The 250781-nt window shown below is 35.4% G+C and overlaps 20 protein-coding genes, 2 long non-coding RNA genes and 2 pseudogenes across 97 annotated transcripts; 12 read left to right on the forward strand and 12 right to left on the reverse strand.

Moving 5' to 3' along the window:
• Nucleotides 1-533: 533 nt before the first annotated feature.
• Nucleotides 534-10262, reverse strand: LOC117162076 (uncharacterized). 8 transcript variants are annotated; one of them, XM_076627381.1, is made up of 5 exons: nt 9416-10262; nt 8710-8908; nt 5345-6617; nt 4115-4282; nt 534-3169 (listed from the first exon to the last, which is right to left on the reverse strand). In XM_076627381.1, exon 5 carries the CDS (start codon nt 2380-2382, stop codon nt 1024-1026), a length of 1359 nt encoding a protein of 452 aa, XP_076483496.1. In that variant the 5' UTR covers nt 2383-3169; nt 4115-4282; nt 5345-6617; nt 8710-8908; nt 9416-10262; the 3' UTR covers nt 534-1023. The 8 variants fall into 8 exon arrangements, with proteins under 8 accessions (XP_076483496.1, XP_076483497.1, XP_076483498.1 ...); XM_076627382.1 differs by having other exon boundaries at nt 8710-8911; XM_076627383.1 differs by having other exon boundaries at nt 9885-10261.
• A 4590-nt stretch (nt 10263-14852) lies between these two features.
• Nucleotides 14853-19364, forward strand: LOC117162077 (omega-amidase NIT2-like). Of its 3 annotated transcripts, none has more exons than XM_033343918.2 (6): nt 14853-15007; nt 15095-15241; nt 15803-15987; nt 16393-16561; nt 16836-17069; nt 19100-19364. In XM_033343918.2, the coding sequence occupies exons 1-6, from the start codon at nt 14923-14925 to the stop codon at nt 19135-19137; spliced, it is 858 nt and encodes a 285-aa protein (XP_033199809.2). In that variant the 5' UTR covers nt 14853-14922; the 3' UTR covers nt 19138-19364. The 3 variants fall into 3 exon arrangements, with proteins under 3 accessions (XP_033199809.2, XP_076483508.1, XP_076483507.1); XM_076627393.1 differs by having other exon boundaries at nt 14854-15007; nt 19097-19364; XM_076627392.1 differs by lacking the exon at nt 19100-19364 and adding an exon at nt 17221-17567 and having other exon boundaries at nt 14855-15007.
• A 1887-nt stretch (nt 19365-21251) lies between these two features.
• Nucleotides 21252-40874, reverse strand: LOC117161838 (uncharacterized). Of its 4 annotated transcripts, none has more exons than XM_033343575.2 (6): nt 40293-40874; nt 40056-40151; nt 32328-32498; nt 31086-31234; nt 29209-29415; nt 21252-21947 (listed from the first exon to the last, which is right to left on the reverse strand). In XM_033343575.2, the coding sequence occupies exons 1-5, from the start codon at nt 40342-40344 to the stop codon at nt 29356-29358; spliced, it is 528 nt and encodes a 175-aa protein (XP_033199466.1). In that variant the 5' UTR covers nt 40345-40874; the 3' UTR covers nt 21252-21947; nt 29209-29355. The 4 variants fall into 4 exon arrangements, with proteins under 4 accessions (XP_033199466.1, XP_033199464.1, XP_033199465.1 ...); XM_033343573.2 differs by lacking the exon at nt 29209-29415 and adding an exon at nt 22723-22983 and having other exon boundaries at nt 40293-40873; XM_033343574.2 differs by lacking the exon at nt 29209-29415 and adding an exon at nt 22723-22983 and having other exon boundaries at nt 40056-40148; nt 40293-40872.
• A 42-nt stretch (nt 40875-40916) lies between these two features.
• On the forward strand, nt 40917-43497 carry LOC117163877 (uncharacterized). Its single transcript, XM_076627440.1, has 6 exons — nt 40917-41516; nt 41817-41887; nt 42304-42501; nt 42582-42870; nt 43047-43215; nt 43274-43497. The coding sequence occupies exons 1-4, from the start codon at nt 41454-41456 to the stop codon at nt 42826-42828; spliced, it is 579 nt and encodes a 192-aa protein (XP_076483555.1). The 5' UTR covers nt 40917-41453; the 3' UTR covers nt 42829-42870; nt 43047-43215; nt 43274-43497.
• On the forward strand, nt 43222-51125 carry LOC117162967 (adrenodoxin-like protein 2, mitochondrial). 4 transcript variants are annotated; one of them, XR_013061551.1, is made up of 7 exons: nt 43222-43386; nt 43600-43799; nt 43950-49457; nt 49555-49601; nt 49732-49922; nt 50017-50129; nt 50794-51125. XR_013061551.1 is itself a non-coding variant. In XM_076627428.1 (4 exons), exons 1-3 carry the CDS (start codon nt 49453-49455, stop codon nt 50404-50406), a joined length of 375 nt encoding a protein of 124 aa, XP_076483543.1. In that variant the 3' UTR covers nt 50407-50426; nt 50794-51125. The 4 variants fall into 4 exon arrangements, 2 of the variants coding, with proteins under 2 accessions (XP_076483543.1, XP_076483545.1); XR_013061552.1 differs by lacking the exons at nt 43222-43386; nt 43600-43799; nt 49732-49922 and adding an exon at nt 50294-50529 and having other exon boundaries at nt 49453-49601; XM_076627428.1 differs by lacking the exons at nt 43222-43386; nt 43600-43799; nt 49732-49922 and adding an exon at nt 50294-50426 and having other exon boundaries at nt 49453-49601.
• On the reverse strand, nt 45595-49742 carry LOC117161842 (survival motor neuron protein-like). 5 transcript variants are annotated; one of them, XM_076627399.1, is made up of 6 exons: nt 49662-49742; nt 47901-48083; nt 47661-47775; nt 46030-46327; nt 45838-45908; nt 45595-45769 (listed from the first exon to the last, which is right to left on the reverse strand). In XM_076627399.1, exons 1-6 carry the CDS (start codon nt 49740-49742, stop codon nt 45711-45713), a joined length of 807 nt encoding a protein of 268 aa, XP_076483514.1. In that variant the 3' UTR covers nt 45595-45710. The 5 variants fall into 5 exon arrangements, with proteins under 5 accessions (XP_076483514.1, XP_076483515.1, XP_033199471.2 ...); XM_076627400.1 differs by lacking the exon at nt 49662-49742 and adding an exon at nt 49201-49341; XM_033343580.2 differs by lacking the exon at nt 49662-49742 and adding an exon at nt 48273-48416.
• A 408-nt stretch (nt 51126-51533) lies between the features above and the next one.
• LOC117161837 (uncharacterized) lies at nt 51534-71984 on the reverse strand. 7 transcript variants are annotated; one of them, XM_076627421.1, is made up of 5 exons: nt 58558-62680; nt 57020-58420; nt 56494-56579; nt 55516-55640; nt 51534-54452 (listed from the first exon to the last, which is right to left on the reverse strand). In XM_076627421.1, exons 2-5 carry the CDS (start codon nt 57028-57030, stop codon nt 53916-53918), a joined length of 759 nt encoding a protein of 252 aa, XP_076483536.1. In that variant the 5' UTR covers nt 57031-58420; nt 58558-62680; the 3' UTR covers nt 51534-53915. The 7 variants fall into 7 exon arrangements, with proteins under 7 accessions (XP_076483536.1, XP_076483535.1, XP_076483538.1 ...); XM_076627420.1 differs by having other exon boundaries at nt 57020-57676; nt 57775-62680; XM_076627423.1 differs by having other exon boundaries at nt 57020-57254; nt 57361-62680.
• A 1393-nt stretch (nt 71985-73377) lies between these two features.
• On the reverse strand, nt 73378-75861 carry LOC117162968 (glutathione S-transferase-like). The gene is made up of 4 exons (XM_076627442.1): nt 75654-75861; nt 74727-74862; nt 74248-74415; nt 73378-73990 (listed from the first exon to the last, which is right to left on the reverse strand). Exons 3-4 carry the CDS (start codon nt 74390-74392, stop codon nt 73683-73685), a joined length of 453 nt encoding a protein of 150 aa, XP_076483557.1. The 5' UTR covers nt 74393-74415; nt 74727-74862; nt 75654-75861; the 3' UTR covers nt 73378-73682.
• A 140-nt stretch (nt 75862-76001) lies between these two features.
• Nucleotides 76002-101002, forward strand: LOC117165461 (uncharacterized). 10 transcript variants are annotated; one of them, XR_013061550.1, is made up of 7 exons: nt 76002-77111; nt 78240-78532; nt 78615-81046; nt 84240-84443; nt 84749-85522; nt 86468-95809; nt 95947-96540. XR_013061550.1 is itself a non-coding variant. In XM_076627409.1 (6 exons), the coding sequence occupies exons 3-6, from the start codon at nt 85467-85469 to the stop codon at nt 100449-100451; spliced, it is 804 nt and encodes a 267-aa protein (XP_076483524.1). In that variant the 5' UTR covers nt 79436-81046; nt 84240-84443; nt 84749-85466; the 3' UTR covers nt 100452-101002. The 10 variants fall into 10 exon arrangements, 9 of the variants coding, with proteins under 9 accessions (XP_076483525.1, XP_076483524.1, XP_076483532.1 ...); XM_076627409.1 differs by lacking the exons at nt 76002-77111; nt 78240-78532; nt 86468-95809; nt 95947-96540 and adding exons at nt 97788-97873; nt 98727-98851; nt 99915-101002 and having other exon boundaries at nt 79436-81046; XM_076627408.1 differs by lacking the exons at nt 76002-77111; nt 78240-78532; nt 86468-95809; nt 95947-96540 and adding exons at nt 97788-97873; nt 98727-98851; nt 99915-101002 and having other exon boundaries at nt 79438-81046; nt 85355-85522.
• A 1340-nt stretch (nt 101003-102342) lies between these two features.
• LOC143302381 (survival motor neuron protein-like) lies at nt 102343-108772 on the forward strand. Of its 4 annotated transcripts, XM_076627402.1 has the most exons (7): nt 102343-102430; nt 104625-104705; nt 106284-106466; nt 106592-106706; nt 108040-108337; nt 108459-108529; nt 108598-108772. In XM_076627402.1, the coding sequence occupies exons 2-7, from the start codon at nt 104625-104627 to the stop codon at nt 108654-108656; spliced, it is 807 nt and encodes a 268-aa protein (XP_076483517.1). In that variant the 5' UTR covers nt 102343-102430; the 3' UTR covers nt 108657-108772. The 4 variants fall into 4 exon arrangements, with proteins under 4 accessions (XP_076483517.1, XP_076483520.1, XP_076483518.1 ...); XM_076627405.1 differs by lacking the exons at nt 102343-102430; nt 104625-104705 and adding an exon at nt 105035-105166; XM_076627403.1 differs by lacking the exons at nt 102343-102430; nt 104625-104705 and adding an exon at nt 105639-106103.
• LOC143304891 (adrenodoxin-like protein 2, mitochondrial) lies at nt 103242-104914 on the reverse strand (annotated as a pseudogene). The gene is made up of 4 exons (XR_013061554.1): nt 104766-104914; nt 104238-104350; nt 103941-104073; nt 103242-103573 (listed from the first exon to the last, which is right to left on the reverse strand). The product of XR_013061554.1 is annotated as an adrenodoxin-like protein 2, mitochondrial (transcript).
• A 404-nt stretch (nt 108773-109176) lies between the features above and the next one.
• On the reverse strand, nt 109177-111661 carry LOC117162969 (katanin p60 ATPase-containing subunit A-like 2). The gene is made up of 6 exons (XM_076627369.1): nt 111631-111661; nt 111497-111537; nt 111152-111320; nt 110981-111093; nt 110568-110767; nt 109177-110417 (listed from the first exon to the last, which is right to left on the reverse strand). The coding sequence occupies exons 1-6, from the start codon at nt 111659-111661 to the stop codon at nt 110057-110059; spliced, it is 915 nt and encodes a 304-aa protein (XP_076483484.1). The 3' UTR covers nt 109177-110056.
• A 1831-nt stretch (nt 111662-113492) lies between these two features.
• Nucleotides 113493-133117, forward strand: LOC117165358 (uncharacterized). 4 transcript variants are annotated; one of them, XM_076627433.1, is made up of 6 exons: nt 113493-114074; nt 114216-114311; nt 121871-122041; nt 123135-123283; nt 124954-125160; nt 132422-133117. In XM_076627433.1, exons 1-5 carry the CDS (start codon nt 114023-114025, stop codon nt 125011-125013), a joined length of 528 nt encoding a protein of 175 aa, XP_076483548.1. In that variant the 5' UTR covers nt 113493-114022; the 3' UTR covers nt 125014-125160; nt 132422-133117. The 4 variants fall into 4 exon arrangements, with proteins under 4 accessions (XP_076483548.1, XP_076483546.1, XP_076483547.1 ...); XM_076627431.1 differs by lacking the exon at nt 124954-125160 and adding an exon at nt 131386-131646 and having other exon boundaries at nt 113495-114074; XM_076627432.1 differs by lacking the exon at nt 124954-125160 and adding an exon at nt 131386-131646 and having other exon boundaries at nt 113495-114074; nt 114219-114311.
• Nucleotides 133118-135004: 1887 nt separating this feature from the next.
• On the reverse strand, nt 135005-139920 carry LOC117165359 (omega-amidase NIT2-like). Of its 3 annotated transcripts, none has more exons than XM_076627391.1 (6): nt 139363-139920; nt 139129-139275; nt 138382-138566; nt 137808-137976; nt 137300-137533; nt 135005-135269 (listed from the first exon to the last, which is right to left on the reverse strand). In XM_076627391.1, exons 1-6 carry the CDS (start codon nt 139445-139447, stop codon nt 135232-135234), a joined length of 858 nt encoding a protein of 285 aa, XP_076483506.1. In that variant the 5' UTR covers nt 139448-139920; the 3' UTR covers nt 135005-135231. The 3 variants fall into 3 exon arrangements, with proteins under 3 accessions (XP_076483506.1, XP_076483505.1, XP_076483504.1); XM_076627390.1 differs by having other exon boundaries at nt 135005-135272; nt 139363-139915; XM_076627389.1 differs by having other exon boundaries at nt 135005-137148; nt 139363-139906.
• Nucleotides 139921-144041: 4121 nt separating this feature from the next.
• Nucleotides 144042-169992, forward strand: LOC117162962 (uncharacterized). Of its 12 annotated transcripts, none has more exons than XR_013061541.1 (8): nt 144046-144950; nt 145455-145656; nt 148819-149022; nt 150115-150282; nt 162548-162633; nt 163487-163611; nt 164675-167190; nt 169385-169992. XR_013061541.1 is itself a non-coding variant. In XM_076627407.1 (6 exons), exons 3-6 carry the CDS (start codon nt 150227-150229, stop codon nt 165209-165211), a joined length of 804 nt encoding a protein of 267 aa, XP_076483522.1. In that variant the 5' UTR covers nt 144046-145656; nt 148819-149022; nt 150115-150226; the 3' UTR covers nt 165212-167344. The 12 variants fall into 12 exon arrangements, 1 of the variants encoding a protein (XP_076483522.1); XR_013061540.1 differs by having other exon boundaries at nt 145458-145656; XR_013061542.1 differs by having other exon boundaries at nt 144046-144479; nt 145458-145656.
• Nucleotides 168002-169674, reverse strand: LOC117162977 (adrenodoxin-like protein 2, mitochondrial; annotated as a pseudogene). The gene is made up of 4 exons (XR_013061553.1): nt 169526-169674; nt 168998-169110; nt 168701-168833; nt 168002-168333 (listed from the first exon to the last, which is right to left on the reverse strand). The product of XR_013061553.1 is annotated as an adrenodoxin-like protein 2, mitochondrial (transcript).
• On the forward strand, nt 169796-173532 carry LOC117162976 (survival motor neuron protein-like). 3 transcript variants are annotated; one of them, XM_076627427.1, is made up of 6 exons: nt 169796-169926; nt 171044-171226; nt 171352-171466; nt 172800-173097; nt 173219-173289; nt 173358-173532. In XM_076627427.1, the coding sequence occupies exons 1-6, from the start codon at nt 169897-169899 to the stop codon at nt 173414-173416; spliced, it is 756 nt and encodes a 251-aa protein (XP_076483542.1). In that variant the 5' UTR covers nt 169796-169896; the 3' UTR covers nt 173417-173532. The 3 variants fall into 3 exon arrangements, with proteins under 3 accessions (XP_076483542.1, XP_076483540.1, XP_076483541.1); XM_076627425.1 differs by lacking the exon at nt 169796-169926 and adding an exon at nt 170408-170863; XM_076627426.1 differs by lacking the exon at nt 169796-169926 and adding an exon at nt 170411-170854.
• Nucleotides 173533-173936: 404 nt separating this feature from the next.
• Nucleotides 173937-176421, reverse strand: LOC117162970 (katanin p60 ATPase-containing subunit A-like 2). Its single transcript, XM_076627447.1, has 6 exons — nt 176391-176421; nt 176257-176297; nt 175912-176080; nt 175741-175853; nt 175328-175527; nt 173937-175177 (listed from the first exon to the last, which is right to left on the reverse strand). Exons 1-6 carry the CDS (start codon nt 176419-176421, stop codon nt 174817-174819), a joined length of 915 nt encoding a protein of 304 aa, XP_076483562.1. The 3' UTR covers nt 173937-174816.
• Nucleotides 176422-178252: 1831 nt separating this feature from the next.
• Nucleotides 178253-197875, forward strand: LOC117162972 (uncharacterized). 4 transcript variants are annotated; one of them, XM_076627437.1, is made up of 6 exons: nt 178253-178834; nt 178976-179071; nt 186629-186799; nt 187893-188041; nt 189712-189918; nt 197180-197875. In XM_076627437.1, exons 1-5 carry the CDS (start codon nt 178783-178785, stop codon nt 189769-189771), a joined length of 528 nt encoding a protein of 175 aa, XP_076483552.1. In that variant the 5' UTR covers nt 178253-178782; the 3' UTR covers nt 189772-189918; nt 197180-197875. The 4 variants fall into 4 exon arrangements, with proteins under 4 accessions (XP_076483552.1, XP_076483550.1, XP_076483551.1 ...); XM_076627435.1 differs by lacking the exon at nt 189712-189918 and adding an exon at nt 196144-196404 and having other exon boundaries at nt 178255-178834; XM_076627436.1 differs by lacking the exon at nt 189712-189918 and adding an exon at nt 196144-196404 and having other exon boundaries at nt 178255-178834; nt 178979-179071.
• Nucleotides 197876-199762: 1887 nt separating this feature from the next.
• LOC143304890 (omega-amidase NIT2-like) lies at nt 199763-204681 on the reverse strand. 3 transcript variants are annotated; one of them, XM_076627397.1, is made up of 6 exons: nt 204121-204681; nt 203887-204033; nt 203140-203324; nt 202566-202734; nt 202058-202291; nt 199763-200027 (listed from the first exon to the last, which is right to left on the reverse strand). In XM_076627397.1, exons 1-6 carry the CDS (start codon nt 204203-204205, stop codon nt 199990-199992), a joined length of 858 nt encoding a protein of 285 aa, XP_076483512.1. In that variant the 5' UTR covers nt 204206-204681; the 3' UTR covers nt 199763-199989. The 3 variants fall into 3 exon arrangements, with proteins under 3 accessions (XP_076483512.1, XP_076483511.1, XP_076483510.1); XM_076627396.1 differs by having other exon boundaries at nt 199763-200030; nt 204121-204675; XM_076627395.1 differs by having other exon boundaries at nt 199763-201906; nt 204121-204666.
• Nucleotides 204682-209597: 4916 nt separating this feature from the next.
• Nucleotides 209598-212036, forward strand: LOC143304889 (uncharacterized). The gene has a single exon (XM_076627387.1). The coding sequence runs from the start codon at nt 211046-211048 to the stop codon at nt 211997-211999; it is 954 nt and encodes a 317-aa protein (XP_076483502.1). The 5' UTR covers nt 209598-211045; the 3' UTR covers nt 212000-212036.
• Nucleotides 212037-216282: 4246 nt separating this feature from the next.
• Nucleotides 216283-218344, reverse strand: LOC143304892 (omega-amidase NIT2-A-like). The gene is made up of 3 exons (XM_076627443.1): nt 218122-218344; nt 217548-217716; nt 216283-217273 (listed from the first exon to the last, which is right to left on the reverse strand). The coding sequence occupies exons 1-3, from the start codon at nt 218203-218205 to the stop codon at nt 217140-217142; spliced, it is 387 nt and encodes a 128-aa protein (XP_076483558.1). The 5' UTR covers nt 218206-218344; the 3' UTR covers nt 216283-217139.
• Nucleotides 218345-232006: 13662 nt separating this feature from the next.
• On the forward strand, nt 232007-233576 carry LOC143304894 (uncharacterized). Of its 2 annotated transcripts, XR_013061556.1 has the most exons (4): nt 232007-232052; nt 232254-232595; nt 232831-232913; nt 233184-233576. It is a non-coding gene; the product is annotated as an uncharacterized LOC143304894 (long non-coding RNA). The 2 variants fall into 2 exon arrangements; XR_013061555.1 differs by lacking the exon at nt 232007-232052 and having other exon boundaries at nt 232081-232595.
• Nucleotides 233577-233640: 64 nt separating this feature from the next.
• On the forward strand, nt 233641-245713 carry LOC143304895 (uncharacterized). Of its 13 annotated transcripts, none has more exons than XR_013061565.1 (7): nt 233751-233962; nt 234408-234546; nt 235037-235125; nt 235229-240327; nt 240402-240452; nt 242721-242900; nt 242978-245713. It is a non-coding gene; the product is annotated as an uncharacterized LOC143304895 (long non-coding RNA). The 13 variants fall into 13 exon arrangements; XR_013061563.1 differs by having other exon boundaries at nt 235229-235450; nt 235584-240327; nt 242721-245713; XR_013061560.1 differs by lacking the exons at nt 233751-233962; nt 234408-234546 and adding an exon at nt 233641-233744 and having other exon boundaries at nt 235361-235450; nt 235584-240327; nt 242721-245713.
• The last annotated feature ends 5068 nt before the right edge of the window (nt 245714-250781 follow it).

Here is a 250781-nt window from a genome sequence, read left to right on the forward strand (position 1 = left end):
GCAATCGATCGTTTCGAACTAGTAAACGGCGTAGCGAAATAAAACTCGGTGTAAGTCTTAACATACGTTCACTAGCAGGAACGTGTTTTATTGAAACTTTTACGACTCGCTACCGGCTGCTCCAGCCGTTGCATTATTTGAATAACATCGAAGATTGTTGACCTAGCAACCGAACGAAGGTGCGATCCAATTGGATGTGGATGTAATTACACCTTGAAATACCTTTCGTCATCGAGCATTTCCAATTCCCCACCGAGTGTCCTCCATTTTTGCGCTTAGTCTTTACGCTCGATATCGTCGCGATTTGCAAGCACTCGCTAGCAACAGAACGTGCGATCGTCGTCGCGCGTCGCCGTTTCGACAGAATTAACGTCGTTGGAATCTCACAACGATTGAGAAACCGCATATTTACTTCGCGCGAAAACCACGATGAACGAGTTATGTCTCGTTCGGGCTAATTTCTTTGAAGTAGTCAATGTGTCGATTTTTAATTTATGCTTCAAATATGTAATATCGGAAAATAAGGATAGAAATTTTTTTCCGATTACTTACAATTTATTAATATTAAATTGAATATACAAATATAAATTGGACAGAGAACGATATTTATTTAACGGAAACTAAATGCAATACTCGTATCTATATCAAATAACTTTACAGTTATTTGATCACTCTTGTCACAACGAATCTAACACACACACTCTCTCTCTCTAACAACTCTATCAATTCTCACGACTCTACTCTTCGACGACTCAATTAGCTCTGATCTTCGCCAATACACTCCTGCTCGGTCGTGCTCGCTCTTGCTCTCGTCCTCTCACACACACACACACGCACACTTTTCGGCTCACATACTCTGGCCTCTCGATTGCCACTCCTTGAAATGTGGAACCGTACTTCTGTTTTGACGCTGCTTATCTTTTCTCGCGTCACTGTTACTAGGCGCTCTTGGATGTAAACAAACCACGAAAGACGACGTACACGGTGTATTCTAATTTCAGCCGATCTCCAATCAAAGCTATTCTACGATATTACAAATATTAAGAATCGAAGATCCAGTGTGGAGAATTTGAAGGGTTGACTCTGAGATTTGAGAGTAATTTCAGAGAATAGAAGCTTAATTCCTGCGATTACTTCCTTCACATACTTCCCCTTTTCGGATCTTGACACTACGCAAGTCTCTTTCGGTCGTGCCGTACACCTCGCTGCAATATGTCCAAATCCGCTGCACTCGGAACACCTAACACCTTCTCCCCCCTCCGGACACTTAACACTTAGATGATCCTCACTACCGCAAATGAAGCATCTTCTTTTCTTCATTGCATCTACAGATTGACTGGGCTTCCCGTTCTTCTGGGTTTTAGTCGACTTCACAATCGACTTTGCTCTGCGACTCTTCTGCTCTTCGTACATTACTAACCTCTTCCTCAACTCTTTGATTGACGTAGCGCCGTACAATACAGCCTTATTGTTCTCGTCGTCTATTATTCCATCCACGATGTATTCCACCTTTGCTTCCTCCTCTATGTCCACATGGCTGGCTATTTCGAGCATGCGGTACATGTAAGCCAAACATGCTTCATCACTCTCCTTTTTTGTTTCTTCAAGTTTCTGATGTACTTGCCTACTGTTGACTTTCCTCGAAAATTCTTTCACTAGCCCCCTCTTCAACTCATGCCAAGTCCTAGCATGACACTCGAAGCTCGCAAATATTTTCGCTGATCCCTTCAGCAGCTTCCTGGCGTAGACTGCCTTCTGCCCATCCGACCACATGCACGTATCAGCGACTTCCTCGAACGACTCGAACCATCGTTCGACATTTTCACCTTTGTCGCCACTAAACGACTCTAATGCATCTCCGACGTCTCTAAAACTCAGTGTCGAACCAACACATGCCCTTCGACAATATTCATCACGGTCCTGATACACCCTTCGCGTATCTCTCTTGTATCCTCTTGCGTTTTTCTTGTCATCTTCATCCTCACTTTCGTCGTCGCTTTCTTCTTCCGACGATATGTCGTTACCATCCATGGCCGCTTGTAGCCGTGCGCGTAATTCTACTTTTCTTCCCGTCGTTTTTAAACCCAAACTAGTGAGGCGCTCCTTCAACTCCTTCGTATTCATTTTCTCAACATCTTCATCTTCGTTACAATCACGCTCAGCTCTCTGTACGTTTCCTAAATCTCGTTGACCGGTTAGCTCTTCACCGCCCGTCGATCCCTTAGGATACGATTGTCCAGCCTTACACGCCCGATTCAGCCTTGCAATTAGCACTGACCTCGCACCCGATATAGGGAGGTTCATTCGCGCGAGCTTACTCCTCAGCTCCTCCAGCGTCGAACCCTCTTCACCCGACAATCGTTCGTCCCCAACGTTTGCCATTTTTCACACTACACAAACTTAAACAGTCAACGATATCGTCTTTTACCGCACCGCGTACCGGTAAATTCACAACTAACTCGAATAGCTCTGTTAAACCGTTTCGTTTTCTGTCTTGTCCAATCCCGGACGAGCCCCCAAAAATATGTAATATCGTGATATAATGTATTTACAAGGAGTGGACAATAGAGATGTTAATCAGACAATGTACAGAAAACAGCGCAACTAAATAACTAGATAGCGACTCGACTTTTACCAAAACGCAATCAACACTCTCTCGGCAACGCCACTCGCAAACTCTGTCTCCGCTCAACTCGCACTCGGCTCCTCGACTCACACTCTGTTTCTCGACTCACACTCTGGCCGTTGTCGCATTCTATTGCCTTTTTCCTAGGCCCACCGCACACGTGTTTTGCAGACGCTCGTAGCCAGGGTCACGTAGGTCTTTTCCACGAAACTATGCACTTGAAAAAACCGATGACACATTGATGGGCCCGACGGCGCCTCGGCTCTCGCGACATTGTTCATAGTTCGCCCGATATTTCTTAGGCCTTTCGTCCACGATACTACATATATATATACTGGTGTACTGGTCATCTTTTTTCCACACGTTTTTAGCTTTTTAGCTGTTTGTGTATGGGCGCCTAATCAGCCAATCAGAAATAGCCGGTATTCTATGAATCCTTCTCTTCAATGCTCGAAGAGCTGGATATTTATCCAAAGCTGATGCCCCAAACATATACTCGAAATTTTCAAGGGCCGCTGCAAACACGAAGTCCGCCCATGTCGTCTGAAAAAAGGTTTGTATACATTTATTTTGTACCTCCTCTATTAAACAATTTTTTTAATTTACCTTGAAAAATGTGAAAAATCGAACTCTTAACTAAAGATCACTAGCTTTTTAGGAAGAATTTGGATTTTTATTTTATTGTCAGAATTTAATGGATAATTTTAGAAACTTCAACCTTTGGAGGTATTTGTTAATTAAAAATGACAAAACTGGTATTATGTAAAAAAGAGTAATGTGTATCCTGAATCAATGTCGAATGGAAATTAGACAGTTCTATAAAAATAATCCTTCTCACGATTCCACAACTTCATAGCTTAATTAAATACAATTCTTCGGCGATATAATTACAAATACATTTACAGGAATTGTGTAATATGATAAATATCTCGTTAAAGAAATTGAAATCGTAAATTCCGCGGATAACCAGCGTTTATCATATAGAGACAGGGATTTGCAAAGAATAAAAGTTGTAGAACGTTGAAAGGCGTTGAGAGAAACGTGATGTTATCCCGTTATTCGTTAACGCAACGCAGTTAAAAAAAATCCCGTAGGAAGATTACGATAATAGATAACCTGAGTCGAGTGTTTGTCGGGGGATCTAAAAGATTCTTTCGAGTTGAGCGTCTGAGATTGCAGAGAAGAAAATTTGGAAGCCATCGAATTCGTGATGTCGATAGAAATCTTCAGTTGGAATCGTTGTATCATAACGTAGTCTGCTTATTGTCGATAAGACTTTACTAAACTAAAAGTGACTACTAAAAGTTTCTATCCTCTAAATTCTATCTACGATTCTATAATCTAAAAACTGACTTTTGCAAACAAACTGTAACATTCGCTTAACGGAAAGACATACGTATATTGTTTGTACTCGTCTTTTCACAATGAATTCTTGAACGTCTGTCTCTGTGGTGAGACAAATGCAAAGTCATCTCATCAGTTACTCACCTTGCTTCAAATCTCCAAGAGTATCGACGAGCACGTCGCATATCATCGCATCCCATTCGTTCCTTCCCATTAAATCGTACTTCTTCGCCAAGTATCGCGCCACAGCGTTACTCTGCGCTACCGGTTTCCCGTCTATCTCCAGCACAGGCAGCATTTTATAAGGCATTGCTAAGAATAAACATGGCTCATATGAACACTGTGTAGAGGGAAACGATCGATAGGAAATCACAACACAGCTTCCGAGGCCGTTGCGTTCTTGTGAATAGATGAATCGAAATCATTTCGGTTTTAATCAACATGGCCTAGTAAAGAAATACAGAAATGTCTTCTTTCTCCTTTTTTTCTTTTCTTACGATTACGATGGACAGGGTATCGCGTGTTTTTGACTGTTGGGAAGAACCTAAAGTTTTTAAAATCAAGGATAAAAGATCGAGTATAAAATTTGTAATTCTCACGGAAAGGAACGAATCTGTCTGATGCGGTGTACTGAATGTACGAGGAACGATCAGTATCGTTTTGCGGGAAGACCTTATGCAATGATAGTGGACTTACAACTGCGAATAAAAAATTCACGTCGCATAATACCAGACACGGAAAAAATATTAGAAAATGTACACGGTTCTTGTAATGAAAATTGAAATGCAAGGAATATAAATCGAATGTCTCTTGCGAACGTAATTTTGTGTTTTACACCGACAGGATTGATTTACAGACTTACGTTGATTTTTGGTTTCTCTATCTGCAAGCGACATATAAGATTATATCGAAGACTATGCTGCGTAAAACTTTTATTATACTATTTACGATAGAAATGTCGCAACGGAAGATCGAATTTTATATCTGCTTTGTTCTTTCGACTTTTTAGCTATGTTCTTGTTCATTTCCGAACTGATTTCAATTTTTTATCCTTTTCTTCCGACAAGTCCTAAAAAGTTTTTAAATTAACGAGAAACGTAGAAGTATTTTTGTATTCCTATTTTAAGTCACCTATTTATGGTTTTCTCAAAATATTCGAAATGCTTCGATTCATTGAAAACAATAAAGATTGCAACACAAAAATTCGAGAATCGTAAGTGAATTAAGTTGGTATTCGATAAACACGATATTACGGAAGCAAAACTTAATGAAAAGTTCGACTTTATTCCGTATGAAATTTTACTTTAAGTAAGTTTAGCCTGCACGTGAAACGAAAGTTTTATATACAGAAAAGTTTGAGTAAATGGTAGATACCTGAGAGTTGAACAATGATAGTAAAAATCGATTCTTCACGCTTACAATCCTTTTATTCAGGCCAGAGTTCTTCGGGGATCCTCTCGTCGGTATACTCGATGCCAGTATATGCAAATATGTACCGTATATGTTCGGCACGACCACCGGCATTGAAGTAGATTAGTTTGTAGGTAGGTTCGTCGCTCATTTTCCTTGCTCTGTCAACTTATCGAGAAAAATGATACAATTAACTCGTGTAATTAACAGACTGTGTGCGTGTTTGTGTGTATAGAGAACAATTTATTTATAGATGGAATAATTCGTATAATACGCAAAATAAATCATTTAGAAGGCTGGAGTATGTGTTTTTGAAACAATTAATTATGTCGAAAAATATTTCAAACGAGATATAATTATGAAAAAAATAATAATTAAATGTATGTAAATGTAATAATTGAATGTAATTAGTTGTGAAAAAAATAATAATAAAAAATAAATAAATGTAAAAAAAGAATTAAATGTAATCAGTTTCTTTTTACGCACGCGATATTATTGGCGATATATGAAGGTCAACTTTATTTTTTTAAATAGATATATTTATACGTATATTTATAGATATAAATACATATATTATATAGATATAATAGTATATATAATATATATAATAATATATATGTCGAGTCTGAATCTCCGAGTCCGAGCTCGAGGCGCCCTCCCGGGGAGGGCTCGCGGGAGGTAGCGGTTCTGCGTTGAAGTTCTTCATCGTCCGGTCGCGCGTGGGGTACCTTTATTGTCGATAGTGACACTAGTGACGAGGGCCTCAGGCTTGATAACGAATCCGCGGCCAACGGGAGGACTATCATATAAAAAGCAACAGGATACACGAAATAATATAATTCTGACTAGGACAACATAAACGCAAGAAGTGTTGATATTGAAAAAAATATTTAATTTTGTATATAAATATTTTCATATTTAAAAAAGTTTCCGGAAGCAGGAAGATTTACAAACAAATAATATCATAAACCGAATGTTTCATGATCCTTTTCTAATTAGAGTGTGTGACAGCATGTGAGAACGTTTCTTAAAAATATGACTTATTGCAATTACTTAATCGCAATTATAAACGATTAAGACCTTCTCACAACGAGGCAATCTATCCAAAGTATAAAACTCGTTATACTTGATGAGAAAACAAATCTCTACTTAGGTTTCATTTCGTTTCATCGCGTTCATAAAAAGTGAATTTGTATGAACACATCGTGCAATTTAGTAATTAGGACCGTTGATCTCGCTGCAACATAGATGGATAGAAAAAAGCCATTTAAAATGATACAACGTCGGGAAGACAATTATGAAAATTATAAATGGAACACAAGATAAAATTGTTTAAGATTAATTCTTCTTTTTTTTTTTTTAATCGCGAGTGTTTGCAAACGAAGTTTCAATCTGTTTACAATGATAGCAATGAGAGGAGGATGTCTATGAAAGTTATAAATGCGATATTGAATAACATTTCTGCGAGTGGGTTTGTTTTTCGTTACAAATGTTTTTTAAACGAATCTGCAATCTGTTGGAAACAACGGAACAGTAACGGGACGACTGATAGGGAAATAAAAAAGATCGCGTTTTATTTGAACAGACAAATCTTTGAAATCTATTCGAAAGTCTATTTGAAATGGTACGAGCTCGAAAAGAACGGTGAATACTATAGAAGAAGGATTAATTAAAATTCTTATTAATCTGTACGCTTTGTATATTAAATACCTTGATCGATGCCAAGATAACAAATTATTATACAAAACAGTGAAGTATCCACGTCTGACATTAATATTGAGTATTACCATTACTGTAATTTAATTTTTAACCGATCCTGAAAATTCCTTAGAACGTAAAAAGTATAAAATGTTACTGTGCATTTCAAGATTAAATGCACTGTAATTTAGAAACAGTTATGAAGCGGAAACAAATAATTTATTCAGAATAAGAATTCTACGTAATCATGTTAAAAAAAAATAACGTACTTATAACGCGTTTAAACTCCAAATATGTAAAGACAATAAGGGAAAAAAATTAAACGAAGAATCGTATTTTTTGTAAATTCACACAAGATTTTATCCAAAAAAAAATTGGCCTGTACCGATATTTTTATTTGTCGTTACAAGTTACGAGGGTATTAAAAAATTGGCCACGAATGGACCAGAGATAAGAATTTATCAGACTTGCTCTCGTAAATTTCAAGACGTTGCATCGGATATTCTTGAAAATCTTTGGACAATGGCCTCGATATTTCGCAGCTTCTATCCTCGAAGCGGAAGAACTCGGCGTTAAAAGCGACAGAACTGGAGAAACCCGGTGACCGCGAACCTTTCACGCTCTCGACAGATTTCTCATCCCTCGTAATCCTCCCGGTGTCACCCAATTTCCACCCTCGTATTGCGATTTGTTGCTTCCAACGAGGCGACACCTTGTCTTGTGATTTCCTTTTTCGTCGCGTGAAACACGACCGAACACTTGTTCAAACACACAGTTCATATTTATCTAACTCGACAAAACGCCGTGTCATTGAAACAATCGCATTCTTTGGCTTTTATGTAAATTCCAATAAATTATGATAATGTTCGTGGAGACATTATTGCTACCTATTTTATCTGTCGTGATTCAAATTGATTTGTGGCTACGTATGTATATATATATATATTTGTATTTTCTTTTGTTCTTTCTTTTTAATTTATGTGATCTGAGAATTACATTTCTAAGAGTTCGGTGAAATTCGATGCTTTATTTTTATCAGTAGAATCTTCCTTGTCATTGTCAGAGCGCAGACGTTTACGCGTTTACGGAAAGTTTAAGGATACAAAAATACAGAAAAATGTAGAAAATATGCAAGAATATGTAAAATATCGAAAGTACAGTACTTCTAATAATACTTAGTAGCATGCTTACAAACAAATTTCTTTTGTATTTCTTGAAATTGCGTAAAGATTCGCGGTAATTATCGGATTTTTGTCCTCTTTTACCTGCTTTTTTTATTCGCAACTTATACGAGATATGAATTAATATTCAACGACGTGCGCTCTGTGCCACGAAATGAATTATCTCGCGTTAAGACTGCGGCAATTCTTACGTTTGATATTTCATTTAACGAACAGCCGCGCGTTCCTGAGTTTAAAAACCGCCACTCTGAACTTACGCTGAGAATAATATCAGGAAAAGCGAACGAGAGATGATTAGAAAGAAAATGCGAGGAGCAGTGAGGGGGATATTACTAGACTGCGCTTTTTTGTGCAAGTATAGCAGGATGTTTGGGAGTGTAAAATTTTAACGAATGCGTATAATATGAAAAAATATATGAAATATCCAAGGTATAGTTTTATTAAACTTACTTTTTATAATGCTTCGTAGGTAAAACAATTTTCTATCCAGATTCCACTTTCTCAATTATATTTTCAAAAATGCTCGATAAGGAGTACAATTTTCTACCCAGGTTGTACATTTCTAATTATATCTTCCAAAATTCTTGATAGGTGAAACAATATTCCACCGACGATTTACTTTTTTAATTGTATCCCCAAAAATATGGACCTGCTTAACGTTTAGATATTATTATTTTTTTCGTTGTTACTTGATACGGCTAGCAATTAAATAGTGAGAATAAGAAGAATTGGAAGTGCCATTTTCGAAAAAGAATTTTGGTTTTAAATTGGAAATTAAATTTGGTTTGGACATATATGACACAATTTGTATGGACAATGAAGAGTACGAATCTACGAATTTCGAGGTAAAAGTATTGATATATGTATCGATATTTCTGGTCATTACAATATCTCTAATCAATACAAAGTTCTAACTGAATGTTAGAATGTTAAACGTTAAAACGTTTAAAACGTTAAAATGTGTATCGAATCGTTGTAATTCCAAAGATGTCAATTGATGTAATGTAATAATAAAGTATAAAGTATAATAAAGTATAAAGTATAATTTCGTCTGTGGTATAATCTTTCTATTCCATTTTGTTACGTCGCACCACGAGCAATATGGCAACCAGATGTCACCGGATACTCGCAGCGTATCCTCCATAGTTTCAAGTACCTTCCATAAATCTCATAGATTTCCTAGAAAAGATCCTTCAAACCAAACAAACGTCTGTTTCTGAAGAATTTCTAAAGACTATTGTCTACCCCGACTGGACAAGGGAAAGTTAGTTTTTCTCACGTATGCTGCAACTTTCCTCCCACTAACCACTTTCTCTCGAGGGCGGTTAAGACCCTTCGTTAATCAATTAACAACGAAGCCACTTCCTTCACTCTCCTAACTAAAATCGTCACCAACAAATCCGATGGTCCCGTGCGCTAGACACACCCATCCTTAGCTTTCCTCCGAGACAGCATCGTCTCCCAAGACAGTTCTGATTTCACATCCTTCGAACGGTCAATATCCTTCCACCGGGTAGGACACACCCACAGATCAGTCACTCATTCATCTCGTACATATTCTCAACGCGAGAATTGATTGTAATTTCAACAAATAAATAAAAAAAAAAAATCTCGTACATACGCACCAGCGTAACTGCCTTATAAGTTGTTGGAATAAACGGTGAAATATAACTTACTATACTGTGTCATATTCATTTAACCACCTCTTATCTTAACCGAAACAGGGGAACGACTACTTCGCGGCGCCGATTCACCGAATCATAGCGAGAATTTACGCCTCTCGCTACTGCGACTGCGTCTCTCCGCGAACGGTCGTAACACATTGATCGACAGAAGTACTAAACTCTAATAACATAAATTTATATATTTTCTATTTCCCAGCCACCAGTTTTATAGATTTTTCTATCTTCTGTACTACTTTTATCCCTTTTATTTTTTCTTACATGAGATTATTGTAAATTTAATATCATTTGTTCGCAATATTTGTTATTTATCTTTCCTTGAATTTGAAATTTCGCGCTTCAATATTGTGTGTTGTTCGACGTTTTATCGAACGATGTTTATCGAACTAGTTTATGAATACATACATAATCATTAAAGAATCTATAAACCTTACTAGTTTGTTTTTACTAAGTTTTGTTACAGAAAACATGTTCTCATAAATTTTCAACTTTAATTTATGGAAATTTATTAACCTTAAACTATAAAATCATTCAATGAGTCTTTCCGGATGTTTTTATGTAGTCATAATTTCACATATCAGCACAGTTCCACCAATAGGATAAGAGTTACGTGGAAGTAACAGGGGGGAAGAAGAACATATAGATATCTAAAGGTTATTTTTGTCTCATTCAAGTTTCTGTTAACCAGCTTGGAAATTTCCTGTGCTTGTTTCGACTTTGAAGTCTTAAAAAAAAAATTGTAAGTAAATAGTATATATATAGTATATATATCCCGAGTCAAAGTTTCTCTTTATAAATAATAAACCGTTTAAAAACTATATTTTGTATGTTTTTTCCTTATTCATAATTAAATAATAAATATGAAATACTTCTACAGAAAGCCGACATCCTTCAATTAACCGAACAGCAGATGATTTAAAAATTAGTAGTTGAAAGAAATAAATGTTATTACATGTTCATAATTGATCGATAAATTAGTAGTTGAAAGAAATAAATGTTATTACATGTTCATAATTGATCGATAAATTTAAGTATACAATTAGATAAATATAGTATACTTTATTAAGATCTAGATAAAAGACTTTTTTCTCGTTTCTCTTCTCTTACTTAATCACTAAGAGTTATATAACGTTTATTCGATAATTCTGCTTCTCCTGACCTTTCCACAAATGGTTGTTTATATCTCGACATTCTTGATACTTTTAATCAAATTTTAATAACAGTACTTTACTCGTCAGAAGTAAATAAAAAAGCTCTAAGTAGAAGCAAGGATTTACTTACCTTTCCTTTCTCGAATCTCAGTTAGCAATGTTGTTCCTCTTGAAAGATTTTCCAAGTTTCCAAGACAATTTCCACGCTGGTAACATTATATATATTTCAAGTATTGTGAACCACAGGAACTTGTTGAGGCAATATTGAAGAAAGCAAAGAGAATGAAGAAATTGTAGGAACTATGAGAGACTACTCCTTTCACAACTTATTTTCTCTTCGTTTGGGGGGAAAAACACAAATGAACGTAACGGTTGGTTTCATATACGTTTCAGATATCTGCTACTATCGCATGGAGGAGAATCCTGAAAAGAAGGAAGCGAGGAAGAATCAACTTTTGAACGAAACAATACCATTTTACTTGACTAAATTCGACCAGATTATTGGCAAAAATAAAGGATATATCATTCCTTCTACCATAAGATTTTTTATCCAAATTTAATGTTAAAATTTTTAGTCTGTGCAAACTGGGCCATGTTGTCCATAAAAAATTATTGAAACTTTGTTGCGACAAGACAGCTTTAATTGTTGAGAGCAGAGTGTATCTTTAAAATTCACTCCTGTTAGTTTATGTACAAATGAATTTGCCAAGATTTTCAGCTTTTAGATAATTATTCATGTATCTTCCTCATCAAGTTTGATAGAAATTATTACTATCGTAATCAAAGCAAAGATTAAGATATGTAAAATCATTTCTCTGGATATGACACTCTTGTTTAATGAGTGATAAATGATACCATTCGAAATATCATATTTATATAATATATAATGATACTTATAAGTGTAATCACTTAAGTACAGATATCTGAATTTTTCTCACTGTCACTAACATAGATACGTATTATCGTTCCTTAGATTACTTGACCAGTTTATTTCTTTCATCACTGTGTTATTATATAACAATAATAAATAGTCACATTAAATTAATTTAGTATGATTATGTTGTTTAATAATACGTGTTTCATTGCAAAATATTTAGCGATTGAAGGGCTCATAGGAAACATGAAAATGAAAGAATACTAGAATCTACAGTTTACGATTTCAATTTCTTTAACGAGATATTTATCATATTACACAATTCCTGTAAATGTATTTGTAATTATATCGCCGAAGAATTGTATTTAATTAAGCTATGAAGTTGTGGAATCGTGAGAAGGATTATTTTTATAGAACTGTCTAATTTCCATTCGACATTGATTCAGGATACACATTACTCTTTTTTACATAATACCAGTTTTGTCATTTTTAATTAACAAATACCTCCAAAGGTTGAAGTTTCTAAAATTATCCATTAAATTCTGACAATAAAATAAAAATCCAAATTCTTCCTAAAAAGCTAGTGATCTTTAGTTAAGAGTTCGATTTTTCACATTTTTCAAGGTAAATTAAAAAAATTGTTTAATAGAGGAGGTACAAAATAAATGTATACAAACCTTTTTTCAGACGACATGGGCGGACTTCGTGTTTGCAGCGGCCCTTGAAAATTTCGAGTATATGTTTGGGGCATCAGCTTTGGATAAATATCCAGCTCTTCGAGCATTGAAGAGAAGGATTCATAGAATACCGGCTATTTCTGATTGGCTGATTAGGCGCCCATACACAAACAGCTAAAAAGCTAAAAACGTGTGGAAAAAAGATGACCAGTACACCAGTATATATATATGTACGCTGGCATCGCTATGTTGGTAAATGTTCGATGTTATACGTGTCGTAAAATGTAACAGTTCTATTTAAAAAAAAAAATTTCGTTTCTATGAGTACGTTAAAAGTTTAACTATAAAAAGTCTCATCTGAGCTGTGTTCCTTTATGTGAAGGTATTATTGTGTGTAATATTGTAATCCTTGGTCATTTTAGATCGAGACTTCAAAATCTTCTTGATTAAAATTCTTAAATTTTTTTAAATGAGAATCATTAATTAGAGGACAAAAAGTTGTTTCAATTATTTGAACATTCTGCTATTCATACAATAACATATTTCATTTTAAATTAAAACGAGAATAAATACTATTGTGTATAAATTTAATAGAACGACACACGTGATTTGTAGTCAACACTGTGACAGTTTGTGCAATTACCTTTTAATCGAGTGGAAACGAGAGCATTTTCAAATTTCTATTAACCAACGGTATTATCAATCAATTTTAACAATGATTGAAGGTTGAAAAATTAAATATAAAATGATTTATTAATAGCATACGTAGTGTTAAATTTGCAAACAAGCAGCGTATCTTTTAAGAATAATAAAGACACCAGAAAATAAAGATAATATTCTAATTACATTGCAAATTAATGAATAATTTAAGAAATGTATTTTTGTTATATTAATGTATCACAGATTCTAGGTAAAGTATTAATTTAATTTACTTATTACTTAGGAGATTGTATTTGAAATATAATTACAATTTGTAAGGTGTAATCAGCACACCTTTAAGCTAGTAGATATTTGGTAGCAGTTCTCAAGTCTTTGTGCAATATAGCACAATTGAGTTTAACCGAGTTTAATCCCTTTGACCAGCCAGCTTCCAATTTCATTTATGGCATAATCTCCTGACAATTTCATGCCCTTCAGAAGAAACACAATGTCCTATTATCGTTTTGTGATCGTTGAATATGATCACTCTAGCTTTTTAATCTCCTTTCTATGTATGATGCGGGTATACCGTTTTCTGTTGTTTTTAGATTCAAGTGACGAAAACTTATGAAATGATATTTTAAGTTTAAACTGATCAATTAATTTAATTAATTGATTTATTGTAGCAACAATGATAAATTGTTTAAATAGAGAAAGAAATTTACAACGAAAAATGTATGAATGTAATATTTGAAATCTAAAATGATAAATTATTGTGCGAAAATAATAAAACTCGCAATGTTAGCACATGGTCTCATTAGAACGTGTTTAACGAGCGTAGCGTAGGCGTGAAAATGAAAACGTTGAGACTCTCGTGGTGTAAAAAGGCTAAATTCCTCATAAAAATACAAGAAATGCGAGGGAACGTTCGCCCTTGAACACATAAAACCAAAAAAAAAAAAAAAAAAAAAATAGAAAAGGAAAAAACCACAAATTTTAGTGAAGCTATTTTACTGAAACTTATTATATCATTTTAACAGCAAATATATAAAACGTTGAATTATTTCCTTTCACGCAGAGCAATTTTATTTCAAATTTCTAGCTTCAGAATGATAATTACGTATTTGTAATTATCAACAAGCTTTAAAAATATGGAATATTCAGCCAGATGAAATATAGGTAAAGTATTTAGAAGAAAAAAGATTGAAATGTTTTATGTAAAACGATTAAATTAAGTGGTTGAGTTTGAAAATTTGACTCGGTTTAATAATTCAATGGAAAAAATATTCGCCCTATGAAAAAAAATTCATGTTCCTGTCGATATATCGGCGAGGTGCTCCTCTACTTTCGACTGCTCTGCAATTCAAATGCAATACTCGAATATACATGGCGAAAGAAATGGAAATTGAGTAATTTAAGGGAACCAATTACTCTCGCGTCGACGTAACTTCAAAATGTTTCACGTGTCGGTGTTTGCGAAATGAAGTTCGTCGTTATCCGATTAACACGCTTGCAGATGCGTTCTTTTTGTTGCAAAGTAAATGAACAAATTGTGAACAAATAATGTTTACAATTACATCAAAATTAATGTCCTAAACTTTACCAAGAATTATTAAAAATCCCTGCGTATTGCTTACGTAATGTTGATATTGAGTAGTACCATACATAACCTCAACATTATGATACTTACAAACATCGCTAAACAAGTAGTGCGGACGATGTCGAGTAAGTATTCACTATGTAAAAAGTATTTATAGATAAAAAGTATGGGAAATATATAACCGAATGTATTTAACTTTTCCAACATTTTAGCATTTCGCTTGGCGTTGGTACAACTTGAAGTAAATGAAGTAAAACGCAAAAATGTAGAGCGGGCAGTTTCCTACATTTCTAGCGCAAAAGAGCACAATGCTGATATTATAGCTCTTCCTGAATGCTTTAATTCACCATATGGAATACGTAATAATTTGTTTTTTTTCAATAATTTACCATGTGTGTAACAACTATATAGAAAAAAGTAAAAGTAGATAAATTACCTTACCGTTTATACTTCCATAAAGATTGTGAATTGAGTCGAGAATATAGGATTTCCCCATTTTCATGATTATCGTGATTTTTGTATAAATATATTTTTTAAGATACTAATAATTAGGTACTTATAAATTAGTATTATCAATTATTTTGCATTTATAATTCCGCCTCTAGTATAAGTGTTAATTGAAAACTAACTTTATGTTTCAAAAAGTACTAGCAAAGTCGTTGAGTAACAAGCCACTGATGCTAACACAAATAGCATTGTCGTAATTAAATATTTCTAAATATTCATTTTTCATTTTGAACCTGTAGAAACAATTTATTATATATACTATTAGCTAAGTAATTGCATATTTAATTAAGTCGAAATATAAAACTTAGTTATTTTGATAATTTAGAAAATAAAAAACTGACAAAAATTTCAATTTAATTTATGGTTGAAACAGAAGACAGTTATTTTTCATTAATTGAAATATTGCAATGCAGAGTACTTTCCAAAATACGCCGAGAGTATTCCTGATGGTGAAACGAGCGTTGCTTCATCGAACGCAGCTAAAGAAAACAACATCTATGTAGTTGGTGGTACGATGCCTGAAATAGAGGGCGATAAATTGTACAATACCTGTACTATTTGGGGTCCCGATGGAACTTTGATAGCAAAACACCGAAAGGTAAGTAATATATTCCTTTATGGCTTTGAATTTGAAAATATTGGGGTGAAGAAAGTGACTCTATCTAGGAATATACATTTAGGAATATACACAATTTAGGAATATACATATGTACATACGTATACTATAACCAATTCTATAATTTACGGTTTATAAAATACGTTATGATACGGGAAACGCTCATTTTTGTTGTAATGTGTAATATAAATTTTTCACATACGAAAATACTTATTTTTTCTCCTTTTTAAACATTATTAAATGATAAGATTTTTAAATAAAAGAAAGTGATAAAAACGCTGTCAGTTATTAAATAAAAAATAATTAAAGTTTAGGAGTTGGTAACTTTGATATTAAATTACAAAAGTTGCAGCAATAGAATTAGCGACTACATTTTTATGTTATTAGGTACATCTATTCGACATCGACATTCCTAATAAGATTACTTTTCGAGAGAGTGATTCACTCGGTCCTGGTAACTCCCTAACGACGTTCGATGTGAAGGGCTGCAAAATAGGTATTGGCATTTGCTATGATATTAGATTCGAGGAAATGGCACGCATTTATCGGAACAAAGGTACAGTAATTTAATCGATCAATACTTAACTAGCAAAAAATTAAATATCTTTCTTAAATATATTCTATATAAAATTAATATAATCTGTAACTCTGTATAAAAAGAAGCTTAATTTAAAAAACCAGTATATTTGCTGAAAATGAAACAAATAAAAGAATTAAAAGCACAATAAGAGGACTGCCCTCGCATATTCAGAAATGATGGAATGTGAACCGTGCAACTACGAAGTTAATTGGTATTCGGTGGCTTCATATTTCCTGCTTCTCTGGGTTAGGTTGCCAAATGCTGATATATCCAGCGGCATTCAATATGACCACTGGACCACTGCACTGGTCATTACTTCAGCGTTCCAGAGCGAATGATAATCAATTATACGTTGCTTGCATATCACCGGCTCGTGTTCCTTCAGCAAGTTACGTCGCATGGGGGCATACACAGTTGACCAATCCCTGGGGAAAGATTCTTTACGATTTGGAAACTCAAGAGAATATGGCAGTCACCGATATCGGTAATTTACAGCTTAAAATTAAAAGCGAGAGACCCATGATGTAATTAATTTTTAGTCTCGTTAATTTATCGATTTAGCCATCTTCCTCTGTATTTGTTGAATTTATTAGTAAGCATTACTTATTACTTCGTATGTTTCTTTTTTCTAACAGATCTAAAAGTTGTTGAGGAAGTAAGGGCTCAGATACCTACATTTTCTCAGAGACGTACAGATTTGTACGACACTGTCTGTAAGAAGGAGTAACTCTACACTAAAACAGAAAATGTTTTTTTATAATATTTCTACTATAATATCCTTTTTTTGTGAATTATTACTAATTTCTTATCATTTGTACTAAATGAATGACTCAATTAAGAAAACCAAAACGTTATAAATAATAATCTGTATATCTTGTGTATCAACATGTAATTGGATATTATAATAATATAGGAATGCTATAATAATATAGGATAATAATATAGGAGAATAATAATATAGAATAATAATATATAATAATAATATGCTTTTAAACACCTTTAATATCGATCACATAAATTGTTATAATTCACAATGATTACGCATACATAAAAGACCCCTTGATAGTAAAATTTACGATCAAAAGGCAATTACGTATCGTTTAACAACATTTAATTTATAACACCTTTTAAACATTTAGACAGATTAACACATAACACTTCTTATATATAAACATCAATTCGAAGTTATCAGCTTGGAGAAATTGGTCGATTAATACCTGTAGATTGTCTGTCTCGATGAAAGACTTAAAGAGGTCGTTTTACTAATTACAATAAGTAATTTCGACTTCTTTGCGCTCTCTTTTAACGCATTCGAGACCGAAAGAAATTCATATCAGTCAGTAGGCAAGGGTATAATATACATATTTTATATATAACTTATGTAGTAATGTATATATCATGTTAATTTCATATTTTTTTCAATATAGAATTATTATACATATATATAATAATATAATATATATATATAATAAATAATATAATATATATATATATAACTGTACATAATACATTATAGAATAACATAGTATATAATTTTATATTTTAAAAATATGAGGCATACTATTTAAGATTGTCATCGATTTAAAATCAAAGTATGAAAAGGATACCCTGGAGAGAGTAAAACACAGAATCATTCCAACTAAACATTCAGATCGTACCGACACCTAGGTATCGTCTTACAATTAAATCTCGGTCTCGAATTGATTAAAATGAAATACATACTTGCAGCTTCAACATCTTCAATATCGAGGAGATTCAAACTTTACAAATAAAAGCGGCCTGTTCCCCTTTCCACGACAGACTCTCATACCATATCCGCTCTTATCCAGGCTTTTACTTGAAACCAGCAATGCGTTCATTTACAATTTAAATTTACCCGGACCATCCACTGAATCGTCAGCCCTTTATAAATATATAATGAACCCAGAACATGTGCCTGTGCCCCTGGTATCGGTGTTCGGCTTGTGATGTTCGTACCGGAACCTTCGCACAATTTCAATTTGTCACGCGTGAACATCGATTCTTCCAAGGGTCACAGCTTTATGCGGCTAAATCCTTTAGAACGATTAAAATGATACTAATGATATGGTATTTTTTACAAAGATTTAACATATCCATAAAATAGGAAGTTTCGTGCTCTCCTATTTTATATTAATTATAAATTAATAAGTTTTATATGTGTTATTTATAGATCTGAGGCGGATGAAAAGAGAGTGAGAGTGCGTTTCGTCCCGGGACTACCGGTGGACTCGTCAGTAAGGCTATGCCCGGTAGTCCCTGCCTTAGACGTAGAGGGAGTCTCGCTAGGTGCGGTATTTATATCAATCGCTCGTATATTCGACCGCTAGCGAGTTAGACAGACAGACTCGTTGTCGTCGTAGCCCTCTAGTGTTGGCGGTTGGTACCCGCGGATCGCCCGGGAGGTGTTGCGCCGCGTTGATGCCTCGACCTGTCGGCGTCCTGTTGATACCGATCCGCCACAGATCTAATAAATTTTGTATTGGTTTACAGCAGGTGCTCCGGGTATAAACAGACGACAAACGAACAAATAGAAATTCAAACTATTGTCGTTGTTTAACTCGCATGGGACTATAAGCTCGAATTGGACTTAAACGTTACGATCGTCGAGAATAATTACTATATGTACCCTGTACGACGGGCAGAGAATCTTAAGTTATTAACGGCAATTCCTTTGTGCATAATTCAGGTTTATTAACAACCTGTAATGGATAATCATCGATGAACTCTTTTTGAATAAAGTTCACATTTATAAAGCAAACACTATAAAATACGACAGGACAATTGTAATCGATAAATAACATTTTATTAGGATATTATAAGAAGCTAAGATATCGAGGTACATTAAAATTGAGTCCGCTGCAACCCTCATGACATTTAAAATCCTACGCGTATATTGAGTAAAGTTGTTATATTAAATATAATCATATTAAATACAAGCTCGTCCGCTGGATTCCCAAATTATTTGGTTAAATACTTTGAATACGAGAATACCGAGTGTTAACAGTAGTAAATCCTCTATATGGTATGTTTACTTTGCTATCTTGAATAGGTAAATAACATTTCACTTTAACGCATTTAACCAATATTAATCGGACAAAATTACACCTTTAATATATTCCGATATTACAATAACTTACTTTTTTCTACGTCAATGGACACGAAAGACGTTGAGTGAGGAATTAGAACAAGTGTGGATCGTTGGAAACCACTATGCTGCGGTCTACCATTCGTTTTACCCTATATATACCACGGAACAAAGGATAATTTTCACCGGCTTGGCTATGGCTACTGGTGTGGATCCAAGTATTCGGGCCATACTAGACGCTATGCAGAAGCAGAACGAAATCAAGTTAAGAAAACTGTTAAAGGAGACTATTAAAGCAGCGACTAGTCGGAGTTATCAGGGTAGTTTAGTTTCTAATAATTTGAACAAAAGCTTGGAGAAAACAGACGTTACTGTAGGAAATGAAGAAATGGTTTTGAAAGAATTTTCAAAAGAATTGCAGTCTAATGTAGAACATTCTTATGAAAAGAAAGTATCAATTGACACCGCTTCACAGGATTATATTTTCATTAAAACAGACTTAATGTTTGATGTCAATAGCTCAACAGAATACCAGAAAGAGTCTGTGAAACGAAGGAAAGAAGATATTGCAGTATTGTATAATGATTTGTCACCATCTTCGTCACAAGATACTCAAAATTTACAAGAATGGTTTGACAAAAAAAGTAAAAGTTTAGGAGAAGCAGAAAAAGATCATAACAAGAAGGATAATATTTCAATGAGAAATATTTTGGACGGCGATACAAATAAAGAAAACCAAATTGAAACGAAGGAATTAGAAGCAGTTAGTAAATCAACTGCTGAAAATGATACAAAATCAATAGACAACGTTGAACAAAATATATCATTAGAATCCATACCAAAAGCAAGAGATAATGCTTACAATAATGAACATTTGCTTATAGAAGAAGACCAAATGATGACAGCGAAAAATGCGTGTGACACTACAGAATCAAAAACTTCAGCAGATCTTATGTCGAGAAATTTAGATGCTAATACACAAGAGAAGTCTTTAGAGAATAAAGATGACAAGAATCCATCTCCATCTATGTTAGATAGTAGTAAACGGAGCAGTCGTTATAATGTTGCTGCAAAGCCTGCTACTTCGCCAAAATTTGAAGAAATTGTTTATAATCAAACCAGACAATCAAACACAAATAAAATTTTGCGAAGCGCTTTAAAGACGAAATTAATCGAAGACAAGTCTGAAATAATTAATAAACAAAAGGCATCGGAAAATGTAGAAAATAAATTTGCCAAAGAAGAAAAAAGAGGTGTTAAACAAAAATCAATTTCAGATAGTGAAAACGAAACAACTGATAAGTTCGTCAACGAAGGGAAGTTCTTTTAACGAACACAGCTAGTGATAGCGATAGGTATAAATCTGTAGAAAATGATAATGCAGTAACGGGTGTAATAATAGCAACTGATGAAGCGAAACATAGAGGCAGACCTAGGAGATCGGATAAAGTCGAAGTTAAAGAAGATGAAAATACAAGTGTAAATTCCGACCAATTGCGGGGAGACGTAACCGCGAGGAGAGACGATAATAGGGGTGATTGAGTTTGTATAACACTGTGATTCACTGAATTATAAATTATATATTTCCAACACTTAGATTACACTGACGTAGAGAAATAAATAGTCAACAACTTGTCGCACGAAGATGTGATAGATATGTACGCTAGAGCAGGGCTCTTATAATGGAAATTAATGTATTAATGGACTTAGCACTATAATATATTTAGGAGAGAAGATGTATGTAATATCGTGATGTAATATGTTTACAAAACGTGGACAATAGAGATGTTAATCAGACAGAAAAGACGATTGTGGCTTAACTTGAACTATTCATACCAAACGTACAGAAAACAGCGCAATCCACACTCTCTCGGCAACGCCACTCGCAACCTCCGTCTCCGCTCGACTCGCACTCTGTTTCTCGACTCGCACTCTGCTCCTCGACTAATTATTGTCGCATTCTATTGCCCTTTTCCTAGGCCCACCGCACACATGTTCCGCAGACGCTCGTGGCCAGGGTCACGTAGGTCTTTTCCACGAAACTATGCACTTGAAAAGACCGATGACACATTGATGGGCCCGACCTGACGCATTGAAGACACATGGCGAAACAATACAGGGAAGTGAAAGTTATGGTGGGTCCTTAGGTTTATTGAGGGTCGAAGTGACGTTACGCAGGCCGGTTGTTGTCCGGTGGCTCGAGCTGGCGCGGGCTGGCGTGCAGATGTTTTAGGCGGCGTAACAACAAGGAAGATCCTAGAAAATGAGAAGGGTGGATTAGAAGAACGAAGAAAACTCGAAGAAGATACAGAGACAGAAGTCAATTCAAAAGGTATATTAAATAATAAGTGCGATTTACTTGATACCGAAAGAGCTATTGAAATTAATGATACGGTTCAAGATATTAAATTTACTGAAGGTAGGAGCCGCACTCAAAATGATATGGAAGATGTAGTAGAAGTTTCACAAGAATTATCTAATAAAAGTAAGTTATCAGAAATAAGGATTGCACTTAACAAAATTGAATATACAAAAACTATTTTACGGAATAAAAAGAATTCATTAGAAAGAGAAAGAGGAGTAAAGGAAAAGAAGAAAATGTACAGACAGAACTGCAGAGTGCAGTGTATCAATGTGCACTAAAAATGCAAGCAACGTGACGATTACTTTTAGAACACCACAAGCACCACGAAAACACAATCAAGACCAAACAAGATCAAGTTCAAAAGTGAAGTTACGTGAGCTTATTACTGCTAACGACCAAAAATTGAATTACGATCCCGAGCATCAACTCGCTGATCTTCAAGTAGAATGTTCCGACAAAGACAGGACGACACAAGAGTTCGAGAAGCACATAGAGGACATGAAGGAGGAAGTGCGAAAATTAGAATTGCAACTCGACGAGTTACAAAAAAAAGAAAAACATACACGCACGTAAAAAGAGTTCAATCTTTTGGAATACAAATTGAAGAACTAACAATAAAATTAGAAGAAATAACACAGAAGAAATAAGTCACAAATATGAAATTGCCTGATGGCTGATGTTGATCGTTGACGTTTATAATGATTGAATTTCGTCAACGGCGCCATCTGGATCCTTGTTGAAAAATTAGAATAGCCGCAACAGCACCATTGAGCTCATCGCCCAGAGTAGAGTTTGTTCATGAGTCGAGGAGCTGGAGAATATCTTATCCTCAAGGACATAAATTTCACCGGTTCCGGTAATGTTTTTTACGTGGTCCAAGCATTCAAACTCACAACATCGTTTTCCAAAGCGAAATTTCCAGCATGGCTGTAATAAACAGAAATCGATCAATTGTAGAGATCAATCGTCACTCGACTGCTCGAGAATTCAGGTCATCCAGAGAATAGAATAGAGACGTGGAAAAATGTAGTGCGATCATCGCAGTGGGAGGAAATAGGGGGATAGGGACCAAATGAATGAACGAGATGTTAAGGACAACTGACGATAAGTTCTTCTTTTGTCGAGAATTGCATGTTTGTGAATGGTTTGTGGGTGGTTAGGTGGAGAGAATTGAAGAGTTTGGAGGTGACTGGAAGAGTGTTTTGGGCAAGGTAGATTGCAGAATAGTTGCGGTAGCATTGTGTTAATTATGGGTTTGTACATGTAATCTTTGTATGTATCACTACATACAACCTAACGTATATCTTTAATAATACATCAGAGTTTTAGTTATTTCATAGCTATGAATTTTATACTCTATAATCTTGACGTTTTATTTCACAGAAGCGTTTGAATATCCATAAAAATTAAATGAACCAATGTATTCATTATCTTATAGAGAAGATATATTATTTTTAATTATGTTCCAATTATTTATCATGATCCTGATTTCCTTATTCTGAAAATTTGAAAGGAAGTTTTGTAGTTTGATACTTTCAGCGACAAAGGGTCAATATTGCTTTAGTATATTTCGTCACATATACATGTATATCTATATATCCACCGAAAATGCGCTTTTGTAGACAAACGCTCGATTCGCGTCATAGCTTTTAAAGCTTGTCGCATCTCAATCCGTTGGAAAAAGTTTTTCCTGTAGCATATTTTATTTTTACGAACCAACAAGGTCTTTGTTTATTTCCTTCTTTTCTTTGCTCCAATTCGCCCATTGTTTTTTCAAGGATAGTATTTCAGAGCCATTAGTCAAGTTCATTGTAACAATAAACGTACGTTTCGGAAACATTTTGTGCTGTGAAACAGAATACACTAAAGTTTGAAGGTCACATCGATTTTCGAAAGTTTATAAATGGAGGTGTATGACAGTATCACCAGCGACAGTATCACTGTCCCCAAGCGCCAAAATACGTTCTGACTACTATTTTATGTATCTCACAGAAGTATGTCTTCATTCATCATCTCCCATGCCATCCACCAACGTGTTCTTAACATGTTATCTCCTAGTAAAATATTGATGTTGAGTCAGATATCCAACTGAATAATCTTTTCGGTGTCTACTATAAGACATTTAAAACCAAGGCTCGTACACACGTGTGCTTATACGTCAGATGTAATACTTAACACGAAACCTGCTTATATTAATATTAAATTTATGCATAGTAGGATGTTCGACCTTTGTAAAAATGAAATTATAATACATACAGTTTCACCGTGGAAAAGTGAATCTTTCTAGCATGTCCACGCAAATGCAGGATAGGGGAGGACTGTGCATGCACCAAACAACTTTACGTTCGTAATTTTTCACACAAATGTACAACTGTAGGGAAAAAATTATCTCTGATTTTTCGGATGTTAGGAATCGACAATATCGCATAACGGAATGCTGTGTTCTACGTATTCTATTTTTGTTACGAAAGTGGTACAAACGAAGTCCACATAAGAATAGTACAACAAAATCGGTTGAGGTTAGGTTATCGTGCAGATATCGCGGCTTTTGCATTGGAAATCACGCAACTGCCAGTCTCGTCGTTCCTTGTAAACGAAAGAAAGGTATTGTAATCGGTCGGAATTAACATAAAACTCGTCGCATGCGACCATATGGCCTGAATGTTGAATAAACGAGAGTAGAGCGCGAGCTATGTGATTCTAACCGTTTAGGCGGAAACTAATGATTGTAACCAGAGCCGAGATATATGCCAATATTACTTTGCTCGACAAAGCGTATAAGATGAGGAGAGAATCGCGATAAGGTAGAACAAGAGACAGATATTCTCTACGTAAAGCAAGTCTGTCAACTAGATTGAAATCCTATAGCTATAACTACAGTGAATCCATATTCTGGCGAATTGTCTTTTCACAAATGAAGCTTCTGAAGAACGGAATTGATACAATAACTACTGTTCATTCATAACTACTGTTGTAAGAATCTATATATTTGTCTATCTATATCTATATATATCGATCTATATATATTTGTCAGAATGTCATTTTATCAAAAAACCCATCCTCTGTAATCATAGTTTAACGAAGCATAATTAATAGAAGAGGTAGAGCGTTAAGTGGAGATGATTTAATCACAGTTAAGTAGATAAATCTCTATATTAGTCTCTTTAATTAAAATGTCCTACGTTTTATTTGCGTCATTTTTTTCCTTCATCCAATTTAAAATGTTTAAATAACAATAGCCTATACAGTATAATTTTATGTAAAAAAAATTGATTATACCATGTTTATTACAGATATTTAACATTTTTGTGTACATACAAAATTTAAATTATACCTCGCTTGAGAACAAAAATTCTATTTATTTTCCTAACATGTACTAATAATTATTGATCAAACTAGAAAAAGCTGGAGGAGATTACTTAGGAAGATTACTTAGCATCTTATATTCCTGGCAAGGCTCGAACGTTTTATCTTCCTTTAGATTTTCCTAAGTTTCCATTTTTCTGACTTGCTATTTTAGTTAGCTTAGTATACGTGCTATACATAGGTATGTATAGTGTCATGATCGCGACAGTCGTGAGTTACCCACGCTTTATCCTCTGTAAACTATTTATAAAAGAAGAACAAATTACATGTTAGAACTTTCATTCAATTTACCAATACAAATAATTTTAAACAAGAAAAAAGACCTAATGCAGTGGTTTCAACTTAAACATATGCAACAGTTATTTACGAATAAATAGTATAAATCTTTTAGCAACATGAAATTCGCGATATTTATTCAAATATTTATATTTACAGTGCGCCATCAGCAAAGAAAACGTGTTTATCGAAACGTGCGCTATCGATTTTATGCTTTTTTATGCTTTTGCCACGCAAACAGGGAAATTGCAACTCAAAATTGAATTCGCACTGCAAAGCGTCGACGTTACGACATCAATTACATACTTCAAAAACACCGAAGGTATCACACGGAATCAGAGAGATTCTATGAGAAGTTAAACGCATAGTCACCCTATTGGGAATAGGATTGCTTTGATTCGAGCTCAAACATAGGGAAAGCTGAAAGAATCTTTTGCGGATCTTCCTTCTTCTCTACGTTGGATTTTATACAAAACGACTTTAACCTTTTCAAGGAAATACGGAAATAAGGATTTTAGATAGAGAGATTTATCTGGAAGGAAATGGATAGAAAACGTAGAACCAGTTCTTGTTGGTTGAAAGATTTTTTCTCTTCGCAGAGATTCAAGCTTTAAAGAACGATCAAATATGTGCGCAGCTGACTTACGCGTGAAGTTATTATTAAAAAAAATTGTTGCATTTAAAAGGATAAATATTAATTTAAATTTAAAAAAATTGTTAGTTCAATTATCATAAGTTTAAAGATATGTAGATATTGTATTTACATATCGAAAATCAGACAGCAATATTAATTAACACACCTAGTCAAACGCACACGTACTTTAAAACCGTGCTTTAAAATCGATATTCGCTGAAACAATACATCGCTCTGCGCTTCCAATTTGTTTTCGCACGAAGAGTCAGTCCACTCGTTGTTACCGTCACCATCTCTACCGTAATCTATATTACTCGAATAAATTCTATATCTTGATTGGAAAATCACATATTTTAACGAACTTCCTTATTTTTTGTTTTTTATGACTTTAATTGGCAATTTCCATAATGTTCTATAACTTGACAATAGACTGATAATATTTCAGGATATATATACATACATCATGTTTTTGAGGATTCTGTAGTAAAATATATTATAATAAATTATAGGAAAAACAAACTATTTAAGAAAAAATTACCACCTTCGAGTAATAAATTATAGAAGGTTACCAATGTAATTTAAAACTTAAAACTTAAAAATAATCTATTACACGTAAGAAAGAAAAAGATTTCTTCGCAAACGGTAACTCGAAAATTACAGCCATTGCTGTAGAAACATAGTTTTACAGGGAGAAGAATTTCGCTAGAAACTCTCGACGATGTCACATCAAGCGAAAATTCAATAAAGCGATTACTAACCATACTACCAGCGGCAATCGTGTTACGGCAATTCGTAAATCAGTTAGTCTTCTATTTGCAGAAACGTCTCTGGCAATATCGTCACACTCTTGATTACGTCGGCGCTATCAAATGGTCTTTGGAAGAAAGTTTTAAATCGTATCGTATTAAATTTTCCATTATCTACTTTTGCCCATGGCGTCGTTCCAACAAATGAATTCGAGTTCTGAATCGCTTTGTCTCGTATTACGATTTTATAACGGTGTTTCTTTAAACTTTAAACGATCGTAATAAATGTATTTACGGACGATGACCGATATCTGGTCTGTCTTAAAGTTTCAACTAATTAGTGCCCCGTTACTTTGGACGTTATGAAATGTTGTATAACCAAAGACTTATCTTCTCTTTTGGTAGTTGCATAAGAGAAGACTGAGCCATTGAAACGCTCGAATAGATTAGCTGATTCGCTTAACGTATTTTTACTTCCGACGAGCTAAACACAAGAGCAGAAAGCACATAAGGAATAATACAGAAACGTCAAACGTATACAGAAATATATTTCGTAAAAGCATTAGTACGTAACATGTCTTTATAATTCTATTTATGTATAGTAAAATGGCTTGTATCCATTTTCATGAATTATGACTGACATTTCAAAGCATTCATGTAGATATGTAACTCTGGTTAATTAATAATTTAACAATGCGTCATGAAACGTATCATTTTCGTTTCTTCCTTTGTTTCGTTATACACGGAAACGAATTTGTAAATAAAGATGTATAATCAACGATAACATATGACAGCGAGTATAATAACTGTCAGCAAAGGAAGACGTCGGTAAAATGATTGTGGCTGATTTCAGTGTATCGGTAAATAAGCTTTGACAGACGTTGCCGGGGGACTCGGTGTCGGTGAAACCGCGTCGATCAAATGATTGTCAGTAATTTAAAGATAACCCAATTTATTGATCTGTCTCCCCTTCATGGCGTTGTACGTCTCTCTATAAAACATATTCTACCTCGGAGGGCTGAAAAATTTAACTTGGTCTCACTGGACTGGACTGTAAGTAAGAAAATTGAAATGCAAAATCTACGTGTGAGCGCAACGGTTTAGATGGAAAGTTCGATAGGACAATTATGTATATTAGCCTGAAAGAAAGCTCGTGGCTTCGCACGCAACACGTAATTTCCCTCGCTGAAATAATCCTATTACAACGATACGATTTAAAATTTTCCTTAACAGACCTCGCAATGTAATTCTTCATCTACAATTTTTTATTCGGTCTGAAACAAGAGACTTTCGAAGCCTTATAGAGTCTCGCGAATCTAAAAGTCAGGTTTCAACGTATTTTCGCGTCTTATTCTATAATACTGAAGACATTAAAGGTGTTAACGATTATTGTCTCACTATGTACGTACATCAAACGAGTACTTACGTAAGAGACGAATGGAAATGGAAACAGCCGAGAATAATTGAAGATAATTTGAATACGTTCCAGGCTATAATACAATTTCTCGTGAACCGTAATTGATTCGCAGAAGGGAATTGCTGCTTCTCACGACTAGCAAAGTGTTTCGCAAAAAAAAAAAAGAAAGAAAAAAGAAAAATGGTATCGGAAGGATAGAAAAAAAGCGGTGGCCTACATCAAGCAATCTTCATGCCGATAATGCATTTATTATTCAGTTCGTTCATTTTCTATCGCGTAACAGACACTGGGATAACTGACAGAACGAGCGTATAAATCTTGCATCTCTCGACCTGACTTCTCCCGATGGAAAAATATTTACTGGTCTGGAATCGTGCATCGCTAATTAGTAAAAAAGTAATAAGCAAGAAAGCAATTATACTACCGGATTGGTATTTCTATTTTATTAGAGATTAATTAACCTGAGTAAACCAACAAAAACTTATCGAAAATCAATCGAAATTAAATCACCTTTTCAAACAGGCTATAAATAGCCAACTAATATTTGCAGTAATAAACTTCACTTTCGAATAAAGTATACGCTCTATAAATTGTAAATTGATAATTTCGTTATTATATCATTTTTCTTAGTCTAAACTGAATTCAGTGAAAAGAGCTTTCAATTGAATTACACACTTCATTAGTTTATGAATTATATTCGTTACCATACGTACAAAAGAAGGGTGACTGGTTTAAAAATTCAAAGGGTAGAACCTCCAAGCTCACGATTGGAAACAGATTCAGTTCAATGGTTTAATTTGCCATTTAATTGAATTCTCTGGCAATTTCAGCGAACTGTGGGCTTTAGAAGTGTCCAGCATTCAAAGGCAAGACCTCCTCCATCTTTCTCTTTCTTTCAGTTCCAACCTCAAGTAATTGACCTGTTAATTCGACGCTATATTTACATGCTAGCAAGGGATTCAGACGACTTCATTGCGTTAAATTCGCAATTTAGCAAACACGAATGTCTCAATCAATTTGTAGTTCGAAACAAATAAAAGATAATCAATTTTTCAAAATAACAATCGATATGTTCAATGCATTTGTCGATGCATTTGATCGTTATGTTCATTTAGCATTTTTATAATAAAAGCGTAGAACACATGTACATACACATAATATTCCATGAAATGATTTATACAGACTATGAGTCTCGTTTTATCATATTATAAAAGAATGAATTTCTCCCAATAAATGTAACTTCATACAAAATCTCGTTTAAAAAATTCAGTTTTTATTCTCATCAAATTAATTTAATATCGGAATATGTCATTTTAGTCGTTATAAAAATTTTATGTCAAAAAGCGTTCACAGATACATATATAAATAAATGTCCAATCCTATGCATCTATTTAAATCATTATTTAAATTCATAATTTATGAAATCTAAACTTAAATATTTATTAACAATATTCTGACGAATATGTAATGAAAGATAAAAGCAGCTTTATTTTTTTTATAGGATGGCTCATGCTTTTTATTCATTTTATGTTTTTCGTTGTCAGCGCGTAACTACCTATCAGCCGCATGAATGCCAGGTTTTACTACTCAGAAGCGAAGAAGCGAAGAAGCAAATATACGTTACCTTGCATGGAAAAACGTTAGATACATATAAAAGTCATAGCGTAGCTATTTACACATGGGGAATATTTATTTTTGTATGAAATATTTTTGCTTCTGAATTCTCATTATAAATGTACGTCCATTTCCTACGTTAAAGTACGTCTCTGCTTTGAAAACCTTCATTTAAATATAACGGTTAACAAAATATTATTAGAGAAATATTAAAACGAGACGCTAAAAGAACATTTTAATAAAGTACAAATGATTATTTGTTCTTTATTAAATTGCACTGCTGTAACTCTAATTTTATTAAATTCTAAATGAATCATTTATAAACTGAACCGGAATATAAAATTTTATTCCGCAAAAATCATAAAGTTGAAAGTTAGGAACGAATAACAAATGAATAACCTAGTTTCATTAAAAGGCACGTGGTTAAGGTACGCCAATCCGCGTAATAACTTTGACACTCCAATTATTATAAAATATGTATCCTTAAGGGATTTTTTTGCGCGAATGCAAAATACTTTTCATACGTGCAACTGAATAAATGGGGCGTGATTTTCAATATTTCTTTTTGTAGAATTTATAACAAAGTAACTTTTTCACAAATGTTTTCGCTAACATTTTTACAACGTAAATGTCTTCTTTTGTAATTAATAATTTCAACATTTCTCTGAACAGTTTCGTTGCGATAAAAAAAATATACAAAGCTTATGACGTGCTTGTTTAAAAATATTTATACGGAACAAGACTTTGAATTTGTCAGACCAATCGTTCTAACGAACGAATAAATTAAACGACTCGTAACAAAAAATTATTCCTGTCCATGTTTCTCTTTGTAAAAGTAATTCAAGGCAAGTTAGATGAATCGCTGTGTACCCTATTCGCGTAGCATGTGCTTTAACGACCAGCGTGCAAGCGTTAACGGTGTGCTTTAGTTTCTCTCTGGCTGTGTTAAGTGTTTAAGTAATGAGCATATACTCACTTCGGGCGGGTGGCATACGATCGACGTGCACCAGGCCGGCCTCGAATTATAGCAGATGCAGTAACTGCAAACCGAAAGTCCGTCCTCAAGCGTAAGAGCATGTCGAATGGTTTCTCCATGAAAGTCAACACAGCTGCTGTTTGTAGCATCTGAAAACGATTCTCAGCTTGAATATCTTTGCCATTCGACGGTCGTACGCGCAGTTACGTTAACCGTTTCAACGCCACTCAGCGTGATCATGCTGTACGCGTAGTGTGGTGAACTGTGTCGCGATGTTTGGTTACGATTGTCAATTCACAACGCGCTCGGTTCCGAACGTAGCTTGTCGCTAGTCTATCAGAGTTTCCTCTCGTAATTACTTTTCTTTCAAATAATCGTAAACCAAATAAAGAAAAAACTAATGTATAAATTACCTCTTGAATTGAAAAACCAATTACAGAACGTCACACAAACAAAAGGTAAAGCACGAATATTTGGCAACCTTTTGACTCTTTAGTGTAACGTTTCTGATATAGCTGATGAAGTGAAGCGTGAACGCGTTGAACGGTATGTTTCGACAAAAAAAAAAGAGCAGTGCAATCGAGTTGATCGGCACTTCTCGTAAATAAATAAACGAAGCGCTATTGCGCTTCATGGTACAATCCGATACGGATTTTTAAAACATCCCTGATACTGAAACGGCTAATAGCGTTACGAAAACGATCGTGCCAGGAAATTTTTGTTCAACGGATCCGCATTGCGGCTGCCACGATGCTTCTACGTAGCATTGATGCTTCATCGATGAAGCACGATTGAAATTGGATATTCGATTTCTTACTGGGGAGAGAGTTTTCATATCGTGTTTACTGTTTCACTTCGCAAGTGTGCTTTACAGTATACGTTAGAACTTGAAATCGAGCTATTTGAGTTAAAGTCGCTTGTAGCTTGAAATGACGTTTAAAGGATATAAGAATAATAGAAGGCTAAAATTCAAAAGTGTATATATACATTACTAATATATAATGCCTATAATATATAATATAATAAATAATAATGCCTATATATTGACTACTTTATCAGTTAATTAAATCCGTGCATATCAAGTTTTCTATAATTTAGTACTTTCGTGTAACTACAGAAATTTGATGCAATATAAAACTTGATTAAAACAGCGATTCATTAGGAAACGAGAATAATGATGCAAATATTTTTTGTAGCCATTATATAGGATTTCGATCGCATAATTAATCAGTATCAACTTACCATTCTTTAACGAAAAAGCGTAAAGAGGGACAGGCGGTACGGAGACCGCAATTATGATTACTTTCAAAAAAAATCTCCAACAATACATCTTCTTAGTTGTAATCAGATCAGATGCGATCAGATGCGGATCAGAAAAGAAATTTAGCAGTGACCAGCAATAGCCAGAAGTATCTGCAACAGAAATCAGAATACACTCGTTTTCGCATGGTTGGATCAATTTCGCGTGGGACTAACCTGATTGAACCTAACGCGGGATAATTGCTCAACTCACGACCTTAATCAGCCCGCTTGATTCTCTGTAAATGCTTGAAATTGACGCTTGGATTCTTTCCAGATTAACTAGCTTTGCCCTCCCCCCTCCCGTTATCTATTTTCTTAGATCGACTTAAACTGCCGCAACATATTATCTTTCTCCTTTTCTTTTCTTTTCTTTTCTTTTGATCTTTTAAAGCCCTAAATCGCTGGCTATTATATTTTGTACACTCAATTACTCTGTAAGTCATAAGTACATATGTTTTACAACGTTATTTGTCATATTTCAGTTAAACCCCAGAAAAGCCAGAAATATATTTGCAGCGTGTTTTAACGCGTCCCTGGCAAAGATCTCAAAAACGAGTTGCGACACAATTTAAAGCGACAAATAGCACCGCGTGTCTCGTTGTGGTAACACACGGTTCGCCAGCTTTTTAAAGCGCTCTCCGTTTGCTTTTTCCTCTCTTCCCTGTCTCTTCGTTTTTTCTTAACGAGCAAAACCATTTTCGCGAGGACGAGAGTACGGAAATGACGTACTGGCAATTTTGTTTTGTGATAATACAAGCAGCTCGGTTTCAGTGAATTAAACTTGGCCCCAAGCTTCTACTTATCCCTACCTTCCTTTCCTTTATTTTCCCTTCTATATCGGTTTTGCGGTTTTCCACATTTCCATCACAATAAACCATGTTTTTTCTCGATTTTACATGTTAGCCAATGATTCACGGCAAAAGCGTCGACTGTAAAAATATTTGTAGTTGCAATAGCAACAAGTATGTTTTCTCAAATAGAAAATATTGGCAGCGTACACGCTGGCAAAACAATTCATGAATAGCTCGTCCTCTGCTTGTTATTTGTTTCGATACTGTTAGCAAACAAATTCATGAAACATACTGGTATAGCGTAAAATGAACACAAAAGTTTTGCGTACACTTGAGAGCTGAACTTTGGCTGTTATACGTATATTATATATATACGCACACAGTTATGTATATGTATATATATAGAAAATTCCTTAGAACTTTGAGCTTAATAACATATTAAAATCATTAACATTAAGGAGGTGAACTTTACTTACCAATTACCAAAGTTTCTTCCGCCAAATAATACATAAAAATTGAAAAAGATAATGTAACTAGTTTTAACTTTTTTTTGTGTTATAATTTGAATCACTCGATTTATCCGACTGAGGATGGTCGATCGCAATCTCAATTTATACATATTCTCATCGCATGAAATAGATCACATGAGGGATTTTCAAAAGTCGATGGAATATTAATGGCGATTAATTATTTACAGGTGTATTCTGTGCGGCTAAAGCAGTCACCTAATGAATTATTGAGTACCAGCAATGTTAGCGGTAAACAGGATTGCGGCTATGAATGATTCTCTAATGTGTATATTAGAGATGAATTTGATAATTTATCCTCATAATATGCAATCCGCTTTTAAGTGGAAATCATAATTAACAATTTCTGTTTGATCAAATATGAAGAGCAGATAAATCGATACGCTTAAATCAATATTAGAATTTCTTAACATTTTTATCAAATATTTTAGCACTGTAGAAGCGTCGTAGTAGAAAAATATTAGGTTGTTCCAAAAGTTTCTTTCGTTTTATAAGAAAGTAATAGATGTACAACATTTTTCGTTTTATATTATTTTATTGAATTACGTGTGATCCACCTTTTTCCAATTTAATATAAAATAATATAGAATAACATAACTGTCATTTCTTTATAAAACGAAAGAAACTTGGCACAACCTAATAGGAATTTACTTTTATTATCCATTATAAAAATGGATTGTTAATCCTCTAGGAGATACGAACAATATAATTGCAATTAATAAGGAATAAGCTAGCATAACTTAAACCAGCTTTTGCAGAAAGCTATTAGCTGAAGATGTTTATTAAACAATGACAACATGAATTTTCTTAAGTACCCCATTTGGTACTTAATCTACTTCGTAAGTACTGTGTGTCCTAGCCTTCAAAGGATGCAATTTTAACCAGAATGTTTCACATTACCTACCCGTATTGTTTCCTTGTAATATAATTTATATTTACATTATCTACGTTACGTTACATTCTACGCGTTAATGTAATGTGATTTTTATTTCTAATCGAAGTTATTTAAAATTTGTAGTATCTCAATAAAAAATTAACAGCCTGCAAAAACTTCACAGAAGCATTAGTATCTTCGAAACTATTGAATTCAAATGGCTAATATTCTTTAACAATATGCACTCGACGACGTTTATCGAGAGAAGTGATACTATTATGTGACGTAATAGTTAAACTTTCAATTCATATACATATATCGTTTATGAAAAAGTAGTCATTCTGCTTTTGTGATCTGTGACACACTATAAATTCTCATAAGCTAACTAACGCGTAATCTTCTGTAACGTATTAATATAATATAGGTATGTATATCTCGACTTTGAGCAACCAATTGGTGATAAATAAGCTTTAGTACATACTTCTTACACGTAACAAGAGACCAATTAACATCTCTGCTCTTAAAAGAAAAACGAAAGAAACTCTGAAAAGCTGCAGAGTTCAGGTCGAATAACACCAGCTCAGATAAATGACCCTCTAACTTACCTTTGTCCTCATCGACGTCAGTGATTTTAAAGCTAGTTATAAAGTGCACTTCTCAGCCAGCGTCCACGGCAGTCAATATTATTTAACGGATCTTAACGCGATGTAAAAAGGGAAAAAGGAGGAAAGAAGGAACAGGGAAGCAAAGAGAAGAAACGAATTTTTCATTTTCTCGAAACTGGATCAAGTTTCAGGCTGCTCGCCAAAGAGTCTGTAGCTAACGAGACAAGATTAGACAAACCACGCTTTAAAATTTCCACAGAACTATAATAATCCTCGAAATCAATACGATTTCAAATCGATCCATCGCCTGATTAAAAAATGAGATAGGATGAAGCTCACTAGTCGACCTTTGAACTTTCAATAGTGCTTACGGCTCGTATACTCTAGTTTGAATGCTACAATGTAAGCCAAGTCAACTGTAACTAGCGTTCGCGTGATTGTCGCTATCTATTATTCACGCGTTACACGTTCACCAGACAAACGCGTCTACCGGTTGACATTGTTTTCTGTCCTGAGTTTCAAAGCAATTATGTTGCTTCGTGTAATCAAATCTCGCCAAACTAACGATAAGTTCTTGTTTGATCTTACACAGTTACTAAAACTATACAAGTTAAACCAATCTAGCCTAAACAAGTAATGTCGTTATATATTCTTTTTTAAATCTATATATTGTTTAATAAATCGTGGTTAGGATATAGTAGCTGACAAAAATATTCGGACAAATATATTTGTAGAAACATTTTAGGAGTGTATTATGCATAGTGGCACCATTTAATACTGTACTGTGACTATCATGGTCGTGTTGGTATTATTCGAAACTAATCTGAAAATCTGTATGGAATTTGTAAGATATTTAGTACGAGTACTGTGCATTACTGATATGTACACAACCGAGACGAGATAACGAAGGTACTGCTCTCCATCGTTCATCGCTACGCGTTGCTAATAGCAACGTATAATGCATATATATCTCGCAAAGACCATAAAAGTACCCAATGGAACCACGTTTAATATTTGATAATAATGTCCCATTACAGTTTCGTCATTTTCAATTAATTAAACACGACCCTCTCTTTAAAAATTAGAAGATAAAATACGTAATACAAATCTACTCGAAATCTTTTAAACCTTACGGACGACTACTTATGGTCTTTAAAAGCAGCAGGGATTAGCAGAATATTAACTGCGGATTTTTCTTGGACCGCAGCATGCAATATGGAATATGGTTATTAAAATGTACACTGAAAATTTCATATCCATAAGATACTCGTGCTTGTAGAACCTTGAAACTGAATTCTTAACCCAAATAGTCGACCGCGATACTCGAGAAATTTTGCGAAGCTGACGTCAATACCAATATGTACCGTCGTTGTGCTATTATTTCGTGATAAGCCGTATTGATTGCACTTCCATTTCACGGAATTAATTTTTCCACACAAAAAGTGATAACGATAATCGAAAAAGGAAAAATATACTACCACTTTTCGTATCAGCATACACAAGCGCACTCGATTTTACACGAGTATACAATTTGCAAATTCGACGGAACGATCGGATTTAATTATTTTTTCGATATTTCAGGCATCAAGTTCTATTTACACATCGAACGTTGAAATACGGCGAAATACAAAATGTACAAACCACTCTGGACATTAATTAACTTTAAACGTTATTGATTAATTAAAGAAACCAACCATTGTGTTGATTTTTACACTTTGAAAAATTGTTATCCACTTTTGCTTTGTTTAAAAATTGAAAAAAAAATACGTTTATTGTAAGTCACGAGTATCTCTTTTATTTATTTAAACTTTAGATCAAATATTACAATTTATAAATATATCATTTATTTAGATATACTTGTAATATCTGTTTTATAAGTTTGTACAACCATTTATCTATTTATCTATTTTATTTGCACATAATCTTTAAAGACTGATTTTGTAAAGAATAAAAAATTGTGATTCTATTTAAAAACGATCGTGTCAGACTCAAGTGATAAGCGATATATATTTCAGCGATATATATATTCAGATTTCACCATCACATAAACGGTGCTATTGGAAACGTTTCACAATGGACGTCTTACAAGCGCCTGCGATGTCCGTCATATGTAAAGCTATACCACTGAATCACGGCCGCCATTTAGTGATTAAGGTCGATCACTTAGAGCTGTTAATCCGACATAATGGCGAGCAATACATCGAAGACATTATTGGAAACACAGTTACAGTTCAATTTCATTGAGCTTATTTGCAAATAAATGTGTACAATATATTTTAGAGGTTTTAAATATTATTGCTGACTAAACTTCGCGTCTGCGCATCATCTTTCTTTAACTTTTTTTGCATTTTCTTATCGACGCATGAAGACGAAATGCGTAAATTTTATTATTTATTTAAACATTACTATATTGTGCTCAAAGTAGCGGAATATCGTTTTATTATCAATATATGAAGAACTAAAAGAATTAAAAAAGAATTAAAAAAATATGTAGTTCAATCAATACTTCGTGTATTTTTCTATCTCCACAAGACAATATCCGGACCAGTTACGCTTACAGTATCAACAAAGATTTGTCCAGCCATACGGAATAAGTCGTACTCAGTAGTTTAAAAGTATTAACCGCACGAACTCCAGAAACACTTTTGAAGTAACTTTCGAACCAATAAATCCCCGAACTAAGAACTGTCATATTTCGTCTCTATTTATCGAATATTGTTAGAAAATGCAAAAAAAAAGAAGTTAAATAGAAAAAGTACTTGGAAACTTAAAAGAAAAAATCTCGAAAAATCTCTTAATACTTTTTACTGTCGTCTTGAGACGCACTATATGTTAAGCTTCTTCGTAGTTACAACTTTTACCGCAGATGTAACGAACTGACAAATGCTAAATTTTAAATAAATGTTTTTAAATAAATGTTTAAAATAATACATTAAATGTATTAACTTTGTTGCGCAGTTTCATTTAATTTCTTACGATACGGAGGGTTTAATTACGTTTAAGATATCTATTTGAATCTTTTAAATTCGAAGTTTTTTAAAAAATTACCTTAAACTTTATAAAATTAAATCGTCTTTCCACTTTGTTGTATCATAAAACAGTCGTCTTAAAATATTCTATATTTTCCTCGTCTTAAAAAATCTCCCTACAGAAAGAATAAAGAAGAATAAATTTCCATACGTTAAATTTCGCGTGATTGATGGAATACATAACGATAACGAGAACTAACTAGCGACAACAAGCAACCATTAGCAAGGACAACTGGCGACTATAACTGTCGTCTCTATGATGTATGGCGACTAAGGAGAACAGCCAGCAACTACGGATTACATGTAACAACCAATTGCCCCACTTCTAAAAGGCAACTAACTTGCAAACCCTTTGATGGTTTCTGTAGCGTGATATACCCCTTGAACGTGGTTAAAGAATGTGGTCGCCGCTGGACGGCGGTTTGACAGCAGAGCGATCTCGCCAATTCAAAGCTTGACATTACAAACTACCGAGAATCATTAGGCTCGTTATCGAGCATCTAGCTTTCAGAAGGTGCTTTATCATATGATATGACTTCACGATATTTTTATAGCAAGAAGAATGGCCAACCTCTAACAAAACAAATTTTTACTAAGTGCTGCATGTGAACTGCAGGCCGGCCTACTAGGGAAATTTGACGAATGAATAAACTAAAATATATACGAATATATTCGTTATATCATAAAATGCCCGCATTATGTTCTCTAACACCATAGAGGAAGCTAAATTTATATATTAAAAAATTGGAATACCTGTTGTAAGAGAGTTAATTAAATTCTAACCTATCGATGACTCCATAAAAACCTTTATTTCCTAAAAATGTATATCTTCCAAATTCTCCTTAGAAAGTATCATAGAGAAAATATGAAACCTGAAAAGTACATCACGCTGATGCCTCGATCAACCCTCGTGCTTCGCAGTCCATGTGTCCGAGCGATGAATTCCCTCCAAACAAGGAAAAACCAAAGGGAGGTCTTCTTCGAAGGACGTGAGAGGGTAAGGAAAGCAACGGGAACGATGATCACGCAATATACTGGCGGCGTACGTATAGAACGGCTGTTGCGAGAGAGTTCGCAAGAAACAAGAAGAAAAAAGGAATCGTAGGCCGACGCGATTATACGCTGTCGACGGACAAACAGCGACTGAGCCTAACTGAAACGAACTCTGTCGCAGTATGAGCACGGGCTACGTTCGCGGGTCGATCGAACACGTTCTGCGCCTCTCCTCGGCACCGGCGTCAAAACCACCCCCGACGAGCGCAACGCACTGGTGCACATGCAATATTAACCACTGGTCTTTCCTTTTTCGCGCGATATTATATCAGCACCTATGATACCATTTCAAAGACCGCAATCAAAACATTAAATACCGCATTAAAGCCATACAATAATTCGCAATATTCATTCGTAAACGTTATTGTATATGTACTTAATTAATCGTTATTATGTTTCGAATGATTTACTACCTCGTATTCCATAAGCAGATATATGGTTCATTTTCACCTCAAGTACGATATAATTTCTAACAAATGTTTATAATTCACAATGTAAAATATTTATAATTCATTGGAAATATTTTTCTATCACGGTATAGTGGTCAAATTTCACATAAATCACAAAGCTATACTCACGACATGACAAATCATGAAGATGTCATGAAAAATGGCATCCGTCCATATATATTCAAACGCAACGAACAAGTTCGAACTTTTCGAGAACAAACGATTTGTTCGATAACATCTGTCGCGAGCTTCTCTTCCTTTAACGATAACAATTGACAACTAAAGCTCGAGAGGCTCGTAAGGATGAACAGCGACGAGTATCTAGAAGCTATGTACTCACCTGGGCAAGGAGACTCCAACACCAAGGACGTTGGAAGTTTCGAGAAGCGATGATGGAAACTGAAGTAGCACGTCAGGTCAACTCCGGCGAAAACTGCTAAAGAAAGAAAAATCCAACTAATTTGTTTCCAACGATAAAATGAAATTAATTTGTTTCACAAATTATTAACTGGATATTATTCAAAAATTATTCAAAATTCGCTTGATTGATTCACGGCCCGGGACATTTGGGTCATACCATTTTGGTAATGGACGAAAATGGCAGAAGGAAGAACGACCGTTTTTTTCATATTTCTCTTTCCCCGGGAAACGATGGAATGCCCGAGCACCTTGTTTCATTTCCTCTCGACATCAATTTCAATCTTTTTAAACGAAATATAATCTGAACGATGAAAAGTTCATTCAAATAATGCTCCGCGCCAGACACTCACGAAAATTAAGAAGAAACACGGAAAATTCGCGAATAAAACGGATTTCTTTGTCCTAGTGAGATAATAAACCTCGTTCACGTATTGGTTTTTGAAATCAATATATCCACCAATGTGCACTCGTTTAACAAGGGTGATGGAACGTGCCAAAAATCTCTCAAGAGGGTCTTGGCAACGGAAGAGTCGAAAACGTCACAATTATGAATGAAAAATTCGAATAGTTGCTGATTTTACAGTCGAAACCGATAAAGAACTCCAGATATTCCCCCAATTAATTTACAATAAATTCGCGAAAATGATCGATTGCTGACGTCATTGTATTCTAGAAAGATTGTAAAACGATAAGAATTTATTGAAAAAACTTATATTCGATGATAACACTTCTAATAAGAGTACTAAGAGGAGCGATTCTGTACTCACCTTCCTGTCTCGAAGTACCGAACGCAATTAACCGTCCGCCCAGGATGGAACCGTTCGGAACTTTTGTAAGTCACTGCACGGCCGCTGCTTATGGTGGAAATGTAATAGATATAAGTACAGAGCGCGTGAGCGAACTAAAAACGCGATAGAGAAGTAGAGAGAGGATGTTCCGTCCTTGTCTAATGACGCGCACTTGTACAGGAAATATGTAACAGAGGTATACGAGCAGCGTCAGTGTCCACTAGTGTGCATGCCTGATTAAACAAGGACAGGAAGTATCTATACATGGTGTTCTCTTTCTATTTCCATGTTGCATCCATCTTACTATACAGTACACACACTCAGCTGTTCTATCATTATATTTGTGCGTTGCTTATGTGTGAACCAAACATTTCCATGGCAACAAATCGTTTGTCTCTTGTTTAATGCTCGGTTTTCAACGGAGTTGAAAGAATTTTTTAAGAGAAACGTAATGGACGGGTTGTTTTTAAAGCAATAAACGGATATTCTCGTATCCATTGAGAAACGATAGGCGATTTGAAAGTGTCACTATGAACGGTGATTTATCGATGCAAGGTAGTATGAATAAGATATTTTATAATCTGCGAAAAAAGGTAAGGAATATTCTAGATTTTAGATTTTAGATTTTAGAATTTCCACGTCACAGACGAGTGTGTTTTGTTATTTGATTTGTAATATTGCTGCAGTTCTCTTAATAGCTGTTCGTTTCATGCGATACTCGCACATAGTATCTATGACTTTTGCTTCTAACAATTTTTATAATTAGGCTGTATCAAATATTTTTAACGTTCGTGTTTCATGAAAAATCATGTGTAACTCGTTGAATTCGCAAATGTAACAAAAAATTACATGAAAAAACTTATATTATTGTAATGAAAAAATAATTATATTAGGAGGAGAGTCGTATTTCGGAACGTCATCGGAACATATTATACCTTGTATGTGATTATTTGGAACACAATGGGTGAGTATATTATAATTAAAATATATTCCTAGTTCCAATTCTCTTGAATAGTGTCAGTGACCAATCGAAATAGAAATCAGTGGACATCGTGGAAAGAGAAGGCGAAACCAAATTTGAAAATTCGACATCGGTAATTCAGTAGTTAAGAATAACTCAATCGATAATGTAGATTAACTAGTTATAAACAAATATATGAAATATAAATTCAAATTATTCTTATCCATCTAAAAATTGGAAATTAAAGAGCAGAAGACAAGAAATTATCTTCGAGGATTTATATAGTAAATACATTCTTTTGCCTGTCTTACCTAGAGATAAAACAGTTGTTTGATGGTTATCTTATAGTGTTCAGTCATTGCGAAAAATATTTTTAATCAGTTAAAAACTATAATTAATTAAAAACTACATTTCTTTAGGTATATAGACATTAGCGATGTATTATTCCGGGAAGCTCGTCTATCTCCAGAACATCGGGTCTGCGACAACATCGATTTGGAAATTATCGTTGCAGAGTATGAAAATTATTACAAGATGAAATTTCAAAAATATCCCATATTGTGTAAGAAAATAACTGGAAGGGAAATGACGAGGGAAGTGACAAATGCAAGCAAAACGTAAGAATTTAAATTATTTAACGATATTAAACGGTATTCAACGTATCATATTCAACGTATCGTATTACAATATGATCCAGTGTTTGTAGAAGTATTGAGACAAAAGCCAAATCTGTTAGTAAAGAAGCGAGAAGTGAGCCTGTGAAAGAGACAAATCTACAGCAGAAGATAACTGATGACAATACGAATCATATTAATCTCGCAATGACAGTGAAGTCACTATTCCCCAATGAGAGTGATGGACGTTCATCAGAAGAGCTATTTAACGTCCCAAAGGAACAATCCATGCAATTGAAGATATTGAAATGCATTGAAAAGCTTTATTAAGATAATCTGGAATTACGAAAGATTGCTGAGGACATCTCATGCGTAAGTTATTTTCGATTAATATATGTATCGTAAAGCTTTTAAACGATAAAATTCCCATCGATAAACCGTTCAACGTATATCGACGATGACGTGATTTCAGTAACGCTTCAAATATCAAATTACGTAACGTTTACTTAATATAGAGAAGATGCCATTTTATCTTTGTATCGTCACAGGAGATCATAGTAAACAAATTAAATGTACATTGGGATGACGTTATAGGCCTAGAAGTATGTAAAACCGCTGTTAAGGAGGCCATTGTGTATCCCCTTGAGTATCCTATCTTTTTTGATGGCCCGTTTTCCCCCTGGAGAGGTATTTTGCTGTACGGCCCACCTGGTACAGGTAAGATACTCGCATTCTTTTCATTTCTGTACGTGTTTACAAGAAATATACAAAACAGGGAAAACGATGTTAGCGAAGGCAGTCGCGACAGAATGCCATTGCACCTTTTTTAACATAACTGCCAGCTCATTGGTCAGCAAATGGAGAGGCGATTCCGAGAAGTATATACGTGTAAGTTGCTTTGTCTATGTAAGTTTCTTTGTTCCTTTGTCTATGAAGGAGAGATTCTAGGTATAAAAAGATTTGATTTTATTTTTCGTCATTTATATATAAATAGAATAGTTGTTTGGAAAACGAAATGATATCATATTCGTGATGAGGCAATGAATTTAAGGAATTTCGAATATAATATTTAATGAATAATACATTTGTTAAACTGAACAGGTTTTATTTGAATTTGCCTATAGTCATTCGCCTACAATTATTTTTATCGACGAGATTGACTGGATCGCCACAAATAAAGGAGACTGTATATTGTCTGAACCTGCAAAGAGATTCAGATCAGAACTTCTTTCTAGATTGGATGGATTAGTGTCTAATGAGAATTCTAATGTAGTTCTTCTGGCTACAACTAATTCCCCTTGGTACGTATATCACGTTATTTCAATGTTTTCTAAGTTGAAAATATTGTAATATTTCTCCAAATTCCAAATATGTTATTGTGTTGTTTGAAGTATTCCTTCATTATTATTAGTATAATAGAACGATAATATTTATTGTAAATATGTTATTAGGGGCATTGATGCAGCTTTACTCAGGCGTCTCGAAAAGCAAATATACGTATCATTACCCAATGAAGTTGCTCTACTTGATATATTCAAATTATACCTTAGCAACCACTTATTAGAAAATACAGATATTGTAAACCACATAGTAAAATGTACTGAAAGACATTCTTGTGCAGATATAAAATTGCTTTGTAAGCAAGCGTGGCTACTAGAAATAAGCCCGATATGGAGGAGACTTGAAAAGAAAGAAACACCTGTTACCACTTTGAAATATGAATTAAAAAGTTATGAAATATTAGCAAAATTGTTAAAAAAAATGTCACCTACAGTTATGCAAATAGATAAATATGATACGTGGAACAAATAAATACGCAATCGTAAGGACAGATATTGAAAAATATAAATAAATGGATTATCGTTCGAGAAATCATTCGCATGTGTGTGCATGTGTGTATGCGCGCATGTGTGTGCGCGCATGTGTGTCCGCGCATGTGTGTCATGTGTGTCATGTGTACGCGTGTGTGTGCGCGCACGCGCTATAGGTTAAGTTTAAAATGTTCGGTTGTATTATATCCTTGTATTATATATGTCGGAGATGAAAGGAAAACCGGAGCCTTCCCTTCGCAATTTTGAGGAAGCCTTCTAATGCTTTAGCCTAGATTTTATCATAACTGTAATTAAGCAATTGTCATTTGTAATTGTTTGATATTTGTGAAAGCGAAAGTGGGTTCGAGGTGACAACTGGTCGCCGAACGTAGCCACGGTCACGGGATAAACGTTTTGCCTGACGAAGGTGTGGATCGGTTGTATTGTTCTCGCTAGAAATCACATAGAATTGTACTTTAGAGATGTCGATATAATGGGACACACGTTGTATTAGGAATCAATCTCCAGACAGAAACTGCCTAGTAACGGCGTTTGAATCTTTCTCGATGTTTCCAAAGAGTATACAACAAACTTTTGACAGAAATTGCCTAGCAACAACGATTGGAACCTTCTCGATGTTTCCAGCGAGCATATAACAAACAAATGCAGTCGTATAGCGAAAAAGATTTTCATCAGATATTCATTCGTGTGATCGCCTTGGAAAGTGATACATCGAGCAATTTACCGAGTGTCTCAGCAATTGTATTTTGTGTTTAAAATTATTCTACACATAGTAAAGAGTTATCCCGTTGACCGTGGATTCGTTTGAACCCCGGAACATTGTTAATAGCGTTAATTAAATTCATTATTCGTGAAACCTATCAATCGTTAATCTCATTATACGTTAAATTCATTATTCGTAAGACATATTATTCGTTCCTCTTATTGTTCGTTAAACTTATTAATCTTTAATCTAATTATTAGTTAAACTTATCGTTTGTTAATCTTATTATTTATTAAACTCATTATTCATAATATTTTGTAAAATCTTGTTTATTCACGTAAATATATTCTCTGTTTCGAAAAACAATGGCTAATTCAAACAAAGGATCATTACGCGCCTTAAATCCTAATTATAACCCGACATATATATGTGAGTGTATTTTATCAAAAATATGTTTTTTAGTTTTTCTTATCTTAGTAATTATTTTTAAAAAAATAAAGTCTTATATGAAAATAAAGCTGTTCTTTATTTCAAATAATTGAAGTAAATAAATACAATGAGTTTTATATTTTATATTATCTTATATTAATATCTTATATTTATCTTATATCTTATTATAATATCTTATTTTAATATCTTATATTATCGTTATATTGTTATTGAAAAAATTGATATAATCAACAGTTCTTCCTGTTCTCTTGATTGTTTCTTGCTTGTTTCAAACCATGATAATAACCTACAAAAGAAATAACATAGTCCATTGAAAATTTAATATACAATAAAATACTTATGTGAAATAATTACCTGTGTGAAAACCACTAATATACCATGACATCAACATACTTGAAAGTGCGTCTGTATCATTATCTGGTAATCTAGTACATTTTATTAAAATTTCGTATTTTTTTTTCCAAATAAAATGTTAAACTTATTCCAAATTACTTATTAATATTAGAAGTATTCAGCATTCCATTAGAATTTTTAAATTGTACTTACTTGGTCATTAATTGTGGTGGTAAAGGAGGTGCAGGTGGCATTATATCAGTCATCGAATTGAAAGATGGTCCCGGTATGAAGCGATGTTTATACGCATTTGCTTCTTCAGAGTCACAATCCATTTTTTCTACATTATATTTTTTCGAATTTACATTTGTAGAAAAATTAGTCTCACAAGTCTCGTCGTTCTCTTCATTGAATTTCTCTTCCAAAGCTTTCTTTTGTTGTGCTATTTGACTTTGCAAACCTTCTGATTCTAAAAGAGAACTCAACTCGACTTTCTCTGTATTACCATAGCCTAAACACAGAGTAAAAGAAATTTTTGTCATTTAATAGAATGACTGAGTGCCATTCAGTTACTGTCCTTACAGGCAATGTATTAGAATTTCCCGTGCATAAATGTATATGTATATGTCGGGTTTACATTAGAATTAGGGTTAGGGGCGTGAAACGAATCTTCGTTTGGGTTACACGTTGTCGTTATGCAATGGAGAAGACATTGACTAGTGCAAATACGATTATTATAGAACCGGACAAGTAACCGCGGTAGTTAGGTGCTCGAGAAACTAATGACAATGATCCTAGGTTCAATAACGAATCCGCGGTCGACGGGATGATAGATGAACGTACTCACAAAATCTAAGTCGGACGCGTAATATTCACTGGTCGTAAAGAGTTACTCCTTTCATCAATGAGGCTGCAAGAAAGAATGTCTTTCCCGTCCCGATCATGCCACAGAGGAAAACTATAATGGGGTGTGTCTAAGGACACGAGATCATCGGATTCGTCGAGAAAAGCCTTCGTTCAGAAAGTAAGGGAAATTGGCGTTGCTAATTGGTCAATCTCCATATCGGTGGTTAGAAAAAGATGCTAGCCGCCCTCGAGGGAAAGTTGCTAGTGGAAGACGCCGCTCGTTGAAAAATATGTCTCCCCTATCTTCCCGTAGTTGGGACAAAGACTGTTTGTCTGTTTGAAGGACTTTAGTTAACTAAACCTTAAGATTTATAACGGGCCCTCGAGCTAGCCGAACATGTACTGCGGAGACGCATCGACATCTGGCAATCATCTTACTCGAAGAATAGGGTCTGCGTGTGGCGAGCCACAGGACAGAAACCGTTGGAATGTTTACTGTCGCGTGTCGCCACGAATATTTCTTTTAAGGAGAGCTATAGAATTACTCCATACCTTTGTTAGACAAAGCGTTCATCCCGTGACCGCGGCTACGTTCGGCGACTGACTGTCGCCTCGAGCCCAAGCTCATTATCACGACTCTCGAACAATTACAATCGGGTTGAATAACTACAATTGTTCAATTACAGCTATAGTAGACTCTAGGTTACAATGTTGCGGGATTATCCAAAATTCCAAAGGCTCCGGTGTTCTTTCATCTCCGACATATAAATGTTGTTAGCTCCAAGCAGCTAATAATGAACAATAAGTAACATGCATGTTTATGGTTCATGACCCTATATCCCACGGGTCTCCCCATAGACATTGACAGGTACTCCTGCCCAGTTAAGGACCTGCTGAATGACACTGTGATAGACTATGCGAAAGCCTTTACTTTATATATATATATGTATTTTTAGTACATTTCTTAATTGACATAACCATCATGCTAAAGGTATTACCTACAAATTTTACAACACACGTGCCATTGTTTTCGTAAATTTTTGATATTATAGCTTCATAAATTTCTCCATCCTCTGAGTATATTGCACGACAAGGTGCTCCTATGATCCATTTCTATAGAGAAAAGATGTGTATACAAATAAATATAAGTAAATAGCAAAATAAAATAATTTGCTTCTTAATCAATATATTTAATAATATTCTGTATCAAATTTGTAATATTCTATCAAAATCACAACCTTGTGTAATTTACTTGCGTGTTTAGGCTGCTTAAGATTTTGTAGGTTTTCTTTCGGTTGAGAATTTCCAACATCCATTCCCATTCGCTTGATAACTTCTTCTTTTGCTAAATTTATTGCTTTATCATATGCTTCTATTAATGCACTATCGTCCCAAACATTATCATTGGCTGTGTCTGTATCCTTTTGAGATAGCAAATTATACGTTATTAATATCGATACAAGTATTTTATTATCAAACTATTGCAAATTATCATATATGTCATTTTTCAAAAATTGACTAAAAGGTAATGGATACTGTTAATTACTATTATGCTAAGATCTTGTACTAAAATAATATTAAAACCATTACGTTTCCATTACCATACATACGTTTCCATTTCCTCGTATAAAAAGAACATTCATATCATCTGCCATTTTAAAATAACATCATTTAAATATTGAATTTGCTTCTGAAATATTAATTTGTCTCATTTCTTTAACTCTAACACATTGTAAACAATGATGACATTATACCAACTATAATACTAAAAATCTATTCCCCATTCATTCGAAAGATTATTTTTTGAAGCAAGGTTAACATTGAATGTTCCCAGACTTCAATAACTGTATTTTACTTTCTTTACAATATCTAACAATATATTAGAATACTATAAAAAAATATTGTATGCACAAAAAACTGTTTATAGCGAAATAGCAAAAGAATTAATCACATATTATAACTAAAACGAGATTGTTAAGTAGATTATATTATACTGCATATGCGTTAGTGTTTCAGCTGGTAAATATAGTTTTTATATCTGAAGATAAATAAGATTTAATTCTATAAAATTGCATAATGAATTATACATCTATTTATTACTATTCGTATTTCCCCTTAGTTGTATGTTGTCAATAGCATCAATCACGAACATATAAATAAATATAGAAGAAACCGTTCGGAAATGGAAAGGGAAAAATGAACATGGAAGACAAGAAAGTTTTCTTCAGGTTTAGCGTATGCGTGATACGCTTTGAATGTCTCAGATAAAGATAAAGATACTCTGCTCATTTCTATTTGTTCCGCAGAACGAGAAATTTGTTGTCTTTCATATTGGTTTTTACGATTCAATTTTTGGGCAGTTTTCCCTAGCGAGTGTCGGTCCCTGTTTGATATAACCAGACCGTAATTTATACAGATATGTATTATAGATATATATTTGTAAAACTGAAATCAGATGAAATAAATGTTGCCTGAGGTTTTAAACGTTTAATAAAAACAATATTTCATTTGGAAAAAATGTAAGATATGTAAAATTACATATTGATCATTTTGCTGGTCTTGTATCATAAAACGTGTGGCCCGAAGAGCACGTGTCCGGTAGAGATACGTCACTTGTGTTAGGAACCGTTTTATAACCTATCACAGTAAAGGAACGTCCCAGTATACCAGCCGAAGAATGCCGTAAAAGTTTCTGTACAAAGTACAATTGATCTACAATTGATATTTTCCGCAATACTTATCTGGTGTTCGGTCAGGGTGTCCCATACTCATGATATTTATGACAGTGGAATGGCGTTAGTAAATCAATTACAAAAATTTTCGAGATCAATTCTCGGTATTGCATCAAATTATTCAAAATATACAAGCAACACAACGTTGCCCTTTTTGCAGGCAACAAGAGGAATATCGACCACGCAACCACTTTCAGAAAAACAAGAGTAAGTGATACAGAGTTTCTTGTGCTTTCCTTCTTTTTTTAATAGAATTTCAGTACTTACCTTCCAATATAAAATTGGTGTCAAAATAATAATGCTAATAATAATGTCTAAGAAATTTTTCTCTTTGTAGGAGTATAACATCTAGAAAAATAACATAGTATTAATAGAATAGTATTAATAAGAACAACATTGACAATGAACAACTAAAAATATAACACTGTTATAAATATATGATATACGAATTTTATTTATGTATTATTAAGACAAGTATATCTTATTTTTAAATTATTTCTATTATCATAAGTGATACATATAATTAAGGTATAATTAAGAGAAGATTAATTGAAGAAACACAAAAAATAAAGAAAATAATTATATTGAGATAATTTTTATCTTTCATAAATATTATTTTCAGAGTAAATATAACGTTTGTTAAAGCAAGTGGAGAGAGAATCAAAGCAAAAGGGAAAGTTGGAGATACTATATTAGACATAGTAGTAAATAATGAAATTGATTTAGATGGATATGGTATGTTTTAAAGAAGCATAATTTACTTAATTTAAAATAAATAATTTTGAGGTAGAAAATATTTGAAAATTTTCATTTTTATCAAGTTTAATATTCTTATTATTTTTAACTTTTGATACTTTGTTATATAAGTATGTTGTAATATTAAAATATAATTGATATAGGTGCTTGTGAAGGAACATTAACTTGTAGTACGTGCCATTTAATATTTTCGAAAGAAGTTTATGATGCACTTCCTGACAAACCAACAGATGAAGAATTAGACATGTTGGATTGAGCATATGAATTAACAGATACGTTAGTTCATAATAATCAGTATCAAATCATTCACATTATTAATTCTATTACCTTTTAATATTTTATAAAGTGAATTTTTCTTTGTAAATTTATGTAAAAACAGGTTAGTATTGGGTATTTCGAAATCTGCATCTCAATGTAGAATTTCAAATCGCTATCTCTGAATACTACGAAACTGAAATTATAATAAATTTTCATAGTTTTTTATTTATGACCCTATAATCATTACAAATCTATGTTGGAATTAGCATATTTACAATGTTGATTTTCAAATGGATAAATAGAAATCTTATTGTGTATTAGTATTAATTTGTATAGCAATAAATATATTTATTGACATATTCAGTTATATAATATTTAATTTCAGGTCACGGCTAGGCTGTCAAATAGTAATGTCTAAGGAACTAGATGGAATTGAGGTAAGAGTTCCATCAACAATTAATGATGCAAGAGCATAACTGAAATTATCTATAGGTTTTTGAAAATTTGTATACAATGTTATACATCTCTTGTTAAAAAAACCCTTGTTATAATTATTAAAATATTGGTATTAAAAAAATATAATAAAGAATCTTGTGTTTAAATGTGAAGCTTATATATATACATATGTTATAGTATAATTGCAATTTTGATATTTGTACATTGCCATTGTAAAAAGCCTATCCAATTATGAAGAAAATATATCTTTTATTTTTAATATACAGGGTGTCAATTTTAAAACGTTCATCTAAATTATTTTCGTTACTATTAAAGATAAGAAGAAATTACTAAGGAAGACTTAAATGGTTTTAAGATGTGTACTTGGTTATGATAAAAAAGACTCTTGTGGAATAAATTTTGCAACTTCTGAAAGATTAGATAAAAGCTTAGAACCTAAAAAATAATTTGAAATTAATTTCGTTTAGATATACTGTTTGATTTCTTAGCTGTGGGCAAGTTTAAAAGATCATCAAACTCATGGTCAACAAAACAACAAAAATGTACATGCAATGCTTTTTCGTTTCACAACAAGTTATCTGACACTATCATCATTTTCGTGGCACATGCAACATTATCGATTCAGTATAGTAATGTTTTGGATTAAAACAAGTGTCTCGACATTGGGGCAAAATATTTCAACCTTTAAGGACTAAAATTAAAACTTATGAGTTTGTTTATAATTTTAATAGATTTTATTAATATTGTGTTTACTGGTTTATTAATTACAAGAAAGTTTGTAAAAGACTGAAGTTTTACGTAAAAAGTACAAATATTCTTTCAACAAAATTAGTCAAATCACATCATTATTTATACATATTGTATATAAATAAAATATGCGGATATATTACTTTACCCTAGAATTAAAATTCAATAATATTGAGGAATCTTATTTATTCAGATTTTGTACATTATCGCTTCTAACCTCGGATAATAGAACAACAAATTAAATATTTTTAAACAAAAAAACTTTGTTCCTTTGTTTGATTTCCCTTGCTCGCGTTTCTTAACTACTTAGATATAAAATACTTACGTTTTCGAAAATTCATACTTCACAAGCTACTAAACGCTTTATCTGTTCAGAATAATTTGTTTTCTTAACTAGGTACATACCAAATACATCTATTAAGTTGGTATTTCTCATAATTACCAGTACATAAAGCTAAAACACTTTTGTACTATGCTTGTTATACATGGATCTAACAAATAATTTAACTTGTGTATTGTCGTTTGTATATTTTGTTACGTGTAAAATATTCTATTTCTACACTATTTACAAGTTCGATAAAGTGTACATTACACATCGTGAAATTTACATATTTTCACTTGGTTACCCTGCCCAATTCGAATATAATTCAGAACGTATGTGCTATATTTATATATTCTGCATTTGTTTTGTATATTATGTACACTGATCTGATCTTTGTAAACGCGAGTTTTACGATATTAATGAGAAATTTGCCAATTTAATGGAAGTTGTTAATTTTTTCTGGCACGTTTCACGTTAGCAGACATTTTTCTTAAGTTACAGTCGAAAAATGTTTTTATGTAAAAGAATAGGAATGATTATTAGGAAGTTATTTTAAGATGACAAGATATTTCACGTCTTCTATTTAAATACAGCGTTAAATTTTAATTCCGTCAATTCGTATATACTCATACATCGAATTTCCTTTTCTCATGTCATTTCTTTTCTTTCATTTCACATTTAATTACAAAGATAAAGTGTAAGTACATTCCTCATAAAATTAGTATCAAATGTCGCAAAATATACAAAAGTAAACTAAGAAGAGTGGTACATATTATTACACAAACTGTCGTTCATATTGCATATGTACATATGCAGTATAAAAACAATACTTTTTAGTTTTTAATCTCTTGTTTAAATAATCCTAATATCTAAATTTGTATCGGTCATTGATTCGATATAACTGCGTTTATTGGAAGTAATTAAGCTATAGCCTGCGCACAAGAGAAGAAGGAACAAACACGTATAGTATACACGCTTAAATAACAAAATTAAGTCAGTTCACGTTCAATGTGAACTTGATCAAAGTTCCAGTCTCGAATTATAGAGTTTCTTACTATCAGTTTACAAAATTCGATATTACGATTATGTACCGTATTTGAAAAACATAAAATGCTTTGTTCAATTTTAAATAAAACTAATATTTACCAAAGCGAATACGAAAAAAATGTTATCATCAAACTCAATTTTCAATTATCAAACTTAATCCAGCACAAATACAAATGTTATTCGTGCTTTTTTACTTTTACTACTTTTCAACTCTCTATAGTTCGAGATTTGAGTTCCGCTAACTTTCTTTCTACTGCGCATGCGCAACAGGAAAACTTGAATTACACGTAATAGTCAAAAATTCGAAAATCTTATCCTTTCGTGGCAGCGAAAGTAACCTAGGACTAGAGGTTCCATAACATTAATAATAATAAGGCAATAATATTAATATTAATAATAATGTAATCAAGTACTACTAACAATATTAATAATAATAATAATAGTATGGTAATGGCAAGATACAGGCGGGTATAAATTAATCATTCCTTTCGTAATATCTACGACGTCTTCGGGATATTCTTTAGAAATTACTTTATTTCTGGTCAATATTAACGAGCAACTTTTCTCTCTGTTTCTTATCACGATTTTTTTCACTTCATCACAATTGTACCGTTAGAAATTATTCAAAACATTGTTAAAATGTCCATGAAATATATGCAATTGCCGTATTGAATAAGCGAGTAATGAAGTTGCTGTTTCACTGAATAAAAGTGAAATCTCCAATGCGTGTGCTCAAGTATATAAGTTAAAAAAAGATTGGTACATCAATGCCTATTATTCTTAATCAATATTCATCATTTAACAATTAGGACCGAATTTTTACAAACCAACTCTAAACCACGACCCAATTTACAAATAAAAAGATCGATGTGTAAATTAACTATCAATTATTAATCTCCAATCCTATGTGAAGATATAATGTTCGGACCAAATTTCTAAACTAACGTGGACAATTCATGCGGACTATTGGTGGTTGCTGCGCTACTTAGATCCAATGTGGCAGCCGGAAGACCAGGACTGACGCTGCCGGTTGCTTCGCGTGGCAAATGCTGCGATCTATTTAGCTTATTTCCAGGACTCGGTGGCGATCTATCTGCTGATGTATCCGGTGGCGTAACCACGTTTCTGTGTCCGCTCACGTTCTGATGATTGTGCGTCGCCGCGATCGGAGCTGGCGATGAGAGCAACAAGGGCGGTGGGGACATTGACACGTGTCGATGATGATGATGCTGATGATAGTGTTGGTACTGTGCAGCTCGGCCGTGCATTGCGTGGCTGGTATTTAGTTGGTTCGTCACGGGCCCGACTTTCGTTGGGCAGCCAGCATGGTGGATGGTTAACGGGCCACGTAGTTGTTGTTGCTGTTGTAGCTGGGGCTGGTTCTGGTGCTGTTGCAGCTGCTGCTGACGCTGCAGCTGTACCGCCGCTTCGCACTGTTCGCGCGCTAACGCCTTCACGGCATTCGTCTTCTCCTACGAAATAAGAATGATAGGTTAGGTTGTAGTCAGGGGCCATAACAAATTAAAAAAGTTATAATATAAGAATTTACATTTTAGTTGAAATGATTCTAGTTAGGAATAAGTATTAAAGATGATTCAAATCTTTTTCGTTACCGATAACCATGGTGAAAACTCTTTTGGATTACTTTCAGCCATTGTCAATCTTATTGTCAATACTACATGCTTGAAGTAGAAGGAGGGGTACAGAGAAAAAGACTTTTTCTCAGCAAATATAATCGTTACTCAATTATTTTGTTCAACAGTTTTACAAATCTCCCAAAAATAAACGAGAATACGAAAATACACTGAATATCGTGTGTATGGTTATTTATAAAATCCCCTTGAAATAGTTGCGATCGCGGATCACATAAACAAACGAACCTGTCATTCTACAGAGTATCTTTTTCGGTGAAATTATGCAAACGTAAATGTAACTTCGGTAGAACTCCTCGAGAACTTGTAAGCTTATATGACTCTGACCCAACCAGTCCATTCTAAAGTGTATAATTTATAAAAGGGGATTATATTAATACGCGGAGGATGTGGTAGGTGGTAAGTTTTGCATATGAATGTTTGTTGATACAACGAATGGTTAAATGGAGGTTTTCATGAATGTGATAAGGACTAGATCGAATGTTTTAACACTTATAACTAGAATGCGTATTTTTATACAAGTTTGTAGTTTTACGAACATAATCAAAGAAATAAAATTTTAATCGAGATTTGTTTTCTTATATACGTATATTTTAGCGCATTTTGTGCATTTTGCGCCATTTGCGTACTTTTCAATTTCGCACGAACGTATAAAGATCCGCAATATAATTATAACGCTTCTTAAAAATGTGAAAAATTCTGGTTTCCTAAAAGCTTGCAATTGATTTCAGAAAAATTTTTATGAACTCTACCAGATAAATTATGGTAACTCTGAAAAACAAAATTTCACGATAAAATGATTTCCGGGTAAAATACACATAAAAGATGATTTAGACGTGTTTGAACGTGTTCGTTTTCTTTTTTAATAGCGATATGTTCTTACCCTCTGCCACACAAAGACGTTATGGACCATTGCGTATCCACAAAACACGATGCCAAGGCCTATGAAAACCGACGCAACGATTGCCGGCGTCGAATGAAACTGGATGAATGTATACAATATCATACCTGAAAGCATTGTTAGAGGATCATTATAACACGTTTGCCATAACAAGCGGGACAAAGAATCAGCGCAAATACATATTCTCAATACATATAATTCTCGAAGCGTAAACTATATACATATGCTTTTCATTGAAATTTTCAATACTAGTCGCAAATTATTTTTCAATTAATTTATTATTTAAGTCTTTATATATCAATTCTCGACGAATAAATTACTTAAATTATAGAGAATCTATCTTCAGACAATAGAGAATTCAATATTTTTGGTCGTTAAGTAATTTACAAATTTCTAAAACGATTACGTTCGAAGTTTTGGACAGTATTTGAAGTTTCTAACATGACATTAAAAAAAAATAAATAAATTTTATGATATAATTAAAAAAACATTGTAGTCTATCATAATTTCTATTCCGTCAAATTTATTAAAACACAGTTTTCTTCTGAACAGAGTCAAAATGTCCGTCTTGAATCGAGTTCAACAGCTTAACGTTCGATCGAGCGAATGATAGCTGTGTAAACTAGCATGACACAACGTAAACTTTAGATTAGATCTCGATCCATCCACCAGCCGTATTCATGCATGACATGAATATTCTGTTTCAGCTCTTTATAAATTAATCTGTTAAAACTTCCCTAAAAGACGATCATTTTTATTTTTCTAAGAAAAATAATGACTATTCGGCGTTAAAATTAACTTTATTTCCATTGGATTTCTAAACTGATTTCATACACTCAGAGATAGTTCACAGTATCTTTTAGATTCATGCCTGAATTCAAGAAAAATTAAACGTATAACTTATGTACTAGTATCTTTCAAAAGGTTAAAGTTGACAGAATTGAAGGAATTGGTTCTTACCAGTTAGAAAGACGGGAATGCTAATGAAAAACCCTCCGACAGCACATATCCGGCTGATGGATGATTTTTGCAGGTACTTGTTACTCCTGAAACAGACAAAATTTGAAGTGAAAGTCAGTTTCACGATTCTATGATAATTGAGCGAAATATAAAGGAACCAGTTTTTTGTTTAACAGCCAAGAATCTTTCAAAAATTCTACTGTAATTGATACTTCAAATATATTTAGTCAGACAAAGGATAATCATAATCGCAACGTTAATCTTAACTTTAATTCAAGGATCAAACAGTATCATTATACATATAAAAGTAAACATAAAGTCTATCCACATTATTGTTATTATTATTATTATTATTATTATTATTATATGTTATTCTATAATTGATTTTTATTTCTTTATTATCAATATTATTCTATTTTCTATAATGATTCAATTATAGATCTTATTTTTTGTCAATCATATTTCACTGAAAAGATCACTTTGAAAATAATCTAATAGTAAAAAATGAAAAATAATCTTTTTCTACCTTGTCTTCATGTTTTACAAACTCTGTCCACCGCCGTAAACCTATTAAATGCATGAAACGACAAAGCAAAGCTGCTTCACATAATTCCCCGCTCACGCAGTGTCAATCAGCTCACGACCGCAAACGATACTGCTAATTTCCAGCGACCACGAACGATTTCACCGTAATTGCCGGTGTGAAATTTACCAATACGTGCTCGAATTGGTCAATAATGGATAGAGCGCTCTTGCACACACTAATCTACCAACAAATAATATTGACTCAATTGAACAACAGCGCCTAGATTAACGGACAAACCGCATGTTCCAAACAGATTTACAATCACGGCAGAAAATACATGCCGTTATAGATGTTTCCTGGTCAAGACTAATTTCCACGCGTTAAGAACATTGTAACCGGAATCTAGGAAGAACTAGCACTTCCTGGAATAATACTATTGTGTCCTCGATGAATGTCTCTCCGCAATGCCCTCGAGTGAGTTGTTTTTGTCTTTGGTCGTACGACGTCCGGGATGAGAATTCGGGGAACGGTTTTGCGCTGCTTTAATACTCGCACAACCATCTATCCATGGGACTGCATCTTTTTAGGAGGACCAGTGATTAATCTTTTCCCACTCATTTTCATCTCTAATTTCTCATGAGGCTAAGATTCCTGCATCTTTTATCATAATAATTTATTAATACTATTAATAAATTGAGACAATTTTACACGTCGTATTTTGCGTTATAAGATGACTTGTAATTTGTAAAATTTACCTGTAAAATTCCTTTGCTTGTTTTACCGAAGCAATAGTTGGCATTTCTATACGACAATAAGAATTTGTTAATACTAATAATTTGTAAGGTTATCATGTTATCATTCTTCTAATGGATAGTATATTATTGAAACTTTTTTAATATTGAAACGCGATATTTTTTTGGAGAAGAAGTGCATAGTAGTAAAGAGTTGAATTCTACGGACGTAAAAAGTGGACATAACATTTTCTGTACATGGAGTCGCCTGGCCTAAACATTTTATGATTTCCGGGCAAAATACAGACGAATCCAGCGCTGATTTTAAAGCAGCTTCATCCAAATAAGCCACAATAAGAAATTCCCACGAAACAGTTGCGTTCATCCCCTTTCGAGGTCGCCGACCTCTTTGAATGCGTTTCAAGAGCGTCGTACCAATGAAATTTCGAGTTCTAAACTAATTTCTCAGCCTTTTGCGTTAAATTTAACCTTCCGCGTTAGTGTATTTCGGACGAGTTCCTATTTTACGCTTTCGTCGACCTCACCAACGTAACATGCAACATCCGCAAGTAAAACTGTCTCTTAAATTTGATGTGACACCAATACACGACGAGAAGAATCACAATGCCATTTTTATTCCACTTCGTTAATTTTTCGTCGTAAGGTTTAGCTGTAAATAGGATTAAAAAAATTTAGATTAACGAGGAATTTAAAATTGATCTGTTAAATCAACAATTTCCATTAGTTGTCAATAGATTTTATAAGCTTCAGATTACTGAGAAATTATACACATTGCAAAATATTTACCATTGGTTACCCACGCTACACGTAAATTTGATCAATCTACCAATGCACTAACACTGCAATAAATTTCTATTGCAACATTCCACGCTCCTTTGCCGCACCTTAAACTCCTCGCTAGATTTATTCCACCTTAAAGTGTCACATAACTCCAACGACACCGATATCAAATCTTAAACTCCACCAAATTCCAGAGAAACTTGATTTCGTCGAAAGTAAGAGATTAAACTTAAAAAGCAATTTATTTCATCTTTAAACTATCCTAAACTTCTTAAATATAATTTATATATGTCGGAGATAAGAGGACACCGGTGCCTTCCCTCTGAAACCTCGGGAAAATCCATAAAAACATTGTAATTAAAATTTACAGTTGTAACTAAACGATTTGCCGTCATTCTAACCAATTGTATTTGTTTGAGACTTGTGACAATGAGCTTGGGCTCAAGGCGACAATTAGTCGCCGAACGTGGCCGCGGTCAACGGGACGAACTCTCCATCTAACAAAGGCATTGAGTAATCCTATAGCTCTCCTTAAAAGAAAGATTTGTAGCGGCACGTGGCAGTAAACATTCCAACGGTTTCTGTCCCGTAGCTTGCCACACGCAGATCCTATTCTCCGGGCAGGATGTTTACCAGATGTCGACGCGTCTCCACAGTACGTGATCGGCTAGCCCGAGGACCGTCATAAACACTAATATCTAGTTACCTAAAATCCTTCAACAGATACACAGTCTTTGTCCCAGTTACGGGAAGACAGGAGAGACCTATTTTTCCACGAACGACGTCTCCCACTAGCAACCCTCCCTCAAGGGCAGCTAGCATCCTTTTCTAACTACCGATATGGAGATTGGCCAATTAGCAGCAACATCAATTTCCCTTACTTTCCGAACGTAGGATGTCCCCGACGAATCCGATGATCTCGTGTCCTTAGACACATCCCGTCATAGTTTTCCTCTGGGGTATCACCGGGACGGAAAGTCATTCTCTCTTGCGGTCTCATCGACAAAAAAAAGAGATTAACGCCAGCGACTATTAACACAGAATCCGACTTAGATCTTTGCGAGTGCGTACGGCTACCGTCCCGTTGTCCGCGGGTTCGTTACTGAACCCGCGGGTTCTATGGTAATCGTATTTGCACTAGCCAATGTCTTCTCTATTGCATAACGACGACGTGTAATCCAAACGAAGATTCGCTTTACGCCCCTAACCCTAATTCTAATGTAAACCCGACATATATATATGTCGGAGATGAAAGAACACCAGAGCCTTTGGAATTTTGGATAATCCCGCAACATTGTAACCTAGAATCTACTATAGCTGTAATTGAACAATTGTAGTTATTCAACCCGTTTGTAATTGTTCGAGAGTCGTGATAATGAGCTTGGGCTCGAGGCGACAGTCAGTCGCCGAACGTAGCCGCGGTCACGGGATGAACGCTTTGTCTAACAAAGGTATGGAGTAATTCTATAGCTCTCCTTAAAAGAAATATTCGTGGCGACACGCGACAGTAAACATTCCAACGGTTTCTGTCCCGTGGCTCGCCACACGCAGACCCTATTCTTCGAGTAAGATGATTGCCAGATGTCGATGCGTCTCCGCAGTACATGTTCGGCTAGCCCGAGGGCCCGTTATAAATCTTAAGGTTTAGTTAACTAAAGTCCTTCAAACAGACAAACAGTCTCTGTCCCAACTACGGGAAGATAGGGGAGACATATTTTTCAACGAGCGGCGTCTCCCACTAGCAACTTTCCCTCGAGGGCGGCTAGCAACTTTCCCTCGAGGGCGGCTAGCATCTTTTTCTAACCACCGATATGGAGATTGACCAATTAGCAGCAACGCCAATTTCCCTTACTTTCTGAACGAAGGCTTTTCTCGACGAATCCGATGATCTCGTATCCTTAGACACACCCCATTATAGTTTTCCTCTGTGGCATCATCGGGACGGGAAAGCCATTCTCGCTCGCGATCTCATCGATAAAAGAGTAACGTTATTTCACGTTTTAACCAGACTTAGACTTTGTAAGTACGTTCTGTTGTCATCCCGTTGGCCGCGGATTCGTTATTGAGCCCGAGAGCATGGTCACTCGTGTCGCGAGTGCCGAACCGCCGTGATCAATTGTCGAGACTGTACTAATTCCATCATTGCAATAAACTACACCTGTGTGTACCGTATCAATGGCTAATCCTCGAGAAGATTCCTTTGACGCTCACAACCCCACTCCCAGTGCCAATCCGACATCAGAAGTGGGATCAGAACGGCTTCGAGCGCTGGAAGGGCAGGTCGCTGTCATGAACAACCTAATTCATACGCTAATGCAAAGGCCAAATACGGGAACCACCAAATTACCACATTTTAACCCAGAAGTCGCAGGCGCCGACCCAGCCGCGTGGTGCGCGGCTGTTAGTAGGGCCATGAAGAACAACCCCTTACGAGATGACGCGCTACACTCTGCCTTAAGTGACTCTCTACAGGGTTCTGCAGCACATTGGCTGGCACGAATGACGGGAGACGGAGAGGTTACTTGGTCTACCGTTAAGGAACGATTCCTTATACATTTCGGTGGCCGAGAGACGACGTCCTCATCGTTAATCAAGGTATCCAGGGAACCGCGGGGAGTGGGCGAATCCACGGGGGCGTTTGCCGGCCATGTCCGTTCCCTCCTGCAGACGCGGTGGCAACATTCTACGCTAGACGAAATACTTAACGCTGTCACTCTCTACATATTAATTCCACACGACCAACGTCTTAAACGATTGGCCCTCACGAGCGATATCAGAACGGAGGACCAATTTCTGAGCGAAATGCGACCCTTTTGTTACGAAGAAGAGTCGACATTTTCGCCGAGAGATGCACCGGCGGAACCCGAAGCTAAGCGACGCAAGTTATCGGGCCACCAGACGAGGTGTCATTACTGTGGTACTCTCGGACACAGAATAAAGGACTGCCGCAAGAGGATGCAGAACGAACAGCAGAGGGATGCACGACGCCAGGAAGAAAGCCGACCGGCCGCACCGTCCAAGGCGGTTTGCCACAGGTGTCATGCGGAAGGCCATATCGCACCTAACTGCCCGGCACGACGGGACGGTAGACCAGGCCCCAAGGATGAGCGTAAAGTCAACTCCTGCGTGGTGGAGTCCCCAGCCGGTAGTTTAAGTCATCTGGGTGAGTCGTTCCCATTTTACTTCGATTCCGGAGCCGAGCGCTCATTAATTAGAGAATCTGTCGCTCCGAAATTCTCCGGTAGGAGAACGACAGATATAGTAGTTATGCGAGGAATAGGAAACACCTGCGTTAAGAGTACATCCCAGATCTTATCTACGGTACGCATTAACTGTTTTACATTGGAGATAACCTTTCACGTTCTGGCCGATAGTCACTTGCATTATGATATCATGATTGGCCGCGAGATCTTAAGCCAGGGTTTTGATGTAACTATTACACGAAATAGCGTCGATATTTGTAAAACGAAGACTATTAATGCCTGTAGTAAAACCTCCGAAGACGAGATCAATATCAATGCGGTTGACACTGACGTGGTTGGTAACGATAAAAGTCGGTTAATTTCTGTTCTCGAGAAATTCAAAAATTCATTCATTACGGGCTTCCCACGTACTCGCGTAAGCACGGGCCAGTTAGAAATACGGTTAATCGATCCTAATGTCACCGTGCAAAGAAGTCCTTACCGACTTAGCGAAGAAGAGCGTAGGATAGTGCGTGAGAGAATAGACGAGTTAATTAGAGCAAAAATCGTGAGGCCGAGCAACTCACCGTTCGCGAGCCCTATCTTACTTGTAAAGAAGAAAGACGGCTCAGATAGACTGTGCGTAGATTTTCGGGCATTAAATAAAAATACGGTCGCGAACCAGTATTCCCTACCCCTCATCGCGGATCAAATTGCGAGATTGCAGAAGGCGAGATACTTCATTAGCCTGGACATGGCCAGCGGATTCCACCAAATTCCCATTCATCCTAATTCGACGGAATATACGGCGTTCGTTACACCCGACGGGCAATACGAGTACGTGACTATGCCGTTCGGATTGAAAAATGCACCATCCGTTTTCCAGAGGGCCATTCTCAACGCCTTAGACGACCTCGCGTATTCGTTCGTTGTTCTTTACTTGGACGACGTCCTAATTATTGCCGACTCAGTAGATCAAGCCCTAGAAAGGTTGAGCACCGCGCTAGATACCCTCGTGAAAGCCGGATTCTCCTTTAACTTTTCAAAATGCTCCTTTTTAAAGACATCGGTACTCTACTTGGGATATGTAATTCGTAACGGAGAAGTCCGTCCAAACCCGGGTAAAATACAAGCCTTGAGTTCTTTACCTGCACCGTCGACCGTCACACAACTTAGGCAATTCATAGGTTTGGCCTCTTATTTCCGAAACTTCATTCCCAAATTTTCACAAGTAATGAAACCCCTGTATGCACTTACCTCGAATAACAAGAATATACCTTGGACGGATAGGCACGAACAGATAAGACAAAAGGTAATTTCCGTCCTGACTGACGCGCCGGTGCTAATGATATTTGACCCCAATTACCCCATAGAACTACATACGAACGCTAGCTCGGAAGGATATGGAGCCATTTTAATGCACAGGGTCGAAGGTAAAAATCGAGTAGTGGAATATTACAGCAAAAGAACTAGCCCTGCGGAGTCTAGGTATCATTCCTACGAATTGGAAACGTTAGCAGTTGTAAACGCCGTCAAGCACTTCCGTCATTACTTACACGGACGAGAATTTCTCGTTGTCACCGATTGCAACTCCCTGAAAGCATCCAGTTATAAGGTACACTTGAACGACAGGGTTTACAGATGGTGGGCTTACCTGCAAACTTTTACCTTTGACATTATGTACCGGGAAGGTAAACGAATGGCCCACGTAGATTTCTTTTCACGAAATCCCGTAGACTTGGATCGCAGTACGTTCAGCAAAATTGTAGAGAAAGAAATTAACCTAACCGAAATCTTCGACGATTGGCTACTAGCGGAACAACGTCGCGACCCACAAATTTCTGAGATCGTCGATAAATTACAGAACGAAGAGCTCGCGGAAGACGTCGCGAATACGTATGAGTTACGGTCCGGCACCCTTCATCGTAAAATACAGAGAAAAGGTAGAACTCTCTGCCTGCCCATCGTTTCGAGAGGGTTTAGGTGGTCTGTTATTAACCACGTGCACCAGTCCATTATGCACTTAGGTTGGGATAAAACGCTTGAGAAACTGTGCGAGTATTACTAGTTCGAAGGAATGGCGAAGTATGTTCGCAAATTCGTAGAGAACTGTCATGCTTGTCGAGTTTCAAAGGCAAGTTCGGGTAGAGTACAAGCCGAATTACATCCCATACATAAGACCAGTATACCTTGGCATACGGTTCATATGGACATAACGGGCAAACTAAGCGGTAAAAACGATTCGAAGGAATACGTCATTGAGTTGGTCGACGTCTTTACTAAGTTCGTATACTTGCACTATACCCGTAAGATAGACTCCATTAACACCATTAAAGCGCTTAAGTCCGCTATATTTTTGTTCGGCACTCCCTGCCGGATAATAGCGGATCAGGGAAGATGTTTTACGGGCAAAGAATTTCGAGACTTTTGGCAAGATAAATACGTTAAAATCCATTTAATTGCGACCGGAGCTAGTAGGGCCAACGGACAGGTAGAGCGTATTATGAGTACGCTAAAAAACACAACAATAGAAACCACCGGGCGGTCCTGGCAAGACGCGATCGGGGAATTACAACTGGCCTTCAATTGTACCACCAACCGCGTGACTAAGTCAAGCCCGTTGGAACTACTAATCGGTAAAACAGCGAGACCCTACGGCTTATCCCTACCCGACAGTATCGAAGAAAGAGAAGTAAATATCTCCCATGTAAGACAGCAATCATGCAGAATACAGCTAATGGCTGCATTCACAACCAACACACCAACTGGCAGCTCTTCAGAGAAGTCTTTACACACTCAACCTCAGCCTTCACCCCACTAAAAACAAAGGAAGATATCGAAGCAGCCACGGAATACTTAAACACGAGCATAATAAACGCAATCCGCCTCTCCACACCGACAAAGCCATCTAACAGCAAACAAGAATATCCCCAATACATACTAAAAAAAATATCAGAAAAACGTAGACTAAGAAGAGTATGGCAGACCCATAGAACACCGGAGGACAAACGCAAACTTAACAACGCAACTAGAAAGCTATCCAGAACCTTAACGACTGTTTCCAAAAATACCTCGTCAGCTTATCCCCCACAGCCGACGCCAACTACTCACTATGGAAGGCCTCCAGGAAACTCACACGCCCCCCACAAATAATCCCACCTATCCGCCGTCCGCAAGGTGGATGGGCGCGAAGCCCTATAGAAAAAGCCGACCTGTTTGCTAAACACTTGTCAAAAGTATTCAAACCCCATTCCCCCAAAGCCGCCGCGGACGTTACTGAATACCTGCACACCCCCTTCCAAATGTCCCCTCCTATCGAACCCTTCTCCTCTGCAGAGACTATAGAAACAATCAGTCGCCTAAACCCCAAGAAAGCAGCAGGACACGACCTAATAAGCAATAAAGCAATCAAGGAACTTCCCACAAAAGGGATAGCACTCATCACATCGATTTTTAATGCTATCCTTCGCCTGGAACACTATCCTAAGGCCTGGAAAATCTCATTGATTACCCTCATCCCTAAACCCGGTAAACCGATATACGAAACCTGCTCCTATCGCCCAATCAGTCTTTTACCTACCCTGTCCAAACTATTCGAGAAGATGCTCACGAACCGACTCCTTCCAATCCTAGAGAACTTGAAAACACTCCCAGATCACCAATTCGGCTTCCGAAAACATCATTCTACAGTAGAGCAAATCCACCGCTTAACTCATACGATCAGCCAAACACTCGAAAAGAAAAAATATTGCTCAGCGGTTTTCCTAGACATCCAACAGGCATTCGACAAAGTATGGCATGAAGGGCTACTATACAAGCTTAAAAAGATCCTACCTCACCCCTACTACTCCATCCTAAAATCTTACCTAACCAATAGACAATTCATGGTTAAATGCCTAGACGCCACTTCCGCAACATTCCCAATAGAAGCCGGCATACCCCAAGGTAGTGTCCTCGGACCCCTACTGTACTCCATCTACACTGCCGACCTACCTATATCAAACGATATAACAATAGCGACATTTGCAGACGACACAGCGCTATTAGCTACCCACGCAGACCCGGTAATAGCCTCATCCACTCTCCAGCGAAGTCTCGACTCCATGGAAAAGTGGTTTCACAAATGGAGTTTCAAAGTCAACGAAAAGAAATCCTCACATGTAACCTTCACGCTCCGAAAACAAACCTGCCCCCAGGTCACCATCAACAATGCAACAGTTCCTAGCAGGGACACAGTCCGATACCTGGGCATGACCCTGGACAGGAGACTAACGTGGAAGACACACATCTCAGATAAAACGAAGCAACTAAAGGACAAACTAAAAAAACTCTATTGGCTCACGGGCCGACGCTCCAAACTAAACATACAGAATAAAATTACCCTCTACAAGACCGTAATAAAACCTGTCTGGACCTACGGAATCCAACTATGGGGAACAGCAAGTAACTCCAACATCGAAATACTACAACGATTCCAATCGAAAACGCTAAGAGCCTTAATAGACGCACCTTGGTATGTTACCAACGAAACCATCCATCGCGACCTCAAGATACCTACAGTCAAAGAGGAAATAGCAAAATATAGCGACAGATATAGCAAAAGAGTCAACAAACACCGAAACCCCCTAATCACTGGACTACTCGATACGACGGACCAGATTCGCAGGCTGAAGAGGCACTACCCGCTAGACCTAAACGTTAGATTCATTTAATTATCCAAATTAAGCATATGCACTTACTTATAATACTTATAAATTATACCTATCTATAATAAGTATTAACTTATTGTAAATAAACAGCCATGTCACTGCGCCACGCCAGAAAAATTACTGAAAATTCTCAACGCGAGAATTGTTTGTAATTTCAACAAATAAATAAAAAAAAAAACGTGCATTAACGTTTTCAAATCCATTTTTTATTTTCAAAGAACATCGTATTTGTACTCGGTATTGCCAGTAAGTATCATGAAGAGACGAAACTAAGTATTGTTTAAAATAGTATATAGACATCTAGATATAACATTCAATGATTTTTCCCTCACTTATTGTAAATTATTGATATTGTAAAATTATAATTGTAAAATTATATAGTAAATGATATTGTAAAATTATATAGTAAATGATATTGTAAAATTAAATAGTAAATTCACACGATGTTCAAATAATTCGAAATAACGATAGACCAAAAGCTGTTTAAACGAGACACAAGAATTAATCGTGCATTTTATTAAAAAGTTAAGTACGGATAAAAGAAAGAAAATTTTCGAACTTTTTTCGAAAGAACATACATTTATTATATATTGTATTCTTTCAAACACAATAATACCTTCCATAAAGGAGCACAGCTCAGATGAGACTTTTTATAGTTAAACTTTTAACGTACTCATAGACACGAAATTTTTTTTTTTAAATAGAACTGTTACATTTTACGACACGTATAACATCGAACATTTACCAACATAGCGATGCCAGCGTACATATATGTAATATCGTGATATAGTATATTTACAAAGAATGGACAATAGAGATGTTAATCGGACAGAAAAAGACGATTGTTGTTCAACCTGAACTATTCACACCAAATGTACAGAAAACAGCGCAACTAAATAACTAGATGGCGACTCGACTTTTACCAAAACGCAATCAACACTCTCTCGGCAACGCCACTCGCAAACTCTGTCTCCGCTCAACTCGCACTCGGCTCCTCGACTCACACTCTGTTTCTCGACTCACACTCTGGCCGTTGTCGCATTCTATTGCCTTTTTCCTAGGCCCACCGCACACGTGTTTTGCAGACGCTCGTAGCCAGGGTCACGTAGGTCTTTTCCACGAAACTATGCACTTGAAAAAACCGATGACACATTGATGGGCCCGACGGCGCCTCGGCTCTCGCGACATTGTTCATAGTTCGCCCGATATTTCTTAGGCCTTTCGTCCACGATACTACATATATATATACTGGTGTACTGGTCATCTTTTTTCCACACGTTTTTAGCTTTTTAGCTGTTTGTGTATGGGCGCCTAATCAGCCAATCAGAAATAGCCGGTATTCTATGAATCCTTCTCTTCAATGCTCGAAGAGCTGGATATTTATCCAAAGCTGATGCCCCAAACATATACTCGAAATTTTCAAGGGCCGCTGCAAACACGAAGTCCGCCCATGTCGTCTGAAAAAAGGTTTGTATACATTTATTTTGTACCTCCTCTATTAAACAATTTTTTTAATTTACCTTGAAAAATGTGAAAAATCGAACTCTTAACTAAAGATCACTAGCTTTTTAGGAAGAATTTGGATTTTTATTTTATTGTCAGAATTTAATGGATAATTTTAGAAACTTCAACCTTTGGAGGTATTTGTTAATTAAAAATGACAAAACTGGTATTATGTAAAAAAGAGTAATGTGTATCCTGAATCAATGTCGAATGGAAATTAGACAGTTTTATAAAAATAATCCTTCTCACGATTCCACAACTTCATAGCTTAATTAAATACAATTCTTCGGCGATATAATTACAAATACATTTACAGGAATTGTGTAATATGATAAATATCTCGTTAAAGAAATTGAAATCGTAAATTCCGCGGATAACCAGCGTTTATCATATAGAGACAGGGATTTGCAAAGAATAAAAGTTGTAGAACGTTGAAAGGCGTTGAGAGAAACGTGATGTTATCCCGTTATTCGTTAACGCAACGCAGTTAAAAAAAATCCCGTAGGAAGATTACGATAATAGATAACCTGAGTCGAGTGTTTGTCGGGGGATCTAAAAGATTCTTTCGAGTTGAGCGTCTGAGATTGCAGAGAAGAAAATTTGGAAGCCATCGAATTCGTGATGTCGATAGAAATCTTCAGTTGGAATCGTTGTATCATAACGTAGTCTGCTTATTGTCGATAAGACTTTACTAAACTAAAAGTGACTACTAAAAGTTTCTATCCTCTAAATTCTATCTACGATTCTATAATCTAAAAACTGACTTTTGCAAACAAACTGTAACATTCGCTTAACGGAAAGACATACGTATATTGTTTGTACTCGTCTTTTCACAATGAATTCTTGAACGTCTGTCTCTGTGGTGAGACAAATGCAAAGTCATCTCATCAGTTACTCACCTTGCTTCAAATCTCCAAGAGTATCGACGAGCACGTCGCATATCATCGCATCCCATTCGTTCCTTCCCATTAAATCGTACTTCTTCGCCAAGTATCGCGCCACAGCGTTACTCTGCGCTACCGGTTTCCCGTCTATCTCCAGCACAGGCAGCATTTTATAAGGCATTGCTAAGAACAAACATGGCTCATATGAACACTGTGTAGAGGGAAACGATCGATAGGAAATCACAACACAGCTTCCGAGGCCGTTGCGTTCTTGTGAATAGATGAATCGAAATCATTTCGGTTTTAATCAACATGGCCTAGTAAAGAAATACAGAAATGTCTTCTTTCTCCTTTTTTTCTTTTCTTACGATTACGATGGACAGGGTATCGCGTGTTTTTGACTGTTGGGAAGAACCTAAAGTTTTTAAAATCAAGGATAAAAGATCGAGTATAAAATTTGTAATTCTCACGGAAAGGAACGAATCTGTCTGATGCGGTGTACTGAATGTACGAGGAACGATCAGTATCGTTTTGCGGGAAGACCTTATGCAATGATAGTGGACTTACAACTGCGAATAAAAAATTCACGTCGCATAATACCAGACACGGAAAAAATATTAGAAAATGTACACGGTTCTTGTAATGAAAATTGAAATGCAAGGAATATAAATCGAATGTCTCTTGCGAACGTAATTTTGTGTTTTACACCGACAGGATTGATTTACAGACTTACGTTGATTTTTGGTTTCTCTATCTGCAAGCGACATATAAGATTATATCGAAGACTATGCTGCGTAAAACTTTTATTATACTATTTACGATAGAAATGTCGCAACGGAAGATCGAATTTTATATCTGCTTTGTTCTTTCGACTTTTTAGCTATGTTCTTGTTCATTTCCGAACTGATTTCAATTTTTTATCCTTTTTTTCCGACAAGTCCTAAAAAGTTTTTAAATTAACGAGAAACGTAGAAGTATTTTTGTATTCCTATTTTAAGTCACCTATTTATGGTTTTCTCAAAATATTCGAAATGCTTCGATTCATTGAAAACAATAAAGATTGCAACACAAAAATTCGAGAATCGTAAGTGAATTAAGTTGGTATTCGATAAACACGATATTACGGAAGCAAAACTTAATGAAAAGTTCGACTTTATTCCGTATGAAATTTTACTTTAAGTAAGTTTAGCCTGCACGTGAAACGAAAGTTTTATATACAGAAAAGTTTGAGTAAATGGTAGATACCTGAGAGTTGAACAATGATAGTAAAAATCGATTCTTCACGCTTACAATCCTTTTATTCAGGCCAGAGTTCTTCGGGGATCCTCTCGTCGGTATACTCGATGCCAGTATATGCAAATATGTACCGTATATGTTCGGCACGACCACCGGCATTGAAGTAGATTAGTTTGTAGGTAGGTTCGTCGCTCATTTTCCTTGCTCTGTCAACTTATCGAGAAAAATGATACAATTAACTCGTGTAATTAACAGACTGTGTGCGTGTTTGTGTGTATAGAGAACAATTTATTTATAGATGGAATAATTCGTATAATACGCAAAATAAATCATTTAGAAGGCTGGAGTATGTGTTTTTGAAACAATTAATTATGTCGAAAAATATTTCAAACGAGATATAATTATGAAAAAAATAATAATTAAATGTATGTAAATGTATGTAATAATAGTTAAATGTATGTAAATGTAATAATTGAATGTAATTAGTTGTGAAAAAAATAATAATAAAAAATAAATAAATGTAAAAAAAGAATTAAATGTAATCAGTTTCTTTTTACGCACGCGATATTATTGGCGATATATGAAGGTCAACTTTATTTTTTTAAATAGATATATTTATACGTATATTTATAGATATAAATACATATATTATATAGATATAATAGTATATATAATATATATAATAATATATATGTCGAGTCTGAATCTCCGAGTCCGAGCTCGAGGCGCCCTCCCGGGGAGGGCTCGCGGGAGGTAGCGGTTCTGCGTTGAAGTTCTTCATCGTCCGGTCGCGCGTGGGGTACCTTTATTGTCGATAGTGACACTAGTGACGAGGGCCTCAGGCTTGATAACGAATCCGCGGCCAACGGGAGGACTATCATATAAAAAGCAACAGGATACACGAAATAATATAATTCTGACTAGGACAACATAAACGCAAGAAGTGTTGATATTGAAAAAAATATTTAATTTTGTATATAAATATTTTCATATTTAAAAAAGTTTCCGGAAGCAGGAAGATTTACAAACAAATAATATCATAAACCGAATGTTTCATGATCCTTTTCTAATTAGAGTGTGTGACAGCATGTGAGAACGTTTCTTAAAAATATGACTTATTGCAATTACTTAATCGCAATTATAAACGATTAAGACCTTCTCACAACGAGGCAATCTATCCAAAGTATAAAACTCGTTATACTTGATGAGAAAACAAATCTCTACTTAGGTTTCATTTCGTTTCATCGCGTTCATAAAAAGTGAATTTGTATGAACACATCGTGCAATTTAGTAATTAGGACCGTTGATCTCGCTGCAACATAGATGGATAGAAAAAAGCCATTTAAAATGATACAACGTCGGGAAGACAATTATGAAAATTATAAATGGAACACAAGATAAAATTGTTTAAGATTAATTCTTCTTTTTTTTTTTTTTTAATCGCGAGTGTTTGCAAACGAAGTTTCAATCTGTTTACAATGATAGCAATGAGAGGAGGATGTCTATGAAAGTTATAAATGCGATATTGAATAACATTTCTGCGAGTGGGTTTGTTTTTCGTTACAAATGTTTTTTAAACGAATCTGCAATCTGTTGGAAACAACGGAACAGTAACGGGACGACTGATAGGGAAATAAAAAAGATCGCGTTTTATTTGAACAGACAAATCTTTGAAATCTATTCGAAAGTCTATTTGAAATGGTACGAGCTCGAAAAGAACGGTGAATACTATAGAAGAAGGATTAATTAAAATTCTTATTAATCTGTACGCTTTGTATATTAAATACCTTGATCGATGCCAAGATAACAAATTATTATACAAAACAGTGAAGTATCCACGTCTGACATTAATATTGAGTATTACCATTACTGTAATTTAATTTTTAACCGATCCTGAAAATTCCTTAGAACGTAAAAAGTATAAAATGTTACTGTGCATTTCAAGATTAAATGCACTGTAATTTAGAAACAGTTATGAAGCGGAAACAAATAATTTATTCAGAATAAGAATTCTACGTAATCATGTTAAAAAAAAATAACGTACTTATAACGCGTTTAAACTCCAAATATGTAAAGACAATAAGGGAAAAAAATTAAACGAAGAATCGTATTTTTTGTAAATTCACACAAGATTTTATCCAAAAAAAAATTAAGATTTTTTGAAGAACGTACAAGACGGAACACGAACAATAAAAAAGGGATGTTAAATACAAAAAATAGATTGAAATTTAGATTATGAGATATAAAAAAAATGATATTGCATAATTTACAATTATTTTCGATAGCTTACGTCAGTATGTTGGAGTGTAAACTATAAAATATTCAAAAACTGATACCATTTAGACATAATTTAGAAAAACAATAAATTGCGGAAACCGATAATTAAAACTCGATACGATCGATACTCCAAAACTCTAATCCTAATAATTACTCAGCAATAATAACCGATAATTCATGTTGATTAATGTTGTGTATACAAATTTTGTACAGTTTGATAAAGCGAAATTAAATTATCATCTTTTTGTACTACTTCAAACATTGAGATTTGTCATCTTCAAGGTCGATCACACATAGTTTCAGATTGCGGAGTTGCAAGGGTAATTAATTTTGCAATCGGTTTTCCTTTGATATAGATGTGAATACAAATAGCCATTGATTGACAATATACCGAAGCAATTCTAGTTTAATTTGAAGTCATCGATCCTTTGATATTTTTGGAAGAATAGTAAAAGTACAGAGAAAACAAGAAAAAATGGCGTTAACTAAAAGATAGCTCCAATGTATCTCATAAATATTATCTATATATCATTTGTAAGATGTAAGTGACCAAGATATCGAATTATACAAAAATTGTATGTAATGATTAATACTTGAACGTTACTTACATTTATGTACATGAAAATTTGATCTTTTATTAACTAAGTTATTGATCGACAAAATGACTTCCTACGTAATTCTCCGCCTGAACTGAAATGCATATTTTTTTCTACGCAAGCCTTATGTGTAGCTAGCAACGAGCAAACAGATTAATTACTTTACACACGGTCGTATCTTGTTTGCTGTAGGCGAGTTCTCTCGTGTAATCAACAAAGTACTCAACTTTAAAGCGATAACAGAAGAACATTATTGTATCGATAAAAATCATGCTTTTTTCAAAGAAATATGTAACTCGTATTTTTTTTAAAGCAACCCTCATAACGTATTGAATAAAATAATCATACATTTTTTTTTGTTCAACATTTGTAAAATACTATTATCAAGATCACCAAGGAGGTAATCTTCAATTCTTAATGAATATAATAAAAAACATAATTAATGATTGTTTGATGGTTTTATTATTATCTCTATAATACAAAAGCACAACATCGTGTCAACAGTTTATATAGTTCGTATGTTTCTGTAGGAATACACAAATAATAGTTCTCTATCACAACGTAATCTAAAGGGAAAACCCTAACTAAATGACAAAAATATCGGTAATAACTGGAACTAATGAATGTTAAAAGCAATCAGTATATTCCATACAAACTTCCATCAACACGATTCGTTCTTCATTCTCTCAACACACTAAGACCGCAATCTTTAAACGCTTATAAAACCATAAGCAATCGTGAAGTTTAGAATTCGCTAACTGGGCGTCTCTCAATCCAGTTTTTGATCTTGGGCAGAAGGAGGACCTTTTTCTCCAGCAGTTTCAGATTCTCGTAATTCTCGATCAGATCAGACTTGTACATAAAGTTCAAATAATCGAGCAGAGCAACGAATGTTAAATCAGCCCAAGAGAGAGTACCATCGTAGAAGTAGCCGTCATTTTCCTTCACTTGCTGGTCCAAACGTTCTAAAATGATCGGCAGCGTCTCTTCAGCAGCCTTGCGTTTTGCAGCTTTGACCTTCTCGTCCTCCTCATAGTGGAAGGCGGCAATTTCTGAAAATTTGTTTTCAGTTAAATACTATTCGCTAATGTTATACTAACTTGAATACAGTGTTGTGCGAAATTTAAATGATACTGAAGATAGAATTACAATCCTTTTTATTCCTTTGTCTTGTATTGTTGACATACGTGTATCGTTCGATTAAATCAAATATTAAATCGGATTTCAACTAATAAATACCTGAACAGATATGTACTATCTGTTATCAAGATTCTCATAAGATTTATGCAAAACAGCACTGGATACTCACTATGACGAATATCATGAATAGTATCAACAGTGGCATCAATATGAAGATTTGCCCAGTCAGTCTTTCCAGCTAAGTCATATTGTTTGGCTAAGTAACGGCAAATAGCTGTAGACTGAGCAACCTTCCTTCTATCGGCTATGAGCATAGGAAGCAGGCCATAAGGAGTCACTAAAAACATACAACTAATAGAATCAAAGATTCTATCGAACAAATAGATTATGATGCTTCTTAAATATCTAGCTTCCTGTTATCTGTTTTGGAAAGATATAATTTAATTTATTGATAATTTATCAGCAAACAAAGGGCATTGTCTCCTTAACAATACCTATTGTTCTCCCACATATCTTATAGAGCAATGGAGAGTAAACAATAATCTCTGTTATACTCTGCATAATTGTGTTCTACTTTATTTAGCTACTTTAGTTAAATTAGGAAAGATGAGATTTAAGAAACAGAACTTCTTTAAATTTTAAGCTTACAGGGCTTTATTTCTGGCTAGACGTCCTTTTTGATACGTTCATCTTCAAATGGAATACTAGCATAGCTGAAGAAGAACGGAGTGGTTCTGCCAATGCCGTAACTGGGAAGTAAGTCAATTTATAGAGCGGCATCTTCCTGGAAGTATAATATATACAAAGTAAAAACAAAGAATCATTGATGACAAGAATTATATTATTACAAATTATGAAGTATAAGACAATTTAAGTAAAAAGCATCAACTACTAACTACTCGCATAGCTATTTGTATCTTTATATTTTAATATAGCTTAGATATAAAAAGAATATTATTTTTGGATGTAATAATGTATAAACTTGCGCCAAATATTATAACAAAATATTGCACTTTCTATTTAAGTAGGATAGACATATTACCGGCATTTATCTTTTTTCTATAGCAATGAAATTGTTTATAAAAAAGTTTATAAGAAAACTATCAATTAATGCAAACAACGCATTTCAAAATATTAATTACATTCGCGCGATTCGTTATCTCTAGTATTAATTTAACCATATGGTTCTATACACCCAAGACCCTCTAACAGTAATTTAGTACCATTACTAGTCGTATGTACAATGTATGTTTGTATACAACTTTCGTAACTACAAAACATTCAGCAGTGATTATATATTCTTCCAAACATAAGAAACATTTTCTAATTGCATACTTAAATTTATCGATCAATTATGAACATGTAATAACATTTATTTCTTTCAACTACTAATTTTTAAATCATCTGCTGTTCGGTTAATTGAAGGATGTCGGCTTTCTGTAGAAGTATTTCATATTTATTATTTAATTATGAATAAGGAAAAAACATACAAAATATAGTTTTTAAACGGTTTATTATTTATAAAGAGAAACTTTGACTCAGGATATATATACTATATATATACTATTTACTTACAATTTTTTTTTTAAGACTTCAAAGTCGAAACAAGCACAGGAAATTTCCAAGCTGGTTAACAGAAACTTGAATGAGACAAAAATAACCTTTAGATCTCTATATGTTCTTCTACCCCTCTGTTGCTTCCACGTAACTCTTATCCTATTGGTGGAGCTGTGCTGATATGTGAAATTATGACTACATAAAAACATCCGGAAAGACTCATTGAATGATTTTATAGTTTAAGGTTAATAAATTTCCATAAATTAAAGTTGAAAACTTATGAGAACATATTTTCTGTAACAAAACTTAGTAAAAACAAACTAGTAAGGTTTATAGATTCTTTAATGATTATGTATGTATTCATAAACTAGTTCGATAAACATCGTTCGATAAAACGTCGAACAACACACAACATTGAAGCGCGAAATTTCAAATTCAAGGAAAGATAAATAACAAATATTGCGAACAAATGATATTAAATTTACAATAATCTCATGTAAGAAAAAATAAAAGGGATAAAAGTAGTACAGAAGATAGAAAAATCTATAAAACTGGTGGCTGGGAAATAGAAAATATATAAATTTATGTTATTAGAGTTTAGTACTTCTGTCGATCAATGTGTTACGACCGTTCGCGGAGAGACGCAGTCGCAGTAGCGAGAGGCGTAAATTCTCGCTATGATTCGGTGAATCGGCGCCGCGAAGTAGTCGTTCCCCTGTTTCGGTTAAGATAAGAGGTGGTTAAATGAATATGACACAGTATAGTAAGTTATATTTCACCGTTTATTCCAACAACTTATAACGAAGGCAGTTACGCTGGTGCGTATGTACGAGATGAATAAGTGACTGATCTGTGGGTGTGTCCTACCCGGTGGAAGGATATTGACCGTTCGAAGGATGTAAAATCAGAACTGTCTTGGGTGACGATGCTGTCTCGGAGGAAAGCTAAGGATGGGTGTGTCTAGCGCACGGGACCATCGGATTTGTTGGTGACGATTTTAGTTAGGATTTTAGTTCAAGCTGAGTTGACCGTGATTCAATTCACGAATATCGGAGAGGAAAAGTCGTAATTCACAATATTACACACATTAATACCTTCACATAAAGGAACACAGCTCAGATGAGACTTTTTATAGTTAAACTTTTAACGTACTCATAGAAACGAAATTTTTTTTTTTAAATAGAACTGTTACATTTTACGACACGTATAACATCGAACATTTACCAACATAGCGATGCCAGCGTACATATATATATACTGGTGTACTGGTCATCTTTTTTCCACACGTTTTTAGCTTTTTAGCTGTTTGTGTATGGGCGCCTAATCAGCCAATCAGAAATAGCCGGTATTCTATGAATCCTTCTCTTCAATGCTCGAAGAGCTGGATATTTATCCAAAGCTGATGCCCCAAACATATACTCGAAATTTTCAAGGGCCGCTGCAAACACGAAGTCCGCCCATGTCGTCTGAAAAAAGGTTTGTATACATTTATTTTGTACCTCCTCTATTAAACAATTTTTTTAATTTACCTTGAAAAATGTGAAAAATCGAACTCTTAACTAAAGATCACTAGCTTTTTAGGAAGAATTTGGATTTTTATTTTATTGTCAGAATTTAATGGATAATTTTAGAAACTTCAACCTTTGGAGGTATTTGTTAATTAAAAATGACAAAACTGGTATTATGTAAAAAAGAGTAATGTGTATCCTGAATCAATGTCGAATGGAAATTAGACAGTTCTATAAAAATAATCCTTCTCACGATTCCACAACTTCATAGCTTAATTAAGTACAATTCTTCGGCGATATAATTACAAATACATTTACAGGAATTGTGTAATATGATAAATATCTCGTTAAAGAAATTGAAATCGTAAACTGTAGATTCTAGTATTCTTTCATTTTCATGTTTCCTATGAGCCCTTCAATCGCTAAATATTTTGCAATGAAACACGTATTATTAAACAACATAATCATACTAAATTAATTTAATGTGACTATTTATTATTGTTATATAATAACACAGTGATGAAAGAAATAAACTGGTCAAGTAATCTAAGGAACGATAATACGTATCTATGTTAGTGACAGTGAGAAAAATTCAGATATCTGTACTTAAGTGATTACACTTATAAGTATCATTATATATTATATAAATATGATATTTCGAATGGTATCATTTATCACTCATTAAACAAGAGTGTCATATCCAGAGAAATGATTTTACATATCTTAATCTTTGCTTTGATTACGATAGTAATAATTTCTATCAAACTTGATGAGGAAGATACATGAATAATTATCTAAAAGCTGAAAATCTTGGCAAATTCATTTGTACATAAACTAACAGGAGTGAATTTTAAAGATACACTCTGCTCTCAACAATTAAAGCTGTCTTGTCGCAACAAAGTTTCAATAATTTTTTATGGACAACATGGCCCAGTTTGCACAGACTAAAAATTTTAACATTAAATTTGGATAAAAAATCTTATGGTAGAAGGAATGATATATCCTTTATTTTTGCCAATAATCTGGTCGAATTTAGTCAAGTAAAATGGTATTGTTTCGTTCAAAAGTTGATTCTTCCTCGCTTCCTTCTTTTCAGGATTCTCCTCCATGCGATAGTAGCAGATATCTGAAACGTATATGAAACCAGCCGTTACGTTCATTTGTGTTTTTCCCCCCAAACGAAGAGAAAATAAGTTGTGAAAGGAGTAGTCTCTCATAGTTCCTACAATTTCTTCATTCTCTTTGCTTTCTTCAATATTGCCTCAACAAGTTCCTGTGGTTCACAATACTTGAAATATATACAATGTTACCAGCGTGGAAATTGTCTTGGAAACTTGGAAAATCTTTCAAGAGGAACAACATTGCTAACTGAGATTCGAGAAAGGAAAGGTAAGTAAATCCTTGCTTCTACTTAGAGCTTTTTTATTTACTTCTGACGAGTAAAGTACTGTTATTAAAATTTGATTAAAAGTATCAAGAATGTCGAGATATAAACAACCATTTGTGGAAAGGTCAGGAGAAGCAGAATTATCGAATAAACGTTATATAACTCTTAGTGATTAAGTAAGAGAAGAGAAACGAGAAAAAAGTCTTTTATCTAGATCTTAATAAAGTATACTATATTTATCTAATTGTATACTTAAATTTATCGATCAATTATGAACATGTAATAACATTTATTTCTTTCAACTACTAATTTATCGATCAATTATGAACATGTAATAACATTTATTTCTTTCAACTACTAATTTTTAAATCATCTGCTGTTCGGTTAATTGAAGGATGTCGGCTTTCTGTAGAAGTATTTCATATTTATTATTTAATTATGAATAAGGAAAAAACATACAAAATATAGTTTTTAAACGGTTTATTATTTATAAAGAGAAACTTTGACTCGGGATATATATACTATATATATACTATTTACTTACAATTTTTTTTTTAAGACTTCAAAGTCGAAACAAGCACAGGAAATTTCCAAGCTGGTTAACAGAAACTTGAATGAGACAAAAATAACCTTTAGATATCTATATGTTCTTCTTCCCCCCTGTTACTTCCACGTAACTCTTATCCTATTGGTGGAACTGTGCTGATATGTGAAATTATGACTACATAAAAACATCCGGAAAGACTCATTGAATGATTTTATAGTTTAAGGTTAATAAATTTCCATAAATTAAAGTTGAAAATTTATGAGAACATGTTTTCTGTAACAAAACTTAGTAAAAACAAACTAGTAAGGTTTATAGATTCTTTAATGATTATGTATGTATTCATAAACTAGTTCGATAAACATCGTTCGATAAAACGTCGAACAACACACAACATTGAAGCGCGAAATTTCAAATTCAAGGAAAGATAAATAACAAATATTGCGAACAAATGATATTAAATTTACAATAATCTCATGTAAGAAAAAATAAAAGGGATAAAAGTAGTACAGAAGATAGAAAAATCTATAAAACTGGTGGCTGGGAAATAGAAAATATATAAATTTATGTTATTAGAGTTTAGTACTTCTGTCGATCAATGTGTTACGACCGTTCGCGGAGAGACGCAGTCGCAGTAGCGAGAGGCGTAAATTCTCGCTATGATTCGGTGAATCGGCGCCGCGAAGTAGTCGTTCCCCTGTTTCGGTTAAGATAAGAGGTGGTTAAATGAATATGACACAGTATAGTAAGTTATATTTCACCGTTTATTCCAACAACTTATAAGGCAGTTACGCTGGTGCGTATGTACGAGATTTTTTTTTTTTTATTTATTTGTTGAAATTACAATCAATTCTCGCGTTGAGAATATGTACGAGATGAATGAGTGACTGATCTGTGGGTGTGTCCTACCCGGTGGAAGGATATTGACCGTTCGAAGGATGTGAAATCAGAACTGTCTTGGGAGACGATGCTGTCTCGGAGGAAAGCTAAGGATGGGTGTGTCTAGCGCACGGGACCATCGGATTTGTTGGTGACGATTTTAGTTAGGAGAGTGAAGGAAGTGGCTTCGTTGTTAATTGATTAACGAAGGGTCTTAACCGCCCTCGAGAGAAAGTGGTTAGTGGGAGGAAAGTTGCAGCATACGTGAGAAAAACTAACTTTCCCTTGTCCAGTCGGGGTAGACAATAGTCTTTAGAAATTCTTCAGAAACAGACGTTTGTTTGGTTTGAAGGATCTTTTCTAGGAAATCTATGAGATTTATGGAAGGTACTTGAAACTATGGAGGATACGCTGCGAGTATCCGGTGACATCTGGTTGCCATATTGCTCGTGGTGCGACGTAACAAAATGGAATAGAAAGATTATACCACAGACGAAATTATACTTTATACTTTATTATACTTTATACTTTATTATTACATTACATCAATTGACATCTTTGGAATTACAACGATTCGATACACATTTTAACGTTTTAAACGTTTTAACGTTTAACATTCTAACATTCAGTTAGAACTTTGTATTGATTAGAGATATTGTAATGACCAGAAATATCGATACATATATCAATACTTTTACCTCGAAATTCGTAGATTCGTACTCTTCATTGTCCATACAAATTGTGTCATATATGTCCAAACCAAATTTAATTTCCAATTTAAAACCAAAATTCTTTTTCGAAAATGGCACTTCCAATTCTTCTTATTCTCACTATTTAATTGCTAGCCGTATCAAGTAACAACGAAAAAAATAATAATATCTAAACGTTAAGCAGGTCCATATTTTTGGGGATACAATTAAAAAAGTAAATCGTCGGTGGAATATTGTTTCACCTATCAAGAATTTTGGAAGATATAATTAGAAATGTACAACCTGGGTAGAAAATTGTACTCCTTATCGAGCATTTTTGAAAATATAATTGAGAAAGTGGAATCTGGATAGAAAATTGTTTTACCTACGAAGCATTATAAAAAGTAAGTTTAATAAAACTATACCTTGGATATTTCATATATTTTTTCATATTATACGCATTCGTTAAAATTTTACACTCCCAAACATCCTGCTATACTTGCACAAAAAAGCGCAGTCTAGTAATATCCCCCTCACTGCTCCTCGCATTTTCTTTCTAATCATCTCTCGTTCGCTTTTCCTGATATTATTCTCAGCGTAAGTTCAGAGTGGCGGTTTTTAAACTCAGGAACGCGCGGCTGTTCGTTAAATGAAATATCAAACGTAAGAATTGCCGCAGTCTTAACGCGAGATAATTCATTTCGTGGCACAGAGCGCACGTCGTTGAATATTAATTCATATCTCGTATAAGTTGCGAATAAAAAAAGCAGGTAAAAGAGGACAAAAATCCGATAATTACCGCGAATCTTTACGCAATTTCAAGAAATACAAAAGAAATTTGTTTGTAAGCATGCTACTAAGTATTATTAGAAGTACTGTACTTTCGATATTTTACATATTCTTGCATATTTTCTACATTTTTCTGTATTTTTGTATCCTTAAACTTTCCGTAAACGCGTAAACGTCTGCGCTCTGACAATGACAAGGAAGATTCTACTGATAAAAATAAAGCATCGAATTTCACCGAACTCTTAGAAATGTAATTCTCAGATCACATAAATTAAAAAGAAAGAACAAAAGAAAATACAAATATATATATATATACATACGTAGCCACAAATCAATTTGAATCACGACAGATAAAATAGGTAGCAATAATGTCTCCACGAACATTATCATAATTTATTGGAATTTACATAAAAGCCAAAGAATGCGATTGTTTCAATGACACGGCGTTTTGTCGAGTTAGATAAATATGAACTGTGTGTTTGAACAAGTGTTCGGTCGTGTTTCACGCGACGAAAAAGGAAATCACAAGACAAGGTGTCGCCTCGTTGGAAGCAACAAATCGCAATACGAGGGTGGAAATTGGGTGACACCGGGAGGATTACGAGGGATGAGAAATCTGTCGAGAGCGTGAAAGGTTCGCGGTCACCGGGTTTCTCCAGTTCTGTCGCTTTTAACGCCGAGTTCTTCCGCTTCGAGGATAGAAGCTGCGAAATATCGAGGCCATTGTCCAAAGATTTTCAAGAATATCCGATGCAACGTCTTGAAATTTACGAGAGCAAGTCTGATAAATTCTTATCTCTGGTCCATTCGTGGCCAATTTTTTAATACCCTCGTAACTTGTAACGACAAATAAAAATATCGGTACAGGCCAATTTTTTTTTGGATAAAATCTTGTGTGAATTTACAAAAAATACGATTCTTCGTTTAATTTTTTTCCCTTATTGTCTTTACATATTTGGAGTTTAAACGCGTTATAAGTACGTTATTTTTTTTTAACATGATTACGTAGAATTCTTATTCTGAATAAATTATTTGTTTCCGCTTCATAACTGTTTCTAAATTACAGTGCATTTAATCTTGAAATGCACAGTAACATTTTATACTTTTTACGTTCTAAGGAATTTTCAGGATCGGTTAAAAATTAAATTACAGTAATGGTAATACTCAATATTAATGTCAGACGTGGATACTTCACTGTTTTGTATAATAATTTGTTATCTTGGCATCGATCAAGGTATTTAATATACAAAGCGTACAGATTAATAAGAATTTTAATTAATCCTTCTTCTATAGTATTCACCGTTCTTTTCGAGCTCGTACCATTTCAAATAGACTTTCGAATAGATTTCAAAGATTTGTCTGTTCAAATAAAACGCGATCTTTTTTATTTCCCTATCAGTCGTCCCGTTACTGTTCCGTTGTTTCCAACAGATTGCAGATTCGTTTAAAAAACATTTGTAACGAAAAACAAACCCACTCGCAGAAATGTTATTCAATATCGCATTTATAACTTTCATAGACATCCTCCTCTCATTGCTATCATTGTAAACAGATTGAAACTTCGTTTGCAAACACTCGCGATTAAAAAAAAAAAAAAAGAAGAATTAATCTTAAACAATTTTATCTTGTGTTCCATTTATAATTTTCATAATTGTCTTCCCGACGTTGTATCATTTTAAATGGCTTTTTTCTATCCATCTATGTTGCAGCGAGATCAACGGTCCTAATTACTAAATTGCACGATGTGTTCATACAAATTCACTTTTTATGAACGCGATGAAACGAAATGAAACCTAAGTAGAGATTTGTTTTCTCATCAAGTATAACGAGTTTTATACTTTGGATAGATTGCCTCGTTGTGAGAAGGTCTTAATCGTTTATAATTGCGATTAAGTAATTGCAATAAGTCATATTTTTAAGAAACGTTCTCACATGCTGTCACACACTCTAATTAGAAAAGGATCATGAAACATTCGGTTTATGATATTATTTGTTTGTAAATCTTCCTGCTTCCGGAAACTTTTTTAAATATGAAAATATTTATATACAAAATTAAATATTTTTTTCAATATCAACACTTCTTGCGTTTATGTTGTCCTAGTCAGAATTATATTATTTCGTGTATCCTGTTGCTTTTTATATGATAGTCCTCCCGTTGGCCGCGGATTCGTTATCAAGCCTGAGGCCCTCGTCACTAGTGTCACTATCGACAATAAAGGTACCCCACGCGCGACCGGACGATGAAGAACTTCAACGCAGAACCGCTACCTCCCGCGAGCCCTCCCCGGGAGGGCGCCTCGAGCTCGGACTCGGAGATTCAGACTCGACATATATATTATTATATATATTATATATACTATTATATCTATATAATATATGTATTTATATCTATAAATATACGTATAAATATATCTATTTAAAAAAATAAAGTTGACCTTCATATATCGCCAATAATATCGCGTGCGTAAAAAGAAACTGATTACATTTAATTCTTTTTTTACATTTATTTATTTTTTATTATTATTTTTTTCACAACTAATTACATTCAATTATTACATTTACATACATTTAACTATTATTACATACATTTACATACATTTAATTATTATTTTTTTCATAATTATATCTCGTTTGAAATATTTTTCGACATAATTAATTGTTTCAAAAACACATACTCCAGCCTTCTAAATGATTTATTTTGCGTATTATACGAATTATTCCATCTATAAATAAATTGTTCTCTATACACACAAACACGCACACAGTCTGTTAATTACACGAGTTAATTGTATCATTTTTCTCGATAAGTTGACAGAGCAAGGAAAATGAGCGACGAACCTACCTACAAACTAATCTACTTCAATGCCGGTGGTCGTGCCGAACATATACGGTACATATTTGCATATACTGGCATCGAGTATACCGACGAGAGGATCCCCGAAGAACTCTGGCCTGAATAAAAGGATTGTAAGCGTGAAGAATCGATTTTTACTATCATTGTTCAACTCTCAGGTATCTACCATTTACTCAAACTTTTCTGTATATAAAACTTTCGTTTCACGTGCAGGCTAAACTTACTTAAAGTAAAATTTCATACGGAATAAAGTCGAACTTTTCATTAAGTTTTGCTTCCGTAATATCGTGTTTATCGAATACCAACTTAATTCACTTACGATTCTCGAATTTTTGTGTTGCAATCTTTATTGTTTTCAATGAATCGAAGCATTTCGAATATTTTGAGAAAACCATAAATAGGTGACTTAAAATAGGAATACAAAAATACTTCTACGTTTCTCGTTAATTTAAAAACTTTTTAGGACTTGTCGGAAAAAAAGGATAAAAAATTGAAATCAGTTCGGAAATGAACAAGAACATAGCTAAAAAGTCGAAAGAACAAAGCAGATATAAAATTCGATCTTCCGTTGCGACATTTCTATCGTAAATAGTATAATAAAAGTTTTACGCAGCATAGTCTTCGATATAATCTTATATGTCGCTTGCAGATAGAGAAACCAAAAATCAACGTAAGTCTGTAAATCAATCCTGTCGGTGTAAAACACAAAATTACGTTCGCAAGAGACATTCGATTTATATTCCTTGCATTTCAATTTTCATTACAAGAACCGTGTACATTTTCTAATATTTTTTCCGTGTCTGGTATTATCTTTTATCCTTGATTTTAAAAACTTCTGTTCTTCCCAACAGTCAAAAACACGCGATACCCTGTCCATCGTAATCGTAAGAAAAGAAAAAAAGGAGAAAGAAGACATTTCTGTATTTCTTTACTAGGCCATGTTGATTAAAACCGAAATGATTTCGATTCATCTATTCACAAGAACGCAACGGCCTCGGAAGCTGTGTTGTGATTTCCTATCGATCGTTTCCCTCTACACAGTGTTCATATGAGCCATGTTTGTTCTTAGCAATGCCTTATAAAATGCTGCCTGTGCTGGAGATAGACGGGAAACCGGTAGCGCAGAGTAACGCTGTGGCGCGATACTTGGCGAAGAAGTACGATTTAATGGGAAGGAACGAATGGGATGCGATGATATGCGACGTGCTCGTCGATACTCTTGGAGATTTGAAGCAAGGTGAGTAACTGATGAGATGACTTTGCATTTGTCTCACCACAGAGACAGACGTTCAAGAATTCATTGTGAAAAGACGAGTACAAACAATATACGTATGTCTTTCCGTTAAGCGAATGTTACAGTTTGTTTGCAAAAGTCAGTTTTTAGATTATAGAATCGTAGATAGAATTTAGAGGATAGAAACTTTTAGTAGTCACTTTTAGTTTAGTAAAGTCTTATCGACAATAAGCAGACTACGTTATGATACAACGATTCCAACTGAAGATTTCTATCGACATCACGAATTCGATGGCTTCCAAATTTTCTTCTCTGCAATCTCAGACGCTCAACTCGAAAGAATCTTTTAGATCCCCCGACAAACACTCGACTCAGGTTATCTATTATCGTAATCTTCCTACGGGATTTTTTTTAACTGCGTTGCGTTAACGAATAACGGGATAACATCACGTTTCTCTCAACGCCTTTCAACGTTCTACAACTTTTATTCTTTGCAAATCCCTGTCTCTATATGATAAACGCTGGTTATCCGCGGAATTTACGATTTCAATTTCTTTAACGAGATATTTATCATATTACACAATTCCTGTAAATGTATTTGTAATTATATCGCCGAAGAATTGTATTTAATTAAGCTATGAAGTTGTGGAATCGTGAGAAGGATTATTTTTATAGAACTGTCTAATTTCCATTCGACATTGATTCAGGATACACATTACTCTTTTTTACATAATACCAGTTTTGTCATTTTTAATTAACAAATACCTCCAAAGGTTGAAGTTTCTAAAATTATCCATTAAATTCTGACAATAAAATAAAAATCCAAATTCTTCCTAAAAAGCTAGTGATCTTTAGTTAAGAGTTCGATTTTTCACATTTTTCAAGGTAAATTAAAAAAATTGTTTAATAGAGGAGGTACAAAATAAATGTATACAAACCTTTTTTCAGACGACATGGGCGGACTTCGTGTTTGCAGCGGCCCTTGAAAATTTCGAGTATATGTTTGGGGCATCAGCTTTGGATAAATATCCAGCTCTTCGAGCATTGAAGAGAAGGATTCATAGAATACCGGCTATTTCTGATTGGCTGATTAGGCGCCCATACACAAACAGCTAAAAAGCTAAAAACGTGTGGAAAAAAGATGACCAGTACACCAGTATATATATATGTAGTATCGTGGACGAAAGGCCTAAGAAATATCGGGCGAACTATGAACAATGTCGCGAGAGCCGAGGCGCCGTCGGGCCCATCAATGTGTCATCGGTTTTTTCAAGTGCATAGTTTCGTGGAAAAGACCTACGTGACCCTGGCTACGAGCGTCTGCAAAACACGTGTGCGGTGGGCCTAGGAAAAAGGCAATAGAATGCGACAACGGCCAGAGTGTGAGTCGAGAAACAGAGTGTGAGTCGAGGAGCCGAGTGCGAGTTGAGCGGAGACAGAGTTTGCGAGTGGCGTTGCCGAGAGAGTGTTGATTGCGTTTTGGTAAAAGTCGAGTCGCCATCTAGTTATTTAGTTGCGCTGTTTTCTGTACATTTGGTGTGAATAGTTCAGGTTGAACAACAATCGTCTTTTTCTGTCCGATTAACATCTCTATTGTCCATTCTTTGTAAATATACTATATCACGATATTACATATATGTACGCTGGCATCGCTATGTTGGTAAATGTTCGATGTTATACGTGTCGTAAAATGTAACAGTTCTATTTAAAAAAAAAAATTTCGTGTCTATGAGTACGTTAAAAGTTTAACTATAAAAAGTCTCATCTGAGCTGTGCTCCTTTATGGAAGGTATTATTGTGTTTGAAAGAATACAATATATAATAAATGTATGTTCTTTCGAAAAAAGTTCGAAAATTTTCTTTCTTTTATCCGTACTTAACTTTTTAATAAAATGCACGATTAATTCTTGTGTCTCGTTTAAACAGCTTTTGGTCTATCGTTATTTCGAATTATTTGAACATCGTGTGAATTTACTATTTAATTTTACAATATCATTTACTATATAATTTTACAATATCATTTACTATATAATTTTACAATTATAATTTTACAATATCAATAATTTACAATAAGTGAGGGAAAAATCATTGAATGTTATATCTAGATGTCTATATACTATTTTAAACAATACTTAGTTTCGTCTCTTCATGATACTTACTGGCAATACCGAGTACAAATACGATGTTCTTTGAAAATAAAAAATGGATTTGAAAACGTTAATGCACGTTTTTTTTTTTATTTATTTGTTGAAATTACAAACAATTCTCGCGTTGAGAATTTTCAGTAATTTTTCTGGCGTGGCGCAGTGACATGGCTGTTTATTTACAATAAGTTAATACTTATTATAGATAGGTATAATTTATAAGTATTATAAGTAAGTGCATATGCTTAATTTGGATAATTAAATGAATCTAACGTTTAGGTCTAGCGGGTAGTGCCTCTTCAGCCTGCGAATCTGGTCCGTCGTATCGAGTAGTCCAGTGATTAGGGGGTTTCGGTGTTTGTTGACTCTTTTGCTATATCTGTCGCTATATTTTGCTATTTCCTCTTTGACTGTAGGTATCTTGAGGTCGCGATGGATGGTTTCGTTGGTAACATACCAAGGTGCGTCTATTAAGGCTCTTAGCGTTTTCGATTGGAATCGTTGTAGTATTTCGATGTTGGAGTTACTTGCTGTTCCCCATAGTTGGATTCCGTAGGTCCAGACAGGTTTTATTACGGTCTTGTAGAGGGTAATTTTATTCTGTATGTTTAGTTTGGAGCGTCGGCCCGTGAGCCAATAGAGTTTTTTTAGTTTGTCCTTTAGTTGCTTCGTTTTATCTGAGATGTGTGTCTTCCACGTTAGTCTCCTGTCCAGGGTCATGCCCAGGTATCGGACTGTGTCCCTGCTAGGAACTGTTGCATTGTTGATGGTGACCTGGGGGCAGGTTTGTTTTCGGAGCGTGAAGGTTACATGTGAGGATTTCTTTTCGTTGACTTTGAAACTCCATTTGTGAAACCACTTTTCCATGGAGTCGAGACTTCGCTGGAGAGTGGATGAGGCTATTACCGGGTCTGCGTGGGTAGCTAATAGCGCTGTGTCGTCTGCAAATGTCGCTATTGTTATATCGTTTGATATAGGTAGGTCGGCAGTGTAGATGGAGTACAGTAGGGGTCCGAGGACACTACCTTGGGGTATGCCGGCTTCTATTGGGAATGTTGCGGAAGTGGCGTCTAGGCATTTAACCATGAATTGTCTATTGGTTAGGTAAGATTTTAGGATGGAGTAGTAGGGGTGAGGTAGGATCTTTTTAAGCTTGTATAGTAGCCCTTCATGCCATACTTTGTCGAATGCCTGTTGGATGTCTAGGAAAACCGCTGAGCAATATTTTTTCTTTTCGAGTGTTTGGCTGATCGTATGAGTTAAGCGGTGGATTTGCTCTACTGTAGAATGATGTTTTCGGAAGCCGAATTGGTGATCTGGGAGTGTTTTCAAGTTCTCTAGGATTGGAAGGAGTCGGTTCGTGAGCATCTTCTCGAATAGTTTGGACAGGGTAGGTAAAAGACTGATTGGGCGATAGGAGCAGGTTTCGTATATCGGTTTACCGGGTTTAGGGATGAGGGTAATCAATGAGATTTTCCAGGCCTTAGGATAGTGTTCCAGGCGAAGGATAGCATTAAAAATCGATGTGATGAGTGCTATCCCTTTTGTGGGAAGTTCCTTGATTGCTTTATTGCTTATTAGGTCGTGTCCTGCTGCTTTCTTGGGGTTTAGGCGACTGATTGTTTCTATAGTCTCTGCAGAGGAGAAGGGTTCGATAGGAGGGGACATTTGGAAGGGGGTGTGCAGGTATTCAGTAACGTCCGCGGCGGCTTTGGGGGAATGGGGTTTGAATACTTTTGACAAGTGTTTAGCAAACAGGTCGGCTTTTTCTATAGGGCTTCGCGCCCATCCACCTTGCGGACGGCGGATAGGTGGGATTATTTGTGGGGGGCGTGTGAGTTTCCTGGAGGCCTTCCATAGTGAGTAGTTGGCGTCGGCTGTGGGGGATAAGCTGACGAGGTATTTTTGGAAACAGTCGTTAAGGTTCTGGATAGCTTTCTAGTTGCGTTGTTAAGTTTGCGTTTGTCCTCCGGTGTTCTATGGGTCTGCCATACTCTTCTTAGTCTACGTTTTTCTGATATTTTTTTTAGTATGTATTGGGGATATTCTTGTTTGCTGTTAGATGGCTTTGTCGGTGTGGAGAGGCGGATTGCGTTTATTATGCTCGTGTTTAAGTATTCCGTGGCTGCTTCGATATCTTCCTTTGTTTTTAGTGGGGTGAAGGCTGAGGTTGAGTGTGTAAAGACTTCTCTGAAGAGCTGCCAGTTGGTGTGTTGGTTGTGAATGCAGCCATTAGCTGTATTCTGCATGATTGCTGTCTTACATGGGAGATATTTACTTCTCTTTCTTCGATACTGTCGGGTAGGGATAAGCCGTAGGGTCTCGCTGTTTTACCGATTAGTAGTTCCAACGGGCTTGACTTAGTCACGCGGTTGGTGGTACAATTGAAGGCCAGTTGTAATTCCCCGATCGCGTCTTGCCAGGACCGCCCGGTGGTTTCTATTGTTGTGTTTTTTAGCGTACTCATAATACGCTCTACCTGTCCGTTGGCCCTACTAGCTCCGGTCGCAATTAAATGGATTTTAACGTATTTATCTTGCCAAAAGTCTCGAAATTCTTTGCCCGTAAAACATCTTCCCTGATCCGCTATTATCCGGCAGGGAGTGCCGAACAAAAATATAGCGGACTTAAGCGCTTTAATGGTGTTAATGGAGTCTATCTTACGGGTATAGTGCAAGTATACGAACTTAGTAAAGACGTCGACCAACTCAATGACGTATTCCTTCGAATCGTTTTTACCGCTTAGTTTGCCCGTTATGTCCATATGAACCGTATGCCAAGGTATACTGGTCTTATGTATGGGATGTAATTCGGCTTGTACTCTACCCGAACTTGCCTTTGAAACTCGACAAGCATGACAGTTCTCTACGAATTTGCGAACATACTTCGCCATTCCTTCGAACTAGTAATACTCGCACAGTTTCTCAAGCGTTTTATCCCAACCTAAGTGCATAATGGACTGGTGCACGTGGTTAATAACAGACCACCTAAACCCTCTCGAAACGATGGGCAGGCAGAGAGTTCTACCTTTTCTCTGTATTTTACGATGAAGGGTGCCGGACCGTAACTCATACGTATTCGCGACGTCTTCCGCGAGCTCTTCGTTCTGTAATTTATCGACGATCTCAGAAATTTGTGGGTCGCGACGTTGTTCCGCTAGTAGCCAATCGTCGAAGATTTCGGTTAGGTTAATTTCTTTCTCTACAATTTTGCTGAACGTACTGCGATCCAAGTCTACGGGATTTCGTGAAAAGAAATCTACGTGGGCCATTCGTTTACCTTCCCGGTACATAATGTCAAAGGTAAAAGTTTGCAGGTAAGCCCACCATCTGTAAACCCTGTCGTTCAAGTGTACCTTATAACTGGATGCTTTCAGGGAGTTGCAATCGGTGACAACGAGAAATTCTCGTCCGTGTAAGTAATGACGGAAGTGCTTGACGGCGTTTACAACTGCTAACGTTTCCAATTCGTAGGAATGATACCTAGACTCCGCAGGGCTAGTTCTTTTGCTGTAATATTCCACTACTCGATTTTTACCTTCGACCCTGTGCATTAAAATGGCTCCATATCCTTCCGAGCTAGCGTTCGTATGTAGTTCTATGGGGTAATTGGGGTCAAATATCATTAGCACCGGCGCGTCAGTCAGGACGGAAATTACCTTTTGTCTTATCTGTTCGTGCCTATCCGTCCAAGGTATATTCTTGTTATTCGAGGTAAGTGCATACAGGGGTTTCATTACTTGTGAAAATTTGGGAATGAAGTTTCGGAAATAAGAGGCCAAACCTATGAATTGCCTAAGTTGTGTGACGGTCGACGGTGCAGGTAAAGAACTCAAGGCTTGTATTTTACCCGGGTTTGGACGGACTTCTCCGTTACGAATTACATATCCCAAGTAGAGTACCGATGTCTTTAAAAAGGAGCATTTTGAAAAGTTAAAGGAGAATCCGGCTTTCACGAGGGTATCTAGCGCGGTGCTCAACCTTTCTAGGGCTTGATCTACTGAGTCGGCAATAATTAGGACGTCGTCCAAGTAAAGAACAACGAACGAATACGCGAGGTCGTCTAAGGCGTTGAGAATGGCCCTCTGGAAAACGGATGGTGCATTTTTCAATCCGAACGGCATAGTCACGTACTCGTATTGCCCGTCGGGTGTAACGAACGCCGTATATTCCGTCGAATTAGGATGAATGGGAATTTGGTGGAATCCGCTGGCCATGTCCAGGCTAATGAAGTATCTCGCCTTCTGCAATCTCGCAATTTGATCCGCGATGAGGGGTAGGGAATACTGGTTCGCGACCGTATTTTTATTTAATGCCCGAAAATCTACGCACAGTCTATCTGAGCCGTCTTTCTTCTTTACAAGTAAGATAGGGCTCGCGAACGGTGAGTTGCTCGGCCTCACGATTTTTGCTCTAATTAACTCGTCTATTCTCTCACGCACTATCCTACGCTCTTCTTCGCTAAGTCGGTAAGGACTTCTTTGCACGGTGACATTAGGATCGATTAACCGTATTTCTAACTGGCCCGTGCTTACGCGAGTACGTGGGAAGCCCGTAATGAATGAATTTTTGAATTTCTCGAGAACAGAAATTAACCGACTTTTATCGTTACCAACCACGTCAGTGTCAACCGCATTGATATTGATCTCGTCTTCGGAGGTTTTACTACAGGCATTAATAGTCTTCGTTTTACAAATATCGACGCTATTTCGTGTAATAGTTACATCAAAACCCTGGCTTAAGATCTCGCGGCCAATCATGATATCATAATGCAAGTGACTATCGGCCAGAACGTGAAAGGTTATCTCCAATGTAAAACAGTTAATGCGTACCGTAGATAAGATCTGGGATGTACTCTTAACGCAGGTGTTTCCTATTCCTCGCATAACTACTATATCTGTCGTTCTCCTACCGGAGAATTTCGGAGCGACAGATTCTCTAATTAATGAGCGCTCGGCTCCGGAATCGAAGTAAAATGGGAACGACTCACCCAGATGACTTAAACTACCGGCTGGGGACTCCACCACGCAGGAGTTGACTTTACGCTCATCCTTGGGGCCTGGTCTACCGTCCCGTCGTGCCGGGCAGTTAGGTGCGATATGGCCTTCCGCATGACACCTGTGGCAAACCGCCTTGGACGGTGCGGCCGGTCGGCTTTCTTCCTGGCGTCGTGCATCCCTCTGCTGTTCGTTCTGCATCCTCTTGCGGCAGTCCTTTATTCTGTGTCCGAGAGTACCACAGTAATGACACCTCGTCTGGTGGCCCGATAACTTGCGTCGCTTAGCTTCGGGTTCCGCCGGTGCATCTCTCGGCGAAAATGTCGACTCTTCTTCGTAACAAAAGGGTCGCATTTCGCTCAGAAATTGGTCCTCCGTTCTGATATCGCTCGTGAGGGCCAATCGTTTAAGACGTTGGTCGTGTGGAATTAATATGTAGAGAGTGACAGCGTTAAGTATTTCGTCTAGCGTAGAATGTTGCCACCGCGTCTGCAGGAGGGAACGGACATGGCCGGCAAACGCCCCCGTGGATTCGCCCACTCCCCGCGGTTCCCTGGATACCTTGATTAACGATGAGGACGTCGTCTCTCGGCCACCGAAATGTATAAGGAATCGTTCCTTAACGGTAGACCAAGTAACCTCTCCGTCTCCCGTCATTCGTGCCAGCCAATGTGCTGCAGAACCCTGTAGAGAGTCACTTAAGGCAGAGTGTAGCGCGTCATCTCGTAAGGGGTTGTTCTTCATGGCCCTACTAACAGCCGCGCACCACGCGGCTGGGTCGGCGCCTGCGACTTCTGGGTTAAAATGTGGTAATTTGGTGGTTCCCGTATTTGGCCTTTGCATTAGCGTATGAATTAGGTTGTTCATGACAGCGACCTGCCCTTCCAGCGCTCGAAGCCGTTCTGATCCCACTTCTGATGTCGGATTGGCACTGGGAGTGGGGTTGTGAGCGTCAAAGGAATCTTCTCGAGGATTAGCCATTGATACGGTACACACAGGTGTAGTTTATTGCAATGATGGAATTAGTACAGTCTCGACAATTGATCACGGCGGTTCGGCACTCGCGACACGAGTGACCATGCTCTCGGGCTCAATAACGAATCCGCGGCCAACGGGATGACAACAGAACGTACTTACAAAGTCTAAGTCTGGTTAAAACGTGAAATAACGTTACTCTTTTATCGATGAGATCGCGAGCGAGAATGGCTTTCCCGTCCCGATGATGCCACAGAGGAAAACTATAATGGGGTGTGTCTAAGGATACGAGATCATCGGATTCGTCGAGAAAAGCCTTCGTTCAGAAAGTAAGGGAAATTGGCGTTGCTGCTAATTGGTCAATCTCCATATCGGTGGTTAGAAAAAGATGCTAGCCGCCCTCGAGGGAAAGTTGCTAGCCGCCCTCGAGGGAAAGTTGCTAGTGGGAGACGCCGCTCGTTGAAAAATATGTCTCCCCTATCTTCCCGTAGTTGGGACAGAGACTGTTTGTCTGTTTGAAGGACTTTAGTTAACTAAACCTTAAGATTTATAACGGGCCCTCGGGCTAGCCGAACATGTACTGCGGAGACGCATCGACATCTGGCAATCATCTTACTCGAAGAATAGGGTCTGCGTGTGGCGAGCCACGGGACAGAAACCGTTGGAATGTTTACTGTCGCGTGTCGCCACGAATATTTCTTTTAAGGAGAGCTATAGAATTACTCCATACCTTTGTTAGACAAAGCGTTCATCCCGTGACCGCGGCTACGTTCGGCGACTGACTGTCGCCTCGAGCCCAAACTCATTATCACGACTCTCGAACAATTACAAACGGGTTGAATAACTACAATTGTTCAATTACAGCTATAGTAGATTCTAGGTTACAATGTTGCGGGATTATCCAAAATTCCAAAGGCTCTGGTGTTCTTTCATCTCCGACATATATATATGTCGGGTTTACATTAGAATTAGGGTTAGGGGCGTAAAGCGAATCTTCGTTTGGATTACACGTCGTCGTTATGCAATAGAGAAGACATTGGCTAGTGCAAATACGATTACCATAGAACCCGCGGGTTCAGTAACGAACCCGCGGACAACGGGACGGTAGCCGTACGCACTCGCAAAGATCTAAGTCGGATTCTGTGTTAATAGTCGCTGGCGTTAATCTCTTTTTTTTGTCGATGAGACCGCAAGAGAGAATGACTTTCCGTCCCGGTGATACCCCAGAGGAAAACTATGACGGGATGTGTCTAAGGACACGAGATCATCGGATTCGTCGGGGACATCCTACGTTCGGAAAGTAAGGGAAATTGATGTTGCTGCTAATTGGCCAATCTCCATATCGGTAGTTAGAAAAGGATGCTAGCTGCCCTTGAGGGAGGGTTGCTAGTGGGAGACGTCGTTCGTGGAAAAATAGGTCTCTCCTGTCTTCCCGTAACTGGGACAAAGACTGTGTATCTGTTGAAGGATTTTAGGTAACTAGATATTAGTGTTTATGACGGTCCTCGGGCTAGCCGATCACGTACTGTGGAGACGCGTCGACATCTGGTAAACATCCTGCCCGGAGAATAGGATCTGCGTGTGGCAAGCTACGGGACAGAAACCGTTGGAATGTTTACTGCCACGTGCCGCTACAAATCTTTCTTTTAAGGAGAGCTATAGGATTACTCAATGCCTTTGTTAGATGGAGAGTTCGTCCCGTTGACCGCGGCCACGTTCGACGACTAATTGTCGCCTTGAGCCCAAGCTCATTGTCACAAGTCTCAAACAAATACAATTGGTTAGAATGACGGCAAATCGTTTAGTTACAACTGTAAATTTTAATTACAATGTTTTTATGGATTTTCCCGAGGTTTCAGAGGGAAGGCACCGGTGTCCTCTTATCTCCGACATATATAAATTATATTTAAGAAGTTTAGGATAGTTTAAAGATGAAATAAATTACTTTTTAAGTTTAATCTCTTACTTTCGACGAAATCAAGTTTCTCTGGAATTTGGTGGAGTTTAAGATTTGATATCGGTGTCGTTGGAGTTATGTGACACTTTAAGGTGGAATAAATCTAGCGAGGAGTTTAAGGTGCGGCAAAGGAGCGTGGAATGTTGCAATAGAAATTTATTGCAGTGTTAGTGCATTGGTAGATTGATCAAATTTACGTGTAGCGTGGGTAACCAATGGTAAATATTTTGCAATGTGTATAATTTCTCAGTAATCTGAAGCTTATAAAATCTATTGACAACTAATGGAAATTGTTGATTTAACAGATCAATTTTAAATTCCTCGTTAATCTAAATTTTTTTAATCCTATTTACAGCTAAACCTTACGACGAAAAATTAACGAAGTGGAATAAAAATGGCATTGTGATTCTTCTCGTCGTGTATTGGTGTCACATCAAATTTAAGAGACAGTTTTACTTGCGGATGTTGCATGTTACGTTGGTGAGGTCGACGAAAGCGTAAAATAGGAACTCGTCCGAAATACACTAACGCGGAAGGTTAAATTTAACGCAAAAGGCTGAGAAATTAGTTTAGAACTCGAAATTTCATTGGTACGACGCTCTTGAAACGCATTCAAAGAGGTCGGCGACCTCGAAAGGGGATGAACGCAACTGTTTCGTGGGAATTTCTTATTGTGGCTTATTTGGATGAAGCTGCTTTAAAATCAGCGCTGGATTCGTCTGTATTTTGCCCGGAAATCATAAAATGTTTAGGCCAGGCGACTCCATGTACAGAAAATGTTATGTCCACTTTTTACGTCCGTAGAATTCAACTCTTTACTACTATGCACTTCTTCTCCAAAAAAATATCGCGTTTCAATATTAAAAAAGTTTCAATAATATACTATCCATTAGAAGAATGATAACATGATAACCTTACAAATTATTAGTATTAACAAATTCTTATTGTCGTATAGAAATGCCAACTATTGCTTCGGTAAAACAAGCAAAGGAATTTTACAGGTAAATTTTACAAATTACAAGTCATCTTATAACGCAAAATACGACGTGTAAAATTGTCTCAATTTATTAATAGTATTAATAAATTATTATGATAAAAGATGCAGGAATCTTAGCCTCATGAGAAATTAGAGATGAAAATGAGTGGGAAAAGATTAATCACTGGTCCTCCTAAAAAGATGCAGTCCCATGGATAGATGGTTGTGCGAGTATTAAAGCAGCGCAAAACCGTTCCCCGAATTCTCATCCCGGACGTCGTACGACCAAAGACAAAAACAACTCACTCGAGGGCATTGCGGAGAGACATTCATCGAGGACACAATAGTATTATTCCAGGAAGTGCTAGTTCTTCCTAGATTCCGGTTACAATGTTCTTAACGCGTGGAAATTAGTCTTGACCAGGAAACATCTATAACGGCATGTATTTTCTGCCGTGATTGTAAATCTGTTTGGAACATGCGGTTTGTCCGTTAATCTAGGCGCTGTTGTTCAATTGAGTCAATATTATTTGTTGGTAGATTAGTGTGTGCAAGAGCGCTCTATCCATTATTGACCAATTCGAGCACGTATTGGTAAATTTCACACCGGCAATTACGGTGAAATCGTTCGTGGTCGCTGGAAATTAGCAGTATCGTTTGCGGTCGTGAGCTGATTGACACTGCGTGAGCGGGGAATTATGTGAAGCAGCTTTGCTTTGTCGTTTCATGCATTTAATAGGTTTACGGCGGTGGACAGAGTTTGTAAAACATGAAGACAAGGTAGAAAAAGATTATTTTTCATTTTTTACTATTAGATTATTTTCAAAGTGATCTTTTCAGTGAAATATGATTGACAAAAAATAAGATCTATAATTGAATCATTATAGAAAATAGAATAATATTGATAATAAAGAAATAAAAATCAATTATAGAATAACATATAATAATAATAATAATAATAATAATAATAACAATAATGTGGATAGACTTTATGTTTACTTTTATATGTATAATGATACTGTTTGATCCTTGAATTAAAGTTAAGATTAACGTTGCGATTATGATTATCCTTTGTCTGACTAAATATATTTGAAGTATCAATTACAGTAGAATTTTTGAAAGATTCTTGGCTGTTAAACAAAAAACTGGTTCCTTTATATTTCGCTCAATTATCATAGAATCGTGAAACTGACTTTCACTTCAAATTTTGTCTGTTTCAGGAGTAACAAGTACCTGCAAAAATCATCCATCAGCCGGATATGTGCTGTCGGAGGGTTTTTCATTAGCATTCCCGTCTTTCTAACTGGTAAGAACCAATTCCTTCAATTCTGTCAACTTTAACCTTTTGAAAGATACTAGTACATAAGTTATACGTTTAATTTTTCTTGAATTCAGGCATGAATCTAAAAGATACTGTGAACTATCTCTGAGTGTATGAAATCAGTTTAGAAATCCAATGGAAATAAAGTTAATTTTAACGCCGAATAGTCATTATTTTTCTTAGAAAAATAAAAATGATCGTCTTTTAGGGAAGTTTTAACAGATTAATTTATAAAGAGCTGAAACAGAATATTCATGTCATGCATGAATACGGCTGGTGGATGGATCGAGATCTAATCTAAAGTTTACGTTGTGTCATGCTAGTTTACACAGCTATCATTCGCTCGATCGAACGTTAAGCTGTTGAACTCGATTCAAGACGGACATTTTGACTCTGTTCAGAAGAAAACTGTGTTTTAATAAATTTGACGGAATAGAAATTATGATAGACTACAATGTTTTTTTAATTATATCATAAAATTTATTTATTTTTTTTTAATGTCATGTTAGAAACTTCAAATACTGTCCAAAACTTCGAACGTAATCGTTTTAGAAATTTGTAAATTACTTAACGACCAAAAATATTGAATTCTCTATTGTCTGAAGATAGATTCTCTATAATTTAAGTAATTTATTCGTCGAGAATTGATATATAAAGACTTAAATAATAAATTAATTGAAAAATAATTTGCGACTAGTATTGAAAATTTCAATGAAAAGCATATGTATATAGTTTACGCTTCGAGAATTATATGTATTGAGAATATGTATTTGCGCTGATTCTTTGTCCCGCTTGTTATGGCAAACGTGTTATAATGATCCTCTAACAATGCTTTCAGGTATGATATTGTATACATTCATCCAGTTTCATTCGACGCCGGCAATCGTTGCGTCGGTTTTCATAGGCCTTGGCATCGTGTTTTGTGGATACGCAATGGTCCATAACGTCTTTGTGTGGCAGAGGGTAAGAACATATCGCTATTAAAAAAGAAAACGAACACGTTCAAACACGTCTAAATCATCTTTTATGTGTATTTTACCCGGAAATCATTTTATCGTGAAATTTTGTTTTTCAGAGTTACCATAATTTATCTGGTAGAGTTCATAAAAATTTTTCTGAAATCAATTGCAAGCTTTTAGGAAACCAGAATTTTTCACATTTTTAAGAAGCGTTATAATTATATTGCGGATCTTTATACGTTCGTGCGAAATTGAAAAGTACGCAAATGGCGCAAAATGCACAAAATGCGCTAAAATATACGTATATAAGAAAACAAATCTCGATTAAAATTTTATTTCTTTGATTATGTTCGTAAAACTACAAACTTGTATAAAAATACGCATTCTAGTTATAAGTGTTAAAACATTCGATCTAGTCCTTATCACATTCATGAAAACCTCCATTTAACCATTCGTTGTATCAACAAACATTCATATGCAAAACTTACCACCTACCACATCCTCCGCGTATTAATATAATCCCCTTTTATAAATTATACACTTTAGAATGGACTGGTTGGGTCAGAGTCATATAAGCTTACAAGTTCTCGAGGAGTTCTACCGAAGTTACATTTACGTTTGCATAATTTCACCGAAAAAGATACTCTGTAGAATGACAGGTTCGTTTGTTTATGTGATCCGCGATCGCAACTATTTCAAGGGGATTTTATAAATAACCATACACACGATATTCAGTGTATTTTCGTATTCTCGTTTATTTTTGGGAGATTTGTAAAACTGTTGAACAAAATAATTGAGTAACGATTATATTTGCTGAGAAAAAGTCTTTTTCTCTGTACCCCTCCTTCTACTTCAAGCATGTAGTATTGACAATAAGATTGACAATGGCTGAAAGTAATCCAAAAGAGTTTTCACCATGGTTATCGGTAACGAAAAAGATTTGAATCATCTTTAATACTTATTCCTAACTAGAATCATTTCAACTAAAATGTAAATTCTTATATTATAACTTTTTTAATTTGTTATGGCCCCTGACTACAACCTAACCTATCATTCTTATTTCGTAGGAGAAGACGAATGCCGTGAAGGCGTTAGCGCGCGAACAGTGCGAAGCGGCGGTACAGCTGCAGCGTCAGCAGCAGCTGCAACAGCACCAGAACCAGCCCCAGCTACAACAGCAACAACAACTACGTGGCCCGTTAACCATCCACCATGCTGGCTGCCCAACGAAAGTCGGGCCCGTGACGAACCAACTAAATACCAGCCACGCAATGCACGGCCGAGCTGCACAGTACCAACACTATCATCAGCATCATCATCATCGACACGTGTCAATGTCCCCACCGCCCTTGTTGCTCTCATCGCCAGCTCCGATCGCGGCGACGCACAATCATCAGAACGTGAGCGGACACAGAAACGTGGTTACGCCACCGGATACATCAGCAGATAGATCGCCACCGAGTCCTGGAAATAAGCTAAATAGATCGCAGCATTTGCCACGCGAAGCAACCGGCAGCGTCAGTCCTGGTCTTCCGGCTGCCACATTGGATCTAAGTAGCGCAGCAACCACCAATAGTCCGCATGAATTGTCCACGTTAGTTTAGAAATTTGGTCCGAACATTATATCTTCACATAGGATTGGAGATTAATAATTGATAGTTAATTTACACATCGATCTTTTTATTTGTAAATTGGGTCGTGGTTTAGAGTTGGTTTGTAAAAATTCGGTCCTAATTGTTAAATGATGAATATTGATTAAGAATAATAGGCATTGATGTACCAATCTTTTTTTAACTTATATACTTGAGCACACGCATTGGAGATTTCACTTTTATTCAGTGAAACAGCAACTTCATTACTCGCTTATTCAATACGGCAATTGCATATATTTCATGGACATTTTAACAATGTTTTGAATAATTTCTAACGGTACAATTGTGATGAAGTGAAAAAAATCGTGATAAGAAACAGAGAGAAAAGTTGCTCGTTAATATTGACCAGAAATAAAGTAATTTCTAAAGAATATCCCGAAGACGTCGTAGATATTACGAAAGGAATGATTAATTTATACCCGCCTGTATCTTGCCATTACCATACTATTATTATTATTATTAATATTGTTAGTAGTACTTGATTACATTATTATTAATATTAATATTATTGCCTTATTATTATTAATGTTATGGAACCTCTAGTCCTAGGTTACTTTCGCTGCCACGAAAGGATAAGATTTTCGAATTTTTGACTATTACGTGTAATTCAAGTTTTCCTGTTGCGCATGCGCAGTAGAAAGAAAGTTAGCGGAACTCAAATCTCGAACTATAGAGAGTTGAAAAGTAGTAAAAGTAAAAAAGCACGAATAACATTTGTATTTGTGCTGGATTAAGTTTGATAATTGAAAATTGAGTTTGATGATAACATTTTTTTCGTATTCGCTTTGGTAAATATTAGTTTTATTTAAAATTGAACAAAGCATTTTATGTTTTTCAAATACGGTACATAATCGTAATATCGAATTTTGTAAACTGATAGTAAGAAACTCTATAATTCGAGACTGGAACTTTGATCAAGTTCACATTGAACGTGAACTGACTTAATTTTGTTATTTAAGCGTGTATACTATACGTGTTTGTTCCTTCTTCTCTTGTGCGCAGGCTATAGCTTAATTACTTCCAATAAACGCAGTTATATCGAATCAATGACCGATACAAATTTAGATATTAGGATTATTTAAACAAGAGATTAAAAACTAAAAAGTATTGTTTTTATACTGCATATGTACATATGCAATATGAACTACAGTTTGTGTAATAATATGTACCACTCTTCTTAGTTTACTTTTGTATATTTTGCGACATTTGATACTAATTTTATGAGGAATGTACTTACACTTTATCTTTGTAATTAAATGTGAAATGAAAGAAAAGAAATGACATGAGAAAAGGAAATTCGATGTATGAGTATATACGAATTGACGGAATTAAAATTTAACGCTGTATTTAAATAGAAGACGTGAAATATCTTGTCATCTTAAAATAACTTCCTAATAATCATTCCTATTCTTTTACATAAAAACATTTTTCGACTGTAACTTAAGAAAAATGTCTGCTAACGTGAAACGTGCCAGAAAAAATTAACAACTTCCATTAAATTGGCAAATTTCTCATTAATATCGTAAAACTCGCGTTTACAAAGATCAGATCAGTGTACATAATATACAAAACAAATGCAGAATATATAAATATAGCACATACGTTCTGAATTATATTCGAATTGGGCAGGGTAACCAAGTGAAAATATGTAAATTTCACGATGTGTAATGTACACTTTATCGAACTTGTAAATAGTGTAGAAATAGAATATTTTACACGTAACAAAATATACAAACGACAATACACAAGTTAAATTATTTGTTAGATCCATGTATAACAAGCATAGTACAAAAGTGTTTTAGCTTTATGTACTGGTAATTATGAGAAATACCAACTTAATAGATGTATTTGGTATGTACCTAGTTAAGAAAACAAATTATTCTGAACAGATAAAGCGTTTAGTAGCTTGTGAAGTATGAATTTTCGAAAACGTAAGTATTTTATATCTAAGTAGTTAAGAAACGCGAGCAAGGGAAATCAAACAAAGGAACAAAGTTTTTTTGTTTAAAAATATTTAATTTGTTGTTCTATTATCCGAGGTTAGAAGCGATAATGTACAAAATCTGAATAAATAAGATTCCTCAATATTATTGAATTTTAATTCTAGGGTAAAGTAATATATCCGCATATTTTATTTATATACAATATGTATAAATAATGATGTGATTTGACTAATTTTGTTGAAAGAATATTTGTACTTTTTACGTAAAACTTCAGTCTTTTACAAACTTTCTTGTAATTAATAAACCAGTAAACACAATATTAATAAAATCTATTAAAATTATAAACAAACTCATAAGTTTTAATTTTAGTCCTTAAAGGTTGAAATATTTTGCCCCAATGTCGAGACACTTGTTTTAATCCAAAACATTACTATACTGAATCGATAATGTTGCATGTGCCACGAAAATGATGATAGTGTCAGATAACTTGTTGTGAAACGAAAAAGCATTGCATGTACATTTTTGTTGTTTTGTTGACCATGAGTTTGATGATCTTTTAAACTTGCCCACAGCTAAGAAATCAAACAGTATATCTAAACGAAATTAATTTCAAATTATTTTTTAGGTTCTAAGCTTTTATCTAATCTTTCAGAAGTTGCAAAATTTATTCCACAAGAGTCTTTTTTATCATAACCAAGTACACATCTTAAAACCATTTAAGTCTTCCTTAGTAATTTCTTCTTATCTTTAATAGTAACGAAAATAATTTAGATGAACGTTTTAAAATTGACACCCTGTATATTAAAAATAAAAGATATATTTTCTTCATAATTGGATAGGCTTTTTACAATGGCAATGTACAAATATCAAAATTGCAATTATACTATAACATATGTATATATATAAGCTTCACATTTAAACACAAGATTCTTTATTATATTTTTTTAATACCAATATTTTAATAATTATAACAAGGGTTTTTTTAACAAGAGATGTATAACATTGTATACAAATTTTCAAAAACCTATAGATAATTTCAGTTATGCTCTTGCATCATTAATTGTTGATGGAACTCTTACCTCAATTCCATCTAGTTCCTTAGACATTACTATTTGACAGCCTAGCCGTGACCTGAAATTAAATATTATATAACTGAATATGTCAATAAATATATTTATTGCTATACAAATTAATACTAATACACAATAAGATTTCTATTTATCCATTTGAAAATCAACATTGTAAATATGCTAATTCCAACATAGATTTGTAATGATTATAGGGTCATAAATAAAAAACTATGAAAATTTATTATAATTTCAGTTTCGTAGTATTCAGAGATAGCGATTTGAAATTCTACATTGAGATGCAGATTTCGAAATACCCAATACTAACCTGTTTTTACATAAATTTACAAAGAAAAATTCACTTTATAAAATATTAAAAGGTAATAGAATTAATAATGTGAATGATTTGATACTGATTATTATGAACTAACGTATCTGTTAATTCATATGCTCAATCCAACATGTCTAATTCTTCATCTGTTGGTTTGTCAGGAAGTGCATCATAAACTTCTTTCGAAAATATTAAATGGCACGTACTACAAGTTAATGTTCCTTCACAAGCACCTATATCAATTATATTTTAATATTACAACATACTTATATAACAAAGTATCAAAAGTTAAAAATAATAAGAATATTAAACTTGATAAAAATGAAAATTTTCAAATATTTTCTACCTCAAAATTATTTATTTTAAATTAAGTAAATTATGCTTCTTTAAAACATACCATATCCATCTAAATCAATTTCATTATTTACTACTATGTCTAATATAGTATCTCCAACTTTCCCTTTTGCTTTGATTCTCTCTCCACTTGCTTTAACAAACGTTATATTTACTCTGAAAATAATATTTATGAAAGATAAAAATTATCTCAATATAATTATTTTCTTTATTTTTTGTGTTTCTTCAATTAATCTTCTCTTAATTATACCTTAATTATATGTATCACTTATGATAATAGAAATAATTTAAAAATAAGATATACTTGTCTTAATAATACATAAATAAAATTCGTATATCATATATTTATAACAGTGTTATATTTTTAGTTGTTCATTGTCAATGTTGTTCTTATTAATACTATTCTATTAATACTATGTTATTTTTCTAGATGTTATACTCCTACAAAGAGAAAAATTTCTTAGACATTATTATTAGCATTATTATTTTGACACCAATTTTATATTGGAAGGTAAGTACTGAAATTCTATTAAAAAAAGAAGGAAAGCACAAGAAACTCTGTATCACTTACTCTTGTTTTTCTGAAAGTGGTTGCGTGGTCGATATTCCTCTTGTTGCCTGCAAAAAGGGCAACGTTGTGTTGCTTGTATATTTTGAATAATTTGATGCAATACCGAGAATTGATCTCGAAAATTTTTGTAATTGATTTACTAACGCCATTCCACTGTCATAAATATCATGAGTATGGGACACCCTGACCGAACACCAGATAAGTATTGCGGAAAATATCAATTGTAGATCAATTGTACTTTGTACAGAAACTTTTACGGCATTCTTCGGCTGGTATACTGGGACGTTCCTTTACTGTGATAGGTTATAAAACGGTTCCTAACACAAGTGACGTATCTCTACCGGACACGTGCTCTTCGGGCCACACGTTTTATGATACAAGACCAGCAAAATGATCAATATGTAATTTTACATATCTTACATTTTTTCCAAATGAAATATTGTTTTTATTAAACGTTTAAAACCTCAGGCAACATTTATTTCATCTGATTTCAGTTTTACAAATATATATCTATAATACATATCTGTATAAATTACGGTCTGGTTATATCAAACAGGGACCGACACTCGCTAGGGAAAACTGCCCAAAAATTGAATCGTAAAAACCAATATGAAAGACAACAAATTTCTCGTTCTGCGGAACAAATAGAAATGAGCAGAGTATCTTTATCTTTATCTGAGACATTCAAAGCGTATCACGCATACGCTAAACCTGAAGAAAACTTTCTTGTCTTCCATGTTCATTTTTCCCTTTCCATTTCCGAACGGTTTCTTCTATATTTATTTATATGTTCGTGATTGATGCTATTGACAACATACAACTAAGGGGAAATACGAATAGTAATAAATAGATGTATAATTCATTATGCAATTTTATAGAATTAAATCTTATTTATCTTCAGATATAAAAACTATATTTACCAGCTGAAACACTAACGCATATGCAGTATAATATAATCTACTTAACAATCTCGTTTTAGTTATAATATGTGATTAATTCTTTTGCTATTTCGCTATAAACAGTTTTTTGTGCATACAATATTTTTTTATAGTATTCTAATATATTGTTAGATATTGTAAAGAAAGTAAAATACAGTTATTGAAGTCTGGGAACATTCAATGTTAACCTTGCTTCAAAAAATAATCTTTCGAATGAATGGGGAATAGATTTTTAGTATTATAGTTGGTATAATGTCATCATTGTTTACAATGTGTTAGAGTTAAAGAAATGAGACAAATTAATATTTCAGAAGCAAATTCAATATTTAAATGATGTTATTTTAAAATGGCAGATGATATGAATGTTCTTTTTATACGAGGAAATGGAAACGTATGTATGGTAATGGAAACGTAATGGTTTTAATATTATTTTAGTACAAGATCTTAGCATAATAGTAATTAACAGTATCCATTACCTTTTAGTCAATTTTTGAAAAATGACATATATGATAATTTGCAATAGTTTGATAATAAAATACTTGTATCGATATTAATAACGTATAATTTGCTATCTCAAAAGGATACAGATACAGCCAATGATAATGTTTGGGACGATAGTGCATTAATAGAAGCATATGATAAAGCAATAAATTTAGCAAAAGAAGAAGTTATCAAGCGAATGGGAATGGATGTTGGAAATTCTCAACCGAAAGAAAACCTACAAAATCTTAAGCAGCCTAAACACGCAAGTAAATTACACAAGGTTGTGATTTTGATAGAATATTACAAATTTGATACAGAATATTATTAAATATATTGATTAAGAAGCAAATTATTTTATTTTGCTATTTACTTATATTTATTTGTATACACATCTTTTCTCTATAGAAATGGATCATAGGAGCACCTTGTCATGCAATATACTCAGAGGATGGAGAAATTTATGAAGCTATAATATCAAAAATTTACGAAAACAATGGCACGTGTGTTGTAAAATTTGTAGGTAATACCTTTAGCATGATGGTTATGTCAATTAAGAAATGTACTAAAAATACATATATATATATGAAGTAAAGGCTTTCGCATAGTCTATCACAGTGTCATTCAGCAGGTCCTTAACTGGGCAGGAGTACCTGTCAATGTCTATGGGGAGACCCGTGGGATATAGGGTCATGAACCATAAACATGCATGTTACTTATTGTTCATTATTAGCTGCTTGGAGCTAACAACATTTATATGTCGGAGATGAAAGAACACCGGAGCCTTTGGAATTTTGGATAATCCCGCAACATTGTAACCTAGAGTCTACTATAGCTGTAATTGAACAATTGTAGTTATTCAACCCGATTGTAATTGTTCGAGAGTCGTGATAATGAGCTTGGGCTCGAGGCGACAGTCAGTCGCCGAACGTAGCCGCGGTCACGGGATGAACGCTTTGTCTAACAAAGGTATGGAGTAATTCTATAGCTCTCCTTAAAAGAAATATTCGTGGCGACACGCGACAGTAAACATTCCAACGGTTTCTGTCCTGTGGCTCGCCACACGCAGACCCTATTCTTCGAGTAAGATGATTGCCAGATGTCGATGCGTCTCCGCAGTACATGTTCGGCTAGCTCGAGGGCCCGTTATAAATCTTAAGGTTTAGTTAACTAAAGTCCTTCAAACAGACAAACAGTCTTTGTCCCAACTACGGGAAGATAGGGGAGACATATTTTTCAACGAGCGGCGTCTTCCACTAGCAACTTTCCCTCGAGGGCGGCTAGCATCTTTTTCTAACCACCGATATGGAGATTGACCAATTAGCAACGCCAATTTCCCTTACTTTCTGAACGAAGGCTTTTCTCAACGAATCCGATGATCTCGTGTCCTTAGACACACCCCATTATAGTTTTCCTCTGTGGCATGATCGGGACGGGAAAGACATTCTTTCTTGCGGCCTCATTGATGAAAGGAGTAACTCTTTACGACCAGTGAATATTACGCGTCCGACTTAGATTTTGTGAGTACGTTCATCTATCATCCCGTCGACCGCGGATTCGTTATTGAACCTAGGATCATTGTCATTAGTTTCTCGAGCACCTAACTACCGCGGTTACTTGTCCGGTTCTATAATAATCGTATTTGCACTAGTCAATGTCTTCTCCATTGCATAACGACAACGTGTAACCCAAACGAAGATTCGTTTCACGCCCCTAACCCTAATTCTAATGTAAACCCGACATATACATATACATTTATGCACGGGAAATTCTAATACATTGCCTGTAAGGACAGTAACTGAATGGCACTCAGTCATTCTATTAAATGACAAAAATTTCTTTTACTCTGTGTTTAGGCTATGGTAATACAGAGAAAGTCGAGTTGAGTTCTCTTTTAGAATCAGAAGGTTTGCAAAGTCAAATAGCACAACAAAAGAAAGCTTTGGAAGAGAAATTCAATGAAGAGAACGACGAGACTTGTGAGACTAATTTTTCTACAAATGTAAATTCGAAAAAATATAATGTAGAAAAAATGGATTGTGACTCTGAAGAAGCAAATGCGTATAAACATCGCTTCATACCGGGACCATCTTTCAATTCGATGACTGATATAATGCCACCTGCACCTCCTTTACCACCACAATTAATGACCAAGTAAGTACAATTTAAAAATTCTAATGGAATGCTGAATACTTCTAATATTAATAAGTAATTTGGAATAAGTTTAACATTTTATTTGGAAAAAAAAATACGAAATTTTAATAAAATGTACTAGATTACCAGATAATGATACAGACGCACTTTCAAGTATGTTGATGTCATGGTATATTAGTGGTTTTCACACAGGTAATTATTTCACATAAGTATTTTATTGTATATTAAATTTTCAATGGACTATGTTATTTCTTTTGTAGGTTATTATCATGGTTTGAAACAAGCAAGAAACAATCAAGAGAACAGGAAGAACTGTTGATTATATCAATTTTTTCAATAACAATATAACGATAATATAAGATATTAAAATAAGATATTATAATAAGATATAAGATAAATATAAGATATTAATATAAGATAATATAAAATATAAAACTCATTGTATTTATTTACTTCAATTATTTGAAATAAAGAACAGCTTTATTTTCATATAAGACTTTATTTTTTTAAAAATAATTACTAAGATAAGAAAAACTAAAAAACATATTTTTGATAAAATACACTCACATATATATGTCGGGTTATAATTAGGATTTAAGGCGCGTAATGATCCTTTGTTTGAATTAGCCATTGTTTTTCGAAACAGAGAATATATTTACGTGAATAAACAAGATTTTACAAAATATTATGAATAATGAGTTTAATAAATAATAAGATTAACAAACGATAAGTTTAACTAATAATTAGATTAAAGATTAATAAGTTTAACGAACAATAAGAGGAACGAATAATATGTCTTACGAATAATGAATTTAACGTATAATGAGATTAACGATTGATAGGTTTCACGAATAATGAATTTAATTAACGCTATTAACAATGTTCCGGGGTTCAAACGAATCCACGGTCAACGGGATAACTCTTTACTATGTGTAGAATAATTTTAAACACAAAATACAATTGCTGAGACACTCGGTAAATTGCTCGATGTATCACTTTCCAAGGCGATCACACGAATGAATATCTGATGAAAATCTTTTTCGCTATACGACTGCATTTGTTTGTTATATGCTCGCTGGAAACATCGAGAAGGTTCCAATCGTTGTTGCTAGGCAATTTCTGTCAAAAGTTTGTTGTATACTCTTTGGAAACATCGAGAAAGATTCAAACGCCGTTACTAGGCAGTTTCTGTCTGGAGATTGATTCCTAATACAACGTGTGTCCCATTATATCGACATCTCTAAAGTACAATTCTATGTGATTTCTAGCGAGAACAATACAACCGATCCACACCTTCGTCAGGCAAAACGTTTATCCCGTGACCGTGGCTACGTTCGGCGACCAGTTGTCACCTCGAACCCACTTTCGCTTTCACAAATATCAAACAATTACAAATGACAATTGCTTAATTACAGTTATGATAAAATCTAGGCTAAAGCATTAGAAGGCTTCCTCAAAATTGCAAAGGGAAGGCTCCGGTTTTCCTTTCATCTCCGACATATATAATACAAGGATATAATACAACCGAACATTTTAAACTTAACCTATAGCGCGTGCGCGCACACACACGCGTACACATGACACACATGACACACATGCGCGGACACACATGCGCGCACACACATGCGCGCATACACACATGCACACACATGCGAATGATTTCTCGAACGATAATCCATTTATTTATATTTTTCAATATCTGTCCTTACGATTGCGTATTTATTTGTTCCACGTATCATATTTATCTATTTGCATAACTGTAGGTGACATTTTTTTTAACAATTTTGCTAATATTTCATAACTTTTTAATTCATATTTCAAAGTGGTAACAGGTGTTTCTTTCTTTTCAAGTCTCCTCCATATCGGGCTTATTTCTAGTAGCCACGCTTGCTTACAAAGCAATTTTATATCTGCACAAGAATATCTTTCAGTACATTTTACTATGTGGTTTACAATATCTGTATTTTCTAATAAGTGGTTGCTAAGGTATAATTTGAATATATCAAGTAGAGCAACTTCATTGGGTAATGATACGTATATTTGCTTTTCGAGACGCCTGAGTAAAGCTGCATCAATGCCCCTAATAACATATTTACAATAAATATTATCGTTCTATTATACTAATAATAATGAAGGAATACTTCAAACAACACAATAACATATTTGGAATTTGGAGAAATATTACAATATTTTCAACTTAGAAAACATTGAAATAACGTGATATACGTACCAAGGGGAATTAGTTGTAGCCAGAAGAACTACATTAGAATTCTCATTAGACACTAATCCATCCAATCTAGAAAGAAGTTCTGATCTGAATCTCTTTGCAGGTTCAGACAATATACAGTCTCCTTTATTTGTGGCGATCCAGTCAATCTCGTCGATAAAAATAATTGTAGGCGAATGACTATAGGCAAATTCAAATAAAACCTGTTCAGTTTAACAAATGTATTATTCATTAAATATTATATTCGAAATTCCTTAAATTCATTGCCTCATCACGAATATGATATCATTTCGTTTTCCAAACAACTATTCTATTTATATATAAATGACGAAAAATAAAATCAAATCTTTTTATACCTAGAATCTCTCCTTCATAGACAAAGGAACAAAGAAACTTACATAGACAAAGCAACTTACACGTATATACTTCTCGGAATCGCCTCTCCATTTGCTGACCAATGAGCTGGCAGTTATGTTAAAAAAGGTGCAATGGCATTCTGTCGCGACTGCCTTCGCTAACATCGTTTTCCCTGTTTTGTATATTTCTTGTAAACACGTACAGAAATGAAAAGAATGCGAGTATCTTACCTGTACCAGGTGGGCCGTACAGCAAAATACCTCTCCAGGGGGAAAACGGGCCATCAAAAAAGATAGGATACTCAAGGGGATACACAATGGCCTCCTTAACAGCGGTTTTACATACTTCTAGGCCTATAACGTCATCCCAATGTACATTTAATTTGTTTACTATGATCTCCTGTGACGATACAAAGATAAAATGGCATCTTCTCTATATTAAGTAAACGTTACGTAATTTGATATTTGAAGCGTTACTGAAATCACGTCATCGTCGATATACGTTGAACGGTTTATCGATGGGAATTTTATCGTTTAAAAGCTTTACGATACATATATTAATCGAAAATAACTTACGCATGAGATGTCCTCAGCAATCTTTCGTAATTCCAGATTATCTTAATAAAGCTTTTCAATGCATTTCAATATCTTCAATTGCATGGATTGTTCCTTTGGGACGTTAAATAGCTCTTCTGATGAACGTCCATCACTCTCATTGGGGAATAGTGACTTCACTGTCATTGCGAGATTAATATGATTCGTATTGTCATCAGTTATCTTCTGCTGTAGATTTGTCTCTTTCACAGGCTCACTTCTCGCTTCTTTACTAACAGATTTGGCTTTTGTCTCAATACTTCTACAAACACTGGATCATATTGTAATACGATACGTTGAATATGATACGTTGAATACCGTTTAATATCGTTAAATAATTTAAATTCTTACGTTTTGCTTGCATTTGTCACTTCCCTCGTCATTTCCCTTCCAGTTATTTTCTTACACAATATGGGATATTTTTGAAATTTCATCTTGTAATAATTTTCATACTCTGCAACGATAATTTCCAAATCGATGTTGTCGCAGACCCGATGTTCTGGAGATAGACGAGCTTCCCGGAATAATACATCGCTAATGTCTATATACCTAAAGAAATGTAGTTTTTAATTAATTATAGTTTTTAACTGATTAAAAATATTTTTCGCAATGACTGAACACTATAAGATAACCATCAAACAACTGTTTTATCTCTAGGTAAGACAGGCAAAAGAATGTATTTACTATATAAATCCTCGAAGATAATTTCTTGTCTTCTGCTCTTTAATTTCCAATTTTTAGATGGATAAGAATAATTTGAATTTATATTTCATATATTTGTTTATAACTAGTTAATCTACATTATCGATTGAGTTATTCTTAACTACTGAATTACCGATGTCGAATTTTCAAATTTGGTTTCGCCTTCTCTTTCCACGATGTCCACTGATTTCTATTTCGATTGGTCACTGACACTATTCAAGAGAATTGGAACTAGGAATATATTTTAATTATAATATACTCACCCATTGTGTTCCAAATAATCACATACAAGGTATAATATGTTCCGATGACGTTCCGAAATACGACTCTCCTCCTAATATAATTATTTTTTCATTACAATAATATAAGTTTTTTCATGTAATTTTTTGTTACATTTGCGAATTCAACGAGTTACACATGATTTTTCATGAAACACGAACGTTAAAAATATTTGATACAGCCTAATTATAAAAATTGTTAGAAGCAAAAGTCATAGATACTATGTGCGAGTATCGCATGAAACGAACAGCTATTAAGAGAACTGCAGCAATATTACAAATCAAATAACAAAACACACTCGTCTGTGACGTGGAAATTCTAAAATCTAAAATCTAAAATCTAGAATATTCCTTACCTTTTTTCGCAGATTATAAAATATCTTATTCATACTACCTTGCATCGATAAATCACCGTTCATAGTGACACTTTCAAATCGCCTATCGTTTCTCAATGGATACGAGAATATCCGTTTATTGCTTTAAAAACAACCCGTCCATTACGTTTCTCTTAAAAAATTCTTTCAACTCCGTTGAAAACCGAGCATTAAACAAGAGACAAACGATTTGTTGCCATGGAAATGTTTGGTTCACACATAAGCAACGCACAAATATAATGATAGAACAGCTGAGTGTGTGTACTGTATAGTAAGATGGATGCAACATGGAAATAGAAAGAGAACACCATGTATAGATACTTCCTGTCCTTGTTTAATCAGGCATGCACACTAGTGGACACTGACGCTGCTCGTATACCTCTGTTACATATTTCCTGTACAAGTGCGCGTCATTAGACAAGGACGGAACATCCTCTCTCTACTTCTCTATCGCGTTTTTAGTTCGCTCACGCGCTCTGTACTTATATCTATTACATTTCCACCATAAGCAGCGGCCGTGCAGTGACTTACAAAAGTTCCGAACGGTTCCATCCTGGGCGGACGGTTAATTGCGTTCGGTACTTCGAGACAGGAAGGTGAGTACAGAATCGCTCCTCTTAGTACTCTTATTAGAAGTGTTATCATCGAATATAAGTTTTTTCAATAAATTCTTATCGTTTTACAATCTTTCTAGAATACAATGACGTCAGCAATCGATCATTTTCGCGAATTTATTGTAAATTAATTGGGGGAATATCTGGAGTTCTTTATCGGTTTCGACTGTAAAATCAGCAACTATTCGAATTTTTCATTCATAATTGTGACGTTTTCGACTCTTCCGTTGCCAAGACCCTCTTGAGAGATTTTTGGCACGTTCCATCACCCTTGTTAAACGAGTGCACATTGGTGGATATATTGATTTCAAAAACCAATACGTGAACGAGGTTTATTATCTCACTAGGACAAAGAAATCCGTTTTATTCGCGAATTTTCCGTGTTTCTTCTTAATTTTCGTGAGTGTCTGGCGCGGAGCATTATTTGAATGAACTTTTCATCGTTCAGATTATATTTCGTTTAAAAAGATTGAAATTGATGTCGAGAGGAAATGAAACAAGGTGCTCGGGCATTCCATCGTTTCCCGGGGAAAGAGAAATATGAAAAAAACGGTCGTTCTTCCTTCTGCCATTTTCGTCCATTACCAAAATGGTATGACCCAAATGTCCCGGGCCGTGAATCAATCAAGCGAATTTTGAATAATTTTTGAATAATATCCAGTTAATAATTTGTGAAACAAATTAATTTCATTTTATCGTTGGAAACAAATTAGTTGGATTTTTCTTTCTTTAGCAGTTTTCGCCGGAGTTGACCTGACGTGCTACTTCAGTTTCCATCATCGCTTCTCGAAACTTCCAACGTCCTTGGTGTTGGAGTCTCCTTGCCCAGGTGAGTACATAGCTTCTAGATACTCGTCGCTGTTCATCCTTACGAGCCTCTCGAGCTTTAGTTGTCAATTGTTATCGTTAAAGGAAGAGAAGCTCGCGACAGATGTTATCGAACAAATCGTTTGTTCTCGAAAAGTTCGAACTTGTTCGTTGCGTTTGAATATATATGGACGGATGCCATTTTTCATGACATCTTCATGATTTGTCATGTCGTGAGTATAGCTTTGTGATTTATGTGAAATTTGACCACTATACCGTGATAGAAAAATATTTCCAATGAATTATAAATATTTTACATTGTGAATTATAAACATTTGTTAGAAATTATATCGTACTTGAGGTGAAAATGAACCATATATCTGCTTATGGAATACGAGGTAGTAAATCATTCGAAACATAATAACGATTAATTAAGTACATATACAATAACGTTTACGAATGAATATTGCGAATTATTGTATGGCTTTAATGCGGTATTTAATGTTTTGATTGCGGTCTTTGAAATGGTATCATAGGTGCTGATATAATATCGCGCGAAAAAGGAAAGACCAGTGGTTAATATTGCATGTGCACCAGTGCGTTGCGCTCGTCGGGGGTGGTTTTGACGCCGGTGCCGAGGAGAGGCGCAGAACGTGTTCGATCGACCCGCGAACGTAGCCCGTGCTCATACTGCGACAGAGTTCGTTTCAGTTAGGCTCAGTCGCTGTTTGTCCGTCGACAGCGTATAATCGCGTCGGCCTACGATTCCTTTTTTCTTCTTGTTTCTTGCGAACTCTCTCGCAACAGCCGTTCTATACGTACGCCGCCAGTATATTGCGTGATCATCGTTCCCGTTGCTTTCCTTACCCTCTCACGTCCTTCGAAGAAGACCTCCCTTTGGTTTTTCCTTGTTTGGAGGGAATTCATCGCTCGGACACATGGACTGCGAAGCACGAGGGTTGATCGAGGCATCAGCGTGATGTACTTTTCAGGTTTCATATTTTCTCTATGATACTTTCTAAGGAGAATTTGGAAGATATACATTTTTAGGAAATAAAGGTTTTTATGGAGTCATCGATAGGTTAGAATTTAATTAACTCTCTTACAACAGGTATTCCAATTTTTTAATATATAAATTTAGCTTCCTCTATGGTGTTAGAGAACATAATGCGGGCATTTTATGATATAACGAATATATTCGTATATATTTTAGTTTATTCATTCGTCAAATTTCCCTAGTAGGCCGGCCTGCAGTTCACATGCAGCACTTAGTAAAAATTTGTTTTGTTAGAGGTTGGCCATTCTTCTTGCTATAAAAATATCGTGAAGTCATATCATATGATAAAGCACCTTCTGAAAGCTAGATGCTCGATAACGAGCCTAATGATTCTCGGTAGTTTGTAATGTCAAGCTTTGAATTGGCGAGATCGCTCTGCTGTCAAACCGCCGTCCAGCGGCGACCACATTCTTTAACCACGTTCAAGGGGTATATCACGCTACAGAAACCATCAAAGGGTTTGCAAGTTAGTTGCCTTTTAGAAGTGGGGCAATTGGTTGTTACATGTAATCCGTAGTTGCTGGCTGTTCTCCTTAGTCGCCATACATCATAGAGACGACAGTTATAGTCGCCAGTTGTCCTTGCTAATGGTTGCTTGTTGTCGCTAGTTAGTTCTCGTTATCGTTATGTATTCCATCAATCACGCGAAATTTAACGTATGGAAATTTATTCTTCTTTATTCTTTCTGTAGGGAGATTTTTTAAGACGAGGAAAATATAGAATATTTTAAGACGACTGTTTTATGATACAACAAAGTGGAAAGACGATTTAATTTTATAAAGTTTAAGGTAATTTTTTAAAAAACTTCGAATTTAAAAGATTCAAATAGATATCTTAAACGTAATTAAACCCTCCGTATCGTAAGAAATTAAATGAAACTGCGCAACAAAGTTAATACATTTAATGTATTATTTTAAACATTTATTTAAAAACATTTATTTAAAATTTAGCATTTGTCAGTTCGTTACATCTGCGGTAAAAGTTGTAACTACGAAGAAGCTTAACATATAGTGCGTCTCAAGACGACAGTAAAAAGTATTAAGAGATTTTTCGAGATTTTTTCTTTTAAGTTTCCAAGTACTTTTTCTATTTAACTTCTTTTTTTTTGCATTTTCTAACAATATTCGATAAATAGAGACGAAATATGACAGTTCTTAGTTCGGGGATTTATTGGTTCGAAAGTTACTTCAAAAGTGTTTCTGGAGTTCGTGCGGTTAATACTTTTAAACTACTGAGTACGACTTATTCCGTATGGCTGGACAAATCTTTGTTGATACTGTAAGCGTAACTGGTCCGGATATTGTCTTGTGGAGATAGAAAAATACACGAAGTATTGATTGAACTACATATTTTTTTAATTCTTTTTTAATTCTTTTAGTTCTTCATATATTGATAATAAAACGATATTCCGCTACTTTGAGCACAATATAGTAATGTTTAAATAAATAATAAAATTTACGCATTTCGTCTTCATGCGTCGATAAGAAAATGCAAAAAAAGTTAAAGAAAGATGATGCGCAGACGCGAAGTTTAGTCAGCAATAATATTTAAAACCTCTAAAATATATTGTACACATTTATTTGCAAATAAGCTCAATGAAATTGAACTGTAACTGTGTTTCCAATAATGTCTTCGATGTATTGCTCGCCATTATGTCGGATTAACAGCTCTAAGTGATCGACCTTAATCACTAAATGGCGGCCGTGATTCAGTGGTATAGCTTTACATATGACGGACATCGCAGGCGCTTGTAAGACGTCCATTGTGAAACGTTTCCAATAGCACCGTTTATGTGATGGTGAAATCTGAATATATATATCGCTGAAATATATATCGCTTATCACTTGAGTCTGACACGATCGTTTTTAAATAGAATCACAATTTTTTATTCTTTACAAAATCAGTCTTTAAAGATTATGTGCAAATAAAATAGATAAATAGATAAATGGTTGTACAAACTTATAAAACAGATATTACAAGTATATCTAAATAAATGATATATTTATAAATTGTAATATTTGATCTAAAGTTTAAATAAATAAAAGAGATACTCGTGACTTACAATAAACGTATTTTTTTTTCAATTTTTAAACAAAGCAAAAGTGGATAACAATTTTTCAAAGTGTAAAAATCAACACAATGGTTGGTTTCTTTAATTAATCAATAACGTTTAAAGTTAATTAATGTCCAGAGTGGTTTGTACATTTTGTATTTCGCCGTATTTCAACGTTCGATGTGTAAATAGAACTTGATGCCTGAAATATCGAAAAAATAATTAAATCCGATCGTTCCGTCGAATTTGCAAATTGTATACTCGTGTAAAATCGAGTGCGCTTGTGTATGCTGATACGAAAAGTGGTAGTATATTTTTCCTTTTTCGATTATCGTTATCACTTTTTGTGTGGAAAAATTAATTCCGTGAAATGGAAGTGCAATCAATACGGCTTATCACGAAATAATAGCACAACGACGGTACATATTGGTATTGACGTCAGCTTCGCAAAATTTCTCGAGTATCGCGGTCGACTATTTGGGTTAAGAATTCAGTTTCAAGGTTCTACAAGCACGAGTATCTTATGGATATGAAATTTTCAGTGTACATTTTAATAACCATATTCCATATTGCATGCTGCGGTCCAAGAAAAATCCGCAGTTAATATTCTGCTAATCCCTGCTGCTTTTAAAGACCATAAGTAGTCGTCCGTAAGGTTTAAAAGATTTCGAGTAGATTTGTATTACGTATTTTATCTTCTAATTTTTAAAGAGAGGGTCGTGTTTAATTAATTGAAAATGACGAAACTGTAATGGGACATTATTATCAAATATTAAACGTGGTTCCATTGGGTACTTTTATGGTCTTTGCGAGATATATATGCATTATACGTTGCTATTAGCAACGCGTAGCGATGAACGATGGAGAGCAGTACCTTCGTTATCTCGTCTCGGTTGTGTACATATCAGTAATGCACAGTACTCGTACTAAATATCTTACAAATTCCATACAGATTTTCAGATTAGTTTCGAATAATACCAACACGACCATGATAGTCACAGTACAGTATTAAATGGTGCCACTATGCATAATACACTCCTAAAATGTTTCTACAAATATATTTGTCCGAATATTTTTGTCAGCTACTATATCCTAACCACGATTTATTAAACAATATATAGATTTAAAAAAGAATATATAACGACATTACTTGTTTAGGCTAGATTGGTTTAACTTGTATAGTTTTAGTAACTGTGTAAGATCAAACAAGAACTTATCGTTAGTTTGGCGAGATTTGATTACACGAAGCAACATAATTGCTTTGAAACTCAGGACAGAAAACAATGTCAACCGGTAGACGCGTTTGTCTGGTGAACGTGTAACGCGTGAATAATAGATAGCGACAATCACGCGAACGCTAGTTACAGTTGACTTGGCTTACATTGTAGCATTCAAACTAGAGTATACGAGCCGTAAGCACTATTGAAAGTTCAAAGGTCGACTAGTGAGCTTCATCCTATCTCATTTTTTAATCAGGCGATGGATCGATTTGAAATCGTATTGATTTCGAGGATTATTATAGTTCTGTGGAAATTTTAAAGCGTGGTTTGTCTAATCTTGTCTCGTTAGCTACAGACTCTTTGGCGAGCAGCCTGAAACTTGATCCAGTTTCGAGAAAATGAAAAATTCGTTTCTTCTCTTTGCTTCCCTGTTCCTTCTTTCCTCCTTTTTCCCTTTTTACATCGCGTTAAGATCCGTTAAATAATATTGACTGCCGTGGACGCTGGCTGAGAAGTGCACTTTATAACTAGCTTTAAAATCACTGACGTCGATGAGGACAAAGGTAAGTTAGAGGGTCATTTATCTGAGCTGGTGTTATTCGACCTGAACTCTGCAGCTTTTCAGAGTTTCTTTCGTTTTTCTTTTAAGAGCAGAGATGTTAATTGGTCTCTTGTTACGTGTAAGAAGTATGTACTAAAGCTTATTTATCACCAATTGGTTGCTCAAAGTCGAGATATACATACCTATATTATATTAATACGTTACAGAAGATTACGCGTTAGTTAGCTTATGAGAATTTATAGTGTGTCACAGATCACAAAAGCAGAATGACTACTTTTTCATAAACGATATATGTATATGAATTGAAAGTTTAACTATTACGTCACATAATAGTATCACTTCTCTCGATAAACGTCGTCGAGTGCATATTGTTAAAGAATATTAGCCATTTGAATTCAATAGTTTCGAAGATACTAATGCTTCTGTGAAGTTTTTGCAGGCTGTTAATTTTTTATTGAGATACTACAAATTTTAAATAACTTCGATTAGAAATAAAAATCACATTACATTAACGCGTAGAATGTAACGTAACGTAGATAATGTAAATATAAATTATATTACAAGGAAACAATACGGGTAGGTAATGTGAAACATTCTGGTTAAAATTGCATCCTTTGAAGGCTAGGACACACAGTACTTACGAAGTAGATTAAGTACCAAATGGGGTACTTAAGAAAATTCATGTTGTCATTGTTTAATAAACATCTTCAGCTAATAGCTTTCTGCAAAAGCTGGTTTAAGTTATGCTAGCTTATTCCTTATTAATTGCAATTATATTGTTCGTATCTCCTAGAGGATTAACAATCCATTTTTATAATGGATAATAAAAGTAAATTCCTATTAGGTTGTGCCAAGTTTCTTTCGTTTTATAAAGAAATGACAGTTATGTTATTCTATATTATTTTATATTAAATTGGAAAAAGGTGGATCACACGTAATTCAATAAAATAATATAAAACGAAAAATGTTGTACATCTATTACTTTCTTATAAAACGAAAGAAACTTTTGGAACAACCTAATATTTTTCTACTACGACGCTTCTACAGTGCTAAAATATTTGATAAAAATGTTAAGAAATTCTAATATTGATTTAAGCGTATCGATTTATCTGCTCTTCATATTTGATCAAACAGAAATTGTTAATTATGATTTCCACTTAAAAGCGGATTGCATATTATGAGGATAAATTATCAAATTCATCTCTAATATACACATTAGAGAATCATTCATAGCCGCAATCCTGTTTACCGCTAACATTGCTGGTACTCAATAATTCATTAGGTGACTGCTTTAGCCGCACAGAATACACCTGTAAATAATTAATCGCCATTAATATTCCATCGACTTTTGAAAATCCCTCATGTGATCTATTTCATGCGATGAGAATATGTATAAATTGAGATTGCGATCGACCATCCTCAGTCGGATAAATCGAGTGATTCAAATTATAACACAAAAAAAAGTTAAAACTAGTTACATTATCTTTTTCAATTTTTATGTATTATTTGGCGGAAGAAACTTTGGTAATTGGTAAGTAAAGTTCACCTCCTTAATGTTAATGATTTTAATATGTTATTAAGCTCAAAGTTCTAAGGAATTTTCTATATATATATACATATACATAACTGTGTGCGTATATATATAATATACGTATAACAGCCAAAGTTCAGCTCTCAAGTGTACGCAAAACTTTTATGTTCATTTTACGCTATACCAGTATGTTTCATGAATTTGTTTGCTAACAGTATCGAAACAAATAACAAGCAGAGGACGAGCTATTCATGAATTGTTTTGCCAGCGTGTACGCTGCCAATATTTTCTATTTGAGAAAACATACTTGTTGCTATTGCAACTACAAATATTTTTACAGTCGACGCTTTTGCCGTGAATCATTGGCTAACATGTAAAATCGAGAAAAAACATGGTTTATTGTGATGGAAATGTGGAAAACCGCAAAACCGATATAGAAGGGAAAATAAAGGAAAGGAAGGTAGGGATAAGTAGAAGCTTGGGGCCAAGTTTAATTCACTGAAACCGAGCTGCTTGTATTATCACAAAACAAAATTGCCAGTACGTCATTTCCGTACTCTCGTCCTCGCGAAAATGGTTTTGCTCGTTAAGAAAAAACGAAGAGACAGGGAAGAGAGGAAAAAGCAAACGGAGAGCGCTTTAAAAAGCTGGCGAACCGTGTGTTACCACAACGAGACACGCGGTGCTATTTGTCGCTTTAAATTGTGTCGCAACTCGTTTTTGAGATCTTTGCCAGGGACGCGTTAAAACACGCTGCAAATATATTTCTGGCTTTTCTGGGGTTTAACTGAAATATGACAAATAACGTTGTAAAACATATGTACTTATGACTTACAGAGTAATTGAGTGTACAAAATATAATAGCCAGCGATTTAGGGCTTTAAAAGATCAAAAGAAAAGAAAAGAAAAGAAAAGAAGAAAGATAATATGTTGCGGCAGTTTAAGTCGATCTAAGAAAATAGATAACGGGAGGGGGGAGGGCAAAGCTAGTTAATCTGGAAAGAATCCAAGCGTCAATTTCAAGCATTTACAGAGAATCAAGCGGGCTGATTAAGGTCGTGAGTTGAGCAATTATCCCGCGTTAGGTTCAATCAGGTTAGTCCCACGCGAAATTGATCCAACCATGCGAAAACGAGTGTATTCTGATTTCTGTTGCAGATACTTCTGGCTATTGCTGGTCACTGCTAAATTTCTTTTCTGATCCGCATCTGATCGCATCTGATCTGATTACAACTAAGAAGATGTATTGTTGGAGATTTTTTTTGAAAGTAATCATAATTGCGGTCTCCGTACCGCCTGTCCCTCTTTACGCTTTTTCGTTAAAGAATGGTAAGTTGATACTGATTAATTATGCGATCAAAATCCTATATAATGGCTACAAAAAATATTTGCATCATTATTCTCGTTTCCTAATGAATCGCTGTTTTAATCAAGTTTTATATTGCATCAAATTTCTGTAGTTACACGAAAGTACTAAATTATAGAAAACTTGATATGCACGGATTTAATTAACTGATAAAGTAGTCAATATATAGGCATTATTATTTATTATATTATATATTATAGGCATTATATATTAGTAATGTATATATACACTTTTGAATTTTAGCCTTCTATTATTCTTATATCCTTTAAACGTCATTTCAAGCTACAAGCGACTTTAACTCAAATAGCTCGATTTCAAGTTCTAACGTATACTGTAAAGCACACTTGCGAAGTGAAACAGTAAACACGATATGAAAACTCTCTCCCCAGTAAGAAATCGAATATCCAATTTCAATCGTGCTTCATCGATGAAGCATCAATGCTACGTAGAAGCATCGTGGCAGCCGCAATGCGGATCCGTTGAACAAAAATTTCCTGGCACGATCGTTTTCGTAACGCTATTAGCCGTTTCAGTATCAGGGATGTTTTAAAAATCCGTATCGGATTGTACCATGAAGCGCAATAGCGCTTCGTTTATTTATTTACGAGAAGTGCCGATCAACTCGATTGCACTGCTCTTTTTTTTTTGTCGAAACATACCGTTCAACGCGTTCACGCTTCACTTCATCAGCTATATCAGAAACGTTACACTAAAGAGTCAAAAGGTTGCCAAATATTCGTGCTTTACCTTTTGTTTGTGTGACGTTCTGTAATTGGTTTTTCAATTCAAGAGGTAATTTATACATTAGTTTTTTCTTTATTTGGTTTACGATTATTTGAAAGAAAAGTAATTACGAGAGGAAACTCTGATAGACTAGCGACAAGCTACGTTCGGAACCGAGCGCGTTGTGAATTGACAATCGTAACCAAACATCGCGACACAGTTCACCACACTACGCGTACAGCATGATCACGCTGAGTGGCGTTGAAACGGTTAACGTAACTGCGCGTACGACCGTCGAATGGCAAAGATATTCAAGCTGAGAATCGTTTTCAGATGCTACAAACAGCAGCTGTGTTGACTTTCATGGAGAAACCATTCGACATGCTCTTACGCTTGAGGACGGACTTTCGGTTTGCAGTTACTGCATCTGCTATAATTCGAGGCCGGCCTGGTGCACGTCGATCGTATGCCACCCGCCCGAAGTGAGTATATGCTCATTACTTAAACACTTAACACAACCAGAGAGAAACTAAAGCACACCGTTAACGCTTGCACGCTGGTCGTTAAAGCACATGCTACGCGAATAGGGTACACAGCGATTCATCTAACTTGCCTTGAATTACTTTTACAAAGAGAAACATGGACAGGAATAATTTTTTGTTACGAGTCGTTTAATTTATTCGTTCGTTAGAACGATTGGTCTGACAAATTCAAAGTCTTGTTCCGTATAAATATTTTTAAACAAGCACGTCATAAGCTTTGTATATTTTTTTTATCGCAACGAAACTGTTCAGAGAAATGTTGAAATTATTAATTACAAAAGAAGACATTTACGTTGTAAAAATGTTAGCGAAAACATTTGTGAAAAAGTTACTTTGTTATAAATTCTACAAAAAGAAATATTGAAAATCACGCCCCATTTATTCAGTTGCACGTATGAAAAGTATTTTGCATTCGCGCAAAAAAATCCCTTAAGGATACATATTTTATAATAATTGGAGTGTCAAAGTTATTACGCGGATTGGCGTACCTTAACCACGTGCCTTTTAATGAAACTAGGTTATTCATTTGTTATTCGTTCCTAACTTTCAACTTTATGATTTTTGCGGAATAAAATTTTATATTCCGGTTCAGTTTATAAATGATTCATTTAGAATTTAATAAAATTAGAGTTACAGCAGTGCAATTTAATAAAGAACAAATAATCATTTGTACTTTATTAAAATGTTCTTTTAGCGTCTCGTTTTAATATTTCTCTAATAATATTTTGTTAACCGTTATATTTAAATGAAGGTTTTCAAAGCAGAGACGTACTTTAACGTAGGAAATGGACGTACATTTATAATGAGAATTCAGAAGCAAAAATATTTCATACAAAAATAAATATTCCCCATGTGTAAATAGCTACGTTATGACTTTTATATGTATCTAACGTTTTTCCATGCAAGGTAACGTATATTTGCTTCTTCGCTTCTTCGCTTCTGAGTAGTAAAACCTGGCATTCATGCGGCTGATAGGTAGTTACGCGCTGACAACGAAAAACATAAAATGAATAAAAAGCATGAGCCATCCTATAAAAAAAATAAAGCTGCTTTTATCTTTCATTACATATTCGTCAGAATATTGTTAATAAATATTTAAGTTTAGATTTCATAAATTATGAATTTAAATAATGATTTAAATAGATGCATAGGATTGGACATTTATTTATATATGTATCTGTGAACGCTTTTTGACATAAAATTTTTATAACGACTAAAATGACATATTCCGATATTAAATTAATTTGATGAGAATAAAAACTGAATTTTTTAAACGAGATTTTGTATGAAGTTACATTTATTGGGAGAAATTCATTCTTTTATAATATGATAAAACGAGACTCATAGTCTGTATAAATCATTTCATGGAATATTATGTGTATGTACATGTGTTCTACGCTTTTATTATAAAAATGCTAAATGAACATAACGATCAAATGCATCGACAAATGCATTGAACATATCGATTGTTATTTTGAAAAATTGATTATCTTTTATTTGTTTCGAACTACAAATTGATTGAGACATTCGTGTTTGCTAAATTGCGAATTTAACGCAATGAAGTCGTCTGAATCCCTTGCTAGCATGTAAATATAGCGTCGAATTAACAGGTCAATTACTTGAGGTTGGAACTGAAAGAAAGAGAAAGATGGAGGAGGTCTTGCCTTTGAATGCTGGACACTTCTAAAGCCCACAGTTCGCTGAAATTGCCAGAGAATTCAATTAAATGGCAAATTAAACCATTGAACTGAATCTGTTTCCAATCGTGAGCTTGGAGGTTCTACCCTTTGAATTTTTAAACCAGTCACCCTTCTTTTGTACGTATGGTAACGAATATAATTCATAAACTAATGAAGTGTGTAATTCAATTGAAAGCTCTTTTCACTGAATTCAGTTTAGACTAAGAAAAATGATATAATAACGAAATTATCAATTTACAATTTATAGAGCGTATACTTTATTCGAAAGTGAAGTTTATTACTGCAAATATTAGTTGGCTATTTATAGCCTGTTTGAAAAGGTGATTTAATTTCGATTGATTTTCGATAAGTTTTTGTTGGTTTACTCAGGTTAATTAATCTCTAATAAAATAGAAATACCAATCCGGTAGTATAATTGCTTTCTTGCTTATTACTTTTTTACTAATTAGCGATGCACGATTCCAGACCAGTAAATATTTTTCCATCGGGAGAAGTCAGGTCGAGAGATGCAAGATTTATACGCTCGTTCTGTCAGTTATCCCAGTGTCTGTTACGCGATAGAAAATGAACGAACTGAATAATAAATGCATTATCGGCATGAAGATTGCTTGATGTAGGCCACCGCTTTTTTTCTATCCTTCCGATACCATTTTTCTTTTTTCTTTCATTTTTTTTTTTGCGAAACACTTTGCTAGTCGTGAGAAGCAGCAATTCCCTTCTGCGAATCAATTACGGTTCACGAGAAATTGTATTATAGCCTGGAACGTATTCAAATTATCTTCAATTATTCTCGGCTGTTTCCATTTCCATTCGTCTCTTACGTAAGTACTCGTTTGATGTACGTACATAGTGAGACAATAATCGTTAACACCTTTAATGTCTTCAGTATTATAGAATAAGACGCGAAAATACGTTGAAACCTGACTTTTAGATTCGCGAGACTCTATAAGGCTTCGAAAGTCTCTTGTTTCAGGCCGAATAAAAAATTGTAGATGAAGAATTACATTGCGAGGTCTGTTAAGGAAAATTTTAAATCGTATCGTTGTAATAGGATTATTTCAGCGAGGGAAATTACGTGTTGCGTGCGAAGCCACGAGCTTTCTTTCAGGCTAATATACATAATTGTCCTATCGAACTTTCCATCTAAACCGTTGCGCTCACACGTGGATTTTGCATTTCAATTTTCTTACTTACAGTCCAGTCCAGTGAGACCAAGTTAAATTTTTCAGCCCTCCGAGGTAGAATATGTTTTATAGAGAGACGTACAACGCCATGAAGGGGAGACAGATCAATAAATTGGGTTATCTTTAAATTACTGACAATCATTTGATCGACGCGGTTTCACCGACACCGAGTCCCCCGGCAACGTCTGTCAAAGCTTATTTACCGATACACTGAAATCAGCCACAATCATTTTACCGACGTCTTCCTTTGCTGACAGTTATTATACTCGCTGTCATATGTTATCGTTGATTATACATCTTTATTTACAAATTCGTTTCCGTGTATAACGAAACAAAGGAAGAAACGAAAATGATACGTTTCATGACGCATTGTTAAATTATTAATTAACCAGAGTTACATATCTACATGAATGCTTTGAAATGTCAGTCATAATTCATGAAAATGGATACAAGCCATTTTACTATACATAAATAGAATTATAAAGACATGTTACGTACTAATGCTTTTACGAAATATATTTCTGTATACGTTTGACGTTTCTGTATTATTCCTTATGTGCTTTCTGCTCTTGTGTTTAGCTCGTCGGAAGTAAAAATACGTTAAGCGAATCAGCTAATCTATTCGAGCGTTTCAATGGCTCAGTCTTCTCTTATGCAACTACCAAAAGAGAAGATAAGTCTTTGGTTATACAACATTTCATAACGTCCAAAGTAACGGGGCACTAATTAGTTGAAACTTTAAGACAGACCAGATATCGGTCATCGTCCGTAAATACATTTATTACGATCGTTTAAAGTTTAAAGAAACACCGTTATAAAATCGTAATACGAGACAAAGCGATTCAGAACTCGAATTCATTTGTTGGAACGACGCCATGGGCAAAAGTAGATAATGGAAAATTTAATACGATACGATTTAAAACTTTCTTCCAAAGACCATTTGATAGCGCCGACGTAATCAAGAGTGTGACGATATTGCCAGAGACGTTTCTGCAAATAGAAGACTAACTGATTTACGAATTGCCGTAACACGATTGCCGCTGGTAGTATGGTTAGTAATCGCTTTATTGAATTTTCGCTTGATGTGACATCGTCGAGAGTTTCTAGCGAAATTCTTCTCCCTGTAAAACTATGTTTCTACAGCAATGGCTGTAATTTTCGAGTTACCGTTTGCGAAGAAATCTTTTTCTTTCTTACGTGTAATAGATTATTTTTAAGTTTTAAGTTTTAAATTACATTGGTAACCTTCTATAATTTATTACTCGAAGGTGGTAATTTTTTCTTAAATAGTTTGTTTTTCCTATAATTTATTATAATATATTTTACTACAGAATCCTCAAAAACATGATGTATGTATATATATCCTGAAATATTATCAGTCTATTGTCAAGTTATAGAACATTATGGAAATTGCCAATTAAAGTCATAAAAAACAAAAAATAAGGAAGTTCGTTAAAATATGTGATTTTCCAATCAAGATATAGAATTTATTCGAGTAATATAGATTACGGTAGAGATGGTGACGGTAACAACGAGTGGACTGACTCTTCGTGCGAAAACAAATTGGAAGCGCAGAGCGATGTATTGTTTCAGCGAATATCGATTTTAAAGCACGGTTTTAAAGTACGTGTGCGTTTGACTAGGTGTGTTAATTAATATTGCTGTCTGATTTTCGATATGTAAATACAATATCTACATATCTTTAAACTTATGATAATTGAACTAACAATTTTTTTAAATTTAAATTAATATTTATCCTTTTAAATGCAACAATTTTTTTTAATAATAACTTCACGCGTAAGTCAGCTGCGCACATATTTGATCGTTCTTTAAAGCTTGAATCTCTGCGAAGAGAAAAAATCTTTCAACCAACAAGAACTGGTTCTACGTTTTCTATCCATTTCCTTCCAGATAAATCTCTCTATCTAAAATCCTTATTTCCGTATTTCCTTGAAAAGGTTAAAGTCGTTTTGTATAAAATCCAACGTAGAGAAGAAGGAAGATCCGCAAAAGATTCTTTCAGCTTTCCCTATGTTTGAGCTCGAATCAAAGCAATCCTATTCCCAATAGGGTGACTATGCGTTTAACTTCTCATAGAATCTCTCTGATTCCGTGTGATACCTTCGGTGTTTTTGAAGTATGTAATTGATGTCGTAACGTCGACGCTTTGCAGTGCGAATTCAATTTTGAGTTGCAATTTCCCTGTTTGCGTGGCAAAAGCATAAAAAAGCATAAAATCGATAGCGCACGTTTCGATAAACACGTTTTCTTTGCTGATGGCGCACTGTAAATATAAATATTTGAATAAATATCGCGAATTTCATGTTGCTAAAAGATTTATACTATTTATTCGTAAATAACTGTTGCATATGTTTAAGTTGAAACCACTGCATTAGGTCTTTTTTCTTGTTTAAAATTATTTGTATTGGTAAATTGAATGAAAGTTCTAACATGTAATTTGTTCTTCTTTTATAAATAGTTTACAGAGGATAAAGCGTGGGTAACTCACGACTGTCGCGATCATGACACTATACATACCTATGTATAGCACGTATACTAAGCTAACTAAAATAGCAAGTCAGAAAAATGGAAACTTAGGAAAATCTAAAGGAAGATAAAACGTTCGAGCCTTGCCAGGAATATAAGATGCTAAGTAATCTTCCTAAGTAATCTCCTCCAGCTTTTTCTAGTTTGATCAATAATTATTAGTACATGTTAGGAAAATAAATAGAATTTTTGTTCTCAAGCGAGGTATAATTTAAATTTTGTATGTACACAAAAATGTTAAATATCTGTAATAAACATGGTATAATCAATTTTTTTTACATAAAATTATACTGTATAGGCTATTGTTATTTAAACATTTTAAATTGGATGAAGGAAAAAAATGACGCAAATAAAACGTAGGACATTTTAATTAAAGAGACTAATATAGAGATTTATCTACTTAACTGTGATTAAATCATCTCCACTTAACGCTCTACCTCTTCTATTAATTATGCTTCGTTAAACTATGATTACAGAGGATGGGTTTTTTGATAAAATGACATTCTGACAAATATATATAGATCGATATATATAGATATAGATAGACAAATATATAGATTCTTACAACAGTAGTTATGAATGAACAGTAGTTATTGTATCAATTCCGTTCTTCAGAAGCTTCATTTGTGAAAAGACAATTCGCCAGAATATGGATTCACTGTAGTTATAGCTATAGGATTTCAATCTAGTTGACAGACTTGCTTTACGTAGAGAATATCTGTCTCTTGTTCTACCTTATCGCGATTCTCTCCTCATCTTATACGCTTTGTCGAGCAAAGTAATATTGGCATATATCTCGGCTCTGGTTACAATCATTAGTTTCCGCCTAAACGGTTAGAATCACATAGTTCGCGCTCTACTCTCGTTTATTCAACATTCAGGCCATATGGTCGCATGCGACGAGTTTTATGTTAATTCCGACCGATTACAATACCTTTCTTTCGTTTATAAGGAACGACGAGACTGGCAGTTGCGTGATTTCCAATGCAAAAGCCGCGATATCTGCACGATAACCTAACCTCAACCGATTTTGTTGTACTATTCTTATGTGGACTTCGTTTGTACCACTTTCGTAACAAAAATAGAATACGTAGAACACAGCATTCCGTTATGCGATATTGTCGATTCCTAACATCCGAAAAATCAGAGATAATTTTTTCCCTACAGTTGTACATTTGTGTGAAAAATTACGAACGTAAAGTTGTTTGGTGCATGCACAGTCCTCCCCTATCCTGCATTTGCGTGGACATGCTAGAAAGATTCACTTTTCCACGGTGAAACTGTATGTATTATAATTTCATTTTTACAAAGGTCGAACATCCTACTATGCATAAATTTAATATTAATATAAGCAGGTTTCGTGTTAAGTATTACATCTGACGTATAAGCACACGTGTGTACGAGCCTTGGTTTTAAATGTCTTATAGTAGACACCGAAAAGATTATTCAGTTGGATATCTGACTCAACATCAATATTTTACTAGGAGATAACATGTTAAGAACACGTTGGTGGATGGCATGGGAGATGATGAATGAAGACATACTTCTGTGAGATACATAAAATAGTAGTCAGAACGTATTTTGGCGCTTGGGGACAGTGATACTGTCGCTGGTGATACTGTCATACACCTCCATTTATAAACTTTCGAAAATCGATGTGACCTTCAAACTTTAGTGTATTCTGTTTCACAGCACAAAATGTTTCCGAAACGTACGTTTATTGTTACAATGAACTTGACTAATGGCTCTGAAATACTATCCTTGAAAAAACAATGGGCGAATTGGAGCAAAGAAAAGAAGGAAATAAACAAAGACCTTGTTGGTTCGTAAAAATAAAATATGCTACAGGAAAAACTTTTTCCAACGGATTGAGATGCGACAAGCTTTAAAAGCTATGACGCGAATCGAGCGTTTGTCTACAAAAGCGCATTTTCGGTGGATATATAGATATACATGTATATGTGACGAAATATACTAAAGCAATATTGACCCTTTGTCGCTGAAAGTATCAAACTACAAAACTTCCTTTCAAATTTTCAGAATAAGGAAATCAGGATCATGATAAATAATTGGAACATAATTAAAAATAATATATCTTCTCTATAAGATAATGAATACATTGGTTCATTTAATTTTTATGGATATTCAAACGCTTCTGTGAAATAAAACGTCAAGATTATAGAGTATAAAATTCATAGCTATGAAATAACTAAAACTCTGATGTATTATTAAAGATATACGTTAGGTTGTATGTAGTGATACATACAAAGATTACATGTACAAACCCATAATTAACACAATGCTACCGCAACTATTCTGCAATCTACCTTGCCCAAAACACTCTTCCAGTCACCTCCAAACTCTTCAATTCTCTCCACCTAACCACCCACAAACCATTCACAAACATGCAATTCTCGACAAAAGAAGAACTTATCGTCAGTTGTCCTTAACATCTCGTTCATTCATTTGGTCCCTATCCCCCTATTTCCTCCCACTGCGATGATCGCACTACATTTTTCCACGTCTCTATTCTATTCTCTGGATGACCTGAATTCTCGAGCAGTCGAGTGACGATTGATCTCTACAATTGATCGATTTCTGTTTATTACAGCCATGCTGGAAATTTCGCTTTGGAAAACGATGTTGTGAGTTTGAATGCTTGGACCACGTAAAAAACATTACCGGAACCGGTGAAATTTATGTCCTTGAGGATAAGATATTCTCCAGCTCCTCGACTCATGAACAAACTCTACTCTGGGCGATGAGCTCAATGGTGCTGTTGCGGCTATTCTAATTTTTCAACAAGGATCCAGATGGCGCCGTTGACGAAATTCAATCATTATAAACGTCAACGATCAACATCAGCCATCAGGCAATTTCATATTTGTGACTTATTTCTTCTGTGTTATTTCTTCTAATTTTATTGTTAGTTCTTCAATTTGTATTCCAAAAGATTGAACTCTTTTTACGTGCGTGTATGTTTTTCTTTTTTTTGTAACTCGTCGAGTTGCAATTCTAATTTTCGCACTTCCTCCTTCATGTCCTCTATGTGCTTCTCGAACTCTTGTGTCGTCCTGTCTTTGTCGGAACATTCTACTTGAAGATCAGCGAGTTGATGCTCGGGATCGTAATTCAATTTTTGGTCGTTAGCAGTAATAAGCTCACGTAACTTCACTTTTGAACTTGATCTTGTTTGGTCTTGATTGTGTTTTCGTGGTGCTTGTGGTGTTCTAAAAGTAATCGTCACGTTGCTTGCATTTTTAGTGCACATTGATACACTGCACTCTGCAGTTCTGTCTGTACATTTTCTTCTTTTCCTTTACTCCTCTTTCTCTTTCTAATGAATTCTTTTTATTCCGTAAAATAGTTTTTGTATATTCAATTTTGTTAAGTGCAATCCTTATTTCTGATAACTTACTTTTATTAGATAATTCTTGTGAAACTTCTACTACATCTTCCATATCATTTTGAGTGCGGCTCCTACCTTCAGTAAATTTAATATCTTGAACCGTATCATTAATTTCAATAGCTCTTTCGGTATCAAGTAAATCGCACTTATTATTTAATATACCTTTTGAATTGACTTCTGTCTCTGTATCTTCTTCGAGTTTTCTTCGTTCTTCTAATCCACCCTTCTCATTTTCTAGGATCTTCCTTGTTGTTACGCCGCCTAAAACATCTGCACGCCAGCCCGCGCCAGCTCGAGCCACCGGACAACAACCGGCCTGCGTAACGTCACTTCGACCCTCAATAAACCTAAGGACCCACCATAACTTTCACTTCCCTGTATTGTTTCGCCATGTGTCTTCAATGCGTCAGGTCGGGCCCATCAATGTGTCATCGGTCTTTTCAAGTGCATAGTTTCGTGGAAAAGACCTACGTGACCCTGGCCACGAGCGTCTGCGGAACATGTGTGCGGTGGGCCTAGGAAAAGGGCAATAGAATGCGACAATAGTTAGTCGAGGAGCAGAGTGCGAGTCGAGAAACAGAGTGCGAGTCGAGCGGAGACGGAGGTTGCGAGTGGCGTTGCCGAGAGAGTGTGGATTGCGCTGTTTTCTGTACGTTTGGTATGAATAGTTCAAGTTAAGCCACAATCGTCTTTTCTGTCTGATTAACATCTCTATTGTCCACGTTTTGTAAACATATTACATCACGATATTACATACATCTTCTCTCCTAAATATATTATAGTGCTAAGTCCATTAATACATTAATTTCCATTATAAGAGCCCTGCTCTAGCGTACATATCTATCACATCTTCGTGCGACAAGTTGTTGACTATTTATTTCTCTACGTCAGTGTAATCTAAGTGTTGGAAATATATAATTTATAATTCAGTGAATCACAGTGTTATACAAACTCAATCACCCCTATTATCGTCTCTCCTCGCGGTTACGTCTCCCCGCAATTGGTCGGAATTTACACTTGTATTTTCATCTTCTTTAACTTCGACTTTATCCGATCTCCTAGGTCTGCCTCTATGTTTCGCTTCATCAGTTGCTATTATTACACCCGTTACTGCATTATCATTTTCTACAGATTTATACCTATCGCTATCACTAGCTGTGTTCGTTAAAAGAACTTCCCTTCGTTGACGAACTTATCAGTTGTTTCGTTTTCACTATCTGAAATTGATTTTTGTTTAACACCTCTTTTTTCTTCTTTGGCAAATTTATTTTCTACATTTTCCGATGCCTTTTGTTTATTAATTATTTCAGACTTGTCTTCGATTAATTTCGTCTTTAAAGCGCTTCGCAAAATTTTATTTGTGTTTGATTGTCTGGTTTGATTATAAACAATTTCTTCAAATTTTGGCGAAGTAGCAGGCTTTGCAGCAACATTATAACGACTGCTCCGTTTACTACTATCTAACATAGATGGAGATGGATTCTTGTCATCTTTATTCTCTAAAGACTTCTCTTGTGTATTAGCATCTAAATTTCTCGACATAAGATCTGCTGAAGTTTTTGATTCTGTAGTGTCACACGCATTTTTCGCTGTCATCATTTGGTCTTCTTCTATAAGCAAATGTTCATTATTGTAAGCATTATCTCTTGCTTTTTGTATGGATTCTAATGATATATTTTGTTCAACGTTGTCTATTGATTTTGTATCATTTTCAGCAGTTGATTTACTAACTGCTTCTAATTCCTTCGTTTCAATTTGGTTTTCTTTATTTGTATCGCCGTCCAAAATATTTCTCATTGAAATATTATCCTTCTTGTTATGATCTTTTTCTGCTTCTCCTAAACTTTTACTTTTTTTGTCAAACCATTCTTGTAAATTTTGAGTATCTTGTGACGAAGATGGTGACAAATCATTATACAATACTGCAATATCTTCTTTCCTTCGTTTCACAGACTCTTTCTGGTATTCTGTTGAGCTATTGACATCAAACATTAAGTCTGTTTTAATGAAAATATAATCCTGTGAAGCGGTGTCAATTGATACTTTCTTTTCATAAGAATGTTCTACATTAGACTGCAATTCTTTTGAAAATTCTTTCAAAACCATTTCTTCATTTCCTACAGTAACGTCTGTTTTCTCCAAGCTTTTGTTCAAATTATTAGAAACTAAACTACCCTGATAACTCCGACTAGTCGCTGCTTTAATAGTCTCCTTTAACAGTTTTCTTAACTTGATTTCGTTCTGCTTCTGCATAGCGTCTAGTATGGCCCGAATACTTGGATCCACACCAGTAGCCATAGCCAAGCCGGTGAAAATTATCCTTTGTTCCGTGGTATATATAGGGTAAAACGAATGGTAGACCGCAGCATAGTGGTTTCCAACGATCCACACTTGTTCTAATTCCTCACTCAACGTCTTTCGTGTCCATTGACGTAGAAAAAAGTAAGTTATTGTAATATCGGAATATATTAAAGGTGTAATTTTGTCCGATTAATATTGGTTAAATGCGTTAAAGTGAAATGTTATTTACCTATTCAAGATAGCAAAGTAAACATACCATATAGAGGATTTACTACTGTTAACACTCGGTATTCTCGTATTCAAAGTATTTAACCAAATAATTTGGGAATCCAGCGGACGAGCTTGTATTTAATATGATTATATTTAATATAACAACTTTACTCAATATACGCGTAGGATTTTAAATGTCATGAGGGTTGCAGCGGACTCAATTTTAATGTACCTCGATATCTTAGCTTCTTATAATATCCTAATAAAATGTTATTTATCGATTACAATTGTCCTGTCGTATTTTATAGTGTTTGCTTTATAAATGTGAACTTTATTCAAAAAGAGTTCATCGATGATTATCCATTACAGGTTGTTAATAAACCTGAATTATGCACAAAGGAATTGCCGTTAATAACTTAAGATTCTCTGCCCGTCGTACAGGGTACATATAGTAATTATTCTCGACGATCGTAACGTTTAAGTCCAATTCGAGCTTATAGTCCCATGCGAGTTAAACAACGACAATAGTTTGAATTTCTATTTGTTCGTTTGTCGTCTGTTTATACCCGGAGCACCTGCTGTAAACCAATACAAAATTTATTAGATCTGTGGCGGATCGGTATCAACAGGACGCCGACAGGTCGAGGCATCAACGCGGCGCAACACCTCCCGGGCGATCCGCGGGTACCAACCGCCAACACTAGAGGGCTACGACGACAACGAGTCTGTCTGTCTAACTCGCTAGCGGTCGAATATACGAGCGATTGATATAAATACCGCACCTAGCGAGACTCCCTCTACGTCTAAGGCAGGGACTACCGGGCATAGCCTTACTGACGAGTCCACCGGTAGTCCCGGGACGAAACGCACTCTCACTCTCTTTTCATCCGCCTCAGATCTATAAATAACACATATAAAACTTATTAATTTATAATTAATATAAAATAGGAGAGCACGAAACTTCCTATTTTATGGATATGTTAAATCTTTGTAAAAAATACCATATCATTAGTATCATTTTAATCGTTCTAAAGGATTTAGCCGCATAAAGCTGTGACCCTTGGAAGAATCGATGTTCACGCGTGACAAATTGAAATTGTGCGAAGGTTCCGGTACGAACATCACAAGCCGAACACCGATACCAGGGGCACAGGCACATGTTCTGGGTTCATTATATATTTATAAAGGGCTGACGATTCAGTGGATGGTCCGGGTAAATTTAAATTGTAAATGAACGCATTGCTGGTTTCAAGTAAAAGCCTGGATAAGAGCGGATATGGTATGAGAGTCTGTCGTGGAAAGGGGAACAGGCCGCTTTTATTTGTAAAGTTTGAATCTCCTCGATATTGAAGATGTTGAAGCTGCAAGTATGTATTTCATTTTAATCAATTCGAGACCGAGATTTAATTGTAAGACGATACCTAGGTGTCGGTACGATCTGAATGTTTAGTTGGAATGATTCTGTGTTTTACTCTCTCCAGGGTATCCTTTTCATACTTTGATTTTAAATCGATGACAATCTTAAATAGTATGCCTCATATTTTTAAAATATAAAATTATATACTATGTTATTCTATAATGTATTATGTACAGTTATATATATATATATTATATTATTTATTATATATATATATTATATTATTATATATATGTATAATAATTCTATATTGAAAAAAATATGAAATTAACATGATATATACATTACTACATAAGTTATATATAAAATATGTATATTATACCCTTGCCTACTGACTGATATGAATTTCTTTCGGTCTCGAATGCGTTAAAAGAGAGCGCAAAGAAGTCGAAATTACTTATTGTAATTAGTAAAACGACCTCTTTAAGTCTTTCATCGAGACAGACAATCTACAGGTATTAATCGACCAATTTCTCCAAGCTGATAACTTCGAATTGATGTTTATATATAAGAAGTGTTATGTGTTAATCTGTCTAAATGTTTAAAAGGTGTTATAAATTAAATGTTGTTAAACGATACGTAATTGCCTTTTGATCGTAAATTTTACTATCAAGGGGTCTTTTATGTATGCGTAATCATTGTGAATTATAACAATTTATGTGATCGATATTAAAGGTGTTTAAAAGCATATTATTATTATATATTATTATTCTATATTATTATTCTCCTATATTATTATCCTATATTATTATAGCATTCCTATATTATTATAATATCCAATTACATGTTGATACACAAGATATACAGATTATTATTTATAACGTTTTGGTTTTCTTAATTGAGTCATTCATTTAGTACAAATGATAAGAAATTAGTAATAATTCACAAAAAAAGGATATTATAGTAGAAATATTATAAAAAAACATTTTCTGTTTTAGTGTAGAGTTACTCCTTCTTACAGACAGTGTCGTACAAATCTGTACGTCTCTGAGAAAATGTAGGTATCTGAGCCCTTACTTCCTCAACAACTTTTAGATCTGTTAGAAAAAAGAAACATACGAAGTAATAAGTAATGCTTACTAATAAATTCAACAAATACAGAGGAAGATGGCTAAATCGATAAATTAACGAGACTAAAAATTAATTACATCATGGGTCTCTCGCTTTTAATTTTAAGCTGTAAATTACCGATATCGGTGACTGCCATATTCTCTTGAGTTTCCAAATCGTAAAGAATCTTTCCCCAGGGATTGGTCAACTGTGTATGCCCCCATGCGACGTAACTTGCTGAAGGAACACGAGCCGGTGATATGCAAGCAACGTATAATTGATTATCATTCGCTCTGGAACGCTGAAGTAATGACCAGTGCAGTGGTCCAGTGGTCATATTGAATGCCGCTGGATATATCAGCATTTGGCAACCTAACCCAGAGAAGCAGGAAATATGAAGCCACCGAATACCAATTAACTTCGTAGTTGCACGGTTCACATTCCATCATTTCTGAATATGCGAGGGCAGTCCTCTTATTGTGCTTTTAATTCTTTTATTTGTTTCATTTTCAGCAAATATACTGGTTTTTTAAATTAAGCTTCTTTTTATACAGAGTTACAGATTATATTAATTTTATATAGAATATATTTAAGAAAGATATTTAATTTTTTGCTAGTTAAGTATTGATCGATTAAATTACTGTACCTTTGTTCCGATAAATGCGTGCCATTTCCTCGAATCTAATATCATAGCAAATGCCAATACCTATTTTGCAGCCCTTCACATCGAACGTCGTTAGGGAGTTACCAGGACCGAGTGAATCACTCTCTCGAAAAGTAATCTTATTAGGAATGTCGATGTCGAATAGATGTACCTAATAACATAAAAATGTAGTCGCTAATTCTATTGCTGCAACTTTTGTAATTTAATATCAAAGTTACCAACTCCTAAACTTTAATTATTTTTTATTTAATAACTGACAGCGTTTTTATCACTTTCTTTTATTTAAAAATCTTATCATTTAATAATGTTTAAAAAGGAGAAAAAATAAGTATTTTCGTATGTGAAAAATTTATATTACACATTACAACAAAAATGAGCGTTTCCCGTATCATAACGTATTTTATAAACCGTAAATTATAGAATTGGTTATAGTATACGTATGTACATATGTATATTCCTAAATTGTGTATATTCCTAAATGTATATTCCTAGATAGAGTCACTTTCTTCACCCCAATATTTTCAAATTCAAGGCCATAAAGGAATATATTACTTACCTTTCGGTGTTTTGCTATCAAAGTTCCATCGGGACCCCAAATAGTACAGGTATTGTACAATTTATCGCCCTCTATTTCAGGCATCGTACCACCAACTACATAGATGTTGTTTTCTTTAGCTGCATTCGGTAAAGCAACGCTCGTTTCACCATCAGGAATACTCTCGGCGTATTTTGGAAAGTACTCTGCATTGCAATATTTCAATTAATGAAAAATAACTGTCTTTTGTTCCAACCATAAATTAAATTGAAATTTTTGTCAGTTTTTTATTTTCTAAATTATCAAAATAACTAAGTTTTATATTTCGACTTAATTAAATATGCAATTACTTAGCTAATAGTATATATAATAAATTGTTTCTACAGGTTCAAAATGAAAAATGAATATTTAGAAATATTTAATTACGACAATGCTATTTGTGTTAGCATCAGTGGCTTGTTACTCAACGACTTTGCTAGTACTTTTTGAAACATAAAGTTAGTTTTCAATTAACACTTATACTAGAGGCGGAATTATAAATGCAAAATAATTGATAATACTAATTTATAAGTACCTAATTATTAGTATCTTAAAAAATATATTTATACAAAAATCACGATAATCATGAAAATGGGGAAATCCTATATTCTCGACTCAATTCACAATCTTTATGGAAGTATAAACGGTAAGGTAATTTATCTACTTTTACTTTTTTCTATATAGTTGTTACACACATGGTAAATTATTGAAAAAAAAACAAATTATTACGTATTCCATATGGTGAATTAAAGCATTCAGGAAGAGCTATAATATCAGCATTGTGCTCTTTTGCGCTAGAAATGTAGGAAACTGCCCGCTCTACATTTTTGCGTTTTACTTCATTTACTTCAAGTTGTACCAACGCCAAGCGAAATGCTAAAATGTTGGAAAAGTTAAATACATTCGGTTATATATTTCCCATACTTTTTATCTATAAATACTTTTTACATAGTGAATACTTACTCGACATCGTCCGCACTACTTGTTTAGCGATGTTTGTAAGTATCATAATGTTGAGGTTATGTATGGTACTACTCAATATCAACATTACGTAAGCAATACGCAGGGATTTTTAATAATTCTTGGTAAAGTTTAGGACATTAATTTTGATGTAATTGTAAACATTATTTGTTCACAATTTGTTCATTTACTTTGCAACAAAAAGAACGCATCTGCAAGCGTGTTAATCGGATAACGACGAACTTCATTTCGCAAACACCGACACGTGAAACATTTTGAAGTTACGTCGACGCGAGAGTAATTGGTTCCCTTAAATTACTCAATTTCCATTTCTTTCGCCATGTATATTCGAGTATTGCATTTGAATTGCAGAGCAGTCGAAAGTAGAGGAGCACCTCGCCGATATATCGACAGGAACATGAATTTTTTTTCATAGGGCGAATATTTTTTCCATTGAATTATTAAACCGAGTCAAATTTTCAAACTCAACCACTTAATTTAATCGTTTTACATAAAACATTTCAATCTTTTTTCTTCTAAATACTTTACCTATATTTCATCTGGCTGAATATTCCATATTTTTAAAGCTTGTTGATAATTACAAATACGTAATTATCATTCTGAAGCTAGAAATTTGAAATAAAATTGCTCTGCGTGAAAGGAAATAATTCAACGTTTTATATATTTGCTGTTAAAATGATATAATAAGTTTCAGTAAAATAGCTTCACTAAAATTTGTGGTTTTTTCCTTTTCTATTTTTTTTTTTTTTTTTTTGGTTTTATGTGTTCAAGGGCGAACGTTCCCTCTCATTTCTTGTATTTTTATGAGGAATTTAGCCTTTTTACACCACGAGAGTCTCAACGTTTTCATTTTCACGCCTACGCTACGCTCGTTAAACACGTTCTAATGAGACCATGTGCTAACATTGCGAGTTTTATTTTCGCACAATAATTTATCATTTTAGATTTCAAATATTACATTCATACATTTTTCGTTGTAAATTTCTTTCTCTATTTAAACAATTTACCATTGTTGCTACAATAAATCAATTAATTAAATTAATTGATCAGTTTAAACTTAAAATATCATTTCATAAGTTTTCGTCACTTGAATCTAAAAACAACAGAAAACGGTATACCCGCATCATACATAGAAAGGAGATTAAAAAGCTAGAGTGATCATATTCAACGATCACAAAACGATAATAGGACATTGTGTTTCTTCTGAAGGGCATGAAATTGTCAGGAGATTATGCCATAAATGAAATTGGAAGCTGGCTGGTCAAAGGGATTAAACTCGGTTAAACTCAATTGTGCTATATTGCACAAAGACTTGAGAACTGCTACCAAATATCTACTAGCTTAAAGGTGTGCTGATTACACCTTACAAATTGTAATTATATTTCAAATACAATCTCCTAAGTAATAAGTAAATTAAATTAATACTTTACCTAGAATCTGTGATACATTAATATAACAAAAATACATTTCTTAAATTATTCATTAATTTGCAATGTAATTAGAATATTATCTTTATTTTCTGGTGTCTTTATTATTCTTAAAAGATACGCTGCTTGTTTGCAAATTTAACACTACGTATGCTATTAATAAATCATTTTATATTTAATTTTTCAACCTTCAATCATTGTTAAAATTGATTGATAATACCGTTGGTTAATAGAAATTTGAAAATGCTCTCGTTTCCACTCGATTAAAAGGTAATTGCACAAACTGTCACAGTGTTGACTACAAATCACGTGTGTCGTTCTATTAAATTTATACACAATAGTATTTATTCTCGTTTTAATTTAAAATGAAATATGTTATTGTATGAATAGCAGAATGTTCAAATAATTGAAACAACTTTTTGTCCTCTAATTAATGATTCTCATTTAAAAAAATTTAAGAATTTTAATCAAGAAGATTTTGAAGTCTCGATCTAAAATGACCAAGGATTACAATATTACACACAATAATACCTTCACATAAAGGAACACAGCTCAGATGAGACTTTTTATAGTTAAACTTTTAACGTACTCATAGAAACGAAATTTTTTTTTTTAAATAGAACTGTTACATTTTACGACACGTATAACATCGAACATTTACCAACATAGCGATGCCAGCGTACATATATATATACTGGTGTACTGGTCATCTTTTTTCCACACGTTTTTAGCTTTTTAGCTGTTTGTGTATGGGCGCCTAATCAGCCAATCAGAAATAGCCGGTATTCTATGAATCCTTCTCTTCAATGCTCGAAGAGCTGGATATTTATCCAAAGCTGATGCCCCAAACATATACTCGAAATTTTCAAGGGCCGCTGCAAACACGAAGTCCGCCCATGTCGTCTGAAAAAAGGTTTGTATACATTTATTTTGTACCTCCTCTATTAAACAATTTTTTTAATTTACCTTGAAAAATGTGAAAAATCGAACTCTTAACTAAAGATCACTAGCTTTTTAGGAAGAATTTGGATTTTTATTTTATTGTCAGAATTTAATGGATAATTTTAGAAACTTCAACCTTTGGAGGTATTTGTTAATTAAAAATGACAAAACTGGTATTATGTAAAAAAGAGTAATGTGTATCCTGAATCAATGTCGAATGGAAATTAGACAGTTCTATAAAAATAATCCTTCTCACGATTCCACAACTTCATAGCTTAATTAAGTACAATTCTTCGGCGATATAATTACAAATACATTTACAGGAATTGTGTAATATGATAAATATCTCGTTAAAGAAATTGAAATCGTAAACTGTAGATTCTAGTATTCTTTCATTTTCATGTTTCCTATGAGCCCTTCAATCGCTAAATATTTTGCAATGAAACACGTATTATTAAACAACATAATCATACTAAATTAATTTAATGTGACTATTTATTATTGTTATATAATAACACAGTGATGAAAGAAATAAACTGGTCAAGTAATCTAAGGAACGATAATACGTATCTATGTTAGTGACAGTGAGAAAAATTCAGATATCTGTACTTAAGTGATTACACTTATAAGTATCATTATATATTATATAAATATGATATTTCGAATGGTATCATTTATCACTCATTAAACAAGAGTGTCATATCCAGAGAAATGATTTTACATATCTTAATCTTTGCTTTGATTACGATAGTAATAATTTCTATCAAACTTGATGAGGAAGATACATGAATAATTATCTAAAAGCTGAAAATCTTGGCAAATTCATTTGTACATAAACTAACAGGAGTGAATTTTAAAGATACACTCTGCTCTCAACAATTAAAGCTGTCTTGTCGCAACAAAGTTTCAATAATTTTTTATGGACAACATGGCCCAGTTTGCACAGACTAAAAATTTTAACATTAAATTTGGATAAAAAATCTTATGGTAGAAGGAATGATATATCCTTTATTTTTGCCAATAATCTGGTCGAATTTAGTCAAGTAAAATGGTATTGTTTCGTTCAAAAGTTGATTCTTCCTCGCTTCCTTCTTTTCAGGATTCTCCTCCATGCGATAGTAGCAGATATCTGAAACGTATATGAAACCAGCCGTTACGTTCATTTGTGTTTTTCCCCCCAAACGAAGAGAAAATAAGTTGTGAAAGGAGTAGTCTCTCATAGTTCCTACAATTTCTTCATTCTCTTTGCTTTCTTCAATATTGCCTCAACAAGTTCCTGTGGTTCACAATACTTGAAATATATACAATGTTACCAGCGTGGAAATTGTCTTGGAAACTTGGAAAATCTTTCAAGAGGAACAACATTGCTAACTGAGATTCGAGAAAGGAAAGGTAAGTAAATCCTTGCTTCTACTTAGAGCTTTTTTATTTACTTCTGACGAGTAAAGTACTGTTATTAAAATTTGATTAAAAGTATCAAGAATGTCGAGATATAAACAACCATTTGTGGAAAGGTCAGGAGAAGCAGAATTATCGAATAAACGTTATATAACTCTTAGTGATTAAGTAAGAGAAGAGAAACGAGAAAAAAGTCTTTTATCTAGATCTTAATAAAGTATACTATATTTATCTAATTGTATACTTAAATTTATCGATCAATTATGAACATGTAATAACATTTATTTCTTTCAACTACTAATTTATCGATCAATTATGAACATGTAATAACATTTATTTCTTTCAACTACTAATTTTTAAATCATCTGCTGTTCGGTTAATTGAAGGATGTCGGCTTTCTGTAGAAGTATTTCATATTTATTATTTAATTATGAATAAGGAAAAAACATACAAAATATAGTTTTTAAACGGTTTATTATTTATAAAGAGAAACTTTGACTCGGGATATATATACTATATATATACTATTTACTTACAATTTTTTTTTTAAGACTTCAAAGTCGAAACAAGCACAGGAAATTTCCAAGCTGGTTAACAGAAACTTGAATGAGACAAAAATAACCTTTAGATATCTATATGTTCTTCTTCCCCCCTGTTACTTCCACGTAACTCTTATCCTATTGGTGGAACTGTGCTGATATGTGAAATTATGACTACATAAAAACATCCGGAAAGACTCATTGAATGATTTTATAGTTTAAGGTTAATAAATTTCCATAAATTAAAGTTGAAAATTTATGAGAACATGTTTTCTGTAACAAAACTTAGTAAAAACAAACTAGTAAGGTTTATAGATTCTTTAATGATTATGTATGTATTCATAAACTAGTTCGATAAACATCGTTCGATAAAACGTCGAACAACACACAACATTGAAGCGCGAAATTTCAAATTCAAGGAAAGATAAATAACAAATATTGCGAACAAATGATATTAAATTTACAATAATCTCATGTAAGAAAAAATAAAAGGGATAAAAGTAGTACAGAAGATAGAAAAATCTATAAAACTGGTGGCTGGGAAATAGAAAATATATAAATTTATGTTATTAGAGTTTAGTACTTCTGTCGATCAATGTGTTACGACCGTTCGCGGAGAGACGCAGTCGCAGTAGCGAGAGGCGTAAATTCTCGCTATGATTCGGTGAATCGGCGCCGCGAAGTAGTCGTTCCCCTGTTTCGGTTAAGATAAGAGGTGGTTAAATGAATATGACACAGTATAGTAAGTTATATTTCACCGTTTATTCCAACAACTTATAAGGCAGTTACGCTGGTGCGTATGTACGAGATTTTTTTTTTTTTTATTTATTTGTTGAAATTACAATCAATTCTCGCGTTGAGAATATGTACGAGATGAATGAGTGACTGATCTGTGGGTGTGTCCTACCCGGTGGAAGGATATTGACCGTTCGAAGGATGTGAAATCAGAACTGTCTTGGGAGACGATGCTGTCTCGGAGGAAAGCTAAGGATGGGTGTGTCTAGCGCACGGGACCATCGGATTTGTTGGTGACGATTTTAGTTAGGAGAGTGAAGGAAGTGGCTTCGTTGTTAATTGATTAACGAAGGGTCTTAACCGCCCTCGAGAGAAAGTGGTTAGTGGGAGGAAAGTTGCAGCATACGTGAGAAAAACTAACTTTCCCTTGTCCAGTCGGGGTAGACAATAGTCTTTAGAAATTCTTCAGAAACAGACGTTTGTTTGGTTTGAAGGATCTTTTCTAGGAAATCTATGAGATTTATGGAAGGTACTTGAAACTATGGAGGATACGCTGCGAGTATCCGGTGACATCTGGTTGCCATATTGCTCGTGGTGCGACGTAACAAAATGGAATAGAAAGATTATACCACAGACGAAATTATACTTTATACTTTATTATACTTTATACTTTATTATTACATTACATCAATTGACATCTTTGGAATTACAACGATTCGATACACATTTTAACGTTTTAAACGTTTTAACGTTTAACATTCTAACATTCAGTTAGAACTTTGTATTGATTAGAGATATTGTAATGACCAGAAATATCGATACATATATCAATACTTTTACCTCGAAATTCGTAGATTCGTACTCTTCATTGTCCATACAAATTGTGTCATATATGTCCAAACCAAATTTAATTTCCAATTTAAAACCAAAATTCTTTTTCGAAAATGGCACTTCCAATTCTTCTTATTCTCACTATTTAATTGCTAGCCGTATCAAGTAACAACGAAAAAAATAATAATATCTAAACGTTAAGCAGGTCCATATTTTTGGGGATACAATTAAAAAAGTAAATCGTCGGTGGAATATTGTTTCACCTATCAAGAATTTTGGAAGATATAATTAGAAATGTACAACCTGGGTAGAAAATTGTACTCCTTATCGAGCATTTTTGAAAATATAATTGAGAAAGTGGAATCTGGATAGAAAATTGTTTTACCTACGAAGCATTATAAAAAGTAAGTTTAATAAAACTATACCTTGGATATTTCATATATTTTTTCATATTATACGCATTCGTTAAAATTTTACACTCCCAAACATCCTGCTATACTTGCACAAAAAAGCGCAGTCTAGTAATATCCCCCTCACTGCTCCTCGCATTTTCTTTCTAATCATCTCTCGTTCGCTTTTCCTGATATTATTCTCAGCGTAAGTTCAGAGTGGCGGTTTTTAAACTCAGGAACGCGCGGCTGTTCGTTAAATGAAATATCAAACGTAAGAATTGCCGCAGTCTTAACGCGAGATAATTCATTTCGTGGCACAGAGCGCACGTCGTTGAATATTAATTCATATCTCGTATAAGTTGCGAATAAAAAAAGCAGGTAAAAGAGGACAAAAATCCGATAATTACCGCGAATCTTTACGCAATTTCAAGAAATACAAAAGAAATTTGTTTGTAAGCATGCTACTAAGTATTATTAGAAGTACTGTACTTTCGATATTTTACATATTCTTGCATATTTTCTACATTTTTCTGTATTTTTGTATCCTTAAACTTTCCGTAAACGCGTAAACGTCTGCGCTCTGACAATGACAAGGAAGATTCTACTGATAAAAATAAAGCATCGAATTTCACCGAACTCTTAGAAATGTAATTCTCAGATCACATAAATTAAAAAGAAAGAACAAAAGAAAATACAAATATATATATATATACATACGTAGCCACAAATCAATTTGAATCACGACAGATAAAATAGGTAGCAATAATGTCTCCACGAACATTATCATAATTTATTGGAATTTACATAAAAGCCAAAGAATGCGATTGTTTCAATGACACGGCGTTTTGTCGAGTTAGATAAATATGAACTGTGTGTTTGAACAAGTGTTCGGTCGTGTTTCACGCGACGAAAAAGGAAATCACAAGACAAGGTGTCGCCTCGTTGGAAGCAACAAATCGCAATACGAGGGTGGAAATTGGGTGACACCGGGAGGATTACGAGGGATGAGAAATCTGTCGAGAGCGTGAAAGGCTCGCGGTCACCGGGTTTCTCCAGTTCTGTCGCTTTTAACGCCGAGTTCTTCCGCTTCGAGGATAGAAGCTGCGAAATATCGAGGCCATTGTCCAAAGATTTTCAAGAATATCCGATGCAACGTCTTGAAATTTACGAGAGCAAGTCTGATAAATTCTTATCTCTGGTCCATTCGTGGCCAATTTTTTAATACCCTCGTAACTTGTAACGACAAATAAAAATATCGGTACAGGCCAATTTTTTTTTGGATAAAATCTTGTGTGAATTTACAAAAAATACGATTCTTCGTTTAATTTTTTTCCCTTATTGTCTTTACATATTTGGAGTTTAAACGCGTTATAAGTACGTTATTTTTTTTTAACATGATTACGTAGAATTCTTATTCTGAATAAATTATTTGTTTCCGCTTCATAACTGTTTCTAAATTACAGTGCATTTAATCTTGAAATGCACAGTAACATTTTATACTTTTTACGTTCTAAGGAATTTTCAGGATCGGTTAAAAATTAAATTACAGTAATGGTAATACTCAATATTAATGTCAGACGTGGATACTTCACTGTTTTGTATAATAATTTGTTATCTTGGCATCGATCAAGGTATTTAATATACAAAGCGTACAGATTAATAAGAATTTTAATTAATCCTTCTTCTATAGTATTCACCGTTCTTTTCGAGCTCGTACCATTTCAAATAGACTTTCGAATAGATTTCAAAGATTTGTCTGTTCAAATAAAACGCGATCTTTTTTATTTCCCTATCAGTCGTCCCGTTACTGTTCCGTTGTTTCCAACAGATTGCAGATTCGTTTAAAAAACATTTGTAACGAAAAACAAACCCACTCGCAGAAATGTTATTCAATATCGCATTTATAACTTTCATAGACATCCTCCTCTCATTGCTATCATTGTAAACAGATTGAAACTTCGTTTGCAAACACTCGCGATTAAAAAAAAAAAAAAGAAGAATTAATCTTAAACAATTTTATCTTGTGTTCCATTTATAATTTTCATAATTGTCTTCCCGACGTTGTATCATTTTAAATGGCTTTTTTCTATCCATCTATGTTGCAGCGAGATCAACGGTCCTAATTACTAAATTGCACGATGTGTTCATACAAATTCACTTTTTATGAACGCGATGAAACGAAATGAAACCTAAGTAGAGATTTGTTTTCTCATCAAGTATAACGAGTTTTATACTTTGGATAGATTGCCTCGTTGTGAGAAGGTCTTAATCGTTTATAATTGCGATTAAGTAATTGCAATAAGTCATATTTTTAAGAAACGTTCTCACATGCTGTCACACACTCTAATTAGAAAAGGATCATGAAACATTCGGTTTATGATATTATTTGTTTGTAAATCTTCCTGCTTCCGGAAACTTTTTTAAATATGAAAATATTTATATACAAAATTAAATATTTTTTTCAATATCAACACTTCTTGCGTTTATGTTGTCCTAGTCAGAATTATATTATTTCGTGTATCCTGTTGCTTTTTATATGATAGTCCTCCCGTTGGCCGCGGATTCGTTATCAAGCCTGAGGCCCTCGTCACTAGTGTCACTATCGACAATAAAGGTACCCCACGCGCGACCGGACGATGAAGAACTTCAACGCAGAACCGCTACCTCCCGCGAGCCCTCCCCGGGAGGGCGCCTCGAGCTCGGACTCGGAGATTCAGACTCGACATATATATTATTATATATATTATATATACTATTATATCTATATAATATATGTATTTATATCTATAAATATACGTATAAATATATCTATTTAAAAAAATAAAGTTGACCTTCATATATCGCCAATAATATCGCGTGCGTAAAAAGAAACTGATTACATTTAATTCTTTTTTTACATTTATTTATTTTTTATTATTATTTTTTTCACAACTAATTACATTCAATTATTACATTTACATACATTTAATTATTATTTTTTTCATAATTATATCTCGTTTGAAATATTTTTCGACATAATTAATTGTTTCAAAAACACATACTCCAGCCTTCTAAATGATTTATTTTGCGTATTATACGAATTATTCCATCTATAAATAAATTGTTCTCTATACACACAAACACGCACACAGTCTGTTAATTACACGAGTTAATTGTATCATTTTTCTCGATAAGTTGACAGAGCAAGGAAAATGAGCGACGAACCTACCTACAAACTAATCTACTTCAATGCCGGTGGTCGTGCCGAACATATACGGTACATATTTGCATATACTGGCATCGAGTATACCGACGAGAGGATCCCCGAAGAACTCTGGCCTGAATAAAAGGATTGTAAGCGTGAAGAATCGATTTTTACTATCATTGTTCAACTCTCAGGTATCTACCATTTACTCAAACTTTTCTGTATATAAAACCATTTACTCAAACTTTTCTGTATATAAAACTTTCGTTTCACGTGCAGGCTAAACTTACTTAAAGTAAAATTTCATACGGAATAAAGTCGAACTTTTCATTAAGTTTTGCTTCCGTAATATCGTGTTTATCGAATACCAACTTAATTCACTTACGATTCTCGAATTTTTGTGTTGCAATCTTTATTGTTTTCAATGAATCGAAGCATTTCGAATATTTTGAGAAAACCATAAATAGGTGACTTAAAATAGGAATACAAAAATACTTCTACGTTTCTCGTTAATTTAAAAACTTTTTAGGACTTGTCGGAAAAAAAGGATAAAAAATTGAAATCAGTTCGGAAATGAACAAGAACATAGCTAAAAAGTCGAAAGAACAAAGCAGATATAAAATTCGATCTTCCGTTGCGACATTTCTATCGTAAATAGTATAATAAAAGTTTTACGCAGCATAGTCTTCGATATAATCTTATATGTCGCTTGCAGATAGAGAAACCAAAAATCAACGTAAGTCTGTAAATCAATCCTGTCGGTGTAAAACACAAAATTACGTTCGCAAGAGACATTCGATTTATATTCCTTGCATTTCAATTTTCATTACAAGAACCGTGTACATTTTCTAATATTTTTTCCGTGTCTGGTATTATGCGACGTGAATTTTTTATTCGCAGTTGTAAGTCCACTATCATTGCATAAGGTCTTCCCGCAAAACGATACTGATCGTTCCTCGTACATTCAGTACACCGCATCAGACAGATTCGTTCCTTTCCGTGAGAATTACAAATTTTATACTCGATCTTTTATCCTTGATTTTAAAAACTTTAGGTTCTTCCCAACAGTCAAAAACACGCGATACCCTGTCCATCGTAATCGTAAGAAAAGAAAAAAAGGAGAAAGAAGACATTTCTGTATTTCTTTACTAGGCCATGTTGATTAAAACCGAAATGATTTCGATTCATCTATTCACAAGAACGCAACGGCCTCGGAAGCTGTGTTGTGATTTCCTATCGATCGTTTCCCTCTACACAGTGTTCATATGAGCCATGTTTGTTCTTAGCAATGCCTTATAAAATGCTGCCTGTGCTGGAGATAGACGGGAAACCGGTAGCGCAGAGTAACGCTGTGGCGCGATACTTGGCGAAGAAGTACGATTTAATGGGAAGGAACGAATGGGATGCGATGATATGCGACGTGCTCGTCGATACTCTTGGAGATTTGAAGCAAGGTGAGTAACTGATGAGATGACTTTGCATTTGTCTCACCACAGAGACAGACGTTCAAGAATTCATTGTGAAAAGACGAGTACAAACAATATACGTATGTCTTTCCGTTAAGCGAATGTTACAGTTTGTTTGCAAAAGTCAGTTTTTAGATTATAGAATCGTAGATAGAATTTAGAGGATAGAAACTTTTAGTAGTCACTTTTAGTTTAGTAAAGTCTTATCGACAATAAGCAGACTACGTTATGATACAACGATTCCAACTGAAGATTTCTATCGACATCACGAATTCGATGGCTTCCAAATTTTCTTCTCTGCAATCTCAGACGCTCAACTCGAAAGAATCTTTTAGATCCCCCGACAAACACTCGACTCAGGTTATCTATTATCGTAATCTTCCTACGGGATTTTTTTTAACTGCGTTGCGTTAACGAATAACGGGATAACATCACGTTTCTCTCAACGCCTTTCAACGTTCTACAACTTTTATTCTTTGCAAATCCCTGTCTCTATATGATAAACGCTGGTTATCCGCGGAATTTACGATTTCAATTTCTTTAACGAGATATTTATCATATTACACAATTCCTGTAAATGTATTTGTAATTATATCGCCGAAGAATTGTATTTAATTAAGCTATGAAGTTGTGGAATCGTGAGAAGGATTATTTTTATAGAACTGTCTAATTTCCATTCGACATTGATTCAGGATACACATTACTCTTTTTTACATAATACCAGTTTTGTCATTTTTAATTAACAAATACCTCCAAAGGTTGAAGTTTCTAAAATTATCCATTAAATTCTGACAATAAAATAAAAATCCAAATTCTTCCTAAAAAGCTAGTGATCTTTAGTTAAGAGTTCGATTTTTCACATTTTTCAAGGTAAATTAAAAAAATTGTTTAATAGAGGAGGTACAAAATAAATGTATACAAACCTTTTTTCAGACGACATGGGCGGACTTCGTGTTTGCAGCGGCCCTTGAAAATTTCGAGTATATGTTTGGGGCATCAGCTTTGGATAAATATCCAGCTCTTCGAGCATTGAAGAGAAGGATTCATAGAATACCGGCTATTTCTGATTGGCTGATTAGGCGCCCATACACAAACAGCTAAAAAGCTAAAAACGTGTGGAAAAAAGATGACCAGTACACCAGTATATATATATGTAGTATCGTGGACGAAAGGCCTAAGAAATATCGGGCGAACTATGAACAATGTCGCGAGAGCCGAGGCGCCGTCGGGCCCATCAATGTGTCATCGGTTTTTTCAAGTGCATAGTTTCGTGGAAAAGACCTACGTGACCCTGGCTACGAGCGTCTGCAAAACACGTGTGCGGTGGGCCTAGGAAAAAGGCAATAGAATGCGACAACGGCCAGAGTGTGAGTCGAGAAACAGAGTGTGAGTCGAGGAGCCGAGTGCGAGTTGAGCGGAGACAGAGTTTGCGAGTGGCGTTGCCGAGAGAGTGTTGATTGCGTTTTGGTAAAAGTCGAGTCGCCATCTAGTTATTTAGTTGCGCTGTTTTCTGTACATTTGGTGTGAATAGTTCAGGTTGAACAACAATCGTCTTTTTCTGTCCGATTAACATCTCTATTGTCCATTCTTTGTAAATATACTATATCACGATATTACATATATGTACGCTGGCATCGCTATGTTGGTAAATGTTCGATGTTATACGTGTCGTAAAATGTAACAGTTCTATTTAAAAAAAAAAATTTCGTGTCTATGAGTACGTTAAAAGTTTAACTATAAAAAGTCTCATCTGAGCTGTGCTCCTTTATGGAAGGTATTATTGTGTTTGAAAGAATACAATATATAATAAATGTATGTTCTTTCGAAAAAAGTTCGAAAATTTTCTTTCTTTTATCCGTACTTAACTTTTTAATAAAATGCACGATTAATTCTTGTGTCTCGTTTAAACAGCTTTTGGTCTATCGTTATTTCGAATTATTTGAACATCGTGTGAATTTACTATTTAATTTTACAATATCATTTACTATATAATTTTACAATATCATTTACTATATAATTTTACAATTATAATTTTACAATATCAATAATTTACAATAAGTGAGGGAAAAATCATTGAATGTTATATCTAGATGTCTATATACTATTTTAAACAATACTTAGTTTCGTCTCTTCATGATACTTACTGGCAATACCGAGTACAAATACGATGTTCTTTGAAAATAAAAAATGGATTTGAAAACGTTAATGCACGTTTTTTTTTTTATTTATTTGTTGAAATTACAAACAATTCTCGCGTTGAGAATTTTCAGTAATTTTTCTGGCGTGGCGCAGTGACATGGCTGTTTATTTACAATAAGTTAATACTTATTATAGATAGGTATAATTTATAAGTATTATAAGTAAGTGCATATGCTTAATTTGGATAATTAAATGAATCTAACGTTTAGGTCTAGCGGGTAGTGCCTCTTCAGCCTGCGAATCTGGTCCGTCGTATCGAGTAGTCCAGTGATTAGGGGGTTTCGGTGTTTGTTGACTCTTTTGCTATATCTGTCGCTATATTTTGCTATTTCCTCTTTGACTGTAGGTATCTTGAGGTCGCGATGGATGGTTTCGTTGGTAACATACCAAGGTGCGTCTATTAAGGCTCTTAGCGTTTTCGATTGGAATCGTTGTAGTATTTCGATGTTGGAGTTACTTGCTGTTCCCCATAGTTGGATTCCGTAGGTCCAGACAGGTTTTATTACGGTCTTGTAGAGGGTAATTTTATTCTGTATGTTTAGTTTGGAGCGTCGGCTCGTGAGCCAATAGAGTTTTTTTAGTTTGTCCTTTAGTTGCTTCGTTTTATCTGAGATGTGTGTCTTCCACGTTAGTCTCCTGTCCAGGGTCATGCCCAGGTATCGGACTGTGTCCCTGCTAGGAACTGTTGCATTGTTGATGGTGACCTGGGGGCAGGTTTGTTTTCGGAGCGTGAAGGTTACATGTGAGGATTTCTTTTCGTTGACTTTGAAACTCCATTTGTGAAACCACTTTTCCATGGAGTCGAGACTTCGCTGGAGAGTGGATGAGGCTATTACCGGGTCTGCGTGGGTAGCTAATAGCGCTGTGTCGTCTGCAAATGTCGCTATTGTTATATCGTTTGATATAGGTAGGTCGGCAGTGTAGATGGAGTACAGTAGGGGTCCGAGGACACTACCTTGGGGTATGCCGGCTTCTATTGGGAATGTTGCGGAAGTGGCGTCTAGGCATTTAACCATGAATTGTCTATTGGTTAGGTAAGATTTTAGGATGGAGTAGTAGGGGTGAGGTAGGATCTTTTTAAGCTTGTATAGTAGCCCTTCATGCCATACTTTGTCGAATGCCTGTTGGATGTCTAGGAAAACCGCTGAGCAATATTTTTTCTTTTCGAGTGTTTGGCTGATCGTATGAGTTAAGCGGTGGATTTGCTCTACTGTAGAATGATGTTTTCGGAAGCCGAATTGGTGATCTGGGAGTGTTTTCAAGTTCTCTAGGATTGGAAGGAGTCGGTTCGTGAGCATCTTCTCGAATAGTTTGGACAGGGTAGGTAAAAGACTGATTGGGCGATAGGAGCAGGTTTCGTATATCGGTTTACCGGGTTTAGGGATGAGGGTAATCAATGAGATTTTCCAGGCCTTAGGATAGTGTTCCAGGCGAAGGATAGCATTAAAAATCGATGTGATGAGTGCTATCCCTTTTGTGGGAAGTTCCTTGATTGCTTTATTGCTTATTAGGTCGTGTCCTGCTGCTTTCTTGGGGTTTAGGCGACTGATTGTTTCTATAGTCTCTGCAGAGGAGAAGGGTTCGATAGGAGGGGACATTTGGAAGGGGGTGTGCAGGTATTCAGTAACGTCCGCGGCGGCTTTGGGGGAATGGGGTTTGAATACTTTTGACAAGTGTTTAGCAAACAGGTCGGCTTTTTCTATAGGGCTTCGCGCCCATCCACCTTGCGGACGGCGGATAGGTGGGATTATTTGTGGGGGGCGTGTGAGTTTCCTGGAGGCCTTCCATAGTGAGTAGTTGGCGTCGGCTGTGGGGGATAAGCTGACGAGGTATTTTTGGAAACAGTCGTTAAGGTTCTGGATAGCTTTCTAGTTGCGTTGTTAAGTTTGCGTTTGTCCTCCGGTGTTCTATGGGTCTGCCATACTCTTCTTAGTCTACGTTTTTCTGATATTTTTTTTAGTATGTATTGGGGATATTCTTGTTTGCTGTTAGATGGCTTTGTCGGTGTGGAGAGGCGGATTGCGTTTATTATGCTCGTGTTTAAGTATTCCGTGGCTGCTTCGATATCTTCCTTTGTTTTTAGTGGGGTGAAGGCTGAGGTTGAGTGTGTAAAGACTTCTCTGAAGAGCTGCCAGTTGGTGTGTTGGTTGTGAATGCAGCCATTAGCTGTATTCTGCATGATTGCTGTCTTACATGGGAGATATTTACTTCTCTTTCTTCGATACTGTCGGGTAGGGATAAGCCGTAGGGTCTCGCTGTTTTACCGATTAGTAGTTCCAACGGGCTTGACTTAGTCACGCGGTTGGTGGTACAATTGAAGGCCAGTTGTAATTCCCCGATCGCGTCTTGCCAGGACCGCCCGGTGGTTTCTATTGTTGTGTTTTTTAGCGTACTCATAATACGCTCTACCTGTCCGTTGGCCCTACTAGCTCCGGTCGCAATTAAATGGATTTTAACGTATTTATCTTGCCAAAAGTCTCGAAATTCTTTGCCCGTAAAACATCTTCCCTGATCCGCTATTATCCGGCAGGGAGTGCCGAACAAAAATATAGCGGACTTAAGCGCTTTAATGGTGTTAATGGAGTCTATCTTACGGGTATAGTGCAAGTATACGAACTTAGTAAAGACGTCGACCAACTCAATGACGTATTCCTTCGAATCGTTTTTACCGCTTAGTTTGCCCGTTATGTCCATATGAACCGTATGCCAAGGTATACTGGTCTTATGTATGGGATGTAATTCGGCTTGTACTCTACCCGAACTTGCCTTTGAAACTCGACAAGCATGACAGTTCTCTACGAATTTGCGAACATACTTCGCCATTCCTTCGAACTAGTAATACTCGCACAGTTTCTCAAGCGTTTTATCCCAACCTAAGTGCATAATGGACTGGTGCACGTGGTTAATAACAGACCACCTAAACCCTCTCGAAACGATGGGCAGGCAGAGAGTTCTACCTTTTCTCTGTATTTTACGATGAAGGGTGCCGGACCGTAACTCATACGTATTCGCGACGTCTTCCGCGAGCTCTTCGTTCTGTAATTTATCGACGATCTCAGAAATTTGTGGGTCGCGACGTTGTTCCGCTAGTAGCCAATCGTCGAAGATTTCGGTTAGGTTAATTTCTTTCTCTACAATTTTGCTGAACGTACTGCGATCCAAGTCTACGGGATTTCGTGAAAAGAAATCTACGTGGGCCATTCGTTTACCTTCCCGGTACATAATGTCAAAGGTAAAAGTTTGCAGGTAAGCCCACCATCTGTAAACCCTGTCGTTCAAGTGTACCTTATAACTGGATGCTTTCAGGGAGTTGCAATCGGTGACAACGAGAAATTCTCGTCCGTGTAAGTAATGACGGAAGTGCTTGACGGCGTTTACAACTGCTAACGTTTCCAATTCGTAGGAATGATACCTAGACTCCGCAGGGCTAGTTCTTTTGCTGTAATATTCCACTACTCGATTTTTACCTTCGACCCTGTGCATTAAAATGGCTCCATATCCTTCCGAGCTAGCGTTCGTATGTAGTTCTATGGGGTAATTGGGGTCAAATATCATTAGCACCGGCGCGTCAGTCAGGACGGAAATTACCTTTTGTCTTATCTGTTCGTGCCTATCCGTCCAAGGTATATTCTTGTTATTCGAGGTAAGTGCATACAGGGGTTTCATTACTTGTGAAAATTTGGGAATGAAGTTTCGGAAATAAGAGGCCAAACCTATGAATTGCCTAAGTTGTGTGACGGTCGACGGTGCAGGTAAAGAACTCAAGGCTTGTATTTTACCCGGGTTTGGACGGACTTCTCCGTTACGAATTACATATCCCAAGTAGAGTACCGATGTCTTTAAAAAGGAGCATTTTGAAAAGTTAAAGGAGAATCCGGCTTTCACGAGGGTATCTAGCGCGGTGCTCAACCTTTCTAGGGCTTGATCTACTGAGTCGACAATAATTAGGACGTCGTCCAAGTAAACAACAACGAACGAATACGCGAGGTCGTCTAAGGCGTTGAGAATGGCCCTCTGGAAAACGGATGGTGCATTTTTCAATCCGAACGGCATAGTCACGTACTCGTATTGCCCGTCGGGTGTAACGAACGCCGTATATTCCGTCGAATTAGGATGAATGGGAATTTGGTGGAATCCGCTGGCCATGTCCAGGCTAATGAAGTATCTCGCCTTCTGCAATCTCGCAATTTGATCCGCGATGAGGGGTAGGGAATACTGGTTCGCGACCGTATTTTTATTTAATGCCCGAAAATCTACGCACAGTCTATCTGAGCCGTCTTTCTTCTTTACAAGTAAGATAGGGCTCGCGAACGGTGAGTTGCTCGGCCTCACGATTTTTGCTCTAATTAACTCGTCTATTCTCTCACGCACTATCCTACGCTCTTCTTCGCTAAGTCGGTAAGGACTTCTTTGCACGGTGACATTGGGATCGATTAACCGTATTTCTTACTGGCCCGTGCTTACGCGAGTACGTGGGAAGCCCGTAATGAATGAATTTTTGAATTTCTCGAGAACAGAAATTAACCGACTTTTATCGTTACCAACCACGTCAGTGTCAACCGCATTGATATTGATCTCGTCTTCGGAGGTTTTACTACAGGCATTAATAGTCTTCGTTTTACAAATATCGACGCTATTTCGTGTAATAGTTACATCAAAACCCTGGCTTAAGATCTCGCGGCCAATCATGATATCATAATGCAAGTGACTATCGGCCAGAACGTGAAAGGTTATCTCCAATGTAAAACAGTTAATGCGTACCGTAGATAAGATCTGGGATGTACTCTTAACGCAGGTGTTTCCTATTCCTCGCATAACTACTATATCTGTCGTTCTCCTACCGGAGAATTTCGGAGCGACAGATTCTCTAATTAATGAGCGCTCGGCTCCGGAATCGAAGTAAAATGGGAACGACTCACCCAGATGACTTAAACTACCGGCTGGGGACTCCACCACGCAGGAGTTGACTTTACGCTCATCCTTGGGGCCTGGTCTACCGTCCCGTCGTGCCGGGCAGTTAGGTGCGATATGGCCTTCCGCATGACACCTGTGGCAAACCGCCTTGGACGGTGCGGCCGGTCGGCTTCCTTCCTGGCGTCGTGCATCCCTCTGCTGTTCGTTCTGCATCCTCTTGCGGCAGTCCTTTATTCTGTGTCCGAGAGTACCACAGTAATGACACCTCGTCTGGTGGCCCGATAACTTGCGTCGCTTAGCTTCGGGTTCCGCCGGTGCATCTCTCGGCGAAAATGTCGACTCTTCTTCGTAACAAAAGGGTCGCATTTCGCTCAGAAATTGGTCCTCCGTTCTGATATCGCTCGTGAGGGCCAATCGTTTAAGACGTTGGTCGTGTGGAATTAATATGTAGAGAGTGACAGCGTTAAGTATTTCGTCTAGCGTAGAATGTTGCCACCGCGTCTGCAGGAGGGAACGGACATGGCCGGCAAACGCCCCCGTGGATTCGCCCACTCCCCGCGGTTCCCTGGATACCTTGATTAACGATGAGGACGTCGTCTCTCGGCCACCGAAATGTATAAGGAATCGTTCCTTAACGGTAGACCAAGTAACCTCTCCGTCTCCCGTCATTCGTGCCAGCCAATGTGCTGCAGAACCCTGTAGAGAGTCACTTAAGGCAGAGTGTAGCGCGTCATCTCGTAAGGGGTTGTTCTTCATGGCCCTACTAACAGCCGCGCACCACGCGGCTGGGTCGGCGCCTGCGACTTCTGGGTTAAAATGTGGTAATTTGGTGGTTCCCGTATTTGGCCTTTGCATTAGCGTATGAATTAGGTTGTTCATGACAGCGACCTGCCCTTCCAGCGCTCGAAGCCGTTCTGATCCCACTTCTGATGTCGGATTGGCACTGGGAGTGGGGTTGTGAGCGTCAAAGGAATCTTCTCGAGGATTAGCCATTGATACGGTACACACAGGTGTAGTTTATTGCAATGATGGAATTAGTACAGTCTCGACAATTGATCACGGCGGTTCGGCACTCGCGACACGAGTGACCATGCTCTCGGGCTCAATAACGAATCCGCGGCCAACGGGATGACAACAGAACGTACTTACAAAGTCTAAGTCTGGTTAAAACGTGAAATAACGTTACTCTTTTATCGATGAGATCGCGAGCGAGAATGGCTTTCCCGTCCCGATGATGCCACAGAGGAAAACTATAATGGGGTGTGTCTAAGGATACGAGATCATCGGATTCGTCGAGAAAAGCCTTCGTTCAGAAAGTAAGGGAAATTGGCGTTGCTGCTAATTGGTCAATCTCCATATCGGTGGTTAGAAAAAGATGCTAGCCGCCCTCGAGGGAAAGTTGCTAGCCGCCCTCGAGGGAAAGTTGCTAGTGGGAGACGCCGCTCGTTGAAAAATATGTCTCCCCTATCTTCCCGTAGTTGGGACAGAGACTGTTTGTCTGTTTGAAGGACTTTAGTTAACTAAACCTTAAGATTTATAACGGGCCCTCGGGCTAGCCGAACATGTACTGCGGAGACGCATCGACATCTGGCAATCATCTTACTCGAAGAATAGGGTCTGCGTGTGGCGAGCCACGGGACAGAAACCGTTGGAATGTTTACTGTCGCGTGTCGCCACGAATATTTCTTTTAAGGAGAGCTATAGAATTACTCCATACCTTTGTTAGACAAAGCGTTCATCCCGTGACCGCGGCTACGTTCGGCGACTGACTGTCGCCTCGAGCCCAAGCTCATTATCACGACTCTCGAACAATTACAAACGGGTTGAATAACTACAATTGTTCAATTACAGCTATAGTAGATTCTAGGTTACAATGTTGCGGGATTATCCAAAATTCCAAAGGCTCTGGTGTTCTTTCATCTCCGACATATATATATGTCGGGTTTACATTAGAATTAGGGTTAGGGGCGTAAAGCGAATCTTCGTTTGGATTACACGTCGTCGTTATGCAATAGAGAAGACATTGGCTAGTGCAAATACGATTACCATAGAACCCGCGGGTTCAGTAACGAACCCGCGGACAACGGGACGGTAGCCGTACGCACTCGCAAAGATCTAAGTCGGATTCTGTGTTAATAGTCGCTGGCGTTAATCTCTTTTTTTTGTCGATGAGACCGCAAGAGAGAATGACTTTCCGTCCCGGTGATACCCCAGAGGAAAACTATGACGGGATGTGTCTAAGGACACGAGATCATCGGATTCGTCGGGGACATCCTACGTTCGGAAAGTAAGGGAAATTGATGTTGCTGCTAATTGGCCAATCTCCATATCGGTAGTTAGAAAAGGATGCTAGCTGCCCTTGAGGGAGGGTTGCTAGTGGGAGACGTCGTTCGTGGAAAAATAGGTCTCTCCTGTCTTCCCGTAACTGGGACAAAGACTGTGTATCTGTTGAAGGATTTTAGGTAACTAGATATTAGTGTTTATGACGGTCCTCGGGCTAGCCGATCACGTACTGTGGAGACGCGTCGACATCTGGTAAACATCCTGCCCGGAGAATAGGATCTGCGTGTGGCAAGCTACGGGACAGAAACCGTTGGAATGTTTACTGCCACGTGCCGCTACAAATCTTTCTTTTAAGGAGAGCTATAGGATTACTCAATGCCTTTGTTAGATGGAGAGTTCGTCCCGTTGACCGCGGCCACGTTCGACGACTAATTGTCGCCTTGAGCCCAAGCTCATTGTCACAAGTCTCAAACAAATACAATTGGTTAGAATGACGGCAAATCGTTTAGTTACAACTGTAAATTTTAATTACAATGTTTTTATGGATTTTCCCGAGGTTTCAGAGGGAAGGCACCGGTGTCCTCTTATCTCCGACATATATAAATTATATTTAAGAAGTTTAGGATAGTTTAAAGATGAAATAAATTGCTTTTTAAGTTTAATCTCTTACTTTCGACGAAATCAAGTTTCTCTGGAATTTGGTGGAGTTTAAGATTTGATATCGGTGTCGTTGGAGTTATGTGACACTTTAAGGTGGAATAAATCTAGCGAGGAGTTTAAGGTGCGGCAAAGGAGCGTGGAATGTTGCAATAGAAATTTATTGCAGTGTTAGTGCATTGGTAGATTGATCAAATTTACGTGTAGCGTGGGTAACCAATGGTAAATATTTTGCAATGTGTATAATTTCTCAGTAATCTGAAGCTTATAAAATCTATTGACAACTAATGGAAATTGTTGATTTAACAGATCAATTTTAAATTCCTCGTTAATCTAAATTTTTTTAATCCTATTTACAGCTAAACCTTACGACGAAAAATTAACGAAGTGGAATAAAAATGGCATTGTGATTCTTCTCGTCGTGTATTGGTGTCACATCAAATTTAAGAGACAGTTTTACTTGCGGATGTTGCATGTTACGTTGGTGAGGTCGACGAAAGCGTAAAATAGGAACTCGTCCGAAATACACTAACGCGGAAGGTTAAATTTAACGCAAAAGGCTGAGAAATTAGTTTAGAACTCGAAATTTCATTGGTACGACGCTCTTGAAACGCATTCAAAGAGGTCGGCGACCTCGAAAGGGGATGAACGCAACTGTTTCGTGGGAATTTCTTATTGTGGCTTATTTGGATGAAGCTGCTTTAAAATCAGCGCTGGATTCGTCTGTATTTTGCCCGGAAATCATAAAATGTTTAGGCCAGGCGACTCCATGTACAGAAAATGTTATGTCCACTTTTTACGTCCGTAGAATTCAACTCTTTACTACTATGCACTTCTTCTCCAAAAAAATATCGCGTTTCAATATTAAAAAAGTTTCAATAATATACTATCCATTAGAAGAATGATAACATGATAACCTTACAAATTATTAGTATTAACAAATTCTTATTGTCGTATAGAAATGCCAACTATTGCTTCGGTAAAACAAGCAAAGGAATTTTACAGGTAAATTTTACAAATTACAAGTCATCTTATAACGCAAAATACGACGTGTAAAATTGTCTCAATTTATTAATAGTATTAATAAATTATTATGATAAAAGATGCAGGAATCTTAGCCTCATGAGAAATTAGAGATGAAAATGAGTGGGAAAAGATTAATCACTGGTCCTCCTAAAAAGATGCAGTCCCATGGATAGATGGTTGTGCGAGTATTAAAGCAGCGCAAAACCGTTCCCCGAATTCTCATCCCGGACGTCGTACGACCAAAGACAAAAACAACTCACTCGAGGGCATTGCGGAGAGACATTCATCGAGGACACAATAGTATTATTCCAGGAAGTGCTAGTTCTTCCTAGATTCCGGTTACAATGTTCTTAACGCGTGGAAATTAGTCTTGACCAGGAAACATCTATAACGGCATGTATTTTCTGCCGTGATTGTAAATCTGTTTGGAACATGCGGTTTGTCCGTTAATCTAGGCGCTGTTGTTCAATTGAGTCAATATTATTTGTTGGTAGATTAGTGTGTGCAAGAGCGCTCTATCCATTATTGACCAATTCGAGCACGTATTGGTAAATTTCACACCGGCAATTACGGTGAAATCGTTCGTGGTCGCTGGAAATTAGCAGTATCGTTTGCGGTCGTGAGCTGATTGACACTGCGTGAGCGGGGAATTATGTGAAGCAGCTTTGCTTTGTCGTTTCATGCATTTAATAGGTTTACGGCGGTGGACAGAGTTTGTAAAAAATGAAGACAAGGTAGAAAAAGATTATTTTTCATTTTTTACTATTAGATTATTTTCAAAGTGATCTTTTCAGTGAAATATGATTGACAAAAAATAAGATCTATAATTGAATCATTATAGAAAATAGAATAATATTGATAATAAAGAAATAAAAATCAATTATAGAATAACATATAATAATAATAATAATAATAATAATAATAACAATAATGTGGATAGACTTTATGTTTACTTTTATATGTATAATGATACTGTTTGATCCTTGAATTAAAGTTAAGATTAACGTTGCGATTATGATTATCCTTTGTCTGACTAAATATATTTGAAGTATCAATTACAGTAGAATTTTTGAAAGATTCTTGGCTGTTAAACAAAAAACTGGTTCCTTTATATTTCGCTCAATTATCATAGAATCGTGAAACTGACTTTCACTTCAAATTTTGTCTGTTTCAGGAGTAACAAGTACCTGCAAAAATCATCCATCAGCCGGATATGTGCTGTCGGAGGGTTTTTCATTAGCATTCCCGTCTTTCTAACTGGTAAGAACCAATTCCTTCAATTCTGTCAACTTTAACCTTTTGAAAGATACTAGTACATAAGTTATACGTTTAATTTTTCTTGAATTCAGGCATGAATCTAAAAGATACTGTGAACTATCTCTGAGTGTATGAAATCAGTTTAGAAATCCAATGGAAATAAAGTTAATTTTAACGCCGAATAGTCATTATTTTTCTTAGAAAAATAAAAATGATCGTCTTTTAGGGAAGTTTTAACAGATTAATTTATAAAGAGCTGAAACAGAATATTCATGTCATGCATGAATACGGCTGGTGGATGGATCGAGATCTAATCTAAAGTTTACGTTGTGTCATGCTAGTTTACACAGCTATCATTCGCTCGATCGAACGTTAAGCTGTTGAACTCGATTCAAGACGGACATTTTGACTCTGTTCAGAAGAAAACTGTGTTTTAATAAATTTGACGGAATAGAAATTATGATAGACTACAATGTTTTTTTAATTATATCATAAAATTTATTTATTTTTTTTTAATGTCATGTTAGAAACTTCAAATACTGTCCAAAACTTCGAACGTAATCGTTTTAGAAATTTGTAAATTACTTAACGACCAAAAATATTGAATTCTCTATTGTCTGAAGATAGATTCTCTATAATTTAAGTAATTTATTCGTCGAGAATTGATATATAAAGACTTAAATAATAAATTAATTGAAAAATAATTTGCGACTAGTATTGAAAATTTCAATGAAAAGCATATGTATATAGTTTACGCTTCGAGAATTATATGTATTGAGAATATGTATTTGCGCTGATTCTTTGTCCCGCTTGTTATGGCAAACGTGTTATAATGATCCTCTAACAATGCTTTCAGGTATGATATTGTATACATTCATCCAGTTTCATTCGACGCCGGCAATCGTTGCGTCGGTTTTCATAGGCCTTGGCATCGTGTTTTGTGGATACGCAATGGTCCATAACGTCTTTGTGTGGCAGAGGGTAAGAACATATCGCTATTAAAAAAGAAAACGAACACGTTCAAACACGTCTAAATCATCTTTTATGTGTATTTTACCCGGAAATCATTTTATCGTGAAATTTTGTTTTTCAGAGTTACCATAATTTATCTGGTAGAGTTCATAAAAATTTTTCTGAAATCAATTGCAAGCTTTTAGGAAACCAGAATTTTTCACATTTTTAAGAAGCGTTATAATTATATTGCGGATCTTTATACGTTCGTGCGAAATTGAAAAGTACGCAAATGGCGCAAAATGCACAAAATGCGCTAAAATATACGTATATAAGAAAACAAATCTCGATTAAAATTTTATTTCTTTGATTATGTTCGTAAAACTACAAACTTGTATAAAAATACGCATTCTAGTTATAAGTGTTAAAACATTCGATCTAGTCCTTATCACATTCATGAAAACCTCCATTTAACCATTCGTTGTATCAACAAACATTCATATGCAAAACTTACCACCTACCACATCCTCCGCGTATTAATATAATCCCCTTTTATAAATTATACACTTTAGAATGGACTGGTTGGGTCAGAGTCATATAAGCTTACAAGTTCTCGAGGAGTTCTACCGAAGTTACATTTACGTTTGCATAATTTCACCGAAAAAGATACTCTGTAGAATGACAGGTTCGTTTGTTTATGTGATCCGCGATCGCAACTATTTCAAGGGGATTTTATAAATAACCATACACACGATATTCAGTGTATTTTCGTATTCTCGTTTATTTTTGGGAGATTTGTAAAACTGTTGAACAAAATAATTGAGTAACGATTATATTTGCTGAGAAAAAGTCTTTTTCTCTGTACCCCTCCTTCTACTTCAAGCATGTAGTATTGACAATAAGATTGACAATGGCTGAAAGTAATCCAAAAGAGTTTTCACCATGGTTATCGGTAACGAAAAAGATTTGAATCATCTTTAATACTTATTCCTAACTAGAATCATTTCAACTAAAATGTAAATTCTTATATTATAACTTTTTTAATTTGTTATGGCCCCTGACTACAACCTAACCTATCATTCTTATTTCGTAGGAGAAGACGAATGCCGTGAAGGCGTTAGCGCGCGAACAGTGCGAAGCGGCGGTACAGCTGCAGCGTCAGCAGCAGCTGCAACAGCACCAGAACCAGCCCCAGCTACAACAGCAACAACAACTACGTGGCCCGTTAACCATCCACCATGCTGGCTGCCCAACGAAAGTCGGGCCCGTGACGAACCAACTAAATACCAGCCACGCAATGCACGGCCGAGCTGCACAGTACCAACACTATCATCAGCATCATCATCATCGACACGTGTCAATGTCCCCACCGCCCTTGTTGCTCTCATCGCCAGCTCCGATCGCGGCGACGCACAATCATCAGAACGTGAGCGGACACAGAAACGTGGTTACGCCACCGGATACATCAGCAGATAGATCGCCACCGAGTCCTGGAAATAAGCTAAATAGATCGCAGCATTTGCCACGCGAAGCAACCGGCAGCGTCAGTCCTGGTCTTCCGGCTGCCACATTGGATCTAAGTAGCGCAGCAACCACCAATAGTCCGCATGAATTGTCCACGTTAGTTTAGAAATTTGGTCCGAACATTATATCTTCACATAGGATTGGAGATTAATAATTGATAGTTAATTTACACATCGATCTTTTTATTTGTAAATTGGGTCGTGGTTTAGAGTTGGTTTGTAAAAATTCGGTCCTAATTGTTAAATGATGAATATTGATTAAGAATAATAGGCATTGATGTACCAATCTTTTTTTAACTTATATACTTGAGCACACGCATTGGAGATTTCACTTTTATTCAGTGAAACAGCAACTTCATTACTCGCTTATTCAATACGGCAATTGCATATATTTCATGGACATTTTAACAATGTTTTGAATAATTTCTAACGGTACAATTGTGATGAAGTGAAAAAAATCGTGATAAGAAACAGAGAGAAAAGTTGCTCGTTAATATTGACCAGAAATAAAGTAATTTCTAAAGAATATCCCGAAGACGTCGTAGATATTACGAAAGGAATGATTAATTTATACCCGCCTGTATCTTGCCATTACCATACTATTATTATTATTATTAATATTGTTAGTAGTACTTGATTACATTATTATTAATATTAATATTATTGCCTTATTATTATTAATGTTATGGAACCTCTAGTCCTAGGTTACTTTCGCTGCCACGAAAGGATAAGATTTTCGAATTTTTGACTATTACGTGTAATTCAAGTTTTCCTGTTGCGCATGCGCAGTAGAAAGAAAGTTAGCGGAACTCAAATCTCGAACTATAGAGAGTTGAAAAGTAGTAAAAGTAAAAAAGCACGAATAACATTTGTATTTGTGCTGGATTAAGTTTGATAATTGAAAATTGAGTTTGATGATAACATTTTTTTCGTATTCGCTTTGGTAAATATTAGTTTTATTTAAAATTGAACAAAGCATTTTATGTTTTTCAAATACGGTACATAATCGTAATATCGAATTTTGTAAACTGATAGTAAGAAACTCTATAATTCGAGACTGGAACTTTGATCAAGTTCACATTGAACGTGAACTGACTTAATTTTGTTATTTAAGCGTGTATACTATACGTGTTTGTTCCTTCTTCTCTTGTGCGCAGGCTATAGCTTAATTACTTCCAATAAACGCAGTTATATCGAATCAATGACCGATACAAATTTAGATATTAGGATTATTTAAACAAGAGATTAAAAACTAAAAAGTATTGTTTTTATACTGCATATGTACATATGCAATATGAACGACAGTTTGTGTAATAATATGTACCACTCTTCTTAGTTTACTTTTGTATATTTTGCGACATTTGATACTAATTTTATGAGGAATGTACTTACACTTTATCTTTGTAATTAAATGTGAAATGAAAGAAAAGAAATGACATGAGAAAAGGAAATTCGATGTATGAGTATATACGAATTGACGGAATTAAAATTTAACGCTGTATTTAAATAGAAGACGTGAAATATCTTGTCATCTTAAAATAACTTCCTAATAATCATTCCTATTCTTTTACATAAAAACATTTTTCGACTGTAACTTAAGAAAAATGTCTGCTAACGTGAAACGTGCCAGAAAAAATTAACAACTTCCATTAAATTGGCAAATTTCTCATTAATATCGTAAAACTCGCGTTTACAAAGATCAGATCAGTGTACATAATATACAAAACAAATGCAGAATATATAAATATAGCACATACGTTCTGAATTATATTCGAATTGGGCAGGGTAACAAAGTGAAAATATGTAAATTTCACGATGTGTAATGTACACTTTATCGAACTTGTAAATAGTGTAGAAATAGAATATTTTACACGTAACAAAATATACAAACGACAATACACAAGTTAAATTATTTGTTAGATCCATGTATAACAAGCATAGTACAAAAGTGTTTTAGCTTTATGTACTGGTAATTATGAGAAATACCAACTTAATAGATGTATTTGGTATGTACCTAGTTAAGAAAACAAATTATTCTGAACAGATAAAGCGTTTAGTAGCTTGTGAAGTATGAATTTTCGAAAACGTAAGTATTTTATATCTAAGTAGTTAAGAAACGCGAGCAAGGGAAATCAAACAAAGGAACAAAGTTTTTTTGTTTAAAAATATTTAATTTGTTGTTCTATTATCCGAGGTTAGAAGCGATAATGTACAAAATCTGAATAAATAAGATTCCTCAATATTATTGAATTTTAATTCTAGGGTAAAGTAATATATCCGCATATTTTATTTATATACAATATGTATAAATAATGATGTGATTTGACTAATTTTGTTGAAAGAATATTTGTACTTTTTACGTAAAACTTTAGTCTTTTACAAACTTTCTTGTAATTAATAAACCAGTAAACACAATATTAATAAAATCTATTAAAATTATAAACAAACTCATAAGTTTTAATTTTAGTCCTTAAAGGTTGAAATATTTTGCCCCAATGTCGAGACACTTGTTTTAATCCAAAACATTACTATACTGAATCGATAATGTTGCATGTGCCACGAAAATGATGATAGTGTCAGATAACTTGTTGTGAAACGAAAAAGCATTGCATGTACATTTTTGTTGTTTTGTTGACCATGAGTTTGATGATCTTTTAAACTTGCCCACAGCTAAGAAATCAAACAGTATATCTAAACGAAATTAATTTCAAATTATTTTTTAGGTTCTAAGCTTTTATCTAATCTTTCAGAAGTTGCAAAATTTATTCCACAAGAGTCTTTTTTATCATAACCAAGTACACATCTTAAAACCATTTAAGTCTTCCTTAGTAATTTCTTCTTATCTTTAATAGTAACGAAAATAATTTAGATGAACGTTTTAAAATTGACACCCTGTATATTAAAAATAAAAGATATATTTTCTTCATAATTGGATAGGCTTTTTACAATGGCAATGTACAAATATCAAAATTGCAATTATACTATAACATATGTATATATATAAGCTTCACATTTAAACACAAGATTCTTTATTATATTTTTTTAATACCAATATTTTAATAATTATAACAAGGGTTTTTTTAACAAGAGATGTATAACATTGTATACAAATTTTCAAAAACCTATAGATAATTTCAGTTATGCTCTTGCATCATTAATTGTTGATGGAACTCTTACCTCAATTCCATCTAGTTCCTTAGACATTACTATTTGACAGCCTAGCCGTGACCTGAAATTAAATATTATATAACTGAATATGTCAATAAATATATTTATTGCTATACAAATTAATACTAATACACAATAAGATTTCTATTTATCCATTTGAAAATCAACATTGTAAATATGCTAATTCCAACATAGATTTGTAATGATTATAGGGTCATAAATAAAAAACTATGAAAATTTATTATAATTTCAGTTTCGTAGTATTCAGAGATAGCGATTTGAAATTCTACATTGAGATGCAGATTTCGAAATACCCAATACTAACCTGTTTTTACATAAATTTACAAAGAAAAATTCACTTTATAAAATATTAAAAGGTAATAGAATTAATAATGTGAATGATTTGATACTGATTATTATGAACTAACGTATCTGTTAATTCATATGCTCAATCCAACATGTCTAATTCTTCATCTGTTGGTTTGTCAGGAAGTGCATCATAAACTTCTTTCGAAAATATTAAATGGCACGTACTACAAGTTAATGTTCCTTCACAAGCACCTATATCAATTATATTTTAATATTACAACATACTTATATAACAAAGTATCAAAAGTTAAAAATAATAAGAATATTAAACTTGATAAAAATGAAAATTTTCAAATATTTTCTACCTCAAAATTATTTATTTTAAATTAAGTAAATTATGCTTCTTTAAAACATACCATATCCATCTAAATCAATTTCATTATTTACTACTATGTCTAATATAGTATCTCCAACTTTCCCTTTTGCTTTGATTCTCTCTCCACTTGCTTTAACAAACGTTATATTTACTCTGAAAATAATATTTATGAAAGATAAAAATTATCTCAATATAATTATTTTCTTTATTTTTTGTGTTTCTTCAATTAATCTTCTCTTAATTATACCTTAATTATATGTATCACTTATGATAATAGAAATAATTTAAAAATAAGATATACTTGTCTTAATAATACATAAATAAAATTCGTATATCATATATTTATAACAGTGTTATATTTTTAGTTGTTCATTGTCAATGTTGTTCTTATTAATACTATTCTATTAATACTATGTTATTTTTCTAGATGTTATACTCCTACAAAGAGAAAAATTTCTTAGACATTATTATTAGCATTATTATTTTGACACCAATTTTATATTGGAAGGTAAGTACTGAAATTCTATTAAAAAAAGAAGGAAAGCACAAGAAACTCTGTATCACTTACTCTTGTTTTTCTGAAAGTGGTTGCGTGGTCGATATTCCTCTTGTTGCCTGCAAAAAGGGCAACGTTGTGTTGCTTGTATATTTTGAATAATTTGATGCAATACCGAGAATTGATCTCGAAAATTTTTGTAATTGATTTACTAACGCCATTCCACTGTCATAAATATCATGAGTATGGGACACCCTGACCGAACACCAGATAAGTATTGCGGAAAATATCAATTGTAGATCAATTGTACTTTGTACAGAAACTTTTACGGCATTCTTCGGCTGGTATACTGGGACGTTCCTTTACTGTGATAGGTTATAAAACGGTTCCTAACACAAGTGACGTATCTCTACCGGACACGTGCTCTTCGGGCCACACGTTTTATGATACAAGACCAGCAAAATGATCAATATGTAATTTTACATATCTTACATTTTTTCCAAATGAAATATTGTTTTTATTAAACGTTTAAAACCTCAGGCAACATTTATTTCATCTGATTTCAGTTTTACAAATATATATCTATAATACATATCTGTATAAATTACGGTCTGGTTATATCAAACAGGGACCGACACTCGCTAGGGAAAACTGCCCAAAAATTGAATCGTAAAAACCAATATGAAAGACAACAAATTTCTCGTTCTGCGGAACAAATAGAAATGAGCAGAGTATCTTTATCTTTATCTGAGACATTCAAAGCGTATCACGCATACGCTAAACCTGAAGAAAACTTTCTTGTCTTCCATGTTCATTTTTCCCTTTCCATTTCCGAACGGTTTCTTCTATATTTATTTATATGTTCGTGATTGATGCTATTGACAACATACAACTAAGGGGAAATACGAATAGTAATAAATAGATGTATAATTCATTATGCAATTTTATAGAATTAAATCTTATTTATCTTCAGATATAAAAACTATATTTACCAGCTGAAACACTAACGCATATGCAGTATAATATAATCTACTTAACAATCTCGTTTTAGTTATAATATGTGATTAATTCTTTTGCTATTTCGCTATAAACAGTTTTTTGTGCATACAATATTTTTTTATAGTATTCTAATATATTGTTAGATATTGTAAAGAAAGTAAAATACAGTTATTGAAGTCTGGGAACATTCAATGTTAACCTTGCTTCAAAAAATAATCTTTCGAATGAATGGGGAATAGATTTTTAGTATTATAGTTGGTATAATGTCATCATTGTTTACAATGTGTTAGAGTTAAAGAAATGAGACAAATTAATATTTCAGAAGCAAATTCAATATTTAAATGATGTTATTTTAAAATGGCAGATGATATGAATGTTCTTTTTATACGAGGAAATGGAAACGTATGTATGGTAATGGAAACGTAATGGTTTTAATATTATTTTAGTACAAGATCTTAGCATAATAGTAATTAACAGTATCCATTACCTTTTAGTCAATTTTTGAAAAATGACATATATGATAATTTGCAATAGTTTGATAATAAAATACTTGTATCGATATTAATAACGTATAATTTGCTATCTCAAAAGGATACAGATACAGCCAATGATAATGTTTGGGACGATAGTGCATTAATAGAAGCATATGATAAAGCAATAAATTTAGCAAAAGAAGAAGTTATCAAGCGAATGGGAATGGATGTTGGAAATTCTCAACCGAAAGAAAACCTACAAAATCTTAAGCAGCCTAAACACGCAAGTAAATTACACAAGGTTGTGATTTTGATAGAATATTACAAATTTGATACAGAATATTATTAAATATATTGATTAAGAAGCAAATTATTTTATTTTGCTATTTACTTATATTTATTTGTATACACATCTTTTCTCTATAGAAATGGATCATAGGAGCACCTTGTCGTGCAATATACTCAGAGGATGGAGAAATTTATGAAGCTATAATATCAAAAATTTACGAAAACAATGGCACGTGTGTTGTAAAATTTGTAGGTAATACCTTTAGCATGATGGTTATGTCAATTAAGAAATGTACTAAAAATACATATATATATATGAAGTAAAGGCTTTCGCATAGTCTATCACAGTGTCATTCAGCAGGTCCTTAACTGGGCAGGAGTACCTGTCAATGTCTATGGGGAGACCCGTGGGATATAGGGTCATGAACCATAAACATGCATGTTACTTATTGTTCATTATTAGCTGCTTGGAGCTAACAACATTTATATGTCGGAGATGAAAGAACACCGGAGCCTTTGGAATTTTGGATAATCCCGCAACATTGTAACCTAGAGTCTACTATAGCTGTAATTGAACAATTGTAGTTATTCAACCCGATTGTAATTGTTCGAGAGTCGTGATAATGAGCTTGGGCTCGAGGCGACAGTCAGTCGCCGAACGTAGCCGCGGTCACGGGATGAACGCTTTGTCTAACAAAGGTATGGAGTAATTCTATAGCTCTCCTTAAAAGAAATATTCGTGGCGACACGCGACAGTAAACATTCCAACGGTTTCTGTCCTGTGGCTCGCCACACGCAGACCCTATTCTTCGAGTAAGATGATTGCCAGATGTCGATGCGTCTCCGCAGTACATGTTCGGCTAGCTCGAGGGCCCGTTATAAATCTTAAGGTTTAGTTAACTAAAGTCCTTCAAACAGACAAACAGTCTTTGTCCCAACTACGGGAAGATAGGGGAGACATATTTTTCAACGAGCGGCGTCTTCCACTAGCAACTTTCCCTCGAGGGCGGCTAGCATCTTTTTCTAACCACCGATATGGAGATTGACCAATTAGCAACGCCAATTTCCCTTACTTTCTGAACGAAGGCTTTTCTCAACGAATCCGATGATCTCGTGTCCTTAGACACACCCCATTATAGTTTTCCTCTGTGGCATGATCGGGACGGGAAAGACATTCTTTCTTGCGGCCTCATTGATGAAAGGAGTAACTCTTTACGACCAGTGAATATTACGCGTCCGACTTAGATTTTGTGAGTACGTTCATCTATCATCCCGTCGACCGCGGATTCGTTATTGAACCTAGGATCATTGTCATTAGTTTCTCGAGCACCTAACTACCGCGGTTACTTGTCCGGTTCTATAATAATCGTATTTGCACTAGTCAATGTCTTCTCCATTGCATAACGACAACGTGTAACCCAAACGAAGATTCGTTTCACGCCCCTAACCCTAATTCTAATGTAAACCCGACATATACATATACATTTATGCACGGGAAATTCTAATACATTGCCTGTAAGGACAGTAACTGAATGGCACTCAGTCATTCTATTAAATGACAAAAATTTCTTTTACTCTGTGTTTAGGCTATGGTAATACAGAGAAAGTCGAGTTGAGTTCTCTTTTAGAATCAGAAGGTTTGCAAAGTCAAATAGCACAACAAAAGAAAGCTTTGGAAGAGAAATTCAATGAAGAGAACGACGAGACTTGTGAGACTAATTTTTCTACAAATGTAAATTCGAAAAAATATAATGTAGAAAAAATGGATTGTGACTCTGAAGAAGCAAATGCGTATAAACATCGCTTCATACCGGGACCATCTTTCAATTCGATGACTGATATAATGCCACCTGCACCTCCTTTACCACCACAATTAATGACCAAGTAAGTACAATTTAAAAATTCTAATGGAATGCTGAATACTTCTAATATTAATAAGTAATTTGGAATAAGTTTAACATTTTATTTGGAAAAAAAAATACGAAATTTTAATAAAATGTACTAGATTACCAGATAATGATACAGACGCACTTTCAAGTATGTTGATGTCATGGTATATTAGTGGTTTTCACACAGGTAATTATTTCACATAAGTATTTTATTGTATATTAAATTTTCAATGGACTATGTTATTTCTTTTGTAGGTTATTATCATGGTTTGAAACAAGCAAGAAACAATCAAGAGAACAGGAAGAACTGTTGATTATATCAATTTTTTCAATAACAATATAACGATAATATAAGATATTAAAATAAGATATTATAATAAGATATAAGATAAATATAAGATATTAATATAAGATAATATAAAATATAAAACTCATTGTATTTATTTACTTCAATTATTTGAAATAAAGAACAGCTTTATTTTCATATAAGACTTTATTTTTTTAAAAATAATTACTAAGATAAGAAAAACTAAAAAACATATTTTTGATAAAATACACTCACATATATATGTCGGGTTATAATTAGGATTTAAGGCGCGTAATGATCCTTTGTTTGAATTAGCCATTGTTTTTCGAAACAGAGAATATATTTACGTGAATAAACAAGATTTTACAAAATATTATGAATAATGAGTTTAATAAATAATAAGATTAACAAACGATAAGTTTAACTAATAATTAGATTAAAGATTAATAAGTTTAACGAACAATAAGAGGAACGAATAATATGTCTTACGAATAATGAATTTAACGTATAATGAGATTAACGATTGATAGGTTTCACGAATAATGAATTTAATTAACGCTATTAACAATGTTCCGGGGTTCAAACGAATCCACGGTCAACGGGATAACTCTTTACTATGTGTAGAATAATTTTAAACACAAAATACAATTGCTGAGACACTCGGTAAATTGCTCGATGTATCACTTTCCAAGGCGATCACACGAATGAATATCTGATGAAAATCTTTTTCGCTATACGACTGCATTTGTTTGTTATATGCTCGCTGGAAACATCGAGAAGGTTCCAATCGTTGTTGCTAGGCAATTTCTGTCAAAAGTTTGTTGTATACTCTTTGGAAACATCGAGAAAGATTCAAACGCCGTTACTAGGCAGTTTCTGTCTGGAGATTGATTCCTAATACAACGTGTGTCCCATTATATCGACATCTCTAAAGTACAATTCTATGTGATTTCTAGCGAGAACAATACAACCGATCCACACCTTCGTCAGGCAAAACGTTTATCCCGTGACCGTGGCTACGTTCGGCGACCAGTTGTCACCTCGAACCCACTTTCGCTTTCACAAATATCAAACAATTACAAATGACAATTGCTTAATTACAGTTATGATAAAATCTAGGCTAAAGCATTAGAAGGCTTCCTCAAAATTGCAAAGGGAAGGCTCCGGTTTTCCTTTCATCTCCGACATATCTAATACAAGGATATAATACAACCGAACATTTTAAACTTAACCTATAGCGCGTGCGCGCACACACACGCGTACACATGACACACATGACACACATGCGCGGACACACATGCGCGCACACACATGCGCGCATACACACATGCACACACATGCGAATGATTTCTCGAACGATAATCCATTTATTTATATTTTTCAATATCTGTCCTTACGATTGCGTATTTATTTGTTCCACGTATCATATTTATCTATTTGCATAACTGTAGGTGACATTTTTTTTAACAATTTTGCTAATATTTCATAACTTTTTAATTCATATTTCAAAGTGGTAACAGGTGTTTCTTTCTTTTCAAGTCTCCTCCATATCGGGCTTATTTCTAGTAGCCACGCTTGCTTACAAAGCAATTTTATATCTGCACAAGAATATCTTTCAGTACATTTTACTATGTGGTTTACAATATCTGTATTTTCTAATAAGTGGTTGCTAAGGTATAATTTGAATATATCAAGTAGAGCAACTTCATTGGGTAATGATACGTATATTTGCTTTTCGAGACGCCTGAGTAAAGCTGCATCAATGCCCCTAATAACATATTTACAATAAATATTATCGTTCTATTATACTAATAATAATGAAGGAATACTTCAAACAACACAATAACATATTTGGAATTTGGAGAAATATTACAATATTTTCAACTTAGAAAACATTGAAATAACGTGATATACGTACCAAGGGGAATTAGTTGTAGCCAGAAGAACTACATTAGAATTCTCATTAGACACTAATCCATCCAATCTAGAAAGAAGTTCTGATCTGAATCTCTTTGCAGGTTCAGACAATATACAGTCTCCTTTATTTGTGGCGATCCAGTCAATCTCGTCGATAAAAATAATTGTAGGCGAATGACTATAGGCAAATTCAAATAAAACCTGTTCAGTTTAACAAATGTATTATTCATTAAATATTATATTCGAAATTCCTTAAATTCATTGCCTCATCACGAATATGATATCATTTCGTTTTCCAAACAACTATTCTATTTATATATAAATGACGAAAAATAAAATCAAATCTTTTTATACCTAGAATCTCTCCTTCATAGACAAAGGAACAAAGAAACTTACATAGACAAAGCAACTTACACGTATATACTTCTCGGAATCGCCTCTCCATTTGCTGACCAATGAGCTGGCAGTTATGTTAAAAAAGGTGCAATGGCATTCTGTCGCGACTGCCTTCGCTAACATCGTTTTCCCTGTTTTGTATATTTCTTGTAAACACGTACAGAAATGAAAAGAATGCGAGTATCTTACCTGTACCAGGTGGGCCGTACAGCAAAATACCTCTCCAGGGGGAAAACGGGCCATCAAAAAAGATAGGATACTCAAGGGGATACACAATGGCCTCCTTAACAGCGGTTTTACATACTTCTAGGCCTATAACGTCATCCCAATGTACATTTAATTTGTTTACTATGATCTCCTGTGACGATACAAAGATAAAATGGCATCTTCTCTATATTAAGTAAACGTTACGTAATTTGATATTTGAAGCGTTACTGAAATCACGTCATCGTCGATATACGTTGAACGGTTTATCGATGGGAATTTTATCGTTTAAAAGCTTTACGATACATATATTAATCGAAAATAACTTACGCATGAGATGTCCTCAGCAATCTTTCGTAATTCCAGATTATCTTAATAAAGCTTTTCAATGCATTTCAATATCTTCAATTGCATGGATTGTTCCTTTGGGACGTTAAATAGCTCTTCTGATGAACGTCCATCACTCTCATTGGGGAATAGTGACTTCACTGTCATTGCGAGATTAATATGATTCGTATTGTCATCAGTTATCTTCTGCTGTAGATTTGTCTCTTTCACAGGCTCACTTCTCGCTTCTTTACTAACAGATTTGGCTTTTGTCTCAATACTTCTACAAACACTGGATCATATTGTAATACGATACGTTGAATATGATACGTTGAATACCGTTTAATATCGTTAAATAATTTAAATTCTTACGTTTTGCTTGCATTTGTCACTTCCCTCGTCATTTCCCTTCCAGTTATTTTCTTACACAATATGGGATATTTTTGAAATTTCATCTTGTAATAATTTTCATACTCTGCAACGATAATTTCCAAATCGATGTTGTCGCAGACCCGATGTTCTGGAGATAGACGAGCTTCCCGGAATAATACATCGCTAATGTCTATATACCTAAAGAAATGTAGTTTTTAATTAATTATAGTTTTTAACTGATTAAAAATATTTTTCGCAATGACTGAACACTATAAGATAACCATCAAACAACTGTTTTATCTCTAGGTAAGACAGGCAAAAGAATGTATTTACTATATAAATCCTCGAAGATAATTTCTTGTCTTCTGCTCTTTAATTTCCAATTTTTAGATGGATAAGAATAATTTGAATTTATATTTCATATATTTGTTTATAACTAGTTAATCTACATTATCGATTGAGTTATTCTTAACTACTGAATTACCGATGTCGAATTTTCAAATTTGGTTTCGCCTTCTCTTTCCACGATGTCCACTGATTTCTATTTCGATTGGTCACTGACACTATTCAAGAGAATTGGAACTAGGAATATATTTTAATTATAATATACTCACCCATTGTGTTCCAAATAATCACATACAAGGTATAATATGTTCCGATGACGTTCCGAAATACGACTCTCCTCCTAATATAATTATTTTTTCATTACAATAATATAAGTTTTTTCATGTAATTTTTTGTTACATTTGCGAATTCAACGAGTTACACATGATTTTTCATGAAACACGAACGTTAAAAATATTTGATACAGCCTAATTATAAAAATTGTTAGAAGCAAAAGTCATAGATACTATGTGCGAGTATCGCATGAAACGAACAGCTATTAAGAGAACTGCAGCAATATTACAAATCAAATAACAAAACACACTCGTCTGTGACGTGGAAATTCTAAAATCTAAAATCTAAAATCTAGAATATTCCTTACCTTTTTTCGCAGATTATAAAATATCTTATTCATACTACCTTGCATCGATAAATCACCGTTCATAGTGACACTTTCAAATCGCCTATCGTTTCTCAATGGATACGAGAATATCCGTTTATTGCTTTAAAAACAACCCGTCCATTACGTTTCTCTTAAAAAATTCTTTCAACTCCGTTGAAAACCGAGCATTAAACAAGAGACAAACGATTTGTTGCCATGGAAATGTTTGGTTCACACATAAGCAACGCACAAATATAATGATAGAACAGCTGAGTGTGTGTACTGTATAGTAAGATGGATGCAACATGGAAATAGAAAGAGAACACCATGTATAGATACTTCCTGTCCTTGTTTAATCAGGCATGCACACTAGTGGACACTGACGCTGCTCGTATACCTCTGTTACATATTTCCTGTACAAGTGCGCGTCATTAGACAAGGACGGAACATCCTCTCTCTACTTCTCTATCGCGTTTTTAGTTCGCTCACGCGCTCTGTACTTATATCTATTACATTTCCACCATAAGCAGCGGCCGTGCAGTGACTTACAAAAGTTCCGAACGGTTCCATCCTGGGCGGACGGTTAATTGCGTTCGGTACTTCGAGACAGGAAGGTGAGTACAGAATCGCTCCTCTTAGTACTCTTATTAGAAGTGTTATCATCGAATATAAGTTTTTTCAATAAATTCTTATCGTTTTACAATCTTTCTAGAATACAATGACGTCAGCAATCGATCATTTTCGCGAATTTATTGTAAATTAATTGGGGGAATATCTGGAGTTCTTTATCGGTTTCGACTGTAAAATCAGCAACTATTCGAATTTTTCATTCATAATTGTGACGTTTTCGACTCTTCCGTTGCCAAGACCCTCTTGAGAGATTTTTGGCACGTTCCATCACCCTTGTTAAACGAGTGCACATTGGTGGATATATTGATTTCAAAAACCAATACGTGAACGAGGTTTATTATCTCACTAGGACAAAGAAATCCGTTTTATTCGCGAATTTTCCGTGTTTCTTCTTAATTTTCGTGAGTGTCTGGCGCGGAGCATTATTTGAATGAACTTTTCATCGTTCAGATTATATTTCGTTTAAAAAGATTGAAATTGATGTCGAGAGGAAATGAAACAAGGTGCTCGGGCATTCCATCGTTTCCCGGGGAAAGAGAAATATGAAAAAAACGGTCGTTCTTCCTTCTGCCATTTTCGTCCATTACCAAAATGGTATGACCCAAATGTCCCGGGCCGTGAATCAATCAAGCGAATTTTGAATAATTTTTGAATAATATCCAGTTAATAATTTGTGAAACAAATTAATTTCATTTTATCGTTGGAAACAAATTAGTTGGATTTTTCTTTCTTTAGCAGTTTTCGCCGGAGTTGACCTGACGTGCTACTTCAGTTTCCATCATCGCTTCTCGAAACTTCCAACGTCCTTGGTGTTGGAGTCTCCTTGCCCAGGTGAGTACATAGCTTCTAGATACTCGTCGCTGTTCATCCTTACGAGCCTCTCGAGCTTTAGTTGTCAATTGTTATCGTTAAAGGAAGAGAAGCTCGCGACAGATGTTATCGAACAAATCGTTTGTTCTCGAAAAGTTCGAACTTGTTCGTTGCGTTTGAATATATATGGACGGATGCCATTTTTCATGACATCTTCATGATTTGTCATGTCGTGAGTATAGCTTTGTGATTTATGTGAAATTTGACCACTATACCGTGATAGAAAAATATTTCCAATGAATTATAAATATTTTACATTGTGAATTATAAACATTTGTTAGAAATTATATCGTACTTGAGGTGAAAATGAACCATATATCTGCTTATGGAATACGAGGTAGTAAATCATTCGAAACATAATAACGATTAATTAAGTACATATACAATAACGTTTACGAATGAATATTGCGAATTATTGTATGGCTTTAATGCGGTATTTAATGTTTTGATTGCGGTCTTTGAAATGGTATCATAGGTGCTGATATAATATCGCGCGAAAAAGGAAAGACCAGTGGTTAATATTGCATGTGCACCAGTGCGTTGCGCTCGTCGGGGGTGGTTTTGACGCCGGTGCCGAGGAGAGGCGCAGAACGTGTTCGATCGACCCGCGAACGTAGCCCGTGCTCATACTGCGACAGAGTTCGTTTCAGTTAGGCTCAGTCGCTGTTTGTCCGTCGACAGCGTATAATCGCGTCGGCCTACGATTCCTTTTTTCTTCTTGTTTCTTGCGAACTCTCTCGCAACAGCCGTTCTATACGTACGCCGCCAGTATATTGCGTGATCATCGTTCCCGTTGCTTTCCTTACCCTCTCACGTCCTTCGAAGAAGACCTCCCTTTGGTTTTTCCTTGTTTGGAGGGAATTCATCGCTCGGACACATGGACTGCGAAGCACGAGGGTTGATCGAGGCATCAGCGTGATGTACTTTTCAGGTTTCATATTTTCTCTATGATACTTTCTAAGGAGAATTTGGAAGATATACATTTTTAGGAAATAAAGGTTTTTATGGAGTCATCGATAGGTTAGAATTTAATTAACTCTCTTACAACAGGTATTCCAATTTTTTAATATATAAATTTAGCTTCCTCTATGGTGTTAGAGAACATAATGCGGGCATTTTATGATATAACGAATATATTCGTATATATTTTAGTTTATTCATTCGTCAAATTTCCCTAGTAGGCCGGCCTGCAGTTCACATGCAGCACTTAGTAAAAATTTGTTTTGTTAGAGGTTGGCCATTCTTCTTGCTATAAAAATATCGTGAAGTCATATCATATGATAAAGCACCTTCTGAAAGCTAGATGCTCGATAACGAGCCTAATGATTCTCGGTAGTTTGTAATGTCAAGCTTTGAATTGGCGAGATCGCTCTGCTGTCAAACCGCCGTCCAGCGGCGACCACATTCTTTAACCACGTTCAAGGGGTATATCACGCTACAGAAACCATCAAAGGGTTTGCAAGTTAGTTGCCTTTTAGAAGTGGGGCAATTGGTTGTTACATGTAATCCGTAGTTGCTGGCTGTTCTCCTTAGTCGCCATACATCATAGAGACGACAGTTATAGTCGCCAGTTGTCCTTGCTAATGGTTGCTTGTTGTCGCTAGTTAGTTCTCGTTATCGTTATGTATTCCATCAATCACGCGAAATTTAACGTATGGAAATTTATTCTTCTTTATTCTTTCTGTAGGGAGATTTTTTAAGACGAGGAAAATATAGAATATTTTAAGACGACTGTTTTATGATACAACAAAGTGGAAAGACGATTTAATTTTATAAAGTTTAAGGTAATTTTTTAAAAAACTTCGAATTTAAAAGATTCAAATAGATATCTTAAACGTAATTAAACCCTCCGTATCGTAAGAAATTAAATGAAACTGCGCAACAAAGTTAATACATTTAATGTATTATTTTAAACATTTATTTAAAAACATTTATTTAAAATTTAGCATTTGTCAGTTCGTTACATCTGCGGTAAAAGTTGTAACTACGAAGAAGCTTAACATATAGTGCGTCTCAAGACGACAGTAAAAAGTATTAAGAGATTTTTCGAGATTTTTTCTTTTAAGTTTCCAAGTACTTTTTCTATTTAACTTCTTTTTTTTTGCATTTTCTAACAATATTCGATAAATAGAGACGAAATATGACAGTTCTTAGTTCGGGGATTTATTGGTTCGAAAGTTACTTCAAAAGTGTTTCTGGAGTTCGTGCGGTTAATACTTTTAAACTACTGAGTACGACTTATTCCGTATGGCTGGACAAATCTTTGTTGATACTGTAAGCGTAACTGGTCCGGATATTGTCTTGTGGAGATAGAAAAATACACGAAGTATTGATTGAACTACATATTTTTTTAATTCTTTTTTAATTCTTTTAGTTCTTCATATATTGATAATAAAACGATATTCCGCTACTTTGAGCACAATATAGTAATGTTTAAATAAATAATAAAATTTACGCATTTCGTCTTCATGCGTCGATAAGAAAATGCAAAAAAAGTTAAAGAAAGATGATGCGCAGACGCGAAGTTTAGTCAGCAATAATATTTAAAACCTCTAAAATATATTGTACACATTTATTTGCAAATAAGCTCAATGAAATTGAACTGTAACTGTGTTTCCAATAATGTCTTCGATGTATTGCTCGCCATTATGTCGGATTAACAGCTCTAAGTGATCGACCTTAATCACTAAATGGCGGCCGTGATTCAGTGGTATAGCTTTACATATGACGGACATCGCAGGCGCTTGTAAGACGTCCATTGTGAAACGTTTCCAATAGCACCGTTTATGTGATGGTGAAATCTGAATATATATATCGCTGAAATATATATCGCTTATCACTTGAGTCTGACACGATCGTTTTTAAATAGAATCACAATTTTTTATTCTTTACAAAATCAGTCTTTAAAGATTATGTGCAAATAAAATAGATAAATAGATAAATGGTTGTACAAACTTATAAAACAGATATTACAAGTATATCTAAATAAATGATATATTTATAAATTGTAATATTTGATCTAAAGTTTAAATAAATAAAAGAGATACTCGTGACTTACAATAAACGTATTTTTTTTTCAATTTTTAAACAAAGCAAAAGTGGATAACAATTTTTCAAAGTGTAAAAATCAACACAATGGTTGGTTTCTTTAATTAATCAATAACGTTTAAAGTTAATTAATGTCCAGAGTGGTTTGTACATTTTGTATTTCGCCGTATTTCAACGTTCGATGTGTAAATAGAACTTGATGCCTGAAATATCGAAAAAATAATTAAATCCGATCGTTCCGTCGAATTTGCAAATTGTATACTCGTGTAAAATCGAGTGCGCTTGTGTATGCTGATACGAAAAGTGGTAGTATATTTTTCCTTTTTCGATTATCGTTATCACTTTTTGTGTGGAAAAATTAATTCCGTGAAATGGAAGTGCAATCAATACGGCTTATCACGAAATAATAGCACAACGACGGTACATATTGGTATTGACGTCAGCTTCGCAAAATTTCTCGAGTATCGCGGTCGACTATTTGGGTTAAGAATTCAGTTTCAAGGTTCTACAAGCACGAGTATCTTATGGATATGAAATTTTCAGTGTACATTTTAATAACCATATTCCATATTGCATGCTGCGGTCCAAGAAAAATCCGCAGTTAATATTCTGCTAATCCCTGCTGCTTTTAAAGACCATAAGTAGTCGTCCGTAAGGTTTAAAAGATTTCGAGTAGATTTGTATTACGTATTTTATCTTCTAATTTTTAAAGAGAGGGTCGTGTTTAATTAATTGAAAATGACGAAACTGTAATGGGACATTATTATCAAATATTAAACGTGGTTCCATTGGGTACTTTTATGGTCTTTGCGAGATATATATGCATTATACGTTGCTATTAGCAACGCGTAGCGATGAACGATGGAGAGCAGTACCTTCGTTATCTCGTCTCGGTTGTGTACATATCAGTAATGCACAGTACTCGTACTAAATATCTTACAAATTCCATACAGATTTTCAGATTAGTTTCGAATAATACCAACACGACCATGATAGTCACAGTACAGTATTAAATGGTGCCACTATGCATAATACACTCCTAAAATGTTTCTACAAATATATTTGTCCGAATATTTTTGTCAGCTACTATATCCTAACCACGATTTATTAAACAATATATAGATTTAAAAAAGAATATATAACGACATTACTTGTTTAGGCTAGATTGGTTTAACTTGTATAGTTTTAGTAACTGTGTAAGATCAAACAAGAACTTATCGTTAGTTTGGCGAGATTTGATTACACGAAGCAACATAATTGCTTTGAAACTCAGGACAGAAAACAATGTCAACCGGTAGACGCGTTTGTCTGGTGAACGTGTAACGCGTGAATAATAGATAGCGACAATCACGCGAACGCTAGTTACAGTTGACTTGGCTTACATTGTAGCATTCAAACTAGAGTATACGAGCCGTAAGCACTATTGAAAGTTCAAAGGTCGACTAGTGAGCTTCATCCTATCTCATTTTTTAATCAGGCGATGGATCGATTTGAAATCGTATTGATTTCGAGGATTATTATAGTTCTGTGGAAATTTTAAAGCGTGGTTTGTCTAATCTTGTCTCGTTAGCTACAGACTCTTTGGCGAGCAGCCTGAAACTTGATCCAGTTTCGAGAAAATGAAAAATTCGTTTCTTCTCTTTGCTTCCCTGTTCCTTCTTTCCTCCTTTTTCCCTTTTTACATCGCGTTAAGATCCGTTAAATAATATTGACTGCCGTGGACGCTGGCTGAGAAGTGCACTTTATAACTAGCTTTAAAATCACTGACGTCGATGAGGACAAAGGTAAGTTAGAGGGTCATTTATCTGAGCTGGTGTTATTCGACCTGAACTCTGCAGCTTTTCAGAGTTTCTTTCGTTTTTCTTTTAAGAGCAGAGATGTTAATTGGTCTCTTGTTACGTGTAAGAAGTATGTACTAAAGCTTATTTATCACCAATTGGTTGCTCAAAGTCGAGATATACATACCTATATTATATTAATACGTTACAGAAGATTACGCGTTAGTTAGCTTATGAGAATTTATAGTGTGTCACAGATCACAAAAGCAGAATGACTACTTTTTCATAAACGATATATGTATATGAATTGAAAGTTTAACTATTACGTCACATAATAGTATCACTTCTCTCGATAAACGTCGTCGAGTGCATATTGTTAAAGAATATTAGCCATTTGAATTCAATAGTTTCGAAGATACTAATGCTTCTGTGAAGTTTTTGCAGGCTGTTAATTTTTTATTGAGATACTACAAATTTTAAATAACTTCGATTAGAAATAAAAATCACATTACATTAACGCGTAGAATGTAACGTAACGTAGATAATGTAAATATAAATTATATTACAAGGAAACAATACGGGTAGGTAATGTGAAACATTCTGGTTAAAATTGCATCCTTTGAAGGCTAGGACACACAGTACTTACGAAGTAGATTAAGTACCAAATGGGGTACTTAAGAAAATTCATGTTGTCATTGTTTAATAAACATCTTCAGCTAATAGCTTTCTGCAAAAGCTGGTTTAAGTTATGCTAGCTTATTCCTTATTAATTGCAATTATATTGTTCGTATCTCCTAGAGGATTAACAATCCATTTTTATAATGGATAATAAAAGTAAATTCCTATTAGGTTGTGCCAAGTTTCTTTCGTTTTATAAAGAAATGACAGTTATGTTATTCTATATTATTTTATATTAAATTGGAAAAAGGTGGATCACACGTAATTCAATAAAATAATATAAAACGAAAAATGTTGTACATCTATTACTTTCTTATAAAACGAAAGAAACTTTTGGAACAACCTAATATTTTTCTACTACGACGCTTCTACAGTGCTAAAATATTTGATAAAAATGTTAAGAAATTCTAATATTGATTTAAGCGTATCGATTTATCTGCTCTTCATATTTGATCAAACAGAAATTGTTAATTATGATTTCCACTTAAAAGCGGATTGCATATTATGAGGATAAATTATCAAATTCATCTCTAATATAGACATTAGAGAATCATTCATAGCCGCAATCCTGTTTACCGCTAACATTGCTGGTACTCAATAATTCATTAGGTGACTGCTTTAGCCGCACAGAATACACCTGTAAATAATTAATCGCCATTAATATTCCATCGACTTTTGAAAATCCCTCATGTGATCTATTTCATGCGATGAGAATATGTATAAATTGAGATTGCGATCGACCATCCTCAGTCGGATAAATCGAGTGATTCAAATTATAACACAAAAAAAAGTTAAAACTAGTTACATTATCTTTTTCAATTTTTATGTATTATTTGGCGGAAGAAACTTTGGTAATTGGTAAGTAAAGTTCACCTCCTTAATGTTAATGATTTTAATATGTTATTAAGCTCAAAGTTCTAAGGAATTTTCTATATATATACATATACATAACTGTGTGCGTATATATATAATATACGTATAACAGCCAAAGTTCAGCTCTCAAGTGTACGCAAAACTTTTATGTTCATTTTACGCTATACCAGTATGTTTCATGAATTTGTTTGCTAACAGTATCGAAACAAATAACAAGCAGAGGACGAGCTATTCATGAATTGTTTTGCCAGCGTGTACGCTGCCAATATTTTCTATTTGAGAAAACATACTTGTTGCTATTGCAACTACAAATATTTTTACAGTCGACGCTTTTGCCGTGAATCATTGGCTAACATGTAAAATCGAGAAAAAACATGGTTTATTGTGATGGAAATGTGGAAAACCGCAAAACCGATATAGAAGGGAAAATAAAGGAAAGGAAGGTAGGGATAAGTAGAAGCTTGGGGCCAAGTTTAATTCACTGAAACCGAGCTGCTTGTATTATCACAAAACAAAATTGCCAGTACGTCATTTCCGTACTCTCGTCCTCGCGAAAATGGTTTTGCTCGTTAAGAAAAAACGAAGAGACAGGGAAGAGAGGAAAAAGCAAACGGAGAGCGCTTTAAAAAGCTGGCGAACCGTGTGTTACCACAACGAGACACGCGGTGCTATTTGTCGCTTTAAATTGTGTCGCAACTCGTTTTTGAGATCTTTGCCAGGGACGCGTTAAAACACGCTGCAAATATATTTCTGGCTTTTCTGGGGTTTAACTGAAATATGACAAATAACGTTGTAAAACATATGTACTTATGACTTACAGAGTAATTGAGTGTACAAAATATAATAGCCAGCGATTTAGGGCTTTAAAAGATCAAAAGAAAAGAAAAGAAAAGAAAAGGAGAAAGATAATATGTTGCGGCAGTTTAAGTCGATCTAAGAAAATAGATAACGGGAGGGGGGAGGGCAAAGCTAGTTAATCTGGAAAGAATCCAAGCGTCAATTTCAAGCATTTACAGAGAATCAAGCGGGCTGATTAAGGTCGTGAGTTGAGCAATTATCCCGCGTTAGGTTCAATCAGGTTAGTCCCACGCGAAATTGATCCAACCATGCGAAAACGAGTGTATTCTGATTTCTGTTGCAGATACTTCTGGCTATTGCTGGTCACTGCTAAATTTCTTTTCTGATCCGCATCTGATCGCATCTGATCTGATTACAACTAAGAAGATGTATTGTTGGAGATTTTTTTTGAAAGTAATCATAATTGCGGTCTCCGTACCGCCTGTCCCTCTTTACGCTTTTTCGTTAAAGAATGGTAAGTTGATACTGATTAATTATGCGATCGAAATCCTATATAATGGCTACAAAAAATATTTGCATCATTATTCTCGTTTCCTAATGAATCGCTGTTTTAATCAAGTTTTATATTGCATCAAATTTCTGTAGTTACACGAAAGTACTAAATTATAGAAAACTTGATATGCACGGATTTAATTAACTGATAAAGTAGTCAATATATAGGCATTATTATTTATTATATTATATATTATAGGCATTATATATTAGTAATGTATATATACACTTTTGAATTTTAGCCTTCTATTATTCTTATATCCTTTAAACGTCATTTCAAGCTACAAGCGACTTTAACTCAAATAGCTCGATTTCAAGTTCTAACGTATACTGTAAAGCACACTTGCGAAGTGAAACAGTAAACACGATATGAAAACTCTCTCCCCAGTAAGAAATCGAATATCCAATTTCAATCGTGCTTCATCGATGAAGCATCAATGCTACGTAGAAGCATCGTGGCAGCCGCAATGCGGATCCGTTGAACAAAAATTTCCTGGCACGATCGTTTTCGTAACGCTATTAGCCGTTTCAGTATCAGGGATGTTTTAAAAATCCGTATCGGATTGTACCATGAAGCGCAATAGCGCTTCGTTTATTTATTTACGAGAAGTGCCGATCAACTCGATTGCACTGCTCTTTTTTTTTTGTCGAAACATACCGTTCAACGCGTTCACGCTTCACTTCATCAGCTATATCAGAAACGTTACACTAAAGAGTCAAAAGGTTGCCAAATATTCGTGCTTTACCTTTTGTTTGTGTGACGTTCTGTAATTGGTTTTTCAATTCAAGAGGTAATTTATACATTAGTTTTTTCTTTATTTGGTTTACGATTATTTGAAAGAAAAGTAATTACGAGAGGAAACTCTGATAGACTAGCGACAAGCTACGTTCGGAACCGAGCGCGTTGTGAATTGACAATCGTAACCAAACATCGCGACACAGTTCACCACACTACGCGTACAGCATGATCACGCTGAGTGGCGTTGAAACGGTTAACGTAACTGCGCGTACGACCGTCGAATGGCAAAGATATTCAAGCTGAGAATCGTTTTCAGATGCTACAAACAGCAGCTGTGTTGACTTTCATGGAGAAACCATTCGACATGCTCTTACGCTTGAGGACGGACTTTCGGTTTGCAGTTACTGCATCTGCTATAATTCGAGGCCGGCCTGGTGCACGTCGATCGTATGCCACCCGCCCGAAGTGAGTATATGCTCATTACTTAAACACTTAACACAGCCAGAGAGAAACTAAAGCACACCGTTAACGCTTGCACGCTGGTCGTTAAAGCACATGCTACGCGAATAGGGTACACAGCGATTCATCTAACTTGCCTTGAATTACTTTTACAAAGAGAAACATGGACAGGAATAATTTTTTGTTACGAGTCGTTTAATTTATTCGTTCGTTAGAACGATTGGTCTGACAAATTCAAAGTCTTGTTCCGTATAAATATTTTTAAACAAGCACGTCATAAGCTTTGTATATTTTTTTTATCGCAACGAAACTGTTCAGAGAAATGTTGAAATTATTAATTACAAAAGAAGACATTTACGTTGTAAAAATGTTAGCGAAAACATTTGTGAAAAAGTTACTTTGTTATAAATTCTACAAAAAGAAATATTGAAAATCACGCCCCATTTATTCAGTTGCACGTATGAAAAGTATTTTGCATTCGCGCAAAAAAATCCCTTAAGGATACATATTTTATAATAATTGGAGTGTCAAAGTTATTACGCGGATTGGCGTACCTTAACCACGTGCCTTTTAATGAAACTAGGTTATTCATTTGTTATTCGTTCCTAACTTTCAACTTTATGATTTTTGCGGAATAAAATTTTATATTCCGGTTCAGTTTATAAATGATTCATTTAGAATTTAATAAAATTAGAGTTACAGCAGTGCAATTTAATAAAGAACAAATAATCATTTGTACTTTATTAAAATGTTCTTTTAGCGTCTCGTTTTAATATTTCTCTAATAATATTTTGTTAACCGTTATATTTAAATGAAGGTTTTCAAAGCAGAGACGTACTTTAACGTAGGAAATGGACGTACATTTATAATGAGAATTCAGAAGCAAAAATATTTCATACAAAAATAAATATTCCCCATGTGTAAATAGCTACGCTATGACTTTTATATGTATCTAACGTTTTTCCATGCAAGGTAACGTATATTTGCTTCTTCGCTTCTTCGCTTCTGAGTAGTAAAACCTGGCATTCATGCGGCTGATAGGTAGTTACGCGCTGACAACGAAAAACATAAAATGAATAAAAAGCATGAGCCATCCTATAAAAAAAATAAAGCTGCTTTTATCTTTCATTACATATTCGTCAGAATATTGTTAATAAATATTTAAGTTTAGATTTCATAAATTATGAATTTAAATAATGATTTAAATAGATGCATAGGATTGGACATTTATTTATATATGTATCTGTGAACGCTTTTTGACATAAAATTTTTATAACGACTAAAATGACATATTCCGATATTAAATTAATTTGATGAGAATAAAAACTGAATTTTTTAAACGAGATTTTGTATGAAGTTACATTTATTGGGAGAAATTCATTCTTTTATAATATGATAAAACGAGACTCATAGTCTGTATAAATCATTTCATGGAATATTATGTGTATGTACATGTGTTCTACGCTTTTATTATAAAAATGCTAAATGAACATAACGATCAAATGCATCGACAAATGCATTGAACATATCGATTGTTATTTTGAAAAATTGATTATCTTTTATTTGTTTCGAACTACAAATTGATTGAGACATTCGTGTTTGCTAAATTGCGAATTTAACGCAATGAAGTCGTCTGAATCCCTTGCTAGCATGTAAATATAGCGTCGAATTAACAGGTCAATTACTTGAGGTTGGAACTGAAAGAAAGAGAAAGATGGAGGAGGTCTTGCCTTTGAATGCTGGACACTTCTAAAGCCCACAGTTCGCTGAAATTGCCAGAGAATTCAATTAAATGGCAAATTAAACCATTGAACTGAATCTGTTTCCAATCGTGAGCTTGGAGGTTCTACCCTTTGAATTTTTAAACCAGTCACCCTTCTTTTGTACGTATGGTAACGAATATAATTCATAAACTAATGAAGTGTGTAATTCAATTGAAAGCTCTTTTCACTGAATTCAGTTTAGACTAAGAAAAATGATATAATAACGAAATTATCAATTTACAATTTATAGAGCGTATACTTTATTCGAAAGTGAAGTTTATTACTGCAAATATTAGTTGGCTATTTATAGCCTGTTTGAAAAGGTGATTTAATTTCGATTGATTTTCGATAAGTTTTTGTTGGTTTACTCAGGTTAATTAATCTCTAATAAAATAGAAATACCAATCCGGTAGTATAATTGCTTTCTTGCTTATTACTTTTTTACTAATTAGCGATGCACGATTCCAGACCAGTAAATATTTTTCCATCGGGAGAAGTCAGGTCGAGAGATGCAAGATTTATACGCTCGTTCTGTCAGTTATCCCAGTGTCTGTTACGCGATAGAAAATGAACGAACTGAATAATAAATGCATTATCGGCATGAAGATTGCTTGATGTAGGCCACCGCTTTTTTTCTATCCTTCCGATACCATTTTTCTTTTTTCTTTCTTTTTTTTTTTTGCGAAACACTTTGCTAGTCGTGAGAAGCAGCAATTCCCTTCTGCGAATCAATTACGGTTCACGAGAAATTGTATTATAGCCTGGAACGTATTCAAATTATCTTCAATTATTCTCGGCTGTTTCCATTTCCATTCGTCTCTTACGTAAGTACTCGTTTGATGTACGTACATAGTGAGACAATAATCGTTAACACCTTTAATGTCTTCAGTATTATAGAATAAGACGCGAAAATACGTTGAAACCTGACTTTTAGATTCGCGAGACTCTATAAGGCTTCGAAAGTCTCTTGTTTCAGACCGAATAAAAAATTGTAGATGAAGAATTACATTGCGAGGTCTGTTAAGGAAAATTTTAAATCGTATCGTTGTAATAGGATTATTTCAGCGAGGGAAATTACGTGTTGCGTGCGAAGCCACGAGCTTTCTTTCAGGCTAATATACATAATTGTCCTATCGAACTTTCCATCTAAACCGTTGCGCTCACACGTAGATTTTGCATTTCAATTTTCTTACTTACAGTCCAGTCCAGTGAGACCAAGTTAAATTTTTCAGCCCTCCGAGGTAGAATATGTTTTATAGAGAGACGTACAACGCCATGAAGGGGAGACAGATCAATAAATTGGGTTATCTTTAAATTACTGACAATCATTTGATCGACGCGGTTTCACCGACACCGAGTCCCCCGGCAACGTCTGTCAAAGCTTATTTACCGATACACTGAAATCAGCCACAATCATTTTACCGACGTCTTCCTTTGCTGACAGTTATTATACTCGCTGTCATATGTTATCGTTGATTATACATCTTTATTTACAAATTCGTTTCCGTGTATAACGAAACAAAGGAAGAAACGAAAATGATACGTTTCATGACGCATTGTTAAATTATTAATTAACCAGAGTTACATATCTACATGAATGCTTTGAAATGTCAGTCATAATTCATGAAAATGGATACAAGCCATTTTACTATACATAAATAGAATTATAAAGACATGTTACGTACTAATGCTTTTACGAAATATATTTCTGTATACGTTTGACGTTTCTGTATTATTCCTTATGTGCTTTCTGCTCTTGTGTTTAGCTCGTCGGAAGTAAAAATACGTTAAGCGAATCAGCTAATCTATTCGAGCGTTTCAATGGCTCAGTCTTCTCTTATGCAACTACCAAAAGAGAAGATAAGTCTTTGGTTATACAACATTTCATAACGTCCAAAGTAACGGGGCACTAATTAGTTGAAACTTTAAGACAGACCAGATATCGGTCATCGTCCGTAAATACATTTATTACGATCGTTTAAAGTTTAAAGAAACACCGTTATAAAATCGTAATACGAGACAAAGCGATTCAGAACTCGAATTCATTTGTTGGAACGACGCCATGGGCAAAAGTAGATAATGGAAAATTTAATACGATACGATTTAAAACTTTCTTCCAAAGACCATTTGATAGCGCCGACGTAATCAAGAGTGTGACGATATTGCCAGAGACGTTTCTGCAAATAGAAGACTAACTGATTTACGAATTGCCGTAACACGATTGCCGCTGGTAGTATGGTTAGTAATCGCTTTATTGAATTTTCGCTTGATGTGACATCGTCGAGAGTTTCTAGCGAAATTCTTCTCCCTGTAAAACTATGTTTCTACAGCAATGGCTGTAATTTTCGAGTTACCGTTTGCGAAGAAATCTTTTTCTTTCTTACGTGTAATAGATTATTTTTAAGTTTTAAGTTTTAAATTACATTGGTAACCTTCTATAATTTATTACTCGAAGGTGGTAATTTTTTCTTAAATAGTTTGTTTTTCCTATAATTTATTATAATATATTTTACTACAGAATCCTCAAAAACATGATGTATGTATATATATCCTGAAATATTATCAGTCTATTGTCAAGTTATAGAACATTATGGAAATTGCCAATTAAAGTCATAAAAAACAAAAAATAAGGAAGTTCGTTAAAATATGTGATTTTCCAATCAAGATATAGAATTTATTCGAGTAATATAGATTACGGTAGAGATGGTGACGGTAACAACGAGTGGACTGACTCTTCGTGCGAAAACAAATTGGAAGCGCAGAGCGATGTATTGTTTCAGCGAATATCGATTTTAAAGCACGGTTTTAAAGTACGTGTGCGTTTGACTAGGTGTGTTAATTAATATTGCTGTCTGATTTTCGATATGTAAATACAATATCTACATATCTTTAAACTTATGATAATTGAACTAACAATTTTTTTAAATTTAAATTAATATTTATCCTTTTAAATGCAACAATTTTTTTTAATAATAACTTCACGCGTAAGTCAGCTGCGCACATATTTGATCGTTCTTTAAAGCTTGAATCTCTGCGAAGAGAAAAAATCTTTCAACCAACAAGAACTGGTTCTACGTTTTCTATCCATTTCCTTCCAGATAAATCTCTCTATCTAAAATCCTTATTTCCGTATTTCCTTGAAAAGGTTAAAGTCGTTTTGTATAAAATCCAACGTAGAGAAGAAGGAAGATCCGCAAAAGATTCTTTCAGCTTTCCCTATGTTTGAGCTCGAATCAAAGCAATCCTATTCCCAATAGGGTGACTATGCGTTTAACTTCTCATAGAATCTCTCTGATTCCGTGTGATACCTTCGGTGTTTTTGAAGTATGTAATTGATGTCGTAACGTCGACGCTTTGCAGTGCGAATTCAATTTTGAGTTGCAATTTCCCTGTTTGCGTGGCAAAAGCATAAAAAAGCATAAAATCGATAGCGCACGTTTCGATAAACACGTTTTCTTTGCTGATGGCGCACTGTAAATATAAATATTTGAATAAATATCGCGAATTTCATGTTGCTAAAAGATTTATACTATTTATTCGTAAATAACTGTTGCATATGTTTAAGTTGAAACCACTGCATTAGGTCTTTTTTCTTGTTTAAAATTATTTGTATTGGTAAATTGAATGAAAGTTCTAACATGTAATTTGTTCTTCTTTTATAAATAGTTTACAGAGGATAAAGCGTGGGTAACTCACGACTGTCGCGATCATGACACTATACATACCTATGTATAGCACGTATACTAAGCTAACTAAAATAGCAAGTCAGAAAAATGGAAACTTAGGAAAATCTAAAGGAAGATAAAACGTTCGAGCCTTGCCAGGAATATAAGATGCTAAGTAATCTTCCTAAGTAATCTCCTCCAGCTTTTTCTAGTTTGATCAATAATTATTAGTACATGTTAGGAAAATAAATAGAATTTTTGTTCTCAAGCGAGGTATAATTTAAATTTTGTATGTACACAAAAATGTTAAATATCTGTAATAAACATGGTATAATCAATTTTTTTTACATAAAATTATACTGTATAGGCTATTGTTATTTAAACATTTTAAATTGGATGAAGGAAAAAAATGACGCAAATAAAACGTAGGACATTTTAATTAAAGAGACTAATATAGAGATTTATCTACTTAACTGTGATTAAATCATCTCCACTTAACGCTCTACCTCTTCTATTAATTATGCTTCGTTAAACTATGATTACAGAGGATGGGTTTTTTGATAAAATGACATTCTGACAAATATATATAGATCGATATATATAGATATAGATAGACAAATATATAGATTCTTACAACAGTAGTTATGAATGAACAGTAGTTATTGTATCAATTCCGTTCTTCAGAAGCTTCATTTGTGAAAAGACAATTCGCCAGAATATGGATTCACTGTAGTTATAGCTATAGGATTTCAATCTAGTTGACAGACTTGCTTTACGTAGAGAATATCTGTCTCTTGTTCTACCTTATCGCGATTCTCTCCTCATCTTATACGCTTTGTCGAGCAAAGTAATATTGGCATATATCTCGGCTCTGGTTACAATCATTAGTTTCCGCCTAAACGGTTAGAATCACATAGCTCGCGCTCTACTCTCGTTTATTCAACATTCAGGCCATATGGTCGCATGCGACGAGTTTTATGTTAATTCCGACCGATTACAATACCTTTCTTTCGTTTACAAGGAACGACGAGACTGGCAGTTGCGTGATTTCCAATGCAAAAGCCGCGATATCTGCACGATAACCTAACCTCAACCGATTTTGTTGTACTATTCTTATGTGGACTTCGTTTGTACCACTTTCGTAACAAAAATAGAATACGTAGAACACAGCATTCCGTTATGCGATATTGTCGATTCCTAACATCCGAAAAATCAGAGATAATTTTTTCCCTACAGTTGTACATTTGTGTGAAAAATTACGAACGTAAAGTTGTTTGGTGCATGCACAGTCCTCCCCTATCCTGCATTTGCGTGGACATGCTAGAAAGATTCACTTTTCCACGGTGAAACTGTATGTATTATAATTTCATTTTTACAAAGGTCGAACATCCTACTATGCATAAATTTAATATTAATATAAGCAGGTTTCGTGTTAAGTATTACATCTGACGTATAAGCACACGTGTGTACGAGCCTTGGTTTTAAATGTCTTATAGTAGACACCGAAAAGATTATTCAGTTGGATATCTGACTCAACATCAATATTTTACTAGGAGATAACATGTTAAGAACACGTTGGTGGATGGCATGGGAGATGATGAATGAAGACATACTTCTGTGAGATACATAAAATAGTAGTCAGAACGTATTTTGGCGCTTGGGGACAGTGATACTGTCGCTGGTGATACTGTCATACACCTCCATTTATAAACTTTCGAAAATCGATGTGACCTTCAAACTTTAGTGTATTCTGTTTCACAGCACAAAATGTTTCCGAAACGTACGTTTATTGTTACAATGAACTTGACTAATGGCTCTGAAATACTATCCTTGAAAAAACAATGGGCGAATTGGAGCAAAGAAAAGAAGGAAATAAACAAAGACCTTGTTGGTTCGTAAAAATAAAATATGCTACAGGAAAAACTTTTTCCAACGGATTGAGATGCGACAAGCTTTAAAAGCTATGACGCGAATCGAGCGTTTGTCTACAAAAGCGCATTTTCGGTGGATATATAGATATACATGTATATGTGACGAAATATACTAAAGCAATATTGACCCTTTGTCGCTGAAAGTATCAAACTACAAAACTTCCTTTCAAATTTTCAGAATAAGGAAATCAGGATCATGATAAATAATTGGAACATAATTAAAAATAATATATCTTCTCTATAAGATAATGAATACATTGGTTCATTTAATTTTTATGGATATTCAAACGCTTCTGTGAAATAAAACGTCAAGATTATAGAGTATAAAATTCATAGCTATGAAATAACTAAAACTCTGATGTATTATTAAAGATATACGTTAGGTTGTATGTAGTGATACATACAAAGATTACATGTACAAACCCATAATTAACACAATGCTACCGCAACTATTCTGCAATCTACCTTGCCCAAAACACTCTTCCAGTCACCTCCAAACTCTTCAATTCTCTCCACCTAACCACCCACAAACCATTCACAAACATGCAATTCTCGACAAAAGAAGAACTTATCGTCAGTTGTCCTTAACATCTCGTTCATTCATTTGGTCCCTATCCCCCTATTTCCTCCCACTGCGATGATCGCACTACATTTTTCCACGTCTCTATTCTATTCTCTGGATGACCTGAATTCTCGAGCAGTCGAGTGACGATTGATCTCTACAATTGATCGATTTCTGTTTATTACAGCCATGCTGGAAATTTCGCTTTGGAAAACGATGTTGTGAGTTTGAATGCTTGGACCACGTAAAAAACATTACCGGAACCGGTGAAATTTATGTCCTTGAGGATAAGATATTCTCCAGCTCCTCGACTCATGAACAAACTCTACTCTGGGCGATGAGCTCAATGGTGCTGTTGCGGCTATTCTAATTTTTCAACAAGGATCCAGATGGCGCCGTTGACGAAATTCAATCATTATAAACGTCAACGATCAACATCAGCCATCAGGCAATTTCATATTTGTGACTTATTTCTTCTGTGTTATTTCTTCTAATTTTATTGTTAGTTCTTCAATTTGTATTCCAAAAGATTGAACTCTTTTTACGTGCGTGTATGTTTTTCTTTTTTTTGTAACTCGTCGAGTTGCAATTCTAATTTTCGCACTTCCTCCTTCATGTCCTCTATGTGCTTCTCGAACTCTTGTGTCGTCCTGTCTTTGTCGGAACATTCTACTTGAAGATCAGCGAGTTGATGCTCGGGATCGTAATTCAATTTTTGGTCGTTAGCAGTAATAAGCTCACGTAACTTCACTTTTGAACTTGATCTTGTTTGGTCTTGATTGTGTTTTCGTGGTGCTTGTGGTGTTCTAAAAGTAATCGTCACGTTGCTTGCATTTTTAGTGCACATTGATACACTGCACTCTGCAGTTCTGTCTGTACATTTTCTTCTTTTCCTTTACTCCTCTTTCTCTTTCTAATGAATTCTTTTTATTCCGTAAAATAGTTTTTGTATATTCAATTTTGTTAAGTGCAATCCTTATTTCTGATAACTTACTTTTATTAGATAATTCTTGTGAAACTTCTACTACATCTTCCATATCATTTTGAGTGCGGCTCCTACCTTCAGTAAATTTAATATCTTGAACCGTATCATTAATTTCAATAGCTCTTTCGGTATCAAGTAAATCGCACTTATTATTTAATATACCTTTTGAATTGACTTCTGTCTCTGTATCTTCTTCGAGTTTTCTTCGTTCTTCTAATCCACCCTTCTCATTTTCTAGGATCTTCCTTGTTGTTACGCCGCCTAAAACATCTGCACGCCAGCCCGCGCCAGCTCGAGCCACCGGACAACAACCGGCCTGCGTAACGTCACTTCGACCCTCAATAAACCTAAGGACCCACCATAACTTTCACTTCCCTGTATTGTTTCGCCATGTGTCTTCAATGCGTCAGGTCGGGCCCATCAATGTGTCATCGGTCTTTTCAAGTGCATAGTTTCGTGGAAAAGACCTACGTGACCCTGGCCACGAGCGTCTGCGGAACATGTGTGCGGTGGGCCTAGGAAAAGGGCAATAGAATGCGACAATAGTTAGTCGAGGAGCAGAGTGCGAGTCGAGAAACAGAGTGCGAGTCGAGCGGAGACGGAGGTTGCGAGTGGCGTTGCCGAGAGAGTGTGGATTGCGCTGTTTTCTGTACGTTTGGTATGAATAGTTCAAGTTAAGCCACAATCGTCTTTTCTGTCTGATTAACATCTCTATTGTCCACGTTTTGTAAACATATTACATCACGATATTACATACATCTTCTCTCCTAAATATATTATAGTGCTAAGTCCATTAATACATTAATTTCCATTATAAGAGCCCTGCTCTAGCGTACATATCTATCACATCTTCGTGCGACAAGTTGTTGACTATTTATTTCTCTACGTCAGTGTAATCTAAGTGTTGGAAATATATAATTTATAATTCAGTGAATCACAGTGTTATACAAACTCAATCACCCCTATTATCGTCTCTCCTCGCGGTTACGTCTCCCCGCAATTGGTCGGAATTTACACTTGTATTTTCATCTTCTTTAACTTCGACTTTATCCGATCTCCTAGGTCTGCCTCTATGTTTCGCTTCATCAGTTGCTATTATTACACCCGTTACTGCATTATCATTTTCTACAGATTTATACCTATCGCTATCACTAGCTGTGTTCGTTAAAAGAACTTCCCTTCGTTGACGAACTTATCAGTTGTTTCGTTTTCACTATCTGAAATTGATTTTTGTTTAACACCTCTTTTTTCTTCTTTGGCAAATTTATTTTCTACATTTTCCGATGCCTTTTGTTTATTAATTATTTCAGACTTGTCTTCGATTAATTTCGTCTTTAAAGCGCTTCGCAAAATTTTATTTGTGTTTGATTGTCTGGTTTGATTATAAACAATTTCTTCAAATTTTGGCGAAGTAGCAGGCTTTGCAGCAACATTATAACGACTGCTCCGTTTACTACTATCTAACATAGATGGAGATGGATTCTTGTCATCTTTATTCTCTAAAGACTTCTCTTGTGTATTAGCATCTAAATTTCTCGACATAAGATCTGCTGAAGTTTTTGATTCTGTAGTGTCACACGCATTTTTCGCTGTCATCATTTGGTCTTCTTCTATAAGCAAATGTTCATTATTGTAAGCATTATCTCTTGCTTTTTGTATGGATTCTAATGATATATTTTGTTCAACGTTGTCTATTGATTTTGTATCATTTTCAGCAGTTGATTTACTAACTGCTTCTAATTCCTTCGTTTCAATTTGGTTTTCTTTATTTGTATCGCCGTCCAAAATATTTCTCATTGAAATATTATCCTTCTTGTTATGATCTTTTTCTGCTTCTCCTAAACTTTTACTTTTTTTGTCAAACCATTCTTGTAAATTTTGAGTATCTTGTGACGAAGATGGTGACAAATCATTATACAATACTGCAATATCTTCTTTCCTTCGTTTCACAGACTCTTTCTGGTATTCTGTTGAGCTATTGACATCAAACATTAAGTCTGTTTTAATGAAAATATAATCCTGTGAAGCGGTGTCAATTGATACTTTCTTTTCATAAGAATGTTCTACATTAGACTGCAATTCTTTTGAAAATTCTTTCAAAACCATTTCTTCATTTCCTACAGTAACGTCTGTTTTCTCCAAGCTTTTGTTCAAATTATTAGAAACTAAACTACCCTGATAACTCCGACTAGTCGCTGCTTTAATAGTCTCCTTTAACAGTTTTCTTAACTTGATTTCGTTCTGCTTCTGCATAGCGTCTAGTATGGCCCGAATACTTGGATCCACACCAGTAGCCATAGCCAAGCCGGTGAAAATTATCCTTTGTTCCGTGGTATATATAGGGTAAAACGAATGGTAGACCGCAGCATAGTGGTTTCCAACGATCCACACTTGTTCTAATTCCTCACTCAACGTCTTTCGTGTCCATTGACGTAGAAAAAAGTAAGTTATTGTAATATCGGAATATATTAAAGGTGTAATTTTGTCCGATTAATATTGGTTAAATGCGTTAAAGTGAAATGTTATTTACCTATTCAAGATAGCAAAGTAAACATACCATATAGAGGATTTACTACTGTTAACACTCGGTATTCTCGTATTCAAAGTATTTAACCAAATAATTTGGGAATCCAGCGGACGAGCTTGTATTTAATATGATTATATTTAATATAACAACTTTACTCAATATACGCGTAGGATTTTAAATGTCATGAGGGTTGCAGCGGACTCAATTTTAATGTACCTCGATATCTTAGCTTCTTATAATATCCTAATAAAATGTTATTTATCGATTACAATTGTCCTGTCGTATTTTATAGTGTTTGCTTTATAAATGTGAACTTTATTCAAAAAGAGTTCATCGATGATTATCCATTACAGGTTGTTAATAAACCTGAATTATGCACAAAGGAATTGCCGTTAATAACTTAAGATTCTCTGCCCGTCGTACAGGGTACATATAGTAATTATTCTCGACGATCGTAACGTTTAAGTCCAATTCGAGCTTATAGTCCCATGCGAGTTAAACAACGACAATAGTTTGAATTTCTATTTGTTCGTTTGTCGTCTGTTTATACCCGGAGCACCTGCTGTAAACCAATACAAAATTTATTAGATCTGTGGCGGATCGGTATCAACAGGACGCCGACAGGTCGAGGCATCAACGCGGCGCAACACCTCCCGGGCGATCCGCGGGTACCAACCGCCAACACTAGAGGGCTACGACGACAACGAGTCTGTCTGTCTAACTCGCTAGCGGTCGAATATACGAGCGATTGATATAAATACCGCACCTAGCGAGACTCCCTCTACGTCTAAGGCAGGGACTACCGGGCATAGCCTTACTGACGAGTCCACCGGTAGTCCCGGGACGAAACGCACTCTCACTCTCTTTTCATCCGCCTCAGATCTATAAATAACACATATAAAACTTATTAATTTATAATTAATATAAAATAGGAGAGCACGAAACTTCCTATTTTATGGATATGTTAAATCTTTGTAAAAAATACCATATCATTAGTATCATTTTAATCGTTCTAAAGGATTTAGCCGCATAAAGCTGTGACCCTTGGAAGAATCGATGTTCACGCGTGACAAATTGAAATTGTGCGAAGGTTCCGGTACGAACATCACAAGCCGAACACCGATACCAGGGGCACAGGCACATGTTCTGGGTTCATTATATATTTATAAAGGGCTGACGATTCAGTGGATGGTCCGGGTAAATTTAAATTGTAAATGAACGCATTGCTGGTTTCAAGTAAAAGCCTGGATAAGAGCGGATATGGTATGAGAGTCTGTCGTGGAAAGGGGAACAGGCCGCTTTTATTTGTAAAGTTTGAATCTCCTCGATATTGAAGATGTTGAAGCTGCAAGTATGTATTTCATTTTAATCAATTCGAGACCGAGATTTAATTGTAAGACGATACCTAGGTGTCGGTACGATCTGAATGTTTAGTTGGAATGATTCTGTGTTTTACTCTCTCCAGGGTATCCTTTTCATACTTTGATTTTAAATCGATGACAATCTTAAATAGTATGCCTCATATTTTTAAAATATAAAATTATATACTATGTTATTCTATAATGTATTATGTACAGTTATATATATATATATTATATTATTTATTATATATATATATTATATTATTATATATATGTATAATAATTCTATATTGAAAAAAATATGAAATTAACATGATATATACATTACTACATAAGTTATATATAAAATATGTATATTATACCCTTGCCTACTGACTGATATGAATTTCTTTCGGTCTCGAATGCGTTAAAAGAGAGCGCAAAGAAGTCGAAATTACTTATTGTAATTAGTAAAACGACCTCTTTAAGTCTTTCATCGAGACAGACAATCTACAGGTATTAATCGACCAATTTCTCCAAGCTGATAACTTCGAATTGATGTTTATATATAAGAAGTGTTATGTGTTAATCTGTCTAAATGTTTAAAAGGTGTTATAAATTAAATGTTGTTAAACGATACGTAATTGCCTTTTGATCGTAAATTTTACTATCAAGGGGTCTTTTATGTATGCGTAATCATTGTGAATTATAACAATTTATGTGATCGATATTAAAGGTGTTTAAAAGCATATTATTATTATATATTATTATTCTATATTATTATTCTCCTATATTATTATCCTATATTATTATAGCATTCCTATATTATTATAATATCCAATTACATGTTGATACACAAGATATACAGATTATTATTTATAACGTTTTGGTTTTCTTAATTGAGTCATTCATTTAGTACAAATGATAAGAAATTAGTAATAATTCACAAAAAAAGGATATTATAGTAGAAATATTATAAAAAAACATTTTCTGTTTTAGTGTAGAGTTACTCCTTCTTACAGACAGTGTCGTACAAATCTGTACGTCTCTGAGAAAATGTAGGTATCTGAGCCCTTACTTCCTCAACAACTTTTAGATCTGTTAGAAAAAAGAAACATACGAAGTAATAAGTAATGCTTACTAATAAATTCAACAAATACAGAGGAAGATGGCTAAATCGATAAATTAACGAGACTAAAAATTAATTACATCATGGGTCTCTCGCTTTTAATTTTAAGCTGTAAATTACCGATATCGGTGACTGCCATATTCTCTTGAGTTTCCAAATCGTAAAGAATCTTTCCCCAGGGATTGGTCAACTGTGTATGCCCCCATGCGACGTAACTTGCTGAAGGAACACGAGCCGGTGATATGCAAGCAACGTATAATTGATTATCATTCGCTCTGGAACGCTGAAGTAATGACCAGTGCAGTGGTCCAGTGGTCATATTGAATGCCGCTGGATATATCAGCATTTGGCAACCTAACCCAGAGAAGCAGGAAATATGAAGCCACCGAATACCAATTAACTTCGTAGTTGCACGGTTCACATTCCATCATTTCTGAATATGCGAGGGCAGTCCTCTTATTGTGCTTTTAATTCTTTTATTTGTTTCATTTTCAGCAAATATACTGGTTTTTTAAATTAAGCTTCTTTTTATACAGAGTTACAGATTATATTAATTTTATATAGAATATATTTAAGAAAGATATTTAATTTTTTGCTAGTTAAGTATTGATCGATTAAATTACTGTACCTTTGTTCCGATAAATGCGTGCCATTTCCTCGAATCTAATATCATAGCAAATGCCAATACCTATTTTGCAGCCCTTCACATCGAACGTCGTTAGGGAGTTACCAGGACCGAGTGAATCACTCTCTCGAAAAGTAATCTTATTAGGAATGTCGATGTCGAATAGATGTACCTAATAACATAAAAATGTAGTCGCTAATTCTATTGCTGCAACTTTTGTAATTTAATATCAAAGTTACCAACTCCTAAACTTTAATTATTTTTTATTTAATAACTGACAGCGTTTTTATCACTTTCTTTTATTTAAAAATCTTATCATTTAATAATGTTTAAAAAGGAGAAAAAATAAGTATTTTCGTATGTGAAAAATTTATATTACACATTACAACAAAAATGAGCGTTTCCCGTATCATAACGTATTTTATAAACCGTAAATTATAGAATTGGTTATAGTATACGTATGTACATATGTATATTCCTAAATTGTGTATATTCCTAAATGTATATTCCTAGATAGAGTCACTTTCTTCACCCCAATATTTTCAAATTCAAAGCCATAAAGGAATATATTACTTACCTTTCGGTGTTTTGCTATCAAAGTTCCATCGGGACCCCAAATAGTACAGGTATTGTACAATTTATCGCCCTCTATTTCAGGCATCGTACCACCAACTACATAGATGTTGTTTTCTTTAGCTGCGTTCGATGAAGCAACGCTCGTTTCACCATCAGGAATACTCTCGGCGTATTTTGGAAAGTACTCTGCATTGCAATATTTCAATTAATGAAAAATAACTGTCTTCTGTTTCAACCATAAATTAAATTGAAATTTTTGTCAGTTTTTTATTTTCTAAATTATCAAAATAACTAAGTTTTATATTTCGACTTAATTAAATATGCAATTACTTAGCTAATAGTATATATAATAAATTGTTTCTACAGGTTCAAAATGAAAAATGAATATTTAGAAATATTTAATTACGACAATGCTATTTGTGTTAGCATCAGTGGCTTGTTACTCAACGACTTTGCTAGTACTTTTTGAAACATAAAGTTAGTTTTCAATTAACACTTATACTAGAGGCGGAATTATAAATGCAAAATAATTGATAATACTAATTTATAAGTACCTAATTATTAGTATCTTAAAAAATATATTTATACAAAAATCACGATAATCATGAAAATGGGGAAATCCTATATTCTCGACTCAATTCACAATCTTTATGGAAGTATAAACGGTAAGGTAATTTATCTACTTTTACTTTTTTCTATATAGTTGTTACACACATGGTAAATTATTGAAAAAAAAACAAATTATTACGTATTCCATATGGTGAATTAAAGCATTCAGGAAGAGCTATAATATCAGCATTGTGCTCTTTTGCGCTAGAAATGTAGGAAACTGCCCGCTCTACATTTTTGCGTTTTACTTCATTTACTTCAAGTTGTACCAACGCCAAGCGAAATGCTAAAATGTTGGAAAAGTTAAATACATTCGGTTATATATTTCCCATACTTTTTATCTATAAATACTTTTTACATAGTGAATACTTACTCGACATCGTCCGCACTACTTGTTTAGCGATGTTTGTAAGTATCATAATGTTGAGGTTATGTATGGTACTACTCAATATCAACATTACGTAAGCAATACGCAGGGATTTTTAATAATTCTTGGTAAAGTTTAGGACATTAATTTTGATGTAATTGTAAACATTATTTGTTCACAATTTGTTCATTTACTTTGCAACAAAAAGAACGCATCTGCAAGCGTGTTAATCGGATAACGACGAACTTCATTTCGCAAACACCGACACGTGAAACATTTTGAAGTTACGTCGACGCGAGAGTAATTGGTTCCCTTAAATTACTCAATTTCCATTTCTTTCGCCATGTATATTCGAGTATTGCATTTGAATTGCAGAGCAGTCGAAAGTAGAGGAGCACCTCGCCGATATATCGACAGGAACATGAATTTTTTTTCATAGGGCGAATATTTTTTCCATTGAATTATTAAACCGAGTCAAATTTTCAAACTCAACCACTTAATTTAATCGTTTTACATAAAACATTTCAATCTTTTTTCTTCTAAATACTTTACCTATATTTCATCTGGCTGAATATTCCATATTTTTAAAGCTTGTTGATAATTACAAATACGTAATTATCATTCTGAAGCTAGAAATTTGAAATAAAATTGCTCTGCGTGAAAGGAAATAATTCAACGTTTTATATATTTGCTGTTAAAATGATATAATAAGTTTCAGTAAAATAGCTTCACTAAAATTTGTGGTTTTTTCCTTTTCTATTTTTTTTTTTTTTTTTTTTTTGGTTTTATGTGTTCAAGGGCGAACGTTCCCTCGCATTTCTTGTATTTTTATGAGGAATTTAGCCTTTTTACACCACGAGAGTCTCAACGTTTTCATTTTCACGCCTACGCTACGCTCGTTAAACACGTTCTAATGAGACCATGTGCTAACATTGCGAGTTTTATTATTTTCGCACAATAATTTATCATTTTAGATTTCAAATATTACATTCATACATTTTTCGTTGTAAATTTCTTTCTCTATTTAAACAATTTACCATTGTTGCTACAATAAATCAATTAATTAAATTAATTGATCAGTTTAAACTTAAAATATCATTTCATAAGTTTTCGTCACTTGAATCTAAAAACAACAGAAAACGGTATACCCGCATCATACATAGAAAGGAGATTAAAAAGCTAGAGTGATCATATTCAACGATCACAAAACGATAATAGGACATTGTGTTTCTTCTGAAGGGCATGAAATTGTCAGGAGATTATGCCATAAATGAAATTGGAAGCTGGCTGGTCAAAGGGATTAAACTCGGTTAAACTCAATTGTGCTATATTGCACAAAGACTTGAGAACTGCTACCAAATATCTACTAGCTTAAAGGTGTGCTGATTACACCTTACAAATTGTAATTATATTTCAAATACAATCTCCTAAGTAATAAGTAAATTAAATTAATACTTTACCTAGAATCTGTGATACATTAATATAACAAAAATACATTTCTTAAATTATTCATTAATTTGCAATGTAATTAGAATATTATCTTTATTTTCTGGTGTCTTTATTATTCTTAAAAGATACGCTGCTTGTTTGCAAATTTAACACTACGTATGCTATTAATAAATCATTTTATATTTAATTTTGCAACCTTCAATCATTGTTAAAATTGATTGATAATACCGTTGGTTAATAGAAATTTGAAAATGCTCTCGTTTCCACTCGATTAAAAGGTAATTGCACAAACTGTCACAGTGTTGACTACAAATCACGTGTGTCGTTCTATTAAATTTATACACAATAGTATTTATTCTCGTTTTAATTTAAAATGAAATATGTTATTGTATGAATAGCAGAATGTTCAAATAATTGAAACAACTTTTTGTCCTCTAATTAATGATTCTCATTTAAAAAAATTTAAGAATTTTAATCAAGAAGATTTTGAAGTCTCGATCTAAAATGACCAAGGATTGAAACAGAGAATATTTTGATGCCAACAAATACATATTCTTCAGATATGAAACAAATGTGATAATAAAAATCGGTGTACATGAATGAATGTTGAAATATTGGAAAATTGTATAATTATATCCATTCTCTGTTGCGTTTAGATGTTTCAATTAATGTTTCATCAGAATTTTTATCGAATATTTTAGAGGTACTGGCTGTAAGGTTTTTTTTAAAATTAAAATTAAAATTAAAATTAAATGTAAGAACAGATTCAAAGTATAACATTTAAAAATTTGTAGTTATAAAATTTACTTGTATGTCATAATTATGTAAGTGAATTAATCTCATAATTAATTAAATGAATTTATTCTATGTGAGTAAATTATATTTATCTATAATAAGTCTTAACTTATTATTAATAATCAGCTAACATTGCATAATACTAAGTAAAGTAACTGAAAATTCTCGACGTGAGAATTAATTATAATTTCAACAAGAAAATAAAAAAGAAAAGAAAAGAAAAGAAAAAAGAAAAAAAAATTCTATGTAAGTGATTGTTCTATGTAAGTAATTCTATGTAAGTGATTTGGGGCTCGGCCAGTACCTTGCCCTTCTTTGGGATATTCCGAATTATCTGTCCTCTCCGAGCTGCAAATCTGATATCTCAGATGTTAGGGAAACTCCCTGGCCGGTAAGGCACGATAGACAGATGAGACTAAACGGCTGGTGGAGAGGGCAATCATCAACAGAGGGTCACACCGTGCGGATACAATACTGGGGTCTCAATAAAATCTTACAACCGTGGTGTTCAGAACATCAAACTCTGTTTGCATACACCCGGTGCACATAAAGTGTCAAATTACACTAACACTGGATTTATTGAACCTCTTTCACCTTGACCAGTGGCTCTTTAGTTTATGATTTGCAACAGAATCCCTGCATCAACGCAGGTTCACGAAACATACAACTTCACGCACCAAATATCGATTACAGTCAATCGACACTAACAATCAATAATTTGTCTGCGAGATGCTCCTCTGGAAGTTTTAACTATATATATTCCGGTTTTAACTATATATATTTAACTATATATATTAACTATATATTTTCCCTAGGAACAGTAAGATTTTAACGATACAACTTTATCAAGAGATCTTAATGTCATAAACGGTATCGAAACTTCGTAATTAATATTGTTAAGGAAGAAAATATTGGTAATCTCCTCGAACGACGAGCGCTTGATATTCACAATTAGAACTCGATATCTTAGCTTCTTATAATATCCTAATAAAATGTTATTTATCGATTACAATTGTCCTGTCGTATTTTATTGTGTTTGCTTTATAAATGTGAACTTTATTCAAAAAGAGTTCATCGATATAACGGTATTGAAGAGAACTACTCGAGAAACTATATCTAGCGCTTGGATGGAGGGATTGCTTGCTTCTTACAATCGAATAATTGGAGTGTAACTAGAAACACGAACGGTAGTTTAGCAATGGAGAAGAACTTTAGAACGACAGCAATTTTCTTCTTGTTTCTTTGAGAAAGGCACCGTTCATTTTATGTTTGACGAGAATGGGGTTGTTGGACGAATTTGATTAAAAAGGAAAGATCTTTAACAAATCTATATTTTTGATTTAATTATTTGAAAATGCAATTTTGCATATACCTATGTGCAATTATATACTATAATCGCAGGCGTTTCTTTAAAATGATGTACCATTGAAACAAGGCAAAATATCGTCGAATTCTTCTAGATTCAATTTCTCAAAAGAATGGCTCTATTGATTAACCAAACATAGTTCCCATAAGCATATACGTACTTCTCAGAAAAGATAGTTATATCTAGATCAATATTACTCCCCACAGTGACCTATATGTCAAAGAAAAAAAAGACACATCAAGTATTAAATCATACTACTATTACGTCCACTATCTCTACAAATCCTCCACTCTTGGAAAAGTCTATCTTATTCAAACGTAACGTAACTCAAATTAAATCTTTTCCATCATCATAAATACGAAATATTTATAAAATTATCATCTTCGATTATTTACTCAACATCTAGCTAACAAAATCTTCTCCATCGCCGTACCCCTTAATCCTGACCGCGTACAATTAACGTATGAATAGTTAATTTATTGAAATTTAAACGACCATTTTACGCTACTTGTACTCGAATGATTTTAGGATCTTGCTGTATTTCTTGCACAGTGTTATACTGACAGGCGAGAAACATAGAAACGTAACTTCCGATCCATTGATTTACCCTAAACAGACGATGATAGGTTATACGGTGGACGCAATACAGAAGCGTTTCCGATGCAATTCGAAGGTGCGTTGTTACAATGGAGTTCATCGATCCATAATGACTATTTCCCCGTCAGCTACAGCCTGTAATAACGGAATAGCCAATAAAGTATATCCTGTCGATTTAATCGTTACCCCCACGGTGCACCGCGCGCACGGAGATCGGATCGGTGATTTTCACGTGATGTTTCGCAAATCGTGAGGCGCTCGCGTGATTCGCGCGTTTTAAGCGTTCCCGCTCTTCCCGTCCGATAGAAAGAGAAAGGGAACAGGGGGTGGAAGGAAGAGGGAAGATACGTGATGCGGGTTCAACCTGCCGCGGGAACCTTTAAAGAAGGTCGGTGCAACGGGAGAGATGTAATTTTAATAAATTGGAGAACAAGTCATTGTAAAAGATGGATATTCAGATGTTGGAGATGCAGCAGATCTACGACTCGCTGGAATTAAGTTAGTTAAGGTGTTGAAAACCTAACGTCTTTTCAAAGGCGTTTGCCGCGTTTCTTTTCAAATCAAAATACATACACACGATACGTACAATGTATGCGCCTAAAGTTTTAAAGTTAATTTCTATTCAAGGAATGGACTGTTTTATTAAAGGTTTAGGAAATTGAAAAGAAGCAATTGCTTGTTTCTAAGAAAGAATCGCGAGAAGTACAGTTAGAAACTGTATTGTGAATCACTTTTCCTGGTTTCCGTAACGAGGAAGTGAAAAAAAAACGCAGATAAGTCAGCTTTTACCGCAGCTAAATGGGAGATACGCAGGTACGAGTCGTTACAGTTTTGTCGTTGCAACGATTCCCGCTGCGTAATTTGATAATGAACAGTTGAAAAATAGCAGCGTTGTATCCGTACTCTTTAATATCCCATTATATGGAAGTTAACGACCGGAAAATACACCGCTCGACTACTTGAAGGAAGTAGCTCATGAGCAAGTCTTTTGTATCCTCGCAATGATATAATTCCTGTAACGTCTCGTTCTCGGAGGATTTATTTCGTTGATTTGTACGTGTTTATTACTTTTGTGTTTTCATGAATGGAGCATGTCACATGCGAATCGTAATATGGTTTTAATGGTGTTTCGACTTCAATGATATCAGCGGCTGATTGCGCTTCCCGTAAGAAGCTTCCAATCATTATGTATTTTAGGAACAACAAATAAGGATATTTAGAGAACGAATTAATTATTCAATTGTTCGCGCAAGAAATACTCAGTACCTGTCTCTTTTTCGAAAGTTATAAATGCTGTTTTCAAAGAGTTCCTTAGCTCACCATAAACCAGATAAGAATCTTTGGTTCCATCTAGAAAAAGAAACCTTCAGATCAAACCGAAAGGGGTTCGGATTATATTTTCTAATCGTATTTGTATATTTCTTTTTACGGTCAGCTTGTCATCCACGTACAATCGAACAGAGAGTCCATTAATTATTTCCCTTCGACTTGTTTCAGGGGGAGCATCTCGGAAGCCATGCCGGCTGACGAGTTCGCTGGAAATCGAAACAGAAGCAAACCAAGACTGCAACCACCTTAACGAACCGCTATTATCACTGGCAAGGTCATCGGGCAGACCGGATCTAATCATGCTCACGCCGACCATGCTTCCTGTGCACTCGTTCCTCTTTCTTAACGACGTCAACCGGAAGATCGGGTGCTAAAAAATTCGAAATCGAGTTGATTGAAAATCTCAAGGAATATTAAAAAAAAAAATACGGATAAACAATTTGATATAGAAATCATCCATTTTGGGCAAAGAAAAGAAACAGTCAGAAAAAGGAATAACCACAAAAGCTCTGAATTTCATTGCTTCCTAATGGTACTTCCTTGGATATTTTTACATTCTGGAGACGTGAACGAACTCTGAAAAACAGAAACGACTTCTATCGGATGATCGAAAGAACTACCTGGACACTGAGTATAATTATTCACACGTGCGGATGCCATTTCCGGCATGTTTCTCCATGAAGAAGGTCAGCTTCAGTTTTTGCCACTTGTAGATAGAAGTTGAAGTGGCGGACGTCTTAACGAGGTTGCTAGAATGTCAAAGAAATAGATGAGGGAAATATTATGAAGATATATTTATGAATATCTAATTGAGCATTTAATTAAGAACTTAATCGAAAGACCAAAATAAGTTGGTTCTTGAGACCAAGTACCTATCTAAGTATAATAGTCTTTTGTACTTACGGTTTAGTAAGAGGACTCGAGTAAAACGATTACTCGTTAAAAGGAACAATAGAATAATCATGCCTCCGCAGACGGTGGTCTCTGCTTTCATGCCTCATCGCGGAGAATCTCAGCGAAAAAAGTGTCCCGAAGCGTGAGCTGAAAGGTGGCTATGTAGGCTGCCTAGTGAATGCCGTCGCCATGGTGGAGCTGGCGTGTAGCAACTCCCTAAGTCCAGAAACCTAATCCCGCGTCAGAAAGACAAAATTCGCTACGGAGAAAAGTAAACAAAAATATATATATAGGAAAGAAGAGACAAAGATTAAAGGTCGTTAAGAATTAAAGGTAATTTAATGATAAAAGGGAGAAAGAATTGTGTAAAAATTCTACTGGGAAAGAAAAGAAAGAAGAAACCTCCAACGAGAAAGACGTGCTCAGAAGCGAGTCCCACGTAGCGCCATGTAGAGAAGCAGGAAGAAGCGCAGTCTTCTTCAGGCATTCCAGCGTCGAGTAATGCTGAAGCATATCCTGACGGGGCAACCGTCGTCAGCGGGCTCCAGGCACCAGCACAATGACTACCAGGCGAGCTCGGACTCGTTGCACGGCGGCCACCACCACCACCATCATTCTGGTCACCAACAGGATCAACAGCAACACCATCATTACAACCAAAACAGCAACGTTCGTGGAACGACAGGGGGGAGCCAAGGACGGGGAGTCGACGTTTACGACTCGGTGGTCCATCAAAGAGCCAACGTGCATCAGGCTGCCACCACGCCATCTTCCACTCACAGACACCCTTTGAATCATTCTCAGTTGAGCGTGAACAATCTTTCTCAACGATTGAATCACTCGCACGCTCTTAATCTGTCCACGTTGTCCACGTCGAAGCATTCTGTGAACAGCGTCAGTCCTGTTGCCGGTGGGAATAACAATAACAATAATAATAATCTGTCGACTACATTGGGGGTGATATCCCCGGCGCCGCTGCACCAGGGCAACAGACCTAAAGCGAATGGAGGCTTTGATATCTCGAGACTGTCCAGATTATCCAGTCAGGCGACACCTTCGCCTGCACCTGCTCTTCAGGGTACGACTACCGGGGGACAGTTAACCGGTCCCGGTTCCACGGCGTACCCCTTGAACGCTTCCTGGTCGTCGTCCCTGTCAAGGAATCACAAGGACCACGAGGTTGGCGCGAAAGAGACGTTGACCAGTTTGGGTTTATTGTGTCTAGTGTCGTTGTTACTGGCGCTACTCTCGTTGATCTTCTTGCTGAAGATCTCACCGTTAACGGTGACGCCGAGTAGCCTGATCAGCCCGGAAGAGTATACGATTGTCTACGAGGTGACGTTAGCGCTGTGCGCACTCGCCCTCTCCCTAAACCTCTGCTGTCTCCTCGTGTGCGCTATACAGTTCCTCTTCACTGTGAAACTCGTCAAGACTTCGTATCAAGGACATTGGTGAGTAGAGTTTTCGTTTTATGCCACGTTGGGTAAATCCGTGATTTATAACGCTTTAAATACCTTTGTACATAATCCGTACTTTACTCAACCCGAAGGTCGAACAAGGTGTGAAAAATATATACGTTTAAAGTTTGTATCCTTAAGATACTGTTATCTTTGAAAATCCGGAAGTCAAACAAAATACACAAAGAGAAACTTCTAAAAGTGCAAATAAACATTGAGATACAAATATCCTTTAATCCGAACTATACATATGATGGAAAGAGGACTCTCATAGTCATCGACATTTTCTCTCCTAAATGTCAACAGCATCCATATTTACATTGTTGCTGTTGTACATGTAACTTTTCAAACTTACTTAGGTATTGATAAAGAAAAGAAAAACAAGCATTTTCCTGGTAGCTGGGAATTCGCGGGATTCGCGGTCGAACGATGATTACCATTAATTTCTATAATCTGGCGACGCTATCCTCAATCAAGATTATCCTTGTGCCGGAATATAAGTTCTCATTCGTCCATGCGTGGCCTATCTGTGTGCGTCTGGAACAATGGCAGTGTCCCGTATCCCGTGCGATGAATCAGAGGCCTGTCTAGTGTTTCTTCTCACGCGGCCTGGAGGACGAAACGCAAAAATTCACGTCCTGTACTTGACGTGCAAGCGTTCACCGACGGCGTGTCCCGTTTTTACCGATCAAACACGTGTCTGCAATCACAATACGATACTATGTGGTGAGATGTATCCGTAAATGCGTATGTTTCGTGACGCGAACCTTGAAAATGAAAATTACACTTTCGTTTATTCCTCGAGCGTCGTGCACGCAGGAAATCGTATAATAATTTTATTAGTAAGATTTTTTTTTATATAGACTACTGTTACGCCACGAGGCTTACCACGGGCTGTATTTTCTAACCGTCGCTCGCGGTCCTACAACGTCGCAGACGGATCGTCGCGGCTGCCCGGCAAACAAACATTGTAGTGGCAAGCGCATGGTTCATTAAGCAGGGCGACCTCCAGAAACGTCGACTCGTGGCCGTTATTTTACCTCGCGTAAAAGAATGTGGCGTGATCCGAACGTAGTGGGGGTCGCCTTCCAGAAAAGACGAAAATAATCGAAGGGCGGGCAGTTCCTTCTGACGAGTCAAACGTGACACACCGAACATATCAGACCAATAGCAAACGAATTTATCTAGAGATCAAAGTCGAGTCAAATTTCTGTAACATCTTCATCAGATTATTGTAAAATATATTGTTCTATGTTAACCTGTTAATACAGTGTTACATTCATTAAACCACCTCTGTTATCCAAAACGAAACAGGGGAACGACTATTTCGCGGCGTCGATTAACATGATCGTAGCGAGAATTTACAACTCTCGTTGACGTGCTATCTCGCGATCGCGTCTCTCCGCGAACGGTCGTAATATTTGGTCCTTCGAGCCGGATCACGTGCCAGTGAAGAGTGCACTTACCAGTGACCACACAGTGCCACGTGACTTTATCAAAACCAGCAGCGGGAGCGGGAGCAACCACTACAGCGAAACCAGTGACGTCAGGCGCGTCATCTTCGAAGAAGCACATCCCATTGGCAAGGGAACGCAACCACGCAGCCTTCCGCCGCAGCTGGACAGTCATCAACGCAACGAATTTCACAACTTAAGAATACAACCGAACGAGTGGCCGTCGGGAAGGAACAAGGCGTTCCTCACCAAACATACACGCGACCTCACGCCGCACGACAGTAAGGTAAGCTCGTTCCTTATTTCGACCATCTCCTATCCTCGGCAACGATGACGAGCGAAGACCAACTCATCTCCCTGTGTCGGAGACGAGGCTATTGTAGCGGCCGATTCACATACTTATCGAACCGACTGGACGAGTACGAGCAATCCGGGAGTCAGCAAAACTCCTTATTAACGAACTACGAGAAACAACTGACCGAAGTTGCGAATCAATTCGAAGCGATCCAACTCGAGTTAGAAGTATTAGACGAGGAGGAACAAGCGCGCGGCTTCGAAATAAGGGATCAGTACGTCGCGGTAGACACAAAGCTACAAAATCTTCTGAGGAACGCGCAAGCAGCTTCGCCGTCGACATCCATAAACCTTCCAACCTGTGCATCATCCGCAAGTTTAAATCCAATAGCCATTAAATTACCAGATCTTCGGCTCCCTACTTTTGACGGAAGCCTAGAAAAATGGAACACGTTTTATGATACCTTTTCTTCCACAATCGATAAAAATCCTAGTCTCACGGACATACAGAAATTCCATTACCTGCAGTCCGCCCTGCAAGGAAAGCAGCCGAGTGTTTAAACGCGTTAACCCCTTAGTAATGTAAACTACAGTCAGGCTATAGCAGTTCTCAAGGAGAGTTTCGAATGTCCACGATACACAGCTTTCAATCACTGCATGGAAATAATTGATTATCCAAGGATAACCAAGGAATCTCCAACGGAATTAAGGCGTTTAGTCCACACATTTAAACAACAAATATGTCGCAGATGAAAGAACACCGGAGCCTTTGGAATTTTGGATAATCCCGCAACATTGTAACCTAGAGTCTACTATAGCTGTAATTGAACAATTTTAGTTATTCAACCCGATTGTAATTGTTCGAGAGTCGTGATAATGAGCTTGGGCTCGAGGCGACAGTCAGTCGCCGAACGTAGCCGCGGTCACGGGATGAACGCTTTGTCTAACAAAGGTATGGAGTAATTCTATAGCTCTCCTTAAAAGAAATATTCGTGGCGACACGCGACAGTAAACATTCCAACGGTTTCTGTCCTGTGGCTCGCCACACGCAGACCCTATTCTTCGAGTAAGATGATTGCCAGATGTCGATGCGTCTCCGCAGTACATGTTCGGCTAGCTCGAGGGCCCGTTATAAATCTTAAGGTTTAGTTAACTAAAGTCCTTCAAACAGACAAACAGTCTTTGTCCCAACTACGGGAAGATAGGGGAGACATATTTTTCAACGAGCGGCGTCTTCCACTAGCAACTTTCCCTCGAGGGCGGCTAGCATCTTTTTCTAACCACCGATATGGAGATTGACCAATTAGCAACGCCAATTTCCCTTACTTTCTGAACGAAGGCTTTTCTCGACGAATCCGATGATCTCGTGTCCTTAGACACACCCCATTATAGTTTTCCTCTGTGGCATGATCGGGACGGGAAAGACATTCTTTCTTGCGGCCTCATTGATGAAAGGAGTAACTCTTTACGACCAGTGAATATTACGCGTCCGACTTAGATTTTGTGAGTACGTTCATCTATCATCCCGTCGACCGCGGATTCGTTATTGAACCTAGGATCATTGTCATTAGTTTCTCGAGCACCTAACTACCGTGGTTACTTGTCCAGCTCTATAATAATCGTATTTGCACTAGTCAATGTCTTCTCCATTGCATAACGACAACGTGTAACCCAAACGAAGATTCGTTTCACGCCCCTAACCCTAATTCTAATGTAAACCCGACATATATAATAATTCTATATTGAAAAAAATATGAAATTAACATGATATATACATTATGTTACGACCGTTCGCGGAGAGACGTGATCGCGAGATAGCACGTCAACGAGAGTTGTAAATTCTCGCTACGATCATGTTAATCGACGCCGCGAAATAGTCGTTCCCCTGTTTCGTTTAGGATAACAGAGGTGGTTTAATGAATATAGCACTGTATTAACACTAATAAATTAACGTTTATTTCAATAACTTATTAACTGGAAAGATATAAATGGAACAACAAAAGAAATGTAACTACGTAATGCGCGATATAAGATATGTATTGACTGTTTGGCTTCTCGAAACGTTCTGCCCGCCCTTCGATTTGTTAGTTTTTTCTGGAAGGCGACCCCCACTACGTTCGGATCACGCCACATTCGTTTACGCCAGATAAAATAACGGCCACGAATCGACGTTTCTGGAGGTCGCTCTGCTTAATGAACCATGCGCTTGCCACTACAATGTTTGTTTGCCGGGCAGCCGCGACGATCCGTCCGCGACATTATAGTGCCGCGACCGACAGTTAAGAATATGATCTATGGCAAGCCGCATGGCGTAACACATTACTACATAAGTTATATATAAAATATGTATATTATACCCTTGCCTACTGACTGATATGAATTTCTTTCGGTCTCGAATGCGTTAAAAAAGAGCGCAAAGAAGTCGAAATTACTTATTGTAATTAGTAAAACGACCTGAGAGGCAGACAGATACAAGAAAGAAGGAATATTATATTAGCGGCATTTTTGTAGCCATTATATAGGGTTTCGATCGCATAATTAATCAGTATCAACTTATCAGTCTTTAACGGAAGGACAAAAAGAAGAGCAGACGGCACACAGACCGCAATCATGATCATTTTCAAGTAGAATCTCAAGCTGCCGTACATCTTCGAAAACTTCGTTAGTCGTAAGGGATCAAAGGATGATGTCCGCGCTGCGGAAAATAGATGAGAAGCGGCTATTTCAACAACCACCGTGTAAGTACTGCAATAGCCAGAAGTATCTGCAACAGAAATCAGAATACACTCGTTTTCGCATGGTTGGATCAATTTCGCGTGGGACTAACCTGATTGAACCTAACGCGGGATAATTGCTCAACTCACGACCTTAATCAGCCCGCTTGATTCTCTGTAAATGCTTGAAATTGACGCTTGGATTCTTTCCAGATTAACTAGCTTTGCCCTCCCCCCCTCCCGTTATCTATTTTCTTAGATCGACTTAAACTGCCGCAACATATTATCTTTCTTCTTTTCTTTTCTTTTCTTTTCTTTTGATCTTTTAAAGCCCTAAATCGCTGGCTATTATATTTTGTACACTCAATTACTCTGTAAGTCATAAGTACATATGTTTTACAACGTTATTTGTCATATTTCAGTTAAACCCCAGAAAAGCCAGAAATATATTTTCAGCATATTTTAACGCGCCCCTGGCAAAGATCTCAAAAACGAGTTGCGGCACAATTTAAAGCGACAAATAGCATCGCGTGTCTCGTTGTGGTAACACACGGTTCGCCAGTTTTTTTTTTTTTTTGATATCGGTGACTGCCATATTCTCTTGAGTTTCCAAATCGTAAAGAATCTTTCCCCAGGGATTGGTCAACTGTGTATGTCCCCATGCGACGTAACTTGCTTAAGGAACACGAGCCGGTGATATGCAGGCAACGTATAATTGATTATCATTCGCTCTGAAACGCTGAAGTAATGACCAGTGCAGTGGTCCAGTGGTCATATTGAATGCCGCTGGATATATCAGCATTTGGCAACCTAACCCAGAGAAGCAGGAAATATGAAGCCACCGAATACCAATTAACTTCGTAGTTGCACGGTTCACATTCCATCATTTCTGAATATGCGAGGACAGTCCTCTTATTGTGCTTTTAATTCTTTTATTTGTTTCATTTTCAGCAAATATACTGGTTTTTTAAATTAAGCTTCTTTTTATACAGAGTTACAGATTATATTAATTTTATATAGAATATATTTAAGAAAGATATTTAATTTTTTGCTAGTTAAGTATTGATCGATTAAGTTACTGTACCTTTGTTCCGATAAATGCGTGCCATTTCCTCGAATCTAATATCATAGCAAATGCCAATACCTATTTTGCAGCCCTTCACATCGAACGTCGTTAGGGAGTTACCAGGACTGAGTGAATCACTCTCTCGAAAAGTAATCTTATTAGGAATGTCGATGTCGAATAGATGTACCTAATAACATAAAAATGTAGTCGCTAATTCTATTGCTGCAACTTTTGTAATTTAATATCAAAGTTACCAACTCCTAAACTTTAATTATTTTTTATTTAATAACTGACAGCGTTTTTATCACTTTCTTTTATTTAAAAATCTTATCATTTAATAATGTTTAAAAAGGAGAAAAAATAAGTATTTTCGTATGTGAAAAATTTATATTACACATTACAACAAAAATGAGCGTTTCCCGTATCATAACGTATTTTATAAACCGTAAATTATAGAATTGGTTATAGTATACGTATGTACATATGTATATTCCTAAATTGTGTATATTCCTAAATGTATATTCCTAGATAGAGTCACTTTCTTCACCCCAATATTTTCAAATTCAAAGCCATAAAGGAATATATTACTTACCTTTCGGTGTTTTGCTATCAAAGTTCCATCGGGACCCCAAATAGTACAGGTATTGTACAATTTATCGCCCTCTATTTCAGGCATCGTACCACCAACTACATAGATGTTGTTTTCTTTAGCTGCGTTCGATGAAGCAACGCTCGTTTCACCATCAGGAATACTCTCGGCGTATTTTGGAAAGTACTCTGCATTGCAATATTTCAATTAATGAAAAATAACTGTCTTCTGTTCCAACCATAAATTAAATTGAAATGTTTGTCAGTTTTTTATTTTCTAAATTATCAAAATAACTAAGTTTTATATTTCGACTTAATTAAATATGCAATTACTTAGCTAACAGTATATATAATAAATTGTTTCTACAGGTTCAAAATGAAAAATGAATATTTAGAAATATTTAATTACGACAATGCTATTTGTGTTAGCATCAGTGGCTTGTTACTCAACGACTTTGCTAGTACTTTTTGAAACATAAAGTTAGTTTTCAATTAACACTTATACTAGAGGCGGAATTATAAATGCAAAATAATTGATAATACTAATTTATAAGTACCTAATTATTAGTATCTTAAAAAATATATTTATACAAAAATCACGATAATCATGAAAATGGGGAAATCCTATATTCTCGAATCAATTCACAATTTATTTTGTATATTAATTAGATTCCGGGCTCATCAGTACGTACTCACTGGCGACATCGAGAAAATGTATCGGCAGTTCCTCGTACGACCAGAGGATCGGAAATATCAAAGGATATTATGGCGCAGCGCGAGTGGAGAAACAGAAACATATGAGCTTAACACCGTAATACTCTTATCATAGAAATAGAAGCAGTCCTCAATTCCCGCCCGCTAACTTCTATCTCCACCGATCCAAATGATCTCCTAGCCCTCACTCCCGGACATTTCCTCATTGGCGATTCATTAATGTGCTTACGTGATCCAGATTTCAGGGACATTCCATCGAACCGACTCTCCAAATGGCAGCATATCCAACAGCTTAAACAACATTTTTGGAACCGCTGGCATAAGGAGTATTTGAACGAGCTAACCAACCGCAATAAATGGAGCAAGGGTGGACACAGCATCCAAAAGGGCACAATCGTCATCCTCGGAGAGGACAACGTTCCCTCCATGCATTGGCCTCTGGGCCGAGTTATCAAGGTTCATCCAGGCGCCGATGGTGTCATCCGGACAGCTACAGTTCAGACGGCAAAGAGCATTTTGGATCGGGGCGTCAAAAGGCTTGTCCCACTGCCAATTCAACCCGATCTCGAGAAACCCGAACAACTAGCCACCGAGACGAAATAAGATGGGAACTTCAACCACACCTCGCTAGTTTGATCGGTACCCTCTCAACGGGGGGGAGAATGTTACGCCATGCGGCTTACCATAGGTCATATTCTTAACTATCGATCGCGGCACTATAATGTCGCAGACGGATCGTCGCGTCTGCCCGGCAAACAAACATTGTAGTGGCAAGCGCATGGTTCATTAAGCAGGGCGACTTCCAGAAACGTCGACTCGTGGCCCGTATTTTACCTCGCAGTAAAAGAATGTGGCGTGATCCGAACGTAGTGGGGGTCGCCTTCCAGAAAAAACGAAAAAAATCGAAAGGCGTTCAGAACTTTTCGAGAAGTCGAACCGTCTACACATCTGATATGTCGCGCATTACTTATCAACCAAAACGCAGTTACATTTTTTTTTGTTCCATTTATATCTTTCTAGTTAATAAGTTGTTGAAATAAACATTAATTTATTTGTGTTAATTCTGTGGAATTTCATTGAACTACCCTTATTATCATAATCGAAATAAGGGGATCGATCAGTTCGTGGCGTCGATTATTTAATCGTAACGGGAACTTACAACTCTCGTTGACGTGCTATCTCGCGATCGCGTCTCTCCGCGAACGATCGAAACGCCTATTTTTTAACGAACGACGTCTCCCACTAGAGACTTTCTCTCGAGAGCGGCTAGCATCCTTTTCTAACCACCGATATACAAATTGACCAATTAGCAGCAATGCCAATTTCCCTTACTTTCTGAACGAAGGTTGTCCTCGACGAATCCGATTTTTCCTCTGCAATATTTTTAAAGCTACACATTTCGAATTTTCAATTATGCCGAAACAATTGCGTGACCCACTCTATATATTCCATACAATAAACTATTTTTTGCGTTTTAAAGTAGTTGAATATTTTATTAAAATACTCTGAGCAATTCTCAGGTTTCTGTGAAAACAAGATAACCCAAATGTAGTTGTGTTTCCTTCAGAATTATGCAGATTTTATTTGAAATATGTGAGGTGTAAGTGACCCCGACGTGATCGAGCTAATGAGATTTCAATTATCGTGATTCTGGGCGCGCTAACGATATGTCAAACAAGAATAAAACAGTTACGACCAGTGAAAAGTCCGCGTGCCTTTGACGATGCCCTAGAAGATAGTGCTATGGTTCTCCTTACTAGAGAGATAGCTCGCGGCGGCGAGCATCGCGGGCGATGAAGAAAAATCTACCGCCCTCCAAGGGTGTCTAGAACCTGAGTACTTAGAGCGAATCGAGGACATAGCGTTGAATCCCCCGGCCACCACAATATGATAAACTCAAGGACGAAACACTTCTCTCTCCTTTTCCTTTATTTGTCGGCTCTACATCCATCCCCCTTGCTTACTCAAGTTGTTGTTTGTCTATATACGATTCAGCAGCTATGGAACCACATATGGGCAAGATGGATTGACAGAAAGGAAGCGGAGGATTTTCGCGACGGAGGATGTAATTGAAGGATGAGCGTTGTAATGAATTGGTTTTGGTTTGTAAATATATTTGTTATGTTCTTGCAGCACTTCTTCTTTGCATTTTCAAGTCCCTTGGACGGCCTTTAGGAGAGAACAAAGACACAAATGATAATTGTAGCTGCTGGCTGTAGATGTCGCTGCTAGGGTACTGCTGTATTTTCTTTTCATTTAAGAATCGTGGAAGAAAAATCGGACTACGGTCGCCGGGATTTAAGAACCCAGATCCCGAACGTTCGTAACTTGAGGCGCTAACCACTGCGCTGTCGTTGTCTGGTATTAGTTAGTGTCGAGTTGTCGTATTTGTGCTGTCGAGTGCCGCCACATATGTATGCATTTATGAATTGAGTGGTTTACGAGTAATTACAATCGATATACATTACAAGTAATTACAATTTATTACAAATGACTCGCTGTGCATATTACTATAACAGTCAGTACTAATTCTATAGATCAGCAGCATTATAACTTTCCAATAAACAACCGAAAATCACGTCGTTGAATAATAAATGCATTCACTGTAGAACGAAATTATTATTACGAATATAAGAGAAACGATTTAAAAACCATGTATTTTTTCATTTAAATTATTTGCATTTGCAAAGGGAGATACAAAATTTTAACAACGTTGCAAATTATAAAGACACAAATTACAGTTTCGTGTTTAAGTTATTGTTCAGAGTTTGTTGGAATGCAACGATATTAATCGCATACAGATGAGGTGATTGATCGAACGGATTCTTTCCTTCGTTGTTCAGCGATATCCTCATTAGCGTGCGTTCGTGAGATGTACCACGGCGGCTAGCACGTGCATGCTCTTTCGAGAATTCGGCGGAAGAAGCGTAGGAATATGGATGGAACATTCCCGATGGGCACGTCGAGAAGCTACTAGAAGGTTCTGCGGCACATGTGACGCCACACAGACACCCACACAGGTCACACTCATTACTGCATAGAGAGTGGGGTTCAAAACCTTTTCAAGGGCCATGGGTCACTAAGCCAGTCAGTCTGTGTCTGTGTCTGTGCCAGTCAGTCAACTGTCTACATTCCAGAACACACACACTTATAATTCCTGTAATAATTGTTTAATAAATATCACATTATATTGTTTCAACACAAACATTGTGTCTTCCACAGATTATTAATCTTAATTCCAAGATTAAATTCTAACAGAGCTTCCTAATAATTATGGTACAATTGGTAAAATGATGATTTTACATGAAAAAAGTAAAAAATATATTAGATAATTGAAATAACGCGATATAAATATAATTGAAATAACATCAGTAAGAACGGATGTTTTAAGCTTTCGATTTTGAGAAAACAGGATATGAATATGTTTAGTTAAAAAGCAATCCGTGTTTATTCGAGCATTCGCGAAGAGACGCGATCGCGAGAAAGCACGTCAACGGGAGTAGTAAATTCCCGTTGCAATTAGATAACCGACGCCACGAACTGATCGATCCCCTGATTTCTGTTACGATAATAGGGGTGGTTCAATGAATTTAACACTGTATTAACAGGTTAATATAGCTTGTATATTTAAAAATAATGAATGTAATAATAAAAACGTCACAAATTATTTAGCGATAAATACAGTTGATATGTTATAGGAATTCGACCCGACTTTGCGATATCTCTCAATGAATTCGTTAGACTAAGCAATTTATAACGTTTGACTCTTCAGAAGGGACCGATTACTCTTCGATCCTTTTCGTTGTCTTCTCTGGAAGACGACCCCCACTACGCTCGGATCACGCCACCGTTCGCGCCTATGATCACGTATACCAGCTTCTTTATGCGGATAAAATAACGCACCGAAGGCGAATAGATGTTTCTGGAACTCGCTGCTTGACGACAACTATGCGTTTATCGCTACTTTGTGTATATCTCGACGGTCATGTAAGACGATCTGTTTGCGACGGTTAGGAACACGGCCTATAGTAAGCCTTGGGGCGTAATAAACGGAGAGAATAGAATAATCTACAGGATTATCAACGGTGAAGTATATAAATATACTAACGACTCAGAAAACATAATTGAAGTGAGTTGCTTAGATATGAAATTATTGTTAATAACTAAAAGAATAATAGTACAAGTTAGATTAGCAGAGAGACAAACGTGATTGTGCAGTGAGTCTAGGAAACAGGATAAAATATAAAACAAATAAAAATGGAATATGCAATACGTCCTATCCAAGAAGATTGGATACCAACTAATGCATAATAAAAGAATGTCCGCAATATTTGGAATTAAGAACAAAATTCTTAAAATAAACAACCACCATCTTTATGAACAGAGAAAATTGATTATTGAGACTAAAGAATTTTATTAAGAAACAACATGACGCTCAGAGCATAATAACTGAAGTTATAATAACCTGAGCACAACTCAAAAACTTAGCTATGACCCTTTTGTAATAACTAACAAACAAACATTTCAAACTTAATTAATTATAAACAAGCTACAGATAATTTGAAGTTAGATATGAACAAGCTTAATAACAAAATTACATAAATAGAATTTTTCTTATTTAAATGCGACAGTTCGTAGTACAAAACAAATTTTGTTCAGGAATAAGGTTTTCTGAAAATTTCCAGCGAAAATTTTTGCAAAAATTTCCTAAAGGAATTATAATCTATGAGATAAATGAAATAAAAATACAAAAACCAACTGATATTAAAAGAAGAATGATTATTTTACAAGATAATATGAAACTGTGTAAGGGATTACATATGTAACATATTGTCCCGATGTACACATATTTGCGAAGCGACTTACTACCCTGTATATTCCAGAAACTTCTTAGTTTGCCCCAGCCTTAGCAATTTGAAACTATTTTATTAAAATTACGAATTTTCCACATTAGATCGAACGCACTTCTAATAGGTACCAAACAGTATATATATATAGCAAGATTTCACATATCTCTAAATTATTCACAGAAAATTAATACGGCACATAAATTAGACTTCGGATTGTAAAAATTAAGAATAAATAACCGATACAGTCTCACAAAAATAGAAGGATAAAGATAGAGATAAGGGATCAAAAACAACAGTTACTTTTCAAATTTGTATGAAAAGCCCTTAAGAAAATAAGTTCCTCCTTAAATTGAAAACAGTTATATGTATAGAAATCAAACTTGCGATAAAAGTAAAAAAGATAGAAAATAAGAAAATTGTATTTGTTTTTATGACTCACTTTTACATGTAGTATAATTTCCGCCGCTATTTTAGCATAGAACGCTATTTTCAAACACGAATTGTTCCAACTCGATAGTCCCTTGCTTTACTGTAAACGGAAAATTCTTTCGTGTTCTCAACCAAATTTATCAAATTCCAGCAATGACACATGCTATGTGATTGTCAGTAGAACATGGAGAAAGTTTCCAGTAAAGTTTCGAGCGACTTATCGCCGATTTTCAGGAGACACTGCGACGATATCGCGTGTACAGTGCTTCTATCGGTGTTGATGCGCTTTAATACATAGTGCAAGAGAACACTAATAAGATTTCCCAGTGGGCCTGTAAATCCTTATAGATCACTCAAAAATATATCATATTGTTTGTTTCAACTACTAGCAATTTAAAACGTCGCCTACATATATTTAGAAAGTTAGCAAAGACATATATTTGTTCCTGAGCATGATTTCTATCAGTTGAGCGTTGTAGCAAAATGTCCGATACAATTTTATGTTGAATTTGTCTTTTTTTTAGGCTAGCTTGATTGGATTACAGGTAGATTTAAACGATCCGTGTGTTGCATCTCCAAGGCATCTTCGACTCATCGATACGCAGTGATACCCGGCAAACTTCTAGTGGACAAGCGACGTTGCTTGCAGGCAGTTTATATACATGTTTTGGCATGTGTTGTCGGCAGGCAATGTCTACAGACGCCTGTAGTCTGCCCGTACGCGCCTTAAGTTTCACTGACAGACATTGTCCGCCGATTACTACGACATCTGTCTGTGGACAATAGGCCGTCAGTGTGGAGTTATCTTTACCCGAATAATTTAAGAAATATAAAATAAACTTCAACGAAAAGTTGCTAGCTTCGATATCTTACTAATACAATGTTATCGAAATTGAATAAACCTCGTTACTGTATTTAAAAGGAAATTGCATTTATATTTCAAGTTTATAGAGACAACAACAACAACCAAACAAAGAATCGCAACGAAGAAATAAACGGATACAACAAACAGAACACTGGATCGAAGATAGAACAATAAACAAGATAGAACCAAGAAAACAACAGTAACGAAGAACCGGGGCGCAGAAAAAAGCACGAAGCGTGCGAGCTGGAGAGGAAACCTGTGACCGTCGGTGCAAGCGGTAAGCATACAAAATGGTTGCCGAGCAGGAATAATCGGCTGGAGAGCCAACCTGCTGGGACCGAGCTATATGGTGGCAGGTATCGCGTGGCGCCAGCTAAGCGAGCTGCCGCCCGAAAGGGTAGGTTTAACTTGTCCAATGATCCGCAAGGAGAGGGCAAGTCGCGCGCCGACCATTTATGCGCGCCATTCCCAAGTCGAACGCGAACATCTAAATGCGAAACCAGTATGCGTTTTTACTGCAGGTATGGCGCGGTAGACCAAAAGGTCGGGCCCTCAAACGCACACATTACTTGTACAATTCGAGTGCTGCAGATACGGAAAAGTAATTTATAATTTATCGTAATTTATCGTAATGCGAATTTTGGCGCGTCGTCATAAATAGATTTTTATTTAAAACGAAATTGTTAAATATCCTTTTGTATCAATTCACATAACGTTAATAAATCAATATTAGACATATTACTCATAAATTGTACATATCTTTGTGCATATACGCATAGTTTTCGTGCATATATCAATATTTGTATATTTTATGTGTATAACTTTCATATGCTTTTCGCAAATTTTACATTCATAAACATCTGCAATCTACACGTTACGTTTTTCGTTGTATTTACAAGTACGGACATTAGATATTCTATTACATTCTTTTATTATAATTTTTTGATATATTTATAGTTGTTTAATTATTAGGTCATCCCATAAGTTCGTGCCGTTTTTCGAGAGGTTATATATGTTAAGATCGTTTACATACCTTTCAGTTTCATGAAAAAATGTAATCCCCCTCTCGTTGTACAACTTCTTCCCATTTTTCTGGTAGGTTCCGTCTCGATAAAAGTTCTCTTGTTTTTCTTTAAAATAATTTTCTATGCTATTTTTGAGAGTGTCAATATTTTCAAATTCTTTAGCTACTAAAAAGTGTTGTAATGCTCTGAACAGGTGGTAATCAGATGAGGCAATGTCTGGGGAATATGGGGGATGTGGTAAAATTTTTCAATTAAATTCAGACAATTTTTTTGTAACGCTTTTCGCGACATGCGGTTTAGCATTGTCGTGGTGGAAGATAACGTTGTTCCTATTCACTAAACCTGGCCGTTTTTCAGCTAGTGCTTCCCTTAATTTTTCTAACTGAGCGCAATATTTGTCTGAATTAATGGTATCACCACTAGATAAAAGTTCAAAATAGAGTATTCCTTTATAATCCCACCATACACACAAAAGAACTTTACGTGGATGTAACCCTGGTTTTGCACAGCGTTCAGGTGGCTGATTTCGTTGGGATCGACTACGTTTCCGTTCAGGGTTTTCGAAAAGTATCCACTTTTCATCACCAGTTACCAGGGGCGTTTAAGGAATGGTTCACGTTTATTACGTGCAATTAATGACATGCACGTTGTCGTTCGTTCAAGACGGTTCCGTTCCGTAAGTTCATGGGGCACCCAAACGTTCAACTTTGACACCATCCCCATTTTTTTTAAACACCTATGAATCGTTGTCTTAGGTATTTTCAGGACATTTGACATCTCTTGAACTGTCAAACTTGGTGATTTTTCAACAAGATCCCGAATTTTATCTCCGTCTGTCTGAGGAGGACGCCCGGAGCGTACCTCCTCTTCTAAACAGAAATTCCCAGCTCTAAAACGTTGGAACCACTTCCTATAGGTGCGAGATGAAAGCGGATTTTCTCCGTAAACAGCACATATGTTTTTCCTGGCAATTGTTACCGAACTTTCTTTCCGAAATTCATATAACATGAGATGTCGAAAATGGATACGCATTTCACTCGTGATTTTTTACTGTTAGAAGTCACTGTGTTCACTATATTACGATCTTATGCCCACGAAGATCTACTCTAGCCTGTTCTCGATCAGCTAAGCTCAAGTGCATTGGTCCCTTATCGCCGTATGTTTAGAAATCGACACATGAAATATATACACAAAAGTGTATAAATATATACACAAAAACTTATGGGATCACCTAATATGTAAACGATTTTGAACTATTTAATTTAATAAAGACCTTAGATCGACGGATTTTAATTGCTGTCACATAATCGTTAATTCATTACTTTTCCTCCAACTGTCACGAATTTTCACAAAGTGTGTGTTTCGGATCGTTAATCTCATACGGATGTAAACTTCATTTTCTTAATAATCTTGGTCAATCATGTATCACATTTTCTATAAAATCTATAAGATCAGCAAGTGCTCTAATACTTGTGAACAATCATATATCTTAATTCGTGCCTTTTGTATTAATACAGAAGCTTCATGCGAGAAAGAATTTTCGATATAAATGTTCTCAATGTTGTAAATCGAGTTCTGCCAGAGCAACCGAGCCAAACGGACGTGTAAAACAGTGCTTCAGAAAAAGTGCGGCAAGTGGGGAAGAGAAAGTTACGAACGGCAACGCCCATAGCTAAATGGTGGAAACTCGTGTCTTCTACTAAGAAGACTACAAGCAAAACTAAAACGAAAAAGCACATCCCACCGATAAAAATAATTAACAAAGACGAACAATACTACATAAATAAAACAACAAACATATCAAAACCAAGCCAACCAATAAACGAAGAACAGGAATGCTCAGCTACAAACGAAGTTGATATGGAAACAATACCAAACAATGAAGAGAATATTACCAATAACGAATTAACCCAACAGGATGAAAGCTGGAAGGTGGCAAGTTATAACAAGAAACGAAAAATAACAGGAAATTCAGATACAGAAAAGCAGCGATGGCTGCAAGAATTACCATTAAGAAACTCCTTCAGCTCACTTACGGAAGAAATAGACGACCCAACAACCAAAAACACAACTAAATCAACGCAAACTACAAAACCACCACCAATATTTGTCGACGCCCAGATAATAGACCCGCTTATTGATCGACTAAACGATATAGTTGGGAAGGAAAACTACACAATAAAACAAACAAAATTAGAACAAGTAAAAATTCAAATAAACACCCCAGAAAATTATAGGAAAGTGATAAAGGAATTAAAAGAAAAAACGCTGTGTACCACACATATCAGCTGAAAACGGAAAGGAGCTACGAAATAGTTATAAGAGGACTACATTCAAAAACTAACACAAAAAAAATTAAGTGACGAATTAGCAAAAATTGGTCACCAAACAAGAGCAATAAACAATATGACAAGATACGATACGAAGCATTTAACAACACACTGTCCATACGTAGGGAAAATAAATGAAGTAAAATGTTACAACTGTAATGGAAACCACCCAGCCAGCTATAAAGGATGCGAAATCAGAAAACAATCACAATGTAAACAGTTTCCACCACTTGGCAATAGATCAATCAATAACTACCAACCACAACAAAGTATAACGGATAATTAAGCAACATTGAAAGCATAAAATGAACCAAAAGCTATAAACGGAAACACCGATCCCCAAGGAAACCGCAGCTACGCGCAAGTAACCCAAAACATTAGACAAACAACGCCCACAAACAAACAGAATCAAAGCAACAACACCGAAGACGATACAGAAATCAAAGAAATGCTCAAACAATCCATTAAAGGTACAGAGATATTAAGAAAAATGGTACGTGAGAAAAACACAATACTAAGGCAACAAGTACAACAAACAACAGTCATGTTACAACTACTCACAAACTTGCTAAGTAAAAAATAAAAATGGACATGCTTGAAATAGCAGCATGGAACTCTAACGGACTATAACAAAGGGCCCTAGAAACTAAAACATTCCTGTATAATAATAATATCGACATACTACTCGTATCGGAAACACACTTCACTATAAAAAGTTACATAAAAATACCGTACTACAGAATATATGATACCAAGCATCCCTCAGGAAAATCACACGGAGGGACCGCAGTAATAATAAGAAACGACATTAAACACCACTAACACAGCCAAGCTAGTAAGGAATATATACAAGCAACCACCGTTACTGTACAAACTAGCAGCAACCATTTACAGTTGTCAGCAGTATATGTACCACCGCGACACAAAATGACATCACAAACGTGGGAAGAGTACTTTCAACACTTAGGTGACAAGTATATCGCAACGGGAGACTACAATGCAAACCACACGCTATGGGGATCAAGAATTACCACACCTCGAGGTAGAACCCTGGAAAAATACATTAACAACAACCTCAATATATTATCCACAGGAAGACATACTGGCCGACAGACCTGAGCAAAATACCTGGCCTACTCGATTTTGCAGTTACAAAGGGACTAAACGCAAATAAACTAAAAATAACACCCAGCCTCATTGCATACAGCCCAATTGCTTACAGAAACAAATTAATACTTTATAGCAATCCAGGGACACTATGCAACAGGACAACCAAATGGCAAATTTTTAAAGAAATAATCGAGAGCAAAACCAGTTGCAGCATCCCATTGGAAACACCCGAACACGTCGAACAGGCAGTAACACCATTGACAGAAACTATCCAAGAAGCACCATGGACAACCACTATACCTGAACCAACCAACAGACAAACAAAAATAATTCCATCAGACATACTTGAAAAAATTAGAGAAAAAAGAAAAGCGAAAGCAAAATGGCAAAAACATAGAACACGAGAAAACAAAAAACACCTAAACAAACTTGCAAAGGAAATAAAAAACAAAATAAAAGTGCACAACAATAACGAATTCACAAAATTCATGGAGTCACTCTCTGCTCACGAGAACTCCAACTACTCCCTATGGAAAGCCACGAAAAAAAAAGAAACCAATAAAACTAGTCCCAGCAATCAGGACGGCAGACAACACATGGGCAAGAAGCAACGAAGAGCAAGCTGAAGAATTTTCCAACCACCTTTGAAACACATTTATACCACGTAATATCAACAACAGCAACCCCAAATGTCATACGGACGAGGATGCGTTTACCACTAGTACCTCAACTGACAACCACTATACCATACCTAAAACAACAGCACAAGAAATTAGAAACATAATCGAGAAAACAAAAAACAATAAAGCACCACGAATCGACCTAATCAATGGTAAAATCTTGAAAAACCTTCCGCCAAAAGCGATAACACTAATGACAATAATATTCAATGCAATACTAAGAATCCAATACTTTCCTAAACTGTGGAAACTAGCACAGGACATAATGTTACCTAAACCAGGCAAAGAACCACACCAAACTGCATCTTACAGACCAATATCACTACTTCCTGTGTTTTCCAAAATACTAGAGGAAATAATATGCAACCGCATAAAACCAATAATATAGAAGGAAAAATTAATACCAGATCATCAATTTCGATTCAGAAACATACACTCCACTATAGAGCAAATGCACAGGCTCATTAAAGAAATAATACTAGCATTAGAAAACAAACAATACTGTACAGCCCTCTCTATGGACATAGATAAAGCATTTGACAAAATAAACCACGAAAGCCTACTACAAACAATCAGGAAACAATTTCCGGAGCAAATATACCAATTAATAAAATCTTACTTAAGCAGCAGAACCTTCGTAATAAAAATCAAGGACACATACTCTGAAGTTAAAGACATAAAGGCAGGGATTCCGCGAGGAAGCGTCTTAGGATCAATACTATACACAAAACATACCAACAACTACCAATAGCAAAATACTGACACTCACGGACGACACAGCTGTACTAGTCAGGCACACTAACCCAGAAACAGCAGTCAAATTACTACAAGAACATATCACAAAAATAGAAAACTGGCTGCAAGATAAGCAAATAAAAGCAAACCCCGATAAATGCAACCATATTACACTCACACTGCGAAAACAGACACCATCAAACATCCTACTGAACGGCACGCACATACCGCAAACAAGGCAAGTCAAATACCTAGGACTAGACCACCTAGAAACACAACTCACATAGAAACAGCATACTAAATCAATAATAGACAAAATACAGACAACAAGGAGACAAATGCATTGGCTAACAAGTCGAAAATCCAAATTAAGCATAGAAAATAAATTAAAAATATACAAAACGATCATAAAACCAATCTGGACGTACGGAATACCACTATGGGGGGCAGCGGCAATGAGCCATATAAACAAAATAGAGACAGTACAAGCTAAAATTCTTAGAACAATAGTAAACGCCCCATGGTACGTTAGAAGCGAAGGCATACGGAAGGACCTGGGAATACCAATGGTCAAAGAGAAAATTAGCAGACACGCAGAAAAATACAAAGAAAGAATAGGAACACAGCCAAACTGGCTAGCTGCGGAAACGATCAACACCTCAAACATGGATAGAAGGCTGAAAGGGAAATACCCAGCAGACCTCACAAAGGACACAATCAAACAAACACGAAGATGGTATCCCACTGGGGGTAGCTATCCACATAATAATCTAACAGCTAAAAAATTCTACCAAATGTCCAAACTGGACAAATTGTGAATCTAATCTATAAAATAAAAAAAAACCTGTGATCTGAGTTTAGATCTCAGTTTAGAGTGATACATCTCCTAAAAGGATTAAGAGATTTTTTAACAAATTCCCAAAATAACAGTGAATTTTAAAACAAAGATAATGGAAATACATAAACATCTTGTTAATAACGACGTGGGTATACTGATAGGAACTAATATCTGCAGAATATATGAATGTCTTAAACATAACGTAATGCTAAAAAACGTTCTCTTTGTCCAACGACCTCTTGATTCCTATACAACCTCTCCTGGTTATCTTGCGCACGCGTAACATTCACGTACCGTTACATGCATTGCCATTGGGTGACTGAGCCGCATATTGCTCCTAATAGGGCGATTCCACATCCGTAAGTTTCACGTAACTGGTATCCATATATGGCTATATCTATTATCGTCTTGATTAATTTAAACATTACGAGTATTCCAAATATTGCTGCACTGACAGTTCCAAATTCCATGAAACCAGTCCATAAGCTTGATACGGTTTTTTTTCGCTATTGTCGTTAATGTGTTTTCGTCCATCATTCCCAGGATGTTTACTGTTCCAGGGACGATTGTTTTTCCTGTCGCTCCTCTGGCCAATGTGTTCAAGACTGCAGATTTTTCTGCCGGGAACATGACGTGGTCCCGTAGTGCGTCGAGGTCTTTTTGGGTATATATTCCGCTCATGGCCAACGACGATGGTGCTGAATATCGCCACGTTTGGCGCACGTCCGGGCGGAGTTCCTGTGGTGTGATTCCCTTGCCAAACGGGTAGCTCCGAGTAGCATTCTGTTGTATGTCGTACCTTTACTTGTACCGGAATGCATTCGACTATATGGACCGCTTCTCCTGTGATCAGAGCCATGTGTCCTGGGTTTTGGTTATGGTGTATGCAAATTCGTCGGGCGGTAAGTTTGCCAAGCTTAAAGCGTTCTCTATTAGTTTCTTCTGTGTGGTGCGTCTTTGTGTCGGTATATCATGGTATAATGTTGTCATTTGTCATTTTACTTTCGAGTTTATTAGAAATAAGAATAACCTTTTATTATTATTAATATATATATATATAGAAAAAGAAAATTTTTATATTTATATGTATTCTTTTCTCTTTTTTTTCTTATTGTTAAAACCTTTGTTTTATTTTAGGTTTTACGTACATGTTATCAGTGAAAATAAATATTATGAATGCTACTTGGGTTATAATTATATACATATATGCATACGTATTGGTAAGTAGTATAGATGAGATTTGTTTTATTGTTATGAATATATAAGTATATATTATCAATAGGAATAGATATTACAAATATAGCTTGTCTTTGAATATATATATATGTGCGTGTAATGGTAAATATGACGGCTTATTTTTATGAGTCACTTGCATTATCAATGGAAGTGAGTATTATAAATATCGCCTACTTTACAACATGCGTGTATATATATATTGGTAGATATAAGTGAGAATTATATGTATAGTTATAAATGTTGTTTGTTTACAGGTGGATAGCAAAAGTATTTGGTTTCGTGGGTGGCGTACAGGTGCCTTACAGTTCTACGGTGCGGATTGCTATTCCTTGGACTAAAAAAATTTCTTTCGAGATGAGTCAGATTATTGTAACGATCATGCATGGGAGGATTTTCTGCAGAGATTCAAAATGCTCTCTGGATTCCTCGTGAAACGTCTGGACAACACCTACATGTACTTCCATCCGTCGTTCAGAGAATGGTTGATGAATTCGCCATCCGTTCTGCACACACATACAAAAATAGTTAATGTATATATATATTATTTATTTTTATTTTTTTTTTTTGTAAGTTTCGTTTGGACCTGTTCCTTTGTACGAAGACTGTATCCCTGTATATGATATAATATATATAATATGTTATGATTATGTTAGTTGTTATTTATTATATATATATTTTCCTTATCTCTCTCTTTTTTTTGTTGATTTTTTTTTATTAGTACCTAACATTGCTATTATGATGCTGTATTACATTGCATTGGCTATTATTTGTATGTGCGACGAATTTTTCAACATGGCCGCTCGCGTGTCTCTTTGGTATGGCGTTGGTTTAATGTCAACAGTAACGTGTTGTTGAAATAGCTAATTAATTGTTAATCATTATAATTTTATTTAGTAGTGTTTTTGTAATATTGTTTTGTATTTCATGATATTGTCTGTGTCAATACCGTGTGCTACTTTAATGTGATAGCATGGATTGTATTGTCACCGAATTTCAATAGTCATTGTTTTGATTATACGTGACTTGCATTTATGTAAGTCTTGTTTAATTTAGTTAATGTTTTGTGTATTGTGTTACCAGTTATTTTCGTGTAGCATAACTTTATTCCTCTGCACCGAGTTCAGTCATGTCTTGTTGTTAATATTTAGTTAGTCTATCTTGATTAATTTCTAACCTATTTCTGTGTTTATTGACTTTTCTTATTTTCCCTATTAATTTATTATTGCATGTACTTGCTATTTGTTATTATTTTGTGTATGATATGAATTAGTTTCCTTATTAGTGATTAAATTTTATTTGTTAGATTGACATTGTAATTTCTAACCCATTTCTGTGTTTATTAACCTTTCTTATTTTCCCTATTAATTTATTATTGCTTGTACTTGCTATTTGTTATTATTTTATGCATGATATGAATTAGTTCCCTTATTAATGATTAAAATTTATTTGTTAGATTAACATTGTCTGTAATTCTCCAGATTCAGCTCTTTCGATGCTGCGTCACTTACCTGGATCGTTCCCACAACATCATCCGATTCTTTGATATGCCTTGGATACTTACTACGGTTGCCTTCTACTACGGCTGCCTTCAATCGTCTTATATCTGTGGTCATAAAGGTGGTGTTTAATTTATTTAATTCAATATGTGTATAATGCATTGTATGCGCGACCGCTATTGGGCATTACAAAATAACATAACAATACTACGTAGATTAATGCATAACAAAATATCCTTTTACTCCGGTTATATTTATTACTAACTCTCAATTAATCTATCTTGATTATTTTCTAACCGCTTTCTATACTTTATCAGCTATTTTATTTCTTCTTATTAACCTGCGAAATTCATGCATGTACACTTCCTTGTATAGTGATTAATTGTTCACGAGGTAGGTTGCACTTTGACTGTTTTAGTTATTCGTTGAACTAACACGTTTTACGTTCAAACAGTAATTGGAGCACTCGTAATAAACTTTTTCTTTTCAAGTTTCCACTATCTGTGTTATTCAACGAACAGTGCCATGCTTCCACAGTATTGTTATAACATTTAGTACTGTTGTATTTTGCATTAAGGCAATTGAAGTTAATTTGTTCATTTATTTTTCAGCTGGCTGTTGTACATGGTGTTCCGCAAACAGGGAGCCATAACCTATTTTGCACGTAAACCTTCTCGTATGATGATTACTTGTTCACAAGGTAACTTTCACTTTCACTCTTTTAATTATTTATTGAATCAACACGTTTTATATTCAAACAATGATTGGAGTACACATGATAATTTTCTTTTTTTTCTTTTTAGGTGTTCGCTATCTGTATTATTCGACGAACAGTGTCACACCTCCTTTTGATTTATCCACAATATAGTTATAACATTTAGTAACCTTGTATTTTGCACTGAGACGATTGAAACTAATTTATTCACTTATTTTAGGTAGCTGTCGTACATTATGTACCACGAACAACGATCCATAACCTATACTTGCACGTATACTTTCTTGTATGTTGATCACTTGTTCACAAGGTAACTTTCACTTTCACTAGTTAATTATTCATTGAGTTAACACGTTTTATATTTAAACAATAATTGAAGCACATATAATAATTTTCCTTTTTTTTCTTTTATGTTTTTGCTATCTGTGTCATTCGACGAACAGCACTACAACATACACTACTGCACTACGTTGCCCACTGAAATCACTTTATTCATTGTTTATTTCGATTATGCGCTAGTTTTAACTTGTTTAAGTGCACCGTTCGCGGAATCCCTTTTTTACTTCAATCTTGACGTTTTGGTTCTGCAAGATTTCTAGCACTTTGTGTGGTCCAGTATATTGATCGGAGAATTTTCCTTTACTAGGTTCTTTTAGTAAATATATCGAATCTCCTATTTTAAAATCTTGAGGGTTGATTCGTCGATCGTAATATTCCTTTGATCTTAGTTTGGATTTTATCAAATTTTCTCTTGCCATTCGTTGTACGGTGTAAATTTTATTGAACAGATCTTTGAGATATTCTGAGTATGTTGGTTCCATGTTCTCTTCGATTATTACTTCACCAGTAGGTTCTCTGGCTAGATGTCCAAAACTAATTCGTGTGGGGGGGGAATTTCGTTCCTTTCCTTCATTTTAGTTTTTATTTTGCGCCAAGACGCAAGTTTACTGACATCGATCCAATTATCCAATTGCTTGCTAATAGCATTCAAAATACAAATTTTTGAAAGTGCCGCAGCCATATTAGCCCAAAAATATTTTGTATATAGTATAGCGTGATACCATCTATATTTTCCTGGGGGAATCATAAGATCAGCACTACCTACTATGTTACCTACGTCAAATATTAGATGTAGTAACCAATAAAGTATTTTTAATCCAATTATAATCCAATGGCTAGCGTATTCAAGTTTTTATATATATCTTCAACTGGTGATTCCCTATTTTCTCCCTTTTGATTTCTTTGGGCTCGTTGAACTTGCGTTTCTTCAGCTTGAAAATGTTTAGAATCCTTTTCCTTAGTTACCCTTTTTCCTTCTTTATTTACTTTATTCACAACACCTTTATTTTTCTCTACCTTCTCAGGATGAATAGTTTCACTGGAAGTGCTTATTATAATTAATTTATTATTTATTTGTATGGAACGTTTAGGAATATTTTTGGTAGATTTGGAATTATTCTTTGAATTTTTATTACAAACCTTTTTGCTTATAGATTCTGTTTTGGATTTAGGGATAGCTATATTTTTATTTTCTATAGTGTGATCTTCCTTGCAATTTAATGATTTGGCTTTGAGTTCGATAAAGTTTCCTTCTGATGGTTTTATAGAAGTTTTTGAGTGAGATACACTCGCTATCTCTTTTCCTATTATGGTTGAGACATTCACGAAATTCGTGGAGTCTTGCTTTTGTATCTTTGCCAAGTCGAACGTGGAGAGGCAATTCGCACTTCCCAGCGGGTCCAATATCTCTGTGATATTATGCAGTGGATAAGCATTGCCTGTCGTCTCGTCGTTCAATTTCCTAATTTCTGCTTCGTCTGAAAGTTCTTTGGCACTAATATTATTTATCTTGTTTGGTAACTCAGGAAATTTCTCACTCATGATCCTGTCTATGGCACCTCTTATTATTTATCGTGACATTATCCCTTATCACAGCAACGGAATGGTGTTTGCATTGAAAAGTTGATTGGTTGAAATGATCAGCATCTCTCTTTTGATTTAGATCTCTATCGAGGTATTTATTTATGCATTTTTCTTCCCAAATTATTGCTCTTGCTTCTTTTCTAACATTTTCTTCTATTCCCGGGTTGTTTAGATGTTTCCGCGACGGCGGTACAAATCTCCAGTTCTGGTGGTTGTTTCGGTTATAATTATTCGAAGGTGTCGAATGTTGGTATCGAATTCTATTGTTCACTTGTTTTAGTTCTCGTGTTGCTTTCACGGCTTGGCGGTACGCATCGTCCAAGGATTGGTATCCTGCTATCTTTACTCGTAAATACACCTCGTTTGGAAGCCCCTTAACGAAAGCTTCCCTCGTGTCTCGATCTATCCTATCTTGAAATACGGTGCCGTACTCGTACCTTTCCCCGTTCATTATCGCCAGTCTGAGATCTTTGACGCGTTCTATCTAGTCCAAAATATCTTCTCCCGGTCGTTGAAATATTGTAGCTAATTCCCCTTTATATTCGTTAACCGTTTTTCCCGGACCGAACATATCTTTTAATTTATTCCCGAAATCGTTTAAACTTATTACTTCTGTGTCTTCTATGGCGAGAAATGCGTGTCCGCGAAGCTTATTCGTTAATAATTTTACTAACTGAGATTCTTGATGCCTAGGAACCATGTTTCGTGCGCGCTCGCATGCTCTTAAAAATTGAAATACCGAGGGTCGATGTCCGTCGAACACTGGTACTGTCTCTATTGCATCTTTTAACTTAATTGGTTGGGGATTAACTTCTATCGGTATTGTCGCTTGGGAAATTATCGGCGATGATACGGGTGTCTTGATTTCTTTTTTTATTTTCAGTGAACGCACATCGTCTTGTAATTTATTCATTGTTGTACTCATGTCGCGAAAATTCGCATCCCATGCTTTAAGTTTTTCCGACAACATCAAGATCATGTCTTTGTCCAACGATTCTAATTTAGTCGACATTATTTCTTAGGTATATATTTTATCGATAATCGTAACAACTTTAATTCTTTGTGGAGCGAATCGAACCGTTTAAACCAACTTTAATCCTCCGTGAAGCGGATCCCACCGCTGCCACCAAAAATTTAAATCTCTAATGTTACGTATCAATTTGTTTGTTTAAATCGATCAAATCTTAAGTTTAAATTTTACTGAAAAATTTTTTTTTTCGTTTGAGTTTGCGATTTTAATTTAATCTGAAGGGAAATAAACTGAATTGATATTATTGTGTATGTAATACTGATTTAGATTTCTAATTAATACGGTAGTTGCTGCCACCAGAAATAGTCTAAGGACTATTTCAAAATATTTTATTTTTTATTATTTTTTTTCGTTTAATGGGTAGCGTTAACTGACGCTTAATGCAACTGGTAAACGAATTCCACTTTTCGGCTAACCTGCTATGTGCAGGGATATTGGCACGGGAGAGGATTAAAGCTGGGAACAATAAATATTTGTCCTCGTTAAACGGATTTTTATTTGAATGTAGAATTGCTTAGATTATTACCTTTATATATATTTTATTAGCCGGATATATATATTTTAGCGTTGCTGGATTGGATAGGAATGTGAGATTTTTCGTTGTTTTATATAAATTTGTTTTTACGTTTGACTTCTTCTTCTCTTTTAATTTCGCTGTAGTAGTTTGCCGTTAGAACCGAAACTCAATTCATTTACTACGATGGATTCTGTTACCATGATTTTCTTGCCTTTTGAGTTTAATAATCGAGTATGATTCTAACGATCCTCTCTGTGTGGGACTCGTGTGATTTCGCAAGCCTTGCCCAAAGACGGGTAATATTTTACCAACAGTGGGAGGAGGAATGCGAAGATCAATGGGTGTTTTCGATAATCGAAAACACCGTTTGCACAAGCCAACACAGCGAACGATCCTTTGGTTAAATTTTCGAAGGGAAATTATTCTGCTATTTCTCTCTTACAATCGCATGCAATGATGGCAAGAATATCGGTTAATAGCAATGCCGGTATTGCTCTTAATTTTCGATTGACCCCGACGATGTATTTAATGGTCCTCTCTGTGCGGGACTTGTGTGATTTCGCAAGCATTGCCCAAAGACGGGCAATATTTTGCCAACAATGGGAGGAGGAATGCGAAGATCAGTGGGTGTTTCAGTAGCTAAAAATACCGTTCGCACAAGTCGACACAGCGGACAACTCCTTTGTTTAAAGTTTAAACAATGATTCTATCTTCAAAACCGTTCACGAAAATAAAACGAGATCGATGATAGGAAGTTCTAATTCGATTCTCGAGGGCAACGAGATTATCAGAGAAGAAGGAAATTTTCAAAATTAATTTTCTTACCTTGAGGAGTAGGTGCTGTCTGGTGCCATTACCTCAGTTGCTCCGGTGGTCGTCGAAGTTTTTGTTGGGTTTATTACTTGAACTCGAATATAGTTTACTATCAACTTTTACTTTATTTATCTATTTCGATACAGACTGAACAATTTACTAACTGGATTAATACCGCAATTACAATGCGCGTTTCTGTCTAAGCGATGAAATGAGGACTTCAAAGATAAAATCTTTCTTTTACTTAGTCGCGGTTCTCTTTTCTTGACCGAAAAACTAAAGACCCCGAAACGCAAAATACTATACAAAATTTCTAAACGCAATGATGAGCGCAATAACGAACGTAGTAACAATGAACACAAAATATAATGAGCACAAGAATAATGAACGGTAATAACAATGATCACTATAATAATGAACGCAAGGATAATAAACGTAATACGAATGATCCGTAATAACAATGAACACAAAATATAATGAGCGTAATAAGAATGTTCACCAGAATAATAATGAGCGCTGCTCTATGTTGCTTCGCTTATTTATAATGCCATCCCCCACGGGGTGGTGGTCCACTGGGGGTACGCTTCCGTGGGAATCGGGATGTTGCAGTTTGGGTTTCTTGGAATCGTACGTGACAAAATGTAAATTCCGTATTTCGACTTAGTTTTTATCGGTCCTGTGCTTCTGCTGAGCTAGCGTCTAGGAGGCTTGAAGCATTCCATGCTGATCTAGTCTTTTCCGCGAGAAACTTCTATGTTTTGTACCGTGGGAATTACCCGTGTTTCTTCGGCGCGTGCAAGGGCCGGCGGCTGCAGCATCATTATCACCTCGATGTTTGCTCGGGCAACACGCGCAATTCCGCTGCTCTCCCACAACAAGGACCTCCTTCTTCGAGTTATTTTTCGTAAGTTTGGATATTCGCATATTATGGTTGTTTTTGCGATTTTAATGTTCTTTCCTTTTTTGTTGTTTACCTAGGCTTCGGTGATCGTCGTTCGGACAATGTTTGCGGAGGCATTTCCATCAGAGGTTCCTTATTATTATTATTTTTTAGATGTATTTTGTTTTATGTACGATATATATATATATATATATATACATCTAAATGTTGTATATATATATATATACATCATATATATACATCTAAAAAATAATAATATATATAAAAATAATATATATAAAAATAATAATATATATATATATATATATATATATATATATATATATATATATATATATATGTCGGATCACGATTCGAATTTTGGGCGCGCGACGACTCTTCATGTGGACTAGCCATCGTTTCACAAAGCCGAGATTTTATTTACACGCATATACAGGTCTATCATTAAGCTTAACAAATAATAAGTACAACTAATAATAAGTCTAACAAACACTAAGCCTAATGAATAATACGATCTACGAATAATTAAATTAAATAATACTATTAGCAATGTTTGAGTTCAAACGAATCCACGGTCACCGGGATAACTCCTTACTAAGCGAAACTAACTTAGACGCAAATGCGATCGTCGAAAATGCTCGATGTATCACTCTCCAAGGCAATCGCAAGAATGCCAGCCTCGTGGAGATTTTTCTCCCTGTACGATTCCATTTTGCTTTCTATACCCGTTTGGAAGCATCGAGAAGGTTCCAAACGCCGTTGCTAGCTACACTCGTTGGAAGCATCGAGAAAGTTCCAAACGCCGTTGCTAGGCAGTTTCTGCCTGGAGTTTTGATTACTAATACAATGTATGTCCCATTGCATCGGCACCTCCGAGGCAACATCACACGTGGCTCGGCCCGCTCTCGAGGCCGCATGCCGCCACAACCACATTTCTCGGAAAACACATACAACCACTCCAGACCTCCGTTAGATAAAACATCCATCCCGTGACCGTGGCTACGTTCAGCGACCGATTGTCACCTCGAACCCAATCTCGCTCATTACAAATCTTAAGCAATTACAACTATAATAAAATCTAGGCTAAGGTACTAGAGGATGTTCCCAAAATTTCCAAGGAAAGGCTTCGGCTTTCCTTTCATCTCCGACATATATATATATATATATGTCGGAGCGGACATTAGAATTAGGGTTAGGGGCGTGAAACGAATCTTCGTTTGGGTTACACGTTGTCGTTATGCAATAGAGAAGACATTGACTAGTGCAAATACGATTATTATAGAGCCGGACAAGTAACCGTGGTAGTTAGACACTCGAGAAACTAATGACAATGATCCTAGGTTCAATAACGAATCCGCGGTCGACGGGATGATAGATGAACGTACTCACAAAATCTAAGTCGGATGCGTGATATTCACTGGTCGTAAAAGGTTATTCCTTTCATCAGTGAGATCGCGAACGAGAATGCCTTTCCCGTCCCGATGATGCCACAGAGGAAAACTATAATGGGGTGTGTCTAAGGATACGAGATCATCGGATTCGTCGAGAAAAGCCTTCGTTCAGAAAGTAAGGGAAATTGACGTTGCTGCTAATTGGTCAATCTGCATATCGGTGGTTAGAAAAAGATGCTAGCCGCCCTCGAGGGGAAGTTGCTAGTGGGAGACGCCGCCCGTTGAAAAATATGTCTCCCCTTTCTTCCCGTAGTTGGGACAAAGACCATTTGTCTGTTTGAAGGACTTTAGTTGACTAAATCTTAAGATTTATAACGGGCCCTCGAGCTAGCCGAACATGTACTGCGGAGACGCATCGACATCTGGCAATCATCTTACTCGAAGAATAGGGTCTGCTTGTGGCGAGCCACGGGACAGAAACCGTTGGAATGTTTACTGTCGCATGTCGCCACGAATATTTCTTTTAAGGAGAGCTATAGAATTACTCCATACCTTTGTTAGACAAAGCGTTCATCCCGTGATCGCGGCTACTTTCGGCGACTGACTATCGCCTCGAGCCCAAGCTCATTATCACAACTCTCGAACAATTACAATCGGATTGAATAACTACAATTGTTCAATTACAGACTCCGGTGTTCTTTCATCTCCGACATATATATATGTATAAGATTTATAAAATGAATGCTAGGTAAAATGTCTGTGATAAATAATTCCAATTAAAATGGAAAAATTTTTAATTGCATTGCTTCGACTATACATATACATATACTTAATGTGACTTACTTTGTATGAGAAAAATTCTGTTTGTCAATTCGATATCGAGAGCTGATAATGCTAACATACGATGAAACGATAACAGAAGAATCCGAATATTCAGAACTTTTCACGATATATGTCAAATAGTATTATGAAATAAATTAAATAATTACCCCGCATTGCTTCCAGCGTACGTGTTCACGATTCTCGGCAAAACCGAATATGGCAGCAGGAAATCAACCAATCACAATGTTTATTCGACCAATCGCGGGGAGACGTAGTCGCTAGGAGAGACGTCAACGGGAGTCGTAAATTCCCGTTACGATTATAACAATCGACACCACGACTTGATCGATCCCCTGATTTCCGGTGAGATAATAGGGGTGATTGAGTTTGTATAACACTGTGATTCACAGAATTATAAATTATATATTTCCAACACTTAGATTACACTGATGAGCATAGATAGAGAGATAATCACTTATCGCATGAAGATAAGATAGATATGTACGTCAGAGCAGGGCTCTTGTAATTGGATTCAATGTATTAGTGGACGTAGCACTATAAGATATTTAGGAGAGGAAATGTAGGCTCGACAATACCGAGACCGACTCTCGCGTTATGCTTAGACTGTCCCGCTGGGCATTAGCGTATACTTAGTAGTTGACTTTTCCAACGATGTAGAAGAAGTGAAGTTGAGTGACGATGCTGTGTCAGAGGAAAGCTAAGGATGGGTGTGTCTAGTGCACGGGACCATCGGATTTGTTGGTGACGATTTTAGTTAGGAGAGTGAGGGAATTGGCTTCGTTGTTAATTGGTTAAACGAAGGGTCTTAACCGCCCTCGAGAGAAAGTGGTTAGTGGGAGGAAAGTTGCAGCATACGTGAGAAAAACTAACTTTCCCTTGTCACGCCGTGGTAGACAAGAGTCTTTAGAAATTCTTCGGAAACAGACGTTTGTTTGGTTTGAAGGACCTCTACTAGGAAATTCCTGAGATTTACGGAAGAGCGGACATCTGGTGTCCGTCTGGCCCGCGGTGTGTGACCTGGGCCAGGCAGAGGGTCGCCCGGCGTAACACACAACTTCGGAAGAAAGTAAAGCGCGGGAAGAAATCGCGGCATCCAGCTTCCTGCGAATCTATTCTTGATCTCGATGTAAGCAGTAATCTTTCGATAATCGTTTTGCAAAATGGCGTGCCTTAAACGAAGTGTATAGTAAAATTCGTATTTGAGAGACGCATAAATAAACGATATCAGGCTATTTCCCGCGAGAAATTCACGTACGGTTGCAACATAACATGTCACGTATGTATTTTCGTCGAAAACTGATTTCGACGGACGTGTATATGTACGTATCAAGTTACTTGGCGAAAGTTCAACGACAGACTGTGACTTTAAAACAGTAAGTATGTAAGCCTATGTTTGTTGTCCGAGAATTGGAAGAATCTGTCATGTTTTGTTTACGTCGGCTGTAATGGAGTGGTGTTTTTGTCTTGTGGTAACTGAATATCTCAAACAACAAACTCGAGATTTCAATCGATCTTCGAAAAGAAGTCATACCCATTGACCTTGGGTGAGTTGTGATTTCATTAACTTTTTAATTCATAATTGATAACATAAGGTTATTGTAAGACCGATGAAAATATGGATAGCAACCAATTGCAATTGAATATCTGGCCTGTCTTGCACTATTGAAATTTTGCAAGTCACTAAAGTTACCAGCATTAATATGTTCCCCTGCACAAGTTTGACGATAAAACAAATGAAATTTTACTAATTGCAAGTTATTTGATTATTCTATTTAACGAAAAATTATAAAATCATAAAATAGAATTCTATATAACCTGTAAATCGTAACTTGTCAATCTACTAGTACATATATTATAAATTGGTAAACTTTTGTGTGTGGGGGAGGGGGTGCTAGATGTAACACTGATGCGACATTTTGAAAAAATATTTAATTATAATCATGAAAGGCGTTATTGAAATATTGAAGTTTTATTAATGTTCCTTGCAACTTCGAGTTTGCGTACTATATTTAAAATGTACATAAGATATAAAGTATATTGACAAGTAACAGTCACAAAATTGTTGTTGAGGATAATCATCCTAATATCAACTTATCAATTGTGATCTGATAAACAAGAATTCAAAATACAGTTAAACTGTGTTCTACATACAATAATCTTTTTCGGAGGAGATTTAAATATATGAACATATTGTGATATTTTGTCCATAATAACATGAATAATATAAAGTTTCGTATTACATATACTCTATTTTTTAATATATTCTGCATATCTCATTTTATGACAACAGACAAGCAAACTATATTCCCATTATAAGCTTCGCTCTAATTTCGCATCGTTTTACCTGAATATATCGTGAAATTTCATCCCGTCAAAATTTTGCGTCAATCTTTTTTATCTTAAAGGATTAAAGACAGTTGCAAAACGCCACGGTGTTTCGGGGTTTGTTTAAATTTCCGCCAAATGAAAAAGAAGTTTCGCGAAAAATGGTAGTTACTAACGGCACGTCTGGTTACAATTTTCGTTTACAATACTTTTGGCGAGTAAATATGACGTACTGGGTCGATACTAAGTAGTCGGTTGTCCCTGAAATTTGAACTGTTGAGAACGAGGTAATAACAGGGTGACTGGTTTGTTGCTGTGTAACGTATACACGTTTCTGAATAGTTTTCTACTTTAAATGAAATTAACTGCTACCCGACGGAGTTTCGACGTAGCGGTAAACACGTCACTGAAAAAAGCGACGAATGGGAATGGAAAACACGTAAAGATTTTTTTGACAAAATAAAGAATCATTTTGTCAGATTTCAAGAAGAGTTTGGGTAAATTCAATTTATGCTCTTTGCTACTTGACTTATGTTTATAACACTAAAAGTTATCTTTACAAGCAGCGAAGTGATTTAGTTTCATCCGTTGTTCGGTTGCTTCCAATTTTTTCATTTTCACATTGCGTATTACAATATTGATGTTAAAATATTATTATAGAAAAACATGTTAGCAACTTAATTTTCTATTTGTTCTTTTCTCTGTTTTCCTTATTCTGTTTTTGGATTTGTGGTGGATGATTTAAATAATGACGTGACGAGTTGATACTTGATATTGTCAAATATATTTAAAATTATTCCAAATACAGAATTAATCGCACGGGAGACAAAGATTTTGTAACGAATCCTAGCGGCTGCCATTTGTCGTTCACGCGCTGTTGCCGATACCGGATGCGCTAATGTCACGTAAAATAACAAAATAAAAAAAGAAATTTGAGGTGAAAAATAAAAAAAAGAAACTTTATTTTTTTTCTAACAACAATTCACTTTACAATCCACTTCCAAACTCTAGGCGTGACTTTCCAAGACTGAAGCTCTTATGATTTGACTTTCGATCGAATCCGATTACTTTCTTTTGTCATCCCTCAACATCCCCACCATGCATTTGCATTTGCTAGGTGTCCGCGACCGTTGCCACGTGCTCTTTCTTCTAGAATCTTCGGCGGAAGGACCGTTGGGATGTTGATGGTTCATTAGACACTTCAGCGATATTGCCGCCGATTGTCGCCGAGTGCCGCCACATCTTTATTTCCATCGTCAGTCCATCGGATTTGAAGTATGCCGGTCGTGACACTAACATTGTGGCGTCAGAGACGACGCGTTTTGACTCGCGAAAGGCGTTTTCGGTTTGCTTCGACCACTCGATTCGCCGCGAACAGCTCGTACGTATCTTTGTTCGCGGATCCGCGTAGTTTGTTGCACGGGTATACGTTTATATTGACACCGGTGTTCACGAGGAAAGAGATCCTTGGTGCCCTGTCCGTCACGAAAATGCGACGGGATACTAAAGCCATCGCCACATGCCGCGTTTACGGACGGCTGGTCTCGTTTCACTGGGTCCAGTTGCAAGGGGCCCGGCACTTCCTTGCGCGGTCTCGAAAGGTCTCGTGGTAATAGCAGAGACCAGACTTCTGCGGTCTGTCCTTCGAACTTGATATCAATCTTGCCTTCCGTATGTAGAATAACGATGTGAGGTGGATAGTTGGTGAAGGTGCCCACAAGAAATACTCTTGATGTTCAACAAAAAAGTTAATTAAATTATTAACAATCAACAGTCAACAATTTATGATCAACAATTAACGACTAACGATTAACTGTCAACAACAATTAACGATTAACGATGAACGATCAAAAACAATTAACGATTAACGATGAACAACAATTAACGATTAACGATTAACTATCAAGAGTCAATAATCACGTATCTCTAATTGCGTTTGCTTCGCTATGACGCTTAACCTTTCGCACTCCGCAGCTCGGGGCAGAATGAATCTTTGATTCGAAACCAAATGGATTCTTTTCTTTGTTGCCCCTCGATATCTCCACTACGCACGCGTTTATTAGATGTCCGCAACGGTTGCCGCGTATGCATTCTTCTGAATATTCGGCGAAAGAACTGTAGGGGTATCGATGGTACATTAGGCGTATCGGCTTTACGCTTTGAAGGTATAGCGCTTTGTGTCGCGAAGCCGTTGGAAAGTTCCATGGTCGAGTGCCACCACAGATGCATGACGATTAGATACAAACGCTTCAAGTATTACAATTAATAACTGATACAATTGCAACAAAACAGATGTCCTTTATGCAAGACTACTGAAATTACACAGCTACAATAAAATAAGGAATACGTCTGTACTATGGGAAACATAAATAAATATACACATAGTAGCTTATACAACATGTATGTGGAGGGCGATTAAACGCGTTGTTGATTAATGACCAGACGAGTTGATACTTAGTGTAGTCAAATGTATTTAAAATTATTTGCAGTACAGAATTAGTCGTCGTTCGCTTAGTGTTGCTCGATATGTGTATACAAGGTAATGCTTACGTTCGTTCGATATTAATTCGCTATAAGAATGTTCGATACTAACTGTCTTAACGATCGTGTTCTTTTATTTATACTCGGGGGAGTATCGAAAACTTTAAATTCAACCTCGGTTGACGATTGCACGTAGCGGCAACATTGTTTTGCCCGGAGTTTGTTTATCGTTACGCTTTGCTTGTCACGTAAAAGTAATGGGAAAATAATAATAAAAAAATGTTGGGTTCTTGAACCAGAGTTCGAGATACCTCTATTCTATAATAGGATTACAAGTGTGCGATTAAACTGTTACCGAAAGACTGAAGCCTCGATCAAGAACCAGCCCTTCTAGATGTTCGTTTATCTTATGCCTACGTGCCGAATTCATAATCCTTTATTTTGGGAGTCGGTGTCGTGTGCAAGGCGGTTCAGGTTTCCTGAGTCGGTTGGAGATATTTGTTGACGTTACATTCCCCCAGTGTTAGAGTGCGGCTGGTCCTCCAGACTCTTATTTTCGGTGTAGTGCTTCCTTTTGTATGCCCTTTTGGAATCTTACATGCCTTGCTTCGAGGATGACTGAATTGGTGTCTTCAGGTAATTCTCCTAATGGTTGTATTTCAGGTGTGGAATATGTGTTTAAAGGTGCGCTAGGTGTCTCTATTGGTCTAGAGATATTGCTTATACCTGTGTCTTTTTTTTTCTTTGGTTTTACAACATAATACACGAATACATAATTTGGAAGGTAGGCATTTGCTTATAATATCGAATAATCCTATTTTGTTAAATATACATATGTTCCTAGTAATGCTAGATCAATATAACTAATAATTTATAAGACACTTAGTTCCTATTTCTTAAGACTTCTAATTCTATGTTCATAATTAAGAGAGTTTACTTCGTTGGAAATTTGATTGAGGTGCATTCTATACGATTATACATTATTAATGATTTTTGGAGCGTTTTCAATTTTTGTTAGGATTTCTTCTAGACTGTCAGTTAAGGGTAAAGCTATAGTTTTGAGATTTGTTTTGTAAGTTATATTGATTTTTAAGTTATTGTTTTCATCAAAAAATTTATCTATATTTTTATTCATTAATTCTAAATTATCGTTATCCAGAGTTACAAATAGACTTCTAGAAATGAATCCAACAAAATTCAATGACCCTCTTCGGTAACAAGAGTGTGTCATAAATTTAATATGCATGATTAAATTGTCTAAATTTCTTTTGCGAGCGCGTGTAATCATTTCATTGGAATACGGGCATTCACTTTTAAAATGTTCTGTTAACATTAGTCTAAATCTTTCAATTTCGCTGAGTTTTGCATATATATCCTTAATGTCTAAACCTATAATTACGTTTACAGATTCGCTATATAAGTATGCATGAGCTAATTTTTCTTGATATATAGAACTACCGTTAAGAGGTATAACGTTTAGCTTAGCTAACTATGAAGAAGGTGAAGATCGTCCTGGAAAGTAAGGTTTAATACGGTTACCATGTATTTTCCTAATCGAGTGATTTACTATTATTTCATAATAAGGGGGTTTTCACTTTTTCACTGTTGTATGGCCCTGGCCATTCAGTATCTATCTTGTGTTCTTTATGATCGTTATGAATTAATACTAAATGTCCTTCTTTAAAAATAGATTGAGGTTTGGCAATTTTAGAGAAGTTTCTAATAAATTTTCTATAGTATCCAGCTAGCCCAAGGAATGATATTACATCTGTAGGATTTTTTGGTAGTTTGAAATTCTTTACTGTTTCTATCTTTTTAGGGTTAGGTTTTACTCCATCTGCTGTCACTACATGTCCTAGATATTCTAATTCGGGCTTTAAGAATTCACATTTATCTGGTTGTATTCTTAGACCTACTTTCCCGAGTCTTTGGAATATAATGACTAAGTTTTTAGTATGTTCTTCTATCGATTGCCCGAATATAATGATATCATCGAGATAAACGAAACAATGATTGTTAATCAAACCTCTTAACGTGGTATCCATCATTCTTTGAAAGGTAGCAGGTGCGTTCTTGAGCTCGAATGGCATTCTATTATAGTGGGAGTGTTCTTGTGGTGTGCTAAATGCAGTGTATTTCTTTGAATTCTCGTCCATGGGTATTTGATGGAACCCTGAGGATAAGTCTAAAGAGGAGAAATATTTCGCATTTCCTAGCTGTGATAGTATATCGTCAATGTCAGGTAGTGGATACGCGTCTTGGTCTGTTAGTTCGTTTAACTTCCTAAAGTCAATCACTACTCGCCACTTTTGTTTCCCTGATGCGTCGATTTTCTTTGGAACGATCCAGACAGGAGAGTTATAGGGGGAGTCGGAGGGTTCTATAATCTCTTTGTTTAACATTTCAGTCATCTGTTTATTTATTTCGGTTTTATGATGTTCGGGAGGACGGTAGGATTTTACGTTGATGATCTTGTTAGGCAGATGATACATTTACACTGTACACGTGAATGTGTGTGTAAGCGTCAGAGGGCGTCCAGGTCTCAGTAGAGACAAAAGACGATTGGAGGCTGTTAGGAGAATCTAGAGGAGGTGGTTGACAACAAGCGTGCGTGCAAGAAGGTTATCGAAGTCTTCAGAGTGTAATATATATATGTATAGCTGTTGTGTGCGAAATAAAGTAAACTATTTGTATTTTCGAATCCTCTCTATACCTTAACATGGTAGCAGAGCGCGGTTACTAGTTTTGCAAGCTATTTAGTGCGTGGTTTTTAGTTTTGCGAGTTTAGTAAGGGAGGAAACGTTCAAAGAATATAAAATAAAAGAAAAAATACTTCAAGCACGTAGGAACGCTTGAGTAAAGAATAGGAAATCAATTAAAATGGAGAGATCGGAAATTATGCTATCGATATTTGATGGTGAGGGTTACGGTATGTGGAAGAAAAGAATAACAATGTTTCTGAGATATAAAGAATGTGATATTGTTATAACTAGAGTGAAGACTGAAACAGACAATCCAGACTGGGATAAAAAGGATCTGAAGACGATAAATATAATTTACAGTGCCTTCTCAAATAGACAATTAGAATATATTAGGGAAGAAAAAACAGCGTATGAAATAATGAAAAAGTTCGACGAAGTGTACTTGAAAGAATCGACGGCACTAGATCGTGTGCAGAAGGAGATTGGAGAAGATAAGTCTTGATAAATATAGTGATTCAGCATCGTTTTTTAGCGATCTTGAAAAATTAATAAATGAATTAAAAGGTACAGGCGCAAAAGTGAGTGAGAGGGAAAAGCTGAATTACATGATAAATACGTGTTACGTCGCGTAACACTCTACCTAGCCCAGGCCACACACCGCGGGCAAGATGGCAACCAGATGTCTTCGGATACTCACTGCGTACCCTCAATAGTC

The sequence above is a fragment of the Bombus vancouverensis genome, unplaced genomic scaffold (assembly GCF_051014615.1).
Source record: "Bombus vancouverensis nearcticus unplaced genomic scaffold, iyBomVanc1_principal scaffold0062, whole genome shotgun sequence".
NCBI classification, from domain to species: domain Eukaryota; kingdom Metazoa; phylum Arthropoda; class Insecta; order Hymenoptera; family Apidae; genus Bombus; species Bombus vancouverensis.

Coding starts and splice junctions, on each gene's coding strand:
- LOC117162076 (XM_076627381.1), bottom strand. CDS start 2,382: ATGGCAAACGTTGGGGACGAACGATTGTCGGGTGAAGAGGGTTCGACG.
- LOC117162077 (XM_076627392.1), top strand. CDS start 14,923: ATGTTGATATTGAGTAGTACCATACATAACCTCAACATTATGATACTT. Junction 15,988..16,392: donor TGATAGCAAAACACCGAAAG/GTAAGTAATATA, acceptor TTATGTTATTAG/GTACATCTATTCGACATCGA. Junction 17,070..17,220: donor TATGGCAGTCACCGATATCG/GTAATTTACAGC, acceptor TTTTTCTAACAG/ATCTAAAAGTTGTTGAGGAA.
- LOC117161838 (XM_033343573.2), bottom strand. CDS start 40,344: ATGAAAAAAACGGTCGTTCTTCCTTCTGCCATTTTCGTCCATTACCAA. Junction 31,235..32,327: donor CGCTTTTTCGTTAAAGAATG/GTAAGTTGATAC, acceptor AATCGTTTTCAG/ATGCTACAAACAGCAGCTGT. Junction 22,984..31,085: donor TCGTATGCCACCCGCCCGAA/GTGAGTATATGC, acceptor TGTTTATTACAG/CCATGCTGGAAATTTCGCTT.
- LOC117163877 (XM_076627440.1), top strand. CDS start 41,454: ATGAACGGTGATTTATCGATGCAAGGTAGTATGAATAAGATATTTTAT. Junction 41,888..42,303: donor GATTATTTGGAACACAATGG/GTGAGTATATTA, acceptor ACATTTCTTTAG/GTATATAGACATTAGCGATG. Junction 42,502..42,581: donor GTGACAAATGCAAGCAAAAC/GTAAGAATTTAA, acceptor AATATGATCCAG/TGTTTGTAGAAGTATTGAGA.
- LOC117162967 (XM_076627428.1), top strand. CDS start 49,453: ATGGCGTTAGTAAATCAATTACAAAAATTTTCGAGATCAATTCTCGGT. Junction 49,602..50,016: donor CCACTTTCAGAAAAACAAGA/GTAAGTGATACA, acceptor TATTATTTTCAG/AGTAAATATAACGTTTGTTA. Junction 50,130..50,293: donor AATTGATTTAGATGGATATG/GTATGTTTTAAA, acceptor TAATTGATATAG/GTGCTTGTGAAGGAACATTA.
- LOC117161842 (XM_076627399.1), bottom strand. CDS start 49,742: ATGTTATACTCCTACAAAGAGAAAAATTTCTTAGACATTATTATTAGC. Junction 46,328..47,660: donor GTGTGTTGTAAAATTTGTAG/GTAATACCTTTA, acceptor CTCTGTGTTTAG/GCTATGGTAATACAGAGAAA. Junction 45,909..46,029: donor CCACCACAATTAATGACCAA/GTAAGTACAATT, acceptor AAAATGTACTAG/ATTACCAGATAATGATACAG.
- LOC117161837 (XM_076627418.1), bottom strand. CDS start 68,900: ATGGGATGCGATGATATGCGACGTGCTCGTCGATACTCTTGGAGATTT. Junction 56,580..68,844: donor TCTTGGAGATTTGAAGCAAG/GTGAGTAACTGA, acceptor TGTCTGTTTCAG/GAGTAACAAGTACCTGCAAA. Junction 54,453..55,515: donor ACGTCTTTGTGTGGCAGAGG/GTAAGAACATAT, acceptor CTTATTTCGTAG/GAGAAGACGAATGCCGTGAA.
- LOC117162968 (XM_076627442.1), bottom strand. CDS start 74,392: ATGCTCATAGCCGATAGAAGGAAGGTTGCTCAGTCTACAGCTATTTGC. Junction 73,991..74,247: donor TATTCATGATATTCGTCATA/GTGAGTATCCAG, acceptor ACAAATTTTCAG/AAATTGCCGCCTTCCACTAT.
- LOC117165461 (XM_076627409.1), top strand. CDS start 85,467: ATGGGATGCGATGATATGCGACGTGCTCGTCGATACTCTTGGAGATTT. Junction 85,523..97,787: donor TCTTGGAGATTTGAAGCAAG/GTGAGTAACTGA, acceptor TGTCTGTTTCAG/GAGTAACAAGTACCTGCAAA. Junction 98,852..99,914: donor ACGTCTTTGTGTGGCAGAGG/GTAAGAACATAT, acceptor CTTATTTCGTAG/GAGAAGACGAATGCCGTGAA.
- LOC143302381 (XM_076627402.1), top strand. CDS start 104,625: ATGTTATACTCCTACAAAGAGAAAAATTTCTTAGACATTATTATTAGC. Junction 104,706..106,283: donor CACCAATTTTATATTGGAAG/GTAAGTACTGAA, acceptor CTATCTCAAAAG/GATACAGATACAGCCAATGA. Junction 108,530..108,597: donor TATTAGTGGTTTTCACACAG/GTAATTATTTCA, acceptor TTTCTTTTGTAG/GTTATTATCATGGTTTGAAA.
- LOC117162969 (XM_076627369.1), bottom strand. CDS start 111,661: ATGACAGTGAAGTCACTATTCCCCAATGAGA. Junction 111,094..111,151: donor GTACGGCCCACCTGGTACAG/GTAAGATACTCG, acceptor TATACAAAACAG/GGAAAACGATGTTAGCGAAG. Junction 110,768..110,980: donor ATTCCGAGAAGTATATACGT/GTAAGTTGCTTT, acceptor TAAACTGAACAG/GTTTTATTTGAATTTGCCTA.
- LOC117165358 (XM_076627431.1), top strand. CDS start 114,023: ATGAAAAAAACGGTCGTTCTTCCTTCTGCCATTTTCGTCCATTACCAA. Junction 122,042..123,134: donor CGCTTTTTCGTTAAAGAATG/GTAAGTTGATAC, acceptor AATCGTTTTCAG/ATGCTACAAACAGCAGCTGT. Junction 123,284..131,385: donor TCGTATGCCACCCGCCCGAA/GTGAGTATATGC, acceptor TGTTTATTACAG/CCATGCTGGAAATTTCGCTT.
- LOC117165359 (XM_076627389.1), bottom strand. CDS start 139,447: ATGTTGATATTGAGTAGTACCATACATAACCTCAACATTATGATACTT. Junction 139,276..139,362: donor AGTAGTGCGGACGATGTCGA/GTAAGTATTCAC, acceptor CCAACATTTTAG/CATTTCGCTTGGCGTTGGTA. Junction 137,534..137,807: donor ACGCATTTATCGGAACAAAG/GTACAGTAATTT, acceptor TCTCTGGGTTAG/GTTGCCAAATGCTGATATAT.
- LOC117162962 (XM_076627407.1), top strand. CDS start 150,227: ATGGGATGCGATGATATGCGACGTGCTCGTCGATACTCTTGGAGATTT. Junction 162,634..163,486: donor CATTCCCGTCTTTCTAACTG/GTAAGAACCAAT, acceptor CAATGCTTTCAG/GTATGATATTGTATACATTC. Junction 163,612..164,674: donor ACGTCTTTGTGTGGCAGAGG/GTAAGAACATAT, acceptor CTTATTTCGTAG/GAGAAGACGAATGCCGTGAA.
- LOC117162976 (XM_076627425.1), top strand. CDS start 170,810: ATGGCAGATGATATGAATGTTCTTTTTATACGAGGAAATGGAAACGTA. Junction 171,227..171,351: donor ACGCAAGTAAATTACACAAG/GTTGTGATTTTG, acceptor TTTTCTCTATAG/AAATGGATCATAGGAGCACC. Junction 173,098..173,218: donor CCACCACAATTAATGACCAA/GTAAGTACAATT, acceptor AAAATGTACTAG/ATTACCAGATAATGATACAG.
- LOC117162970 (XM_076627447.1), bottom strand. CDS start 176,421: ATGACAGTGAAGTCACTATTCCCCAATGAGA. Junction 176,298..176,390: donor GTCACTATTCCCCAATGAGA/GTGATGGACGTT, acceptor AGCTTTATTAAG/ATAATCTGGAATTACGAAAG. Junction 175,178..175,327: donor GCTACAACTAATTCCCCTTG/GTACGTATATCA, acceptor ATATGTTATTAG/GGGCATTGATGCAGCTTTAC.
- LOC117162972 (XM_076627435.1), top strand. CDS start 178,783: ATGAAAAAAACGGTCGTTCTTCCTTCTGCCATTTTCGTCCATTACCAA. Junction 179,072..186,628: donor GTTGGAGTCTCCTTGCCCAG/GTGAGTACATAG, acceptor TTTCTGTTGCAG/ATACTTCTGGCTATTGCTGG. Junction 186,800..187,892: donor CGCTTTTTCGTTAAAGAATG/GTAAGTTGATAC, acceptor AATCGTTTTCAG/ATGCTACAAACAGCAGCTGT.
- LOC143304890 (XM_076627395.1), bottom strand. CDS start 204,205: ATGTTGATATTGAGTAGTACCATACATAACCTCAACATTATGATACTT. Junction 202,292..202,565: donor ACGCATTTATCGGAACAAAG/GTACAGTAATTT, acceptor TCTCTGGGTTAG/GTTGCCAAATGCTGATATAT. Junction 201,907..202,057: donor TATGGCAGTCACCGATATCG/GTAATTTACAGC, acceptor TTTTTCTAACAG/ATCTAAAAGTTGTTGAGGAA.
- LOC143304889 (XM_076627387.1), top strand. CDS start 211,046: ATGCTGAAGCATATCCTGACGGGGCAACCGTCGTCAGCGGGCTCCAGG.
- LOC143304892 (XM_076627443.1), bottom strand. CDS start 218,205: ATGCCTGAAATAGAGGGCGATAAATTGTACAATACCTGTACTATTTGG. Junction 217,717..218,121: donor TGATAGCAAAACACCGAAAG/GTAAGTAATATA, acceptor TTATGTTATTAG/GTACATCTATTCGACATCGA. Junction 217,274..217,547: donor ACGCATTTATCGGAACAAAG/GTACAGTAACTT, acceptor TCTCTGGGTTAG/GTTGCCAAATGCTGATATAT.